We start from the raw sequence: 288358 nt of genomic DNA, 5'->3' as shown, positions 1-288358 counted from the left end.
ATCACACCATGCTTACAAGAAGTCAAAGATGTCGACCACATGGATCCTACCACTTCCACAACACCTACCTCAAATGAGTCGGACTACAAAGGTACCTATATGGGTGTTGATGATGCCATGATCCCACTAGTGGACATGATGACTTATGAGTGCATGCATGATCTTGAGGATACAATTGCTATGCCACATGCTTTGTTCATTCCCCCATGTGATGCTTTGCTTGATAACATTGTTGATCATGTGGGTATGCTTGCTTGTGACAATATGATCATGCCACGCTATGAGTGTTTCAATATAAATCCCATTGCATGCAACTTGTTGAACAATTTGTCTTTCCCATGTGATGCTTTGCTTGATAACATTGTTGACCATGTGGAATTACTTGCTTGTGACAATATGGTCATGCCATGCTATGAGAGTTTCACTTTCTCTCCTATTGCTTGCAATATGTCGAACAATTGCTCTTTACCATGTATTGCTTGCAATGAAAATGATGATGCTAATGCTTGTGTTGTGACACCCTTGATGAACATTTGCTCTTTCCATAGGGTTGTCGACAACAATGTTCACATGTTAAACATGCTTTGCCCAAAATGTTTGCACTATTCCATGTTCCTTGCATCCAAGATTGTGAATAATGGCTCTTTCTTATGCTTGGTATGCAAGAATGCTTATTTCATTGTCCATGAGATGGCCCCCATAGCCTTCTCAATTTTTGATGATCCTAAGTTACCACATGCCATGAATGCACCTTTTTGCCATATGCACCATCACCATGCTTTTCATACTATCTTGCTTGACACTAATGGTGATGTGCACAAGACATGGAACATCATGATGGATGATGTATTCATCTACCATGCACACACGCTTTTTGCTTTCTCCATTGTGTGTATAGGTACCTGAACGACAACATCCACCACCACGGAGCATGAGTTGACGACACGTGCCATCGAGAGCTACCCCACCAAGGACAACCTCCATCACCAAACCCGCGGGATTCAAACCAAAGGGTGTGTTTCCCAACACCTTCGCCATCGTGTGTTTCCGACATTTCTTGTCGAGCTTCCGGTTTGGTCCAATTCCTCGTCACCTCTTTTGCTTCTTATGCAACATATCTTGAAAGATCTTGTTGGCATAATGGTTGTTGTATGTATTGATGATATCATCATACACTACGAGAATCTCAAGGATCATATCATACATGTGAGAGACACATTATGCACCTTGTGCCACATGTCACACCAAAAGTTGCTCTCCTTTGGATTTCTCATTTCATCTTTGGCAATTGCAATGGATTCTTTGACACTTGAGGATACCCATACTCGGCTCACGCCAACCATACGTTCCCAAGCTAGAAGTCTCCATAGCTTTGCCGTTGCACATAACAATTTTGCCTCAAATTTTACCGCCGATACTTGCCTTTTGATGGTTCCATTTGTGTGGGACAAGGCTACACACAACATTTTTGACACCTTCCAAAGCAAACTTTTACTTGCACAAATTTTTGTCCTACCACATTTTGGATACATCGAAACTCTTTTGATCACCATTTTTGCAAAATGCCTCTTGGAGAAACGACTTGATGCTTCGTATTTGATTGAGAGCATAATACAAGTTAGTTCAAGATCGAACCCGGCTCTAATACCTGATGTAGCCCCGCTCACCGACGACGCTACACCAAGACCAACAAGTCCCCCAAGTGGACCGATGACACGGGCTCGAGTCAAAGCGCTACATGATAAGGTGAACTCACTCCTCACTACCCTTGATCTCGATACCCCATTGGATGGGCTGCTACCTCAGGCCGATATGCTTTGTGTTATCAGGTATGAACCTCGAGAGAAGGACAGCACAGCAGACCCGAAGATGGACAAGGAAGAAGGAGAAGAAGAGTCCCAGCTGAAGGACGCCGGCCCCGGCCTCAAGCCCCCGGCACTGCCGGCCTGCTCACCCCGGCACTACCGGCCTCCAGACCCCGGCACTGCCGTGCCCTCCAGCTGAAGACTCGACGAGAACCAAGACCGGCACTGCCGGCCTCGAACCAGCGGCATTGCCGGCCCCACCGGCACTGCCGGCCCATCCTCACCGGCACTGCCGGCCCCACCCCTGTTGACTTCATCTCAACCGTCGATTTCGTATCCATGGACCAGGATAATTTATGTAATTCTGACTTTACCCCTGTACGAATCTGGGCCTATAAATACCTCACCCCTTCCTCCAGATTAGGGTTAGAGATGAACTAAGAAGAAACTTGAGCTTTGCTCTTACCCATGTGGGAAACCCTAGATCTATGATCTTGTATCCACCCGGGCTCCTTATCGACGCGTGATGATCTCTTTGGTGACTTCTACCGTTTGTTGATCTTTTGCTTGCACTTCTACCTTTTGGTCTTTTGCTTGCACTTCTATCAACCTTCCGGTCTTTTCACCCTTCTAGATCTCGCGTGTTTCGATTTGTCGATCTCTTTGCGGGACTTCTACCGGAAGGTCTTTTCTCGCAACCTCTATCGAGTAGGTGTATCGGGCCTACGAGGAGAAACCGGTTTGTGTGCGTGTGTGAGTTGTATCCCCACGAATTCTTCCCCGTGTTCGTCGTGTTCATCGTGTTCATCCACCTCCCCCACGAAATCCACCCAAATCCGTGAAGATCAGGCACATCCCCGGGCTTAGCCCTCATCAATACCTTTCCCATGCTTTGCATTGAACATACCGAACAATTTCTCTTTCTTATGGTTCTTTGGCAAGCATGATGATGTGATTCTTACCGTTGGTGTTGCCTCAAACAAGTTGACCAATTCCTATTTCATTTGGTTGGTTGGCACACACGGTTGTGTAAATGTTGTTTTGATGAACGTTTTGGACGATATGTTGTGTGGTGCACCTAATAGGAGGACCAATTTCTCTTTCCAATGGTTTGTGTGCACACACGTTGATGACATTTTGGACACTCTTTCGTATGTGTTTTTGCCAAATTCTCCACTTGTTGCTTCAAGGATGTTGAACAATTTCTCTTTCCGATGCCTTGAGAGCAACAATGAAAACGACTTTCTACATGAGATGAACACCACGGTTGTCTCACAATTGGGAGTTTTTGTGTTTCCACATTTGGAAGATGTTCATATGGAGTTATTACACATTGACCTTGCACATGCATTATTCTTGATAAATTTGTGTTGTGCTAACGGTGTTGTGAACATGAAAGGACATGTCATCGATGATGTGCTCCAATATCACACACAAACATATTTTGCTTGGTCTTTGTTGTGTGAAGGTTCAAGTGACTTGTGGATGAGCGTCAACGAACGGGTTCAACCCCACACTTCGACTACACAAGATCTCTCCATGAGAGCACACCGACATTATACTAAGGTGACCTCCTTATACTTGGGACATATTGCTAAATCCGTTGAACATTGGCTACGCTTTGAGTGTTGCTTTGCTTTTCTTGTGCTATTCATAGGGCTCTTGACAAGTGAAGGGACATTCAAGCGTTGGTGTCATCTACCTCCTTTACACATTCATGAAGAGTTATCGTCGAGGACGACTCATTTTCAAGTGGGGGGAGATGATACGGGGCGACCTTTGGTCTTCACCGCATCATGTACTTCATCGCCAAGACAGCACGCCAAGGTGACCCGAGGACGCAAGGCCGATGTCACGGAAGCATGGAAGAGAAGGAGAAAGAGGAGCTGGACGCTCCAGGCCGGAACTTCCGCCCCTGATGGCCGGAACTTCCGCCCCCAAGGACCGGAACTTCCGCCCAGATGCCGCCAAGATGCCTTCCAGCGCCCAGAGAAATGGATCAGGCCGGAACTTCCGCCCCGAGGGACCGGAACTTCCGCCCACTCGGAACTTCCGCCCAAGTTCCGAAATTACGCCGAAACGCCCCTGGATGCTGCAAGGAAATTGGCCATTTTCGGAACTTGGCCGGAACTTGACCGGAACTTCCGGCCGGACCGGAACTTCCGGCCCCGAAGACCGGAACTTCCGCCCATGACCGGAACTTCCGCCCAAGACGGCCGGAACTTCCGCCCTACCGAACTTCAAAGACAACAAAGACTTTTCAGCGTGTAACTTATCCCTTCGCCCCCACCTATAAATAGGCTAGTTGGCTCAGATCTGACATTAGACTTGATGTGAAATTAAACCTGAGCATGGCTCACCCTTGTGGGAACCCTACCTAGATCTATGATCTTGTATCCCCACCCGGGCTCCTTATCGACTCGTGAAGATCTCTTTGGTGACTTCTACCGTTTGTTTGATCTTTTGCTTGCACTTCTACCTATTTGGTCTTTTGCTTGCACTTCTATCAAACCTTCCGGTCTTTTCACCCTTCTAGATCTCCCGAGCTTCGATTTGTCGATCTCTTTGCGGGACTTCTACCGGAAGGTCTTTTCCTGCAACCTCTATCGAGTTGGTGTTTCGAGACAACGAGGGAAAACTTGAATTGTGTGCGTGTGTGTGTTGTATCCCCACGATTCCCCCACGTGTTCATCGCGTTCATCCACCTACCCCCACGTATCCCTTCAAATCCGTGAAGATCGGGCACATCCCTGGGCTTAGCCCTTATCAGGGGCGAAGGGGTAAGTTACACGCTGAAAAGTAGTGCTGTGCTGAAGTTCGCGGTGGCGGAAGTTCCGGCCGACTTGGGCGGAAGTTCCGGTCAGGAGCGGAAGTTCCGGTCCTGGAAGGCGGAAGTTCCGGCCCGGCCGGATGTTCCGGCCAAGTTCCGGTCAAGTTCCGAAATTAGCCCGTTTCCTTGCAGCAACATCTAGGGGCGTTTTGACGGACTTTCGGAACTTGGGCGGAACTTGGGCGGAAGTTCCGGGTGGGCGGAAGTTCCGGTCCCTCGGGGCGGAAGTTCCGGCTGGCTCCACTTCTCTGGGCGCTGGACGGCATCTTGGCAGCATCTGGGAGGAATCTGGCCGGAAGTTCCGGTCCTGGAGGGCGGAAGTTCCGGCCTGTGCACTGGAGCTCCATCTTCATCATTTCCAGCTCTTTCTCCATTGGCTTGGACTCCATGGCTTGTGTCTTGACCGATGTACCTGATTGAACATAGTGTATTTGCATGACGTAGCAAGCCGTCCAAGGGTGTGTCAAAGGCATAGGTAGAGAGGAGCGAATTCACCTCTTGGCGTAGCGCTTGGGCTCTAGCTCGTGTGAACAAGCCCTAAGGGCTCGGTTGTGGCCCGATCTCACGAATTGACCGAGGGAAAGGCGGGGGAGAGGAAGAACGCGAAGAACACGGCGATGAACACGATGAACACGCAAACACACACCAACCCGATACAATTCCGGTTTACTCCCGATATCCCGAACCACTATCCCGATAGAATCTCTCAAGGGAGAGACACGCGGTAGAATCCCCGAGAGGAAGATCGGTATACGATCGGTTGAATCACACGAGTGAGAGACCGGTGGTAGAATCACAAGTGTGAGAGACTAATCATATAAGGAGTGCCTTGTACAATAGATTTGATAATCTAAGGAGGGGGTTTCCCTAATCCCAAAGGGATGGTGGAGGCATGAGCCTAGGTTCTCTCTAGTTCAACTCTATCTAATGAAGGGGGAGGTGGGAGCCTATATATAGGGAGCCCATAAGGAGGGGTAGTTTAGGGAAACAAGGGGGTACATGGGCCTTGGCCCGAATTGACTTGTGGCAGGCGCATTCTCTTCTTGGCGACCTCAGACGCTCTTCTTCCTTCTTCTCTTCCATGCCTCCGTGACCTCGGCCTTGAGTGTGGTTCTTGACGTTGACGCACATGATGAAGCGAAGACCGTAGGTCGGGCTGCATCATCTCCCCCCACTTCAAAAAGAGTCGTCCTCGACGATAAGTCTTGATGAATGTGTAGAGGAGGTAGATGACACCAACGCTTGAATGTCCCTTCACTCGTCAAGAGCCCTATGAATAGCACAAGAAAAGCAAAGGAGCAATCAAAGCGTAGCCAAAGTTCATTGGATTTAGCAAGAGAGCGCAAGTAGAAGGAGGTCACCTTAGCAAGATGTCGGTGTGCTCTCATTGAGAGATCTTGTGTAGTCGAAGTGTGCGAGCGAAACCATTCATTGGAGCTCACTTGTATCATGCTCTCAAGAGCTCGTTTTGTCAACTCGTGCTCAATCGAGGTTGACATTGGAGTTTGGGTACCTACACACATGTTAGACAACAAGAACAACGTGTGTGCATGGTATATGAACACATCATTCATCATGATGGTCCATTTCTTTTGCACATCACCATTAGCGTTAAGAAATGCATCATAATAGATATGGTGAATATGCGGGGAAAACTTAGGAACATGCTCAACATGGATATATGCAAAGTCTCCAAAATTTGAGAGAGCTATGGGGGCAATCTCATTTACAAGCATATTAACACTATTGCAAGCCAAGCATTGGAAAGAGAAATTGTTCATCATTTTGGTTGCATTAATGGGAGAATATTGCAAGCAAGTAGCACAAAACATGTTCAACATTTTATCATTGTTGTTGACAAACCTAGGGAAAGAGCAATTTTTCATCAAGGTTGTCATAACACAAGCATTATCATTTTCATTGCAAGCAATACATGGGAAAGAGCAATTGTTCGACATATTGCAAGCAAAAGGAGAGAAAGTGAAACTCTCATAGCATGGCATGGTCATATTGTCACAAGCAAGTAATTCCACATGGTCAACATTGTTATCAAGCAAAGCATCACATGGGAATAAGAACGGAGCATGTGACATAGCACTTGTATCATCATCATCATGCATGCACTCACAATTCATCATGTCCACTAGTGGGATCATGGCATCATCAACACCCATATAGGTACCTTTGTAGTCCCGCTCATATGAGGTAGGTGTTGTGGAAGTGGTAGGCTCCATGTGGCCTCCATGTTCATCTTCAAGCAACAAGCATGGTGTGATATCATCATCTTCATGCACCATGTACATCTTCTCCATGATCGGCGTCTCGTCATCCATGGAACCTAATGAGACACAAGGAAACACACTAGAGGTAGAGGGTAAGATGTTAGAATTGAAAATGGCCTCACATGACCTATCAACTACCACTCTCATCTCACTTGGTGCATCACTCATGCTCTCGAAGTGGAGGCACTCATCAAGCTCACATATAGTGGAGTCACTCATCTCACATATAGTGGAGTCGCTCATCTCACATATAGTGGAGTCCCTCATCTCCATGGCAATGGCGTCGTCGATGTCCGAGCAACCTAGCAAAGAGGAAGACAACACAAGAGGAGTAGAGGTTAAGTTGTTAGAAATCCAAGTGTCCTCAGTCGACTCACGGGGTATGTCACTCTTGCTCTCAAGGTGTTTGAAGTATGCGTGGCACTCGGCTTTATCTTTGGGTGTCATATGGGCTTCTCGAGCATCTAGCTCGGCGAAGTATGCTCTCATCTCGGCTTGCTCTTGTGGGGTCATCATGTATATCTCTCACTAGGTAAGGTGTATGTGTATGTGGTGGAAGGAAACCTACACAAGTATCTCACCAATCAAGAAAGTATCGGAAAAATGGTTCAAGTCAAGAGCAAAGCCAAAATGTATCGGGGTTACTCACACACACACTCAAAGCACACGCAAAAGGCTAAGAACTCTATATGTGGTCGGTAAGGGGTGGATAGCAAACGAAAAAGATCAACGGAAAAGTCTATTGTCAAAAGTGGGTAAGATCCAAAGTCAAATGTCAAAAGTGGTGATCTATGTTAAGGAAACACGGAAACACACACAAAGGAGAACAATGGGGTTAGCACGACCAAGGAAGTGAGCTAAGTAACAAGATGGTCCTAACGAAGACTATAAGCTCGGTGTCACGCCAACACAAGAGAGACCGTAGCTTGGTTGCACAAGATAGAAGCAACAAGATTTGCACAAGGGCCACTCTTCTCTTATCTCTCTTAGTGCTCACAAGCTTTGCACTTCTCGATATCGGTCGACACACACTCTTTTCCTATTCCTTTTTCCTTTTCTCTTTTTTTCACTTTTTTTTTCTCTATGCTTAGAAGCTTTATTTTTCTCTATGTATATGTCACACTTTTCTTCTTTTGTGTATCTTTCTCACCGAGCTTGCTTCGGAGCTTTGCTCAACACAACGCACAATCACCCTCTCACGGTCGTGACACTTGTGCAATGCTTCGCAACACTCGGAAAGCTACTCTCGATAGGATAGGTACACAAAGAAAGAAACGAGGCTACAAGGGGTGAGGGGGGCAAGTTATACCTATTGACGTTAGGCGGTGTCAAGCACACGAACTTGCGATGACGAAGGGGTGTCGATCATGGTGGCGAAGTTGCGCCGGAATCCGGGGTGCCGATGCCGTTGTCGCGGTGTTGGTGTAGGCGCGGAAGCGGTTCTCACGGACCAAAGGCACTCCAAAACGGAAACCGGGAAAATTAAGTCAATGCCCGAAAATTTGGGTCAAAACGAGCGGTCAAAAGTTGGGCTCCAAAAATTTCGAAAAAGGTGTCAAAATTAGAGTCACGATATTGTGAGATGCCTGTAAAAGTTTGGAGTCAAACGGGCTCCGGAAAGTTGTCAAAATTTGGAGCAAAAAGTGGAGTCAAAATTGGACGAAAATCCGGTCAGGGGCCGGTTTGACCGGATCCTGGGCTGGACAATCCGGTTGCCGCCCGGTTGCCGCCCGGTCCGAGCTGGTTTCAACCGGGTGGCCCGGTGTGGCGCCCAGTCGGCCGGACGCGGATTGCGCTGAGGGCGGATCGATGCGCGATGGCGCGGTTGGTGCAGAGCGTGGAGGCGCGGGCGGTCCAGGGAAAGAAAAAAAACGGGCGGGCTGGCGGCGGGGCTTGGCCGGCGGCAGGGCGTGCTGGGGGCGTGGGGCCTGGGCGAGGCGCAGTGCTGCGCGTTTGTGGGGATGGTGGTCTGGGCCGCGCGCGGTTGTGCAGGCAAGCGGGCGGACGAGCTGGTCCGTCGAGCGGTGAGCGGAGCGAGGGCTGGAGGTGGCGTGGCGGTGGGCCAAGGCGAGCGGAGGTTGGCGCGAGCGGTGGTGGGCTGGTGGCCCTGTTGGGGAGCAGCGGCAGAGTGGAGCGGCCTGGGCGGCGGTGATGCAGGCGCTTGCTGCGGTGGAGTGAGCGCGCAGCCGGCGGCGCAGGGGAGCGGGAGAAGCGGCCGGGGTCAGGGTAGGTTGCGGGCCAGGAGGCGGTGGGCGGGAGCAGCTCCGGTGGGCGGCGGCCAAGGTGCGCACGGGTGTGACCAGGGGAGGAAGATGAATGTTCTTCACGGGTTGACCACGAAAATGGAACCAAAACGGCTCAAATTCGCATCAAACTTGATGAAATCGAAGGGGAAAAGATGGGGTAAACGTAGATCACCACAAATAACACCAGATCCGTGAATCAAAACCACAAAAAACTCAACAAATCCAGAGATCCAAATTCGAGCTATTTTTGGGGCAAAATTTTCGAGAATTTTTTTTGGGCGAAATAGGTGAAATTGGAAGGTCAAATTCGTGGCAACATGTGCTCTGATACCATATGAACAAGCCCTAAGGGCTCGGTTGTGGCCCGATCTCACGAATTGACCGAGGGAAAGGCGCGGGAGAGGAAGAACACGAAGAACACGGCGATGAACACGATGAACACACGCAAACACACACCAAACTGATACAATTCCGGTTTACTCCCGATAGCCCGAACCACTATCCCGATAGAATCTCTCAAGGGAGAGACACGCGGTAGAATCCCCGAGAGGAAGATCGGTATACGATCGGTTGAATCACACGAGTGAGAGACCGGTGGTAGAATCACAAGTGTGAGAGACTAATCATATAAGGAGTGCCTTGTACAATAGATTTGATAATCTAAGGAGGGGGTTTCCCTAATCCCAAAGGGATTGTGGAGGCATGAGCCTAGGTTCTCTCTAGTTCAACTCTATCTAATGAAGGGGGAGGTGGGAGCCTATATATAGGGAGCCCATAAGGAGGGGTAGTTTAGGGAAACAAGGGGGTACATGGGCCTTGGCCCGAATTGACTTGTGGCAGGCGCATTCTCTTCTTGGCGACCTCAGACGCTCTTCTTCCTTCTTCTCTTCCATGCCTCCGTGACCTCGGCCATGAGTGTGGTTCTTGACGTTGACGCACATGATGAAGCAAAGACCGTTGGTCGGGCTGCATCATCGTGTCATTGGACCAGGAGGAGGGCTTGTTGGTCTTGATGTAGTGTCGTTGGCGAGCGGGGCTACATCAAAATCAATCTTGGAGAAAATGGTGGCACCACTCAATTCATCAAGCATGTCGTCTAAACGCGGTATGGGATGGCGATAACAGACGGTAATGGCATTGATGGGGCGACAATCCATACACATCCGTTGCGTCTCATCCGGTTTAGGCACAAGAATCACGGGAACGGCACAAGGGCTAAGGCTTTCTCGAACGTACCCTTTAGTGAGGAGGTCTTGTATTTGGCGCTGAATCTCCTTTGTGTCTTTGGGGTTGGTGCGGTAGGCGGCGCGGTTTGGGAGGGGAGCGCCGGGTATGAGGTCGATGCGGTGTTCGATGCCCCGAAGCGGTGGTAGTCCATGAGGTAGCTCCTCGGGGAAGATGTCTTGGAATTCCTTCAAAAGAGACAACAAAGACGAATGAATGTTGGTTAAGTCGTTAGTCTCCGCCGAGGGGCCCTTGCAAATGAGCACGTAGTGTGGGGTGGTGGATGGGTTGTCGTGCACTTCTCTCATTTCACTCTTGGTAGCTAGGAGGACACTCTTCATCTCACTCACATATGGTTTGTGGCGCTCACTCTCTTTTTGGTGGATCACTCTCTCACCTCTCAACTCACTAGTGATAGTGGCTTCCTTAGCCCTCGCTAAAGCCTTTGCATTGTCCGCAATTACTTGGCTAGGAGTCATTGGGCGTAGGATGTAGGTCTTGTCGTTGACCTTGAAGCTATAGGCATTTGTGTAGCCATCATGGTTTGCTTTCTTGTCATATTGCCAAGGGCGACCAAGTAACATATGGCACACCGTCATGGGCACAACGTCACAATCAACGGTGTCTTCATAGGCGCCAATCTTGAAGGATATCGTGACGGTGTGTTGGATCTTCACATTTCCATTGTCACTTAGCCATTGCACATGGTAGGGATGGGGGTGTTTCCGGAGCGGAAGGTTGAGCTTGGTGCATAGTTCGGTGCTTGCAAGATTGTGGCAACTCCCTCCATCGATGATAACCTTTATTGACTTGCCATTGATTCCGGCTCTTGTTTGGAAGATATTGCACCTTTGGTCTTCATTGGGAAGTGTATGGGTTGTCAACACTTTGGTCACCACAAGAGAAGGGCTTGCATCATGCACACATAGGACTTGCTCTTGGTCTTCCAAGTCATCATCTTCATGAGAGGTTGCGGCTTGTACAAAGGCTTCATATTCACCTTCACTCAAGTACTCCACATATCCATCATGTCGAGTGATCATAACTCTTGTGTTCTTGCATTCAAAGGATTTATGTCCTTGAGCACCACACTTGAAGCAAGTGATGTTACTAGATCCGGTGGAAGCTTTGGAGGACATGGTTGATTGCTCCGGCTTGAAGCTTGTTGTCTTGATGGCACTTCTTGCTTGCTTTGGAGGATCCTTGGAGGCAAGTGCACTTGTGTTCTTGATGCTTGAGGAGGCGTTCATTGCATTTCTTGCGGCGAAGAAGGTCTTTGTCTTTGCACTTGCTAAGTCTTCTCGCACTTGGCGCTCGGCCCTTGTTGCTTGGTGGAGTAACTCAACCATGTTTTTGTAAGGCAAGAATTCCACTATCCTCTTGACGGGAATGTTCAAGCCATTCAAGAATCTTGCCATAGTTTGCTCTTCTCGCTCATCCACATTTGCACTCATCATGGTCATGTGCATCTCCTTGTAATATTCCTCAACGGACTTGTAGCTTTGCTTGAGTTGAGTGAGCTTGTTGAAAAGGTCACGCTTGTGGTGAGTTGGTACAAAGCGGGTGTGCATGACTTCTTGCATCTCTTCCCATGTGTCAATGGGTGCTAGGTCTTCCTTCTCACGCTTCTTGTTTACCTCTTCCCACCAAACATTTGCATATCCTTCAAACTCAAGTGATGCCATGGCAACTTTCTTTGCTTCGGAGAAGTTGTGGATGCAGAATATCTTGTCAACCTTGAGGACCCAAGACAAGTATGCGTCGGGATCTTCCTCTCCTTGGAACTTGGGCATGGTGAATTTGAGCTTCCCAAAGATTTCTTCCTCATTGCTGATAAGGCTAAGCCTGGGGATGTGCCCGATCTTCACGGATTTGGGTGGATTTCGTGGGGGAGGTGGATGAACACGACGAACACGGGGAAGAACTCGTGGGGATACAACTCACACACACACACAAACCGGTTCTTTCTCGTAGGCCCGATACACCTACTCGATGGAGGTTGCGAGAAAAGACCTTCCGGTAGAAGTCCCGCAAAGAGATCGACAAATCGAAGATCCTATGAATCTAGAAGGGTGAAAAGACCAAACTCAATAGAAGTGCAAGCAAAAGACCAAATAGGTAGAAGTGCAAGCAAAAGACTAAGATTGGTAGAAGTCACCAAAGAGATACAATAGGATTCGATAAGGAGCCCGGGTGGATACAAGATCATAGATCTAGGGTTTCCCTCATGGGTAGGAGCAAAGCTCAAGTTTCTTCTTAGTTCATCTCTAACCCTAATCTGGAGGAAGGGGTGAGGTATTTATAGACCTAGATTCGTACAGGGATAAAGTCGGAATTACATAAATTATCCTGGTCCATGGATGCGAAATCGACGGTTGAGATGAAGTCAACAGGGGTAGGGCCGGCAGTGCCGGTGAGGAAGGGCCGGCAGTGCCGGTGGGGCCGGTAGTGCCGCTGGGTCCAGGCCGGCAGTGCCGCTGGTTGCGTCTTCAGCTGGAAGGGCCGGCAGTGCCGGTGTCTGGAGGCCGGCAGTGCCGGGGTGAGCAGGCCGGCAGTGCCGGGGTCTTGAGGCCGGCAGTGCCGGGGTGAGCAGGGGCGTCCTTCAGCTGGGACCCTTCTTCTACTTCTTCCTTGTCCATCTTCGGGTCTGCTGTGCTGTCCTTCTCTCGAGGTTCATGCCTGATAACACAAAGCATATCGGCCTGAGGTAGCAGCCCATCCAATGGGGTATCGAGATCAAGGGTAGTGAGGAGTGAGTTCACCTTATCATGTAGCGCTTTGACTCGAGCTCGTGTCATTGGACCACGAGGAGGGCTTGTCGGTCTTGAGGCGGCGGTGTCCATAGGCCACCCCGTATCATCTCCCCCCCCCCCCCTTGGGAAAGAGTCGTCCTCGACTCTATGTTCTCCTCATCTCCATGATATGGTGAAAGGTCGGACACATTGAATGTGTTGCTCACCAAGTACTTGGATGTTGGTATGTCGACGACGTAGGCGTTGTCGTTGATGCGCTTGAGGACCTTGAAGGGACCATCACCGCGGGGCTTGAGCTTGGAGTTTCTTTCTTGAGGGAAGCGGTCCTTGCGAAGGTGTATCCACACGAGGTCGCCTTCATTGAAGATCCGTGCCTTTTTCTTCAAGTTTAGTCTTGTGGCTTGACGGAGAACTTGTTGCTCGATTGTTGCCCTTGTGTCTTCATGGAGTTTCTTCATGTATTGTGCTCGCTTGTCGATGTCCATGTTCACTTGCTCATGTAGCGGTAGAGGAAGAAGGTCAATCGCCGTAGGTGGTTCGAACCCGTAGACGACCATGAAGGGGCTTCTCATTGTTGTAGAGTGCTTGGCGCGGTTGTAGGCAAACTCCGCATGTGGGATGCAATCTTCCCATGCTTTCAAATTCTTCTTGACAAGGACTCGTAGTAGTGTGGAGAGGCTTCGGTTCACCACTTCGGTTTGCCCATCGGTTTGGGGGTGCGATGATGATGAGAACAAAAGCTTGACGTTGAACTTGGCCATTAGTGTCTTCCAAAGATAACTCATGAACTTGACGTCTCGGTCGGAGACAATGCTTCTTGGTACACCGTGGAGTCTCACAATTTCCCTAAAAAACAAGGAGGCAATGTGTGAAGCATCATCCGTTCGGGAACATGGTATAAAATGAGCCATTTTTGAGAATCTATCCACTACCACAAAGATTGAATCATGACCATATTTAGTTCGAGGTAATCCTAGTACAAAGTCCATGCTTATATCGGACCAAGGAGCATAAGGAATAGGCAATGGTGTATAAAGACCACATGGATTGGAAGAGGACTTAGCTTGTAAGCATGTTGTGCACCGGCGGCAAAGGCGTTCCACGTCTCGGTACATTCTTGGCCAATAGTAGTGAGTGGATAGCATGGCATATGTCTTCTCTCGTCCAAAGTGACCCATGAGACCACCACCATGCGATTCTTGTAAGAGCAAAAGGCGAAGCGAGGACATTGGAACACAAAGTTTGTTGCCCTTAAACAAGAATCCTTGGTGCAAATAGAAATCATCGATGCCCTTTTCAATGGAACACTTTGCAAAAATTGGGCCAAAGAAGGTATCGGAGGCATAGTGTTCTTTGATTTCATCAAGACCCAACACATGGAAATCCAAACGAGTGAGTAAAAGGGTGAGCTTGCGGGAAAGTGCATCCGCCACGACATTGTCCTTGCCCTTCTTGTATTTGATTACATATGGAAAGGACTCAATGAACTCAACCCATTTTGCATGTCTTTTGTTCAAAGTGTGTTGACTTTTCAAATACTTCAAAGATTCATGGTCGGAGTGAATAATGAACTCTCTTGGCCAAAGATAGTGTTGCCAAACTTCAAGAACACGAACCAAAGCGTAAAGTTCCTTGTCATAAATAGGATAGTTGAGGCGTGCGCCGTCCAACTTCTCACTATAATATGCCACGGGTTTTCCATTTTGCATGAGGACACCACCGATTCCAAGGCCACTCACGTCACATTCTATCTCAAATGTTTTAGCAAAATCGGGAAGAACAAGTAGTGGTGCCTCGGTGAGTCTCTTTTTCAATTCATCAAAAGCTTTTTGTTGTGCGTTGCCCCAAACAAACGGAACATTCTTTTTAGTAAGCTCGTTTAAAGGGCAAGCGATGGTTCTAAAATCTTTCACAAAGCGGCGGTAAAATCCGGCGAGTCCATGGAAGCTTCGAACTTGACCAACATTTGTGGGAGTGGGCCAATTGTGGATGGCCTCAACTTTGGAAGAATCAACTTCAATCCCGTTGGCGGAAACCACAAAACCAAGAAAAACCAATTTGTTTTGAGCAAAGGTGCATTTTGGGAGGTTGGCATAGAGCTTCTCGTGGCGCAATATTCATAAGACTTCTCTCACATGTTGAACATGGTCCTCGAGATTTTTGCTATAGACGAGAATGTCATCAAAGTAAACAACCACGCTCTTGCCAATGAGTGGTCTCAAAATGTGATTCATAAGACGCATGAAAGTTGAAGGAGCATTAGAAAGACCAAATGGCATGACAAGCCATTCATATAGACCAAGCTTGGTCTTGAATGCCGTCTTCCATTCATCACCAATTGCCATGCGAATTTGGTGGTAGCCACTACGCAAATCAATCTTAGAGAAAATGGTGGCACCACTCAATTCATCAAGCATGTCGTCTAAACGCGGAATGGGATGGCGATAACGGACGGTAATGGCATTGATGGGTCGACAATCCATACACATCCGTTGCGTCTCATCCGGTTTAGGCACAAGAATCACGGGAACGGCGCAAGGCTAAGGCTTTCTCGAACGTACCCTTTGGCGAGGAGGTCTTGTATTTGGCGTTGAATCTCCTTTGTGTCTTCGGGGTTGGTGCAGTAGGCGGCTCGGTTTGGAAGGGGAGCGCCGGGTATGAGGTCGATGCGGTGCTCGATGCCCCGAAGCGGTGGTAGTCCGTGAGGTAGCTCGTCGGGGAAGACGTCTTGGAATTCCTTCAAAAGAGACAACAAAGACAAAGGAATGTTGGTTAAGTCGTTAGTCTCCGCCGAGGGGCCCTTGCAAATGAGCACGTAGTGTAGGGTGGTGGATGGGTTGTGGTGCACTTCTCTCATCTCACTCTTGGTAGCTAGGAGGACACTCTTCATCTCACTCACATATGGCTTGTGGCGCTCACTTTCTTTTTGGTGGATCACTCTCTCACCTCTCAACTCACTAGTGATGGTGGCTTCCTTAGCCCTCGCTAGAGCCTTTGCATTGTCCGCAATTACTTGGCTAGGAGTCATTGGGCGTAGGATGTAAGTCTTGTCGTGGACCTTGAAGCTATATGCATTTGTGTAGCCATCATGGTTTGCTTTCTTGTCATATTGCCAAGGGCGACCAAGTAACATGTGGCACACCGTCATAGGCACGACGTCACAATCAACGGTGTCTTCATAGGCGCCAATCTTGAAGGATATCGTGACGGTGTGTTGGATCTTCACATTTCCATTGTCACTTAGCCATTGCACATGGTAGGGATGGGGGTGTTTCCGGAGCGGGAGGTTGAGCTTGGTGCATAGTTCGGTGCTTGCAAGATTGTGGCAACTCCCTCCATCGATGATAACCTTTATTGACTTGCCATTGATTCCGGCTCTTGTTTGGAAGATATTGCACCTTTGGTCTTCATTTGGAAGTGCATGGGTTGTCAACACTTTGGTCACCACAAGAGAAGGGCTTGCATCATGCACACATAGGACTTGCTCTTGGTCTTCCAAGTCATCTTCTTCATGAGAGGTTGCGGCTTGTACCAAGGCTTCATATTCACCTTCACTCAAGTACTCCACATCTCCATCATCTCGAGTGATCATAACTCGTGTGTTCTTGCATTCAAAGGATTTATGTCCTTGAGCACCACATTTGAAGCAAGTGATGTTACTAGATCCGGTGGAAGCTTTGGAGGACATGGTTGATTGTTCCGGCTTGAAGCTTGTTGTCTTGATGGCGCTTCTTGCTTGCTTTGGAGGATCCTTGGAGGCAAGTGCACTTGTGTTCTTGATGCTTGAGGAGGCATTCATGGCATTTCTTGCGGCGAAGAAGGTCTTTGTCTTTGCACTTGCTAGGTCTTCTCGCACTTGGCGCTCGGCCCTTGTTGCTTGGTGGAGTAGCTCAACCATGTTTTTGTAAGGCAAGAATTCCACTATCCTCTTGACGGGGATGTTCAAGCCATTCAAGAATCTTGCCATAGTTTGCTCTTCTCGCTCATCCACATTTGCACTCATCATGGTCATGTGCATCTCCTTGTAATATTCCTCAACGGACTTGTAGCTTTGCTTGAGTTGAGTGAGCTTGTTGAAGAGGTCACGCTTGTGGTGAGTTGGTACAAAGCGGGTGTGCATGACTTCTTGCATCTCTTCCCATGTGTCAATGGGTGCTAGGTCTTCCTTCTCACGCTTCTTGTTGACCTCTTCCCACCAAACATTTGCATATCCTTCAAACTCAAGTGATGCCATGGCAACTTTCTTTGCTTCGGAGAAGTTGTGGATGCGGAATATCTTATCAACCTTGAGGACCCAAGACAAGTATGCGTCGGGATCTTCCTCTCCTTGGAACTTGTGCATGGTGAATTTGAGCTTCCCAAAGATTTCTTCCTCATTGCGGTCATTGCGTCGAGGAGGTGGTCTTGCTTCACCATGATCTTGACGTTGTTGAGGTTGAGGTTGTGGACCTTGAGCATCTTCATTGTTGTTTCTTTGTTGTTGAGGAGGAGGTGGTCTTCCATGACCTTCATCTTGATCATCATGGTTGTGGCGTTGATTAGGCCTCACACTTTCTTCACTTGATGCTTGGTGATGATTTGAATCTTCCTCCATCTCAACATCTCGTGCTTGATGAGGTGGTCTTCTACCATGAGGGCGATCATCATGGTGACGACGGTTGTGATCTTGACCTTGACGGCGTGGTGCCCTATCACGAGGAGGTTGATCAACATTGATGATGCGGCGGTCTTGGTTCAATTCTTGTTCGGCATTATGGTGGTGCCTTTGAGCATTGGACACTTGAGATGGGCGAGGTTGCCCTTGATGATGACGTGCCTCTTGCTCTTGGTGGAGCATTTATTGCTCACGTGCATGAAGGAGATCTTGATCATGACGAAGACGTTGTTGTTCCTCTTGGAATTGAGCATGGAGATGTTCTTGTTGAAGGCTTTCTTCTTCAAGGCGTAGACGTTCTTGGACAAGTCGAAGTCGTGCTTGCTCCGCTTCTTGAGCTTGTTGATGAAGCACTTGAGCATCCACATTATGGTGGCGTGGGTCTTGATTTGAGTCATGATGCGACGATGTAGGGGCTCGTGACCTTGAGCTATGAGAGAGTGAAGACCTTGAATGGTGTCTTCTATCTTCTTGTCGGTTGAGTGTATGGAGGATGTTGTCCAACGCCGTCTTCATTTCTCTTGTTTCTTGACCTTGCATGGCGAGTGTTGCCTTCAACTCATTGCCTTGAGTTTCAATCTTCTCATTGAGTTCTTGAACTTGATTGTTGAGGTCAATCCTTTGCACTTGAGCTCTTTCTTCATAGCGGACGGTGGTATCCTTGAGCATGGCTTCAAATTGATTGAGCTTGGCGTGGACGGCTTGAGTAGCTATCCAATGTTGGTGCCGCGTCATCGGTAGTTGGTTCCCTTCTCCACTAGACATGGTTACAACTAAAACAAGAACTATGTGGTGGGTGGTTAGGAAAGACTACCAAGAATGTCAAAACTTGCAAACCAAAATCGAAAAGGTGTATCTAGGTGAGGAACAACCGGTTACACACACAAAAACAAAACTCTATATGGTGTTAGGTATGGATGTGGAAAGCCAAATGGAAGAACCAAACGAAAAGTCTATTGTCAAAAGTGGGTAAGATCCAAAAGTCACAAGTCAAAAGTGGTGATCACAAAAGGCATACACAAGGTAGAACACACACGTGGGACAAAATGGGGTTAGCGTGACGGAAAATGAGCACGAACAAAAATTGGTCCTAACGAAGACTACTAGCTCGGTGTCACGCTAACGCAAGAGAGACCGTGGCTTGGTTGCAAAATTGAGAAGCAACAAGATTTGCGCAAGACGCCTCTCTTCTCTTTTCTCTCTTTTGCTTATAAGCTTTGGACTCTTTTGTGTATAGGTGTCACTCACACTCTTTTTCTTTTTCTTTTTCTCTTTTTTTTTGTATGCTTAGAAGCTTTCTTTTTCTCACTATCTATGTAAGTATGTCACACTTCTTTTGCCTATCTTTTCACACGAGCTTGCTTCGTAGCTTTGCTCAACACACACACACCCTCACGGTCGGGACGCTTGCGCAATGCTTCGCAACACTAGAAAGCCACTCTCGATAGGAAGGTACGCAAAGGAAGCTAGGGCTACAAGTTAGGGGGCAAGTTATACCACTTGATGATGGTGGCCGACGACCTTGAACTTGCTATGGTGGAGGTGTCAATTGAACCGCTTGGATCTTCGGGGTGCCGTCGTCGTTGTTGATGTTGCGGAAGCTTGTGGTAGCTGAAATGGCACTCAAAACCGAAGACCAAACACAAATGGGAAGTGCCAAAACGAAAACGAAGAAAGTGTCAAAAATTTCAGGGCTAGCGGCAGTGCCGGCGTTTGGGCGGCGGCAGTGCCGGCCTGACCGGCAGTGCCGGCGACTTTGGGGCGGCAGTGCCGGCCTCAGCTGCTGTTCGTCGATTTGGCGGAAAACTGACCCGAAAATCTTCGATTTTGTGGGAAAATTGGCACAAACTGGTGGGAAAAGATGGGGGAATAGTAGATCAACACCAAAGACAAGTTTCTATTGGAACAAAACCACAAATAACTCAACAAATCGAGAGATCGATCCAAGGCCAATTTGGGGCTATTTTTTGGGAAAATTTTTTGGAAATTTTTTGGGCGAAATTGGTGATGTGGGGGTCAAATCCGTGGTAACCCAAGAGCTGCTGATACCATATGATAAGGCTAAGTGATGCGGCCTAAGGCCACGTGTGTTGCCCGATCTCACGAATTGACCGAGGAAAAGGCGGGGGAGAGGAAGAACACGAAGAACACGGCGAAGAAGACGATGAACACACGCGAACGCACGCAACACAACCCGATACAATTCGGTTTACTCCCGATAGCCCGAACCACTATCCCGATAGAATCCCTCAAGGAGAGACACGAGGTAGAATCCCCGAGAGAAAGACCGATATACGATCTATGGAGTCACACGAGTGAGAGACCGCGGTAGAATCACAAGTGCGAAAGATAAATCATATAAGGAGTGCCTTGATACAACTCATAGATTTGTGTCTAAGAGAGGAGGGGGTTTCCCTAATCCCAAAGGGATGGTGGAGGCATAAGCCAAGTTCTCACTCAAGTTATGTCTTACCTAATGAAGGGGGAGGTGGGAGCCTATATATAGGGAGCCACCAAAGGAGGGGTAGTTTAGGCATACAAAGGGATAAAGGGTTCAGATTTGATGCTCTTTGTAGTGGGGCGTAAGGGCCAGCACAGGTAGGGCGATAGGGCCGGCGCAGGTAGAGCGGCAGTGCCGTCATCCTCAGGCGTAGTGGCGGTGCGGCAGTGCCGGTCTTCCTGGCGCGTCTCCTTATCCTCGACGTTCTCTTCCATGCTTCCACGACCTCGGCCTTGAGTCCTCGAGCCTCCATGGTGTCGTCCACTTCCTCCGTACTTGGCGATGTGTTCCTATCATGGTCATATGAAGGAGGATGAAGTAGCATACCATTCATGAGAGACAATTGTAGGCACGCATAAAGGAGAAGATTCACCTTTGCGTGACGTGTCGGCGTTGACGCACATGATGCGGTGGAGACCGAAGGTCGCCCCGTATCATCTCCCCCCACTTGAAAAAGAGTCGTCCTCGACGATAGCTCTTCATGAACGTGTATAGGAGGTAGATGACAACCACGCTTGAATGTCACTTCACTTGTCAAGAGCCCTATGAATAGCACAAGAAAAGCCAAGCAACACTCAAAGCATAGCCAATGTTCCACGGGTTTAGCAAAAGAGCGCAAGTAGAAGGAGGTCACCTTAGCAAGATGTCGATGTGCTCTCATGGAGAGATCTTGTGTAGTGGAAGTGTGCGGGCAAAACCACTCATTGGAGCTCACTTGTATCATGCTCTCAAGAGCTCTTTTTGTCAACTCGTGCTCAATCGAGGTTGACATTGGAGTTTGGGTACCTACACACATGTTAGACAACAAGAACAACGTGTGTGCATGGTATATGTACACATCATCCATCATGATGCGCCATTTCTTTTGCACATCACCATTAGCGGTAAGCAAGATATTATAGTACACATGGTGAATATGCGAGGAAAACTTCGGAACGTGCTCAACATGGATATATGCAAAGTCTCCAAAATTTGAGAGCGCTATGGGGGCAATCTCATTTACAAGCATATTAACACTATTGCAAGCCAAGCATTGGAAAGAGAAATTGTTCATCATTTTGGTTGCATTAATGGGAGAATATTGCAAGCATGTAGCACAAAACATGTTCAACATTTGATCATGGTTGTCAACAAACCTAGAGAAAGAGCAATTGGTCATCAAGGTTGTCACAACACAAGCATCATTATCAACATTGCAAGCAATACATGGGAAAGAGAAATTGTTCGACATATTGCAAGCAATAGGATAGAAATCGAAACACTCATAGCATGGCATGGTCAAAGTGTCACAAGCAACTACTTTCACATGATCAACAATGGTGGTATCACAAGGATCACAAGGGAAAGTGAAAGAAGCATATGACATGGCAATTATATCATCAAGATCATGCATGCACTCATCAATCTTCATGTCCACTAGTGGGATCATGGCATCATCAACACCCATATACGTACCTTTGTAGTCCCGCTCATATGAGGTAGGTGTTGTGGAAGTGGTAGGCTCGATGTGGCCTCCATGTTCATCTTCAAGCAACAAGCATGGTGTGATATTATCATCTTCATGCACCATGTACATCTTCTCCATGATCGGCGTCTCGTCATCCATGGAACCTAATGAGACACACGAGAACACACTAGAGGTAGAGGGTAAGTTGTTAGACTTCGAAATGGCCTCACATGACCTATCAACTACCACTCTCATCTCACTTGGTGTATCACTCATGTTCTCGAAGTGGAGGCACTCATCAAGCTCACATATAGTGGAGTCACTCATCTCACATATAGTGGAGTCGCTCATCTCACATATAGTGGAATCCCTCATCTCCATGGCAATGGCGTCGCCGATGTCCGAGCAACCTAGCAAAGAGGAAGACAACACAAGAGGAGTAGAGGTTAAGTTGTTAGAAATCCAAGTGTCCTCACTCAACTCATGGGGTGTGTCACTCTTGCTCTCAAGGTGTTTGAAGTATGCGTTGCACTCGGCTTTTTCTTTGGGTGTCATTTGGGCTTCTCGAGCATCTAGCTCGGCGAAGTATGCTCTCATCTCGGCTTGCTCTAGTGGGGTCATCATGTGTATATCTCACTAGGAAGGTGTATATGTATGTGGTGGAAGGAAAGCTACACAAGTATCTCACCTATCAAGAAGGTAACGGAAAATGGTTCAAGTCAAGAGCAAAGTCGAAATGTATCGGGTTACTCACACACACACACTCAAAGCACACGCAAAAGGCTAAGAACTCTATATGTGGTGGGTAAGGGGTGGATAGCAAACGAAAAAGATCAACGGAAAAGTCTATTGTCAAATGTGGGTAAGATCCAAAGTCAAATGTCAAGAGTGATGATCTATGTCAAGGAAACACGGAAACACACACAAGAAGAACAATGGGGTTAGCGCGACCAAGGAAGTGAGCTAAGTAACAAGATGGTCCTAACGAAGACTATAAGCTCGGTGTCACGCCAACACAAGAGAGACCGTAGCTTGGTTGCACAAGATAGAAGCAACAAGATTTGCACAAGGGCCACTCTTCTCTTATCTCTCTTAGTGCTCACAAGCTATGCACTTCTTTGTATCGGTGGACACACACTCTTTTTCTATTCTTTTTCTTTTTCTCTTTCTTTTTTTTACTTGATTTTTTCTCTATGCTTAGAAGCTTTATTTTTCTCTATGTATATGTCACACTTTTTCTTCTTTTGTGTATCTTTCTCACCGAGCTTGCTTCGGAGCTTTGCTCAACACAACGCACACACACCCTCTCACGGTCGTGACACTTGTGCAATGCTTCGCAACACTCGGAAAGCTACTCTCGATAGGATAGGTACACAAAGAAAGAAACGGGGCTACAAGGGGTGAGGGGGGGCAAGTTATACCTATTGACGTTAGGTGGTGTCAAGCACACGAACTTGCGATGGCGAAGTGGTGGTGACGATGGTGTCGAAGATGCGCCGGAATCCAGGGTGCCGATACCGTTGTCGCGGTGTTGATGTAGGCGCGGAAGCGGTTCTCACGGTCCAAGGGCACTCCAAAACGGAAACCGGGCAAATTAAGTCAATGCCCGAAAAGTAGGGTCAAAACGAGCGGTCAAAAGTTTGTGTCCAAAAATTGTCAAAAATTAGACGTAGACTATGTAGAGTCGTTGGAGGGTGTTGTTAAAGTTTGGAGTCAAACGGGCGCCGGAAAGTTGTCAAAATTTGGAGCAAAAAGCGGAGTCAAAACTGAATAAAACTGGTCAGAGGCCGGTTCAACCGGGTCTGGGGCCGGCTCATCCGGTTTGAACCGGATTCTGGACCGAATGCTGACCGGGTGAGCCCCTGGACTGCACCCCGGATGGCACCGGTCTGTGATCCGGTTTCAACCGGGTTGCCCGGTGTGGCGTCCGGTCGGCCGGTGGAAAATGGAGGCGAGCTAGGCGCGTGGAGCTTGGCTTGGGCGTGAAGCAGATGGAGCAGAGGCCTGGGCGCGCGGCTTGGACGTGGCCTGCTGCTGGCGGGCGGGCCGGTGGTTGGCTGCTGCGGGCGCTCGCTTGAGGCCAGCGAGCTGAGGATCGGAGGCAGGCTGCTGGCCAGCGGATGCGTGGCTCGGGAGTGAGACGTACGGACGGCGCGCGGCCTGGTGGCAGCTGGGCGCGGGTGTGCGGGCCAGGGGCGGCCGCGCGATGGATGCTACGGGAGCGAGCTTGCGCGTGGTGGTGCACTGCACGGTGCACGGAGCGAGCAGCGCTTGCTGGCGGCGTGGAGGTGGGCCAGGCGGCCTTGGCGCTGTGCGGGAGCTAGGCGCGCTTGCAGGGTGGTGCCAGGCAGTGAAGTCAACGGGCGGGTCGGGCGCGTGGAGAAGAAACTGTTCTTCTCTGTTCTTGATGAAAACAACACCAAAACTGCTCAGATTTGCACCGAATTGGATTAAATTGATGGGGAAAAGATGGGGAAGTAGTAGATCAGCACCCACAACATCAGATCTGTGAATCAAAACCACAAAAAACGCAACAAATTCGGAGATCAATTTTCGAGCTATTTTTTGGGGCAATTTTTGGGGAAAATTTTTGGACGAAATTGGAGAGATTTGAGGGTCAAATTCGTGGCAACCTTTGCTTTGGTACCATATGATGCGGCCTAAGGCCACGTGTGTTGCCCGATCTCACGAATTGACCGAGGAAAAGGCGGGGGAGAGGAAGAACACGAAGAACACGGCGAAGAAGACGATGAACACACGCGAACGCACGCAACACAACCCGATACAATTCGGTTTACTCCCGATAGCCCGAACCACTATCCCGATAGAATCCCTCAAGGAGAGACACGAGGTAGAATCCCCGAGAGAAAGACCGATATACGATCTATGGAGTCACACGAGTGAGAGACCGCGGTAGAATCACAAGTGCGAAAGATAAATCATATAAGGAGTGCCTTGATACAACTCATAGATTTGTGTCTAAGAGAGGAGGGGGTTTCCCTAATCCCAAAGGGATGGTGGAGGCATAAGCCAAGTTCTCACTCAAGTTATGTCTTACCTAATGAAGGGGGAGGTGGGAGCCTATATATAGGGAGCCACCAAAGGAGGGGTAGTTTAGGCATACAAAGGGATAAAGGGTTCAGATTTGATGCTCTTTGTAGTGGGGCGTAAGGGCCAGCACAGGTAGGGCGATAGGGCCGGCGCAGGTAGAGCGGCAGTGCCGTCATCCTCAGGCGTAGTGGCGGTGCGGCAGTGCCGGTCTTCCTGGCGCGTCTCCTTATCCTCGACGTTCTCTTCCATGCTTCCACGACCTCGGCCTTGAGTCCTCGAGCCTCCATGGTGTCGTCCACTTCCTCCGTACTTGGCGATGTGTTCCTATCATGGTCATATGAAGGAGGATGAAGTAGCATACCATTCATGAGAGACAATTGTAGGCACGCATAAAGGAGAAGATTCACCTTTGCGTGACGTGTCGGCGTTGACGCACATGATGCGGTGGAGACCGAAGGTCGCCCCGTATCACTAAGCCTGGGGATGTGCCCGATCTTCACGGATTTGGGTGGATTTCGTGGGGGAGGTGGGGATACAACTCACACACACACACAAACCGGTTCTTTCTCGTAGGCCCGATACACCTACTCGATGGAGGTTGCGAGAAAAGACCTTCCGGTAGAAGTCCCGCAAAGAGATCGACAAATCGAAGATCCTATGAATCTAGAAGGGTGAAAAGACCAAACTCAATAGAAGTGCAAGCAAAAGACCAAATAGGTAGAAGTGCAAGCAAAAGACTAAGATTGGTAGAAGTCACCAAAGAGATACAATAGGATTCGATAAGGAGCCCGGGTGGATACAAGATCATAGATCTAGGGTTTCCCTCATGGGTAGGAGCAAAGCTCAAGTTTCTTCTTAGTTCATCTCTAACCCTAATCTGGAGGAAGGGGTGAGGTATTTATAGACCCAGATTCGTACAGGGGTAAAGTCGGAATTACATAAATTATCCTGGTCCATGGATGCGAAATCGACGGTTGAGATGAAGTCAACAGGGGTAGGGCCAGCAGTGCCGGTGAGGAAGGGCCGGCAGTGCCGGTAGGGCCGGCAGTGCTGCTTGGTCCAGGCCGGCAGTGCCGCTAGTTGCGTCTTCAGCTGGAAGGGCCGGCAGTGCCGGTGTCTGGAGGCCGGCAGTGCCGGGGTGAGCAGGCCGGCAGTGCCGGGGTCTTGAGGCCGGCAGTGCCGGGGTGAGCAGGGGCGTCCTTCAGCTGGGACCCTTCTTCTACTTCTTCCTTGTCCATCTTCGGGTCTGCTGTGCTGTCCTTCTCTCGAGGTTCATGCCTGATAACACAAAGCATATCGGCCTGAGGTAGCATCCCATCCAATGGGGTATCGAGATCAAGGGTAGTGAGGAGTGAGTTCACCTTATCATGTAGCGCTTTGACTCGAGCTCGTGTCATTGGACCACGAGGAGGGCTTGTCGGTCTTGAGGCGGCGGTGTCCATAGGCCACCCCGTATCAATTGCGGTCATTGCGTCGAGGAGGTGGTCTTGCTTCACCATGATCTTGACATTGTTGAGGTTGAGGTTGTGGACCTTGAGCATCTTCATTGTTGTTTCTTTGTTGTTGAGGAGGAGGTGGTCTTCCATGACCTTCATCTTGATCATCATTGTTGTGGCGTTGATGAGGCCTCACACTTTCTTCACTTGATGCTTGGTGATGACTTGAGTCTTCATCTATCTCAACATCTCGTGCTTGATGAGGTGGTCTTCTACCATGAGGGCGATCATCATGATGTTGACGGTTGTCTTGACCTTGACGGCGTGGTGCCCTACCACGAGGAGGTTGATCAACATTGATGATGCGGCGGTCTTGGTTCACTTCTTGTTCGGCATTATGGTGGTGCCTTTGAGCATTGGCCACTTGAGATGGGCGAGGTTGCCCTTGATGATGACGTGCCTCTTGCTCTTGGCGACGACGTTCTTGCTCACGTGCATGAAGGAGATCTTGATCATGACGAAGACGGTGTTGTTCCTCTTGGAATTGAGCATGGAGAAGCTCTTGTTGAAGGCATTCTTCTTCAAGGCGTTGACGTTCTTGGACAAGTCGAAGACGTGCTTCCTCCGCTTCTTGAGCTTGTTGTTGAAGCACTTGAGCATCCACATTATGGTGGCGTGGGTCTTGATTGGAATCATGATGCGATGGTGTAGGAGCTCGTGACCTTGAGCTATGAGAGTGCGAAGACCTTGAGTGTTGGCTTCGATTGTTGGCAATGTTGGCAATAGCTTGATCAAGGCGTGCCAACCTTTCTTCTTGTCTTCTCATGCTTTCCATGTTTTGTTGACCTTGAATAGCGAGTGTGGCCGTCAACTCATGGCCTTGAGCATCAAGCTTGTCATGGAGGTCTTGCACTTGGACATTGAGGTCCCTTCTTTGTACTTGAGCTCGCTCTTCATAGCGTAAGACGGTCTCATCTATCCTTGCCGTGAGGTCATGTATGCTCTTGTTGACGGCTTGAGTAGCGATCCAATGTTGGTGCCGCGTCATGGATAGTTGGTTCCCTTCTCCACTAGACATGGTTACAAACTAAAACAAGAACTATGTTGTGGGGGTTAGGAAAACTACCAAAAGTGTCAAAACTTGCAAACAAAATTGAAAAGGTGTTTCTAGTCGAGGAACAACCGATATGTATGCACACAGACAAAACAAAACTCTATATGGTGTTAGGTATGGATGTGGAAAGCCAAATGGAAGAACCAAACGAAAAGTCTATTGTCAAAAGTGGGTAAGATCCAAAAGTCACAAGTCAAAGGCGGTGATCACAAAAGGCATGCACAAGGTGGAACACACGCGTGGGACAAAATGGGGTTAGCGCGACGGAAAAGGAGCACGAACAAAATTGGTCCTAACGAAGACTACTAGCTCGGTGTCACGCTAACGCAAGAGAGACCGTGGCTTGGTTGCAAAATTGAGAAGCAACAAGATTTGCGCAAGACGCCTCTCTTCTCTTTTCTCTCTTTTGCTTATAAGCTTTGGACTCTTTTGTGTATAGGTGTCACTCACACTCTTTTTCTTTTTCTCTTTTTCTCCCTTTTTTTGGTGTATAGGTTTTGGTCCAATAGAAACTTGTCTTTGGTGTTGATCTACAATTCCCCCACTTTCCCACCGCTCTTAGTGCCAAATTTTCCACGAATTCGAAGATTTTCGGCCCGGATTTCCGCCCAAATCGAAGAACAGCCCGCAGATCTGATTGCGACCGGAAGTTCCGCCTGGAAGGACCGGAAGTTCCGCCCGGGGACCGGAAGTTCCGCCCCTCAGGACCGGAAGTTCCGCCTGACCGAAATTTTGACAGCATTCTTCGTTTTTCGTTTTGGCACTAACCCCTTGTGTTTGGACCTCGTTGTGTGTGCCATTTCAGCTACCACTAAGCTTCCGCAACATCAACTACGACGACGGCACCCCGAGGATCCAAGCGGTTCATTTGACACCTTCCACCATAGCAAGTTCAACATCGTCGGCCACCGTCATCAAGTGGTATAACTTGCCCCCTAACTTGTAGCCTTAGCTTCCTTTGCGTACCTTTCCTATCGAGAGTGGCTTTCTAGTGTTGCGAAGCATTGCGCAAGCGTCCCGACCGTGAGGGTGTGCGTGTGTTGAGCAAAGCTACGAAGCAAGCTCGTGTGAAAAGATAGGCAAAGGAAGTGTGACATACTTACATAGATAGTGAGAAAAGAAAGCTTCTAAGCATACACAAAAAAAAGGGAGAAAAAGAGAAAAAGAAAAAGAGTGTGAGTGACACCTATACACAAAAGAGTCCAAAGCTTATAAGCAAAAGAGAGAAAAGAGAAGAGAGGCGTCTTGCGCAAATCTTGTTGCTTCTCAATTTTGCAACCAAGCCACGGTCTCTCTTGCGTTAGAGTGACACCGAGCTAGTAGTCTTCGTTAGGACCAATTTTGTTCGTGCTCATTTTTCCGTCGCGCTAACCCCATTTTGTCCCACGCGTGTGTTCCACCTTGTGTATGCCTTTTGTGATCACCGCCTTTGACTTGTGACTTTTGGATCTTACCCACTTTTGACAATAGACTTTTCGTTTGGTTCTTCCATTTGGCTTTCCACATCCATACCTAACACCATATAGAGTTTTGTTTTGTGTGTGTGCATACATATCGGTTGTTCCTCGACTTGAAACACCTTTTCGATTTTGGTTTGCAAGTTTTGACACTTTTGGTAGTCTTTCCTAACCACCCACCACATAGTTCTTGTTTTAGTTGTAACCATGTCTAGTGGAGAAGGGAATCAACTACCGATGACACGACACCAACATTGGATAGCTACTCAAGCCGTCCACGCCAAGCTCAATCAATTTGAAGCCATGCTCAAGGATACCAACATCCGCTATGAAGAAAGAGCTCAAGTGCAAAGGATTGACCTCAACAATCAAGTTCAAGAACTCAATGAGAAGATCGACACTCAAGGCAATGAGTTGAAGGCAACACTCGCCATACAAGGTCAAGAAACAAGAGAAATGAAGACGGCGTTGGACAACATCCTCCATACACTCAACCGTCAAGAAGATAGAAGACACCATTCAAGGTCTTCGCGCTCTCATAGCTCAAGGTCACGAGCTCCTACATTGTCGCATCATGATTCCAATCAAGACCCACGCCACCATAATGTGGATGCTCAAGTGCTTCAACAACAAGCTCAAGAAGCGGAGCAAGCACGACTTCGACTTGTCCAAGAACATCTACGCCTTGAAGAAGAACGCCTTCAACAAGAACATCTCCATGCTCAATTCCAAGAGGAACAACAACGTCTTCGTCATGATCAAGATCTCCTTCATGCACGTGAGCAAGAAAGGCTCCGCCAAGAGCAAGACGCACGTCATCATCAAGGGCAACCTCGCCCATCTCAAGTGGCCAATGCTCAAAGGCACCACCATAATGCCGAACAAGAAGTGAACCAAGACCGCCGCATCATCAATGTTGATCAACCTCCTCGTGATAGGGCACCACACCGTCAAGGTCAAGACAACCGTCGTCATCATGATGATCGCCCTCATGGTAGAAGACCACCTCATCAAGCACGAGATGTTGAGATGGAGGAAGACTCAAGTCATCACCAAGCATCAAGTGAAGAAAGTGTGAGGCCTCATCAACGCCAAAACAATGATGATCAAGATGAAGGTCATGGAAGACCACCTCCTCCTCAACAACAAAGAAACAACAATGAAGATGCTCAAGGTCCACAACCTCAACCTCAACAACGTCAAGATCATGGTGAAGCAAGACCACCTCCTCGACGCAATGACCGCAATGAGGAAGAAATCTTTGGGAAGCTCAAATTCACCATGGCCAAGTTCCAAGGAGAGGAAGATCCCGACGCATACTTGTCTTGGGTACTCAAGGTTGACAAGATATTCCGCATCCACAACTTCTCCGAAGCAAAGAAAGTTGCCATGGCATCACTTGAGTTTGAAGGATATGCAAATGTTTGGTGGGAAGAAGTCAACAAGAAGCGTGAGAAGGAAGACCTAGCACCCATTGACACATGGGAAGAGATGCAAGAAGTCATGCACACCCGCTTTGTACCAACTCACCACAAGCGTGACCTCTTCAACAAGCTCACTCAACTCAAGCAAAGCTACAAGTCCGTTGAGGAATATTACAAGGAGATGCACATGACCATTATGAGTGCAAATGTGGATGAGCGAGAAGAGCAAACTATGGCAAGATTCTTGAATGGCTTGAACATCCCCGTCAAGAGGATAGTGGAATTCTTGCCTTACAAAAACATGGTTGAGCTACTCCACCAAGCAACAAGGGCCGAGCGCCAAGTGCGAGAAGACCTAGCAAGTGCAAAGACAAAGACCTTCTTCGCCGCAAGAAATGCCATGAATGCCTCCTCAAGCATCAAGAACACAAGTGCACTTGCCTCCAAGGATCCTCCAAAGCAAGCAAGAAGTACCATCAAGACAACAAGCTTCAAGCCAGGACAATGAACCATGTCCTCCAAAGCTTCCACCGGATCTAGTAACATCACTTGCTTCAAGTGTGGTGCTCACGGACATAAATCCTTTGAATGCAAGAACACAAGAGTTATGATCACTCGAGATGATGGAGATGTGGAGTACTTGAGTGAAGGTGAATATGAAGCCTTGGTACAAGCCGCAACCTCTCATGAAGAAGATGACTTGGAAGACCAAGAGCAAGTCCTATGTGTGCATGATGCAAGCCCTTCTCTTGTGGTGACCAAAGTGTTGACAACCCATGCACTTCCAAATGAAGACCAAAGGTGCAATATCTTCCAAACAAGAGCCGGAATCAATGGCAAGTCAATAAAGGTTATCATCGATGGAGGGAGTTGCCACAATCTTGCAAGCACCAAACTATGCACCAAGCTCAACCTCCCGCTCCGGAAACACCCCCATCCCTACCATGTGCAATGGCTAAGCGACAATGGAAATGTGAAGATCCAACACACCGTCACGATATCCTTCAAGATTGGCGCTTATGAAGACACCATTGATTGTGACGTCGTGCCTATGACGGTGTGCCACATGTTACTTGGTCGCCCTTGGAAATATGACAAGAAAGCCAACCATGATGGCTACACAAATTCCTATAGCTTCAAGGTCCACGACAAGACCTACATCCTACGCCCAATGACTCCTAGCCAAGTAATTGCGGACAATGCAAAGGCTTTAGCGAGGGCTAAGGAAGCCACTATCACTAGTGAGTTGAGAGGTGAGAGAGTGATCCACCAAAAAGAGAGTGAGCGCCACAAACCATATGTGAGTGAGATGAAGAGTGTCCTCCTAGCTACCAAGAGTGAGATGAGAGAAGTGCACCACAACCCATCCACCACCCGACATTACGTGCTCATTTGAAAGGGCCCCTCGGCGGAGACTAACGACTTAACCAACATTCCTTCGTCTTTGTTGTCTCTTTTGAAGGAATTCCAAGACGTCTTCCCCGACGAGCTACCTCACGGACTACCACCGCTTCGGGGCATCGAGCACCGCATCGACCTCATACCCGGCGCTCCCCTTCCAAACCGAGCCGCCTACCGCACCAACCCCGAAGACACAAAGGAGATTCAACGCCAAATACAAGACCTCCTCGCCAAAGGGTACGTTCGAGAAAGCCTTAGCCCTTGCGCCGTTCCCGTGATTCTTGTGCCTAAACCGGATGAGACACAACGGATGTGTATGGATTGTCGACCCATCAATGCCATTACCGTCCGTTATCGGCATCCCATTCCGCGTTTAGACGACATGCTTGATGAATTGAGTGGTGCCACCATTTTCTCTAAGATTGATTTGCGTAGTGGCTACCACCAAATTTGCATGGCAATTGGTGATGAATGGAAGACGGCATTCAAGACCAAGCTTGGTCTATATGAATGGCTTGTCATGCCATTTGGTCTTTCTAATGCTCCTTCGACTTTCATGCGTCTTATGAATCACATTTTGAGACCACTCATTGGCAAGAGCGTGGTTGTTTACTTTGATGACATTCTCGTCTATAGCAAAAATCTCGAGGACCATGTTCACCATGTGAGAGAAGTCTTATGCATACTACGCCACAAGAAGCTCTATGCCAATCTCCCAAAATGCACCTTTGCTCAAAACAAATTGGTTTTTCTTGGTTTTGTGGTTTCCGCCAACGGGATTGAAGTTGATTCTTCCAAGGTTGAGGCCATCCACAATTGGCCCACTCCCACAAATGTTGGTCAAGTTCGAAGCTTCCATGGACTCGCCGGATTTTACCGCCGCTTTGTGAAAGATTTTAGCACCATCGCTTGCCCTTTAAATGAGCTTACTAAAAAGAATGTTCCATTTGTTTGGGGCAAAGCACAACAAAATGTTTTTGATGAATTGAAAAGGAGACTCACCGAGGCACCCCTACTTGTTCTTCCCGATTTTGCAAAAACATTTGAGATAGAATGTGATGCGAGTGGCCTTGGAATAGGCGGTGTCCTCATGCAAAATGGAAAACCCGTGGCATACTATAGCGAGAAGTTGGATGGCGCACGCCTCAACTATCCTATATATGACAAGGAACTTTATGCTTTGGTTCGTGTTCTTGAAGTTTGGCAACATTATCTTTGGCCAAAAGAGTTCATTATTCACTCCGACCATGAATCTTTGAAGTATTTGAAAAGTCAACACAATTTGAACAAAAGACATGCAAAATGGGTTGAGTTCATTGAGTCCTTTCCATACGTAATCAAATACAAGAAGGGCAAGGACAATGTCGTTGCGGATGTCCTTTCCCGCAAACTCACCCTTTTACTCACTCGTTTGGATTTCCATGTGTTGGGTCTTGATGAAATCAAAGAACAATATGCCTCCGATACCTTCTTTGGCCCAATTTTTGCAAAGTGTTCCATTGAAAAGGGCATCGATGATTTCTATTTGCACCAAGGATTCTTGTTTAAGGGCAACAAACTTTGTGTTCCAATGTCCTCGCTTCGCCTTTTGCTCTTACAAGAATCGCATGGTGGTGGTCTCATGGGTCACTTTGGACGTGACAAGACGCTCTCTATGCTCTCCACCCATTACTATTGGCCACGAATGAAGCGCGATGTGGAGCGCCTATGCAACCGTTGCACGACATGTTTACAAGCTAAGTCCACCTCCAACTCTTATGGTCTTTATACACCGTTGCCTATTCCTTATGCTCCTTGGTCCGATATAAGCATGGACTTTGTACTAGGATTACCTCGAACTAAATATGGTCATGATTCAATCTTTGTGGTAGTTGATAGATTCTCAAAAATGGCTCACTTTATACCATGTTCCCGAACGGATGATGCTTCACACATTGCCTCCTTGTTTTTTAGGGAAATTGTGAGACTCCACGGTGTACCAAGAAGCATTGTCTCCGACCGAGATGTCAAGTTCATGAGCTATCTTTGGAAGACACTAATGGCCAAGTTCAACGTCAAGCTTTTGTTCTCATCATCCTCGCACCCCCAAACCGATGGGCAAACCGAAGTGGTGAACCGAAGCCTCTCCACGCTACTACGAGTCCTTGTCAAGAAGAATTTGAAAGCATGGGAAGATTGCATCCCACATGCGGAGTTTGCCTACAACCGCGCCAAGCACTCTACAACATCGAGAAGCCCATTCATGGTCGTCTACGGGTTTGAACCACCTACGGCAATCGACCTCCTTCCTCTTCCACTACATGAGCAAGTGAACATGGACATCGACAAGCGAGCACAATACATGAAGAAACTCCATGAAGACACAAGGGCAACGATCGAGCAACAAGTTCTCCGTCAAGCCACAAGACTAAACTTGAAGAAAAAAGCACGGATCTTCAATGAAGGCGATCTAGTGTGGATACACCTTCGCAAGGACCGCTTCCCTCAAGAAAGAAACTCCAAGCTCAAGCCCCGAGGTGATGGTCCCTTCAAGGTCCTCAAGCGCATCAACGATAACGCCTACGTCATCGACATACCAACATCCAAGTACTTGGTGAGCAACACGTTCAATGTGTCCGACCTCTCACCATACCATGGAGATGAGGAGAACATCGAGTCGAGGACGACTCTTTCCCAAGGGGGGGGGGGGAGATGATGTAGCCCCACCCAAGGTCGACACTACATCAAGACCGACAAGCCCTCCTCGTGGTCCAATGACACGAGCTCGAGCCCAAGCACTACGCCAAGAGGTGAATTCGCTCCTCTCCACCTATGACTTTGACACCCCCTTGGATGGCTTGCTACTTCATGCAAATACCCTATGTTCAATCAGGTACATCGACCAAGACACAAGCCATGGAGACCAAGACGTTGGAGAGAGAGCTGGAAACGATGAAGATGGAGCTACAGCGCCCAGGCCGGAACTTCCGCCCCCCAGGACCGGAACTTCCGGCCAGATTCCCCCAAGATGCCCCCAAGATGCCCTCCAGCGCGCAGGAAAAAGCATCGGGCCGGAACTTCCGCCCCGAGGGACCGGAACTTCCGCCCAGTCGGAACTTCCTCCCAAGTTCCGCCCAAGTTCCGAAAGTACGCAAAAACAACACTGGATGTTACTGCGAGGAAATGGACGACTTTCGGAACTTGGCCGGAACTTCCGGCCGGGCCGGAACTTCCGGCCCCCAGGACCGGAACTTCCGCCCCTGAGCGGAACTTCCGCCCAAGATGACCGGAACTTCCGCCACCGCGAACTTCAGCACAGCACTACTTTTCAGCGTGTAACTTAACTCTTCGCCCCCTACCTATAAATAGCCTAGTTGGCTCAGATCTGAGATTAGACTTGATTTGAAAGAAAACCTGAGCTTAGCTCACCCTTGTGGGAACCCTACCTAGATCTATGATCTTGTATCCCCACCCGGGCTCCTTATCAACTCGTGAAGATCTCTTTGGCGACTTCTATCGTTTGTTTGATCTTTTGCTTGCACTTATACCTATTTGGTCTTTTGCTTGCACCTCTATCAAACCTTCCGGTCTTTTCGCCCTTCTAGATCTCCCGAGCTTTGACTTGTCGATCTCTTTGCGGGACTTCTACCGGAAGGTCTTTTCCTGCAATCTCTATCGAGTTGGTGTTTCGAGCCAACGAGGGAAAACTCGAATTGTGTGTGTGTGTGTGTTGTATCCCCGCGTTTCCCCCACGTGTTCATCGCGTTGATCCACCTACCCCCACGTATCCCCTCAAATCCGTGAAGATCGGGCACATCCCTGGGCTTAGCCCTTATCATAGGTAGAGAGGAGCGAATTCACCTCTTGGCGTAGTGCAGGCTGAGCATATTCTTCAGTTGTTAAATCATCCTGAAACGTAACACGTCTCGACCCAGCCGTGATTTCCCAGGGCAATACGGCTTCTTGTCCGTAGACCAGATGGTATGGTGAGGTTTTTATCGCTCCATGACATGACATGCGATAAGCCCACAAAGCTTCTGACAATACCTCGTGCCAACGTCTAGGGTGCTCGTCGATTTTCCTCTTAATCAGCTTGATAAGGCTCTTGTTGGACGCTTCAGCTTGCCCATTTGCTTGAGCATAGTATGGAGACGATCGGATCAACTTAATTCCCATGTCCTCGCAGAATTTTCTGAACTCGTGAGAAACGAAAACCGAACCTCCATCGGTCGTGATAGTCTGGGGAATCCCGAATCTATGAATGACATGTTCTTTCACGAAATTGATAACATCTTTCGATGCCACTGACTTCATAGGGACGGCCTCCACCCATTTAGTGAAATAATCTGTAATGGCTAGAACTCACACATGGCCTTTGCTCGATGGAGGATTGATTTTTCCGATCATATCCATGCCCCACCCTCGAAATGGCCAAGGCTTGATGATGGGGTTCATTGCTGATGCAGGTACCATCTGAATGCTCCCGCCATCAATAATCACCTTGCAACTTCAGCTTGATGATGGGGTTCATAATATGGATGCGGGTGCGGAAGATACTTCAACTTCAGCTTGGTACACAACTCCTTGCTTGCTAAATTGCGGCAACTCCCGCCATCAATAATCACCTTGCAAGCCTTGTCAGGACCAACTAAAGCCTTGGTTTGGAACAAATTGCAACGCTGAGTAGATACACTAGGCAATACATTAAGAGCACGTTGCGACACAACAATGGTGCGAGCATCAGAAGGATATGCATCTTCACCATCAGTGTCATAGTCATCATCGTCTGGAGCATTTGGATCAACATCATCTCCAGTCTCATACTCATTGTCCTCATTGATAATCATGACTTTGCGGTTAGGACAATCTCTCTTGAAGTGACCCTTGCCACCACATGTATGACAAACCATATCACGGTTGCGCGCAGTAGACATGCTAGAACCACTCGTACTTGCAGTAGATTCGGACTTCTTTGGGTTAGACGCATTGGAGCCCGACTTACTAGGCGGAGTAGAGTATGGTGCAGAGCGCGTTGAGGGCGCCGGCGCCGCAGGTGGGGGCGCGCGAGGCGTGAAGCGCCCAGCTCCCGTAGCACATCCCTTAACCTTTGCTTCTTCAGCCAACTGCGATTCAGCTTCTCTTGCATGATGTAACAAGTGATTCATATTGGTGTAGCTGTAATGACGAACAATGCCTTTAACATCATACTTCAATCCATTGAGAAAACGCTGCATTGTCATCTCTATAGACTCACGAACACGGCCACGCTGCATAAGCATCTCCATCTCCATGTAGTACTCATCCACAGTCTTCACACCTTGCCTCAACAGGGTCAACTTATCAAATATTGTACGCAAATAATTAGTGGGCACAAACCGAGAATTAATTGCCTCCTTCATAGCACGCCATGTGATAATAGGCAGCTCACCATCTGCTTGGCGATTACGAACAAGTGCATCCCACCAACGCAATGCATAACCAGCATATTCGGAAGAAGCAAGCTTGATCTTCCTATCTTCAGTGTAGTTTGGGTGTAAGCTCCATAACTTCTCAATCTTGAGCTCCCAAGTGAGGTATTCTTCAACGTCAGCTCCTCCTGCAAACTTGGATATGGAAAACTTGGGCTTACCCAATCCATCTTCTTCATCTTGTCCACGACCATGGCGGCCAAGTGGAGCCCAACCACGGGGACGATTAGCACGACCAGGTATTTCATCAGGGTCTTCATCTTGTTGTTGCTATTGGTTCGTAAGATTTTCAACAGCCAATTGCAAAGCTTGAAGACTGCGCTGGATATCTGTCATTTGATCAGCCATTGTAGTAACGGTCCCATTAGTAGCATCCAACGTTTGTTTGATCTCGTCGACTTGTCCCTTAAGCTCATCATCCTGAGTGCGGAATTCACGTCGCATCTCATTACGAAGAGCTTCAAACTCCCTCCATGTGATGATATCTGCGGAATTCTTGTTTTCCTGGTTAACAATCTTATTATCACTAGCAGACATGATTAGTAGGTTAGTGCACTAAATCAAAAATATATGGTGGTACTCTCACAACTCACTCAAAACTGATAAGAAAAAGGAAATCTTACCATTCCAAAGTAAATTAGTGTTGCTTACCACTTGTAGTAACAACTAGTGCACGGATGTAGCGAAGCGAATATCAAGGGTATAAGAACAATCACACGACAAAGCAGGGTATATGTGGGGCTTTAGGTAGGCTACCTATTTGCACCAATAACAAGCTCTAGCGCTGACCGTAGACAACCAAAGATACTCACACAAGGCGATAAATGTGGCAATGCAACTATATGGAGGAAAGGTTGCAATGCACTCGAGAGACGCTAGCAAAGCTCAACGGAACAGGCACAAGATTGCTCAACTACGGGTGCAGTTAAAGAAAACTTAGGCCTTCACTTGATTCTACTAGCACTTCACTTTTTTTTTTGGAATTTTCTTTTGTATCACACGCAGCTATGTAGCTCTTTTTGCTTCTTTTCAATGTTATAGATATGTTTTTTTATGACTCAACTCCTTGATAACACGGCCAACAAGATATGCAAAGCACCAAAACCCTAATGAGCAGCCTGTCGAGCGGTAAAACTAGTCTCTTCTGGGGAAGTTCCTAGTCACGTATATCGAAAGGCTGTAGTGATACGGGGCGACCTTCGGTCTTCACTGCATCATGTGCTTCATCGCCAAGACGACACGCAAAGGTGAATCTTCTCCTTTATGCGTGCCTCGAATCGCCTATTTGAGACGATATACTACATCATACTCCATCATATCTTGATGATAGGAACTCAACGACAAGTACGGAGAGAAGAGAGGATGCCATGGAGACCCGAGGACGCAAGGCCGATGTCACGGAAGCATGGAAGAGGAGGAGAAAGAGGAGCTGGACGCTCCAGGCCGGAACTTCCGCCCGACACAGCCGGAACTTCCGCCCAGACACTGTCAAGACCGGAGATGCTCGCACTGAAGAGCTGTGGCCGGAACTTCCGCCCCTGATGGCCGGAACTTCCGCCCCTGATGGCCGGAACTTCCGCCCAGGACCGGAACTTCCGCCCAGGACGGCCGGAACTTCCGCCCCATCGAACCTCAGCCAGATCTCAGCCCACTTTGGCTTGTAACTTACCCCTTCATCCCCTTACCTATAAATAGGAACCTACCCCCACCTTCATGAGGGAGAGATGATGTTTAGATGAATTGGCTTATGCCTCTATTATCCCTTTGTGGATTTGGGAAACCCCCACCTTAGATTACCCATCTATTGTACCCCTCCTTATCCGGATCTTTTTCCATTCTAGTAATTATATCAATTGAGAATCTCTTGCTTTGCAACTCTATTCTTGATTGGTCTTTTACTCTTTGGGAATTCTATTTGGATTTGTCGATCTTTTGCAAGAGATTCTACCTTTGGTCTTTCTCTTACAATTTTATCGGTTGGTGGTTCGGGCCAACGAGGATAACCGATTTGTGTTGTGTGCGTGTGTTTGTATCGTGTTCTTCGCGTTCATCCACTTCCCCGCGAATCCTCCTCCGCAATCACACTCACCCGGGTCAATTCGTGAGATCGGGCAACCCACACGGGCTCAGCCCGCATCATATGGTATCAGGGCAAAGGTTGCCACGGATTTGACCCTCCGATTCCACCAATTTCGCCCAAAAATTTCCCCAAAAAATTTTCCCCAAAAAATAGCTCGAATTTGGATCTCTGGATTTGATAAGGGCTAAGCCCAAGGATGTGCCCGATCTTCACGGATTTGAAGGGATTCGTGGGGGGAGGTGGAGGAACGCGAAGAACACGGTGGTAGGTGGGGTGGATCGGAGATACAAACGCAACGCACACACACAAACTGGTTGTTCTTCGTTGGCCCGATACACCAACCCAATAGAATTGCGAGGTAAAAGACTCACGAGGAGTAGAAGCCCTCACAAAAGATTGGCAATAGAAATCGATAGAGTTCCAAAGAGGAAAAGAGCGCAAAGATAGAATTGCAAATAGCAAAAGATCCAAACACTAGAATTCCTAGAATGGAAGAGATCGACTTCCTAGAAGAGTTGATAACTTCGTAGATGGTAGATCTAGAAGGGTTCCCACAAGGGTCATGAGCAAAGCTCGTGTTTTAATTTCACATCAAGTCTAAATCTCAGATCTGAGCCAACACGGCTATTTATAGGTGGGGGCGAAGGGATAAGTTACACATTGAAAAGTGCTGTTGTGCTGAAGTTCGATAGGGCGGAAGTTCCGGCCGTCTTGGGCGGAAGTTCCGGTCTTGGGGGCCGGAAGTTCCGGTCCGGCCGGAAGTTCCGGTCAAGTTCCGGCCTAGTTCCGAATATGGCCAATTTCCTTGCAGTAACTTCCAGGGGCGTTTTGGCGTAATTTCAGAACTTGGGCGGAACTTGGGCGGAAGTTCCGAGTAGGCGGAAGTTCCGGTCCCTCGGGGCGGAAGTTCCGGCCTGATCCATTTCTCTGGGCGCTGGAAGGCATCTTGGCGGCATCTGGGCGGAAGTTCCGGTCCTTGGGGGCGGAAGTTCCGGTCGGGCGGAAGTTCCGGCCATCAGGGGCGGAAGTTCCGGCTTGGAGCGTCCAGCTCCTATTTCTCCTTCTCTTCCATGCTTCCGTGACATCGGCCTTGCGTCCTCGGGTCTCCATGGCATCCCCTCTCCCCTCCGTACTTGTCGTCGCATTCCTATCATCAAGATATGACGGAGTATGAAGTAGTATATCGTTCCACATAGGCGATTGTAGACACGCGTAAAGGAGAAGATTCACCTTTGCGTGTCGTCTTGGCAATGAAGCATATGATGCGGTGTAGGCCGAAGGTCGGGCTGCATCATCTCCCCCCACTTGAAAAAGAGTCGTCCTCGACGATAACTCTTCATGAACGTGTATAGGAGGTAGATGACAACCACGCTTGAATGTCCCGTCACTTGTCAAGAGCCCTATCAATAGCACAAGAGAAGCAAGAGAACACTCAAAGCGTAGCCAATGTTCAACGGATTTAGCAATATGTCCCAAGTATAAGGAGGTCACCTTAGCATAATGACGGTGTGCTCTCATTGAGAGATCTTGTGTAGTAGATGTATGGGGTTGAACCCATTCGTTGACGCTCATCCACAAGTCACTTGTACCTTGACACAACAAAGACCAAGCAAAGTATGTTTGTGTGTGATATTGGAGCACATCATCGATGACATGTCCTTTCATGTTCACAACACCGTTAGCACAACACAAATTTATCAAGAATAATGCATGTGCAAGGTCAATGTGTAAGAACTCCATATGAACATCTTCGAAATGTGGAAACACAAAAACTACAAATTGTGAGACGACTAAGATGTCCATCTCATGTAAGAACTCATGTGCATTATTGCGCTCAAGGCATCGGAAAGAGAAATTGTTCAACATCCTTGAAGCAACATGATACGGTGGATCCAAGCCGATCCACCTAGATTGATGCCCGATCTTTCACAGCGAGAACCTGGGGTAGAGAATCCTCCCAACAACACGATGAACGCAGCCTGGAGAAGAGGGAACGAATCCAGCAAGTAACGGATCGATGAACGACCGCCTCAAACCAAGAGCTAGACAATCCTTGATGAACACAAGAACCTTCGCAGCGGATAATAGTATAGATAAACGGCAGCGCCGTACCCCCAGAGGGATGATACACGTGAACACACGCAATGGGGAAAACCCTAATCTTTAGGCTAAACTTGTCTATCCCTAACCCTAGCCGTGCCTCCACCTTATATGAGGGATGGAGTGGCCGGCCAGCCCCTAGTGGGCCTCTCTACCTTGGTTTGGACAGGCCCAAACCAAACTGACTCAATTTATTAAAAACCCTAATTGGCCCACATATGACCATTACATAAACTAGGATAAATGAGCTGGTGGAGTCCTGAATCTGGGATCCACATAGGCCTCCATGCCCGTATCATCTTCCCCCCCTTCAAGAAGCGTTGTCCCCAACACGTGAGGGTCTTCTGGAAAAGGTGACGTGATATGAACATGACACGTCCTCGCCGTCTTCAAGTCTTGCTTGCCTTGCACACCACATCCTCCCTCGCGGCTTGCTTGACTTGATACAGCACTTGGCGCCTCCTTTCTTCTCCATATGAGCTTCGACTTCGGCGCCAAATCCTTCTTCTTGCGAGGTTTTGATGGACCCCTGTGTCGCTGCACATGACCCTGCACAAGATGTGTAATTCCTGGGCCACATAGATGTCTCACACGTCCATCCTTGCCTCGATGCATCCGCGGTGTCGCGGAAAACTGGACTGCAGTACTCCAAACACGGTAGTACCGCTGCCCACTGTCTCCACTGACGCGCTCGCCTCCCACTCCTCCCACGCGCATCTGCGCCATATTCACTGAAACACCATCAGCGCACCCATCATCAGTCTGTGTACTGATATCAACACAAACTGGAACTGTAGCACATGCTGTCACATCTTCATCAACAATAGGATTAGCTTCATCCGGCTTGTCACCAACAAGAACTGGCTTGTCATCTACAGGCATGGCTGAAACATCACCAACATCAATGCTCGGAACATCATGCACCTCTTGTTGCACTTTAGGCTTGTGCAACTTCTCTTTACGCACCACTAACTCCACATCGGACTTGATATGATCATCACCCATAGGCTTCAAAGTCCGCTGTTTGCCACCATGCAGAAAAGAATATGTATTTGCTCGCCCAGCATGTGTCACATTGCGATCATACTGCCAAGGACGCCCAAGTAGCAATCCGCACACCTCCAATGGCAACACATCGCAATCGATCTCATCAACATAATCATCAACTGTAAATGGCACATGCACCTTGTGAGTAATCTTCAGCATACCACAGCTATTCAACCACTCAAGACGTTTAGGTTCTGGAAGACGCCATGTAGACAACCCCAATGCTGCCACCATCGCCTTGCTAATGCCATTAGTACAGCTACCACCATCAATCATCAACTTGCAAGCCTTGCCCTTGATTAAGCACTGAGTCTGAAACAAACTCCACCGCTGAACCTTGTCAACTGTCTTGCAAGCATCACCTTGTACCCTCTTGAGTTGCATATTCAGCCCGCTCAATGGTACATCCTCCTCAACAGTCACAATAGCGCTCTTGGTATCAGAGCCAGGTTTCCTCTCCTCAATAACTGTCGATACTGCAACAACCTCCTCCACGGTAGTGTTAGAGCACACCACCGGCTTACTCAAGCTCGCAAACTGAAAGTTATGACGCAGAAACTGCTTGAAATCTGCCCAACTAGACCGTAGACCAATAATACCCTGAACTATAAGAGCATTACGGTACCAACCAGCCACAACATCATCAACACGCCGGTATGCAATAGCAAACTCCGTCTGGCCACCAAAAGAACTATCAAACTCCTTGCATCTCACAAACACACCTTCAATGTGTGATTCCCAAATTTGATACTCCGTCGGTGTCGCGGAACTAAGCAACCTCCATTTGATTTTAGATGCGTCAAACTTGAGGCCGATCATCATACCGAGATAGTCATGATACACATCGTCACTTCTCTCGGTGTCACGGATCGCAGCAATAGCATCAACATGAACATCTGCAGAAGAAACCACCGGAGAAATCACAGCAGCAACAGGAGAAACCACCGGAGGAAAAACCGAAGTTGCCTGCGCCAGCTCGGCCCAGGGCCCGGTTGGACCGGCCTGTAGACCAGCCTGTCCGGTCTGTGGCCCGGTTGACCGGCCGCCAACCGGATGCATCGTACCGGAACCAAACCGGACGAAATTTTGCGAACTTCCCGGTTTGCCGCCCGGTTTACCGGATTCTACGCCGGCCTGCCCGGTCTGTGGCCCGGTTGACCGGATTTTTCCTGGTCGCGAAATTTCTGGTCGCGATTTTTCGCTATTTTGACCTCCGAAACAGCCATGGATGACCTCCAAACTGCACCAAACAATGCCAAACTTCCTCCAACCAACCTCCTTCGACCGAGAGCCAAACTTCTCCGATCTAAGAGCCAAACTTCTCCGCAGCAAACCGATCAAAGAGATCGATCAACAACACCTTGTTGGAGATATGCCCAAGAGGCAATAATAAAAGTGGTTATTATATATCTTTATGTTTATGATAAAAGTTTATATACCATGCTATAATTGTATTAACTGAAACATTGATACATGTGTGATATGTAAACAAACAAAGAGTCCCTAGTAAGCCTCTTAACTAGCTTGTTGATTAATAGATGATTAGTTTCATAATCATGAACATTGGATGTTATTAATAACAAGGTTATATCATTGTATGAATGATATAATGGACACACCCAATTAAGCGTAGCATAAGATCACGTCATTAAGTTATTTGCTATAAGCTTTCAATACATAGTTACCTAGTCCTTATGACCATGAGATCATGTAAATCACTTATACCGGAAAGGTACTTTGATTACATCAAACGCCACTGCGTAAATGGGTGGTTATAAAGGTGGGATTAAGTATCCGGAAAGTATGAGTTGAGGCATATGGATCAATAGTGGGATTTGTCCATCCCGATGACGGATAGATATACTCTGGGCCCTCTCGGTGGAATGTCGTCTAAATGTCTTGCAAGCATATGAATAAGTTCATAAGAGACCACATACCACGGTACGAGTAAAGAGTACTTGTCAAGAGACGAGGTTGAACAAGGTATAGTGTGATACCGATGATCAAACCTCGGACAAGTAAAATATCGCGTGACAAAGGGAATTGGTATCGTATGTGAATGGTTCATTCGATCACTAAAGTCATCGTTGAATATGTGGGAGCCATTATGGATCTCCAGATCCCGCTATTGGTTATTGGTCGGAGTGAGTACTCAACCATGTCCGCATAGTTCGCGAACCGTAGGGTGACACACTTAAAGTTGGATGTTGTAATGGTAGAACTTGAATATGGAATGGAGTTCGAATATTTGTTCGGAGTCCCGGATGTGATCCCGGACATCACGAGGAGTTCCGGAATGGTCCGGAGAATAAGATTCATATATAGGATGTCATTTTATGTGAATTAAAATGATGCGGAAGGTTCTATGGAAGGTTCTAGAAGGTTCTAGAAAAGTCCGGAAGAAACCACCAAGGAAGGTGGAGTCCACATGGGACTCCACCTCCATGGCCGGCCAACCCTAGTGGGGGAGGAGTCCCAAGTGGACTCCCCCTTAGGGGGCCGGCCACCCCCCCATTATGGAAGGTGGAATTCCCACCTCTAGTGGGAATCCTAACTTGGGAAGGTTTCCCACCATATGGAAGGTTTTGGGTTCGGGTCTTATTCGAAGACTTGTAGTCCAACACTTGGGGCTTCCACCTATATATAGAGGGCCAAGGGGAGGGGGCCGGCCACACCAAAAGCCTCAAGCTTGGCCGCCCCCTATAGTGGCCGGCCACCCCCTCTCCCCAAACCCTAGCGCCCCGCTCCTCCACCATATCCCGCACGCTTAGCGAAGCTCCGCCGGATTTCTCCACCGCCACCGACACCACGCCGTCGTGCTGTCGGATTCAAGAGGAGCTACTACTTCCGCTGCCCGCTGGAACGGGGAGGTGGACGTCGTCTTCATCAACAACCGAACGTGTGATCGAGTACGGAGGTGCTGCCCGTTCGTGGCGCCGGAACCGATCGTGATCAAGATCTTCTACGCGCTTTTGCAAGCGGCAAGTGAACGTCTACCGCAGCAACAAGAGCCTCCTCTTGTAGGCTTTGGAATCTCTTCAAGGGTGAGTCTCGATAATCCCCTCGTTGCTACCGTCTTCTAGATTGCATCTTGGCTTGGATTGCGTGTTCGCCGTAGGAAATTTTTTGTTTTCTATGCTACGTTATCCTACAGTGGTATCAGAGCCGTGTCTATGCATAGATGGTTGCACGAGTAGAACACAATGGTTTGTGGGCGTTGATGCTCTTGTTATCTTTAGTTGAGTACTTTGCATCTTTGTGGCATAGTGGGATGAAGCGGCTCGGGCTAACTTTACATGACCGCGTTCATGAGATTTGCTCCACGCTTGACATGCAACTTGTATTGCATAAGTGGCTTTGCGGGTGTCTGTCTCTCCTACTATAGTGAAGATTCAATTTACTCTTCTATTGACAACACTAGTATCACCGTTGTGGTTCATGTTCGTAGGTAGATTGGATCTTGCTCGAAAACCCTAAACCACGTAAAATATGCAAACCAAATTAGAGAACGTCTAACTTGTTTTTGCAGGGTTTGGTGATGTGATATGGCCATAATGTGATGATGAATATGTATGAGATGATCATTATTGTATTGGCAACCGGCAGGAGCCTTATGGTTGTCTTTAAATTTCATGTTGAGTAGTATTTCAAAGTAGTTGTAATAGTTGCTACATGGAGGACGATCATGAAGACGGCGCCATTGACCTTGGTGCTTCGCCGACGATGATGGAGATCATGCCCGTTGATGATGGAGATCATGTCCGTGCTTTGGAGATGAAGATCAAAGGCGCAAAGACAAAAGGGCCATATCATATCACATATGAACTGCATGAGATGTTAATCCTTTTATGCATCTTATTTTGCTTAGATCGCGACGGTAGCATTATAAGATGATCCCTCTCACTAAAATCTCAAGATAATAAAGTGTTCATCCTTAGTAGCACCGTTATCAAGTCTTATCGTTTCGAAGCATCTCGTGATGATCGGGTGTGATAGATTCGATAAGTACATATAACGGGTGCAAGACAGTTTTGCACATGCGGATACTAAGGTGGCCTTGACGAGCCTAGCATGTACAGACATGGTCTCGGAACACGTGATACCGAAAGGTAGAGCATGAATCATATGATTGATATGATGAACACTTTGAGTGTTCGCCATTGAAATTACATCTTGTCTCGTGATGATCGGGCATAGGTGTGATGGATTTGGTTCGTGTGATCACTAAGACAATGCGAGGGATATTGTTTTGAGTGGGAGTTCACCTAGATTTTTAATTATGTAGAATTAAAATTTGAACTCAATTTGTCATAAACTTAGTCTAAACTATTGCAAATATGTTATAGATATGACGTCCCCAATCAATTTTAACCAGTTCCTAGAGAAAGAAAAGCTTAAGAGCAACGGTAGCAACTTCACCGACTGGTTCCGTCATGTGAGGATCTTCCTCAATGGCGGAAATCTGCAATATGTGCTTGATGCACCGCTAGGTGACCCTCCCCGCAGAAATGTAAACCGATGAAGTAAAGAATGTTTACGCGACTCGGAAAACTCGGTACTCTCAAGTTCAGTGTGCCATCTTATGCAGTCTGGAATCCGATCTTCAAAAACGTTTTGAGCACCACGATCCTCATGAGTTGATGAAAGAGTTGAAGACTATTTTTGAGACTCATGCGGCCGTGGAATGCTATGAAGCATCGAAACACTTTTTCAGCTGTATGATGGAAGAAGGCAGCTCCATTAGTGAGCACATGCTCGTTATGACCGGGCATGCGAAGAAACTCAGTGACTTGGGAATAGTGATTCCTAACAGACTGGGGATTAATCGTGTCCTTCAATCACTGCCACCAAGTTACAAGAACTTTGTGATGAACTACAATATGCGGAACATGAACAAGGAGTTTCCTGAACTCTTTGGCATGCTAAAAGCTGCTGAGATTGAGATCAAGAAAGAGCACCAAGTGTTGATGGTCAACAAGACCACCAGTTTCAAGAAACAGGGCAAGTCTAAGGGAAAATTCAAGAAGGGTGGCAAGAAAGCTGCCACGCCTCCTATGAAATCTAAGAACGGCCCTAAGCCTGATGCTGAGTGCTATTACTGCAAGGAGAAGGGACACTGGAAGCGTAATTGCTCCAAGTATTTGGCAGATCTGAAGAGCGGCCTTGTCAAGAAGAAGAAAGAAGGTATATCTGATATACATGTTATAGATGTTTATCTCACTAGTTCTCGTTCTAGTACTGGTATTTGATACTGGTTCGGTTGCTCATATTTGTAACTCGAAACAGGAACTAAAGAATAAACGACAACCGCTGAAAGATGAAGTGACGATGCGCGTTGGAAACGGATCCAAGGTCAATGTGATCGCAATGGGACACTTCCTCTACATCTACCTTCGGGATTAGTTTTAAGCCTAAATAATTGTTATTATGTACCTGCGTTAAGCATGAACATTATATCTGGATCTTGTTTAATGCAAGACGGTTATTCATTCAAGTCTGAGAATAATGGTTGTTCTATTTTTATGAATAATATCTTTTATGGTCGAGCACCACAAAAGAATGGCTTATTTCTGTTAGATCTCGATAGTAGTAATACGCATATACATAACATTGATGCTAAGCGAATTAAATTGAATGATAATTCTACTTATATGTGGCACTGTCGTCTTGGTCATATTGGAGTGAAACGCATGAAGAAACTCCATACTGATGGATTACTTGAATCACTTGATTTTGAGTCACTTGATAGATGCGAAGCATGTCTGATGGGAAAAATGACTAAGACTCCATTCTCGGGTATGATGGAGCGAGCTACTGACTTATTGGAAATCATACATACAGATGTGTGTGGACCAATGAGTGTAGCATCGCGTGGTGGTTATCGTTATGTTCTAACCTTCATAGATGATTTAAGTAGATATGGGTATATCTATTTAATGAAACATAAATCCGAAACTTTCGAGAAGTTTAAGGAATTCCAAAGTGAAGTAGAAAATCAACGTAACAAGAAGATTAAATTTCTACGATCTGATCGCGGAGGTGAATATCTGAGTTATGAGTTTGGCATGCATTTAAAGAAATGCGGAATACTTTCACAATTGACACCGCCGGGAACACCACAACGAAACGGTGTGTCCGAACGTCGTAATCGAACTCTCTTAGATATGGTTCGTTCTATGATGTCTCTTACTGATTTGTCGTTATCATTTTGGAGTTATGCATTAGAGACAGCCGCATTCACTTTAAATAGAGCACCATCAAAATCCGTTGAAACGACGCCGTATGAATTATGGTTTAATAAGAAACCTAAGCTGTCGTTCCTAAAAGTTTGGGGTTGCGAAGCCTATGTAAAAAAGTTACAACCGGACAAGCTAGAACCCAAAGCGGAGAAATGCGTCTTCATAGGATACCCTAAGGAAACTATAGGGTACACTTTCTATCACAGATCCGAAGGCAAGATCTTTGTTGCTAAGAACGGAACCTTTCTTGAGAAAGAATTTCTCACTAAAGAAGTGACTAGAAGAAAAGTAGAACTCGATGAGATTGAAGAATCTCTACTCGTTGATCAGAGTAGCGCAGTACCGGAAAATGTTCCTGTACCACCTACACCGGCAACAGAGGAAGCTAATGATAATGATCATGAAACTTCAAATGAGACAGCTACTGAACCTCGCAGATCGACAAGGGATCGTGCCACTCCAGATTGGTATGATCCTTGTCTAAATGTCATGATTGTGGATAACAATGATGAAGACCATGACGTATGAAGAAGCGATGATGAGCCCAGATTCCAACAAATGGCAAGAAGCCATGAAATCCGAAATGGGATCCATGTATGATAACAAAGTATGGACTTTGGTAGACTTACCTGATAGCCGAAAGGCTGTCGAGAATAAATGGATCTTCAAGAGAAAAACAGATCATGATGGTAATATTACTGTCTATAAAGCTCGACTTGTCGCAAAGGGTTTCCGACAAATTCAAGGTGTTGACTACGATGAGACTTTCTCACCAGTAGCGAAGCTAAAATCTGTGAGGATTTTGTTAGCAATAGCTGCATTTTTCGATTATGAGATTTGGCAGATGGATGTCAAAACGGCGTTCCTTAATGGAGACATTGAGGAAGAGTTGTATATGGTACAACCCAAAGGTTTTGTCGATCCTAAAAATGCTGACAAAGTATGCAAACTTCAGCGTTCAATCTATGGACTGAAGCAAGCATCGAGAAGTTGGAACCGACGTTTTGATAAGGTGATCAAAGACTTCGGGTTTATACAAAGGTCATGGAGAGGCCTATTTACAAGAAAGTGAGTGGGAGCTCTCGTAGCATTCCTGATATTATATGTAGATGACATATTATTGATTGGGAATGATATAGAACTATTAAGCAAAGGTAAAGGGTTATTTGAATAATAGTTTTTCAATGAAAGACCTTGGTGAAGCATCATACATATTAGGCATCAAGATTTATAGAGATAGATCAAGACGTCTAATAGGGCTATCACAGAGTACATACCTGGACAAGATTCTGAAGAAGTTTAGAATGGACGAAAGTAAGAAAGGATTCTTACCTATGTTACTGTGCAAGGTCTTGAGTAAGACTCAAGGACCGGCTACGGCGAAAGAAAGAGAAAGGATGAGTCGGACCCCTATGCCTCGGCAGTAGGCTCTATCATGTATGCCATGCTATGTACAAGATCGGATATAGCACATGCTGTTAGTTTGACTAGCAGATATCAAAGTGATCCAGGAATAGAACACTGGACAGCGGTCAAGAATATCCTGAAGTACTTGAAAAGAACTAAGGATATGTTTCTTTGTTATGGAGGTGACCAAGAGCTCGTTGTAACAAGTTACACCGATGCAAGTTGGAACACTGATCCTGATGACTCTAAGTCACAGTCTGGGTACGTGTTTATATTGAATGGTGCTGCAGTAAGCTGGGCAAGCCCAAAGCAGTGCACGGTGGCGAAATCCTCAACAGAATCGGAGTACATAGCGGCTTCAGAGGCTTCATCAGAAGCGGTATGGATGAAGAGGTTCATTGTAGAGCTCGGTGTGGTTCCTAGTGCATTGGACCCACTAGTCATCTACTGTGACAACATGGGTGCCATCGCCAATGCACAAGAACCAAGGTCACACAAGAGGCTGAAGCATATCAAGCTGCGTTACCACTCGATTCGCGAGTACATCGAAGATGGAGAAGTAAAGATTTGCAAAGTACACACTGATCTGAATGTAGCAGATCCGTTGACTAAAGCTCTCCCTAGGGCAAAGCATGACCAACACCAGAATGCCATGGGTGTTAGGTACCTTACAATGTAATCTAGATTATTGACTCTAGTGCAAGTGGGAGACTGTTGGAGATATGCCCAAGAGGCAATAATAAAAGTGGTTATTATATATCTTTATGTTTATGATAAAAGTTTATATACCATGCTATAATTGTATTAACTGAAACATTGATACATGTGTGATATGTAAACAAACAAAGAGTCCCTAGTAAGCCTCTTAACTAGCTTGTTGATTAATAGATGATTAGTTTCATAATCATGAACATTGGATGTTATTAATAACAAGGTTATATCATTGTATGAATGATATAATGGACACACCCAATTAAGAGTAGCATAAGATCACGTCATTAAGTTATTTGCTATAAGCTTTCAATACATAGTTACCTAGTCCTTATGACCATGAGATCATGTAAATCACTTATACCGGAAAGGTACTTTGATTACATCAAACGCCACTGCGTAAATGGGTGGTTATAAAGGTGGGATTAAGTATCCGGAAAGTATGAGTTGAGGCATATGGATCAATAGTGGGATTTGTCCATCCCGATGACGGATAGATATACTCTGGGCCCTCTCGGTGGAATGTCGTCTAAATGTCTTGCAAGCATATGAATAAGTTCATAAGAGACCACATACCACGGTCCGAGTAAAGAGTACTTGTCAAGAGACGAGGTTGAACAAGGTATAGTGTGATACCGATGATCAAACCTCGGACAAGTAAAATATCGCGTGACAAAGGGAATTGGTATCGTATGTGAATGGTTCATTCGATCACTAAAGTCATCGTTGAATATGTGGGAGCCATTATGGATCTCCAGATCCCGCTATTGGTTATTGGTCGGAGTGAGTACTCAACCATGTCCGCATAGTTCGCGAACCGTAGGGTGACACACTTAAAGTTGGATGTTGTAATGGTAGAACTTGAATATGGAATGGAGTTCGAATATTTGTTCGGAGTCCCGGATGTGATCCCGGACATCACGAGGAGTTCCGGAATGGTCCGGAGAATAAGATTCATATATAGGATGTCATTTTATGTGAATTAAAATGATGCGGAAGGTTCTATGGAAGGTTCTAGAAGGTTCTAGAAAAGTCCGGAAGAAACCACCAAGGAAGGTGGAGTCCACATGGGACTCCACCTCCATGGCCGGCCAACCCTAGTGGGGGAGGAGTCCCAAGTGGACTCCCCCTTAGGGGGCCGGCCACCCCCCCTTATGGAAGGTGGAATTCCCACCTCTAGTGGGAATCCTAGCTTGGGAAGGTTTCCCACCATATGGAAGGTTTTGGGTTCGGGTCTTATTCGAAGACTTGTAGTCCAACACTTGGGGCTTCCACCTATATATAGAGGGCCAAGGGGAGGGGGCCGGCCACACCAAAAGCCTCAAGCTTGGCCGCCCCCTATAGTGGCCGGCCACCCCCTCTCCCCAAACCCTAGCGCCCCGCTCCTCCACCATATCCCGCACGCTTAGCGAAGCTCCGCCGGATTTCTCCACCGCCACCGACACCACGCCGTCGTGCTGTCGGATTCAAGAGGAGCTACTACTTCCGCTGCCCGCTGGAACGGGGAGGTGGACGTCGTCTTCATCAACAACCGAACGTGTGACCGAGTACGGAGGTGCTGCCCGTTCGTGGCGCCGGAACCGATCGTGATCAAGATCTTCTACGCGCTTTTGCAAGCGGCAAGTGAACGTCTACCGCAGCAACAAGAGCCTCCTCTTGTAGGCTTTGGAATCTCTTCAAGGGTGAGTCTCGATAATCCCCTCGTTGCTACCGTCTTCTAGATTGCATCTTGGCTTGGATTGCGTGTTCGCCGTAGGAAAATTTTTGTTTTCTATGCTACGTTATCCTACACACCTCGCCGTGAGCAACCCAGAAAGCTGATACCACATGATACGGTGATTTGGCCAAATCTTTCACGGTGCACCACCTTGATCCAATGGATCTGATAGAAATCTCCCAATCACGCGATGAACACGTAACCTGAAGATGGGGAACGCCAATCCTGCGAGTAACTCGACGATGAACGACGAACCTCACGCTGAATAAACACGCCAACAGCTCGACAACCCTTGACAGACTCAAGGACCTTCGAGAACACACGATCAATCTTGACAATTCAAGAACTCTCTTTTCTTTATTGATAGATAACTCGACGAACGTCCGAGACGTCGTCGCACATAATATGAACTTCTAGTTCTACATTATTCTGATTTAACTAAAAGCTGCCAAACCCTAGGCCGCACCATCTCCTTATATGAGGAAGAGGTGGCCGGCCAGCCCTATTGGGCCTAACCTAGTTCGACTCGGACAGGCCCAAGTCGAACAGACACAACTTAAAAAACCCTAATGGCCCACCACATGACCTGGCTACATTATTTTCTAATAACAATACTATGATAAATCGTTGGTACAACCTTAGACTCAATCATCATATCACAGGTTGTCCTAGTGTACCAAGCTGCATGGATGTCCTCATCATCCTCCCCCCTTCAAAATGCGTTGTCACGCGTGAGGGTCTACTGGAAAGGGTGGCGTCATATAAGAAACATCGCTGCTCTCCATCTGCAAGCCTCACCAGTCTTCCACACCTCATCCTCCCGCTCGACTAGCTTGACTTAATCATGGCACGCCCATTCAGCCTTCGGCGCACCAAACTGATTGAGACACATGTACTTCTGTGAATGTATCTAGAAGCACACTTAGCAAATCACCCAAAACAAACAAAACAAACAGGACAAATTCCTGCACGCCAAGGGTCCAAATGAGCTGAGTAAACCTGCGGATGCAATCTGAATTTTGGAAACTAACCAAGCACATCATCCAAAACAAGCGGGACAAATTCCTGCACGCCGAGGATCCAAATGACCTTGGGCCGCCACCTCTTGAGAATACCAATCCATGTCTCTCTCTCTCATCTTTTCTTACATAAATTCCAACGAACGAGCGGACTAAAAATGTAATAGTCACGTGAAAGCAATATTAGTCTGATCTGCAACTAGTCCTCCATTCTTTGCTGTACGTGCACACAAATAGTCTGCATTGAACGGAAACCAGGCTGAAAAACGTATGAGCCAAAGATTCAGTCTGCACGTACTGAAATTTACTTTGTTTTCCTTTTCTCTCTCCTTCCTTAATGCTACTCATTTTTTTCTTTCCTTTACAAAACGCATCAGCCACACCTTGCACCGTGATCAACCTGGCGCTCTGATACCACATGATACGGTGGATCCAAGCCGATCCACTTAGATTGATGCCCGATCTTTCACAGCGAGAACCTGGGGTAGAGAATCCTCCCAACAACGCGATGAACGCAGCCTGGAGAAGAGGGAACGAATCCAGCAAGCAACGGATCGATGAACGACCGCCTCAAACCAAGAGCTAGACAATCCTTGATGAATACAAGAACCTTCGCAGCGGATAATAGTATAGATAAACGGCAGCGCCGTACCCCCGGAGGGATGATACACGTGAACACACGCAATGGGGAAAACCCTAATCTTTAGTCTAAACTTGTCTATCCCTAACCCTAGCCGTGCCTCCACCTTATATGAGGGATGGAGTGGCCGGCCAGCCCCTAGTGGGCCTCTCTACCTTGGTTTGGACAGGCCCAAACCAAACTGACTCAATTTATTAAAAACCCTAATTGGCCCACATACGACCATTACATAAACTAGGATAAATGAGCTGGTGGAGTCCTGAATCTGGGCTCCACATTGGCCTCCATGCCCGTATCACAACAAGTGGAGAATTTGGCCAAAATGCATGAGGTAGAGTGTTCAAAATAGCATCAACATGTGTGCACACAAACCATTGGAAAGAGAAATTGGTCTTCATATTTGGTGCAACACAAGACATATCATCCAAAAAGGTCATCAAGAAGACATTTGTACAACCGTGTGTGCCAACCAACCAAATGAAAGAGAAATTGGTCAACTTGTTTGAGGCAACACCAACGGTAAGAATCACATCATCATGCTTGCCAAAGAACCATGAGAAAGAGAAATTGTTCGGCATGTTCAATGCAAAGCATGGGAAAGGTATTAGAGCCGGGTTCGATCTTGAACTAACTTGTATTATGCTCTCAATCAAATACGAAGCATCAAGTCGTTTCTCCAAGAGGCATTTTGCAAAAATGGTGATCAAAAGAGTTTCGATGTATCCAAAATGTGGTAGGGCAAAAATTTGTGTAAGTAAAAGTTTGCTTTGGAAGGTGTCCAAAATGGTGTGTGTAGCATTGTCCCACACAAATGGAACAATCAAAAGGCAAGTATCGGTGGCCAAATTGTTATGTGCAATGGCAAAGCTATGGAGACCTCTAGCTTGGGAAAGTATGGTTGGCGTGAGCCGATTATGGGTATCCTCAAGTGTCAAGGAATCCTGATGTGATCTGAGATCTAGGGTTTGGCCCGATCTCGCGATTTGACCCAAGATCCAAGGGGAAAAGGTGGGAGAGCGGGAGGAACACGAGGAACACGATGAACACCGGTACTCACGCACGCACACCAACCCGATACACCCGATACTTACCCTCGTGGCTCGATGGACCACGCCAATAGAATCTCCAAGGAAGAGGCACGCGGCAGAATTCCCGGAGAGAGATTGGTGAGGGAGAGAGAGTGCCTTGTACTAGAATCTCACTCAACAATTCACAAATCAACAACAAGAGTGCCTTGATTACAGAGGGATGCTTATCCAAGATGGATGCTAACCCTAGGGAGACTAAGCTCAAAGTTGGTTTAAGCTCAAAATTATGTCTAACCCATAAGGGAGGGGTCCTGGGTACTTATATAGGCATACATGGCCAGCAAGGCGAAAAGGTAAATAACTTAGGCGGGTTGGTGGGGCCTTCTCGACGAATCCGGTCTGGGGCCGGTCAGACCGGGCTGGGGACCGGGTGGCCTGGTAGTGGGACCGGTCGACCGGTCGCCAACCGGAAACTTCGCAGATTTCCGTCCGGTTGGTCTCCGGTACGAGCTTGTGGGAAATCCGGTTGGCGACCGGTTGACCGGGCCTGGGACCGGGTGGTCCGGTCTAGGATCCGGTCTGACCGGGTTCTGGACCGGCCGGCGTCTTCTCTTCCTTCGAGCGCTTCGAGTGACATCGGGTCCAGCTTCGTGCCCATCTTAAAGTCCCGTTGTTCCTCTCCTTCCCTTGGCCATGGTGCGTCCTCCCCTCCGGGTTCTTGATGCTCCTTGTACCTAATGACACAAAGCACATCGGCATGAGGTAGCATTCCATCCAAAGGCGTACCGAGATCAAGGGTGGTGAGGAGTGAGTTCACCTTATCATGTAGAGCTTTAACTCGAGCCCTTGTCATTGGTCCACTTGGGGGACTTGTTGGTCTTGGTGAGGAGGTGTCCGAAGGCCACCCCGCATCATCTCCCCCCCCCCTTGGGAGAGAGTCATCCTCGACTCTTGTTCCTCCTCATCTCCATGATAGGGTGATAGATCCGAGATGTTGAAAGTCTTGCTCACCAAGTACTTTGAGGTTGGTATGTCGATGACATAGGCGTTGTTGTTGATGCGCTTGAGGACCTTGAAAGGCCCATCTCCTCTTGGCTTGAGCTTGGAGTTGCGTTCTTGCGGGAACCTTTCTTTCCTTAGGTGGATCCAAACGAGGTCTCCTTCTTCAAACACGCGTTGTTTTTTCTTGGCGTTGAGGCGGTTAGCTTGGCGAAGTACATGCTCTTGTATGGTTGCTCTTGTCTCTTCATCTAGTTTCTTCATGGCGGTGGTGCGCTTGTCGAAGTCCATGTTCGTTCTTTCATGAAGAGGTAGTGGGAGGATGTCGAGTGCCGTTGGAGGTTCAAATCCATAGACGATCATGAAGGGACTCCGTGAAGTTGTGGAGTGCTTGGCTCGATTGTAGGCGAACTCCGCATGGGGTAGGCAATCTTCCCATGACTTCAAATTGGTCTTCACAAGTGTGCGGAGGAGTGTTGAGAGGCTTCGATTGACCACTTCGGTTTGTCCATCGGTTTGAGGGTGCGAGGACGATGAGAACAAGAGCTTCACTCCAAACTTCGCCATGAGCGACTTCCATAGGTAACTCATAAACTTGATGTCTCGATCCGACACAATGCTTGCCGGTATTCCATGTAGGCGAACCACTTCCCTGAAAAACAATGAAGCAATGTGTGAAGCATCATCGCTCTTATGACATGGTATGAAATGAGCCATTTTAGAGAACCTATCCACTACCACAAAAATCGAATCATGCCCATGTTTTGTGCGTGGTAAACCAAGTACAAAGTCCATGCTTATGTCCGACCAAGGTGCATATGGAATGGGTAAAGGCATGTAATGATGTAGCCCCGCTCACCAACGACACTACATCAAGGCCAACAAGTCCCCCAAGTGGACCATTGACAAGGGCTCGAGCTAAAGCTCTACATGACAAGGTGAACTAGCTCCTCACTACCCTCGATCTCGATACCCCATTGGATGGAATGCTACCTCATGCCGAAACACTTTGTGTTATTAGGTACGTGGAGCATCAAGACCACGGAGAGGACGATACGTCATGGTCAAGGAAAGGAGAGGAGCAGCTGATCGGGAAGATGTACATGGAGCTGGACCCGAAGTCGTCCGAAGAACGCAAGGAAGAGAAGATGAGCGGCTAGTCCAGAATCCGGTCTGACCGGCCTCCTGACCGGGCCACCCAGTCCAGAATCCGGCTGACCGGCCGCCTGACCGGGCCACCCGGTCCACAACCGGACCCCCAACCGGTGCCATCCGGACGCCATCTCGGGGCCCCAGAACCTCGCCCGGTTACTGCCTGGTCCAGGATCCGGTCACCGACCGGACTGCCCGGTCCCAGGTCCGGTCCAACCGGCCCCCTGACCGGCCTGCACGACTAAAGATGCCTTTTCGGCCCGAAACGTTTTCCTTTGTACCTTTTCGGCCCGTGTCGCCTTGTACTGCTATATAAGCACCCTGGACACCCCTTTTACCCCTTAGACTTGTTTAGAACTCAAACCTAACTTTGATCGCTTAGTCTCCCTTGGGTATCATCCCTCTGTAATCAAGGCCACCCTTGTGGATGTATGAATTTGGTAGTGAGAGATTCTAGTGTATTCACTCTCTCTCCCACTCCTTGATTCGTCCTCCCCACCGGTCTCTCCTCTCGGAATTCTACCTCGAGTCTCTTCCGGGCGGATTCTATTGGCACGGTCCATCGAGTCGTGAGGGTAAGCATCGATTGTATCGGGTTGGTGTGCGTGGATCTTCGTGTGTTCTTCGCGTTCTTCGTGTTCTTCCGCCTCTCCCCCTCTTTCCCCCTTTGATTCTTGGGTCATTCGCGAGATCGGGCCACAATCGGGGTCTTAGACCTCATCATGTAAAGACCATATGGATTGGTTGTAGACTTAGCTTGTAAGCACGTTGTGCACCGTCGGCAAAGGCGTTCCACGTCGCGGTACATTCTTGGCCAATAGTAGTGGGTTGAGAGCATGGCATATGTCTTCTCTCGTCCAAAGTGACCCATAAGACCACCTCCATGTGACTCTTGCAAAAGCAACTTACGAAGAGAAGACTCGGGAATGCAAAATCTTGTTAGCTTTAAACAAGTAGCCATCATGCAAATAGAAATCATCAAATCCTCGGTCAACGGAACACTTTGCAAAGATTGGTCCAAAGAAAGAGTCGGAAAGGTAAAGTTCTTTGATCTCCTCAAGACCCAAAATGTGAAACTCCAAGCGGGTGAGTAGAAGAGTATTCTTGCGGGAAAGGGCATCCGCAACCACATTTTCCTTGCCCTTTTTGTATTTGATTACATAAGGGAAGGACTCTATGAACTCAACCCACTTAGCATGTCTCTTGTTCAAATTGTGTTGACTTTTCAAATACTTCAAGGACTCATGATCCAAATGGATAACAAACTCTTTTGGCCAAAGGTAATGTTGCCAAACTTCAAGAACACGAACCAAAGCATAAAGCTCCTTGTCATATATAGGATAGTTGAGGCGTGCGCCGTCCAACTTCTCGCTATAGTATGCCACGGGTTTTCCATTTTGCATGAGGACACCGCCAATTCCAAGGCCACTCGCATCACATTCTATCTCAAATGTTTTAGCAAAATCGGGAAGAACAAGTAGTGGTGCCTCGGTGAGTCTCTTTTTCAATTCATCAAAAGCGTTTTGTTGTGCTTTGCCCCAAACAAACGGAACATTTTTTTAGTAAGCTCATTTAAAGGGCAAGCGATGGTGCTAAAATCTTTTACAAAGCGGCGGTAGAAACCGGCAAGGCCATGAAAACTCCGAACTTGACCAACATTTGTGGGAGTGGGCCAATTGTGGATGGCCTCAATCTTGGAAGAATCAACTTCAATCCCGTTGGCGGAAACCACAAAACCAAGAAAAACCAATTTGTTTTGAGCAAAGTTGCATTTTGGGAGGTTGGCAAAGAGCTTCTCGTGGCGCAAAATGCACAAGACTTCTCTCACATGTTGAACATGGTCCTCGAGAGTTTTGCTATAGATGATAATGTCATCAAAGTAAACAACCACGCTCTTGCCAATGAGTGGTCTCAAAATGTGATTCATAAGACGCATGAAAGTTGAAGGAGCATTTGAAAGACCAAATGGCATGACGAGCCATTCATATAGACCAAGCTTGGTCTTGAATGCCGTCTTCCATTCTTCACCAATTGCCATGCGAATTTGGTGGTAGCCACTACGCAAATCAATCTTAGAGAAAATGGTGGCACCACTCAATTCATCAAGCATGTCGTCTAAACGCGGGATGGGATGGCGATAACAGACGGTAATGGCATTGATGGGGCGACAATCCATACACATCTGTTGCGTCTCATCCGGTTTAGGCACAAGAATCACGGGAACGGCACAAGGGCTAAGGCTTTCTCGAACGTACCCTTTAGCGAGGAGGTCTTTTATTTGGCGTTGAATCTCCTTGGTGTCTTCGGGGTTGGTGCAGTATGCGGCGCGGTTTGGAAGGGGAGCGCCGGGTATGAGGTCGATGCGGTGCTCGATGCCCCGAAGCGGTGGTAGTCCATTAGGTAGCTCGTCGGGGAAGACATCTTGGAACTCTTTCAAAAGAGACAACAAAGACGAAGGAATGTTGGTTAAGTCGTTAGTCTCCGACGAGAGGCCCATGCAAATGAGCACGTAGTGTATGGTGGTGGATGGGTTGTCTTTCACTTCTCTCCACTCACTTTTTGTGGCTAAGAGGACACTCTTTCTCTCACTCATATGTGGTTGGTGGCGCTCACTCTCCTTTTGGTGGGTCGCTCCCTCTCCTCTCAACTCACTATGGTGGGTGTGGTGTTGTGCCCTCGCTAAAGCCTTCGCATTGTCGGCGATGATTTGGCTAGGAGTCATTGGGCGAAGCTCGAACTTCTTGTCCTTGACCTTGAAGGTGTATGCATTGGAATAACCATCATGTATGGCCTTCTTGTCAAATTGCCATGGGCGGCCAAGCAACATGTGACACACGGTCATGGGTACCACGTCACACTCAACGGTGTCTTCATAGGGGCCTATCTTGAAGTTGACGGTGACGGTGTGTTGTATCTTGACATTGCCCTTGTCACTCAACCATTGGACATGGTATGGATGAGGATGTTTGCGAAGTGGGAGGTTGAGCTTCTCGCATAACTCGGTGCTTGCCAAGTTGTGGCAACTCCCACCATCGATGATGACCTTGATTGACTTGCCACCAATTCCGGCTCGAGTTTGGGAGATGTTGCATCTTTGGTCTTCCATAGCTTGGGGTTGAGTGGTGAGCACTCGAGTGACCACAAGTGAAGGGCTTGGGTCGTGTGTGCATAAGAGAGGGTCTTCTCCACTTTCTTCATCGTACTCTTCCTCATTAGCAACGACGGCTTGTACTAGGGCTTCATATTCGCCCTCACTTAGCGTCTCTATGTCACCATTCTCCATAGTGATCATAACCTTGGTGTTCTTGCACTCGAAGGACTTGTGACCTTGAGTGCCACACTTGAAGCAAGTGACATTGGAGGGTCCCGTAGAGGCTTTGGAGGAGGCGGTGGATGACACCGTTTGCTTCATGCGACTTTGGATAGTAGGTTTGTTGGAAGGTGTAGAGGATGCGGTTGGCTTGACGCTTGTTGTGGGAGTTGTTGTAGCAAGTTTGGAGGCGAAGTATTGCTTGGACTTCGAGTACTTGATGTCCTCATTCACTTGACGCTCGGCCTTGGAAGCTTGGTGAACCAACTCAACCATGTTGGAGTATTGTTGGAACTCCACAATCCTCTTGATGGGGTAGTTGAGGCCATTGAAGAACCTAGCAATGGTTTGGTTCTCGGACTCTTCGATGTTTGCTCGCATCATAGTTAACTTCATTTCCTTGGAGAACTCCTCAACGGTCTTGGTGCCTTGCTTCAACTTTTGGAGCTTGTTGAAGAGATCGATCTTGTAGTGTGTAGGGACAAAGCGAGCTTGCATCTCCTCCTTCATATCTTCCCAAGTGTCAATTGGAGGTTCACTCTTTTCTTCCCTTTGAGTAACAACTTGTTCCCACCATGTGTTGGCATACTCTTCAAACTCAAGAGAGGCCATGGCTACTTTCTTGGCACCGGAGTAGTTGTGGATGCGGAAGATCTTGTCAACCTTGAGTGCCCATGAGAGGTAGGCCTCGCCATCGTCTTCACCCTTGAACTTTGGCATGTTGAACTTGAGCTTTCCATACATATTCTCTTCATCTTCCATGTTCCTTCGGCGAGGACGGAAACCTTCATCTCTTGCGGCTTGGGGTGGTAGAGGAGGTCTTCCACGACCAACCATGGCATTGGGTTGGCGGTGGAGTTGAACACTAGCTTCACTTGGCTCACGTTGATGATGTTGTTGCGGGTCTTGACGAGGTTGTTGGCGTTGTCCAATGATGGCCCTCTCATCTTGATCATGTTGTGGTTGTCCTCGGCCCCTTTGGTCATGGCGAGGATGATTCCGGAGATCACGCCTTGGTGGATCTTGGTGACCTTGGTCTTGAGCATCAACATGGGCTTGACGATGAGGTGCCGGTTCCATGTTGTGGAGGAGGTTGTCGTGGGGTTGGTCGTCATGCCCATGGTGGGCATGGCGAGGCGCTTGATGACGATCTTGGTGAAGAGCTTGTTCTTGTTGAGGATGTTCATGAGGACGAGCATGGCGATGGAACTCTCCGCGCCTTGAGTTTGAGCGAGAGTCATCTTGACGAACATGCGGGCGACGAGGTCGATGATGATCTCCATGCCTTGAGTCGGAGCTTGAGGAGGAATGGAGATCATGGGAGTAGTCACCGTGTGACGAGGTTGATGACGATGAGGAAGTAGAGCGATGGCGACGTCGATGTCCCAAGTTGTTGATGGCGCGCTCGAGGCTATCCATGCGCCGTTCCATGTTTGCATCATTGGCCGTCACTTGGTCATGCAAGTTGTCTGTAGCTTCACGAAGAAGATTCATATCTTGGTTCACTTGGCCGAAGTTGTGGGCCACTTCTTCATATTGCTCGTCGATGCGTGTCTCGAACAAGGTTAGTTGCTCCTTGAATTCTTGGCGTTGCGCCCATAGATTGTGTTGGGTAACCAACCTCTCGGTGTTGCGGAGGACTTCTCCATCCCTTGGCTCATCTCCGCTCCTATCCATGATGGAAAGACAAGAACTATGTTGTTTGTGTTAGTGGAAGGAGACTACCTCGCACTCTTACCGAGGTAAGATAGTATTGAGGCAATCAACCAAGCCAAAGGTAAGACCAAGTGTATCGGGACACACACAAAGGCACATGCAAAAGCTAGCAAATATGGTGTTAGGTGTGGATGGTGGAAAGCCAAATGATGAGATCCAAAATCGAGTATGTTGTTAAAAGTGGGTAAGGTCCAAAAATCAAGTGTCAAAGTGAAGATCACTATAAACACGGAAAAATGTGGAACTCACACACGAGATGAACGGGGTTAGTGCAACCAAGGTACGAGCGGAAAAAGGAAAAACCCCTAAGCAAGGGTGATGTAGCCCCACCCAAGGTCGACACTACATCAAGACCGACAAGCCCTCCTCGTGGTCCAATGACACGAGCTCGAGCCCAAGCACTACGCCAAGAGGTGAATTCGCTCCTCTCTACCTATGACTTTGACACCCCCTTGGTTGGCTTGCTACTTCATGCAAATACCCTATGTTCAATTAGGTACATCGACCAAGACACAAGCCATGGAGACCAAGACGTTGGAGAGAGAGCTGGAAACGATGAAGATGGAGCTACAACGCCCAGGCCGGAACTTCCGCCCCCCAGGACCGGAACTTCCGGCCAGATTCCCCCAAGAAGCCCCCAAGATGCCCAGCGCGCAGGAAAAAGCATCGGACCGGAACTTCCGCCCCGAGGGACCGGAACTTCCGCCCAGTCGGAACTTCCGCCCAAGTTCCGCCCAAGTTCCGAAATTACGCGAAAACAACACTGGATGTTACTGCAAGGAAATGGACGACTTTCGGAACTTGGCCGGAACTTGGCTGGAACTTCCGGCCGGGCCGGAACTTCCGGCCCCCAGGACCGGAACTTCCGCCCCTAACCGGAACTTCCTCCCAAGATGTCCGGAACTTCCGCCACCGCGAACTTCAGCATAGCACTACTTTTCAGCGTGTAACTTAACTCTTCGCCCCCCACCTATAAATAGCCTAGTTGGCTCATATCTGAGATTAGACTTGATTTGAAAGAAAACCTGAGCTTAGCTCACCCTTGTGGGAACCCTACCTAGATCTATGATCTTGTATCCCCACCCGGGCTCCTTATCAACTCGTGAAGATCTCTTTGGTGACTTCTACCGTTGTTTGATCTTTTGCTTGCACTTCTACCTATTTGGTCTTTTGCTTGCACTTCTATCAAACCTTCCGGTCTTTTCGCCCTTCTAGATCTCCCGAGCTTTGATTTGTCGATCTCTTTGCGGGACTTCTACCGGAAGGTCTTTTCCTGCAATCTCTATCGAGTTGGTGTTTCGAGCCAACGAGGGAAAACTTGAATTGTGTGCGTGTGTGTGTTGTATCCCCGCGTTTCCCCCACGTGTTCATCGCGTTCATCCACCTACCCCCACGAATCCCTTCAAATCCGTGAAGATCGGGCACATCCCTGGGCTTAGCCCTTATCATATGGTATCAAGAGCTCCTTGGTTGCCACGGATTTGACCCCCACACCCACCAATTCCACCAATTTCGCCCAAAAAAATTTCCAAAAAATTTTCCCAAAAAAATAGCCCCAAATTGGCCTTGGTTGGATCTCGCGATTTGTTGAGTTTTTGGTGGTTTTGGTCCAATAGAAACTTGTCTTTGGTGTTGATCTGCAATTCCCCCACCTTCCCACCGCTCTTAGTGCCAAATTTTCCACGAATTCGAAGATTTTCGGCCCGGATTTCCGCCCAAATCGAAGAACAGCCCGCAGATCTGATTGCGACCGGAAGTTCCGCCCGGAAGGACTGGAAGTTCCGCCCGGGGACCGGAAGTTCCGCCCCTCAGGACCGGAAGTTCCGCCTGGCCGAAATTTTGACAGCTTTCTTCGTTTTTCGTTTTGGCACTAACCCCTTGTGTTTAGACTTCGTTGTGTGTGCCATTTCAGCTACCACTAAGCTTCCGCAACATCAACTACGACGACGGCACCCCGAGGATCCAAGCGGTTCATTTGACACCTTCCACCATAGCAAGTTCAACATCGTCGGCCACCGTCATCAAGTGGTATAACTTGCCCCCTAACTTGTAACTTTAGCTTCCTTTGCGTACCTTTCCTATCGAGAGTGGCTTTCTAGTGTTGCGAAGCATTGCGCAAGCGTCCCGACCGTGAGGGTGTGCGTGTGTTGAGCAAAGCTATGAAGCAAGGTCGTGTGAAAAGATAGGCAAAAGAAGTGTGACATACTTACATAGATAGTGAGAAAAAGAAAGCTTCTAAGCATACAAAAAAAAGGGAGAAAAAGAAAAATAAAAAGAGTGTGAGTGACACCTATACACAAAAGAGTCCAAAGCTTATAAGCAAAAGAGAGAAAAGAGAAGAGAGGCGTCTTGCGCAAATCTTGTTGCTTCTCAATTTTGCAACCAAGCCACGGTCTCTCTTGCGTTAGAGTGACACCGAGCTAGTAGTCTTCGTTAGGACCAATTTTGTTCGTGCTCATTTTTCCGTCGCGCTAACCCCATTTTGTCCCACGCGTGTGTTCCACCTTGTGTATGCCTTTTGTGATCACCGCCTTTGACTTGTGACTTTTGGATCTTACCCACTTTTGACAATAGACTTTTCGTTTGGTTCTTCCATTTGGCTTTCCACATCCATACCTAACACCATATAGAGTTTTGTTTTGTGTGTGTGCATACATATCGGTTATTCCTCGACTTGAAACACCTTTTCGATTTTGGTTTGCAAGTTTTGATACTTTTGGTAGTTTTCCTAACCCCCACAACATAGTTCTTGTTTTAGTTTGTAACCATGTCTAGTGGAGAAGGGAACCAACTACCCATGACGAGGCATCAACATTGGATCGCTACTCAAGCCGTCAACAAGAGCATACATGACCTCACGGCAAGGATGGATGAGACCGTCTTACGCTATGAAGAGCGAGCTCAAGTACAAAGAAGGGACCTCAATGTCCAAGTGCAAGACCTCCATGACAAGCTTGATGCTCAAGGTCATGAGATGAAGACCACACTCGCTAATCAAGGTCAACAAAACATGGAAAGCATGACAAGACAAGAAGAAAGGTTGGCACGCCTTGAGCAAGCAATTTGTGGGGACCCCGGACTAGCTGTCCGAAATACCCTGTTATGTATACAGTTCACGTTCCCATGATCAGTGTGCCGTGAACACATAACCGAACTGATATCAAATTACATCATCCTTTACAAAACGAAATAAGAAAGTTACAATAAGGTCACATGACCCATCTTTACAAGATAGCCTCAAAGGGCCTAATCTAATCATCAGAGTAGCAGAATCGCTTCAAAGAACGTAGAGCCCAAGTCATACGCCTTAACCCTACAGTAACCGATCGGGAAGACGTTCCTAGCTCGCATAGACGTCGTCAACTCCTTCTTCATCTGTCGAAGTCCTCCAGGTCTGGCCAAGTAAATAGCCAGGGACAAAGCCGTGAGTACATTTGAATTGTACTCGCAAACCATCAAGAAGGTGATAACAATTCTAACTAAAGAAGACAAGAGAGGAAGAATAGTTTCTCTGGTGGATATAGCATGTGAAAGAGAATAAATTTCTCTTGTGGATATAGCATGTGAAAGAGAATAAGTTTCTCTTGTGGATATAGCATGTGAAAGAGAATAAGTTCCTCTTGTGGATATAGCATCCCACATCACAGTTGAAGGGGACACTAAGAGGGTGCTAAGACATTTCTATGACATCTCTATATCTTTGTTAAAGATGATACTTCAAAAGATACCTTATGACATCTCTATATCTTTGTTGAAGAAGATACTTCAAAAGATATCCTATGACATCTATAAATCTTTGTTGAAGAAGATACTACAAAAAATTTCCACAACATAAAACACTAGGATGGGGTAACCCAATTTATTTGTCCTTCCCGACCATCTCCATATGGTCGACACAACCTTTCCCGTACCCTTCCGGTACTTCAAAACAAGTTCTTTTCTTTCATTTGCCAAACCATTTTGTAAACCAAAACTCATCAGGCTAAGCAACAGCCATTCCAACCGTCCATGACCGCAGACGCGGCTATTCGAATAGATTTTACTCTGCAGAGTTTGCACACTTTCCCCACCTCTATCCGGATACCTATCGTGTGGGCATCATCCCCGCATAACAACATATGCCACGACGGATACCCGAACATAGCCTTTCGCCCATTCGACTTAGCAAGAGGTCCTACCCTATGGAGTATGTACCTCCCCGGCACCGTGGCAGCTCACCTCCTCTAGAGCGTGGCTCCACCGCCAAGCCAGGAGACCCATAGTGTCTTCCGGACGGGTCAGCCCCGAAGGCCTCCCGTTATACTATTGTCCCAACCATGACAACCCGGACTCGGGGGTAACCGTACCCTTGTATAGTTGTGCGGTGCCTCATGCTAAGAAGAACAAACGTCAAGCTAAGCTCCGTGCCCACGTTGGAGTAGCTGTGGTTGCGCGGGTTAATTGTCACGGGTGAATACTTAGACGCCAAAGTTTTCATAAACAAGATTCTCTTTCCAACCATCTTTGCCAAGATCCTTTTCTTTCATAAACACACACTTAGGTAAGTCCAACTCACCCAAGGTTTTCCAAAAATTCTTTTCAACAAGGTATTTTTCCAAGGGGTTCCCAACCTATGGTTTCATGTAAGAACTAAGAGACAACAGTGGCATGATGCCAACCATCATACCACTAAGGAGGTGATAAATGAGGTCTCAAGGGGATCATACATACTTAGGATAAGCATGCATAGGGACAACATAAGTAGTATGATTAAACAAGGGTCATGATGTTAATCATCATGCCACTAAGAAGATGCTAATATATGTGGTCAAGGGGGCATACATGCTTAGGGTAAGCATGCATGTTGTCAACATAAGAGGGAAAATACTTTCAGATTTGTGGTGTTAACCAACCAACACTAATAGAAGTGAGGGTGGTCAACGATATTTGACATACCTAAGGTAGGTAGGCATACTCATCTCAAAATGAGAGTACACCAAGATCATGATGTTGTTACTACTACACTCACAAGGGGTGTAGGAGTGAATCGACAAGAAGTGTCACATGCTTAAGGTAAGCATGTAACTCAACAAGGTAGGATGGCATAGCCATGATCAACAAGTATACCAACAATTACTAAGATGATCATGAAGTATGACCAAGAGAATCATCATGCTTAAGACAAAGCATGCATCGACAAGATAAAGAGACTAACACACACAAGATCAAGAGACAAGAGTAATAATAATGTGACAACAATATGAGACACGTCAATCAGAGATCAAGAGATGGCTTGCCTTGGCTTATTTGTCCCTGGACTTCTTCAACTTCATCAATATAAGAATACCAACAATATAAATAAAATCCTTGTTCGATCCACTTCTTCTTCTCCGGAATCGTTCGCATCTATCGTCGGAAAATATAAAAGGAACACAATCAATCACATTGCACCAATCATAACAAGCATGCAACATTCAACAATCAACAAGCAATAGCTAACCACCTTACTACGGGCTAACATACAAAGAACTTATAGATACTACAAAGCAACTAAAAGAGAACCCATTTTATTTACCTAGTAAAGGTATGAGAGTATCATAACTTAGCAATTGCCTCTCTCGGTATCACCATGGCACAACTAAGTATCCCCTGGTAGATAACACCATAAAGAGGACAAGTGCATTAGTTGGGCATTACAAACATTCATATTATATTTTGAAACATTTTTGGAAAATCGGGAAATCATTCTCTCTATTTTGTAAAGCTTACACAACACTACACAAGAATAGGAAGTAAATGATATGCCACACCATTTGAAGACTTAAGCCAAACAATAGAACTAAGGTTAAGTTGCAGAGGTTTTGTTTTGCAAGAATAAAACATTGGTTGACCAATTTTTAATACAAAGAGGTGGTTAGAGTTTTCAAATAAATCAAAAAGTTTTCCTTCAACAACCTATGTCACACATACACATTACTAACAGTAACAAATATGCATGAACAGAGACTAACACTATTTTTCCTAGATGGCCAGTACTAATACAAGACTAACCCAATTGGATTCACTCAAAAATATTAAACCTACAAATTTAGGAATTTGTTTGAATCTGGCTGTACAGAAAACAAGATCTGTAAGCCATAAATCGTAGAAAAATCCTAAAAATATGAGACCACTGGCATTTGAAAGATATTTAACCAGAGATGCACACACAATTGGATTTGGGTTCAAATTGTTTCTGAAACTCTCACAAATCGATTGACAAGATTACTGCATGTCTATACCATTTGCTTTACCTCTGGAGTTACAAAACAGATAAATGCTTGAAACTTGTTGGAGAAGATTAAGAAAACAATCAGTAGTCCTACAGAATTGGAATCACTCAATTAGGTTCAAAAATGGATTTTTGGGGATTTAAAAGCTAACACCCATGTCTGCAGAACACCCAGAAAAAGTTTAATTCACCACAACTCGTACATAAATCATAAAAATATGAGGTCAGTTGCATCTGAAAGGTATTGGAAAGCTGGTTCTTACCCAATTGGTTTCATTCCAAAATTCGTCCCCAAGCTCCTGATTTAATTCGACAAAGTCAGATCTGACCAGATCTTGATCTGTGAACCATTTCAGTTTCATGAGGTCAATCGAAGTGAAACCACCGCTAAAATGTAGGTATTGAAGAGGGCTTTCACACAAAGTTGAGTTTGCTCAAAAAGGTTTTGTAAAACGGAACTTATTTAACACACAGTGAATCTGCATGTTTACAGAACTTTATTTACCGTGGAAAATCTGTAACGAATTTGAGGGTGAAACCGACGCCAAGTTGTAGATCTTTTCAATACCTATCCGCGGAACTTTGAATCACTCGATTTGGCCCTGCACACGAGTTTTGGCGGATTTTACAAAATCGTACAGAATCTGAAACAGCAAGATAGCAGAAATTACTGCAGGGATTTGGACGAACTTTGCTCAACAACTTCAGATCTGAGGATAGCTCAAGCTACTCCATGCTTGGACCAACATGCACCTGCATCAAGATCCAATCTTAGCAAGGGAGGAAGAAGAAGAGGAGAGAAAACCATCTAGGATTGGGGAGAAGAAGGAGAGGGAGGCTCTCATGGTGAGGAGGAGCTTGAGGGAGGAGGGGAGCTTCATCTTGGAGCTCTTTCCATGGCCATGGCCGGCCATGAAGCCTTGGGGGAGCAATATTTCGTGGGGAGAGGTAGGAGAAAAGTGTGAGGGAGTAGAGGAAGGAGTGGGGAGTGAAAAGAAATGAGGCAAAGGAGGAGGGAGTGGCCGGCCAAGCTCTTTAAATAGAGGGAGGATGATTGGCTGCCTCCTTTTTGATTGGCCAAGGTGGGTGGCTGCCCATTTATTGATTGGGTTAGGTGGGAGGCAAAGCTTGTAGAAGAAGGAATGAAGATGAAGAAATTTCAGCTCATGCATGCCAAGAGCTTGGCATGGCCGGCTAGTTCTTGTCATTACAAGTGGACAAGCCAAGTGCATATGTCACTTTATGCAAGTCGACCAAGGTTGAGTGTTGGGATGGTTGGCTAAAAGTGGCTTGATGATGTCTTTAAAATAGGAAGAGAGATGAAAAGAAACATTGGTGCCAAGTTTGAAGAATAAAGTAATTTGATCAAATTATTAATTTGGCCAAGAGATGATGGTGGTGATGGAGGTTAAGACAATTGTAGAGCAAGACTAAGAGACATTGTGAGTGAAGTAACCATATACTCACAAGGATGAATATGGTGACATAAATTATCAATTCCTAAGGTCAATGTGATGATGGAAATGAGTAGCGGGCTGAGGGGGGCATGATGAATCATAAGTTGTTCTTCAATTAAGAGGTCAAATGGGAGTGGTTTGAAATACTCCCTGAGTCTACGGTTTAGTTGAGGGGAGTTTATTTGAAATGTATAGGACACACCTCAATTTTCTAGGGACAAATGGGAATGAACTCAAGTGGAATGGAATTTGAAAATGTTGAGAGAAAGTAGTTGGAACATAGGAGTTCAAAATGTCCTATTTACTTTCTCAAGTAAAGTAGAGTTTTTTCTCATTTGTAAAATAAACAAGTGAAAAACAAGAAATGGTATATGTACCATTAACAAGCTTTTTGTTAAAACAAAGCAAAATAGAAAGTAATGTTTTTAGAAATCAGTACTTGCTAGAAATGGTATGAAAAACAAAACCCATTACAGTTCTTTATTTTCTTTGAAGAAATATCGTGAAAAGAGTTTAATAAAACTAGAAGTAGTTTTGTGATTAAAACTAGAGAAGGAGAAACAATAGGGTTTTTGAGAAAGGAAACTTACTTAGGGAGGAGTGTTCTCAAGAGTAGATGGTGGCTACAAAATGTACCCATCATTCCCACTCTTGGTTTTATGAAGATTTAACTTGAATAAAACAAGAGGTGAAAGTGAAGGAAGTGATCTTGGGGTTAAACATTGGATAGGGTACGAGATCAAGTGATTATAAGAGTTGCAAGTGGAGGATGTGACATGTAAGACGTGGAAGTTGCAGAGGGTGTTGCACAGATGAGATCCATGCATTTAGGTCAACTAACAGTGGTGATTGTTAGATATCAACTACCAAAAATTGGAATCCTTGAAGCGTGACAAAACAGGTTGTTGACTTGGCCTCAAAATCAACCAGGATGAGTGGGTATAAGAGAAGGATGTAGCAAGGGGTAGATGATACCAAGTTTTGAATTAAGGATGATTTGAGCTAGATTATCACAAAGAGGAATATCAAGATGGTACACTCAAGTTGCCATCAGGAGAAGGGTTTGATGTAGTAAGAAGGAAAATAATTCTTCCTAAGCCACACATGTGTTTTATTTAGTGATTTGCTTGTTTAACCACTAGAGGTGTTGTTCTTAAGGGTAGCTCAAAACAAAACTCAACAAGCAAATCAAGACAATTCATCTACCAACAGATCAAGGCAATTCATCTTAATTAGTCTATAGAAAAAGTTTTTGTTCCCCCTAATTTTTGCATTATGGACAAATAAACAAGGTTGCAAAAGTTGGGGTGTTACAGCTCTTCCACCCTTAAAATAATCTCGTCCCGAGATTACTAAGCGTAGAACTAGAGGGGTTGTAAAGTTTAACTAAAGTTAGACTCCATTCTTCTGTAGATGTGCCATTGTTGAGAAGGTCGTTGCTTCATCCTCTGGGAGACATGATGGATTCCTGCCGATGGCGAGCTTCATGAAGAGGTTGACTACTCGATGCAGGTGTTAGATCTGTAGCTTCTTAATAATCCTAGCGGGGTTCATTATTCTAGGAGAGTTAGTGCACTCCATCGGTGATTTAGCAGGGTTGAAAACTTTTTGGAATTAACTTTAAATTTTAGTGGAAGACGACGAAGTCTTCCACCCTTAAAATTGTTCATAGGGGGGGTTTAAAAACTCTAAGCTTCGGTTACGGGTCTTGTCGGTGTTTTCGAAGAAGTGATCTTTCTCTCGTCTTGTGTTGAAGCATCTTCAGGGAGCGAGGTGCAGTCCACAACTTCAAGGGGAGTTAGTGCATCCCAAGTTTCCAACGGTGTTTTAGAAAGGTTTAAAATTTTAGGGTCAGCTCCAATTTTTAGTGGAAGACGAAGTCTTCCACACTTAAGATTTTTCATCGAGGGCTTCAGAAAAACTCTGAACTTCTGCCTTGTGGCTCTGTCTGGGGCTTCTGAAGAAGTCGTCGATCTTCCGTAATCAGTTGAAGGAGCTTCAGGAGCTTCTTGAGTCTTGAGGTATCTTCAGGAGCTTCACTTGATGAGGACCATATGAACCATGTGTTGTAGCTTGGCTTTGACGCTATTGTCCTCTCAGCTTGTTAGACGGTGTGTTAGAGGGTAGTTTCAAAAGGTTATACTTGAAGCTAGCGCGATTATACTCCAAGGTTAGACCAAGTTAGTATGGCTTCTCGCAGAGATGCAGTCAATCTTGAAGGTACTGGCTTCTGCTTCCTTGGCGTAGTATAGATGCTTCAGTTGATCTTGAAAGTAGTTGTCAAAGATAGGGGTCTGGGTTAGTTTTTTCCGGCGGTTGAAAACAACTGTTAACAAGGCTAACTTCTCCAAAAACTAGCAGTTAGCATTTTAACGGCGAGGTAGATGAGGGTGAAATCATCTTAGGGAGGCTTCCTAAGTTGGTTTAACACACTAAGAGGGTTTTTCACACCGAAAGACCAAGACAAACATACAACAAACAGACAAAAACACTCAAGGCAGCACACTAGGGAACTACAAGCAATCATCACACCAGACATGGTACTCTAAGTACCCAAGGGGCCTAATACGCGGGGGTAGCTCAATTAAAGCGATTGAGTTTGTCCTATCCATCCTATAGGTTTGGGGTTGGTCAGGTATGTGGACGTCTTCAGGTTGTTGACATCGTCTTCAACAAGGATTCTCGAAGCAGAGGGTGGTGATGCGGCCTGGTGTTGAGTCGTCGATGTTGAGGTAGAGGATAAAACTGTGTGGTCTTCTTGCTCAACATCCCAGGGACGTGAGGTCTTCGAAGGGGTAGCTGTTGAGGTCCTCCTGAAGTCGAGATATTCTCGTGGCTGGCCTAAAAATTACTAGTCAAGAATTGAGGACTCGATCCCTGGCGACTGCAAAAGTGCAAGTCCACGGAGGAACAAGGTCAGCTCCTTGACATACTTTGGTGACAACCAAAGACATGATCTTATTATTCTTTTATGTGCACACTAAGTCGGCCTCCAATCTTCAATAGCTGTCGTTGGAGATTCATGAGTCTTCCTGAGGGATTGATGTATCTTTGAGTTCGAGTCTTCGGTCTGAGTTGGGGACATCGCCCAATATGTAGGTTTGAAGTGGATGAGACAATAGAGTAAGAATTTTTAAACACTTCTATAAAGCGGAGAGATAAGAATTTAGAAGTTTTGAAGAAACAAGAGGAGTAGAAGCTATGCTTCCGACTAAAGAAAGAATTTGTTTGGTAAATAGTTTTGCCCAAGTACTTGTTTCCTAACTAACGTCCATGCTAACTAAGGTCTCCTACAGTCAGGATGGCTCTGATACCAGCTCTGTGGGGACCCCGGACTAGCTGTCCGAAATACCCTGTTATGTATACAGTTCACGTTCCCATGATCAGTGTGCCGTGAACACATAACCGAACTGATATCAAATTACACCATCCTTTACAAAACGAAATAAGAAAATTACAATAAGGTCACATGACCCATCTTTACAAGATAGCCTCAAAGGGCCTAATCTAATCATCAGAGTAGCAGAATCGCTTCAGCAGCGTAGAGCCCAAGTCATCTGCCTTAACCCTACAGGCAACTGACTGGGAAGACGTTCCTAGCTCGCATAGACGTCGTCAACTCCTTCTTCATCTGTCGAAGTCCTCCAGGTCTGGCCAAGTAAATAGCCAGGGACAAAGCCGTGAGTACATTTGAATTGTACTCGCAAACCATCAAGAAGGTGATAACAATTCTAACTAAAGAAGACAAGAGAGGAAGAATAGTTTCTCTGGTGGATATAGCATGTGAAAGAGAATAAATTTCTCTTGTGGATATAGCATGTGAAAGAGAATAAGTTTCTCTTGTGGATATAGCATGTGAAAGAGAATAAGTTTCTCTTGTGGATATAGCATCCCACATCACAGTTGAAGGGGACACTAAGAGGGTGCTAAGACATTTCTATGACATCTCTATATCTTTGTTAAAGATGATACTTCAAAAGATACCTTATGACATCTCTATATCTTTGTTGAAGAAGATACTTCAAAAGATATCCTATGACATCTATAAATCTTTGTTGAAGAAGATACTACAAAAAATTTCCACAACATAAAACACTAGGATGGGGTAACCCAATTTATTTTTCCTTCCCGACCATCTCCATATGGTCGACACAACCTTTCCCGTACCCTTCCGGTACTTCAAAACAAGTTCTTTTCTTTCATTTGCCAAACCATTTTGTAAACCAAAACTCATCAGGCTAAGCAACAGCCATTCCAACCGTCCATGACCGCGGACGCGGCTATTCGAATAGATTTTACTCTGCAGAGTTTGCACACTTTCCCCACCTCTATCCGGATACCTATCGTGTGGGCATCATCCCCGCATAACAACATATGCCACGACGGATACCCGAACATAGCCTTTCGCCCATTCGACTTAGCAAGAGGTCCTACCCTATGGAGTATGTACCTCCCCGGCACCGTGGCAGCTCACCTCCTCTAGAGCGTGGCTCCACCGCCAAGCCAGGAGACCCATAGTGTCTTCCGGACGGGTCAGCCCCGAAGGCCTCCCGTTATACTATTGTCCCAACCATGACAACCCGGACTCGGGGGTAACCGTACCCTTGTATAGTTGTGCGGTGCCTCATGCTAAGAAGAACAAACGTCAAGCTAAGCTCCGTGCCCACGTTGGAGTAGCTGTGGTTGCGCGGGTTAATTGTCACGGGTGAATACTTAGACGCCAAAGTTTTCATAAACAAGATTCTCTTTCCAACCATCTTTGCCAAGATCCTTTTCTTTCATAAACACACACTTAGGTAAGTCCAACTCACCCAAGGTTTTCCAAAAATTCTTTTCAACAAGGTATTTTTCCAAGGGGTTCCCAACCTATGGTTTCATGTAAGAACTAAGAGACAACAGTGGCATGATGCCAACCATCATACCACTAAGGAGGTGATAAATGAGGTGTCAAGGGGATCATACATACTTAGGATAAGCATGCATAGGGACAACATAAGTAGTATGATTAAACAAGGGTCATGATGTTAATCATCATGCCACTAAGAAGATGCTAATATATGTGGTCAAGGGGGCATACATGCTTAGGGTAAGCATGCATGTTGTCAACATAAGAGGGAAAATACTTTCAGATTTGTGGTGTTAACCAACCAACACTAATAGAAGTGAGGGTGGTCAACGATATTTGACATACCTAAGGTAGGTAGGCATACTCATCTCAAAATGAGAGTACACCAAGATCATGATGTTGTTACTACTACACTCACAAGGGGTGTAGGAGTGAATCGACAAGAAGTGTCACATGCTTAAGGTAAGCATGTAACTCAACAAGGTAGGATGGCATAGCCATGATCAACAAGTATACCAACAATTACTAAGATGATCATGAAGTATGACCAAGAGAATCATCATGCTTAAGACAAAGCATGCATCGACAAGATAAAGAGACTAACACACACAAGATCAAGAGACAAGAGTAATAATAATGTGACAACAATATGAGACACGTCAATCAGAGATCAAGAGATGACTTGCCTTGGCTTATTTGTCCCTGGACTTCTTCAACTTCATCAATATAAGAATACCAACAATATAAATAAAATCCTTGTCCGATCCACTTCTTCTTCTCCGGAATCGTTCGCATCTATCGTCGGAAAATATAAAAGGAACACAATCAATCACATTGCACCAATCATAACAAGCATGCAACATTCAACAATCAACAAGCAATAGCTAACCACCTTACTACGGGCTAACATACAAAGAACTTATAGATACTACAAAGCAACTAAAAGAGAACCCATTTTATTTACCTAGTAAAGGTATGAGAGTATCATAACTTAGCAATTGCCTCTCTCGGTATCACCATGGCACAACTAAGTATCCCCTGGTAGATAACACCATAAAGAGGACAAGTGCATTAGTTGGGCATTACAAACATTCATATTATATTTTGAAACATTTTTGGAAAATCGGGAAATCATTCTCTCTATTTTGTAAAGCTTACACAACACTACACAAGAATAGGAAGTAAATGATATGCCACACCATTTGAAGACTTAAGCCAAACAATAGAACTAAGGTTAAGTTGCAGAGGTTTTGTTTTGCAAGAATAAAACATTGGTTGACCAATTTTTAATACAAAGAGGTGGTTAGAGTTTTCAAATAAATCAAAAAGTTTTCCTTCAACAACCTATGTCACACATACACATTACTAACAGTAACAAATATGCATGAACAGAGACTAACACTATTTTTCCTAGATGGCCAGTACTAATACAAGACTAACCCAATTGGATTCACTCAAAAATATTAAACCTACAAATTTAGGAATTTGTTTGAATCTGGCTGTACAGAAAACAAGATCTGTAAGCCATAAATCGTAGAAAAATCCTAAAAATATGAGACCACTGGCATTTGAAAGATATTTAACCAGAGATGCACACACAATTGGATTTGGGTTCAAATTGTTTCTGAAACTCTCACAAATCGATTGACAAGATTACTGCATGTCTATACCATTTGCTTTACCTCTGGAGTTACAAAACAGATAAATGCTTGAAACTTGTTGGAGAAGATTAAGAAAACAATCAGTAGTCCTACAGAATTGGAATCACTCAATTAGGTTCGAAAATGGATTTTTGGGGATTTAAAAGCTAACAGCCATGTCTGCAGAACACCCAGAAAAAGTTTAATTCACCACAACTCGTACATAAATCATAAAAATATGAGGTCAGTTGCATCTGAAAGGTATTGGAAAGCTGGTTCTTACCCAATTGGTTTCATTCCAAAATTCGTCCCCAAGCTCCTGATTTAATTCGACAAAGTCAGATCTGACCAGATCTTGATCTGTGAACCATTTCAGTTTCAGGAGGTCAATCGAAGTGAAACCACCGCTAAAATGTAGGTATTGAATAGGGCTTTCACACAAAGTTGAGTTTGCTCAAAAAGGTTTTGTAAAACGGAACTTATTTAACAAACAGTGAATCTGCATGTTTACAGAACTTTATTTACCGTGGAAAATCTGTAACGAATATGAGGGTGAAACCGACGCCAAGTTGTAGATCTTTTCAATGCCTATCCGCGGAACTTTGAATCACTCGATTTGGCCCTGCACACGAGTTTTGGCGGATTTTACAAAATCGTACAGAATCTGAAACAGCAAGATAGCAGAAATTACTGCAGGGATTTGGACGAACTTTGCTCAACAACTTCAGATCTGAGGATAGCTCAAGCTACTCCATGCTTGGACCAACATGCACCTGCATCAAGATCCAATCTTAGCAAGGGAGGAAGAAGAAGAGGAGAGAAAACCATCTAAGATTGGGGAGAAGAAGGAGAGGGAGGCTCTCATGGTGAGGAGGAGCTTGAGGGAGGAGGGGAGCTTCATCTTGGAGCTCTTTCCATGGCCATGGCCGGCCATGAAGCCTTGGGGGAGCAATATTTCGTGGGGAGAGGTAGGAGAAAAGTGTGAGGGAGTGGAGGAAGGAGTGGGGAGTGAAAAGAAATGAGGCAAAGGAGGAGGGAGTGGCCGGCCAAGCTCTTTAAATAGAGGGAGGATGATTGGCTGCCTCCTTTTTGATTGGCCAAGGTGGGTGGCTGCCCATTTATTGATTGGGTTAGGTGGGAGGCAAAGCTTGTAGAAGAAGGAATGAAGATGAAGAAATTTCAGCTCATGCATGCCAAGAGCTTGGCATGGCCGGCTAGTTCTTGTCATTACAAGTGGACAAGCCAAGTGCATATGTCACTTTATGCAAGTCGACCAAGGTTGAGTGTTGGGATGGTTGGCTAAAAGTGGCTTGATGATGTCTTTAAAATAGGAAGAGAGATGAAAAGAAACATTGGTGCCAAGTTTGAAGAATAAAGTAATTTGATCAAATTATTAATTTGGCCAAGAGATGATGGTGGTGATGGAGGTTAAGACAATTGTAGAGCAAGACTAAGAGACATTGTGAGTGAAGTAACCATATACTCACAAGGATGAATATGGTGACATAAATTATCAATTCCTAAGGTCAATGTGATGATGGAAATGAGTAGAGGGGTGAGGTGGGCATGATGAATCATAAGTTGTTCTTCAATTAAGAGGTCAAATGGGAGTGGTTTGAAATACTCCCTGAGTCTACGGTTTAGTTGAGGGGAGTTTATTTGAAATGTATAGGACACACCTCAATTTTCTAGGGACAAATGGGAATGAACTCAAGTGGAATGGAATTTGAAAATGTTGAGAGAAAGTAGTTGGAACATAGGAGTTCAAAATGTCCTATTTACTTTCTCAAGTAAAGTAGAGTTTTTTCTCATTTGTAAAATAAACAAGTGAAAAACAAGAAATGGTATAGGTACCATTAACAAGCTTTTTGTTAAAACAAAGCAAAATAGAAAGTAATGTTTTTAGAAATCAGTACTTGCTAGAAATGGTATGAAAAACAAAACCCATTACAGTTCTTTATTTTCTTTGAAGAAATATCGTGAAAAGAGTTTAATAAAACTAGAAGTAGTTTTGTGATTAAAACTAGAGAAGGAGAAACAATAGGGTTTTTGAGAAAGGAAACTTACTTAGGGAGGAGTGTTCTCAAGAGTAGATGGTGGCTACAAAATGTACCCATCATTCCCACTCTTGGTTTTATGAAGATTTAACTTGAATAAAACAAGAGGTGAAAGTGAAGGAAGTGATCTTGGGGTTAAACATTGGATAGGGTACGAGATCAAGTGATTATAAGAGTTGCAAGTGGAGGATGTGACATGTAAGACGTGGAAGTTGCAGAGGGTGTTGCACAGATGAGATCCATGCATTTAGGTCAACTAACAGTGGTGATTGTTAGATATCAACTACCAAAAATTGGAATCCTTGAAGCGTGACAAAACAGGTTGTTGACTTGGCCTAAAAATCAACCAGGATGAGTGGGTATAAGAGAAGGATGTAGCAAGGGGTAGATGATACCAAGTTTTGAATTAAGGATGATTTGAGCTAGATTATCACAAAGAGGAATATCAAGATGGTACACTCAAGTTGCCATCAGGAGAAGGGTTTGATGTAGTAAGAAGGAAAATAATTCTTCCTAAGCCACACATGTGTTTTATTTAGTGATTTGCTTGTTTAACCACTAGAGGTGTTGTTCTTAAAGGTAGCTCAAAACAAAACTCAACAAGCAAATCAAGACAATTCATCTACCAACAGATCAAGGCAATTCATCTTAATTAGTCTATAGAAAAAGTTTTTGTTCCCCCTAATTTTTGCATTATGGACAAATAAACAAGGTTGCAAAAGTTGGGGTGTTACACAATTGCCAACATCGCCAACAATCGAAGCCAACACTCAAGGTCTTCGCACTCTCATAGCTCAAGGTCACGAGCTCCTACATCGTCGCATCATGATTCCAATCAAGACCCACGCCACCATAATGTGGATGCTCAAGTGCTTCAACAACAAGCTCAAGAAGCGGAGCAAGCAAGACTTCGACTTGTCCAAGAACGTCTACGCCTTGAAGAAGAACGCCTTCAACAAGAGAATCTCCATGCTCAATTCCAAGAGGAACAACAACGTCTTCGTCATGATCAAGATCTCCTTCATGCACGTGAGCAAGAACGGCGCCGCCAAGAGCAAGACACACGTCATCATCAAGGGCAACCTCGCCCATCACAAGTGGCCAATGCTCAAAGGCACCACCATAATGCCGAACAAGAAGTGAACCAAGACCGCCGCATAATCAATGTTGATCAACCTCCTCGTGATAGGGCACCACGCCGTCAAGGTGAAGACAACCGTCGTCATCATGATGATCGCCCTCATGGTAGAAGACCACCTCATCAAGCACGAGATGTTGAGATGGAGGAAGACTCAAGTCATCACCAAGCATCAAGTGAAGAAAGTGTGAGGCCTCATCAACGCCAAAACAATGATGATCAAGACGAAGGTCATGGAAGACCACCTCCTCCTCAACAACAAAGAAACAACAATGAAGATGCTCAAGGGCCACAACCTCAACCTCAACAACGTAAAGATCATGGTGAAGCAAGACCACCTCCTCGACGCAATGACCGCAATGAGGAAGAAATCTTTGGGAAGCTCAAATTCACCATGCCCAAGTTCCAAGGAGAGGAAGATCCCGACGCATACTTGTCTTGGGTCCTCAAGGTTGATAAGATATTCCGCATCCACAACTTCTCCGAAGCAAAGAAAGTTGCCATGGCATCACTTGAGTTTGAAGGATATGCAAATGTTTGGTGGGAAGAGGTAAACAAGAAGCGTGAGAAGGAAGACTTAGCACCCATTGACACATGGGAAGAGATGCAAGAAGTCATGCACACCCGCTTTGTACCAACTCACCACAAGCGTGACCTCTTCAACAAGCTCACTCAACTCAAGCAAAGCTACAAGTCCGTTGAGGAATATTACAAGGAGATGCACATGACAATGATGAGTGCAAATGTGGATGAGCGAGAAGAGCAAACTATGGCAAGATTCTTGAATGGACTAAACATCCCCGTCAAGAGGATAGTGGAATTCTTGCCTTACAAAAACATGGTTGAGCTACTCCACCAAGCAACAAGGGCCGAGCGCCAAGTGCGAGAAGACCTAGCAAGTGCAAAGACAAAGACCTTCTTCGCCGCAAGAAATGCCATGAATGCCTCCTCAAGCATCAAGAACACAAGTGCACTTGCCTCCAAGGATCCTCCAAAGCAAGCAAGAAGTGCCATCAAAACAACAAGCTTCAAGCCGGAGCAATCAACCATGTCCTCGAAAGCTTCCACCGGATCTAGTAACATCACTTGCTTCAAGTGTGGTGCTCAAGGACATAAATCCTTTGTATGCAAGAACACAAGAGTTATGATCACTCGAGATGATGGAGATGTGGAGTAATTGAGTGAAGGTGAATATGAAGCCTTGGTACAAGCCGCAACCTCTCATGAAGATGATGACTTGGAAGACCAAGAGCAAGTCCTATGTGTGCATGATGCAAGCCCTTCTATTGTGGTGACCAAAGTGTTGACAACCCATACACTTCCCAATGAAGACCAAAGGTGCAATATCTTCCAAACAAGAGCCGGAATCAATGGCAAGTCAATAAAGGTTATCATCGATGGAGGGAGTTGCCACAATCTTGCAAGCACCGAACTATGCACCAAGCTCAACCTCCCGCTCCGAAAACACCCCCATCCCTACCATGTGCAATGGCTAAGCGACAATGGAAATGTGAAGATCCAACACACCGTCACGATATCCTTCAAGATTGGCGCCTCTGAAGACACCGTTGATTGTGACGTCGTGCCTATGACGGTGTGCCACATGTTACTTGGTCGCCCTTGGCAATATGACAAGAAAGCCAACCATGATGGCTACACAAATGCCTATAGCTTCAAGGTCAACGACAAGACCTACATCCTACGCCCAATGACTCCTAGCCAAGTAATTGCGGACAATGCAAAGGCTCTAGCGAGGGCTAAGGAAGCCACCATCACTAGTGAGTTGAGAGGTGAGAGAGTGATCCACCAAAAAGAGAGTGAGCGCCACAAACCATATGTGAGTGAGATGAAGAGTGTCCTCCTAGCTACCAAGAGTGAGATGAGAGAAGTGCACCACAACCCATCCACCACCCTACACTACGTGCTCATTTGCAAGGGCCCCTCGGCGGAGACTAACGACTTAACCAACATTCCTTCGTCTTTGTTGTCTATTTTGAAGGAATTCCAAGACGTCTTCCCCGACGAGCTACCTCATGGACTACCACCGCTTCGGGGCATCGAGCACCGCATCGACCTCATACCCGGCGCCGCCCTTCCAAACCGAGCCGCCTACCGCACCAACCCCGAAGACACAAAGGAGATTCAACGCCAAATACAAGACCTCCTCGCCAAAGGGTACGTTCGCGAAAGCCTTAGCCCTTGCGCCGTTCCCGTGATTCTTGTGCCTAAACCGGATGAGACGCAACGGATGTGTATGGATTGTCGCCCCATCAATGCCATTACCGTCCGTTATCGCCATCCCATTCCGCGTTTAGACGACATGCTTGATGAATTGAGTGGTGCCACCATTTTCTCTAAGATTGATTTGCGTAGTGGCTACCACCAAATTCGCATGGCAATTGGTGATGAATGGAAGACGGCATTCAAGACCAAGCTTGGTCTATATGAATGGCTTGTCATGCCATTTGGTCTTTCTAATGCTCCTTCGACTTTCATGCGTCTTATGAATCACATTTTGAGACCACTCATTGGCAAGAGCGTGGTTGTTTACTTTGATGACATTCTCGTCTATAGCAAAAATCTCGAGGACCATGTTCACCATGTGAGAGAAGTCTTATGCATACTACGCCACGAGAAGCTCTATGCCAACCTCCCAAAATGCACCTTTGCTCAAAACAAATTGGTTTTTCTTGGTTTTGTGGTTTCCGCCAACGGGATTGAAGTTGATTCTTCCAAAGTTGAGGCCATCCACAATTGGCCCACTCCCACAAATGTTGGTCAAGTTCGGAGTTTTCATGGACTCGCCGGTTTCTACCGCCGCTTTGTGAAAGATTTTAGCACCATCGCTTGCCCTTTAAATGAGCTTACTAAAAAGAATGTTCCGTTTGTTTGGGGCAAAGCACAACAAAACGCTTTTGATGAATTGAAAAAGAGACTCACCGAGGCACCCCTACTAGTTCTTCCCGATTTCTCAAAAACATTTGAGATAGAATGTGATGCGAGTGGCCTTGGCATAGGCGGTGTCCTCATGCAAAATGGAAAACCCGTGGCATACTATAGCGAGAAGTTGGATGGCGCACGCCTCAACTATCCTATATATGACAAGGAACTTTATGCTTTGGTTCGTGTTCTTGAAGTTTGGCAACATTATCTTTGGCCAAAAGAGTTCATCGTTCACTCCGACCATGAATCTTTGAAGTATTTGAAAAGTCAACACACTTTGAACAAAAGACATGCAAAATGGGTTGAGTTCATTGAGTCCTTTCCATATGAAATCAAATACAAGAAGGGCAAGGACAATGTCGTTGCGGATGCCCTCTCCCGCAAATTCACCCTTTTACTCACTCCTTTGGATTTCCATGTGTTGGGTCTTGATGAAATCAAAGAACAATATGCCTCCGATACTTTCTTTGGCCCAATTTTTGCAAAGTGTTCCATTGAAAAGGGCATCGATGATTTCTATTTGCACCAAGGATTCTTGTTTAAGGGCAACAAACTTTGTGTCCCAATGTCCTGGCTTCGCCTTTTGCTCTTACAAGAATCGCATGGTGGTGGTCTCATGGGTCACTTTGGACGTGACAAGACGCTCTCTATGCTCTCCACCCATTACTATTGGCCACGAATGAAGCGCGATGTGGAGCGCCTATGCAACCGTTGCACGACATGTTTACAAGCTAAGTCCACCTCCAACTCTTATGGTCTTTATACACCGTTGCCTATTCCTTATGCTCCTTGGTCGGATATAAGCATGGACTTTGTACTAGGATTACCTCGAACTAAATATGGTCATGATTCAATCTTTGTGGTAGTTGATAGATTCTCAAAAATGGCTCACTTTATACCATGCTCCCGAACGGATGATGCTTCACACATTGCCTCCTTGTTTTTTAGGGAAATTATGAGACTCCACGGTGTACCAAGAAGCATTGTCTCCGACCGAGATGTCAAGTTCATGAGCTATCTTTGGAAGACACTAATGGCCAAGTTCAACGTCAAGCTTTTGTTCTCATCATCCTCGCACCCCCAAACCGATGGGCAAACCGAAGTGGTGAACCGAAGCCTCTCCACGCTACTACGAGTCCTTGTCAAGAAGAATTTGAAAGCATGGGAAGATTGCATCCCACATGCGGAGTTTGCCTACAACCGCGCCAAGCACTCTACAACATCGAGAAGCCCATTCATGGTCGTCTACGGGTTTGAACCACCTACGGCGATCGACCTCCTTCCTCTTCTGCTACATGAGCAAGTGAACATGGACATCGACAAGCGAGCACAATACATGAAGAAACTCCATGAAGACACAAGGGCAACGATCGAGCAACAAGTTCTCCGTCAAGCCACAAGAATAAACTTGAAGAAAAAAGCACGGATCTTAATGAAGGCGACCTAGTGTGGATAAACCTTCGCAAGGACCGCTTCCCTCAAGAAAGAAACTCCAAGCTCAAGCCCCGAGGTGATGGTCCCTTCAAGGTCCTCAAGCGCATCAACGACAACGCCTACGTCATCGACATACCAACATCCAAGTACTTGGTGAGCAACACGTTCAATGTGTCCGACCTCTCACCATACCATGGAGATGAGGAGAACATCGAGTCGAGGACGACTCTTTCCCAAGGGGGGGGGGAGATGATGTAGCCCCACCCAAGGTCGACACTACATCAAGACTGACAAGCCCTCCTCGTGGTCCAATGACACGAGCTCGAGCCCAAGCACTACGCCAAGAGGTGAATTCGCTCCTCTCTACCTATGACTTTGACACCCCCTTGGATGGCATGCTACTTCATGCAAATACCCTATGTTCAATCAGGTACATCGACCAAGACACAAGCCATGGAGACCAAGACGTTGGAGAGAGAGCTGGAAACGATGAAGATGGAGCTACAGCGCCCAGTCCGGAACTTCCGCCCCCCAGGACCGGAACTTCCGGCCAGATTCCCCCAAGAAGCCCCCAAGATGCCCTCCAAGCGCGGAAAAGCATCGGACCGGAACTTCCGCCCCGAGGGACCGGAACTTCCGCCCAGTCGGAACTTCCGCCCAAGTTCCGCCCAAGTTCCGAAATTACGTGAAAACAACACTGGATGTTACTGCAAGGAAATGGACGACTTTCGGAACTTGGCCGGAACTTCCGGCCGGGCCGGAACTTCCGGCCCCCAGGACCGGAACTTCCGCCCAAGATGACCGGAACTTCCGCCACCGCGAACTTCAGCATAGCACTACTTTTCAGCGTGTAACTCAACTCTTCGCCCCCCACCTATAAATAGCCTAGTTGGCTCAGATCTGAGATTGGACTTGATTTGAAAGAAAACCTGAGCTTAGCTCACCCTTGTGGGAACCCTACCTAGATCTATGATCTTGTATCCCCACCCGGGCTCCTTATCAACTCGTGAAGATCTCTTTGGCGACTTCTACCGTTGTTTGATCTTTTGCTTGCACTTCTACCTATTTGGTCTTTTGCTTGCACTTCTATCAAACCTTCCGGTCTTTTCGCCCTTCTAGATCTCCCGAGCTTTGATTTGTCGATCTCTTTGCGGGACTTCTACCGGAAGGTCTTTTCCTGCAATCTCTATCGAGTTGGTGTTTCGAGCCAACGAGGGAAAACTCGAATTGTGTGCGTGTGTGTGTTGTATCCCCGCGTTTCCCCCACGTGTTCATCGCGTTCATCCACCTACCCCCACGAATCACTTCAAATCCGTGAAGATCTGGCACATCCCTGGGCTTAGCCCATATCAAAGGGTGCTCAATGTCACACTAACGCAAGAAGAGATCGAAGCTAGGTTGCATAGAGTAGAAACACCAAGATTCGCACGAGGTCTCTCTTCTCTATCTCTCTTGCTTGCTTAAAAGCTTTTCACTCTTTTTGTATCGGTGGCACTTTGCACTTTGCTTTTCTCTTTTTTTTTTCACTCAACACTATGCTCTTACTCTTTTGCTTGCCACTCACGAGCTCCACTTATGAGCTTTACTCACACAACGCACACCCTCACGGTCGGGACCTCGTGCGATGTTTCGCAACACTCGAAAAGCTTCGCTCGTGGGATAGATCGCAAAAAGAAGAAGGCTACAAGGGAACTGCAAGTTATACCTGCGATGGTGGAGATGATGGTGGTGGTGATGGTCGGCGGTGGTGTTAGTCGATGTCGAAGACGGGAGCCCGGTCGGTGGGCCGTTCTGACCGGAGCTGGCGCCGGCTTGTCCGGTTTGGGGGTCGGTCGACCGGGCCTGGGGCCGGCTGTCCGGTTGGCGGCCAGTTGGCCGGGTTCTGCGCCGGATGGTCCGGTCTGTGGGCCGGTTGACCGGTTTCGCAATCGGGTTTCACGATTCTCTCTCTTGTTCTTCCCCAAAGCAACACCAAAAGATCAAATCGTCGGGAAACGATGGAATTGGAGGTTAAAAGTTGGGGGAATAGTAGATCAAGCACAAAGACACCAAATCCACGGATAAAAACCACTCAAAACTCAACCAAATCACAGATCGGTCTAAAGGCAATTTGGGCTATTTTTTGAAAAAATTTCTAGAAACGAAATCGGGTGGGTGGAGGGTCAAAATCGCGGTAACCAAAGGCTGCTGATACCATATGATGTGATCTGAGATCTAGGGTTTGGCCCGATCTCGCGATTTGACCCAACATCCAAGGGGAAAAGGTGGGAGAGCGGGAGGAACACGATGAACACCGGTACTCACGCACGCACACCAACCAAATACACCCGATACTTACCCTCGTGGCTCGATGGACCACGCCAATAGAATCTCTAAGGAAGAGGCACGCGGCAGAATTCCCGGAGAGAGATTGGTGTTGGAGAAAGGGGATTGGTGAGGGAGAGAGAGTGCCTTGCACTAGAATCTCACTCAACAATTCACAAATCAACAACAAGAGTGCCTTGATTACAGAGGGATGCTTATCCAAGATGGATGCTAACCCTAGGGAGACTAAGCTCAAAGTTGGTTTAAGCTCAAAATTATGTCTAACCCATAAGGGAGGGGTCCTGGGTACTTATATAGGCATACATGGCCAGCAAGGCGAAAGGGTAAATAACTTAGGCGGGTTGGTGGGGCGTTCTCGACGAATCCGGTCTGGGGCCGGTCAGACCGGGCTGGGGACCGGGTGGCCCGGTGGTGGGGCCGGTCGACCGGTCGCCAACCGGAAACTTCGCAGATTTCCGTCCGGTTGGTCTCCGGTACGAGCTTGTGGGAAATCCGGTTAGCGACCGGTTGACCGGGCCTGGGACCGGGTGGTCCGGTCTGGGATCCGGTCTGACCGGGTTCTGGACCGGCCGGCGTCTTCTCTTCCTTCGAGCGCTTCGAGTGACATCGGGTCCAGCTTCGTGCCCATCTTCAAGTCCCGTTGTTCCTCTCCTTCCCTTGGCCATGGTGCGTCCTCCCCTCCGTGGTCTTGATGCTCCTTGTACCTAATGACACAAAGCACATCGGCATGAGGTAGCATTCCATCCAAAGGCGTACCGAGATCAAGGGTGGTGAGGAGCGAGTTCACCTTATCATGTAGAGCTTTAACTCGAGCCCTTGTCATTGGTCCACTTGGGGGACTTGTTGGTCTTGGTGAGGAGGTGTCCGAAGGCCACCCCGCATCAAATCCATTGCAAATGCCAAACATGAAATGAGAAATCCAAAGGAGAGCAACTTTTGGTGTAACATGTGGCACAAGGTGCATAAGGTGTCTCTCACATGTATGACATGATCCTTGAGGTTCTCGGAGTGTATGATAATATCATCAATACATACAACAACCATTGTGCCAACAAGATCTTTCAAGATATGTTGCATAAGAAGCAAAAGAGGTGACGAGGAATTGGACCAAACCAGAAGCTCGACAAGAAATGTCGGAAACACACGATGGCGAAGGCGTTGGGAAACATACCCTTTGGTTTGAATCCCGCGGGTTTGGTGATGGAGGTTGTCCTTGGTGGGGTAGCTCTTGATGGCACGTGTCGTCAACTCATGCTCCGTGGCGGTGGATGTTGTCGTTCGGGTACCTATACACACAATGGAGAAAACAAAAAGCGTGTGTGCATGGTAGATGAATACATCATCCATCATGATGTTCCATGTCTTGTGCACATCACCATTAGTGTCAAGCAAGATAGTATGAAATGCATGGTGATGGTGCATATGGCAAGAAGGTGCATTCATGGCATGTGGTAACTTATGATCATCAAAAATTGAGAAGGCTATGGAGGCCATCTCATGGACAATGAAATAAGCATTCTTGCATACCAAGCATAAGAAAGAGCTATTATTCACAATCTTGGATGCAAGGACCATGGAATAGTGCAAACATTTTGGGCAAAGCATGTTTAACATGTTATCATTGTTGTCGACAACCCTATGGAAAGAGCAAGTGTTCATCAAGGGTGTCACAACACAAGCATTAGCATCATCATTTTCATTGCAAGCAATACATGGTAAAGAGCAATTGTTCGACATATTGCAAGCAATAGGAGAGAAAGTGAAACTCTCATAGCATGGCATGACCATATTGTCACAAGCAAGTAATTCCACATGATCAACAATGTTATCAAGCAAAGCATCACGTGGGAAAGACAAATTGTTCAACAAGTTGCATGCAATGGGATTTATATTGAAACACTCATAGCATGGCATGATCATATTGTCACAAGCAAGCATACCCACATTATCAACAATGTTATCAAGCAAAGCATCACATGGAGGAATGAACGAAGCATGTGGCATAGCAATTGTATCCTCAAGATCATGCATGCACTCATAAGTCATCATGTCCACTAGTGGGATCATGGCATCATCAATACCCATATAGGTACCTTTGTAGTCCGACTCATTTGAGGTAGGTGTTGTGGAAGTGGTAGGATCCATGTGGTCGACATCTTTGACTTCTTGTAAGCATGGTGTGATATCATCATCTTCATGCACCATGTACATCTTCTCCATGATCGGGAACTCGTCCTCCATGGAACCTAGTGCAACATAAGAAGACATAAACGAGGGAGAGGTTAATGTGTTAGCAAATGCGATATCCTCCATGGACCTACCATCTACCTCTCTCAACTCACTTTGTGTGTCACTCATGTCCTCCAAATGGAAGCACTCAAATTCACATATGGGGTGGAAGTCACTCAAATCACTATCACTCTCGCTCAAGTGGGCTAAGTGGCTCTCATGCTCACATGGGGTTGGTACCAACTCATCAATCAAGCATGTAGGAGTAGGTTCGACTTGCTTATCTCCATGCGCCTCTGTGGTTGAAGGGAACTTCCCATGCTCAACCATCTCAACTCCATGCGCCTCCTTGGTTGAAGGGATCATCCCATGCTCAACCTTCTCAACTCCATCGCCTCCCATGTTGACACCATTTGATGGCGCTATGGTGTTGTTGAGAGCTAGGCTCGAATCAACGTCACTCTTGTCGATTTCCTTGCACCATTCTTTGAACACGATTGTATCTTGAAGTGTCATGTTGGCGAATTGGGCATCCAATTGGGCGAAGTAGAGCTTGTGGGCTTGTGGTGTGTTGCACTCCCATGTCATGTGCTTGTTGGATGTGCACACATCACAATGGAGATTGGGGCATTCCCAAAGATGATTACCGTCTTGTGTGCAACGAAAGCATTGGGAGCTACGTGGTCTTGGAGGACGAACCATTGTCATGTTGGCATAAAGATGGGTAGATCGTCCTTCATCTTGAAGTGTAGACTCCACGGTCTTCATCTTGGGGCTTGAGCTTCTTGTAGGTGCCATTGTGGTGGTGGCGGTAGGAGGGGGAGGCACCATGATAGGTGGTTCCTCTTTATGTGCACTTGCCACCATCTTCCTTGTTGATGTAGCGTCTTGTCTCGCACCATTGGAGATCTTCTCATGTGTAGGCGGTCTTGGAGATGCCATTTTGGTGGTGGAGCTAGGCTTTGTGGACACCATATGTTTGGTGTTGTTGACCTTTGTAGCCTTGGCCGCTTCATGTCGAGGCTCTCGTCTTCTTGCATCATCACCATGTCTTGGGGGGTGTCGTCGAAGATCCTTGGGAGGTGTTGGTTGATGGCGAACATGATGTGACTTGTGTCGGCGATGATCATGTGGTGACGCATGTCGATGGTGGTCATGAGGTGGTGATTGTCGATGACGATCATGAGGTGACGAGTGTCGATGGCGATCCTCAACATGCCTAGATGATGGTTCATGTAGTTTGGCACTTTGCTTGTGGCGCCTTCTTGAGCTCGGAGGAGAGTGTCGATGGCGATCATGGCGGGGACGCTCTTGTTGTTCCAAAGGACGAGCTCGATGTAGATGATCATGTGCGTAAGCACTCTCATGGTGGCGCCGTCTTGAAGGTCCGCAACCGTCATAAGTAGTTCCATTGGCCAAGGTGGGGAACTTGTAGGCACCGGTCTTGTGCAAGGTGGTGTCGAAGCTCGGTTCCGCCATGGTGTCGATGTCATAGTCGAGGTAGTGCTCGGTGCGGTGCTCCATCATGTTGTCGTGGTCGTAGTAGAGGTAGTGCTCGGTGCGGTGCGCCATCATGTTGTCGTGGTCGTAGTCGAGGTAGTGCTCGGTGCGGTGCTCCATCATGGTGTCGTAGTCGTAGTCGAGGTATTGCTCCACCATGTCGTCGATGTTGTAGTCGAGCTCGGAGTGGTGGTCCACCATGTTGTCCATGCTTGGCGAGTCATGGTCGTTGTAGAGACGCTCGATGTCGGTCATGTCGCCAATGCTTGCGGAGCCATTGTCGGTGTCGAGCTCCACATGGTCCTCCATATCCGCGGTGCTTGCGGAGCTATCACCCTCATCGTACTCCATGTCGTCCTCCGTAGGTTCATCCTCACTATCCATGTTAGTCTCTATGATTGGTGTATATATGGTGGAAGGAAAACTACCAAAAGTGTCAAAACTTGCAAACCAAAATCGGAAAGCTGTTTCAAGTCGGGGGACAACCGATATGTATGCACACACACAAAACAAAAACTCTATATGGTGTTAGGTATGGATGTGGAAAGCCAAATGGAAGAACCAAACGAAGAGTCTATTGTCAAAAGTGGGTAAGATCGAAAAGTCACAAGTCAAAGGTGGTGATCACAAAAGGCATACACAAGGTGGAACACACACGTGGGACAAAATAGGGTTAGCGCGACGGGAAAATGAGCACGAACAAAATTGGTCCTAACGAAGACTACTAGCTCGGTGTCACGCTAACGCAAGAGAGACCGTGGCTTGGTTGCAAAATTGAGAAGCAACAAGATTTGCGCAGTCGTAGTCGAGGTATTGCTCCACCATGTCGTCGATGTTGTAGTCGAGCTCGGAGTGGTGGTCCACCATGTTGTCCATGCTTGGCGAGTCATGGTCGGTGTAGAGATGCTCAATGTCGGTCATGTCGCCAATGCTTGCGGAGCCATTGTCGGTGTCGAGCTCCACATGGTCCTCCATATCCGCGGTGCTTGCGGAGCTATCACCCTCATCGTACTCCATGTCGTCCTCCGTAGGTTCATCCTCACTATCCATGTTAGTCTCTATGATTGGTGTATATATGGTGGAAGGAAAACTACCAAAAGTGTCAAAACTTGCAAACCAAAATCGGAAAGGTGTTTCAAGTCGGGGGACAACCGATATGTATTCACACACACAAAACAAAAACTCTATATGGTGTTAGGTATGGATGTGGAAAGCCAAATGGAAGAACCAAACGAAGAGTCTATTGTCAAAAGTGGGTAAGATCCAAAAGTCACAAGTCAAAGGTGGTGATCACAAAAGGCATACACAAGGTGGAACACACACGTGGGACAAAATAGGGTTAGCGCGACGGGAAAATGAGCACGAACAAAATTGGTCCTAACAAAGACTACTAGCTCGGTGTCACGCTAACGCAAGAGAGACCGTGGCTTGGTTGCAAGAGCATCTCCACTCGTTTGCCCTCCCCACGCCCAACCTCCGCCCAACCTCCGAAAATCGCAGTTTCCTACGCAGTAAGAGCATCTCCACTCGTTTGCCCTCCCCACGCCAAAATCCGGGGAAATTTACGTCCGGATTGGACGTAAATTTGGCGTAGGGAGGAGTTGTTTCCCAGCCGCGTCCTCAGGCGAAAGCGACGATGTAAATTTGAAAAACTTAAACTTGACAAACTACAGCTAAAAACGGGCGATTTTAGACTAAATTTAATGATATTTACTATATAGAGGGCGAAGTTCATACATAGAGGCCGAATTCGACTATATTTCGAATTCGGCTAGGGGAATACAACTTAAATTATAAAACACGGCGTTCTACATGCCTAAATGGCGGTAGAACACCGTGTAGTCACCGCCGTCGTCGCCATCGTCGTCCGAGCCGTCGTCGAACTGCGGCGGCGCGGCCTGGCTGCTGCCCTGGCCGGCGTCTCCCCACCGAGGCGGCGATGGCTTGTACCATTCGTCGTCCGAGGCTTCAAGGTCGACGACGGGGACGACGACGCCGGATGGAGGTGTTGCAGGCCGGCGGAAGCGAGCGAAGTCGTCGGTGGCGGTTGGAGCGGCGGCGCGGGCGGCGAGCTGGTGCGCGGCGTCTAGGTCCATCAGCCGCCGCTGCTGCTCCGCCTCCTCGCGCTCCCAGTCGCGCCTCGACCACTCCAGGGCGGCGTCCTCGGGGAGGGCGTTGTCGGCGGGCACCAGGTCGTTGAGCGACCTGGCGATCGCCTCCGCAACGGCCGCTTCCTCCGCGAGCTTTGCCTCCTCCTCAGCGAGCTTGTTTGCGGCGGCGTTGGCGGCGGCAGCGACGTCCTCCTGCGCCGGCTTCCTCTTCCGCCCACGCTGCGGGGAGGAGGGCTCGCGGATGACGAGGGCGCCGCTGCGCCCTCTGGTCGGCGGTGGTGGAGACGCCGGCTCCTTCTTGACACGCGCCGGCGTCGACGGAGACGTCGCCTCCCTTTTCACCGGCGCCAAGGACGGCCTCGGCGCCGATCCGGAAGACGACGAGCTGGCAGCCATGCGCCGTGGCTGCCAGACGTTCCCCCGGCTTCGGCTCGCCGACGCCCTCGATGCAGGGGGCATCGTGAGCACCGGGAAGTTTCCGCCCTCGATGTGCTCGAGGACGTTCGCCAGCGTCCTATCCGGCGCGGTCCACCACCGTCGTCGTCCCGCGGCGTTGTTGCGCGCAGGCGGAGGCGGCGGGCCGTCGTAGGCCGCCAGCTCCCGCTCCCACCGCCGGAGGAAGTATGAGTTCCACCGCGTGTAGTTCTCGGGGTGGTGGCGCGGGTCGGCACGCTCCTCGTCCGTCATCATGAGCCGCGCCTCCTCGATGGCGGCGTCGAGGGCGTCGCCCCGAGGCGGCGGCGGGATTGGTACGCCGCCACGGCTTAGCCGCCACCCGCCGCCGGGAGGCCTCGTGTCCGGCGGGCAGGGGTACCCCGCCTGGTGGAGGAGGTGCCCCTCCCACTGGCGGAGCGACCGGCGGGGGAAGCCATTGGAGGCTGCGCCGTCGTCATCGGAGAACGTCATCTTCGTTGGAGGTGGACGGTGAGTGGAGGGAGAATGGAGGAAGAGTGGAGCAGGGGCGTCGCGGCGAGCGGAGTGGCCTTAAATAGGCGCGGCGGGCGCGGCGAGCGCCGGCGATTAATGCCGCGTGGAAGACGATGCGTGCGCAGATGACGATGCGACGGCATTAACTCGCCGCGTGGAAGCAACGCGGCCGGCGAATGCTGACCGGCGGCAGGCTTTTACAGCGTGCGGAAGATGATGCGATGAGGACGACGACCGGTGTCTCTCGCCGACAAGTTGGTGCCACCAGACGCGCGGGAAGTTTCCTCGCCGTTTCGCGCGCTTTTGTTTCGTCCGGAGTCCCCGAGAGCCCCCCGGGGGGCCGGGGATGGCGTGGGATCGCCGGATCAATTTAGGCCCAAATCCGGACGAAATCGAGGAACCGGGGGCGCGACTGGGCCGAATTTCGCCGTCCGGATGGAAAAAACGTCGTTCGGGGGCCTAGTCGGGGAGACGAGTGGAGATGCTCTAACGTTTCTACTTCGTTTCACGCAATTCCGGAACAAGACCGGAAGTAGCCCGGAAGTTCCGCCCGTGCAAATTTTCTGACCCAAATTTCAGCAACTTTTGACCCCAACTTTGACCCAACTTTTGACAATTTTCCGGAGCCCGTTTGACCTCAAATTTTGACCATAATTCCACCATCTTGACTCCAAATTTTGACAATTTTCCCGAGTCCATTTGACTCCTCTTTTTTGCCCCAAATTTTGAAAACTTTCCGGAGCCCGTTTGACTCCAAACTTTAACAACATCCTCCAACTACTCCACATAGTCCACGTCTAATTTTGGACAATTTTTGGAACCCAACTTTTGACCGCTCGTTTTGACCCAACTTTTCGGGCATTGACTTAATTTGCCCGGTTTTCGAATTGGAGTGCATTGGTTGTCTATTCCGCTTCCGCGCCTACACCAACACCGCGACGACACCTTTGGCACCCCGGATTCCGGCGCAACTTCGACACCATCATCGACACCACCTCGATCATCGCAAGTTCGTGTGCTTGACACCGCCTAACATCAATAGGTCTAACTTGTCCCACCCCTTGTAGCCCCGTTTCTTTCTTTGTGTACCTATCCCATTGAGAGTGGCTTTCCGAGTGTTGCTGATGAGGACATCCCTACCTCACTACTACCTCCGTCATTACCAATTGAAGATGAACCTGCTGTGAAGCTCAAATCCAATGAAGTTCGGATTGGACCAATTACAAGGGCTCGTGCGAAGCTACTTAAACAACAGGTGAACTTGTTTCTAAACGATACTTTGATTGATGAGAACTTGTTCCCACCAAGTGTTGGCATAATCTTCAAACTCGAGGGAGGCCATGGCTACTTTCTTGGCACCGGAGTAGTTGTGGATCCGGAAGATCTTGTCAACCTTGAGTGCCCATGAGAGGTAGGCCTCGGCATCGTCTTCACCCTTGAACTTGGGCATGTTGAACTTGAGCTTCCCATACATATTCTCTTCATCTTCCAAGTATCGGCGGCAAGGACAGATGCCTTCATCCCTTGCGGCTTGAGGTGGTAGAGGAGGTCTTCCACGGCCAACCATAGCATTGGGTTGGCGGTGGAGATGAATACTAGCTTCACTTGGCACGTTGATGATGTTGTTGCGGGTCTTGCCGAGGTTGTTGGCGTTGTCCAATGATGGCCCTCTCATCTTGATCATGTTGTGGTTGTCCTTGGCCCCTTTGGTCATGGCGAGGATGATTGCGGAGATCACGCCTTGGTGGATCTTGATGACCTTGGTCTTGAGCATCCACATGGGATTGACAATGAGGTGCCGGGTCCATGTTGTGGAGGACGTTGTCGTGGGGTTGGTCGTCATGCCCATGGTGGGCATGGCGAACCGCTTGATGACGATCTTGGTGAAGAGCTTGTTCTTGTTGAGGACGTTCATGAGGACGAGCATGGCGATGGAACTCTCCGCGCCTTGAGTTTGAGCGAGAATCTTCATGACGAGCGTGCGGTCGACGAGAGCGATGATGATCTCCATGCCTTGAGTCGGAGCTTGAGGACGAATGGTGATCATGAGAGTAGTCATCGTGTGAGGAGGTTGATGACGATGAGGAAGTAGAGCGATGTCGATGTCGGCGACCCAAGTTGGTGATGGCGCGCTCGAGGCTATCCATGCGCCTCTCCATGTTCGCATCATTGGCCGTCACTTGATGATGCAAGTTGTCCGTAGCTTCACGAAGAAGATTCATATCTTGGTTCACTTGGCCGAAGTTGTGAGCCACTTCTTCATATTGTTCGTCGATGCGAGTCTCGAACAAGGTAAGTTGCTCCTTGAACTCTTGGCGTTGCACCCATAGATTGTGTTGGGTGGCCAACCTCTCGGAGGTGCGTAGGACTTCATCTTCCTTTCCTTGGTCTCCGTGCCTATCCATGATAACAAGACAAGAACTATGTGGTGGATGTTTGTGGAAGGAGACTACCTCGCACTCTTACCGAGGTAAGATAGTATTGAGGCAATCAACCAAGCCAAAAGTAAGACCAAGTGTATCGGGTACACACACAAAGGAACACGCAAAAGCTAGCAAATATGGTGTTAGGTGTGGATGGTGGAAAGCCAAAAGACGAAATCCAAAATCGAGTATGTTGTTAAAAGTGGGTAAGGTCCAAAAATCAAGTGTCAAAGTGGCGATCACTATAAACACGGAAAAATGTGGACCTCACACACGAGATGAGCGGGATTAGTGCAACCAAGGAACGAGCGGAAAAAGGAAAAACTCCTAAAGAAGGGTGCTCAATGTCACACTAACGCAAGAAGAGGTCTGGTGAGGGCTAAGCCCAGGGATGTGCCCGATCTTCACGGATTTGAAGGGATACGTGGGGGTAGGTGGATGAACGCGATGAACACGTGGGGGAATCGTGGGGATACAACACACACACGCACACAATTCGAGTTTTCCCTCGTTGGCTCGAAACACCAACTCGATAGAGATTGCAGGAAAAGACCTTCCGGTAGAAGTCCCGCAAAGAGATCGACAAATCAAAGCTCGGGAGATCTAGAAGGGCGAAAAGACCGGAAGGTTTGATAGAAGTGCAAGCAAAAGACCAAATAGGTAGAAGTGCAAGCAAAAGATCAAACAAACGGTAGAAGTCGCCAAAGAGATCTTCACGAGTTGATAAGGAGCCCGGGTGGGGATACAAGATCATAGATCTAGGTAGGGTTCCCACAAGGGTGAGCTAAGCTCAGGTTTTCTTTCACATCAAGTCTAATCTCAGATCTGAGCCAACTAGGCTATTTATAGTAGGGGCGAAGGGGTAAGTTACACGCTGAAAAGTATTGCTGTGCTGAAGTTCGAGGTGGCGGAAGTTCTGGCCGTCTTGGGCGGAAGTTTCGGTCAGGGGCGGAAGTTCCGGTCCTGGGAGCCGGAAGTTCCGGCCCGGCCGGAAGTTTCGGCCAAGTTCCGGTCAAGTTCTGAAATTGGCCCGTTTCCTTGCAGTAACATCCAGGGGCATTTTGTCGGAAGTTCCGAGTGGGCGGAAGTTCCGGTCCCTCGGGGCGGAAGTTCCGGCTGGCTCCACTTCTCTGGGCGCTGGACGGCATCTTGGCAGCATCTGGGAGGAATCTGGCCGGAAGTTCAGGTCCTGGAGGGCGGAAGTTCCGGCCTGGGCGCTGTAGCTCCATCTTCATCATTTCCAGCTCTCTCTCCATTGTCTTGGACTCCATGGCTTGTGTCTTGACCGATGTACCTGATTGAACATAGGGTATTTGCATGAAGTAGCAAGCCATCCAAGGGGGTGTCAAAGGCATAGGTAGAGAGGAGCGAATTCACCTCTTGGCGTAGTGCTTGGGCTCTAGCTCGTGTCATTGGACCACGAGGAGGGCTTGTCGGTCTTGATGTAGTGTCGACCTTGGGTGGGGCTACATCATCTCCCCCCCCCTTGGGAAAGAGTCGTCCTCGACTCGATGTTCTCCTCATCTCCATGGTATGGTGAGAGGTCGGACACATTGAACGTGTTGCTCACCAAGTACTTGGATGTTGGTATGTCGACGACATAGGCGTTGTCGTTGATGCGCTTGAGGACCTTGAAGGGACCATCACCTCGGGGATTGAGCTTGGATGATGAGGACATCCCATCTATTGATACAACCGCTGTACCTACAGCCACACAAATACAAGGACCAATCACTCGAGCTCGTGCCAAACAACTTAACTATCAGGTACTTTCGTTTCTTGGAACTATTCCTCATATACATGAGAATATGATGCTGCCTAAATCAGATATGTTTGTTACTCTTAGGAATGATGGACCTAGCATGGATGAGGAGGACAAGCATTGGAGCATGATCACACATGGAGGAGATGGCAGCAAGCACTTGAGGATTGAAGATGACGCCACAAGTGGAGATTTCAGAACTTTGAAGCCACCAGAAGAAGAGATGAAGACATGGACGAAATATAGAGTTCTCCACTTCATAATTTCGTCCATAGCATAATATGGTGCTGCGTCACCTTTAGTTTTGGGCCAGGCCCATGTCATTTTCGCAGGAATTAAGTCAGCCACTTTTTAGAGTCCGTATTGAAGGGGGAAAGGCCTTCTAGGGTTTGGTTCGGCCACCATATGATAAGGGCTAAGCCCAGGGATGTGCCCGATCTTCACGGATTTGAAGGGATACGTGGGGGTAGGTGGATGAACGCGATGAACACGTGGGGGAATCGCGGGGATACAACACACACAAGCACACAATTCGAGTTTTCCCTCGTTGGCTCGAAACACCAACTCGATAGAGGTTGCAGGAAAAGACCTTCCGGTAGAAGTCCCGCAAAGAGATCGACAAATCGAAGCTCGGGAGATCTAGAAGGGCGAAAAGACCGGAAGGTTTGATAGAAGTGCAAGCAAAAGACCAAATAGGTAGAAGTGCAAGCAAAAGATCAAACAAACGATAGAAGTCGCCAAAGAGATCTTCACGAGTCGATAAGGAGCCCGGGTGGGGATACAAGATCATAGATCTAGGTAGGGTTCCCACAAGGGTGAGCCGTGCTCAGGTTTAATTTCACATCAAGTCTAATCTCAGATCTGAGCCAACTAGCCTATTTATAGGTGGGGGCGAAGGGATAAGTTACATGCTGAAAAGTGCTGTTGTGCTGAAGTTCGGTAGGGCGGAAGTTCCGGCCGTCTTGGGCGGAAGTTCCGGTCATGGGCGGAAGTTCCGGTCTTGATGTGGTCTAAGACCCCGATTGTGGCCCGATCTCGCGAATGACCCAAGAATCAAAGGGGGGAAGAGGGGGAGAGGCGGAAGAACACGAAGAACACGAAGAACACACGAAGATCCACGCACACCAACCCGATACAATCGATGCTTACCCTCACGGCTCGATGGACCGTGCCAATAGAATCCGCCCGGAAGAGACTCGAGGTAGAATTCCGAGAGGAGAGACCGGTGAGGAGGACGAATCAAGGAGTGGGAGAGAGAGTGGATCCACTAGAATCTCTCACTACCAAATTCATACATCCACAAGGGTGGCCTTGATTACAGAGGGATGATACCCAAGGGAGACTAAGCTCAAAGTTAGGTTTGAGTTCTAAACAAGTCTAAGGGGTAAAAGGGATGTCCAGGGTGCTTATATAGCGGTACAAGGCGACACGGGCCGAAAAGGTACAAAGGAAAACGTTTCGGGCCGAAAAGGCGTCTTTAGTCGTGCAGGCCGGTCAGGAGGCCGGTTGGACCGGACCTGGGACCGGGCAGTCCGGTCGGTGACCGGATCCTGGACCGGCCAGAATCGGCGAGGTTCTGGAGCCCCGGGATGGCGTCCGGATGGCACCGGTTGGTGGCCCGGTTGTGGACCGGGTGGCCCGGTCAGGCGGCCGGTCGACCGGATTCTGGGCCGGGTGGCCCGGTCAGGAGGCCGGTCAGACCGGATTCTGGACTGGTCGCTCATCGTCTCTTCCTTGCGTTCTTGGGGCGACTTCGGGTCCAACTCCGTGTACATCTTCTCGATCAGCTGTTCTTCTCCTTCCCTTGACCATGGCGTATCATCCTCTCCATGGTCTTGATGCTCCACGTACCTAATGACACAAAGGGTTTCGGCATGAGGTAGCATTCCATCCAATGGGGTATCTAGGTCGAGGGAAGTGAGGAGCGAGTTCACCTTGTCGTGTAGAGCTTTAACTCGAGCCCTTGTCATTGGTCCGCTTGGGGGGCTTGTTGGTCTTGGTGAGGAGGTGTCCGAAGGCCACCCCGCATCAGGTCTGGTGGGCCGGAAGTTCCGGTCAGGCCGGAAGTTCCGGCCAAGTTCCGAAAATGGCCAATTTCCTTGCAGTAACATCCAGGGGCGTTTCGGCGCAATTTCGGAACTTGGGCGGAACTTGGGCGGAAGTTCCGAGTGGGCGGAAGTTCCGGCCTGATCCATTTCTCTGGGCTGGAAGGCATCTTGGCGGCATCTGGGCGGAAGTTCCGGTCCTTGGGGGCGGAAGTTCCGGTGGGGCGGAAGTTCCGGCCATCAGGGGCGGAAGTTCCGACCTGGAGCGTCCAACTCCTCTTTCTCCTTCTCTTCCATGCTTCTGTGACATCGGCCTTGCGTCCTCGGGTCTCCATGGCATCCTCTCTTCCCTCTGTACTTGTCGTCGAGTTCCTATCATCAAGACATGATGGTGTATGAAGTAGTATATCGTCCCAAATGGGCGATTCGAGGCACGCGTAAAGGAGAAGATTCACCTTGGCGTGCCGTCTTGGCGATGAAGCACATGATGCGGTGAAGACCGAAGGTCGCCCCGTATCATCTCCCCCCACTTGAAAAAGAGTCGTCCTCGACGATAGCTCTTCACAAACTTGTATAGGAGGTAGATGACAACCACGCTTGAATGTCTTGTCACTTGTCAAGAGCCCTATCAATAGCACAAGAGAAGCAAGAGAACACTCAAAGCATAGCCAATGTTCAACGGATTTAGCAAGGGGCCTTATGTAGAAGGAGGTCACCTTATCAAAGTGTCGGTGTGCTCTCATGGAGAGATCTTGTGTAGTCGAAGTGTGGGGTTGAACCCATTCGTTGACGCTCATCCACAAGTCACTTGTACCTTCACACAACAAAGACCAAGCAAAGTATATGTGTGCGTGATAGAGGAGCATATCATCAACGACATGTCCATTCATGTTCACAACACCGTTAGCACAACACAAATATATCAAGAATAAGGCATGTGCAAGGTCAATGTGGAAGAACTCCTTATGAACATCTTCCAAATATGGAAACACAAAAACTCCCAATTGTGAGACAACCGTGGTGTCCATCTCATGTAGAAAGTCATTTTCATTGTTGCTCTCAAGGCATCAGAAAGAGAAATTGTTCAACATCCTTGTAGCAACAATTAGAGAATTTGGCAAAAACACATACGAAAGAGTGTCCAAAATGTCATCAACATGTGTGCACACAACCCATTGGAAAGAGAAATTGGTCCTCCTATTTGGTGCACCACACAACATATCTTCCAACATGTTTATCAAAACAACATTTACGCAACCGTGTGTGCCAATAAACCAAATGAAATAGGAATTGGTCAACTTGTTTGAGGCAACACCAACGGTAAGAATCACATCGTCATGCTTGCCAAAGAACCATAAGAAAGAGAAATTGTTCGGTATGTTCAATGCAAAGCATGGGAAAGGTATTCGAGCCGGGTTCGATCTTGGACTAACTTGTATTATGATCTCAATCAAATACGAAGCATCAAGTCGTTTCTCCAAGAGGCATTTTGCAAAAATGGTGATCAAAAGAGTGTCGATGTATCCAAAATGTGGTAGGACAAAAATTTGTGCAAGTAAAAGTTTGCTTTGGAAGGTGTCAAAAATGTAGTGTGTAGCCTTGTCCCACACAAATGGAACCATCAAAAGGCAAGTATCGGCGGCAAAATTTGAGGCAAAATTGTTATGTGCAATGGCAAAGCTATGGAGACTTCTAGCTTGGGAACGTATGGTTGGCGTGAGCCGAGTATGGGTATCCTCAAGTGTCAAAGAATCCATTGCAATTGCCAAAGATGAAATGAGAAATCCAAAGGAGAGCAACTTTTGGTGTGACATGTGGCACAAGGTGCATAATGTGTCTCTCACATGTATGATATGATCCTTGAGATTCTCGTAGTGTATGATGATATCATCAATACATACAACAACCATTGTGCCAACAAGATCTTGCAAGATATGTTGCATAAGAAGCAAAAGAGGTGACGAGGAAGTGGACCAAACCGGAAGCTCGACAAGAAAAAATGGAAACACACGATGGCGAAGGCGTTGGGAAACATACCCTTTGGTTTGAATCCCGCGGGTTTGGTGATGGAGTTTGTCCTTGGTGGGGTAGCACTCGATGGCACGTGTCGTCAACTCATGCTCCGTGGCGGTGGATGTTGTCGTTCGGGTACCTATACACACAATGGAGAAAACAAAAAGCGTGTGTGCATGGTAGATGAATACATCATCCATCATGATATTCCATGTCTTGTGCACATCACCATTAGTGTCAAGCAAGATAGTATGAAATGCATGGTGATGGTGCATATGGCAAGAAGGTGCATTCATGGCATGTGGTAACTTATGATTATCAAAAATTGAGAAGGCTATGGGGGCCATCTCATGGACAATGAAATAAGAATTCTTGCATACCAAGCATAAGAAAGAGTCATTATTCACAATCTTGGATGCAAGGAACATGGAATAGTGCAAACATTTTGGGCAAAGCATGTTTAACATGTTATCATTGTTGTCGACAACCCTATGGAAAGAGCAAGTGTTCATCAAGGGTGTCACAACACAAGCATTAGCATCATCATTTTCATTGCAAGCAATACATGGTAAAGAGCAATTGTTCGACATATTGCAAGCAATAGGAGAGAAAGTGAAACTCTCATAGCATGGCATGACCATATTGTCACAAGCAAGTAATTCCACATGATCAACAATGTTATCAAGCAAAGCATCACATGGGAAAGACAAATTGTTTACCAAGTTGCATGCAATGGGATTTATATTGAAACACTCATAGCATGGCATGATCATATTGTCACAAGCAAGCATACCCACATGATCAACAATGTTATCAAGCAAAGCATCACATGGAGGAATGAACGAAGCATGTGGCATAGCAATTGTATCCTCAAGATCATGCATGCACTCATAAGTCATCATGTCCACTAGTGGGATCATGGCATCATCAACACCCATATAGGTACCTTTGTAGTCCGACTCATTTGAGGTAGGTGTTGTGGAAGTGGTAGGATCCATGTGGTCGACATCTTTGACTTCTTGTAAGCATGGTGTGGTATCATCATCTTCATGCACCATGTACATCTTCTCCATGATCGGGAACTCGTCCTCCATGGAACCTATTGCAACATAAGAAGACACAAACGAAGGAGAGGTTAATGTGTTAGCAAATGCGATGTCCTCCGTGGACCTATCATCTACCTCTCGCAACTCACTTTGCGTATCACTCATGTCCTCCAAATGGAAGCACTCATACTCACATATGGGGTGGGAGTCACTCAACTCACTATCACTCTCACTCAAGTGGGCTAAGTGGCTCACATGCTCACATGGGATTAGTACCATCTCATCATTCAAGCATATAGGAGTAGGCTCGATTTTGTCATCTCCACACGCCTCCGTGGTTGAAGGGAACTTCCCATGCTCAACCATCTCAACTCCATGCGCCTCCGTGGGTGAAGGCAGAATCCCATGCTCACTATTCTCAACTCCATGCGCCTCCATAGGTGAAGGGAGAATCCCATGCTCACCATGCTCAACTCCATTCGCCTCCATTGGTGAAGGGATCATCCCATGCTCACCATTCTCAACTCCATCGCCTCCCATGTGGACACCATTTGATGGCGCTATGGTGTTGTTAAGAGCTAGGCTCGAATCAACGTCACTCTTGTCTTGGCCTTCTCGTGCTCCATCTTGAAGTGTGGGCTTCATAGTCGTAATCTTGTCCATTTCCTTGCACCATTCTTTGAACACGATGGTATCTTGAAGTGTCATGTTGGCGAATTGGGCATCCAATTGGGCGAAGTAGAGCTTGTGGGCTTTAGGTGTGTTGCACTCCCATGTCATGTGCTTGTTGGATGTGCACACATCACAATGGAGATTGGGGCATTCCCAAAGATGATGACCGTCTTGTGTTCAACGAAAGCATTGGGAGCTACGTGGTCTTGGTGGACAAATCATTGTCATGTTGGCATAAAGTTGTGTAGACCGTCCTTCATCTTGAAGTGTAGACTCCATGGTCTTCATCTTGGGGCTTGAGCTTCTTGTAAGCGCCATTGTGGTGGTGGCGGTAGGAGGTGGAAGCACCAAGATAGGTGGTTCCTCTTTATGTGCCCTTGCCACCATCTTCCTTGTTGATGTAGCGTCTTGTCTCGCACCATTGGAGATCTTCTCATGTGTAGGCGGTCTTGGAGATGCCATTTTGGTGGTGGCGCTAGGCTTTGTGGACACCATATGGTTGGTGTTGTTGTTCTTTGTAGCCTTGGCCGCTTCATGTCGAGGCTCGCGTCCTCTTGCATCATCACCATGTCTTGGGGGGTGTCGTCGAAGATCCTTGGGAGGTGTTGGTTGATGGCGAACATGAGGTGACTTGTGTTGGCGATGATCATGTGGTGACGTATGTCGATGGTGGTCATGAGGTGGTGATTGTCGACGACGATCATGAGGTGACGAGTGTCGATGACGATCCTCAACTTGCCTAGATGATGGTTCATGTAGTTTGGCACTTTGCTTGTGGCGCCTTCTTGAGCTCGGAGGAGAGTGTCGACGGCGATCATGGCGGGGACGCTCTTGTTGTTCCAAAGGACGAGCTTGATGTAGATGATCATGTGCGTAAGCACTCTCATGGTGGCGCCGTCTTGAAGGTCCGCAACCGTCATAAGTAGTTCCATTGGCCAAGATGGGTAACTTGTAGGCACCATTCTTGTGCAAGGTGGTGTCGAAGCTCGGTTCCACCATCGTGTCGATGTCATAGTTGAGGTAATGCTCGGTGCGGTGCTCCATCATGGTGTCGTAGTCGTAGTCGAGGTAGTGCTTGGTGCGGTGCTCCATCATGGTGTCGTAGTCGTAGTCGAGGTAGTGCTCCACCATGTCGTCGATGTTGTCATCGAGCTCGGAGTGGTGGTCCACCATGTTGTCCATGCTTGGCGAGTCATGGTCGGTGTAGAGATGCTCGATATCGGTCATGTCGCCAATGCTTGCGGAGCCATTGTCGGTGTCGAGCTCCACATGGTCCTACATATTCGCGGTGCCTGCGGAGCTTTCACCCTCATCGTACTCCATGTCGTCCTCCGTAGGCTTATCCTCACTATCCATGTTAGTCTCTAGGATTGGTGTATATATGGTGGAAAGAAAACTACCAAAAAGTCAAAACTTGCAAACCACAATCGAAAAGGTGTTTCAAGTCGAGGAACAACCGATATGTATGCACACACACAAAACAAAACTCTATATGGTGTTAGGTATGTATGTGGAAAGCCAAATGGAAGAACCAAACGAAAAGTCTATTGTCAAAAGTGGGTAAGATCCAAAAGTCACAAGTCAAAGGCGGTGATCACAAAAGGCATACACAAGGTGGAACACACAAGTGGGACAAAATGGGGTTAGCGTGACGGAAAATGAGCACGAACAAAAATGGTCCTAACGAAGACTACTAGCTCGGTGTCACGCTAACGCAAGAGAGACCGTGGCTTGGTTGCAAAATTGAGAAGCAACAAGATTTGCGCAAGACGCCTCTCTTCTCTTTTCTCTCTTTTGCTTAGAAGCTTTGGACTCTTTTGTGTATAGGTGTCACTCACACACTTTTTCTTTTTCTTTTTCTCTTTTTTTTGTATGCTTAGAAGCTTTCTTTTTCTCACTATGGAAGACTACTACTATCTATGTAAGTATGTCACACTTCTTTTGCATATCTTTTCACAACGAGCTTGCTTTGTAGCTTTGCTCAACAAACGCACACCCTCACGGTCGGGACGCTTGCGCAATGCTTCGCAACACTAGAAAGCCACTCTCGATAGGAAAGGTACGCAAAGGAAGCTTAGGCTACAAGTTAGGGTGCAAGTTATACCACTTGATGACGGTGGCCGACGATCTTGAACTTGCTATGGTGGAAGGTCTCAAATGAACCGCTTGGATCTTCGGGGTGCCGTCGTCGTTGTTGATGATGCGGAAGCTTTGTGGTAGCTGAAATGGCACACACAACGAAGTCCAAACACAAGGGGTTAGTGCCAAAACGAAAAACGAAGAATGCTGTCAAAATTTCGGCCAGGCGGAACTTCCGGTCCTGAGGGGCGGAACTTCCGGTCCCCGGGCGGAACTTCCGGCCGCAATCAGATCTGCGGGCTGTTCTTCGATTTGGGCGGAAATCCGGGCCGAAAATCTTCTAATTCGTGGAAAATTTGGCACTAAGAGCGGTGGGAAGGTGGGGGAATTGCAGATCAACACCAAAGACAAGTTTCTATTGGACCAAAACCACCAAAAACTCAACAAATCGCGAGATCCAACCAAGGCCAATTTGGGGCTATTTTTTGGGAAATTTTTTGGAAATTTTTTTGGGCGAAATTGGTGGAATTGGTGGGTGTGGGGGTCAAATCCGTGGCAACCAAGGAGCTCTTGATACCATATGATAAGGGCTAAGCCCAGGGATGTGCCCGATCTTCACGGATTTGAAGGGATACGTGGGGGTAGGTGGATGAACGCGATGAACACGTGGGGGAATCGCGGGGATACAACACACACAAGCACACAATTCGAGTTTTCCCTCGTTGGCTCGAAACACCAACTCGACAGAGGTTGCAGGAAAAGACCTTCCGGTAGAAGTCCCGCAAAGAGATCGACAAATCGAAGCTCGGGAGATCTAGAAGGGCGAAAAGACCGGAAGGTTTGATAGAAGTGCAAGCAAAAGACCAAATAGGTAGAAGTGCAAGCAAAAGATCAAACAAACGGTAGAAGTCGCCAAAGAGATCTTCACGAGTCGATAAGGAGCCCGGGTGGGGATACAAGATCATAGATCTAGGTAGGGTTCCCACAAGGGTGAGCCATGCTCAGGTTTAATTTCACATCAAGTCTAATCTCAGATCTGAGCCAACTAGCCTATTTATAGGTGGGGGCGAAGGGATAAGTTACACGCTGAAAAGTGCTGTTGTGCTGAAGTTCGGTAGGGCGGAAGTTCCGGCCGTCTTGGGCGGAAGTTCCGGTCATGGGCGGAAGTTCCGGTCTGCTGGGCCGGAAGTTCCGGTCAGGCCGGAAGTTCCGGCCAAGTTCCGGCCTAGTTCCGAAAATGGCCAATTTCCTTGCTGTAACATCCAGGGGCGTTTCGGCGCAATTTCGGAACATGGGCGGAAGTTCCGAGTGGGCGGAAGTTCCGGTCCCTCGGGGCGGAAGTTTCGGCCTGATCCATTTCTCTGGGCGCTGGAAGGCATCTTGGCGGCATCTGGGCGGAAGTTCCGGTCCTTGGGGGCGGAAGTTCCGGTGGGGCGGAAGTTCCTTCCACCACATACACATACACCATCCTAGTGAGATACTTGTGTAGCTTTCCTTCCACCACATACACATACACCTTCCTAGTGAGATATACATGATGACCCCACTAGAGCAAGCCGAGATGAGAGCATACTTCGCCGAGCTAGATGCTCGAGAAGCCCAAATGACACCCAAAGATAAAGCCGAGTGCAACGCATACTTCAAACACCTTGAGAGCAAGAGTGACACACCCCATGAGTTTTTTTTTTTGAGTGAGGACACTTTGATTTCTAACAACTTAACCTCTACTCCTCTTGTGTTGTCTTCCTCTTTGCTAGGTTCCTCGGACATTGACGACGCCATTGCCATGGACATGAGGGACTCCACTATATGTGAGATGAGTGACTCCACTATATGTGAGATGAGCGATTCCACTATATGTGAGCTTGATGAGTGCCTCCACTTCGAGAGCATGAGTGATGCACCAAGTGAGATGAGAGTGGTAGTTGATAGGTCATGCAAGGCCATTTTCAATTCTAACATCTTACCCTCTACCTCTAGTGTGTTTCCTTGTGTCTCATTAGGTTCCATGGATGACGAGACGCCGATCATGGCGAAGATGTACATGGTGCATGAAGATGATGATATCACACCATGCTTGTTGCTTGAAGATGAACATGGAGGCCACATCGAGCCTACCTCTTCCACAACACCTACCTCATATGAGTGGGACTACAAAGGTACGTATATGGGTGTTGATGATGCCATGCTCCCACTAGTGGACATGACTATTTGTGAGTGCTTGCATGAGTTGGATGATCCTATTGCTATGTCATATGCTTCTTTCACTTTCCCTTGTGATACTTGTGATACCACTATTGTTGATCATGTGGAATTAGTTGCTTATGATAATATGTCCATGCCATGCTATGAGAGTTTCACTTCCTCTCATATTGCTTGCAATATGTCAAACAATTGCTCTTTCCCATGTATTGCTTGCAATGAAAATGATAATGCTTGTGTTGTGACAACCTTGATGAACAATTGCTCTTTCCCTAGGTTTGTCGACAACAATGATAAAATGTTGAACATGTTTTGTGCTACATGCTTGCAATACTCTCCCATTAATGCAACCAAAATGTTGAACACTTTCTCTTTCCAATGCTTGGTTTGAAATGATGTTAATATGCTTGTGAATGAGATTGCCCCCATAGCTCTCTCACCTTTTGGAGACTTTGCATATATCCATGTTGAGCATGTTCCTAAGTTGTCCCCGCATATTCACCATGTGTACTAATATTTTGCTTACCCCTAATGGTGATGTGCAAAGGAAATGGCGCATCATGATGGATGATGTGTTCATATACCATGCACACATGGTGTTCTTGTTGTCTAACATGTGTGTAGGTACCCAAAATCCAATGTCAACCTCGATTGAGCACGAGTTGACAAAAAGATAGTTCGAATTGAAGAACCTAGCAATGGTTTGGTTCTCGGATTCTTGGATGTTTGCTCGCATCATAGTTAACTCCATTTCCTTGAAGAACTCCTCGACGGTCTTGGTGCCTTGCTTCAACTTTTGTAGCTTGTTGAAGAGATCGGTCTTGTAGTGTTGTGGTACAAAGCGAGCTTGCATCTTGATACGGGGCGACCTTCGGTCTTCACCGCATCATGTGCTTCATCGCCAAGACGACACGCTAAGGTGAATCTTCTCCTTTACGCGTGCCTCGAATCGCCTATTTGGGACGATATACTACTTCATACCCCGTCATATCTTGATGATAGGAACTCGACGACAAGTACGGGGAGAAGAGGGGATGCCATGGAGACCCGAGGACGCAAGGCCGATGTCACGGAAGCATGGAAGAGAAGGAGAAAGAAGCGCTGGACGCCCCAGGCCAGAACTTCCGCCCAACATAGCCGGAAGTTCCGCCCAGATGCTGTCAAGACTGGAGATGCTCGCACAGCAGAGCTGTGCCCGGAACTTCCGCCCCTGATGGCCGGAACTTTCGCCCAGGACCGGAACTTCCGCCCCATCGAACCTCAGCCTTTGGCTTGTAACTTACCCCTTCATCCCCTTGCCTATAAATAGACACCTACCCCCACCTTCATGAGGAAGAGATGATGTTTAGATGAATTGGCTTATGCCTCTATTATCCCTTTGTGGATTTGGGAAACCCCCACCTTAGGTTAATTCCTATTGTACCACCCGGGCTCCTTATCGAATCCTATTGTATCTCTTTGGTGACTTCTACCAATCTTAGTCTTTTGCTTGCACTTCTAACTATTTGGTCTTTTACTTGCACTTCTATTGAGTTTGGTCTTTTCACCCTTCTAGATTCATAGGATCTTCGATTTGTCGATCTTTTTGCGGGACTTCTACCGAAAGGTTTTTTCCTGCAACTTCTATCGAGTTGGTGTTTCGGGCCAACGAGGATAACCGACTGTGTTGTGTGCGTGTGTTTGTATCGAGTTCTTCGCGTTCATCCACTTCCCCGCGAATCCCCTCCGCAATCACACTCACCCGGGTCAAACCGTGAAGATTGGGCACACCCTCGGTGATAATGGCTAAGCCCAGGGATGTGCCCGATCTTCACGGATTTGAAGGGATTCGTGGGGGATGGTGGATGAACGCGATGAACACGTGGGGGAAACGCGGGGATACAACACACACACGCACACAATTCGAGTTTTCCCTCGTTGGCTCGAAACACCAACTCGATAGAGGTTGCGAGAAAAGACCTTCCGTTAGAAGTCCCGCAAAGAGATCGTCTAATCGAAGCTTGGGAGATCTAGAAGGGTGAAAAGACCGGAAGGTTTGATGGAAGTGCAAGCAAAAGACCAAATAGGTAGAAGTGCAAGCAAAAGATCAAACAAACGGTAGAAGTCACCAAAGAGATCTTCACGAGTCGATAGGAGCCCGGGTGGCGATACAAGATCATAGATCTAGGTAAGGTTCCCACAAGGGTGAGCTAAGCTCAGGTTTTCTTTCAAATCAAGTCTAATCTCAGATCTGAGCCAACTAGGCTAGTTATAGGTGGGGGCGAAGAGTTAAGTTACATGCTGAAAAGTGCTGTTGTGCTGAAGTTCGCGGTGGCGGAAGTTCCGGCCATCTTGGGCGGAAGTTCCGGTCAGGGCCGGAAGTTCCGGTCCTGGGGGGGCGGAAGTTCCGGCCAGGCCGGAAGTTCCGGCCAAGTTCCGGCCAAGTTCCGAAAGTCGTCCATTTCCTCGCAGTAACATCCAGGGGCATTTTCGTGGACTTTCGGAGCTTGGGCGGAACTTGGGCGGAAGTTCCGACCGGGCGGAAGTTCCGGTCCCTCGGGGCGGAAGTTCCGGTCCGATGCTTTTTCCTGCGCGCTGGAGGGCATCTTGGGGGCATCTTGGAGGAATCTGGCCGGAAGTTCCGGTCCTGGGGGGCGGAAGTTCCGGCCTGTGCGCTGTAGCTCCATCTTCATCGTTTCCAGCTCTCTCTCCAACGTCTTGGTCTCCATGGCTTGTGTCTTGGTCGATGTACCTGATTGAACATAGTGTATTTTCATGAAGCAGCAAGCCATCCAAGGGGGTGTCAAAGTCATAGGTAGAGAGGAGCGAATTCACCTCTTGGCGTAGTGCTTGGGCTCGAGCTCGTGTCATTGGACCACGAGGAGGGCTTGTCGGTTTTGAGGCGGCGGTGTCCATAGGCCACCCCGTATCATCTCCCCCCCCTTGGGGAAGAGTCGTCCTCGACTCTATGTTCTCCTCATCTCCATGATATGGTGAAAGGTCGGACACATTGAATGTGTTGCTCACCAAGTACTTGGATGTTGGTATGTCGACGACGTAGGCGTTGTCGTTGATGCGCTTGAGAACCTTGAAGGGACCATCACCTCGGGGCTTGAGCTTGGAGTTTCTTTCGTGAGGGAAGCGGTCCTTGCGAAGGTGTATCCACACTAGGTCGCCTTCATTGAAGATCCGTGCCTTTTTCTTCAAGTTTAGTCTTGTGGCTTGACGGAGAACTTGTTGCTCGATCGTTGCCCTTGTGTCTTCATGTAGTTTCTTCATGTATTGTGCTCGCTTGTCGATGTCCATGTTCACTTGCTCATGTAGCGGAAGAGGTAGGAGGTCAATCGCCGTAGGTGGTTCAAATCCGTAGACGACCATGAATGGGCTTCTCATTGTTGTGGAGTGCTTGGCGCGGTTGTAGGCAAACTCCGCATGTGGGATGCAATCTTCCCATGCTTTCAAATTCTTCTTGACAAGGACTCGTAGTAGTGTGGAGAGGCTTCGGTTCACCACTTCGGTTTGCCCATCGGTTTGGGGGTGCGAGGATGATGAGAACAAAAGCTTGACGTTGAACTTGGCCATTAGTGTCTTCCAAAGATAACTCATAAACTTGACATCTCGGTCGGAGACAATGCTTTTTGGTACACCGAAGCTTTGGAAGAATCAAAGTCCGGCGAGTCCATGGAAGCTTCGAACTTGACCAACATTTGTGGGAGTGGGCCAATTGTGGATGGCCTCAACTTTGGAAGAATCAACTTCTATCCCGTTGGCGGAAACCACAAAACCAAGAAAAACCAATTTGTTTTGAGCAAAGGTGCATTTTGGGAGGTTGGCATAGAGCTTCTTATGGCGCAATATGCATAAGACTTCTCTCACATGGTGAACATGGTCCTCGAGATTTTTGCTATAGACGAGAATGTCATCAAAGTAAACAACCACGCTCTTGCCAATGAGTGGTCTCAAAATGTGATTCATAAGACGCATGAAAGTCGAAGGAGCATTAGAAAGACCAAATGGCATGACAAGCCATTCATATAGACCAAGCTTGGTCTTCAATGCCGTCTTCCATTCATCACCAATTGCCATGCGAATTTGGTGGTAGCCACTACGCAAATCAATCTTAGAGAAAATGGTGGCACCACTCAATTCATCAAGCATGTCATCTAAACGCGGAATGGGATGGCGATAACGGACGGTAATGGCATTGATGGGGCGGCAATCCATACACATCCGTTGCGTCTCATCTGGTTTAGGCACAAGAATCACGGGAACGGCGCAAGGGCTAAGGCTTTCTCGAACGTACCCTTTGGCGAGGAGGTCTTGTATTTGGCGTTGAATCTCCTTTGTGTCTTCGGGGTTGGTGCGGTAGGCGGCTCGGTTTGGAAGGGGAGCGCCGGGTATGAGGTCGATGCGGTGCTCGATGCCCCGAAGCGGTGGTAGTCCATGAGGTAGCTCGTCGGGGAAGACGTCTTGGAATTCCTTCAAAAGAGACAACAAAGACGAAGGAATGTTGGTTAAGTCGTTAGTCTCCTCCGAGGGGCCCTTGCAAATGAGCACGTAGTGTAGGGTGGTGGATGGGTTGTGGTGCACTTCTCTCATCTCACTCTTGGTAGCTAGGAGGACACTCTTCATCTCACTCACATATGGTTTGTGGCGCTCACTCTCTTTTTGGTGGATCACTCTCTCACCTCTCAACTCACTAGTGATAGTGGCTTCCTTAGCCCTCGCTAAAGCCTTTGCATTGTCCGCAATTACTTGGCTAGGAGTCATTGGGCGTAGGATGTAGGTCTTGTCGTTGGCCTTGAAGCTATAGGCATTTGTGTAGCCATCATGGTTGGCTTTCTTGTCATATTGCCAAGGGCGACCAAGTAACATGTGGCACAACGTCATAGGCACGATGTCACAATCAATGGTGTCTTCATAAGCGCCAATCTTGAAGGATATCGTGACGGTGTGTTGGATCTTCACATTTCCATTGTCGCTTAGCCATTGCACATGGTAGGGATGGGGGTGTTTCCGGAGCGGAAGGTTGAGCTTGGTGCATAGTTCGGTGCTTGCAAGATTGTGGCAACTCCCTCCATCGATGATAACCTTTATTGACTTGCCATTGATTCCGGCTCTTGTTTGGAAGATATTGCACCTTTGGTCTTCATTGGGAAGTGTATGGGTTGTCAACACTTTGGTAACCACAAGAGAAGGGCTTGCATCATGCACACATAGGACTTGCTCTTGGTCTTCCAAGTCATCATCTTCATGAGAGGTTGCGGCTTGTACCAAGGCTTCATATTCACCTTCACTCAAGTACTCCACATCTCCATCATCTCGAGTGATCATAACTCTTGTGTTCTTGCATTCAAAGGATTTATGTCCTTGAGCACCACACTTGAAGCAAGTGATGTTACTAGATCCGGTGGAAGCTTTGGAGGACATGGTTGATTGCTCCGGCTTGAAGCTTGTTGTTTTGATGGCACTTCTTGCTTGCTTTGGAGGATCCTTGGAGGCAAGTGCACTTGTGTTCTTGATGCTTGAGGAGGCATTCATGGCATTTCTTGCGGCGAAGAAGGTCTTTGTCTTTGCACTTGCTAAGTCTTCTCGCACTTGGCGCTCGGCCCTTGTTGCTTGGTGGAGTAACTCAACCATGTTTTTGTAAGGCAAGAATTCCACTATCCTCTTGACGGGGATGTTTAAGCCATTCAAGAATCTTGCCATAGTTTGCTCTTCTCGCTCATCCACATTTGCACTCATCATGGTCATGTGCATCTCCTTGTAATATTCCTCAACGGACTTGTAGCTTTGCTTGAGTTGAGTGAGCTTGTTGAAGAGGTCACACTTGTGGTGAGTTGGTACAAAGCGGGTGTGCATGACTTCTTGCATCTCTTCCCATGTGTCAATGGGTGCTAAGTCTTCCTTCTCACGCTTCTTGTTTACCTCTTCCCACCAAACATTTGCATATCCTTCAAACTCAAGTGATGCCATGGCAACTTTCTTTGCTTCGGAGAAGTTGTGGATGCGAAATATCTTATCAACCTTGAGGACCCAAGACAAGTATGCGTCGGGATCTTCCTCTCCTTGGAACTTGGGCATGGTGAATTTTAGCTTCCCAAAGATTTCTTCCTCATTGCGGTCATTGCGTCTAGGAGGTGGTCTTTCTTCACCATGAGCTTGACGTTGTTGAGGTTGAGGTTGTGGACCTTGAGCATCTTCATTGTTGTTTCTTTGTTGTTGAAGAGGAGGTGGTCTTCCATGACCTTCATCTTGATCATCATTGTTGTGGCGTTGATGAGGCCTCACACTTTCTTCACTTGATGCTTGGTGATGATTTGAGTCTTCCTCCATCTCAACATCTCGGGCTTGATGAGGTGGTCTTCTACCATGAGGGCGATCATCATGATGACGACGGTTGTCTTGACCTTGACGGCGTGGTGCCCTATCACGAGGAGGTTGATCAACATTGATGATGCGACGGTCTTGGTTCACTTCTTGTTCGGCATTATGGTGGTGCCTTTGAGCATTGGCCACTTGAGATGGGCGAGGTTGCCCTTGATGATGACGTGCGTCGTGCTCTTGGCGGAGCCTTTCTTGCTCACGTGCATGAAGGAGATCTTGATCATGACGAAGACGTTGTTGTTCCTCTTGGAATTGAGCATGGAGATGTTCGTGTTGAAGGCGTTCTTCTTCAAGGCGTAGACGTTCTTGGACAAGTCGAAGTCGTGCTTGCTCCGCTTCTTGAGCTTGTTGTTGAAGCACTTGAGCATCCACATTATGGTGGCGTGGGTCTTGATTGGAATCATGATGCGACGATGTAGGAGCTCGTGACCTTGAGCTATGAGAGCGCGAAGACCTTGAATGGTGTCTTCTATCTTCTTGACGGTTGAGTGTATGGAGGATGTTGTCCAACGCCGTCTTCATTTCTCTTGTTTCTTGACCTTGTATGGCGAGTGTTGCCTTCAACTCATTGCCTTGAGTTTCAATCTTCTCATTGAGTTCTTGAACTTGATTGTTGAGGTCAATCCTTTGCACTTGAGCTCTTTCTTCATAGCGGACGTTGGTATCCTTGAGCATGGCTTCAAATTGATTGAGCTTGGCGTGGACGGCTTGAGTAGCTATCCAATGTTGGTGCCTCGTCATCGGTAGTTGGTTCCCTTCTCCACTAGACATGGTTACAACTAAAACAAGAACTATGTGGTGGGTGGTTAGGAAAGACTACCAAAAGTGTCAAAACTTGCAAACCAAAATCGAAAAGGTGTTTCAAGTCGAGGAACAACCGATATGTATGCACACACACAAAACAAAACTCTATATGGTGTTAGGTATGCATGTGGAAAGCCAAATGGAAGAACCAAACGAAAAGTCTATTGTCAAAAGTGGGTAAGATCCAAAAGTCACAAGTCAAAGGCGGTGATCACAAAAGGCATACACAAGGTGGAACACACGCGTGGGACAAAATGGGGTTAGCGCGACGGAAAAATGAGCACGAACAAAAATGGTCCTAACGAAGACTACTAGCTCGGTGTCACGCTAACGCAAGAGAGACCGTGGCTTGGTTGCAAAATTGAGAAGCAACAAGATTTGCGCAAGACGCCTCTCTTCTCTTTTCTCTCTTTTGCTTATAAGCTTTGGACTCTTTTGTGTATACGTGTCACTCACACTCTTTTTCTTTTTCTTTTTCTCTTTTTTTTTGTGTGCTTAGAAGCTTTCTTTTTCTCACTATCCATGTAAGTATGTCACACTTCTTTTGCCTATCTTTTCAAACGAGCTTGCTTCGTAGCTTTGCTCAACACACGCACACCCTCACGGTCGGGACGCTTGCGCAATGCTTCGCAACACTAGAAAGCCACTCTCGATAGGAAAGGTACGCAAAGGAAGCTAAGGCTACAAGTTAGGGGGCAAGTTATACCACTTGATGACGGTGGCCGACGATGTTGAACTTGCTATGGTGGAAGGTGTCAAATGAACCGCTTGGATCCTCGGGGGTGCCGTCATCGTAGTTGATGTTGCGGAAGCTTTGTGGTAGCTGAAATGGCACACACAACGAAGTCCAAACACAAGGGGTTAGTGCCAAAACGAAAAACGAAGAATGCTGTCAAAAATTCGGTCAGGCGGAAGTTCCGGTCCTGAGGGGCGGAACTTCCGGTCCCGGGCGGAACTTCCGGTCCTCCGGGGCGGAACTTCCGGTCGCAATCAGATCTGCGGGCTGTTCTTCGATTTGGGCGGAAATCCGGGCCGAAAATCTTCGAATTCGTGGAAAATTTGGCACTAAGAGCGGTGGGAAGGTGGGGGAATTGCAGATCAACACCAAAGGCACGTTTCTATTGGACCAAAACCACCAAAAACTCAACAAATCGCGAGATCCAACCAAGGCCAATTTGGGGCTATTTTTTGGGAAAAAAAAATTTGGAAATTTTTTTGGGCGAAATTGGTGGAATTGGTGGGTGTGGGGGTCAAATCCGTGGCAACCAAGGAGCTCTTGATACCATATGATAATGGATAAGCCCAGGGATGTGCCCGATCTTCACGGATTTGAAGGGATTCGTGGGGGATGGTGGATGAACGCGATGAACACGTGGGGGAAACGCGGGGATACAACACACACACGCACACAATTCGAGTTTTCCCTCGTTGGCTCGAAACACCAACTCGATAGAGGTTGCGAGAAAAGACCTTCCGGTAGAAGTCCCGCAAAGAGATCGACTAATCGAAGCTCGGGAGATCTAGAAGGGTGAAAAGACCGGAAGGTTTGATGGAAGTGCAAGCAAAAGACCAAATAGGTAGAAGTGCAAGCAAAAGATCAAACAAACGGTAGAAGTCACCAAAGAGATCTTCACGAGTCGATAGGAGCCCGGGTGGCGATACAAGATCATAGATCTAGGTAAGGTTCCCACAAGGGTGAGCTAAGCTCAGGTTTTCTTTCAAATCAAGTCTAATCTCAGATCTGAGCCAACTAGGCTATTTATAGGTGGGGGCGAAGAGTTAAGTTACATGCTGAAAAGTGCTGTTGTGCTGAAGTTCGCGCTGGCGGAAGTTCCGGCCATCTTGGGTGGAAGTTCCGGTCAGGGGCGGAAGTTCCGGTCCTGGGGGGCCGGAAGTTCCGGCCAGGCCGGAAGTTCCGGCCAAGTTCCGGCCAAGTTCCGAAAGTCGTCCATTTCCTCGCAGTAACATCCAGGGGCATTTTCGTGGACTTTCGGAGCTTGGGCGGAACTTGGGCGGAAGTTCCGACCGGGCGGAAGTTTCGGTCCCTCGGGGCGGAAGTTCCGGTCCGATGCTTTTTCCTGCGCGCTGGAGGGCATCTTGGGGGCATCTTGGAGGAATCTGGCCGGAAGTTCCGGTCATGGGGGGCGGAAGTTCCGGCCTGTGCGCTGTAGCTCCATCTTCATCGTTTCCAGCTCTCTCTCCAACGTCTTGGTCTCCATGGCTTGTGTCTTGGTCGATGTACCTGATTGAACATAGTGTATTTGCATGATGCAGCAAGCCATCCAAGGGGGTGTCAAAATCATAGGTAGAGAGGAGCAAATTCACCTCTTGGCGTAGTGCTTGGGCTCGAGCTCGTGTCATTGGACCACGAGGAGGGCTTGTCGGTTTTGAGGCGGCGGTGTCCATAGGCCACCCCGTATCACTCGGGCTTAGCCCGCATCATATGGTATCTGACCAAAGGTTGCCACGGATTTGACCCTCCAATTCCACCAATTTCGCCCAAAAATTTCCCCAAAAAAAATTTCCCCAAAAAATAGCTCGAATTTGGATCTCAGAATTTGTTGCGTTGTTTGTGGTTTTGGTCCACAGATCTGTTGTCTTTGGTGTTGATCTACGTTTCCCCAAATTTTCCCCGCTCGATTCCATCATTTCCCCACCAAATCCGCTGATTTTCGTCTCAGTTTCCGCCCCGTGTTCGTGTTCATCCGTTCGTCGCGTGCAGATCCAGATCTGAAAATTTCGTGTATTTCCGGAAGTACCGCTCACGTCAACCGGAACTTCCGGCCCCACCTTCTTCCTCCGCGGCGTCTTCCCCAGCCAAAATCGCCTTGGTCCACCCTGCCCCGCTCAGCACCAACCACCAGCTCGCCCCGCGCCACCAACCGCTCGCGCAGCGCTCGCCCGCAATCGCCTCCACGCGCATGCACGCTACGCCTCCGCTCAAGCCGCACGCCTGCAGCGATGCTTGGCTCTGGCCCACGGGCCTACGCTGCCGCCGCGGCCCATCTCCCGCTCCGCCCAAGGCTTCCCGCGCGCGCCAAGCTACGCCCATCCCAGCCCACGCCGCCACTCGTGCCTCCGCCTCGCTCGCCCATGTTCCGCTCGAGCCGCTCCACGCACACACGCCCCAGGCCCTGCACAGCTTCCGCTCGACCCAAGCACCAATCCGCAGCAAACCTGCAGTTCCTCGCGCGCACGCACAAGCCAGAATTCCTTGTCTCCAATCAGATCAACAAAGAAATTCCCCAACGCGCAGAATCAGCAGAAAAAAATTCCCGAGACCGGACCTTCCGTACCCGCCCAAGTTCCAAAAATAGCGATTTACGTTACAGTAACCCTTGTACATAAATTCTGTATTTTCGGAAGTTGACCGGAACTTGACCAGAAGTTCCGGCCCGACGCGCAGTTTTGACTCAAAATTCGTCCAGTTTTGACCCCTCTTTTTGCCCCAAATTTTGACAACTTTCCGGCGCCCGTTTAACTCCAAACTTTAACAACATCCTCCAACGACTCCACATAGTCTACGTCTAATTTTTGATGATTTTTGGAGCCCAACTTTTGACCGCTCGTTTTGACCCAACTTTTCGGGCATTGACTTAATTTGCTCGGTTTCCGAATTGGAGTTCATTGGTTGTCTATTTCGCTTCCGCGCCTACGCCAACACCGCGACGACACCTTTGGCACCCCCGGATTCCGGCGCAACTTCGACATCGTCATCGACACCCCTTCGATCATCGCAAGTTCGTGTGCTTGACACCGCCTAACATCAATAGGTATAACTTGCCCCACCCTTGTAGCCCCGTTTCTTTCTTTGTGTACCTATCCCATTGAGAGTGGCTTTCCGAGTGTTGCGAAGGATTGCACAAGTGTCACGACCGTGAGAGGGTGTGTGTGTGCGTTGTGTTGAGCAAAGCTCCGAAGCACGCTCGGTGAGAAAGATACACAAAAGAAGAAAAAGTGTGACATAGAGAAAAATAAAGCTTCTAAGCAAAGAAAAAAAAAGTGAAAAAAAGAGAAAAAGAAAAAGAAAAAGAAATAGAAAAGAGTGTGTGTCCACCGATACAAAGAATTGCAAAGCTTGTACGCACTAAGAGAGAAAAGAGAAGAGTGACATTTGTGCAAATCTAGTTGCTTCTCTCATATGCAACCAAGCTACGGTCTCTCTTGTGTTGGCGCGACCCCGAGCTAATAGTCTTCGTTAGGACCATCTTGTTACTTGCTCACTTCCTTGGTCGCGCTAACCCCATTGTTCTTCCTTGTGTGTGTTTCCGTGTTTCTTTGACATAGATCACCGCTTTTGACATTTGACTTTGGATCTTACCCACATTTGACAATAGACATTTTCTTTGGTTCTTTTCGTTTGCTATCCACTTCCTCACCTACCACCATATAGAGTTCTTAGCCTTTTGCGTTTGCTTTGAGTGTGTGTGTGCGTACATATCGGTTATTTTCTAACTTGAACCATTTTCTCGATTTTGGTTTGCGAGTTTTGACCTTTTTGTGATAAGGGCTAAGCCCAAGGATGTGCCCGATCTTCACGGATTTGAAGGGATTCGTGGGGGTAGGTGGATGAACGCGATGAACACGTGGGGGAATCGCGGGGATACAACACACACACACGCACACAATTCGAGTTTTCCCTCGTTGGCTCGAAACACCAACTCGATAGAGGTTGCGAGAAAAGACCTTCCGGTAGAAGTTCCGCAAAGAGATCGATAAATCGAAGCTCGGGAGATCTAGAAGGGCGAAAAGACCGGAAGGTTTGATAGAAGTGCAAGCAAAAGACCAAATAGGTAGAAGTGCAAGCAAAAGATCAAACAAACGGTAGAAGTCGCCAAAGAGATTTTCACAAGTCGATAAGGAGCCCGGGTGGGGATACAAGATCATAGATCTAGGTAGGGTTCCCACAAGGGTGAGCTAAGCTCAGGTTTTCTTTCAAATCAAGTCTAATCTCAGATCCGAGCCAACATGGCTATTTATAGGTGGGGGCGAAGGGATAAGTTACACGCTGAAAAGTGCTGTCGTGCTGAAGTTCGCGGTGGCGGAAGTTCCGGTCGTCTTGGGCGGAAGTTGTTAGAATGTGAAATGGCCTCCATAGACCTATCAACTACCTCTCTCAACTCACTTGGTGTATCACTCATGTCCTCCAAATGGAAGCACTCAAACTCACATATGGGGTGGGAGTCACTCAACTCACTATCACTCTCACTCAAGTGGGCTAAGTGGCTCTCATGCTCACATGGGATTGGTACTATATCATCATTCAAGCATATAGGAGTAGGCTTGATTATGTTATCTCCATGCGCCTCCATTGGTGAAGGGATCATTCCATGCTCACCATTATCAACTCCATTCGCCTCCTTGGTTGAAGGGATAATCCCATGCTCAACCTTCTCAACTTCATCGCCTCCTATGTTGACACCATTAGATGACGCTATGGTGTTGTTGAGAGCTAGGCTCGAATCAACGTCACTCTTGTCTTGGCCTTCTCGTGCTCCATCTTGAAGTGTGGTCTTCATAGTCGTCATCTTGTCCATTTCCTTGCACCATTCTTTGAAGACAATGGTATCTTGAAGTGTCTTGTTGGCGATTTCGGCATCCAATTGGGCGAAGTAGAGCTTGTGGGCTTGTGGTGTGTTGCATTCCCATGTCATGTGCTTGTTGGATGTGCACACATCACAATGGAGATTGGGGCATTCCCAAAGATGACTGTCTTGTTTGCAACGAAAGCATTGGGAGCTACTTGATCTTGGTGGATAACGCATTGTCATGTTGGCATAAAGATGGGTAGATCGTCCTTCGTCTTGAAGTGTAGACTCCACGGTCTTCATCTTGGGGCTTAAGCTTCTTGTAGGCGCCATTATGGTGGTGGCGGTCGGAGGGGGAAGCACCATAAGATGTGGTTCTTCTTTCTTTGCACTTGGCACCATCTTCCTTGTTGATGTAGTATCTTGTCTCGCACCATTGGAGATCTTCTCATGTGTAGGCTGATGTAGCCCCGCTCGCCAACGACACTACATCAAGGCCAACAAGTCCCCCAAGTGGACCAATGACAAGGGCTCGAGCTAAAGCGATACATGACAAGGTGAACTCGCTCCTCACTTCCCTCGACCTCGGTACCCCATTGGATAGAATGCTACCTCATGCCGAAACGCTTTGTGTTATTAGGTACGTGGAGCATCATGACCCTGGAGAGGATGATACGCCATGGTCAAGGGAAGGAGAGGAGCAGCTGGTCGAGAAGATGTACATGGAGCTGGCCCCGAAGTCGTCCGAAGAACGCAAGGAAGAAAAGATGAACGGCCAGTCCAGAATCCGGCCTGACCGGCCTCCTGACCGGGCCGCCCGGTCCACAATCCGGTCTGACCGGCCTCCTGACCGGGCCGACCGGTCCACAACCGGCCCCCCAACCGGTGCCATCCGGTCGCCATCCAGGGACCCCGGAACCTCGCCCGGTTGCCGCCCGGTCCAGGACTCGGTCTAGGACCGAACTGTCCGGTCCCAGGTCCGGTCTGACCGGCCGCCTGACCGGCCTGCTCGACTTAAGTTGCCTTTTCGGCCCGAACCGGTTTCCTTTGTACCTTTTCGGCCCGTGTCGCCTTGTACCTCTATATAAGCACCCTGGACGCCCCCTTTACTCCTTAGACATAATTTTGAGCTTAAACCAACTTTGAGCTTAGTCTCCCTAGGGTTAGCATCCATCTTGGACAAGCATCCCTTTGTAATCAAGGTGATACGGGGCGACCTTCGGTCTTCACCGCATCATGTGCTTCATCGCCAAGACGGCACGCCAAGGTGAATCTTCTCCTTTACGCGTGCCTCGAATCGCCCATTTGGGACGATATACTACTTCATACTCCGTCATGTCTTGATGATAGGAACTCGACGACAAGTACGGAGGGAAGAGAGGATGCCATGGAGGCCCGAGGACGCAAGGCCGATGTCACGGAAGCATGGAAGAGAAGGAGAAAGAGGTGCTGGACGCTCCAGGCCGGAACTTCCGCCCCTGATGGCCGGAACTTCCGCCCCACCTGAACTTCCGCCCCCAAGGACCGGAATTCCGCCCAGATGCCGCCAAGATGCCGTCCAGCGCCCAGAGAAATGGATCAGGCCGGAACTTCCGCCCCGAGTGACCGGAACTTCCGCCCACCCGGAACTTCCGCCCAAGTTCCGAAATTGCGCCAAAACGCCCCTGGATGTTACTGCAAGGAAATTGGCCATTTTCGGAACTAGACGGAACTTGGCCGGAACTTCCGGCCGGACCGGAACTTCCGGCCCCCAAGACTGGAACTTCCGCCCATGACCGGAACTTCCGCCCAAGACGGCCGGAACTTCCGCCCCACCGAACTTCAGCACAACAGCACTTTTCAGCGTGTAACTTATCCCTTCGCCCCCACCTATAAATAGCCTAGTTGGCTCAGATCTGAGATTAGACTTGATGTGAAATTAAACCTGAGCATGGCTCACCCTTGTGGGAACCCTACCTAGATCTATGATCTTGTATCCCCACCCGGGCTCCTTATCGACTCGTGAAGATCTCTTTGGTGACTTCTACCGTTTGTTTGATCTTTTGCTTGCACTTCTACCTATTTGGTCTTTTGCTTGCACTTCTATCAAACCTTCCGGTCTTTTCACCCTTCTAGATCTCCCGAGCTTCGATTTGTCGATCTCTTTGCGGGACTTCTACCGGAAGGTCGTTTCCTGCAACCTCTATCGAGTTGGTGTTTCGAGCCAACGAGGGAAAACTCGAATTGTGTGCGTGTGTGTGTTGTATCCCCACGATTCCCCCACGTGTTCATCGCGTTCATCCACCTACCCCCACGTATCCCTTCAAATCTGTGAAGATCGGGCACATCCCTGGGCTTAGCCCTTATCATATGGTATCAAGAGCTCTTTGGTTGCCACGGATTTGACCCCCACAACCCCCAATTCCACCAATTTCGCCCAAAAAAATTTCCAAAAATTTTTCCCAAAAAATAGCCCCAAATTGGCCTTGGTTGGATCTCGCGATTTGTTGAGTTTTTGGTGGTTTTGATCCAATAGAAACTTGTCTTTGGTGTTGATCTACAATTCCCCCACCTTCCCACAGCTTCTAGTGCCAAATTTTCCACGAATTCGAAGATTTTCGGCCCGGATTTCCGCCCAAATCGAAGAACAGCCCGTAGATCTGATTGCGACCGGAAGTTCCGCCCGGAAGGACTGGAAGTTCCGCCCGGGACCGGAAGTTCCGCCCCTCAGGACCGGAAGTTCCGCCTGGCCGAAATTTTCACAGCTAACTTCGTTTTTCGCATTGGTACTAACCCCTTGTGTTTGGACTTCGGTTTGTGTGCCATTTTAGCTACCACAAAGCTTCCGCAACATCAACTACGACGACGGCACCCCGAGGATCCAAGCGGTTCATTTGACACCTTCCACCATGGCAAGTTCAAGATCGTTGGCCACCATCATCAAGTGGTATAACTTTCCCCCTAACTTGTAGCCTTAGCTTCCTTTGCGTACCTTTCCTATCGAGAGTGGCTTTCTAGTGTTGCGAAGCATTGCGCAAGCGTCCCGACCGTGAGGGTGTGCGTGTGTTGAGCAAAGCTACGAAGCAAGCTCGTTGTGAAAAGATAAGCAAGCGAAGTGTGACATACTTACATAGATAGTAGTAGCCTTCCATAGTGAGAAAAAGAAAAAGAAAAAGAAAAAGAAAAAGAGTGTGAGTGACACCTATACACAAAAGAGTCCAAAGCTTCTAAGCAAAAGAGAGAAAAGAGAAGAGAGGCGTCTTGCGCAAATCTTGTTGCTTCTCAATTTTGCAACCAAGCCACGGTCTCTCTTGCGTTAGCGTGACACCGAGCTAGTAGTCTTCGTTAGGACCATTTTGTTCGTGCTCATTTTCCCGTCGCGCTAACCCCATTTTGTCCCACGTGTGTGTTCCACCTTGTGTATGCCTTTTGTGATCACCGCCTTTGACTTGTGACTTTTGGATCTTACCCACTTTTGACAATAGACTTTTCGTTTGGTTCTTCCATTTGGCTTTCCACATCCATACCTAACACCATATAGAGTTTTTGTTTTGTGTGTGTGCATACATATCGGTTGTTCCTCGACTTGAAACACTTTTTCGATTTTGGTTTGCAAGTTTTGACACTTTTGGTAGTTTTCCTTCCACCATATATACACCAATCCTAGAGACTAACATGGATAGCGAGGATGAGCCTACGGAGGACGACATGGAGTACGATGAGGGTAATAGCTCCGCAAGCACCGCGGATATGGAGGACCATGTGGAGCTCGACACCGACAATGGCTCCGCAAGCATTGGCGACATGACCGACATCGAGCATCTCTACACCGACCATGACTCGCCAAGCATGGACAACATGGTGGACCACCACTCCGAGCTCGACGAGAACATCGACGACATGGTGGAGCACTACCTCGACTACGACTACGACACCATGATGGAGCACCGCACCGAGCACTCCCTCGACTACGACTATGACACCATGATGGAGCACCGCACCGAGCACTACGTCGACTACGACTACGACACCATGATGGAGCACCGCACCGAGCACTCCCTCGACTACGACTATGACACCATGATGGAGCACCGCACCGAGCACTACGTCGACTACGACTACGACACCATGATGGAGCACCGCACCGAGCACTACCTCGACTACGACTACGACACCATGATGGAGCACCGCACCGAGCACTACCTCGACTATGACATCGACACGATGGTGGAACCGAGCTTCGACACCACCTTGCACAAGAATGGTGCCTGCAAGTTCCCCATCTTGGCCAATGGAACTACTTATGACGGTTGCGGACCTTCAAGACGGCGCCACCATGAGAGTGCTTACGCACATGATCATCTACATCGAGCTCGTCCTTTGGAACAACAAGAGCGTCCCTGCCATGATCTCCATCGACACTCTCCTCCGAGCTCAAGAAGGCGCCACAAGCGAAGTGCCAAGCTACATGAACCATCATCTAGGCATGTTGAGGATCGTCATCGACACTCGTCACCTCAAGATCGTCGTCGAACATCACCACCTCATGATCGTCATCGACACTCGTCACCTCAAGATCGTCGTCGACCATCACCACCTCATGATCTTCATCGACACTCTGTTACCCTCCAAAACCCCCCGACGGGCGTTGGTTAAGCAACACGAAGAGCCGGGAAGCTCCCAGGGCCGCTTTGTGGATCCCTGGCACCTCGCGTCGTCCCGCAAATCTTCTGGCCAAACGTCCTGGCGGTTGCTAGGGCGTGCCACCTGACCTAGACCCGATCAGGAAGGTGTTAGTGCTTCGATTGTTCCTGCATGGCAGACACGTAAACATTAAATACGAGCCCTATCGGCTCTCAGGTTTCCCTGTGGATCGGCTCAAGGAGCCGATCGCCCCATGCTTCACGTTGGATTTACAATGGCATGGGGATCCTGCTTGATCAGGACAAAGCTAAAGCGATCCACGACAGTTTAGGGTTCTCACCGCATAATCGGAACGTCCTACGTGCGATCGGGCCTAGCAGCTACGAGAGATGATGCAAACTACCCCTACGAGAGGCCTAAAAACCAACATAACGTTGATCCCCGGAACATCCCTCGCAGGGACGGTAAACAACACCTAACGCACCACCGGATCCTCCGACCCCAACATAAGGCCTAACTATGCAGATATTAAACCAATCCTTGCGTAGCAAGGAGAAACTATAACGGATCGGATCTACTAAGTAAGAACAAGCAAGATGCTGCCCTTACGTCTAGATCGACGTAAGGGCAGCTAGGTGTCTAGGGACGGCATTGCCACGCAGATATGCACGTGAAAGCACCAATGCAAGCCCCTAAACACCTAAGGATAAATAGTACTGCTCGCCATCAACAAGGCTTCAGCACGAGCAGTACAAGGATAACGAATAAACGTATACTGCCTAGATCGCTAGATGCGATCTAGGCAGCATGGTGCTTATCCGGGAGAAACCCTCGAAGAGAAGGGGTGGCGATGCGCCGTATTTTGTGTTTGTTGAACGATGATTGTCCTCCTTTTCCGATAACCCTAGGTACATATTTATAGTCCAAGGGACTTTCTAATTGAGGCGTGCACCTAACCGTGCACGGGCCAGACTCTATCTCTTTAATCTAAATACAACGCGATCTAATAATTTACAGATACACGGGCAACTTAGCCCGAACTCTCAGCGCAAGGCCGCTTCGAAGATGCTCCACGTGTGCGCCCTTCAAGCCCATCTTCACTTGCGGCCCAACTCTTGATTTGGCCAAAATCGGGTGGTAACACATGCCCCCCTGGTTTTGATAATGATAATTGCAAAACCATCTGTTTTCCTCGAAGGGTCATGTCGTGGCAGAACCGTCGCAGTTTCCTTCATGATGACGCCTTGCCTCCTCGCCTTCTCTGCACGACTTGACGGTTCTGGCACCACGTCCTCGGGAACTGCTTAGGCATTGAACCATATATTCTCCCTTTTATTCGGCCACTTCCTGTAGTTCTCTTCCTCATCCCCCTGCTCCACAGTAGCCATCGGCAAACCGAAAAACCCTCCTTAGCCCCCATGGATTCATCCTCCTCCTCCGTCTCCTCTGACCTGTCTCTCCAGTCCTCCTCTTCCAGCGAGCTTGAGCAGGAGGTCGATCTGATGGCCATCTACGAGGCCCGCGCCCCAGAGCATTGGGACGCGCGGGACTGGGATTCCTCCACCGAGTCGGAAGACGACAAACTCCTCACCGACGGAGAAGAAGATCTTCAGTTCCTCATTGACGGGGAGCTGGAGGCGACAAGTGAGGATGACCTTTTCCCCTGGGAGGGGAGCTTTTCCTCCGACGAGGAGGAAGCAGAGGAGGAAGAAGACGACGACTCCCTCGAAGGTTACCCACCAGCGAAAAGCCTCCGCATGTGGTGGGACGACGACGACAGCGATGATGAAGAAGAGGATGAAGCTCCCGCAGAGGGCTATGGGAGCAGCGACGAGGAGCCCGTCGGCAGCAGCGCCAATGGGAGCTCCGATGATGACGAGGGTAGTGACGGCCCGTAGGCTAGGATTTACCAACGTAGGCCTAGCAGTAGTAGATTGGTCAACAGACCCTTTTGTTCTCCCTTTAAACAATCGGCTCTTCCCTTGTAAGAGATCTGGTTTATCAATGAAGAATGTCTCCAATTTGATTTTACCGACTCTTTTTTATGCTAATTTAGCCGATTGTCAACTCAATCAATGTTTAATGAGCCGATCTCCACGCATCGATCCCCCATGACTCACTCTTTATCTTTTTGACATCGGAGTGATCGTGAACTTGGTCAATGCTCAATAAGTCAATGTCTGCGGGACCAGCCGATGAATCTCCAATCGGCTTCCAAAAACAGAGCATCCACGAGGCCAGTTGCCCCCCGAGCCTCAGCCGAGGTGAAAACAGTGATAAGAACCCGTAATTTAGACAAACAGTCCCGGGCTCGATCACATCTGAAAGTGACATCATACAGGGCCAGCCAGCCGATCACCTTTCTTCCATTGTTGGCCAATACTTTAGATGATCACCCATAGCTCAATGAGCAACAGGCTGTCTCGGATACCAACCCTCTCCTGGCAGCACTGCCAAACTGGCAACGAGGCAATTTTGAGCACCTGTACTAGAGTCGATGGCGGTGCATCGGCTTTGCACCATGAGACACCTCAAACAGGGTCATGACTCTTACCCACCAACCCAGCAGGCTGGTAATTTGGTTTTGGGCAGGTGTCCTCGATAGAGCTCTAGGCTTGTCGCTCAATTGACTTGTATGCGGAAACTGATATTTCTGGTGACATCAACACCATTCCTCAGACAAGTTGCGATGCAGAGCCGGCTGATTCCGAAAAAATCGGCTTCCTTTAGCAAAGGATCCTTCAGGGCAAACTGCCCTCCGAGCTGATCAGATTGGCTCATCATCTTTGGCAGGTTAATGCAGCTCCTGGTGAGGACGCTTCCTGAGGCTCTCCCCACTTTGGTCCCAACAACCTTCGATAGTAACGCCGACCAAGTCATAGCCAAACTTTAAGCAACAAATGCTACAGCCGATTGCTTCATCATCGGCTGCCCTCCTGGTGTTAGCAGAGACATGCTCCTTTGTCGGGCTCCTCTCACCCTGAACTGCATGTTTGTGCTGCTCCAGCGGTTGATCAGGGTCGTAATCCCTTAAATTTGCCCCAACCGACATCGCTACCACACGTCTGCCGCTCCTGCTAGCACTGCTGGACTTGGAGGTTTGCTAACGGAGCCACCAACAATTCTACCGAGGAGAGCCACCGGCATGTTTGCCCTTCAGTAGAGCCTCGCTACCTGATGGCTGCTCCATTAGGCTCCTGCGTGTAACGGTCGCATCCCTTAAGTCGATGGCCGTGCATTGGCTTTGAATTCCTAAGTTCTTAAGTCGATGTCTATGCATCGGCTGTGCTAAAAAATTTTGGAGTTTTTTTGCGGCCGATTTGCTTACATCTCGGCCCCCATAATTGAGCTGCTCTGCTGGATATCTGACATTCGTTCCCAGCTCCGTATCCTTGTATCTCATCCATATGTGCCCCCCGAGCCGATTTTGTCAAGTAATTGATGGCATCGGCTCTTCAAGCATCTGTTGGATCAATGCTGAACACAGACAAGGTATTTTGAGGATAATTTTGGCCGATTGCGGGAATCGGCCTCCCTTCTCGTTGCAAGGCTTTGGCGATGATTTGCAACTTCTTGGATTTCCACTGTAGCTACGTGGCATGCTGGAGATAAGATCCTTTGCTTTTCATTTTTTGAGGGCCGATCTCAGGGATCGGCCTTGCCACGTATGTCCAATGTCTTGGACTCGCTACTCCGTCCTGGCCACGGATATCATGTTTGTATCAGCCGATGGCTCTGCATCGGCATCAGCCGATGCCTGCGCATCGGCTTTCGCCTGTTTTGGGCGCCATACTTTCTTTGGCGGGCGCGCCTTTCTCTCCAACGTTTGCTGGATTTTCGCGGCCAGGTCGGGCCGTGCTCTTCTCAATGTGTACAGGTACTGTGCCTCGGCTTCTTCCAAGTTTCGCAGCCGCTGCACCCTACGCTTCTGAGAATGGCTGAGTCCATCAGGGCACCACCTTGGTCGGTGATACCTATCTTCTTCTCCATCCGACTCCTCAAAGTCTTCTTCTTGAGATGACTCAGCTCGTTTACTCTGATGTGGGAGAGGTCCTAGACGCTCGAACACTGAAACTTCGTTCGTCCTTCTCCTTTGCTGTGTGCATTCTGGGCAGTTCTCGATTGTTGGCAATCGGCTCATTCCTGAGTCCCAGCAATGTTTGAAGAAGGGACAGTTCCAGTGCCTATCCACGTTGTCTTGCTCCCTTGACCTCCCACTGGCGCGACGTTCGTACCCGTCGTTGTTGTCGCTGTTCTGACGATACCTCCTGTTCTCTGCATCAGACTGACGATATCTTTCATCGTCTTCGTCGTAGCGCCGACGTCGGTCATACTGCTGCTCATATTTGTTGAGGAGATGCACCGATAACGGGCGCTGATACCGTATGCTTCTCACCTCCTCCTCGGTTAGGTACCGTCTGTCATCATCTTGGGGCCGGTCGCATGGAACGGCCTCTTCTTTATCTTTGCCACGAGAGTGGCTGCTCTCTGCTTTGTCTTTGCCACGTGAGTGGCTACTCTCTGCCTTGTCCACGCCATGGCGGATCACAAACCCTGCCATATTGACATCGAAAGAGAATCCTGGCTCTCTTATGGAGTGGCTTAGGTCCACCATGTTGACGTCCGGAAACGGACGCATGTCTACCTTCATGGCAAACTGTCCGGAAGTTAATCGGCCTGATTCTATCGCCATCTGAATTTGTGCGCGCAATACTTTGCAGTCATTGGTGGCGTGCGTGAACGTATGATGCCATTTGCAGTATGGCCTCTTGTTCATCTCCTATGCCGTAGGGATCTTGTGGCCTTCGGGTAGCTTCAACTGTTTCTCTTTCAGCAGCAGATCGAAGATCTGTTCAGTCTTGGTCACGTCGAAGTCCAACCCTCTTGGAGGCCCTGGCGGGTTCACCCATTTGCAGGACACAGGTACTGGCGTCCGAGTCCACTCGGCTACTGCAACTTCCTGATCTTCCGCAGGATCTTCATCCTCATCAGCATTGACCAGGGTTATAGCGCGCTTGAACTTGTCCTGGTACAGTTCTGGATGGCGCTGTTCATATAAGGTCAGTCTATTGACCAGGTGCGTCAACGAGTTGTATTCAACCTGAAACGTCAGGTCCTTGAATGACGCTGCAAGGCCTGCCACAGCCAGCTCGACTGCCTCTTTCTCAGTTAGGTGAGCCGAATAGCATCGGTTCTTGACAGTTCTGAAACGTTGGATGTATTCAGAGACTGTCTCTCCTCGCTTCTGCCGAACCTGTGCTAGTTCGGCAATACCAGCTTCAGTGGCTTCTGAATGGTACTGGGTGTGGAACAGTTCCTCCAGCTGCTTCCATGATTGCATTATAATTGGCTGCAACGAGGTGTACCATCCAAAAGCTGGACCGGTGAGGGACTGCGAGAAGAACCTCACCCGTAGCTGATCCGATACTGAAACCATGCCCAACTGGGCTAGGTATCGGCTCACGTGCTCGATGGAGCTCGACCCCTCCGACCCACTGAATTTGTTGAAGTCCGGAAGCCGGTACTTAGGCGGTAGTGGGATCAGGTCGAACTCATTGGGGTACGGCTTGGAATAGCCGATTATCTTCTTCTTCGGCAAGATGCCGAACTGATCTCTCAGGACTGCGCTGATTTGATCTGCGGTGGAGGTACTGGCGGCTGAGCTTTCCTGGGCTGGTGCAGTGGTGTACATGGCTAGCCACGCTTGTTTTTCAGCTTCCGCTCCTAGACTCCCCGCCGCTGCAGTCGTTCTTCCTGCCGGAACAATTGCTCCTGCTCCGGCAATCCCTCCTGGTGGAGCCTGGATCGCTTGCGTCCAGCTGTTGCAGTCCGTCACATACGTGCACACGTATCCGTGTGGGATTTCCTTGGGCGTGTCATGGAAGAACTGATAGTCGCCCGGGTCACCCCCAACTTTGTAGACGACGTATGCCGGTGAACCTTGTTGCTGTGGAGCCGCCGTTGCGTACGGCAGAGGTGGCCTGGTGTGGAGTTGCATCTCTCCCTGGTGAGTCCCTAGAACAGGTCCTGCAGGGGAGTATCGACGCTCCATGATCTCTTGCACCACACGGAGCGCAACGCGCTCCAAAGTGTTCACCAGGCTCTCAGAGTGCCGATGCAGTGAATGGGCCACCATGTAGTTAACCTCCTGTCGCAGGGCTCTGGTACGTTCATCTGAGGGGAGAGCCAGATCTACCCCGTCGAGGACGCCTTGTGGCGTGAATCCTTTGAACCTGATACCGTGCGAACGGGTCTTCTCAAAGGAGCCGATGAGTTCGGCTTCAATGATGGCCTTCAGCTCATCGTATTTCTTCTTATGATCAGGAGGAAGGTCCTCGTACGTGATCTGTTCCTCCGCCATCTCGGATGCCGATGTTGATGTGGATGTTGACGTGGGTGTCGCAGAAGATGTCGACGTGGATGTCGACGTGGAAGTCCCACCGGGCGTGCCAGAATGTGTTACCCTCCAAAACCCCCCGACGGGCGTTGGTTAAGCAACACGAAGAGCCGGGAAGCTCCCAGGGCCGCTTAGTGGATCCCTGGCACCTCGCGTCGTCCCGCAAATCTTCTGGCCAAACGTCCTGGCGGTTGCTAGGGCGTGCCACCTGACCTAGACCCGATCACGAAGGTGTTAGTGCTTCGATTGTTCCTGCATGGCAGACACGTAAACATTAAATACGAGCCCTATCGGCTCTCAGGTTTCCCTGTGGATCGGCTCAAGGAGCCGATCGCCCCATGCTTCACGTTGGATTTACAATGGCATGGGGATCCTGCTTGATCAGGACAAAGCTAAAGCGATCCACGACAGTTTAGGGTTCTCACCGCATAATCGGAACGTCCTACGTGCGATCGGGCCTAGCAGCTACGAGAGACGATGCAAACTACCCCTATGAGAGGCCTAAAAACCAACATAACGTTGATCCCTGGAACATCCCTCGCAGGGACGGTAAACAACACCTAACGCACCACCGGATCCTCCGACCCCAACATAAGGCCTAACTATGCAGATATTAAACCAATCCTTGCGTAGCAAGGAGCAACTATAACGGATCGGATCTACTAAGTAAGAACAAGCAAGATGCTGCCCTTACGTCTAGATCGACGTAAGGGCAGCTAGGTGTCTAGGGACGGCATTGCCACGCAGATATGCACGTGAAAGCACCAATGCAAGCCCCTAAACACCTAAGGATAAATAGTACTGCTCGCCATCAACAAGGCTTCAGCACGAGCAGTACAAGGATAACGAATAAACGTATACTGCCTAGATCGCTAGATGCGATCTAGGCAGCATGGTGCTTACCTGGGAGAAACCCTCGAAGAGAAGGGGTGGCGATGCGCCGTATTTTGTGTTTGTTGAACGATGATTGTCCTCCTTTTCCGATAACCCTAGGTACATATTTATAGTCCAAGGGACTTTCTAATTGAGGCGTGCACCTAACCGTGCACGGGCCAGACTCTATCTCTTTAATCTAAATACAACGCGATCTAATAATTTACAGATACACGGGCAACTTAGCCCGAACTCTCAGCGCAAGGCCGCTTCGAAGATGCTCCACGTGTGCGCCCTTCAAGCCCATCTTCACTTGCGGCCCAACTCCTGATTTGGCCAAAATCGGGTGGTAACACACTCGTCACCTCAAGATCGTCGTCGACCATCACCACCTCATGATCGCCATCGACATGCGTCACCACATGATCATCGCCGACACAAGTCACCTCATGTTCGCCATCGACATGCGTCACCACATGATCATCGCTGACACAAGTCACCTCATGTTCGCCATCGACCAACACCTCCCAAGGATCTTCGACGACACCCCCAAGACATGGTGATGATGCAAGAAGACGAGAACCTCGACATGAAGGGGCCAAGGCTACAAAGAACAACAACACCAACTGATGTAGCCCCGCTCGCCAACGACACTACATCAAGACCAACAAGCCCTCCTCGTGGTCCAATGACACGAGCTAGAGCCCAAGCGCTACGCCAAGAGGTGAATTCGCTCCTCTCTAACTATGCCTTTGACACACCCTTGGACGGCTTGCTACTTCATGCAAATACACTATGTTCAATCAGGTACATCGGTCAAGGCACAAGCCATGGAGACCAAGCCAATGGAGGGAGAGCTGGAAATGATGAAGATGGAGCTACAGCGCCCAGGCCGGAACTTCCGCCCTCCAGGACCGGAACTGATGAGGACATCCCATCTATTGATACAACCGCTGTACCTACAGACACACAAATACAAGGACCAATCACTCGAGCTCGTGCCAAACAACTTAACTATCAGGTACTTTCGTTTCTTGGAACTATTCCTCATATACATGAGAATATGATGCTGCCTAAATCAGATATGTTTGTTACTCTTAGGAATGATGGACCTAGCATGGATGAGGAGGACAAGCATTGGAGCATGATCACACATGGAGGAGATGGCAGCAAGCACTTGAGGATTGAAGATGACGCCACAAGTGGAGATTTCAGAACTTTGAAGCCACCATAAGAAGAGATGAAGACATGCACGAAATATAGAGTTCTCCACTTCATAATTTCGTCCATAGCATAATATGGTGTTGCGTCACCTTTAGTTTTGGGCCAGGCCCATGTCATTTTCGCAGGAATTAAGTCAACCACTTTTTAGAGTCCGTATTGAAGGGGGAAAGGCCTTCTAGGGTTTGGTTCGACCACCATACGTATGGCTGGTCGAAACCCCACCTTTTCCTCCTTTAAATACCTCCATAGCCGTCACGTTTAGACTCGGATTTTGATTAGACTAAAAGTTAGCCATTGCTGCAACTCTCGTGTACTTCTTTTGAGGCCAACGCCCAGAACAAGACCGACTATTCGGAATCCCACCTTATTCAATAAAGCTTTCATCTTTCATCCGCAATATTCTGATTGCAATATTAGTTCTTACTGGTTCTCGATTTCAGGTAGGAATTAAGACCCTCGCTGGTCAGGCTGATCGTGCATCCGCAAGATCAGTAACTCCCGGAGATTGTCCTAGCGATTGCATTGGCGCACGAGCTTTGCACGTGTAGTCGGATCGTCAAGCACGAACTCCACCAACAAATCGAAGTTATCCTCGTCTCATCGAAAGATCGGCCACCTTTGCCCTATCAAGTTGTATCAGATTTCAGGTTGCTCGGTGAGATTTTACAGTTTTCGTAGTGTAGATTGCATCTGCCATCATACCTATAAACCACGAAAAAAAGCCAAAAATACTGTTAGGGTTTTTAGATCACCGTCCCATAAACCCCCTGCCACGCCTTGCATTGTCGTTTCAGTTTTGCATAATTGAATTTGTGTCTGCATCTTCGTGTCGAGTTGCTGGTCTTAGCGTCTAGTTCCTTTAGAGTTTCGAGTTCTGGTCATAGTAGTTACGTCGTCGCCGCATACTCGCATCGCTCGCAGATCATCACCACCATATACTTCCGCCGCTGCCATATACACCCACCAGATCGTTTCCGCCACAATCATATACACCTACCATATACTTCCATCACTGCCATATACACCTGTCATATATTTCCGCCATAGTCGTGTCCAGATAATCGCCGCCTTCCGTTTGTGAGTAGAAGAGCAAAAAAAAAATTGCAAAAAAAAAATTGCAAAAAAAAAAAGTCAAATCCGCATCCTAGTCGGGTTGACCACGATTTCCACTAGTCAGGACCCTTTTAGTCCGAATTAGGCTGTTTTAGACAGCAAACTTTGACCGGCCATAACTTTTGCATACGAACTCCGTTTTCGACGTTTGACCACTCAAAACGACCGGGAGAAAAAGTTCTATCCAGCCACCATTGTGCGCTTTTCCGAGCTCTCAGAATTGCCAAAAAACGTCGGGAAGGTTGAGATTTTTGACCTTTAAGTTTCCTACCCGGAAATTCCTGTGTTCTTCACTTATATCTTGCTTTTGAGCTATTCCTTTGTGCTTGTGGGAGCCAACCGCCACCATATATCACTGCATCGCTGCTCGTTGCTCGTGTGCCGCGCCGTGACCTCGTTTGTGTTCTAGGCTCGCGTCTCTAGTACAGTCTAGCCTAGGACCAGCACAGTACCGTGGTTGAGCATACTTTCAATATTGCATTGCTGTTTTGACATTTGCTGTTTGCTACCATATTAGCCTTCCTACAGCTCCACATATTGTCTCCACGTGCTTGGTGTCGACCCCAGGTAATCGCTTTGGCAATCCTTGGAGACGCTGATTCCTGCTGGTTGCCACATCGCCTTCCTACTGTTTGGTAAGAACTTGTAAGAGCTTTGTATTTTGCTTGACGGATTACGCGTGAACCACCATATTCCGTAGTTTGTAGGTGATGAGATCTGAGATCCCGGATGTGGCCCGATCTCGCGATTCAACCCAAGGATCAAGGGGAAAAGGTGGGAGGACGTGAGGAACACGAAGAACACGATGAACACGGTACTCACGCACGCACACCAACCCGATACACCCGATACTTACCCCCGTTACTCGGTAGATCACGCCAATAGAATCTCCAAGGAAGAGGCACGCGGCAGAATTCCCGGAGAGAGATTGGTGTTGGAGAGAAGGGGATTGGTAAGGGAGAGAGAGTGCCTTGCACTAGAATCTCACCTAGCAATTCACAAATCAACAACAAGGATGGCCTTGATTACAGAGGGATGATACCCAAGGGAGACTAAGCTCAAAGTTAGGTTTGAGTTCTAAACAAGTCTAATCTCAAATCTGAGCCAACTAGGCTATTTATAGTCGGGTAGGCGAATGGGTAAGTTACACGCTGAAAAATAGTGATGTGCTGAAGTTCGTGGTGGCGGAAGTTCCGGCCGACTTGGGCGGAAGTTCCGGTCAGGGGCGGAAGTTCCGGTCCTGGTAGGCGGAAGTTCCGGCCCGGCCGGAAGTTCCGGCCAAGTTCCGGTCAAGTTCCGAAATTAGCCCATTTCCTTGCAGTAACATCCAGGGGCGTTTTGACGGACTTTCGGAGCTTGGGCGGAACTTGGGCGGAAGTTCCGGGTGGGCGGAAGTTCCGGTCCCTGGGGGCGGAAGTTCCGGCTGGTTCCACTTCTCTGGGCGCTGGACGGCATCTTGGCAGCATCTGGGAGGAATCTGGTCGGAAGTTCCGGTCCTGGAGGGCGGAAGTTCCGGCCTGTGCGCTGGAGCTCCATCTTCATCATTTCCAGCTCTCTCTCCATTGGCTTGGACTCCATGGCTTGTGTCTTGACCGATGTACCTGATTGAACATAGTGTATTTGCATGAAGTAGCAAGCCATCCAAAGGGGTGTCAAAGGTAGAGGTAGAGAGGAGCGAATTCACCTTATCATGTAGGGCTTTAACTCGAGCCCTTGTCATTGGTCCACTTGGGGGACTTGTCGGTCTTGGTGAGGAGGTGTCCGAAGGCCACCCCGCATCATCTCCCCCCCCTTGGGAGAGAGTCGTCCTCGACTCTTGTTCCTCCTCATCTCCATGATAGGGTGAGAGATCCGAGATGTTGAAAGTGTTGCTCACCAAGTACTTTGATGTTGGTATGTCGATGACGTAGGCGTTGTTGTTGATGCGCTTGAGGACCTTGAAAGGTCCATCTCCTCTTGGCTTGAGCTTGGAATTGCGTTCTTGCGGGAACCTTTCTTTCCGTAGGTGGATCCAAACGAGGTCTCCTTCTTCAAACACGCGTTCCTTTTTCTTGGCGTTGAGGCGGTTAGCTTGGCGAAGTACATGATCTTGTATGGTTGCTCTTGTCTCTTCATGTAGTTTCTTCATGGCGGTGGTGCGCTCATCGAAATCCATGTTCGTCCTTTGATGAAGAGGTAGTGGGAGGATGTCGAGTGCCGTTGGAGGTTCGAATCCATAGTAGATCATGAAGGGACTCCTTGAGGTTGTGGAGTGCTTGGCTCGATTGTAGGCGAACTCCGCATGGGGTAGGCAATCTTCCATGACTTCAAATTTGTCTTCACAAGTGTGCGGAGGATTGTGGAGAGGCTTCGATTGACCACTTCGGTTTGTCCATCGGTTTGAGGGTGCGAGGACGATGAGAACAAGAGCTTCACTCCAAACTTCGCCATGAGTGACTTCCATAGGTAACTCATAAACTTGACGTCTCGATCCGACACAATGCTTGCCGGTATTCCATGTAGGCGAACCACTTCCCTGAAAAACAATGAAGCAATGTGTGAAGCATCATCGCTCTTATGACATGGTATGAAATGAGCCATTTTAGAGAACCTATCCACTACCACAAATATTGAGTCATGACCATGTTTTGTGCGTGGTAAGCCAAGTACAAAGTCCATGCTTATGTCCGACCAAGGTGCATATGGAATGGGTAAAGGCATGTAAAGACCATAAGGATTGGAAGTAAACTTAGCTTGTAAGCATGTTGTACACCGGCGGCAAAGGCGTTCCACGTCGCGGTACATTCTTGGCCAATAGTAGTGGGTTGATAGCATGGCATATGTCTTCTCTCGTCCAAAGTGACCCATGAGACCACCTCCATGTGACTCTTGCAAAAGCAACTTACGAAGAGAAGACTCGGGAATGCAAATCTTGTTAGCTTTAAACAAGTAGCCATCATGCAAATAGAAATCATCAAAACCTCGGTCAACGGAACACTTGGCAAAGATTGGTCCAAAGAAAGCATCGGAAGGGTAAAGTTCTTTGATCTCCTCAAGACCCAAAATTTTGAACTCCAAGCGGGTGAGTAGAAGAGTAATCTTGCGGGAAAGTGCATCCGCAACCACATTTTCCTTGCCCTTTTTGTATTTGATTACATAAGGGAAGGACTCTATGAACTCAACCCACTTAGCATGTCTCTTGTTCAAATTGTGTTGACTTTTCAAATACTTCAAGGACTCATGATCCGAGTGGATAACAAACTCTTTTGGCCAAAGGTAATGTTGCCAAACTTCAAGAACACGAACCAAAGCATAAAGCTCCTTGTCATATATAGGATAGTTGAGGCGTGCGCCATCCAACTTCTCGCTATAGTATGCCACGGGTTTTCCATTTTGCATGAGAACACCACCGATTCCAAGGCCACTCGCATCACATTCTATTTCAAATGTTTTGGCAAAATCGGGAAGAGCAAGTAGTGGTGCCTCGGTGAGTCTCTTTTTCAATTCATCAAAAGCTTTTTGTTGCGCTTTGCCCCAAACAAACGGAACATTCTTTTTTGTAAGCTCGTTTAAAGGGCAAGCAATGGTGCTGAAATCTTTCACAAAGCGGCGGTAAAATCCGGCAAGTCCATGGAAGCTTCGAACTTGGCCAACATTTGTGGGAGTGGGCCAATTGTGGATGGCCTCAACTTTGGAAGAATCAACTTCAATCCCGTTGGCGGAAACCACAAAACCAAGAAAAACCAATTTGTTTTGAGCGAAATGGCACTTTGGTAAGTTGGCAAAGAGCTTCTCGTGGCGCAAGATGCATAAGACTTCTCTCACATGTTGAACATGGTCCTCGAGATTTTTGCTATAGATGAGGATATCATCAAAGTAAACAACCACGCTCTTGCCAATGAGAAGACGCAAAATGTGATTCATAAGACGCATGAAAGTGGAAGGAGCATTGGAAAGACCAAATGGCATGACGAGCCATTCATAGAGACCAAGCTTGGTCTTGAATGCCGTCTTCCATTCATCACCAATTGCCATGCGAATTTGGTGGTAGCCACTACGCAAATCAATCTTAGAGAAAATGGTGGCACCACTCAATTCATCAAGCATGTCATCTAAGCGCGGAATGGGATAGCGATAACGGACGGTAATGGCATTGATAGGGCGGCAATCCATACACATCCGTTGCGTCTCATCCGGTTTAGGCACAAGAATGACGGGAACGGCACAAGGGCTAAGGCTTTCTCGGACGTACCCTTTAGCGAGGAGGTCTTGTATTTGGCGTTGGATCTCCTTGGTATCTTCGGGGTTGGTGCGGTAAGCGGCGCGGTTTGGTAGTGGAGCGCCGGGTATGAGGTCGATGCGATGCTCGATGCCCCGAAGCGGTGGTAGTCCATGAGGTAACTCGTCGGGGAAGACGTCTTGGAACTCCTTCAAAAGAGACAACAAAGACGAAGAATGTTGGTTAAGTCGTTAAGTCTCCGACGAGAGGCCCTTGCAAATGAGCACGTAGTGTATGGTGGTGGATGGGTTGTCTTTCACTTCTCTCCACTCGCTTTTGGTGGCTAGGAGGACACTCTTTCTCTCACTCATATGTTGGTGGTGGCGCTCACTCTCTTTTTGGTGGGTAGCTCCCTCTCCTCTCAACTCACTATGGTGGATGTGGTGTTGTGCCCTCGCTAAAGCCTTCGCATTGTCGGCGATGATTTGGCTAGGAGTCATTGGGCGAAGCTCGAATTTCTTGTCCTTGACCTTGAAGGTGTATGCATTGGAGAAACCATCATGTATGGCCTTCTTGTCAAATTGCCATGGGCGGCCAAGTAACATGTGGCACACGGTCATAGGCACCACGTCACACTCGACGGTGTCTTCATAGGGTCCTATCTTGAAGTTGACGGTGACGGTGTGTTGAATCTTGACATTGCCCTTGTCACTCAACCATTGGACATGGTATGGATGAGGATGTTTGCGAAGCGTAAGGTTGAGCTTCTCACATAGCTCGGTGCTTGCCAAGTTGTGGCAACTCCCACCGTCGATGATGACCTTGATTGACTTGCCACCAATGCCGGCACGCGTTTGGAAGATGTTGCATCTTTGGTCTTCCATAGCTTGGGGTTGAGTGGTGAGCACTCGAGTGACCACAAGACAAGGGCTTGGATCATGTGTGCATAAGACAGGGTCTTCTCCACTTTCTTCATCATAGTCTTCCTCATTAGCAACGGCGGCTTGCACTAGGGCTTCATATTCACCTTCACTTAGAGTCTCTATGTCACCATTCTCCATAGTGATCATGACCTTGGTGTTCTTGCACTCAAAGGATTTGTGGCCTTGGGTGCCACACTTGAAGCAAGTGACATTGGAGGGTCCCGTATAGGCCTTAGAGGAGGCGGTGGAGGATACCGTTTGCTTCATGCGACTTTGTATGGAAGGTTGCTTGGAAGGTGTAGAGGATGCGGTTGGCTTGACACTTGTTGTAGGAGTTGATGTGGCAAGCTTGGAGGCGAAGTATTGCTTGGACTTCGAGTACTTGATGTCCTCATTCACTTGACGCTCGGCCTTGGAAGCTTGGTGAACCAACTCAACCATGTTGGAGTATTGTTGGAACTCCACAATCCTCTTGATGGGGTAGTTGAGGCCATTGAAGAACCTAGCGATGGTTTGGTTCTCGGACTCTTGGATGTTTGCTCGCATCATAGTCAACTCCATCTCCTTGAAGAATTCCTCAACGGTCTTGGTGCCTTGCTTCAACTTTTGTAGCTTGTTGAAGAGATCGGTCTTGTAGTGTTTAGGGACAAAGCGAGCTTCCATCTCCTCCTTCATGTCTTCCCAAGTATCAATTGGAGGATCACCCTTTTCTTCCCTAAGAGTGACAACTTGTTCCCACCAAGTGTTGGCATAATCTTCAAACTCGAGGGAGGCCATGGCTACTTTCTTGGCACCGGAGTAGTTGTGTATGCGGAAGATCTTGTCAACCTTGAGTGCCCATGAAAGGTAGGCCTCGGCATCGTCTTCACCCTTGAACTTGGGCATGTTGAACTTGAGCTTTCCATACATATTATCTTCATCTTCCATGTTCCTTCGGCGAGGACGGATGCCTTCATCTCTTGCGACTTGAGGTGGTAGAGGAGGTCTTCCACGACCAACCATAGCATTGGGTTGGCGGTTGAGGTGAACACTAGCTTCACTTGGCTCATGTTGAGGATGTTGTTGCGGGTCTTGGCGAGGTTGTTGGCGTTGCCCAATTTGGCCCTCTCATCTTGATCATGTTGTGGTTGCCCTCGGCCCCTTTGGTCATGGCGAGGATGGTTCCGGAGGTCACGCCTTGGTGGATCTTGATGACCTTGGTCTTGAGCATCCACATGGGCTTGACGATAAGGTGTCGGGTCCATGTTGTGGAGGACGTTGTCTTGGGGTTGGTCGTCATGCCCATGGTGGGCATGGCGAGCCGCTTGATGACGATCTTGGTGAAGAGCTTGTTCTTGTTGCGGACGTTCATGAGGACGAGCATGGCGATGGAACTCTCCGCGCCTTGAGTTGGAGCGAGAATCATCATGACGAGCGTGCGGTCGACGAGAGCGATGATGATCTCCATGCCTTGAGTCGGAGCTTGATGAGGAATGGCGATCATGGGAGTAGTCACCGTATGATGAGGTTGATGACGATGAAGAAGTAGAGCGGTGGCGATGTCGACGTCCCAAGTTGGAGATGGCGCGCTCGAGGCTATCCATGCGCCTCTCCATGTTTGCATCATTGGCCGTCACTTGGCCATGCAAGTTGTCCGTAGCTTCACGAAGAAGATTCATATCTTGGTTCACTTGAGCGAAGTTGTGAGCCACCTCTTCATATTGTTCGTCGATGCGAGTCTCGAACAAGGTAAGTTGCTCCTTGAACTCTTGGCGTTGCACCCATAGATTGTGTTGGGTGGCCAACCTCTCGGTGTTGCGGAGGACTTCTCCATCCCTTGGCTCCTCTCCGTTCCTATCCATGATGGAAAGACAAGAACTATGTTGTGGATGTTAGTGGAAGGAGACTACCTCGCACTCTTACCTTGGTAAGATAGTATTGAGGCAATCAACCAAGACCAAAGTAAGACCAAGTGTATCGGGACACACACAAAGGCACACGCAAAAGCTAGCAAATATGGTGTTAGGTGTGGATGGTGGAAAGCCAAAAGACGAAATCCAAAATCGAGTATGTTGTTAAAAGTGGGTAAGATGCAAAAGTCACAAGTCAAAAGTGGTGATCACAAAAGGCATACACAATGTGGAACACACACGTGGGACAAAATGGGGTTAGCGCGACGGAAAATGAGCACGAACAAAATTGGTCCTAACGAAGACTACTAGCTCGGTGTCACGCTAACGCAAGAGAGACCGTGGCTTGGTTGCAAAAATGAGAAGCAACAAGATTTGCGCAAGACGCCTCTCTTCTCTTTTCTCTCTTTTGCTTATAAGCTTTGGACTCTTTTGTGTATAGGTGTCACTCACACTCTTTTTTCTTTTTCTTTTTCTTTTTCTTTTTCTTTTTCTCACTATCTATGTAAGTATGTCACACTTCTTTTGCCTATCTTTTCACACGAGCTTGCTTCGTAGCTTTGCTCAACACACGCACACCCTCACGGTCGGGACGCTTGCGCAATGCTTCGCAACACTAGAAAGCCACTCTCGATAGGAAAGGTACGCAAAGGAAGCTAAGGCTACAAGTTAGGTGCAAGTTATACCACGTGATGACGGTGGTCGACGAGCTTGAACTTGCTATGGTGGAGGTGTCAAATGAACCGCTTGGATCCTCGGGGTGCCGTCGTCGTAGATGATGTTGCGGAAGCTTTATGTTAGCTGAAATGGCACACACTACGAAGTCCAAACACAAGGGGTTAGTGCCAAAACGAAAAACGAAGTTAGCTGTGAAAATTTCGGCCAGGCGGAAGTTCCGGTCCTGAGGGGCGGAACTTCCGGTCCGGGGGCGGAACTTCCGGTCCTCCGGGGCGGAACTTCCGGTCGCAATCAGATCTGCGAGCTGTTCGTCGATTTGGGCGGAAATCCGGGCCGAAAATCTTCGAATTCGTGGGAAAAATTGGTACTAGAAGCTGTGGGAAGGTGGGGAATTGTAGATCAACACCCAAAACAAGTTTCTATTGGATCAAAACCACTCAAAACTCAACCAAATCACAGATCGGTCCAAAAGCAATTTGGGCTATTTTTTGGAAAATTTTCTAGAAACGAAATCGGGTGGGTGGAGGGTCAAAATTGCGGTAACCAAAGGCTGCTGATACCATATGATGAGATCTGAGATCCCGGATGTGGCCCGATCTCGCGATTCAACCCAAGGATCAAGGGGAAAAGGTGGGAGGACGTGAGGAACACGAAGAACACGATGAACACGGTACTCACGCACGCACACCAACCCGATACACCCGATACTTACCCCCGTGACTCGGTAGATCACGCCAATAGAATCTCCAAGGAAGAGGCACGCGGCAGAATTCCCGGAGAGAGATTGGTGTTGGAGAGAAGGGGATTGGTAAGGGAGAGAGAGTGCCTTGCACTAGAATCTCACCTAGCAATTCACAAATCAACGACAAGGATGGCCTTGATTACAGAGGGATGATACCCAAGGGAGACTAAGCTCAAAGTTAGGTTTGAGTTCTAAACAAGTCTAATCTCAGATCTGAGCCAACTAGGCTATTTATAGTCGGGTAGGCGAATGGGTAAGTTACACGCTGAAAAATAGTGCTGTGCTGAAGTTCGCGGTGGCGGAAGTTCCGGCCGACTTGGGCGGAAGTTCCGGTCAGGGGCGGAAGTTCCGGTCCTGGAAGGCGGAAGTTCCGGCCCGGCCGGAAGTTCCGGCCAAGTTCCGGTCAAGTTCCGAAATTAGCCCATTTCCTTGCAGTAACATCCAGGGGCGTTTTGACAGACTTTCGGAGCTTGGGCGGAACTTGGGCGGAAGTTCCGGGTGGGCGGAAGTTCCGGTCCCTGGGGGCGGAAGTTCCGGCTGGTTCCACTTCTCTGGGCGCTGGACGACATCTTGGCAGCATCTGGGAGGAATCTGGCCGGAAGTTCCGGTCCTGGAGGGCGGAAGTTCCGGCCTGTGCGCTGGAGCTCCATCTTCATCATTTCCAGCTCTCTCTCCATTGGCTTGGACTCCATGGCTTGTGTCTTGACCGATGTACCTGATTGAACATAGTGTATTTGCATGAAGTAGCAAGCCATCCAAAGGGGTGTCAAAGTTAGAGGTAGAGAGGAGCGAATTCACCTTATCATGTAGGGCTTTAACTCGAGCCCTTGTCATTGGTCCACTTGGGGGACTTGTCGGTCTTGGTGAGGAGGTGTCCGAAGGCCACCCCGCATCAGTAGGCATATACATTGTTGCTTGTTGCATACTAACCATGACAGGCACAGATTCGGCGAACGTTGACCCGGATAAGATGAATAATGCAGAGATGCATGCTCACTTCACCCATCTTTTGGGCGGGCATGCAACCGACGTGGATGGGCGCCTCGGTGATGTTGACGCCAAACTCACCGACGCGCTGGACAAGATCGATGGCCTCGAGGCAGCCTTCAACTCCAAGCTCGACGCCAAGTTCCAGGAGTTGTTGACTCGATTACCGCCGCCTCGCGCTAACGTGCAACGCCGCGCACGCCGCGTTCCTCGTGCAGACGTTCCGGTGGGTACCGCTCCTGCTGCTGCCGCCGCACCTGACGCGCCTTCTGATGAAGGATACGAGGATTATGGAGGGAACGAGGACGAGCATGTAGATGAGAACATGCTGGATGACGAGGAGGTCCAACAACCTGCACCTGGTCGTCCACGACAACTGAACCGCAACGCTCGCCCACCTCCACGGCCGGTACATGACGATGATCATGTTGCTAAACTTAAATTAAATATTCCGCCATTTGAGGGTAGTGATACGTCTCCAACGTATCGATAATTTCTTATGTTCCATGCTACTTTATTGATGATACCTACATGTTTTATGCACATTATATGTCGTATTTACGCATTTTCTGGAACTAACCTATTAACAAGATGCCGAAGAGCCAGTTGATGTTTTCTGCTGTTTTTGGTTTCAGAAATCCTAGTAAGGAAATATTCTCGGAATTGGACGAAATCACCGCCCAGGGTCCTATTTTTGCACGAAGCTTCCAGAAGACCGAAGGGGAGTCGAAGTGGGGCCACGAGGTGGCCAGATGACAGGGCGGCGCGGCCCAGGCCCTGGCCGCGCGGCCCTGCCCCCTGGGCCCCTCGTGCCGCCTCTTGACCTGCCCTTTCGCCTACTTATAGCCTCCGTCGCGAAACCCCCAGTACCGAGAGCCACGATACGGAAAACCTTCCAGAGACGTCGCCGCCGCGAATCCCATCTCGGGGGATTCAGGAGATCGCCTCCGGCACCCTGCCGGAGAGGGGATTCATCTCCCGGAGGACTCTTCATCGCCATGATCGCCTCCAGAGTGATGAGTGAGTAGTTCACCCTTGGACTATGGGTCCATAGCAGTAGCTAGATGGTCGTCTTCTCCTAATTGTGCTTCATTGTTGGATCTTGTGAGCTGCCTAACATGATCAAGATCATCTATCTGTAATACTATATGTTGTGTTTGTCGGGATCCGATGGATGTAGAATACTATGTTATGGTGATTATCAATCTATTGTTTATGTGTTGTTTATGATCTTGCATGCTCTCCGTTATTAGTAGAGGCTCTGGCCAAGTTTTTACTCTTAACTCCAAGAGGGAGTATTTATGCTCGATAGTGGGTTCATGCCTTCATTGACACAGGACGGTGAGAAAGTTCTAAGGTTGTGATGTCTTGTTGCCACTAGGGATAAAACATTGATTCTATGTCTAAGGATGTAGTTGTCGATTACATTACGCACCATACTTAATGCAATTGTCTGTTGCTTTGCAACTTAATACTGAATGGGGTTCGGATGATAACCTGAAGGTGGACTTTTTAGGCGTAGATGCAGTTGGATGGCGGTCTATGTACTTTGTCGTAATGCCCGGATTAAATCTCACTATATTTATCATATCATGTATATGCATTGTTATGCTCTTCTCTATTTGTCAATTGCCCGACTGTAATTTGTTCACCCAACATGCTTTTATCTTATGGGAGAGATACCTCTAGTGAACTGTGGATCCCGGTCCTATTCTTTACATAGCATACAATCTACTGCAATACTTGTTTTACTGTTTTCTTGCAAACAATCATCTTCCACACAATACGGTTAATCCTTTGTTACAGCAAGCCGGTGAGATTGACAACCTCACTGTTTCGTTGGGGCAAAGTACTTGGGTTGTGTTGTGCAGGTTCCACGTTGGCGCCGGAATCCCTGTTGTTGCGCCGCATCACATTTCGCCACCATCAACCTTCAACGTGCTTCTTGGCTCCTACTGGTTCGATTAAACTTTGGTTTCATACTGAGGGAAACTTGCTTCTATACGCATCATACCTTCCACTTGGGGTTCCCAACGGACATGTGCATCTACGCGTATCAAGCTAAATTTCTGGCGCCGTTGCCGGGGAGATCAAGACACGCTGCAAGGGGAGTCTCCACTTCTCAATCTCTTTACTTTGTTTTTGTCTTGCTTTATTTTATTTACTACTTTGTTTGCTGCACCTAAACAAAACACAAAAAAATTAGTTGCTAGTTTTACTTTATTTACTGTCTTGCTCTCTATATCAAAAACACACAAAAAATTAGTTACTTGTCTTTACTTTGTTTGCCTAGTTTACTTTATTGCTACTAAAATGAGTAATCCTGAAGTTGAAGTTCGTTCTTTTAAGCAACAAGGTGGAGAAAGTTTTAAAGATGCTTGGTACAGAATTTGTAATGCTCATCATAGGTGCATTAAGAAACACTCCACCACTATCCTTCTTAGGAACTTTTATGTTGGTTTATCTAGTTGGAATAGGTATGTTCTTGATGCTCTTTCGGGAGGTAATTTCCTAGGTACTCCCGCCTTAGAAGCTAGTTGCATCATTGAGAGTCTAGTTGGAATACCACCTGTTAATGAAGTTAAAATTGAAATCTCTCTTGAGGATGTTATGAAAAAATTGGAAACCATAGAGAAAAATTTTCCAAGTATTGAAACTAAATTGGAAATGTTATTGGATAAAACTGATGAACTTGATAAATCCCTAGGAGGAATTGATGAAAGAATTAGTGTCCTAGGAACTTGTGTTGTTCACGATAATCAAACCAATAGGATTGATGAACTTGAAAAAGCTATGGGAACCTTGGGTTCAACCTTTTCTTCTCTCAAGTATAATGAGAAAGCTTATGTGGGTAAAGAGCAAAAATTTATGTATGTCTCTAAAGTGCCTAAACAAAAGAATTATTATAGGCCTAAAATTGCTAAAACCCCTAGCACCACCATAGAAAATTTAGATAATGGAGCACCTAAAGTACCCTCTGCAACAAGTTGTGTTTGCATGAAAAATAATAATGTTGATGCTTCTACTCTCGATGTTACTTGATTTGCACTTTCTGCGCCTAGCTGAAAGGCGTTAAAGAAAAGCGCTTATGGGAGACAACCCATATTTTTACTACAGCACTTTTTTGTTTTGTTGAGTCTTGGAAGTTGTTTACTACTGTAGCAACCTCTCCTTATCATGTTTTTGTGCCAAGTAAAGTTTTATGTCAAAGTTGATGTTATATTTGGGATCGCTGCGCAGAAATAGCATTGCTGTCTGTCACGAATTTGGGCACAAGTCTCTGTAGAAAATTCGAAAAAATCTGCCAATTTACGAGCGTGATCCTCAGATATGTACGCAACTTTCATTAGTTTTGAGTTTTTCCATTTGAGCAAGTCTGGTGCCATTTTAAAATTCGTCTTTACGGACTGTTCTGTTTTTGACAGATTCTGCCTTTTATTTAGCATTGCCTCTTTTGCTATGTTGGATGAATTTCTTTGATCCATTAATGTCCAGTAGCTTTATGCAATGTCCAGAAGTGAAAAGAATGTTTGTGTCACCTCTGAATGTGTGAATTATTAATTGTGCACTCACCCTCTAATGAGTTTGCTTGAAGTTTGGTGTGAAGGAAGTTTTCAAGGGTCAAGAGAGGAGTATGATATACTATGATCAAGAGGAGTGAAAGCTCTAAGCTTGGGGATGCCCCCGTGGTTCATCCCTGCATATTCTAAGAAGACTCAAGCGTCTAAGCTTGGGGATGCCCAAGGCATCCCCTTCTTCATCGACAACATCATCAGGTTCCTCCCCTGAAACTATATTTTTATTCAGTCACATCTTGTGTTCTTTACTTGGAGCGTCGGTTTGTTTTTGTTTTTGTTTTTGTTTGAATGAAATGGATCCTAGCATTCACTTTGTGGGAGAGAGACACGCTCCGCTGTTGCATATGGACAAATATGTCCTTAGGCTTTACTCATAATGTTCAAGGCGAAGTTTCTTCTTCGTTAAATTGTTATATGGTTGGAATTGGAAAATGCTACATGTAGTAATTATAAAATGTCTTGGATAATGTGATACTTAGCAATTGTTGTGCTCATGTTTAAGCTCTTGCATCATATACTTTGCACCCATTAATGAAGAAATACATAGAGCTTGCTAAAATTTGGTTTGCATATTTGGTCTCTCTAAGGTCTAGATAATATCTAGTATTGAGTTTTGAACAACAAGGAAGACGGTGTAGAGTCTTATAATGTTTACAATATGTCTTTTATGTGAGTTTTGCTGCACCGGTTCATCCTTGAGTTTGCTTCAAATAACCTTGCTAGCCTAAACCTTGTATCGAGAGGGAATACTTCTCATGCATCCAAAATCCTTGAGCCAACCACTATGCCATTTGTGTCCACTATACCTACCTACTACATGGTATTTCTCCGCCATTCCAAAGTAAATTGCTTGAGTGCTACCTTTAAAATTCCATCATTCACCTTTGCAATATATAGCTCATGGGACAAAATAGCCTTAAAAACTATCGTAGTATTGAATATGTACGTATGCACTTTATCTTTTATTAAGTTGCTTGTTGTGCGATAACCATGCTTCTGGGGAACGCCATCAACTATTGTTGAATATCATGTGAGTTGCTATGCATGTCCGTCTTGTCTGAAGGATCTATCACCTTAATGATTGGAGCATGCATATTGTTAGAGAAGAACATTGGGCCGCTAACTAAAGCCATGAATCATGGTTGAAGTTTCAGTTTTGGACATATATCCTCAATCTCATATGAGAATAATAATTGTTGCTACATGCTTATGCATTTAAGAGGAGTCCATTATCTGTTGTCCATGTTGTCCCGGTATGGATGTCTAAGTTGAGAATAATTAAAAGCGAGAAATCCAAAATGCGAGCTTTCTCCTTAGACCTTTGTACAGGCGGCATGGAGGTACCCCTTTGTGACACTTGGTTGAAACATGGCATTGCAAAGATCCGGTAGTCCAAGCTAAGTAGGACAAGGTGCGGGCACTATTAGTATACTATGCATGAGGCTTGCAACTTGTAAGATATAATTTACATAACTCATATGCTTTATTACTACCGTTGACAAAATTGTTTCATGTTTTCAAAATAAAATCTCTAGCACAAATACAACAATCGATGCTTTCCTCTTTGAAGGACCATTCTTTTACTTTTATTGTTGAGTCAGTTCACCTATCTCTCTCCACCTTAAGAACCAAACACTTGTGTGAACTGTGCATTGATTCCTACATACTTGCATATTGCACTTGTTATATTACTTTATGTTGACACTATCCATGAGATATACATGTTATAAGTTGAAAGCAACCGCTGAAACTTAATCTTCCTTTGTGTTGCTTCAATACCTTTACTTTGATTTATTGCTTTATGAGTTAACTCTTATGCAAGACTTATTGATGCTTGTCTTGAAGTACTATTCATGAAAAGTCTTTGCTATATGATTCACTTGTTTACTCATGTCATTACCATTGTTTTGATCGCTGCATTCATTACATATGTTTACAAATAGTATGATCAAGATTATGATGGCATGTCACTTCAGAAATTATCTTTGTTATCGTTTTACCTGCTCGGGACGAGCAGAACTAAGCTTGGGGATGGTGATACGTCTCCAATGTATCGATAATTTCTTATGTTCCATGCTACTTTATTGATGATACCTACATGTTTTATGCACATTATATGTCGTATTTACGCATTTTCTGGAATTAACCTATTAACAAGATGCCGAAGAGCCAGTTGCTGTTTTCTGCTGTTTTTGGTTTCAGAAATCCTAGTAAGGAAATATCTCGGAATTGGACGAAATCACCGCCCAGGGTCCTATTTTTGCACGAAGCTTCCAGAAGACCGAAGGGGAGTCGAAGTGGGGCCACGAGGTGGCCAGATGACAGGGCGGCGCGGCCCAGGCCCTGGCCGCGCGGCCCTGCCCCCTGGGCCCCTCGTGCCGCCTCTTGACCTGCCCTTTCGCCTACTTATAGCCTCCGTCGCGAAACCCCCAGTACCGAGAGCCACGATACGGAAAACCTTCCAGAGACGCCGCCGCCGCGAATCCCATCTCGGGGGATTCAGGAGATCGCCTCCGGCACCCTGCCGGAGAGGGGATTCATCTCCCGGAGGACTCTTCATCGCCATGATCGCCTCCGGAGTGATGAGTGAGTAGTTCACCCCTGGACTATGGGTCCATAGCAGTAGCTAGATGGTCGTCTTCTCCTAATTGTGCTTCATTGTTGGATCTTGTGAGCTGCCTAACATGATCAAGATCATCTATCTGTAATACTATATGTTGTGTTTGTCGGGATCCGGTGGATAGAGAATACTATGTTATAGTGATTATCAATCTATTGTTTATGTGTTGTTTATGATCTTGCATGCTCTCCGTTATTAGTAGAGGCTCTGGCCAAGTTTTTACTCTTAACTCCAAGAGGGAGTATTTATGCTCGATAGTGGGTTCATGCCTTCATTGACACCTGGGACAGTGACAGAAAGTTCTAAGGTTGTGATGTGCTGTTGCCACTAGGGATAAAACATTGATTCTATGTCTAAGGATGTAGTTGTCGATTACATTACGCACCATACTTAATGCAATTGTCTGTTGCTTTGCAACTTAATACTGAATGGGGTTCGGATGATAACCTGAAGGTGGACTTTTTAGGCATAGATGCAGTTGGATGGCGGTCTATGTACTTTGTCGTAATGCCCGGATTAAATCTCACTATATTTATCATATCATGTATATGCATTGTTATGCTCTTCTCTATTTGTCAATTGCCCGACTGTAATTTGTTCACCCAACATGCTTTTATCTTATGGGAGAGATACCTCTAGTGAACTGTGGATCCCGGTCCTATTCTTTACATAGCATACAATCTACTGCAATACTTGTTTTACTGTTTTCTTGCAAACAATCATCTTCCACACAATACGGTTAATCCTTTGTTACAGCAAGCCGGTGAGATTGACAACCTCACTGTTTCGTTGGGGCAAAGTACTTGGGTTGTGTTGTGCAGGTTCCACGTTGGCGCCGGAATCCCTGTTGTTGCGCCGCATCACATTTCGCCACCATCAACCTTCAACGTGCTTCTTGTCTCCTACTGGTTCGATTAAACCTTGGTTTCATACTGAGGGAAACTTGCTTCTATACGCATCATACCTTCCACTTGGGGTTCCCAACGGACGTGTGCATCTACGCGTATCAAGTAGATATAATCCTGATGCATATCTTACATGGGAATTGGAAGTAGAGCAACGCTTTGCATGTTTACGCTATCCTGATCATTTGCGTGTTAGTGCTGCTACTTGTGAGTTCACAGATTTTGCATCTATTTGGTGGTCTGAGCATTGTAGAGTACACCATGCTAATATTCCTACTACTTGGGTTGGTTTAAAACTTGCTATGCGTACTCGTTTTGTTCCTCCACATTATCAACGTGATTTGCTAAAGAAATTGTCTCGCTTAGAACAAGGAAAAAATTCTGTAGAAGACTATTATCAAGAATTGCAAACTGGCATGATTCGCTGTGGTATTGTAGAGGATAATGAGGCTATGCTTGCACGTTTCTTTGGTGGTTTGAATAAAGAGATTCAGCATATTTTAGATTATAAGGAGTACAACACTATTACTCGCTTGTTTCATCTTGCTTGCAAAGCTGAACGTGAAGTGCAGGATCGTCAACCACCATGGAGAAAAGCTAATGTTTCTGCAGGTCGTACATCGTCATGGACTACGCGACAATCAGCGCCACAATCTCGTGGGGCTACACCAGCACCGTCTACCTCCAAGTACACCGCACCTGCATCACGAGCACCACTGGCTGCTACTTCACCACCATCTGCTGGTCCTCCTCGGAGTTCATCTTCGATGGCCTCCACGGGGAAGACGCGCGACATACAATGTCGCAAATGCTTGGATTTTGGACACATCGAGAGAGAATGCAGAACCAAGCATGTGATGTTGGTGCGTGAAGATGGCGAATATGATTCTGCAAGTGACTTTGATGAAGATACATTGGCCCTTATTGCTGCACGTGATGGTGCTAATTCTGATTCTGAGAGAGAGATGGAGGTAATGGAAGCTGACACTGCTGATCAGTACAGGAGCTTAGTTGCACAACGTGTGTTGAGCGTGCAATTGAGCAAAGCTGAGCAAGATCAACGCCACAATCTGTTCCAAACAAGAGGCGTTGTCAAAGAGCGAGCTATAAGGATCATCATTGATGGAGGGAGCTGCAATAATCTGGCTAGCGTTGACATGGTGGAGAAGCTTTCTCTTCCTACAAGACAGCGCACACATCCATATTACATTCAATGGTTTGAGAGCTCTCGGAAGCTCAAGGTAACAAGAACTACACGTGTGCATTTTACTATTGGTACATATTCTGATTTTGTGGATTGTGATGTTGTACCTATGCAAGCTTGTTCTTTGTTACTTGGTAGACCTTGCCAATTTGATAGAGAATCTGTTCATAATGGTAAAACTAATCAGTATTCTCTTATGCATGATGGAAAGAAAATTGGTCTCAAACCTATGACTCCTGAACAAATACTAAAAGATGATCTTGCTAGAGCTAGTAGAGTAAAAAACGAGGAGAAACTTAAGAGTGAGAATCAGATTGTTGCTGCAGATTCTGTGTCACATAAGACTAATACTAAATCTGATTCAAACCATGCTACTGAAATTCGTTTGAAAAATCCTTGTTTGATTGCTAGCAAATCTGATATTGCTGAACTTGATGTGAACACTACTCAATGCTATGCTATTATTTGCAAAGAAGTTTTGTTTTCATTTGAGGATATGCCTCCTTCTTTGCCACCTGCGGTTGCTAACCTTTTGCAGGAGTTCATTGATGTATTCCCACAAGATGTACCACCTGGACTACCACCTATTCGTGGGATAGAACACCAGATTGACTTGATTCCAGGTGCTTCGCTGCCCAACCGTGCGCCATACCGTACCAATCCTGGAGACCAAAGAGATTCAGCGACAAAATCAGGTTCTCCAAGATAAAGGTTACATTCGTGAGTCTCTTAGCCCATGTGCTGTTCCTATTATCTTGGTACCTAAGAAGGATGGTTCTTCACGCCTGTGTACTGATTGTAGATCTATTAATAATATTACCATTCGTTACCGTCATCCTATACCTCGTTTAGATGATATGCTTGATGAATTGAGTGGTTCTATTATGTTCTCTAAAGTTGATTTGCGTAGTGGTTACCACCAGATTCGTATGCAATTAGGAGATGAATGGAAAACGGCATTTAAAACTAAGTTCGGTTTATATGAGTGGTTAGTAATGCCTTTTGGTTTAACTAATGCACCTAGTACTTTCATGAGACTGATGAACGAAGTTTTACGTGCTTTTATTGGACGTTTTGTGGTGGTATACTTTGATGATATTCTGATTTATAGCAAATCTTTGGAGGAACATTTGGATCATTTACGTGTTGTTTTCAATGCTTTACGTGATGCACGTTTGTACGGTAATCTTGAGAAGTGCACCTTTTGCACCAATCGAGTTGCGTTTCTTGGCTATGTTGTTACTGCGCAGGGAAATGAAGTTGATCCAGCCAAGATTGAGGCAATTGAGAGTTGGCCGCAGCCAAAGACGATCACACAAGTGAGGAGTTTTCTTGGCCTCGCTGGTTTCTATAGGCGCTTTGTGAAAGATTTTGGATCCATTGCTGCGCCGCTGAATGAGCTTACAAAGAAGGATGTGCCCTTTGTGTGGGGCGATGCACAACAAGACGCCTTCATGATACTGAAAGATAAGTTAACACATGCTCCATTACTCCAACTTCCTGATTTCAATAAGACTTTTGAGCTTGAATGTGATGCTAGTGGAATTGGTTTAGGAGGTGTGTTATTAGAAGAGGGCAAACCTGTTGCATATTTTAGTGAGAAATTGAGTGGGCCTAGTCTGAACTATTCTACTTATGATAAAGAATTATATGCGCTGGTTCGGACATTACAAACTTGGCAACATTATTTATGGCCTAAAGAATTTGTTATACATTCTGATCATGAATCTTTGAAGCATATTCGTAGTCAAGCTAAGTTGAATCGCCGTCATGAAAAGTGGGTTGAGTTTATTGAGTCTTTTCCTTATGTTATCACACACAAAAAGGGTAAAGATAATGTTATTGCTAATGCTTTGTCGCGCCGTTATACTATGCTATCTCAACTTGACTTCAAGATTTTTGGATTAGAAACCATTAAGGAACAATACTTGCATGATGCTGATTTTAAAGATGTGTTGCTGAATTGTAAAGATGGTAGAACATGGAACAAATTCGTCCTCAATGATGGATTTGTGTTCCGTGCTAACAAACTATGCATCCCAGATAGTTCCGTTCGTCTTTTGTTGTTGCAGGAGGCGCATGGAGGAGGATTGATGGGTCACTTTGGTGTGAAGAAGACGGAGGATGTACTTGCTGCACACTTCTTTTGGCCACGTATGCGTCGAGATGTTGAGAGATTTGTGGCACGCTGCACTACATGTCAAAAAGCTAAGTCTCGACTTAATCCACATGGTTTATATATGCCTCTTCCTGTTCCTAGTGTACCTTGGGAGGATATTTCTATGGATTTCGTTTTGGGTTTGCCTCGTACACAGAAGGGGAGGGATAGTATCTTTGTTGTTGTGGATAGGTTTTCTAAGATGGCACACTTTATTCCATGTCACAAAACTGATGATGCTACACATGTTGCTGATTTGTTCTTTCGCGAAATTGTGCGTTTACATGGTGTGCCAAATACTATTGTTTCTGATCGTGATACTAAATTTCTTAGCCACTTTTGGAGATGTTTATGGGCTAAGTTGGGGACTAAATTGCTGTTTATTACTACATGTCATCCCCAAACTGATGGACAAACTGAAGTAGTAAATAGAACATTATCTACTATGCTGCAGGCTGTTTTGAAGAAGAACTTAAAATTGTGGGAAGAGTGTTTGCCTCATATTGAATTTGCTTACAATCGTTCGCTGCATTCTACCACTAAGATGTGCCCTTTTGAGATTGTGTATGGTTTTGTTCCACGTGCACCTATTGATTTATTGCCTTTACCATCTTCGGTGCAAAATGATTTGGATGCTACACAACGTGCTGAATTGATATTAAAATTGCATGAGACTACTAAAGACAACATAGAACGCATGAATGCTAAGTATAAAATTGCTGGGGATAGAGGAAGAAAGCATGTTGTGTTTGATGTTGGTGATCTTGTTTGGTTACATTTGCGCAAAGATCGTTTTCCTGCATTGCGCAAGTCTAAGTTAATGCCTCGTGCCGCTGGTCCTTTTAAGGTGTTAGAGAAAATAAATGATAATGCATATAAACTTGAGCTTCCTGCAGAATTGGGTCCGGTAAGTCCTACATTTAACATTGCAGATTTGAAGCCTTACTTTGGTGAAGAAGATGAGCTTGCGTCGAGGACGACTTCAATTCAAGAAGGGGGGCATGATGAGGACATCCCATCTATTGATACAACCGCTGTACCTACAGACACACAAATACAAGGACCAATCACTCGAGCTCGTGCCAAACAACTTAACTATCAGGTACTTTCGTTTCTTGGAACTATTCCTCATATACATGAGAATATGATGCTGCCTAAATCAGATATGTTTGTTACTCTTAGGAATGATGGACCTAGCATGGATGAGGAGGACAAGCATTGGAGCATGATCACGCATGGAGGAGATGGCAGCAAGCACTTGAGGATTGAAGATGACGCCACAAGTGGAGATTTCAGAACTTCAAAGCCACCATAAGAAGAGATGAAGACATGGACGAAATATAGAGCTCTCCACTTCATAATTTCGTCCATAGCATAATATGGTGTTGCGTCACCTTTAGTTTTGGGCCAGGCCCATGTCATTTTCACAGGAATTAAGTCAGCCACTTTTTAGAGTCCGTATTGAAGGGGAAAGGCCTTCTAGGGTTTGGTTCGACCACCATACGTATGGCTGGTCGAAACCCCACCTTTTCCTCCTTTAAATACCTCCATAGCCGTCACGTTTAGACTCAGATTTTGATTAGACTAAAAGTTAGCCATTGCTGCAACTCTCGTGTACTTCTTTTGAGGCCAACGCGCAGAACAAGACCGACCATTCGGAATCCCACCTTATTCAATAAAGCTTTCATATTTCATCCGCAATATTCTGATTGCAATATTAGTTCTTACTTGTTCTCGATTTCATGTAGGAATTAAGACCCTCGCTGGTCAGGCTGATCGTGCATCCGCAAGATCAGTAACTCCCGGAGATTGTCCTAGCGATTGCATTGGCGCACGAGCTTTGCACGTGTAGTCGGATCTTCAAGCACGAACTCCACCAACAAATCGAAGTTATCCTCGTCTCATCGAAAGATCGGCCACCTTTGCCCTATCAGGAACTTCCGGCCAGATGCCTCCCAGATGCTTCCAAGATGCCGTCCCGCGGCCAGAGAAGAGGATCCAGCCGGAACTTCCGCCCCAAGGGACCGGAACTTCCGCCCACTCGGAACTTCCGCCCAAGTTCCGCCCAAGTTCCGAAAGTGCGCCGAAATGCCACTGGATGATACTGCAAGGAAATGGGCCAATTTCGGAACTTGACCGGAACTTGGCCGGAACTTCCGGCCGGGCCGGAACTTCCGGCTCCCCGAACCGGAACTTCCGCCCCTGACCGGAACTTCCGCCCAAGACGGCCGGAACTTCCGCCACCGCGAACTTCAGCACAGCAGTACTTTTCAGCGTGTAACTTACCCCTTCGCCCCCTACTATAAATATCCTAGTTGGCTCAGATCTGAGATTAGACATAATTTTGAGCTTAAACCAACTTTGAGCTTAGTCTCCCTAGGGTTAGCATCCATCTTGGATAAGCATCCCTCTGTAATCAAGGCACTCTTGTTGTTGATTTGTGAATTGTTGAGTGAGATTCTAGTGCAAGGCACTCTCTCTCCCTCACCAATCCCCTTTCTCCAACACCAATCTCTCTCCGGGATTTCTGCCGCGTGCCTCTTCCTTGGAGATTATATTGGCGTGATCTACCGAGTCACGAGGGTAAGTATCGGGTGTATCGGGTTGGTGTGCGTGCGTGAGTACCGGTGTTCTTCGTGTTCCTCGTGTTCCTCGCGTTCTCCCACCTCTTCCCCTTGGATCTTGGGTCAAATCGCGAGATCGGGCCAATCCCTAGATCTCAGATCTCATCATATGGTATCAGTAGCCTTTGGTTACCGCGATTTTGACCCTCCACCCACCCGATTTCGTTTTTAGAAAATTTTCCAAAAAATAGCCCAAATTGCCTTTGGACCGATCTGTGATTTAGTTGAGTTTTGAGTGGTTTTGGTCCAATAGAAACTTGTCTTTGGTGTTGATCTGCAATTCCCCCACCTTCCCACAGCTTCTAGTGCCAAATTTTCCGCGAATTCGAAGATTTTCGGCCCGGATTTCCGCCCAAATCGAAGAACAGCCCGCAGATCTGATTGCGACCGGAAGTTCCGCCCTGCAGGACCGGAAGTTCCGCCCCGGGACCGGAAGTTCCGCCCCTCAGGACCGGAAGTTCCGCCTGGCCGAAATTTTCACAGCTAACTTCGTTTTTCGCATTGGTACTATCCCTTTTGTGTTTGGACTTCGGTTTGTGTGCCATTTCAGCTACCACAAAGCTTTCGCAACATCAACGACGACGACGGCACCCCGAGGATCCAAGCGGTTCATTTGACACCTTCCACCATAGCAAGTTCAAGATCGTCGGCCACCGTCATCAAGTGGTATAACTTGCCCCTAACTTGTAGCCTAAAATTCCTTTGCGTACCTTTCCTATCGAGAGTGGCTTTCTAGTGTTGCGAAGCATTGCGCAAGCGTCCCGACCGTGAGGGTGTGCGTGTGTTGAGCAAAGCTACGAAGCAAGCTCGTTGTGAAAAGATAAGCAAGAGAAGTGTGACATACTTACATAGATAGTAGTAGCCTTCCATAGTGAGAAAAAGAAAAAGAAAAAGAGTGTGAGTGACACCTATTCACAAAAGAGTCCAAAGCTTATAAGCAAAAGAGAGAAAAGAGAAGAGAGGCGTCTTGCGCAAATCTTGTTGCTTCTCAATTTTGCAACCAAGCCACGGTCTCTCTTGCGTTAGCGTGACACCGAGCTAGTAGTCTTCGTTAGGACCATTTTGTTCGAGCTCATTTTCCCGTCGCGCTAACCCCATTTTGTCCAACGTGTGTGTTCCACCTTGTGTATGCCTTTTGTGATCACCGCCTTTGACTTGTGACTTTTGGATCTTACCCACTTTTAACAACATACTTGATTTTGGATTTCGTCTTTTGGCTTCACACCATCCACACCTAACACCATATTTGCTAGCTTTTGCGTGTGCCTTGGCGTGTGTCCCGATACACTTGGTCTTACTTTTGGCTTGGTTGATTGCCTCAATACTATCTTACCAAGGTAAGAGTGCGAGGTAGTCTCCTTCCACTAACATCAACCACATAGTTCTTGTCTTGTTATCATGGATAGGCACGGAGACCAAGGAAAGGAAGATGAAGTCCTACGCACCTCCGAGAGGTTGGCCACCCAACACAATCTATGGGTGCAACGCCAAGAGTTCAAGGAGCAACTTACCTTGTTCGAGACTCGCATCGACGAGCAATATGAAGAAGTGGCTCACAACTTCGCTCAAGTGAACCAAGATATGAATCTTCTTCGTGAAGCTACGGACAACTTGCATGACCAAGTGACGGCCAATGATGCAAACATGGAGCGGCGCATGGATAGCCTCGAGCGCGCCATCACCAACTTGGGACGTCGACATCGCCATCGCTCTACTTCTTCATCGTCATCAACCTCGTCTCAAGGCATGGAGATCATCATCGACCTCGTTGCCCGCATGTTCGTCAAGATGACTCTCGCTCAAACTCGAGGCGCGGAGAGTTCCATCGCCATGCTCGTCCTCATGAACGTCCTCAACAAGACCAAGCTCTTCACCAAGATCGTCATCAAGCGGCTCGCCATGCCCACCATGGGCATGACGACCAACCCCACGACAACGTCCTCCACAACATGGAACCGGCACCTCATCGTCAAGCCCATGTTGATGCTCAAGACCAAGGTCATCAAGATCCACCAAGGCGTGACCTCTGAAACCATCCTCGTCATGACCAAAGGGGCCGAGGACAACCACAACATGATCAAGATGAGAGGGCCATCATTGGGCAACGCCAACAACCTCGTCAAGATCCGCAACAACATCATCAACGTGAGCCAAGCGAAGCTAGTGTTCAACTCCACCACCAACCCAATGCTATGGTTGGCTGTGGAAGACCTCCTCTACCACCCCAAGCCGCAAGAGATGAAGGTTTCCGTCCTCGCCGAAGGAACATGGAAGATGAAGAGAATATGTATGGAAAGCTCAAGTTCAACATGCCCAAGTTCAAGGGTGAAGACGATGCCGAAGCCTACCTCTCATGGGCACTCAAGGTTGACAAGATCTTCCGCATCCACAACTACTCCGGTGCCAAGAAAGTAGCCATGGCCTCCCTTGAGTTTGAATAGTATGCCAACACATGGTGGGAACAAGTTGTTACTCAAAGGGAAGAAAAGGGTGAGCCTCCAATTGACACTTGGGAAGATATGAAGGCGGAGATGCAAGCTCGCTTTGTTCCAATACACTACAAGACCGATCTCTTCAACAAGCTCCAAAAGTTGAAGCAAGGCACCAAGACCGTTGAGGAATTCTTCAAGGAGATGGAGTTAACAATGATGCGAGCAAACATCCAAGAGTCCGAGAACCAAACCATTGCTAGGTTCTTCAATGGCCTCAACTACCCCATCAAGAGGATTGTGGAGTTCCAACAATACTCCAACATGGTTGAGTTGGTTCACCAAGCTTCCAAGGCCGAGCGTCAAGTGAATGAGGACATCAAGTACTCGAAGTCCAAGCAATACTTCGCCTCCAAACTTGCTACAACAACTCCCACAACAAGCGTCAAGCCAACCGCATCCTCTACACCTTCCAAGCAACCTACTATCCAAAGTCGCATGAAGCAAACAGTATCCTCCACCGCCTCCTCTAAAGCCTCTACGGGACCCTCCAATGTCACTTGCTTCAAGTGTGGCACTCAAGGCCACAAGTCCTTCGAGTGCAAGAACACCAAGGTTATGATCACTATGGAGAATGGTGACATTGAGACGCTAAGTGAGGGCGAATATGAAGCCCTAGTACAAGCCGCCGTTGCTAATGAGGAAGAGTATAATGAAGAAAGTGGAGAAGACCCTCTCTTATGCACCCACGACCCTTCACTTGTGGTCACTCGAGTGCTCACAACTCAACCCCAAGCTATGGAAGACCAAAGATGCAACATCTTCCAAACTCGAGCCGGAATTGGTGGCAAGTCAATCAAGGTCATCATCGATGGTGGGAGTTGCCACAACTTGGCAAGAACCGAGTTATGCGAGAAGCTCAACCTCACACTTCGCAAACATCCTCATCCATACCATGTCCAATGGTTGAGTGACAAGGGCAATGTCAAGATACAACACACCGTCACCGTCAACTTCAAGATAGGCCCCTATGAAGACACCGTTGAGTGTGACGTGGTACCCATGACCGTGTGTCACATCTTGCTTGGCCGCCCATGGCAATTTGACAAGAAGGCCATACATGATGGTTACTCCAATGCATACACCTTCAAGGTCAAGGACAAGAAGTTCGAGCTTCGCCCAATGACTCCTAGCCAAATCATCGCCGACAATGCGAAGGATTTAGCGAGGGCACAACACCACACCCACCATAGTGAGTTGAGAGGAGAGGGAGCGACCCACCAAAAGGAGAGTGAGCGCCACCAACCACATATGAGTGAGAGAAAGAGTGTCCTCTTAGCCACAAAAAGCGAGTGGAGAAAAGTGAAAGACAACCCATCCACCATCATACACTACGTGCTCATTTGCAAGGGCCTCTCGTCGGAGACTAACGACTTATCCAATATTCCTTCGTCTTTGTTGTCTCTTTTGAAGGAGTTCCAAGACGTCTTCCCCGACGAACTACCTCATGGACTACCACCGCTTCGGGGCATCGAGCACCGCATCGACCTCATACCCGGCGCTCCCCTTCCAAACCGCGCCGCATACCGCACCAACCCCGAAGACACCAAGGAGATTCAACGCCAAATACAAGACCTCCTCGCTAAAGGGTACGTTCGAGAAAGCCTTAGCCCTTGTGCCGTTCCCGTGATTCTTGTGCCTAAACCAGATGAGATGCAACGGATGTGTATGGATTGTCGCCCCATCAATGCCATTACCGTCCGTTATTGCCATCCCATCCCGCGTTTAGACGACATGCTTGATGAATTGAGTGGTGCCACCATTTTCTCTAAGATTGATTTGCGTAGTGGCTACCACCAAATTCGCATGGCAATTGGTGATGAATGGAAGACGGCATTCAAGACCAAGCTTGGTCTATATGAATGGCTCGTCATGCCATTTTGTCTTTCAAATGCTCCTTCGACTTTCATGCGTCTTATGAATCACATTTTGAGACCGCTCATTGGCAAGAGCGTGGTTGTTTACTTTGATGACATTCTCATCTATAGCAAAAATCTCGAGGACCATGTTCAACATGTGAGAGAAGTCTTATGCATATTGCGCCACGAGAAGCTCTTTGCCAACCTCCCAAAATGCAACTTTGCTCAAAACAAATTGGTTTTTCTTGGTTTTGTGGTTTCCGCCAACGGGATTGAAGTTGATTCTTCCAAGATTGAGGCCATCCACAATTGGCCCACTCCCACAAATGTTGGTCAAGTTCGGAGTTTTCATGGCCTTGCCGGTTTCTACCGCCGCTTTGTAAAAGATTTTAGCACCATCGCTTGCCCTTTAAATGAGCTTACTAAAAAGAATGTTCCGTTTGTTTGGGGCAAAGCACAACAACACGCTTTTGATGAATTGAAAAAGAGACTCACCGAGGCACCACTACTTGTTCTTCCCGATTTCGCTAAAACATTTGAGATAGAATGTGATGCGAGTGACCTTGGAATTGGCGGTGTCCTCATGCAAAATGGAAAACCCGTGGCATACTATAGCGAGAAGTTGGATGGCGCACGCCTCAACTACCCTATATATGACAAGGAGCTTTATGCTTTGGTTCGTGTTCTTGAAGTTTGGCAACATTACCTTTGGCCAAAAGAGTTTGTTATCCATTCGGATCATGAGTCCATGAAGTATTTGAAAACTCAACACAATTTGAACAAGACACATGCTAAGTCGGTTGAGTTCATAGAGTCCTTCCCTTATGTAATCAAATACAAAAAGGGCAAGGAAAACGTGGTTGCGGATGCACTTTCCCGCAAGAATACTCTTCTACTCACCCGCTTGGAGTTTCACATTTTGGGTCTTGAGGAGATCAAAGAACTTTACCCGTCCGACTCCTTCTTTGGACCAATCTTTGAAAAGTGTTCCGTTGACCGAGGATTTGATGATTTTTATTTGCATGATGGCTACTTGTTTAAAGCTAACAAAGTTTGCATACCCGAGTCTTCTCTTCGTAAGTTGCTTTTGCAAGAGTCACATGGAGGTGGTCTCATGGGTCACTTTGGACGCGACAAGACTCTCTCGATGCTATCCACACACTATTATTGGCCACGCATGAAGCGAGACGTGGAGCGCCTTTGCAACCGTTGTACCACATGCTTACAAGCTAAGTCGACATCCAATCCCCATGGTCTTTACATACCTTTACCCATTCCATATGCACCTTGGTCGGATATAAGCATGGACTTTGTGTTAGGCTTACCAAGAACAAAGCATGGGCATGATTCAATCTTTGTGGTAGTGTATAGGTTCTCAAAAATGGCTCATTTCATACCATGTCATAAGAGCGATGATGCTTCACACATTGCTTCATTGTTTTTCAGGGAAGTGGTTCGCCTACACGGAATACCGGCAAACATTGTGTCGGATCGAGACGTCAAGTTTATGAGTTATCTATGGAAGTCGCTAATGGCAAAGTTTGGAGTGAAGCTCTTATTCTCATCGTCCTCGCACCCTCAAACCGATGGACAAACCGAAGTGGTCAATCGAAGCCTCTCAACACTCCTCCGCACACTCGTGAAGAAAAACTTGAAGTCATGGGAAGATTGCCTCCCCCACGCGGAGTTCGCCTACAATAGAGCCAAGCACTCCAAAACATTACGGAGTCCCTTCATGATCGTCTATGGATTCGAACCACCAACGGCACTCGACATCCTCCCACTACCTCTCCATGAAAGGACGAACATGGACTTCGACAAGCGCACCACCGCCATGAAGAAACTACATGAAGATACAAGAGCAACCATACAAGACCATGTACTTCGACAAGCTACCCGCCTCAACGCCAAGAAGAAAGAACGAGTGTTTGAAGAAGGCGACCTCGTTTGGGTTCATCTAAGGAAAGAAAGGTTCCCTCAAGAACGCAAGTCCAAGCTCAAGCCAAGAGGAGATGGGCCTTTCAAGGTACTCAAGCGCATCAACAACAACGCCTACGTCATCGACATACCAACATCCAAGTACTTGGTGAGCAACACTTTCAACATCTCGGATCTATCCCCACATCATGGAGATGAGGAGGAACAAGAGTCGAGGACGACTCTCTCCCAAGGGGGGGGGGGGAGATGATGTAGCCCCGCTCGCCAACGACACTACATCAAGACCAACAAGCCCTCCTCGTGGTCCAATGACACGAGCTAGAGCCCAAGCGCTACGCCAAGAGGTGAATTCGCTCCTCTCTACCTATGCCTTTGACACACCCTTGGACGGCTTGCTACTTCATGCAAATACACTATGTTCAATCAGGTACATCGGTCAAGGCACAAGCCATGGAGACCAAGCCAATGGAGGGAGAGCTGGAAATGATGAAGATGGAGCTACAGCGCCCAGGCAGGAACTTCCGCCCTCCAGGACCGGAACTTCCGGCCAGATGCCTCCCAGATGCTTCCAAGATGCCGTCCCGCGCCCAGAGAAGAGGAGCCAGCCGGAACTTTCGCCCCGAGGGACCGGAACTTCCGCCCACTCGGAACTTCCGCCCAAGTTCCGCCCAAGTTCCGAAAGTGCGCCGAAATGCCCCTGGATGATACTGCAAGGAAATGGGCCAATTTTGGAACTTGACCGGAATTTGGCCGGAACTTCCGGCCAGGCCGGAACTTCCGGCTCCCCGAACCGGAACTTCCGCCCCTGACCGGAACTTCCGCCCAAGACGGCCGGAACTTCCGCCACCGCGAACTTCAGCACATCAATACTTTTCAGCGTGTAACTTACCCCTTCGCCCCCTACTATAAATAGCCTAGTTGGCTCAGATGTGAGATTAGATATAATTTTGAGCTTAAACCAACTTTGAGCTTAGTCTCCCTAGGGTTAGCATCCATCTTGGATAAGCATCCCTCTGTAATCAAGGCACTCTTGTTATTGATTTGTGAATTGTTGAGTGAGATTCTAGTGCAAGGCACTCTCTCTCCCTCACCAATCCCCTTTCTCCAACACCAATCTCTCTCCAGGAATTCTGCCGCGTGCCTCTTCCTTGGAGATTCTATTGGCGTGGTCTACCGAGTCACGAGGGTAAGTATCGGGTGTATCGGGTTGGTGTGCGTGCGTGAGTACCGGTGTTCTTCGTGTTCCTCGTGTTCCTCGCGTTCTCCCACCTCTTCCCCTTGGATCTTGGGTCAAATCGCGAGATCGGGCCAATCCCTAGATCTCAGATCTCATCACCAACAATATGGTGTCCACAAAGCCTAGCGCCACCACCAAAATGGCATCTCCAAGACCGCCTACATATGAGAAGATCTCCAATGGTGCGAGACAAGATGCTACATCAACAAGGAAGATGGTGGCAAGTGCACATAAAGAGGAACCACCTATCATGGTGCTTCCACCTCCTACCGCCACCACCACAATGGCGCCTACAAGAAGCTCAAGCCCCAAGATGAAGACCATGGAGTCTACACTTCAAGATGAAGGACGGTCTACACAACTTTATGCCAACATGACAATGATTCGTCCTCCAAGACCACGTAGCTCCCAATGCTTTCATTGCACACAAGACGGTAATCATCTTTGGGAATGCCCCAATCTCCATTGTGATGTGTGCACATCCAACAAGCACATGACATGGGAGTGCAACACACCTCAAGCCCACAAGCTCTACTTCGCCCAATTGGATGCCCAATTCGCCAACACGACACTTCAAGATACCATCGTGTTCAAAGAATGGTGCAAGGAAATGGACAAGATGACGACTATGAAGCCCACACTTCAAGATGGAGCACGAGAAGGCCAAGACAAGAGTAATGTTGATTCGAGCCTAGCTCTCAACAACACCATAGCGCCATCAAATGATGTCAACATGGGAGACGATGGAGATGAGAAGGTTGAGCATGGGATTTTCCCTTCAACCAAGGAGGCGAATGGAGTTGAGAATGGTGAGCATGGGATGATCCCTTCACCAATGGAGGCAAATGGAGTTGAGAATGGTGAGCATGGGATGATCCCTTCACCAATGGAGGCGCATGGAGATGACAAAATCGAGCCTACTCATATATGCTTGAATGATGAGTTGGTACCAACCCCATGTGAGCATGAGAGCCACTTAGCCCACTTGAGCGAGAGTGATGGTGAGTTGAGTGACTTCCACCCCATATGTGAAGTTGAATGCTTCCATTGGGAGGACATGAGTGATACACAAAGTGAGTTGAGAGAGGTAGATGATAGGTCCACGGAGGACATCGCATTTGCTAACACATTAACCTCTCCCTCGTTTGTGTCTTCTTATGTTGCACTAGGGTCCACGGAGGATGAGTTCCCGATCATGGAGAAGATGTACATGGTGCATGAAGATGATGATATCACACCATGCTTACAAGAAGTCAAAGATGTCGACCACATGGATCCTACCACTTCCACAACACCTACCTCAAATGAGTCGGACTACAAAGGTACCTATATGGGTGTTGATGATGCCATGATCCCACTAGTGGACATGATGACTTATGAGTGCATGCATGATCTTGATGATACATTTGCTACATCACATGCTTCCTTCACATTCCCATGTGATTCTTTGCTTGATAACATTGTTGATCATGTGGAATTGATTGATTGTGATACCATGAACATGCCATGCTATGAGAGTTTCATATTTGCTCCGCTTGCTTGCAATGATAATGATTATGATCATGTTTGTGTTGTGACACCCTTGATGAACACTTGCTCTTTCCATAGGGTTGTCGACAACAATGATAACATGTTAAACATGCTTTGCCCAAAATGTTTGCACTATTACATGTTCCTTGCATCAAAGATTGTGAATAATGGCTCTTTCTTATGCTTGGTATGCAAGAATGCTTATTTCATTGTCCATGAGATGGCCCCATAGCCTTCTCAATTTTTGATGACCCTAAGTTACCACATGCCATGAATGCACCTTCTTGCCATATGCACCATCACCATGCATTTCATACTATCTTGCTTGACACTAATGGTGATGTGCACAAGACATGGAACATCATGATGGATGATGTATTCATCTACCATGCACACACGCTTTTTGTCATCTCCATTGTGTGTAGAGGTACCCGAACGACAACATGCACCGCCACGGAGCATGAGTTGACGACACGAGCCATCGAAAGCTACCCCACCAAGGACAACCTCCATCACCAAACCCGTGGGATTCAAACCAAAGGGTATGTTTCCCAACGCCTTCGCCATGGTGTGTTTCCAATTTTTCTTGTCGAGCTTCCGGTTTGGTTCAATTCCTCGTCACCTCTTTTGCTTCTTATGCAACATATCTTGAAAGATCTTGTTGGCACAATGGTTGTTGTATGTATTGATGATATCATCATACGCTCCGAGAACCTCAAGGATCATGTCATACATGTGAGAGACACCTTATGCACCTTGTGCCACATGTCACACCAAAAGTTGCTCTCCTTTGGATTTCTCATTTCATCTTTGGCAATTACAATGGATTCTTTGACACTTGAGGATACCCATAATAGGCTCACGCCAACCATACTTGCCCAAGCTAGAAGTCTCCATAGCTTTGCCATTGCACATAACAATTTTTCCCCAAATTTTGCCGCCGATACTTGCCTTTTGATTGTTCCATTTGTGTGGGACAATGCTATACACAACATTTTTGACACCTTCCAAAGCAAACTTTTACTTGCACAAATTTTTGTCCTACCACATTTTGGATACATCGAAACTCTTTTGATCACCATTTTTGCAAAATGCCTCTTGAAGAAACGACTTGATGCTTCGTATTTGATTGAGAGCATAATACAAGTTAGTTCAAGATCGAACCCGGCTCTAATACCTTTACCATGCTTTGCATTGAACATGCCGAACAATTTCTCTTTCTCATGGTTCTTTGGCAAGCATGATGATGTGATTCTTACCGTTGGTGTTGCCTCAAACAAGTTTACCAATTCCTATTTCATTTGGTTTGTTGGCACACACGGTTGCGTAAATGTTGTTTTGATGAACATGTTGGAAGATATGTTGTGTGGTGCACCAAATAGGAGGACCAATTTCTCTTTCCAATGGTTTGTGTGCACACATGTTGATGACATTTTGGACACTCTTTCGTATGTGTTTTTGCCAAATTCTCCACTTGTTGCCTCAAGGATGTTGAACAATTTCTCTTTCCGATGCCTTGCGAGCAACAATGAAAATGACTTTCTACATGAGATGGACACCACGGTTGTCTCACAATTGGGAGTTTTTGTGTTTCCACATTTGGAAGATGTTCATAAGGAGTTCTTCCACATTGACCTTGCACATGCCTTATTCTTGATATATTTGTGTTGTGCTAACGGTGTTGTGAACATGAATGGACATGTCGTTGATATGCTCCTCTATCACGCACACATATACTTTGCTTGGTCTTTGTTGTGTGAAGGTACAAGTGACTTGTGGATGAGCGTCAACGAATGGGTTCAACCCCACACTTCGACTACACAAGATCTCTCCATGAGAGCACACCAACACTTTGATAAGGTGACCTCCTTCTACATAAGGCCCCTTGCTAAATCCGTTGAACATTGGCTATGCTTTGAGTGTTCTCTTGCTTCTCTTGTGCTATTGATAGGGCTCTTGACAAGTGACGAGACATTCAAGCGTGGTTGTCATCTACCTCCTATACAAGTTTGTGAAGAGCTATCGTCGAGGACGACTCTTTTTCAAGTGGGGGGAGATGATACGGGGCGACCTTCGGTCTTCACCGCATCATGTGCTTCATCGCCAAGACGGCACGCCAAGGTGAATCTTCTCCTTTACGCGTGCCTCGAATCGCCCATTTGGGACGATATACTACTTCATACTCCGTCATGTCTTGATGATAGGAACTCGACGAAAAGTACGGAGGGAAGAGAGGATGCCATGGAGGCCGGAGGACGCAAGGCCGATGTCACGGAAGCATGGAAGAGAAGGAGAAAGAGGAGCTGGATGCTCCAGGCCGGAACTTCCGCCCCTGATGGCCAGAACTTCCGCCCCACCGGAACTTCCGCCCCCAAGGACCGGAACTTCCGCCCAGATGCCTTCCAGCGCCCAGAGAAATGGATCAGGCCGGAACTTCCGCCCCGAGTGACCGGAACTTCCGCCCACCCGGAACTTCCGCCCAAGTTCCGCCCAAGTTCCGAAATTGCGCCAAAACGCCCCTGGATGTTACTGCAAGGAAATTGGCCATTTTCGGAACTAGGCCGGAACTTCCGGCCGGACCGGAACTTCCGGCCCCCAAGACCGGAACTTCCGCCCATGACCGGAACTTCCGCCCAAGACGGCCGGAACTTCCGCCCCACCGAACTTCAGCACAACAACACTTTTCAGCGTGTAACTTATCCCTTCGCCCCCACCTATAAATAGCCTAGTTGGCTCAGATCTGAGATTAGACTTGATGTGAAATTAAACCTGAGCATGGCTCACCCTTGTGGGAACCCTACCTAGATCTATGATCTTGTATCCCCACCCGGGCTCCTTATCGACTCGTGAAGATCTCTTTGGTGAATTCTACCGTTTGTTTGATCTTTTGCTTGCACTTCTACCTATTTGGTCTTTTGCTTGCACTTTATCAAACCTTCCGGTCTTTTCACCCTTCTAGATCTCCCGAGCTTCGATTTGTCGATCTCTTTGCGGGACTTCTACCGGAAGGTCTTTTCCTGCAACCTCTATCGAGTTGGTGTTTCGAGCCAACGAGGGAAAACTCGAATTGTGTGCGTGTGTGTGTTTTATCCCCACGATTCCCCCACGTGTTCATCGCGTTCATCCACCTACCCCCACGTATCCCTTCAAATCCGTGAAGATCGGGCACATCCCTGGGCTTAGCCCTTATCACAAGGCACTCTTGTTGTTGATTTGTGAATTGTTGAGTGAGATTCTAGTGCAAGGCACTCTCTCTACCTCACCAATCCCCTTTCTCCAACACCAATCTCTCTCTGGGAATTCTGCCCCGTGCCTCTTCCTTGGAGATTCTATTGGCGTGGTCTACCGAGCTACGAGGGTAAGTATCGGGTGTATCGGGTTGGTGTGCGTGCGTGAGTACCGGTGTTCTTCGCGTTCCTCGTGTTCCTCGCGCTCTCCCATCACTTCCCCTTGGATCTTGGGTCAAATCGCGAGATTGGGCCAAACCCTAGATCTCGGATCTCATCATATGGTATCAGCAGCCTTTGGTTACCGCGATTTTGACCCTCCACCCACCCGATTTCGTTTCTAGAAAACTTTCCAAAAAATAGCCCCAAATTTCCTTTGGACCAATCTGTGATTTGGTTGAGTTTTGAGTGGTTTTGATCCGTGGATTTGGTGTCTTTGTGCTTGATCTACTATTCCCCCAACTTTTAGCCTCCAATTCCATCGTTTCCCGTCGATTTGATCTTTTGGTTTTGGTTTGGGGAAGAACAAGAGAGAGAATTGTGCAATCCGGTTGCGAAAGCGGTCAACCGGCCCCCAGACCGGACCGTCCGGCGCAGAACTCGGTCAACCGGCCGCCAACCGGACCAGCTGGCCCAGAGACCGGTCAACCGGCCCCCAGACCGGAGCAGCCGGCGCCAGACCCAATCCGACCGGACCACCGACCGAGCACACGTCTTCGACATCGAATAACACCACCGCCGACCACCACCACAACCACCATCTCCACCATCGCAGGTATAACTTGCAGTACCCTTGTAGCCCTCTTCTTTTTGCGATCTATCCCACGAGCGAAGCTTTTCGAGTGTTGCGAAACATCGCACGAGGTCCCGACCGTGAGGGTGTGCGTTGTGTGAGTAAAGCTCATAAGTGGAGCTCGTGAGTGGCAAGCAAAAGAGTAAGAGCATAGTGGCTAGTGAAAAAAAGAGCAAAGCAAAGTGCATAGTTCCACCGATACAAAAAGAGTGAAAAGCTTTTAAGCAAGCAAGAGAGATAGAGAAGAGAGACCTCGTGTGAATCTTGGTGTTTCTACTCTATGCAACCTAGCTTCGACCTCTTCTTGCGTTAGTGTGACATTGAGCACCCTTCTTTAGGGGTTTTTCCTTTTTCCGCTCGTTCCTTGGTTACACTAACCCCGCTCATCTCGTGTGTGAGTTCCACATTTTTCCGTGTTTATAGTGATCGCCACTTTGACACTTGATTTTTGGAACTTACCCACTTTTAACAACATACTCGATTTTGGATTTCGTCTTTTGGCTTTCCACCATCCACACCTAACACCATATTTGCTAGCTTTTGCGTGTGCCTTTGTGTGTGTACCCGATACACTTGGTCTTACTTTTGGCTTGGTTGATTGCCTCAATACTATCTTACCTCGGTAAGAGTGCGAGGTAGTCTCCTTCCACTAACATCCACCACATAGTTCTTGTCTTGTTATCATGGATAGGCACGGAGACCAAGGAAAGGAAGATGAAGTCCTATGCACCTCCGAGAGGTTGGCCACCCAACACAATCTATGGGTGCAACGCCAAGAGTTCAAGGAGCAACTTACCTTGTTCGAGACTCGCATCGACGAACAATATGAAGAAGTGATAAGGGCTAAGCCCAGGGATGATACGGGGTGGCCTATGGACACCACCGCCTCAAGACCGACAAGCCCTCCTCGCGGTCCAATGACACGAGCTAGAGCCCAAGCGCTACGCCAAGAGGTGAATTCGCTCCTCACTACCTATGCCTTTGACACCCCCTTGGATGGCTTGCTACTTCATGCAAATACACTATGTTCAATCAGGTACATCGGTCAAGACACAAGCCATGGAGTCCAAGCCAATGGAGAGAGAGCTGGAAATGATGAAGATGGAGCTACAGCGCCCAGGCCGGAACTTCCGCCCTCCAGGACCGGAACTTCCGGCCAGATACCTCCCAGATGCTTCCAAGATGCCGTCCAGCGCCCAGAGGAAAGGGTCCAGCCGGAACTTCCGCCCCGAGGGACCAGAACTTCCGCCCACTCGGAACTTCCGCCCAAGTTCCGCCCAAGTTCCGAAAGTCCGCCAAAATGCCCCTGGATGTTACTGCAAGGAAATGGGCCAATTTCGGAACTTGACCGGAACTTGGCCGGAACTTCCGGCCGGGCCGGAACTTCCGGCTCCCAGGACCGGAACTTCCGCCCCTGACCGGAACTTCCGCCCAAGATGGCCGGAACTTCCGCAACCCCGAACTTCAGCACAACAATACTTTTCAGCGTGTAACTTGCCCCTTAGCCCCCTACTATAAATAGCCTTGTTGGCTCAGAACTGAGATCAGGATTGATGTGAAACTAAAACACGATCTTTGCTCTTGACCCTTGTTGATGTAGCCCCGCCTATCGTCGACGCTACACCATGGCCAAGGAGTCCCCCAAGTGGACCAACAACACAAAACCCCTCCATATATGTCAAGGTGAACTCCTTCCTCTCTATGGTCGATCTCAACACCCATGTGAATGGTATGCTACCTCATGCCTATCATCATGATGTCTATAGGTGCCGACGTCGACAAGGGCCAGGAGAGAAGGAACCCCCATGGTGCAAGGAAGAAGGAAGAAGAAGAGGAGAAGGAAGAGGAAGAAGAAGAGGGAGGAAGAGGCCCTGCCGGCCCAAAGGCCGGTCAGACCGGGCCACTGAACCGAGCAACTGGCGCAGAGGCAGTCGACCGGGCCAAGACCGGCAGAGCGGCTGGCGCAGAGGCCGGTCAGACCGGGCCACAGACCGGACGGAGATTTTCGACATTTCCGGTTACAGCACCCGGTCAACCGGCCCCACGACCGGACCGGCCGGCCCCAGGCCCGGTCAGACCGGCCCCTTGACCGGATTTCACGGGTTTGGCCCACCAACTTGTACCTTTTCGACCCATGTTGCCTTGTATGCCTATATAAGACCCCAGCTCGCCCCCATAGCTGGTTAGACAAGATTTAGGCTTAAACATGACTTTGAGCTTTGTCTCCCTAGGGTTTCATCCCCTTTGTATCAAGGCACCCCATGTTGGATGATTAGATCTATGTGAGTGAGATTCTAGTGTAGCCCACTCTCTCTCCCTCACCGGTCTCCGTCCCCAACACCGATCTCTCACTCCGGGATTCTACCTCGAGTCTCTCCCGTGGTGATTCTATTGGCGTGGTCCATCGAGCCACGAGGGTAAGTATCGATTGTATCGGGTTGGTGTGTGTTGTGTTCTTCCGCCTCTCCCTCTCTTTCCCCCTTTGATTCTTGGGTCATTCGCGAGATCGGGCCACACACGGGGTCTTAGACCTCATCATATGGTATCAGCAGCCTTTGGTTTCCGCGAATTCGACCGCCCACCCACCCAATTTCCCCTCTAAAAAAATTTCCAAAAAATTCCCCAAAAATAGCCCTAATTGGCCTTTGGATGGATCTGCGATTTGGTTGCGTTTTGAGTGGTTTTGGTCCATGGATTTGGTGTTGAGGTGCTTGATCTACTATTTCCCCCACTTTCTAGCCCCCAATTCCATCGTTTCTTTCGATTTGGGTCGATTTGGCTTGGTTTGCCTCAAGAACAGGAGCGAGAAAGCTCCAACTCGTGAAACCCGATTTCGAACCCGGTCAACCGGGCCACAGACCGGACGAGCCAGCACAGAACCCGGTCGACCGGGCTGCAGACCGGGCAGGCCAGGCCAGAACCCGGTCAACCGGCCGCCAAACCGGGCAGGCCGGTCCAGAACCCGGTCAACCGGGCCCCAGACCGGGCGCCACCACACAGCCACCACCACCGCCGACCACCGCCACTCCTCCCCATCGCCGGCAAGCACCGCCACCCTCCATCCCACGGGTAAACAACGCCGCGGCCCCACCACCACCACCGCTTCTGCAAGAGCATCGACACCACCCACCACCGGCATACCACCGCCACCACCGCCGAGCTACTTTGACCCATCTTATCCGCTAACTTGTGTTTGCTTGTTCCGGTTTGAGTGCCTTGTTTGTGAAACTAACCCGCAGCTCCGAAGCAAGCAACGTCATCCTCGGCACCCCGGACTTGCAACCGTACTCTTGACATCACCGCCATCATCGCAAGTTGTGTGCTCATCACCGCCTAACATCTTAGGTATAACTTGCATCCCCTTGTAACCCCTTTTCTTTTGCGATCTATCCTATCGAGCATTGCTTATCTAGTGTTGCGAGACATTGCACGTGGCCCCGATTGTGAGGTGTGTGTGTAGTGTGGAGTCAAGCTTCTAAGCAAAACTCGTGTGGCAAGATAGCAAAAGCGAGCTAACACTAACATAGTGCGAGAAAAAGCCGCCAAAACACAAAAAGAGTGCAAGTGCACCATAGAGCAAAAGTGTGCGACTGCCATCATACATACAAATACACAAAAGAGTGTAAGTGCCACCAAATACAAAAAGAGGAAAAAGCTTTTAAGCAAAAGAGAGAAAAGAGAAGAGAGGCCGCGTGTGAATCTTGTTGTCTCTTCGTTTGCAACCAAAGCTTTGCCTCTCCTTGTGTTAGTGTGACACCGAGCAACCTTGCTTTCGGGCTTCATACACTTTTCCGCTCATTCCTTGGTCGCACTAACCCCGCTTATCCCGTGTGTGAGTTTCACATCTTTTCCGTGTTTATAGTGATCATCGCTTTGACATTTGAGTTTTTGGATCTTACCCACCCTTAACAACAAACTTGATTTCGGATTTCATCTTTTGGCTTTCCACCATACTCACCTAACACCATATTTGCTAGCTTTTGCGTGTGTCTTTGTGTGAGTGCCCGATACAATTGTTCTAACTCTCGTTTTGTTGGATCACCCCAATCTTGTCATACCACGGTAAGATTGCGAGGTAGTGTTCTTCCACTAACATACACCATATAGATATTGTCTTGCTAACATGTATAGCGACGAAGAAGATAAGGAGGAGTACACGGAGCACTTCGAGGAGGATACCTCTTCAAGCACCGCGGATGTGGAGGAACATGTGGAGCTCTACACCGACTATGGCTCCACAAGCATCGCCAACATGACCGACATCGAGGAGCTCTACACCGACTATGGCTCCGCGAGCATCGCCAACATGGACGACATCGACGAGCTCTACATCGACACTTGCTCAACAAGCATGGACGACATGGGGGAGCACCACCACGACGACGACATCGACCCCACCATACACACCGCCGATGCTCCCACATACCCCTACTTGGCCAATGGAGCTACATATGAAGATCGAGGACCTCCCCGATGGCACCATCATATGGATCATCAAGAGCGTCCCCAACATGTTCGGCATCGACACACTTCTCCGAGCTCCACAAGGCGCCACCATGAGAGTGCCTATGCACAAGATCATCGACATCACGGACATCATATGGAGCATCAAGAGCGCCCCCAACATGAGCCATCACCTAGGCAAGGCAAGGACCGTCATCGACTCACACCATCTCATGATCGTCGTCGACCACCACCACCTCATGGTCTACATCGACATCCTTCCACACATGATCTTCGACGACACCACTCAAGACATGGTGATGAGGCAAGAAGACGAGAGCCTCGACATGAAGACCTTCCTCATAAGGCGACTTCTACCTCTTGCGCCACCACCACAATGGCCCCTACCTCGTCATATGCCTATGGACTCCGATGCTACAAGTTCAAGCAACAAGGCCACCTTCCACGGGAATTTCCCAATCTCCTATGTGAGGTGTGCAAGGCCAAGGGTCACGTGGCATGGCAATGCACAACGCCAAGCGCCAAGAAGCTCTACTTCGACGAGCTTAATGCACAAGTCTCCAAGATGCCACCACTTGAGGACGACTTAGGAGGCGATGCAGTTGAGCATGGTGAACATGGGATTCTCCCTTCACCCACGGAGGCGCATGGAGTTGAGATGGTTGAGCATGGGATTTTCCCTTCAACCAAGGAGGCGCATGGAGATGAGCAAGTCAAACCTACTCCTACATGCTTGATTGATGAGTTGGTACCAACCCCATGTGAGCATGAGAGCCACTTAGCCCACTTGAGCGAGAGTGATAGTGAGTTGAGTGACTTCCACCCCATATGTGAGTTTGAGTGCTTCCATTTGGAGGACATGAGTGATACACAAAGTGAGTTGAGAGAGGTAGATGATAGGTCCATGGAGGACATAGCATTTGCTAACACATTAACCTCTCCCTCGTTTGTGTCTTCTTATGTTGCACTAGGTTCCACGGAGGACGAGTTCCCGCTCATGGAGAAGATGTACATGGTGCATGAAGACGATGATATCTCACCATGCTTGCTCCAAGATGGACATGTCGACCACATGGATCCTCCTACTTCCACAACACCTACTTCAAATGAGTCGGCCTACAAAGGTAACAACATAGGTGTTGATGATGCCATGATCCCACTAGTGGACATGATGACTTATGAGTGCATGCATGATCTTGATGATACATTTGCTACGTCACTTGATTCTTTCATATTCCCATGTGATGCTTTGCTTGCTAACATTGTTGATCATGTGGAGTTGATTGATTGTGATACCATGAACATGCCATACTATGAAAGTTTCATATTTGCTCCGCTTGCTTGCAATGATAATGATTATGCTCATGCTTGTGTTGTGACACCCTTGATGAACACTTGTTCTTTCCATAGGGTTGTCGACAACAATGATGACATTAGCTTTCACTTGCTTTGCCCCAAATGTTTACACCATTCCATGATCCTTGCATCCAAGATTGTGAACAATTGCTCTTTCTTATGCTTGGAATGCAAGAATGCTTATTTTATTGTTCACGAGATGGCCCCCATAGCCTTCTCAATTTTTGATGATCATGAGTTACCACATGCCATGAATGCACCTTCTTGCCATATGCACCATCGCCATGCATTTCATACTATCTTGCTTGACACTAATGGTGATGTGCACAAGACATGGAACATCATGATGGATGATGTATTCATCTACCATGCACACACGCTTTTTGTTTTCTCCATTGTGTGTATAGGTACCCGAACAACAACATCTACCGCCACGGAGCATGAGTTGACGACACGTGCCATTGAGAGCTACCCCACCACGGATGAACTCCATCACCAAACCCGCGGGATTCAAACCAAAGGGTATGTTTCCCAACGCCTTCGCCATCGTGTGTTTCCGACATTTCTTGTCGAGCTTCCGGTTTGGTCAAATTCCTCGTCACCTCTTTTGCTTCTTATGCAACATATCTTGAAACATCTTGTTGGCACAATGGTTTTTATATTTATTGATGATATCCTCATACACTCCGAGAACCTCAAGGATCATGTCATACATGTGAGAGACACCTTATGCACCTTGTGCCACATGTCACACCAAAAGTTGCTCTCCTTTGGATTTATTATTTCATCTTTGGCATTTGCAATGGATTCTTTGACACTTGAGGATACCCATAATCGGCTCACACCAACCATACTTTCCCAAGCTAGAAGTCTCCATAGATTTGCCATTGCACATAACAATTTTGCCCCAAATTTTGCCGCCGATACTTGCCTTTTGATTGTTCCATTTGTGTGGGACAATGCTACACACAACATTTTTGACACCTTCCAAAGCACACTTTTACTTGCACAAATTTTTGTCCTACCACATTTTGGATACATCGACACTCTTTTGATAACCATTTTTGCCCAATGCATTTTGGAGAAACGACTTGATGCTTCGTATTTGATTGAGAGCCTCTTGTTCGCCGGTCACCAAATGGGCATCCACAAGTTTTCCTTTTGCAAGTTGTTTTTCCCCTTGTTCTTCTTCGACCGAGACTTGGCCCCTCCACCACTACATGGGAGACCCGTTATGGACTACAACAAAGACGCCCGCACTACGACGAGCATCCCTAAGGACACAAGGGCACCTATACAAGTCCTTCCCGTCTACCTCATCGGTGAGGAGGAGCAAGAGTCGAGGACGACTCTTCCCCAAGGGGGGGAGATGATGTAGCCCCGCCTATCGTCGACGCTACACCATGGCCAAGGAGTCCCCCAAGTGGACCAACAACACAAAACCCCTCCATATATGTCAAGGTGAACTCCTTCCTCTCTATGGTCGATCTCAACACCCATGTGAATGGTATGCTACCTCATGCCTATCATCATGATGTCTATAGGTGCCGACGTCGACAAAGGCCAGGAGAGAAGGAACCCCCATGGTGCAAGGAAGAAGGAAGAAGAAGAGGAGAAGGAAGAGGAAGAAGAAGAGGGAGGAAGAGGCCCTGCCGTCCCAAAGGCAGTCGGGCCAAGACCTGAACCCGAGCAACTGGCGCAGAGGCCGGTCAGACCGGGCCACAGACCGGGCAGGCTGGCGCAGAGGCCGGTCAGACCGGGCCACAGACCGGACGGAGATTTTCGACATTTCCGGTTACAGCACCCGGTCAACCGGCCCCACGACCGGACCGGCCGGCCCCAGGCCCGGTCAGACCGGCCCCTTGACCGGATTTCACGGGTTTGGCCCACCAACTTGTACCTTTTCGACCCATGTTGCCTTGTATGCCTATATAAGACCCCAGCTCGCCCCCATAGCTGGTTAGACAAGATTTAGGCTTAAACATGACTTTGAGCTTTGTCTCCCTAGGGTTTCATCCCCTTTGTATCAAGGCACCCCATGTTGGATGATTGGATCTATGTGAGTGAGATTCTAGTGTAGCCCACTCTCTCTCCCTCACCGGTCTCCGTCCCCAACACCGATCTCTCACTCCGGGATTCTACCTCGAGTCTCTCCCGTGGTGATTCTATTGGCGTGGTCCATCGAGCCACGAGGGTAAGTATCGATTGTATCGGGTTGGGTCATTCGCGAGATCGGGCCACACACGGGGTCTTAGACCTCATCACTTGTGGGAACCCTTCTAGATCTACCATCTACGAAGTTATCAACTCTTCTAGGAAGTCGATCTCTTCCATTCTAGGAATTCTAGTGTTTGGATCTTTTGCTATTTGCAATTCTATCTTTGCGCTCTTTTCCTCTTTGGAACTCTATCGATTTCTATTGCCAATCTTTTGTGAGGGCTTCTACTCCTCGTGAGTCTTTTACCTCGCAATTCTATTGGGTTGGTGTATCGGGCCAACGAAGAACAACCGGTTTGTGTGTGTGCGTTGCGTTTGTATCTCCGATCCACCCCCACCTACCACCGTGTTCTTCGCGTTCCTCCACCTCCCCGCACGAATCCCTTCAAATCCGTGAAGATCGGGCACATCCCCAGGCTTAGCCCTCACCATATGGTATCAAGAGCTCCTTGGTTGCCACGGATTTGACCCCCACACCCACCAATTCCACCAATTTCGCCCAAAAAAAATTTCCAAATTTTTTTCCCAAAAAATAGCCTCAAATTGGCCTTGGTTGGATCTCGCGATTTGTTGAGTTTTTGGTGGTTTTGGTCCAATAGAAACTTGTCTTTGGTGTTGATCTGCAATTCCCCCACCTTCCCACAGCTTCTAGTGCCAAATTTTCCTCGAATTCGAAGGATTTCGGCCCGGATTTCCGCCCAAATTGAAGAACAGCCCGCAGATCTGATAGCGACCGGAAGTTCCGCCCGGCCGAACCAGAAGTTCCGCCCGGGACCGGAAGTTCCGCCCCTCAGGACCGGAAGTTCCGGCCAGCCAAAATTTTGACAGCTTCCTTTGTTTTTCGTTTTGGCACTAACCCCTTGTGTTTGGACTTCGTTGTGTGTGCCATTTCAACTACCACTAAGCTTCCGCAACATCAACTACGACGACGGCACCCCGAGGATCCAAGCGGTTCATTTGACACCTTCCACCATAGCAAGTTCAAGATCGTCGGCCACCGTCATCAAGTGGTATAACTTGCCCCTAACTTGATGCAGCCCGACCTTCGGTCTACACCGCATCATATACTTCATCGCCAAGAGAGGATGCCATGGAGACCCGAGGATGCAAGGCCGATTTCACGGAAGCATGGAAGAGAAGGAGAAAGAGGAGCTGGACGCTCCAGGCCGGAACTTCCGCCCCTGATGGCTGGAACTTCCGCCCCACCAGAACTTCCGCCCCCAAGGACCGGAACTTCCGCCCAGATGCCGCCAAGATGCCTTCCAGCGCCCAGAGAAATGGATCAGGCCGGAACTTCCGCCCTGAGGGACCAGAACTTCCGCCCACTCGGAACTTCCGCCCAAGTTCCGCCCAAGTTCCGAAATTACGCCGAAACGCCCCTGGATGTTACTGCAAGGAAATTGGCCATATTCGGAACTTGGCCGGAACTTGACCGGAACTTCCGGCCGGACCGGAACTTCCGGCCCCGAAGACCGGAACTTCCGCCCATGACCGGAACTTCCGCCCAAGACGGCCGGAACTTCCGCCCTACCGAACTTCAGCACAACAGCACTTTTCAGCGTGTAACTTATCCCTTCGCCCCCACCTATAAATAGGCTAGTTGGCTCAGATCTGATATTAGACTTGATTTGAAAGAAAACCTGAGCTTAGCTCACCCTTGTGGGAACCCTACCTAGATCTATGATCTTGTATCCCCACCCGGGCTCCTTATCAACTCGTGAAGATCTCTTTGGCGACTTCTACCGTTTGTTTGATCTTTTGCTTGCACTTCTACCTATTTGGTCTTTTGCTTGCACTTCTATCAAACCTTCCGGTCTTTTCGCCCTTCTAGATCTCCCGAGCTTTGATTTGTCGATCTCTTTGCGGGACTTCTACCGGAAGGTCTTTTCCTGCAACTTCTATCGAGTTGGTGTTTCGAGCCAACGAGGGAAACTCGAATTGTGTGCGTGTGTGTGTTGTATCCCCGCGTTTCCCCCACGTGTTCATCGCGTTCATCCACCATCCCCCACGAATCCCTTCAAATCCGTGAAGATCGGGCACATCCCCGGGCTTAGCCCTTATCATATGGTATCAAGAGCTCCTTGGTTGCCACGGATTTGACCCCCACACCCACCAATTCCACCAATTTCGCCCAAAAAAATTTCCAAAAAATTTTCCCAAAAAATAGCCCCAAATTGGCCTTGGTTGGATCTCGCGATTTGTTGAGTTTTTGGTGGTTTTGGTCCAATAGAAACTTGTCTTTGGTGTTGATCTACAATTCCCCCACCTTCCCACCGCTCTTAGTGCCAAATTTTCCACGAATTCGAAAATTTTCGGCCCGGATTTCCGCCCAAATCGAAGAACAGCCCGCAGATCTGATTGCGACCGGAAGTTCCGCCCAGAAGGACCGGAAGTTCCGCCCGGGGACCGGAAGTTCCGCCCCTCAGGACCGGAAGTTCCGCCTGGCCGAAATTTTGACAGCATTCTTCGTTTTTCGTTTTGGCACTAACCCCTTGTGTTTGGACTTCGTTGTGTGTGCCATTTCAGCTACCACTAAGCTTCCGCCACATCAACTACGACGACGGCACCCCGAGGATCCAAGCGGTTCATTTGACACCTTCCACCATAGCAAGTTCAACATCGTCGGCCACCGTCATCACGTGGTATAACTTGCTCCCTAACTTGTAGCCTTAGCTTCCTTTGCGTACCTTTCCTATCGAGAGTGGCTTTCTAGTGTTGCGAAGCATTGCGCAAGCGTCCCGACCGTGAGGGTGTGCGTGTGTTGAGCAAAGCTACGAAGCAAGCTCGTTGTGAAAAGATAGGCAAAAGAAGTTTGACATACTTAAATAGAAAGTTCTTCCCTAGTGAGAAAAAGAAAGCTTCTAAGCATACAAAAAAAAAGGGGAAAAGAAAAAGAAAAAAGAGTGTGAGTGACACCTATACACAAAAGAGTCCAAAGCTTATAAGCAAAAGAGAGAAAAGAGAAGAGAGGCGTCTTGCGCAAATCTTGTTGCTTCTCAATTTTGCAACCAAGCCACGGTCTCTGTTGCGTTAGCGTGACACCGAGCTAGTAGTCTTCGTTAGGACCAATTTTGTTCGTGCTCATTTTCCGTCGCGCTAACCCCATTTTGTCCCACGCGTGTGTTCCACCTTGTGTATGCCTTTTGTGATCACCGCCTTTGACTTGTGACTTTTGGATCTTACCCACTTTTGACAATAGACTCTTCGTTCGGTTCTTCCATTTGGCTTTCCACATCCATACCTAACACCATATAGAGTTTTTGTTTTGTGTGTGTGCATACATATCGGTTGTTCCTCGACTTGAAACACTTCTTCGATTTTGGTTTGCAAGTTTTGACACTTTTGGTAGTTTTCCTTCCACCATATATACACCAATCATAGAGACTAACATGGATAGTGAGGATGAACCTACGGAGGACGACATGGAGTACGATGAGGGTGATAGCTCCGCAAGCACCGCAGATATGGAGGACCATGTGGAGCTCGACACCAACAATGGCTCCGCAAGCATTGGCGATATGACCGACATCGAGCATCTCTACACCGACCATGACTCGCCAAGCATGGACAACATGGTGGACCACCACTCCGAGCTCGACTACCACATCGACGACATGGTGGAGCACTACCTCGACCACGACTACGACACCATGATGGAGCACCGCACCGAGCACTACGTCGACTACGACCACGACACCATGATGGAGCACCGCACCGAGCACTACCTCGACTACGACTACGACACCATGATGGAGCACCGCACCGAGCACTACCTCGACTATGACATCAACACGATGGTGGAACCGAGCTTCGACACCACCTTGCACAAGAATGGTGCCTAAAAGTTCCCCATCTTGGCCAATGGAACTACTTATGACGGTTGCGGACCTTCAAGACGGCGCCACCATGAGAGTGCTTACGCACATGATCATCTACATCGAGCTCGTCCTTTGGAACAACAAGAGCGTCCCCACCATGATCGCCATCGACACTCTCCTCCGAGCTCAAGAAGGCGCCACAAGCAAAGTGGCAAGCTACATGAACCATCATCTAGGCATGTTGAGGATCGTCATCGACACTCGTCACCTCAAGATCGTCGTCGACCATCACCACCTCATGATCGCCATCGACATGCGTCACCACATGATCATCGCCGACACAAGTCACCTCATATTCGCCATCGACATGCGTCACCACATGATCATCGCCGACACAAGTCACCTCATGTTCGCCATCAACCAACACCTCCCAAGGATCTTCGACGACACCCCCCAAGACATGGTGATGATGCAAGAAGACGAGAACCTCGACATGAAGCGGCCAAGGCTACAAAGAACAACAACACCAACCATATGGTGCCCACAAAGCCTAGCGCCACCACCAAAATGGCATCTCCAAGACCGCCTACACATGAGAAGATCTCCAATGGTGCGAGACAAGACGCTACATCAACAAGGAAGATGGTGGCAAGTGCAAATAAAGAGGAACCACCTATCATGGTGCTTTCCCCTCCTACGACCACCACCACAATGGCGCCTACAAGAAGCTCAAGCCCCAAGATGAAGACCATGGAGTCTACACTTCAAGATGAAGGACGATCTACCCATCTTTATGCCAACATGACAATGATTTGTCCACCAAGACCACGTAGCTCCCAATGCTTTCGTTGCACACAAGACGGTCATCATCTTTGGGAATGCCCACAAGCTCTACTTCGCCCAATTGGATGCCCAATTCGCCAACAAGACACTTCAAGATACCATCATCTTCAAAGAATGGTGCAAGGAAATGGACAAGATGACGACTATGAAGCCCACACTTCAAGATGGAGTTGACAAGGTTGAGCATGGGATGATCCCTTCAACCAAGGTGGTGAATGGAGTTGAGAATGGTGAGCATGGGATTCTCCCTTCACCCACGGAGGCGCATGGAGTTGAGATTGTTGAGCATGGGAAGTTCCCTTCAACCACGGAGGCGCATGGAGATGAGCAAGTCGAACCTACTCCTACATGCTTGATTGATGAGTTGGTACCAACCCCATGTGAGCATGAGAGCCACTTAGCCCACTTGAGCGAGAGTGATAGTGAGTTGAGTGACTTCCACCCCATATGTGAGTTTGAGTGCTTCCATTTGGAGGACATGAGTGATACACAAAGTGAGTTGAGAGAGGTAGATGATAGTTCCATGGAGGACATCGCATTTGCTAACACATTAACCTCTCCCTCGTTTGTGTCTTCTTATGTTGCAATAGGTTCCATGGAGGACGAGTTCCCGATCATGGAGAAGATGTACATGGTGCATGAAGATGATGATATCACACCATGATTACAAGAAGTCAAAGATGTCGACCACATGGATCCTACCACTTCCAAAACACCTACCTCAAATGAGTCGGACTACAAAGGTACCTATATGGGTGTTGATGATGCCATGATCCCACTAGTGGACATGATGACTTATGAGTGCATGCATGATCTTGAGGATACAATTGCTATGCCACATGCTTCGTTCATTCCTCCATGTGATGCTTTGCTTGATAACATTGTTGATCATGTGGGTATTCTTGCTTGTGACAATATGATCATGCCATGCTATGAGTGTTTCAATATAAATCCCATTGCATGCAACTTGTTGAACAATTTGTCTTTCCCATGTGATGCTTTGCTTGATAACATTGTTGATCATGTGGAATTACTTGCTTGTGACAATATGGTCATGCCATGCTATGAGAGTTTCACTTTCTCTCCTATTGCTTGCAATATGTCGAACAATTGCTCTTTACCATGTATTGCTTGCAATGAAAATGATGATGCTAATGCTTGTGTTGTGACACCCTTGATGACCACTTGCTCTTTCCATAGGGTTGTCGACAACAATGATAACATGTTAAACATGCTTTGCCCAAAATGTTTGCACTATTCCATGTTCCTTGCATCCAAGATTGTGAATAATGACTCTTTCTTATGCTTGGTATGCAAGAATGCTTATTTCATTGTCCATGAGATGGCCCCCATAGCCTTCTCAATTTTTGATGATCCTAAGTTACCACATGCCATGAATGCACCTTCTTGCCATATGCACCATCACCATGCATTTCATACTATCTTGCTTGATACTAATGGTGATGTGCACAAGACATGGAACATCATGATGGATGATGTATTCATCTACCATGCACACACACTTTTTGTTTTCTCCATTGTGTGTATAGGTACCCGAACGACAACATCCACCGCCACGGAGCATGAGTTGACGACACGTGTCATCGAGAGCTACCCCACCAAGGACAAACTCCATCACCAAACCCGCGGGATTCAAACCAAAGAGTATGTTTCCCAACGCCTTCGCCAACGTGTGTTTCCAATTTTTCTTGTCGATCTTCCGGTTTGGTCCAATTCCTCGTCACCTCTTTTGCTTCTTATGCAACATATCTTGAAAGATCTTGTTGGTACAATGGTTGTTGTATGTATTGATGATATCATCATACACTACGAGAATCTCAAGGATCATGTCATACATGTGAGAGACACATTATGCACCTTGTGCCACATGTCACACCAAAAGTTGCTCTCCTTTGGATTTCTCATTTTATCTTTGGCAATTACAATGGATTCTTTGACACTTGAGGATACCCATAATAGGCTCACGCCAACCATACTTGCCCAAGCTAGAAGTCTCCATAGCTTTGCCATTGCACATAACAATTTTCCCCCAAATTTTGCTGCCGATACTTGCCTTTTGATTGTTCCATTTGTGTGGGACAATGCTATACACAACATTTTTGACACCTTCCAAAGCAAACTTTTACTTGCACAAATTTTTGTCCTACCACATTTTGGATACATCGAAACTCTTTTGATCACCATTTTTGCAAAATGCCTCTTGAAGAAACGACTTGATGCTTCATATTTGATTGAGAGCATAATACAAGTTAGTTCAAGATCGAACCCGGCTCTAATACCTTTCCCATGCTTTGCATTGAACATACCAAACAGTTTCTCTTTCTTATGGTTCTTTTGCAAGCATGATGATGTGATTCTTACCGTTGGTGTTGCCTCAAACAAGTTGACCAATTTCTCTTTCATTTGGTTTGTTGGGACGCACGGTTGCGTAAATGTTGTTTTGATGAACATGTTGGAAGATATGTTGTGTGGTGCACCAAATAGGAGGACCAATTTCTCTTTCCAATGGTTTGTGTGCACACATGTTGATGACATTTTGGACACTCTTTCGTATGTGTTTTTGCCAAATGCTCCACTTGTTGCTTCAAGGATGTTGAACAATTTCTCTTTCTGATGCCTTGAGAGAAACAATGAAAATGACTTTCTACATGAGATGGACACCACGGTTGTCTCACAATTGGGAGTTTTTGTGTTTCCACATTTGGAAGATGTTCATAAGGAGTTTTTACACATTGACCTTGCACATGCATTATTCTTGATATATTTGTGTTGTGCTAACGGTGTTGTGAACATGAAAGGACATGTCATCGATGATGTGCTCCAATATCACACACAAACATATTTTGCTTGGTCTTTGCTGTGTGAAGGTACAAGTGACTTGTGGATGAGCGTCAACGAATGGGTTCAACCCCACACTTCGACTACACAAGATCTCTCCATGAGAGCACACCGACATTATACTAAGGTGACCTCCTTATACTTGGGACATATTGCTAAATCCGTTGAACATTGGCTACGCTTTGAGTGTTGCTGATGAGATCTGAGATCCCGGATGTGGCCCGATCTCGCGATTCGACCCAAGAACCAAGGGGGAGAGATGGGAGAGCGCGAGGAACAGGAGGAACACGAAGAACACCGGTACTCACGCACGCACACCAACCCGATACACCCGATACTTACCCCCGTGACTCGGTAGATCACGCCAATAGAATCTCCAAGGAAGAGGCACGCGGCAGAATTCCCGGAGAGAGATTGGTGTTGGAGAGAAGGGGATTGGTAAGGGAGAGAGAGTGCCTTGCACTAGAATCTCACTTAGCAATTCACAAATCAACAACAAGAGTGCCTTGATTACAGAGGGATGATACCCAAGGGAGACTAAGCTCAAAGGTAGGTTTGAGTTTTAAACAAGTCTAAGCAGTAAAGGAGGGGTTCCAGCTACTTATATAGGCACACATGGCCAGCAAGGGCGAACAGGTACGCGAATGGATAAGTTAAGGCAGTTTGGTGGGGTACTCCCGTCAGATCCGGTTTGCGTCCGGTCAGACCGGGCCTGTGACCGAGCTGTCCGGCCAGGGGTCCGGTCTGACCGGGCCTGTGACCGGGCTGTCCGGTCATGGGTCCGGTCGACCGGTCGCCAACCGGGAATCTGCGAAGAATCCGGTCCTGGGTCCGGTCATCGTCCGGTACGAGGGAGCTGGCCCGGTTTGCGCCCGGTTGACCGGGCCTGTGGCCGGGGCATCCGGTTGTGGGTCCGGTCTGACCGGGTCCTGGACCGGCCAGCGTCCGTCTCTTCCTTGGAGCTCTTCGGGCAACGTCGGCTTCGGCTTCATGATCATCTCCATGTCCAGCTGCTTCCCTCCTTCCCTTGACATTAGCTTGTCCTCCTCTCCGGGGTCTTGATGTTCCTTGTACCTAATGACACATAGCATTTCGGCATGAGGTAGCATTCCATCCAATGGGGTACCGAGGTCGAGGGTAGTGAGGAGCGAGTTCACCTTGTCATGTATCGCTTTAGCTCGAGCCCTTGTCATTGGTCCACTTGGGGGACTTGTTGGTCTTGGTGAGGAGGTGTCCGAAGGCCACCCCGCATCATCTCCCCCCCCCTTGGGAGAGAGTCGTCCTCGACTCTTGTTCCTCCTCATCTCCATGATAGGGTGAGAGATCCGAGATGTTGAAAGTGTTGCTCACCAAGTACTTTGATGTTGGTATGTCGATGACGTAGGCGTTGTTGTTGATGCGCTTGAGGACCTTGAAAGTCCCATCTCCTCTTGGCTTGAGCTTGGAGTTGCGTTCTTGCGGGAACCTATCTTTCCTTAGGTGGATCCAAACGAGGTCTCCTTCTTCAAACACGCGTTCCTTTTTCTTGGCGTTGAGGCGGTTAGCTTGGCGAAGTACATGCTCTTGTATGGTTTCTCTTGTTTCTTCATGTAGTTTCTTCATGGAGGTGGTGCGTTTGTCGAAGTCCATGTTCGTCCTTTCATGAAGAGGTAGTGGGAGGATGTCGAGTGCCGTTGGAGGTTCGAATCCATAGACGATCATGAAGGGACTCCGTGAAGTTGTGGAGTGCTTGGCTCGATTGTAGGCGAACTCCGCATGGGGTAGGCAATCTTCCCATGACTTCAAATTGGTCTTCACAAGTGTGCGGAGTAGTGTTGAGAGGCTTCGATTGACCACTTCGGTTTGTCCATCGGTTTGAGGGTGCGAGGACGATGAGAACAAGAGCTTCACTCCAAACTTCTCCATGAGCGACTTCCATAGGTAACTCATAAACTTGACGTCTCGATCCGACACAATGCTTGCCGGTATTCCATGTAGGCGAACCACTTCCCTGAAAAACAATGAAGCAATGTGTGAAGCATCATCGCTCTTATGACATGGTATGAAATGAGCCATTTTAGAGAACCTATCCACTACCACAAATATTGAGTCATGCCCATGTTTTGTGTGAGGTAAGCCAAGTACAAAGTCCATGCTTATGTCCGACCAAGGTGCATATGGAATGGGTAAAGGCATGTAAAGACCATAGGGATTGGATGCAGACTTAGCTTGTAAGCACGTTGTACACCGTCGGCAAAGGCGTTCCACGTCGCGGTACATTCTTGGCCAATAGTAGTGGGTTGAGAGCATGGCATATGTCTTCTCTCGTCCAAAGTGACCCATGAGACCACCTCCATGTGACTCTTGCAAGAGCAACTTACGAAGAGAAGACTCGGGAATGCAAATCTTGTTAGCTTTAAACAAGTAGCCATCATGCAAATAGAAATCATCAAATCCTCGGTCAACGGAACACTTTGCAAAGATTGGTCCAAAGAAAGCATCGGAAGGGTAAAGTTCTTTGATCTCCTCAAGACCCAAAATGTGAAACTCCAAGCGGGTGAGTAGAAGAGTATTCTTGCGGGAAAGTGCATCCGCAACCACATTTTCCTTGCCCTTTTTGTATTTGACAACATAAGGGAAGGACTCTATGAACTCAACCCACTTAGCATGTCTCTTGTTCAAATTGTGTTGACTTTTCAAATACTTCAAGGACTCATGATCCGAATGGATAACAAACTCTTTTAGCCAAAGGTAATGTTGCCAAACTTCAAGAACACGAACCAAAGCATAAAGCTCCTTGTCATATATAGGATAGTTGAGGCGTGTGCCATCCAACTTCTCGCTATAGTATGCCACGGGTTTTCCATTTTGCATGAGAACACCACCAATTCCAAGGCCACTTGCATCACATTCTATCTCAAATGTTTGAGCGAAATCGGGAAGAACAAGTAATGGTGCCTCGGTGAGTCTCTTTTTCAATTCATCAAAAGCGTTTTGTTGTGCTTTGCCCCAAACAAACGGAACATTCTTTTTAGTAAGCTCATTTAAAGGGCAAGCGATGGTGCTAAAATCTTTCACAAAGCGGCGGTAGAAACCGGCGAGTCCATGAAAACTCCGAACTTGACCAACATTTGTGGGAGTGGGCCAATTGTGGATGGCCTCAATCTTTGAAGAATCAAATTCAATCCCATTGGCGGAAACCACAAAACCAAGAAAAACCAATTTGTTTTGAGCGAAGTTGCATTTTGGGAGGTTGGCAAAGAGCTTCTCGTGGCGCAATATGCATAAGACTTCTCTCACATGTTGAACATGGTCCTCGAGATTTTTGATATAGATGAGAATGTCATCAAAGTAAACAACCACGCTCTTGCCAATGAGAGGTCGCAAAATGTGATTCATAATACGCATGAAAGTCGAAAGAGCATTTGAAAGACCAAATGGCATGACGAGCCATTCATATAGACCAAGCTTGGTCTTGAATGCCGTCTTCCATTCATCACCAATTGCCATGCGAATTTGGTGGTAGCCACTACGCAAATCAATCTTAGAGAAAATGGTGGCACCACTCAATTCATCAAGCATGTCGTCTAAACGCGGAATGGGATGGCGATAACGGACGGCAATGGCATTGATGGGTCGACAATCCATACACATCCGTTGCGTCTCATCCGGTTTAGGCACAAGAATGACGGGAACGGCACAAGGGCTAAGGCTTTCTCGGACGTACCCTTTAGCGAGGAGGTCTTGTATTTGGCGTTGTATCTCCTTGGTATCTTCGGGGTTTGTGCGGTATGCGGCGCGGTTTGGAAGGAGAGCGCCGGGTATGAGGTCGATGCGGTGCTCGATGCCCCGAAGCGGTGGTAGTCCATGAGGTAGCTCGTCGGGGAAGACGTCTTGGAACTCCTTCAAAAGAGACAACAAAGACGAAGGAATGTTGGATAATTCGTTAGTCTCCGACGAGAGGCCCTTGCAAATGAGCACGTAGTGTATTGTGGTGGATGGGTTGTCTTTCACTTCTCTCCACTCGCTTTTTGTGGCTAAGAGGACACTCTTTCTTTCACTCATATGTGGTTGGTGGCGCTCACTCTCCTTTTGGTGGGTCGCTCCCTCTCCTCTCAACTCACTATGGTGGGTGTGGTGTTGTGCCCTCGTTAAAGCCTTCGCATTGTCGGCGATGATTTGGCTAGGAGTCATTGGGCGAAGCTCGAACTTCTTGTCCTTGACCTTGAAGGTGTATGCATTGGAGTAACCATCATGTATGGCCTTCTTGTCAAATTGCCATGGGCGGCCAAGCAACATGTGGCACACGGTCATAGGCACCACGTCACACTCGACGGTGTCTTCATAGGGTCCTATCTTGAAGTTGACGGTGACGGTGTGTTGAATCTTGACATTGCCCTTGTCACTCAACCATTGGACATGGTATGGATGAGGATGTTTGCGAAGTGGGAGGTTGAGCTTCTCACATAACTCGGTGCTTGCCAAGTTGTGGCAACTCCCACCATCGATGATGACCTTGATTGACTTGCCACCAATTCCGGCTCGAGTTTGGAAGATGTTGCATCTTTGGTCTTCCATAGCTTGGGGTTGAGTTGTGAGCACTCGAGTGACCACAAGTGAAGGGCTTGGGTCGTGGGTGCATAAGAGAGGGTCTTCTCCACTTTCTTCATCATACTCTTCCTCATTAGCAACGGCGGCTTGGACTAGGGCTTCATATTCGCCCTCACTTAGCGTCTCTATGTCACCATTCTCCATAGTGATCATAACCTTGGTGTTCTTGCACTCGAAGGACTTGTGGCCTTGAGTTCCACACTTGAAGCAAGTGACATTGGAGGATCCCGTAGAGGCTTTGGAGGAGGCGGTGGAGGACACCGTTTGCTTCATGCGACTTTGGATAGTAGGTTGCTTGGAAGGTGTTGAGGATGCGGTTGGCTTGACGCTTGTTGTGGGAGTTGTTGTAGCAAGTTTGGAGGCGAAGTATTGCTTGGACTTCGAGTACTTGATGTCCTCATTCACTTGACGCTCGGCCTTGGAAGCTTGGTGAACCAACTCAACCATATTGGAGTATTGTTGGAACTCCACGATCCTCTTGATGGGGTAGTTGAGGCCATTGAAGAACCTAGCAATGGTTTGGTTCTCGGACTCTTGGATGTTTGCTCGCATCATAGTCAACTCCATTTCCTTGAAGAACTCCTCAACGGTCTTGGTGCCTTGCTTCAACTTTTGGAGCTTGTTGAAGAGATCGGTCTTGTAGTGTGTAGGGACAAAGCGAGCTTGCATCTCCTCCTTCATATCTTCCCAAGTATCAATTGGAGGATCACCCTTTTCTTCCCTTAGAGTGACAACTTGTTCCCACCAAGTGTTGGCATAATCTTCAAACTCGAGGGAGGCCATGGCTACTTTCTTGGCACCGGAGTAGTTGTGGATGCGGAAGATCTTGTCAACCTTGAGTGCCCATGAGAGGTAGGCCTCGGCGTCGTCTTCACCCTTGAACTTGGGCATGTTGAACTTGAGTTTCCCATACATGTTCTCTTCATCTTCCAAGTTTCGGCGGCGAGGACGGATGCCTTCATCCCTTGCGGCTTGAGGTGGTAGAGGAGGTCTTCCACGGCCAACCATAGCATTGGGTTGACGGTGGAGTTGAACACTAGCTTCACTTGGCTCATGTTGAGGATGTTGTTGCGGATCTTGACGAGGTTGTTGGCGTTGCCCAATGATGGCCCTCTCATCTTGATCATGTTGTGGTTGTCCTCGGCCCCTTTGGTCATGGCGAGGATGATTCCGGAGATCATGCCTTGGTGGATCTTGATGACCTTGGTCTTGAGCATCCACATGGGCTTGACGATGAGGTGCCGGGTCCATGTTGTGGAGGACGTTGTCTTGGGGTTGGTCGTCATGCCCATGGTGGGCATGGCGAGCCGCTTGATGACGATCTTGGTGAAGAGCTTGTTCTTGTTGCGGACGTTCATGAGGACGAGCATGGCGATGGAACTCTCCGTGCCTTGAGTTTGAGCGAGAGTCATCTTGACGAGCATGCGGGCGCCGAGGTCGATGATGATCTCCATGCCTTGAGTCGGAGCTTGAGGAGGAATGGCGATCATGGGAGTAGTCACCGTGTGACGAGGTCGATGACGATGAGGAAGTAGAGCGATGTCGATGTCGGCGTCCCAAGTTGATGATGGCGCGCTCGAGGCTATCCATGCGCCGCTCCATGTTTGCATCATTGGCCGTCACTTGGTCATGCAAGTTGTCCGTAGCTTCACGAAGAAGATTCATATCTTGGTTCACTTGGCCGAAGTTGTGAGCCACTTCTTCATATTGTTCGTCGATGTGTGTCTCAAACAAGTTGAGTTGGTCCTTGAACTCTTGGCGTTGCACCCATAGGTTGTGTTGGGTGGTCAACCTTTCGGAAGGGTGTAGGACCTCATCCTCCTTTGCTTGGTCTCCGTGCCTATCCATGTTCACAAGACAAGAACTATGTTGTGGATGTTAGTGGAAGGAGACTACCTCGCACTCTTACCTTGGTAAGATAGTATTGAGGCAATCAACCAAGACCAAAGTAAGACCAAGTGTATCGGGACACACACAAAGGCACACGCAAAAGCTAGCAAATATGGTGTTAGGTGTGGATGGTGGAAAGCCAAAAGACGAAATCCAAAATCGAGTATGTTGTTAAGAGTGGGTAAGGTCCAAAAATCAAGTGTCAAAGTGGTGATCACTATGAACACGGAAAAATGTGGAACTCACACACGAGATGAGCGGGGTTAGTGCAACCAAGGAACGAGCGGAAAAATGAAAAACCCCTAAGCAAGGGTGCTCAATGTCACACTAACGCAAGAAGAGATCGAAGCTAGGTTGCATAGAGGAGAAACACCAAGATTCGCACGAGGTCTCTCTTCTCTATCTCTCTTGCTTGCTTAAAAGCTTTTCACTCTTTTTTTTTGTATCGGTGGCACTTTGCACTTTGCTTTTTTTTTTCACTAGCACACTATGCTCTTACTCTTTTGCTCGCCACTCACGAGCTCCACTTTTGAGCTTTACTCACACAACGCACACCCTCACGGTCGGGACCTCGTGCGATGTTTCGCAACACTCGAAAAGCTTCGCTCGTGGGATAGATCGCAAAAAGAAGAGGGCTACAAGGGGTACTGCAAGTTATACCTGCGATGGTGGTGGTGGTGGTGGTGGTGGTGGAGATCGCCGTATGTCGAAGTCGAAGGAGGGTGCGAAGATGCGCCCGGTCTGGGGCCCGGTTGGACCGGATCCTGGACCGGCCTGTCCGGTTGCCGCCCGGTCGGACCGGGTTCTCTGCTGGCTCGTCCGGTCTGTGGCCCGGTTGACCGGGTTCGAAACCGGGTTTCTCGATTTGAAGCTTTCTCTCTCCTGTTCTTCCCCAAACCAAAACCAAATCGACCAAAACGAAGGGAAACGATGGAATCGGAGGCTCAAAGTTGGGGAAATAGTAGATCAAGCACAACAACACCAGATCCACGGAGCAAAACCACTCAAAACTCAACCAAATCACAGATCCGTCCAAAGGCAATTTGGGGCTATTTTTTGGAAAATTTTCTAGAAACGAAATCGGGTGGGTGGAGGGTCAAAATCGCGGTAACCAAAGGCTGCTGATACCATATGATGAGATCTGAGATCCCGGATGTGGCCCGATCTCGCGATTCGACCCAAGAACCAAGGGGGAGAGATGGGAGAGCGCGAGGAACACGAAGAACACCGGTACTCACGCACGCACACCAACCCGATACACCCGATACTTACCCCCGTGACTCGGTAGATCACGCCAATAGAATCTCCAAGGAAGAGGCACGCGGCAGAATTCCCGGAGAGAGATTGGTGTTGGAGAGAAGGGGATTGGTAAGGGAGAGAGAGTGCCTTGCACTAGAATCTCACTTAGCAATTCACAAATCAACAACAAGAGTGCCTTGATTACAGAGGGATGATACCCAAGGGAGACTAAGCTCAAAGGTAGGTTTGAGTTCTAAACAAGTCTAAGCAGTAAAGGAGGGGTTCCAGCTACTTATATAGGCGCACATGGCCAGCAAGGGCGAACAGGTACGCGAATGGATAAGTTAAGGAAGTTTGGTGGGGTACTCCCGTCAGATCCGGTTTGCGTCCGGTCAGACCGGGCCTGTGACCGGGCTGTCCGGCCAGGGGTCCGGTCTGACCGGGCCTGTGACCGGGCTGTCCGGTCGTGGGTCCGGTCGACCGGTCGCCAACCGGGAATCTGCGAAGAATCCGGTCCTGGGTCCGGTCGTCGTCCGGTACGAGGGAGCTGGCCCGGTTTGCGCCCGGTTGACCGGGCCTGTGGCCGGGGCGTCCGGTTGTGGGTCCGGTCTGACCGGGTCCTGGACCGGCCAGCGTCCGTCTCTTCCTTGGAGCTCTTCGGGCAACGTCGGCTTCGGCTTCATGATCATCTCCATGTCCAGCTGCTTCCCTCCTTCCCTTGACATTGGCTTGTCCTCCTCTCCGGGGTCTTGATGTGCCTTGTACCTAATGACACATAGCATTTCGGCATGAGGTAGCATTCCATCCAATGGGGTACCGAGGTCGAGGGTAGTGAGGAGCGAGTTCACCTTGTCATGTATCGCTTTAGCTCGAGCCCTTGTCATTGGTCCACTTGGGGGACTTGTTGGTCTTGGTGAGGAGGTGTCCGAAGGCCACCCCGCATCAGTTGCTTTGCTTTTCTTGTGCTATTCATAGGGCTCTTGACAAGTGAATGGACATTCATGAAGAGTTATCGTCGAGGACGACTCTTTTTCAAGTGGGGGGAGATGATACAGCCTGACCTTCGGTCTACACCGCATCATATACTTCATCGCCAAGAGAGGATGCCATGGAGACCCGAGGACGCAAGGCCGATGTCACGGAAGCATGGAAGAGAAGGAGAAAGAGGAGCTGGACGCTCCAGGCCGGAACTTCCGCCCCTGATGGCCGGAACTTCCGCCCCACCGGAACTTCCGCCCCCAAGGACCGGAACTTCCGCCCAGATGCCGCCAAGATGCCTTCCAGCGCCCAGAGAAATGGATCAGGCCGGAACTTCCGCCCCGAGGGACCGGAACTTCCGCCCACTCGGAACTTCCGCCCAATTTCCACCCAAGTTCCGAAATTACGCCGAAACGCCCCTGGATGTTACTGCAAGGAAATTGGCCTTATTCGGAACTTGGCCGGAACTTGACCGGAACTTCCGGCCGGACCGGAACTTCCGGCCCCGAAGACCGGAACTTCCGCCCATGACCGGAACTTCCGCCCAAGACGGCCGGAACTTCCGCCCTACCGAACTTCAGCACAACAGCACTTTTCAGCGTGTAACTTATCCCTTCGCCCTCACCTATAAATAGCCTAGTTGGCTCAGATCTGAGATTAGACTTGATTTGAAAGAAAACCTGAGCTTAGCTCACCCTTGTGGGAACCCTACCTAGATCTATGATCTTGTATCCCCACCCGGGCTCCTTATCAACTCGTGAAGATCTCCTTGGCGGCTTCTACCGTTTGTTTGATCTTTTGCTTGCACTTCTACCTATTTTGGTCTTTTGCTTGCACTTCTATCAAACCTTCCGGTCTTTTCGCCCTTCTAGATCTCCCGAGCTTTGATTTGTCGATCTCTTTGCGGGACTTCTACCGGAAGGTCTTTTCCTGCAACTTCTATCGAGTTGGTGTTTCGAGCCAACGAGGGAAAACTCGAATTGTGTGCGTGTGTGTGTTGTATCCCCGCGTTTCCCCCACGTGTTCATCGCGTTCATCCACCATCCCCCACGAATCCCTTCAAATCCGTGAAGATCGGGCACATCCCCGGGCTTAGCCCTTATCATAACTTGTATCCTTAGCTTCCTTTGCGTACCTTTCCTATCGAGAGTGGCTTTCTAGTGTTGCGAAGCATTGCGCAAGCGTCCCGACCGTGAGGGTGTGCGTGTGTTGAGCAAAGCTACGAAGCAAGCTCGTTCTGAAAAGATAGACAAAAGAAGTGTGACATACTTACATAGATAGTAGTAGTCTTGATGAGATCTGAGATCCCGGATGTGGCCCGATCTCGCGATTCAACCCAAGGATCAAGGGGAAAAAAAGGTGGGAGGACGTGAGGAACACGAAGAACACGACGAACACGGTACTCACGCACGCACACCAACCCGATACACCCGATACTTACCCCCGTGACTCGGTAGATCACGCCAATAGAATCTCCAAGGAAGAGGCACGCGGCAGAATTCCCGGAGAGAGATTGGTGTTGGAGAGAAGGGGATTGGTAAGGGAGAGAGAGTGCCTTGCACTAGAATCTCACTTAGCAATTCACAAATCAACAACAAGGATGGCCTTGATTACAGAGGGATGATACCCAAGGGAGACTAAGCTCAAAGTTAGGTTTGAGTTCTAAACAAGTCTAATCTCAGATCTGAGCCAACTAGGCTATTTATAGTCGGGTAGGCGAATGGGTAAGTTACACGCTGAAAAATAGTGTTGTGCTGAAGTTCGCGGTGGCGGAAGTTCCGGCCGACTTGGGCGGAAGTTCCGGTCAGGGGCGGAAGTTCCGGTCCTGGAAGGCGGAAGTTCCGGCCCGGCCGGAAGTTCCGGTCAAGTTCCGAAATTAGCCCATTTCCTTGCAGTAACATCCAGGGGCGTTTTGACGGACTTTCGGAGCTTGGGCGGAACTTGGGCGGAAGTTCCGGGTGGGCGGAAGTTCCGGTCCCTGGGGGCGGAAGTTCCGGCTGGTTCCACTTCTCTGGGCGCTGGACGGCATCTTGGCAGCATCTGGGAGGAATGCGGCGGAAGTTCCGGTCTGGAGGGCGGAAGTTCCGGCCTGTCTTGTTGGAGCTCCATCTTCATCATTTCCAGCTCTCTCTCCATTGGCTTGGACTCCATGGCTTGTGTCTTGACCGATGTACCTGATTGAACATAGTGTATTTGCATGAAGTAGCAAGCCATCCAAAGGGGTGTCAAAGGTAGAGGTAGAGAGGAGCGAATTCACCTTATCATGTAGAGCTTTAACTCGAGCCCTTGTCATTGGTCCACTTGGGGGACTTGTCGGTCTTGGTGAGGAGGTGTCTGAAGGCCACCCCGCATCATCTCCCCCCCCCCCCTTGGGAGAGAGTCGTCCTCGACTCTTGTTCCTCCTCATCTCCATGATAGGGTGAGAGATCCGAGATGTTGAAAGTGTTGCTCACCAAGTATTTTGATGTTGGTATGTCGATGACGTAGGCGTTGTTGTTGATGCGCTTGAGGACCTTGAAAGGTCCATCTCCTCTTGGCTTGAGCTTGGAATTGCGTTCTTGCGGGAACCTTTCTTTCCGTAGGTGGATCCAAACGAGGTCTCCTTCTTCAAACACGCGTTCCTTTTTCTTGGCGTTGAGGCGGTTAGCTTGGCGAAGTACATGCTCTTGTATGGTTGCTCTTGTCTCTTCATGTAGTTTCTTCATGGCGGTGGTGCGCTCATCGAAGTCCATGTTCGTCCTTTGATGAAGAGGTAGTGGGAGGATGTCGAGTGCCGTTGGAGGTTCGAATCCATAGACGATCATGAAGGGACTCCTTGAGGTTGTGGAGTGCTTGGCTCGATTGTAGGCGAACTCCGCATGGGGTAGGCAATCTTCCCATGACTTCAAATTTGTCTTCACAAGTGTGCGGAGGAGTGTGGAGAGGCTTCGATTGACCACTTCGGTTTGTCCATCGGTTTGAGGGTGCGAGGACGATGAGAACAAGAGCTTCACTCCAAACTTCGCCATGAGTGACTTCCATAGGTAACTCATAAACTTGACGTCTCGATCCGACATAATGCTTGCCGGTATTCCATGTAAGCGAACCACTTCCCTGAAAAACAATGAAGCAATGTGTGAAGCATCATCGCTCTTATGACATGGTATGAAATGAGCCATTTTAGAGAACCTATCCACTACCACAAATATTGAGTCATGACCATGTTTTGTGCGTGGTAAGCCAAGTACAAAGTCCATGCTTATGTCCGACCAAGGTGCATATGGAATGGGTAAAGGCATGTAAAGACCATAAGGATTGGAAGTAGACTTAGCTTGTAAGCATGTTGTACACCGTCGGCAAAGACGTTCCACGTCGCGGTACATTCTTGGCCAATAGTAGTGGGTTGAGAGCATGGCATATGTCTTCTCTCGTCCAAAGTGACCCATGAGACCACCTTCATGTGACTCTTGCAAAAGCAACTTACGAAGAGAAGACTCAGGAATGCAAATCTTGTTAGCTTTAAACAAGTAGCCGTTATGCAAATAGAAATCATCAAATCCGCGGTCAACGGAACACTTGGCAAAGATTGGACCAAAGAAATCGTCGGAAGGGTAAAGTTCTTTGATCTCCTCAAGACCCAAAATGTGAAACTCCAAGCGGGTGAGTAGAAGAGTAATCTTGCGGGAAAGTGCGTCCGCAACCACATTTTCCTTGCCCTTTTTGTATTTGATTACACTAGGAAATGTGCCCGTGCGTTGCTACGGATTTAATTTTATTGGATATTAAAACATGTAAGCCTTTGCTTCATAGACATCATACAATCACAATAACTTGCCCAATCTAAAGACTGGTTAGAAAAGAATCCTATTAGCTTCTTGTCTCTGTGGACACAACAAATATGGGTCTGAAGCCTGGGAAGTTTTATTCATGGTAGGGCTGCCTAAACCATCCAACAAATCTCGGTTCTGTAAATAATAACCTAATATGTTCACGCTATGATTTGTAGGAGGAAAGAACTCCCACTCTTAGCACCTACCACACGAGCACACGGGATCATGACTGTCTCCATGCTGTATGTGTCGGTGGGACGTCTCCGGTATGGTTTAAGGTGTTGAGCTTTGTGTCACGTTTTAAAGAAAGAAACTCAGTTTTATGCATATTATTCTCCTCACTTAAAAGTAGAGTAAAAAAGTTTCATTCAGATAACTTATTTACACCATATTTCGTTTCCTTAATTTCCAACAACAAAATCATAATTTAAGAAAGAAATATTTCTAAATTAACATTAATATTTCTTTTGCATTTTGATCTGAAATAATTTCACCATTGAGATCAAACATTACATCAGCCACGCAGGCAAAAAAAAAAGGCATTACATCAGCCAGTACGTGATGGACAATGCAATCTATTTCGCGCGATCCCTAGCAGGTAGCTAGGACCGAGTACTTTTCAGGAATCAACCACCAAATTTAAACATGCTTCTTGTAAAAGAAATCCCCAAAATGAGTGGAACGGAGTAGCTTGTGATTATCTACTTGCATCTTTGTGTTGTTCTAGTAACTTTACTGGATGAATACAGGTCGGAGGTGTTCGCGGCCACCTCGTGCGATGCACCTTGTGCGATGGATGCTGCTGATTTAGGACAGGACACATGGTCACTTGCGATCAGCGCCAGCTCTTAAAATGAATCTCAGTACACATAGTGAAGAAAACACATCAGCCTTGCATATCATGCTCGTTGATGAACGGATTACACACAAGAACCATATGGGAAAACAAATCTGAGTTTGCATCTAAAAAATGGAACGGAAACATGAAGGAGATTCAAGAAAAACTTCAGGAATATCTTCCACTCCACTGACAAAAAGGTAAGAGAAATCCCCCTGTGTTTTACTGGAGCATAAGAAATCCCCCTGTGCCAGCCGTCATCTTTTTGTCGATGGATCCAACCACCAGGGTCATGCCTCGCCTCTTACCAGCTAGCTCTGACGCTTGTGCCCTCCATGTATAGCTTGCTCCTCTCGATGACGGGGTGGGGAGGGACGTCCTGCTGCTCTCGTCGGCGTGGAGCCTGCCGGGCGGCGATGGGGAAGGGCTGGCCAAGAAGGAGGAGGGGTGCTCCGGCTCACCGGCGCTGCAGTGGCGTGGTCGTGTGGCGCGCTGGACTCGGGGGCAGCGTGGACGTGACCGGAGGGAGGTGGCGCACCATGGCCGGAGTAAACGGCAGCAGGAGCATTGGGCTCAGATCGAGAGCCTCTTTTTCTTTCACGATGTATCAGATCCAGAGCCTGACTTTGCTCGGGACGATGAGGCACGGGCCTCCTTTGGATTGGGCCGCAGATCGGGACGAAACTGTACGTAACTTGCCGGTGGCAAGACATGTAATTTACACGAAAATCAGGGGTACGAAAAAACGGACCAACAAGAAGCTCTTTTGCTTTTATTATTAGGTATAGATAAGGGAAGGACTCGATGAACTCAACCCACTTAGCATGTCTCTTGTTCAAATTGTGTTGACTTTTCAAATACTTCAAGGACTCATGATCCGAATGGATAACAAACTCTTTTGGCCAAAGGTAATGTTGCCAAACTTCAAGAACACGAACCAAAGCATAAAGCTCCTTGTCATATATAGGATAGTTGAGGCGTGCGCCGTCCAACTTCTCGCTATAGTATGCCACGGGTTTTCCATTTTGCATGAGAACACCACCGATTCCAAGGCCACTCGCGTCACATTCTATCTCAAATGTTTTAGTAAAATCGGGAAGAGCGAGTAGTGGTGCCTCGGTGAGTCTCTTTTTCAATTCATCAAAAGCTTTTTGTTGTGCTTTGCCCCAAACAAACGGAACATTCTTTTTTGTAAGCTCGTTTAAAGGGCAAGCAATGGTGCTGAAATCTTTCACAAAGCGGCGGTAAAATCCGGCAAGTCCATGGAAGCTTCGAACTTGGCCAACATTTGTGGGAGTGGGCCAATTGTGGATGGCCTCAACTTTGGAAGAATCAACTTCAATCCCGTTGGCGGAAACCACAAAACCAAGAAAAACCAATTTGTTTTGAGCGAAATGGCACTTTGGTAAGTTGGCAAAGAGCTTCTCGTGGCGCAAGATGCATAAGACTTCTCTCACATGTTGAACATGGTCCTCGAGATTTTTGCTATAGATGAGGATATCATCAAAGTAAACAACCACGCTCTTGCCAATGAGAGGTCGCAAAATGTGATTCATAAGACGCATGAAAGTGGAAGGAGCATTGGAAAGACCAAATGGCATGACGAGCCATTCATAGAGACCAAGCTTGGTCTTGAATGCCGTCTTCCATTCATCACCAATTGCCATGCGAATTTGGTGGTAGCCACTACGCAAATCAATCTTAGAGAAAATGGTGGCACCACTCAATTCATCAAGCATGTCATCTAAATGCGGAATGGGATGGCGATAACGGACGGTAATGGCATTGATAGGGCGGCAATCCATACACATCCGTTGCGTCTCATCCGGTTTAGGCACAAGAATGACGGGAACGGCACAAGGGCTAAGGCTTTCTCGGACGTACCCTTTAGCGAGGAGGTCTTGTATTTGGCGTTGGATCTCCTTGGTATCTTCGGGGTTGGTGCGGTAAGCGGCGCGGTTTGGTAGTGGAGCGCCGGGTATGAGGTCGATGCGATGCTCGATGCCCCGAAGCGGTGGTAGTCCATGAGGTAGCTCGTCGGGGAAGACGTCATGGAATTCCTTCAAAAGAGACAACCAAGACGAAGGAATGTTGGTTAAGTCGTTAGTCTCCGATGAGAGGCCCTTGCAAATGAGCACGTAGTGTATGGTGGTGGATGGGTTGTCTTTCACTTCTCTCCACTCGCTTTTGGTGGCTAGGAGGACACTCTTTCTCTCACTCATATGTGGGTGGTGGCGCTCATTCTCTTTTTGGTGGGTAGCTCCCTCTCCTCTCAACTCACTATGGTGGATGTGGTGTTGTGCCCTCGCTAAAGCCTTCGCATTGTCGGCGATGATTTGGCTAGGAGTCTTTGGGCGAAGCTCGAATTTCTTGTCCTTGACCTTGAAGGTGTATGCATTGGAGAAACCATCATGTATGGCCTTCTTGTCAAATTGCCATGGGCGGCCAAGTAACATGTGGCACACGGTCATAGGCACCACGTCACACTCGACGGTGTCTTCATAGGGTCCTATCTTGAAGTTGACGGTGACGGTGTGTTGAATCTTGACATTGCCCTTGTCACTCAACCATTGGACATGGTATGGATGAGGATGTTTGCGAAGCGTGAGGTTGAGCTTCTCACATAGCTCGGTGCTAGCCAAGTTGTGGCAACTCCCACCGTCGATGATGACCTTGATTGACTTGCCACCAATGCCGGCACGCGTTTGGAAGATGTTGCATCTTTGGTCTTCCATAGCTTGGGGTTGAGTGGTGAGCACTCGAGTGACCACAAGAGAAGGGCTTGGATCATGTGTGCATAAGAGAGGGTCTTCTCCACTTTCTTCATCATAGTCTTCCTCATTAGCAACGGTGGCTTGCACTAGGGCTTCATATTCACCTTCACTTAGAGTCTCTATGTCACCATTCTCCATAGTGATCATGACCTTGGTGTTCTTGCACTCAAAGGATTTGTGGCCTTGGGTGCCACACTTGAAGCAAGTGACATTGGAGGGTCCCGTAGAGGCCTTAGAGGAGGCGGTGGAGGACACCGTTTGCTTCATGCGACTTTGTATGGAAGGTTGCTTGGAAGGTGTAGAGGATGCGGTTGGCTTGACACTTGTTGTAGGAGTTGATGTGGCAAGCTTGGAGGCGAAGTATTGCTTGGACTTCGAGTACTTGATGTCCTCATTCACTTGACGCTCGGCCTTGGAAGCTTGGTGAACCAACTCAACCATGTTGGAGTATTGTTGGAACTCCACAATCCTCTTGATGGGGTAGTTGAGGCCATTGAAGAACCTAGCGATGGTTTGGTTCTCGGACTCTTGGATGTTTGCTCGCATCATAGTCAACTCCATCTCCTTGAAGAATTCCTCAACGGTCTTGGTGCCTTGCTTCAACTTTTGTAGCTTGTTGAAGAGATCGGTCTTGTAGTGTTTAGGGACAAAGCGAGCTTCCATCTCCTCCTTCATGTCTTCCCAAGTGTCAATTGGAGGATCACCCTTTTCTTCCCTAAGAGTGACAACTTGTTCCCACCAAGTGTTGGCATAATCTTCAAACTCGAGGGAGGCCATGGCTACTTTCTTGGCACCGGAGTAGTTGTGTATGCGGAAGATCTTGTCAACCTTGAGTGCCCATGAAAGGTAGGCCTCGGCATCGTCTTCACCCTTGAACTTGGGCATGTTGAACTTGAGCTTTCCATACATATTCCCTTCATCTTCCATGTTCCTTCGGCGAGGACGGATGCCTTCATCTCTTGCGACTTGAGGTGGTAGCGGAGGTCTTCCACGACCAACCATAGCATTGGGTTGGCGGTTGAGGTGAACACTAGCTTCACTTGGCTCATGTTGAGGATGTTGTTGCGGGTCTTGGCGAGGTTGTTGGCGTTGCCCAATTATGGCCCTCTCATCTTGATCATGTTGTGGTTGCCCTCGGCCCCTTTGGTCATGGCGAGGATGATTCCGGAGATCACGCCTTGGTGGATCTTGATGACCTTGGTCTTGAGCATCCACATGGGCTTGACGATGAGGTGCCGGGTCCATGTTGTGGAGGACGTTGTCTTGGGGTTGGTCGTCATGCCCATGGTGGGCCTGGCGAGCCGCTTGATGACGATCTTGGTGAAGAGCTTGTTCTTGTTGCGGACGTTCATGAGGACGAGCATGGCGATGGAACTCTCCGCGCCTTGAGTTGGAGCGAGAATCATCATGACGAGCGTGCGGTCGACGAGAGCGATGATGATCTCCATGCCTTGAGTCGGAGCTTGATGAGGAATGGCGATCATGGGAGTAATCACCGTGTGATGAGGTTGATGACGATGAAGAAGTAGAGCGGTGGCGATGTTGACGTCCCAAGTTGGTGATGGCGCGCTCGAGGCTATCCATGCGCCGCTCCATGTTTGCATCATTGGCCGTCACTTGGTCATGCAAGTTGTCCGTAGCTTCACGAAGAAGATTTATATCTTGGTTCACTTGGCCGAAGTTGTGAGCCACTTCTTCATATTGTTCATCGATGCGAGTCTCGAACAAGGTAAGTTGCTCCTTGAACTCTTGGCGTTGCACCCATAGGTTGTGTTGGGTGGCCAACCTCTCGGTGTTGCGGAGGACTTCTCCATCCCTTGGCTCATCTCCGTTCCTATCCATGATGGAAAGACAAGAACTATGTTGTGGATGTTAGTGGAAGGAGACTACCTCGCACTCTTACCTTGGTAAGATAGTATTGAGGCAATCAACCAAGACCAAAGTAAGACCAAGTGTATCGGGACACACACAAAGGCACACGCAAAAGCTAGCAAATATGGTGTTAGGTGTGGATGGTGGAAAGCCAAAAGACGAAATCCAAAATTGAGTATGTTGTTAAGAGTGGGTAAGATGCAAAAGTCACAAGTCAAAAGCGGTGATCACAAAAGGCATACACAATGTGGAACACACACGTGGGACAAAATGGGGTTAGCGCGACGGAAAATGAGCACGAACAAAAATGGTCCTAGCGAAGACTACTAGCTCGGTGTCACGCTAACGCAAGAGAGACCGTGGCTTGGTTGCAAAATTGAGAAGCAACAAGATTTGCGCAAGACGCCTCTCTTCTCTTTTCTCTCTTTTGCTTATAAGCTTTGGACTCTTTTGTGTATAGGTGTCACTCACACTCTTTTTTTTTTGTATGCTTAGAAGCTTTCTTTTTCTCACTATCTATGTAAGTATGTCACTCTTCTTTTGCCTATCTTTTCACACGAGCTTGCTTCGTAGCTTTGCTCAACACACGCACACCCTCACGGTCGGGACGCTTGCGCAATGCTTCGCAACACTAGAAAGCCACTCTCGATAGGAAAGGTACGCAAAGGAAGCTAGGGCTACAAGTTAGGTGCAAGTTATACCACTTGATGACGGTGGCCGACGAGCTTGAACTTGCTATGGTGGAAGGTGTCAAATGAACCGCTTGGATCCTCGGGGTGCCATCGTCGTAGTTGATGTTGCGGAAGCTTTATGGGAGCTGAAAAGGCACACACTACGAAGTCCAAACACAAGGGGTTAGTGCCAAAACGAAAAACGAAGTTAGCTGTGAAAATTTCGGCCAGGCGGAAGTTCCGGTCCTGAGGGGCGGAACTTCCGGTCCGGGGGCGGAACTTCCGGTACTCCGGGGCGGAACTTCCGGTCGCAATCAGATCTGCGGGCTGTTCTTCGATTTGGGCGGAAATCCGGGCCGGAAATCTTCGAATTCGTGGGAAAATTGGCACTAGAAGCTGTGGGAAGGTGGGGAATTGTAGATCAACACCAAAGACAAGTTTCTATTGGATCAAAACCACTCAAAACTCAACCAAATCACAGATCGGTCCAAAGGCAATTTGGGCTATTTTTTGGAAAATTTTCTAGAAACGAAATCGGGTGGGTGGAGGGTCAAAATCGCGGTAACCAAAAGGCTGCTGATACCATATGATGAGATCTGAGATCCCGGATGTGGTCCGATCTCGCGATTCAACACGATGAACACGGTACTCACGCACGCACACCAACCCGATACACCCGATACTTACCCCCGTGACTCGGTAGATCACGCCAATAGAATCTCCAAGGAAGAGGCACGCGGCAGAATTCCCGGAGAGAGATTGGTGTTGGAGAGAAGGGGATTGGTAAGGGAGAGAGAGTGCCTTGCACTAGAATCTCACTTAGCAATTCACAAATCAACAACAAGGATGGCCTTGATTACAGAGGGATGATACCCAAGGGAGACTAAGCTCAAAGTTAGGTTTGAGTTCTAAACAAGTCTAATCTCAGATCTGAGCCAACTAGGCTATTTATAGTCGGGTAGGCGAATGGATAAGTTACACGCTGAAAAATAGTGTTGTGCTGAAGTTTGCGGTGGCGGAAGTTCCGGCCGACTTGGGCGGAAGTTCCGGTCAGGGGCGGAAGTTCCGGTCCTGGAAGGCGGAAGCTCCGGCCCGGCCGGAAGTTCCGGCCAAGTTCCGGTCAAGTTCCGAAATTAGCCCATTTCCTTGCAGTAACATCCAGGGGCGTTTTGACGGACTTTCGGAGCTTGGGCAGAACTTGGGCGGAAGTTCCGGGTGGGCGGAAGTTCCGGTCCACGAGGCGGAAGTTCGGCTGGTTCCACTTCTGCAAGCGGCTGGACGGCATCTTGGCAGCATCTGGGAGGAATCTGGCCGGAAGTTCCGGTCCTGGAGCGCGGAAGTTCCGGCCTGTGCGCTGGAGCTCCATCTTCATCATTTCCAGCTCTCTCCATTGGCTTGGACTCCATGGCTTGTGTCTTGACCGATGTACCTGATTGAACATAGTGTATTTGCATGAAGTAGCAAGCCATCCAAAGGGGTGTCAAAGGTAGAGGTAGAGAGGAGCGAATTCACCTTATCATGTAGAGCTTTAACTCGAGCCCTTGTCATTGGTCCACTTGGGGGACTTGTCGGTCTTGGTGAGGAGGTGTCCGAAGGCCACCCCGCATCAAGTCTTCCATAGTGAGAAAAGAAAGCTTCTAAGCATACAAAAAAAAGAGAAAAAGAAAAAGAGTGTGAGTGACACATATACACAAAAGAGTCCGAAGCTTATAAGCAAAAGAGAGAAAAGAGAAGAGAGGCGTCTTGCGAAAATCTTGTTGCTTCTCAATTTTGCAACCAAGCCACGGTCTCTCTTGCGTTAGCGTGACACCGAGCTAGTAGTCTTCGTTACGACCAATTTTGTTCGTGCTCATTTTCCGTCGCGCTAACCCCATTTTGTCCCACGTGTGTGTTCCACCTTGTGCATGCCTTTTGTGATCACTGCCTTTGACTTGTGACTTTTGGATTTGTACCCACTTTTGACAATAGACTTTTCGTTTGGTTCTTCCATTTGGCTTTCCACACCCATACCTAACACCATATAGAGTTTTTGTTTTGCGTGTGTAACCGGTTGTTCATCACCTTGACACACCTTTCCAATTTTGTTGTGAGTCTTTGACTTACTTGTGAGTTTTCCTCTAACCCCCCACAACATAGTTCTTGTTTTAGTTTGTGACCATGTCTGGTGGAGAGGGTAACCAACTACCAATGACGCGGCACCAACATTGGATCGCTACTCAAGCCGTCAACAAGAGCATACGTGATCTCACGGCAAGGATAGATGAGACCGTCATACGCTATGAAGAACGAGCTCAAGTGCAAAGAAGGGACCTCAATGTCCAAGTACAAGACCTCCATAAAAAGCTTGATGCTCAAGCCCAGGATATGGGGGCCACACTCACTACTCAAGGTCAACAAAACATGGCGAGCATGAGAAGACAAGAAGAAAGGTTGGCACGCCTTGAGCAAGCTATTGCCACCATCGCCAACAGCCGAAGCCAACACTCAAGGTCTTCGCGCTCTCATAGTTCAAGGCATCGAACTCCGTCGCCATCTCACCATGCCTCTAATGATGACCCACACCACCATAATGTGGATGCTCAAGTACTTCAACGCCAAGCTCAAGAAATGGAGCAAGTAAGAGTTCAACTTGAACAAGAAAGGCTACAACAAGCAAATCGCGAAGCTCAATTCCAAGAGGAACAACAACGTCTTCGTCATGATCAAGATCTCCTTCATGCGCGTGAACAAGAACGTCGTCACCGTGAACAAGAGCAACATCAACACCAAGGTCAACCTCGCCCATCTCAAGTGAACCAAGAACGCCAAATTATCAATGTTGATGCTCCTCAATGTGGGGACCCCGGACTAGCTGTCCAAAATCCCTGTTATGTATACAGTTCACGATCCCATGATCAGTGCGCCGTGAACACATAACCGAACTGATATCAAATTACACCATCCATTACAAAGCGGAATAAGAAAATTACAACATGGTCACATGACCAATACTTACATAATAGCCTCGAAGGGCCTAACTAAACATCAGAGTAGCAACATCACTTCAGCAGCGCAGTACCCAAGTCATCTGCCATAACCCTACGAACGGCGGCGGGAAGACGTTCCTAGCTCGCATAGACGTCGTCAACTCCTTCTTCATCTGTCGAAGTCCTCCAGGTCTGGCCAAGTAAATAGCCAGGGACAAAGCCGTGAGTACATTTTGAATTGTACTCGCAAACCATTTAAAATGAAACATAACAAGGAAACAAGGTGCCAAGACTAAACTAGGAGGTCAAGAGGGAATATCTATTTTTAGTTAAGAAGATGACATGTAGAAGAGAAGAAGTGTTATTGGTGGAGGTAGCATCTCAACTTCCAGATTGAAGGAGACACTCAAAGATTTTCCCTAAGACATTCCTACATGATTTATTTTAAGAAGATCCTTCACTACATAAGACACTTAGGAAGGGTAGACCCACATTTTGTTTCCTTTCCGACCATCACATTATGGTTACCACCATATTTCCAGTACTCTAAGTACTTCCAGAAAACACTTTCTTTTCCTGTAAACCTTTCTTAAAACAAAACTCAACACAGCTAAGCAACGGCCATCCCAACTGTCCATGACCGCGGACGCGGCTATTCGAATAGATTTGACTCTGCAGAGTTTGCGCACTTTCCCCACAAGAACCGATAAATCCGCCGGGATCATCCCCGGATCGTCATACGAAAGTATGCGAGACTCGGATAATCGGTCATAGTCTTTCGCCTGTCTCCCTTAACATGAGCCCTTCCCTGCGGGCTTAACCCTTCTCGGCACCCCGGCAGCATACCTCCTTTTTGAGCGTATCTCCGGCGCCACGACAGAAGACCCTCAGTAATCGTCCAGCTGCAAGTTAATGCAGTGTATTGCCTCCTTCAGAGCGCAACCCGGTGTCAGAGGTCATCGTGACCCTCCTAGAGAGTGGTGAAGGTATCTCACGTTAAATTCAACAAACTACGGGACTAAGCCCGTGCCCACTTTGGATATTGTGGTTGCGCTAGAAGGTTGTTCCGGGCGAATACATAGAACCATGTGTTGTTTTTCCAAAAACCAAGTTACCGACATAGCCTTTCCACCATAACCACCAAGTTACTTCCTTTCTTAAAACTTTCATTTTGGAAATCACACATGGGCAAGACAATTTCTTCCCAAGGTTTTTCAAAAACTTTTACAACAAGGTAAAACCTTGAGGGTTTTCCCATCCTAAAGTCTTATGAGTGAACTATGACGTACAATGGCACAAAGGTTGCCATCATACCAAGAAGGGTGTCAAGACATCCATACTCACCTTGAGCATGAATGGAGATAATCAAAAATTGGAGCAATATAAATAATGTTAACCCATATTGTTACTAGAGTTGTAGGTGTCAAAAGGCGATGATTGTAATTTGCATACTTAGAGCAAGTACGCAAGGTAACAAAGAGAACATTACACACTTGGTGGCAAGTATGTAAAGAAACAAAATAACCAAACCCATAGAACACAAGAAATCAAGAGACCAAGGGATGGCAATATCTCAAGCAAGAATATAGAGAACAATGGATCAAAGTAAATGGCTTGCCTTGGCTTATTTGTCCCTGGACTTCTTCAACTTCATCAATATAAGAATCCCGTCAATATAAATAAAATCCTTGTCCGAACCACTTCTTCTTCTTCTCTGGAATTGTTCGCATCTATCGTCGGAAAATATAAAAGGAACACAATCAAACATATTGCACCAACAAAACAACAAGCAACAAGCATCAATCAAAGACTAACCACTCTTATACGGCTAACATATTAAAGACTTATAGATACTACAAAGCAACTAAAAGAGAACCCATTTTATTTACCTAGTAAAGGTATGAGAGTATCACCACTTAGCAATTGCCTCTCTCGGTTATCACCATGGTATGAACCAAACATCCCCTGGTAGATAACATCATAAAGAGGACAAGAGCATTAGTTTGACATCAAATACATTCACATTATATTTTGAAACATTTTTGGAAAAGCGGGAAATCATTCTCTCTATTTTGTAAAGCTTACACAACACTACACAAGAATAGGAAGCAAATGATATGCCCCACCATTTGAAAACTTAAGCAAAACAAAAGAGCTAATGTTAAATTGCAGAGGTTTTGTTTTGAAATCATAAAACAAAGGTTGCCCATTTCTAATAAAAAGAGTTGGTCATGGGTTCTAAATAAACCGAAAAGTTTTGCTTCAACAATGCATGTCACACATATACATTACTAACAGTAACAAATATGCATGAACAGAGACTAATACTATTTTTCCTAGATGGCCAGTACTAATACAAGACTAACCCAATTGAAATCACCCCAAAATATTAAACCTACAATTTTAGGAATTTCTTTGAATCTGACTATACAGAAAACAAGATCTGTAAGCCATGAATCGTAGAAAAATCCTAAAAATATGAGACCACCGGCATTTGAAAGATATTTAACCATAGATGCACACACAATTGGATTTGGGTTCAAAATGTTTCTAAAACTCTCTCACAAATGGATTGACAAGATTACTGCATGTCTATACCATTTGCTTTACCTCTGGAGTTACAGAACAGATAAATGTTTGAAACTTGTTTGAGAAGATTAAGAAAACAATCAGTAGTCCTACAGAATTGGAATCACTCAATTAGGTTCAAAAATGAATTTTTGGGGATTTAAAAGCTAACAGCCATGTCTGCAGAGCACTCAGAACAAGTTTAATTCACCACAAATCGTACATAAATCATAAAAATATGAGGTCAGTTGCATCTGAAAGGTATTAAAAAGCTAGTTCTTACCCCCAATTTGTTTCATTCAAAAATTCGTTCCCAAGCTCCTGGTTTAATTCGACAAAGCCAGATCTGTCCAGATCTTGATCTGTGAACCATTTCAGTTTTAGGAGGTAATTCGATGTGAAACCAACGCCAAAATGAAGGTACTGAAGAGGGCTTTCACCCACAGTTGAGTTTGCTCAAAAAGGTTTTGTAAAACGGAACAAATCTAACAAACAGTGAATCTGCATGTTCCCAGAACTTTATTTACCATGGAGAATCGGTAACGAATTTGAGGATGAGACCAACGCCAAGTTGTAGATCTTTTCGATATCTATCTGTGGAACTTTGAATCACTCGATTTGGATCTGCACACGAGATTTGGTGGATTTTACAAGTTCGTACCAGAATCTGAAACAGCAAGATTACAGAAATTACTGCAAGGATTTGGACGAACTTGGATCAAGAGCTTCAGATCTGAGGATTGCTCAACCTTCTCCATGCTTGAACCAACATGCACCTGCATCAAGATCCAACCTTAGCAATGGAGGAAGAAGAAGAGGTGATAAAACCATCTAGGGTTGGGGAGAAGAAGGAGAGGGAGGCTCTCATGGTGAGGTGAAGCTTAAGGGAGAAGGGGAGCTTCCTCTTGGTGGATTTCCATGGCCATGGCTGGTCATGGTAGCTAGAAGGAGCACCATTTTCGTGGGAGAGAGGTAGGAGAGGGATGGGAGGGAGTGGAGGAAGGAGTGGAGAGTGAAAAGTGAGAGCAAGTGAGGAGGGGGTGGGCTGCCAAGCCCCTTTATATAGAGGGAGAGGGGGTGGGCTGCCTCCTCATTGATTGGGTTGGTTGGGAGGTAGCCTCTTCATTGATTGGGGTAGTTGGGAGGCTGCCTTGTGGGGGAAGAATTTGACCCAAGCTGAAATTATTAGTGGCATGGGGAAGGGACAAAAAGTGAGAGGCTTCCCAAGGTGGAATAATTATGAGAGAGAGGGAAAAAGAGAGGCATGATGCATGTGTGCCATAGCATGGCCGGCCACATATTTTTGGCCATGCACAAGTGATCAAAAAGAGATCATTGCTACACATGCATGACACCCAAGGTTGAGTGCCTCACAAATTACTAAAATGGTGGCCTAAAAAGATATAGAATTTTAGGCATAGAGATACTAATGCACAAGGGTGCTAAAGTAGATGGTGGTGGCATTTCTGACCTGATAAAAGATGTGTCCATGAGATGATGGTGGTGATGGTGATTTAGACAATGGTAGAGCAAGGCTAGGAGAGATGGTGAGTGAAGTACCCATATACTCACAAGGATGAACATGGTGACATGAATCATCAATTCATGAGGTCAAGGTGATGATGGAAAGGAATGGAGGAGTGAGATATGTATGATGAAATATAAGTTGCTCTTCAAATAAGAGGTCAATTGGGGAGTGATTTGGGAGTATCAAATGATCATCCATGTGATCCAGAATTGAAGGATGAAGGAACATAATGGGTAGATCAGAGATGTACACAAGATGTGCAAGAGTTGTCATTTGAAATAGAACTTGTTTGAAAAGTATTTGAAACACCTCAATTGTCTAGGGGCCAATTGGTAATGAACTCAAGTGGAATGGAATTTGAAAATATTGAGAGAGAACTAGTTGGAACATAGGAGTTCAAAATGTTCTACTTACTTTCTCAAGTAAAATAGAGTTTTCTCAATCTTAAAATAAACAAGAAATGGTATAAATACCATAACAAGCCTTTTTGTAAAAAGGAAAGCAAAATAGAGAGTAATGTTTTAGAAATCAGTACTTGGTAGGAATGGGATGAAAAACAAAACTCATTTCAGTTCCTTGTTTTCCTTGAAGAAATATTTTGAAAAGATTTAATAAAACTAGAAGTAGTTTTGTGATCAAAACTTGAGAAGAAAAACAATAGGTTTTTGAGAAAGAGAACTATTTTAGGGAGGAGTGTTTCCCACTCTTGGTTTTGTGAAGATGAAGCTTGAATAAAAACAAGAGGTAAAAGAGGAAGAAGTGATCTGGTGCTGGAACATGGGATAGGATACCAGATCAAGTTGAATATATGAGTTGCAAGGATTGACTGAGACATGCAGGACATGGAGGTTGAAGAGGGTGTTGCATAGATAAGATCCATGTATGGAGGCCACCTATAACAGTTGTGGTTGTTTAGATATCAACTGCCAAAGTCGGTAATTTTTAAGTAGGCATACTCATGTTGTCATCAGGAGAAGGGTTTGATGTAGAAAGAAGGAAAACTATTCTTCCTAAGCCACACATGTGTTTTATTTGGTGAGTTGCTTGTTTAACCACTAGGGGTGTTGTTCTATGAGGTAGCTCAAGACAAAACTCAACAAGCAAATCAAGACAATACATCTACCAACAGATCAAAGCAATTCATCTTAACAGACAGATCAAGGCAATTCATCTTAATTAGTCTATAGAAAAAGTTTTTGTTCCCCCCGATTTTTGAAATAAGGACAACTAATCAAGGTTGCAAAAGTTGGGGTGTTACACTCAAGATGATGGCGCAAGAAGGAACAACAATGATAATAGAAGATACAATCCCTTCAATCATCGAGCTCGTCAACAAACTCATGCACATCAAGATGAAGCAAGGCACCACAATGAAGATGACGCACCAAGTGAAGCTAGTGTAAGGCAACACCCTCGGCTACCACTTGGAAGGAGTCCTCCTCCTCCAAACCGCCGCAATGATGATGAGGATCTTCATCAACAACCTCACAACCATAATGAGGATGACGAGGAAGAAAGACCACCTCCTCGACGCAATGACCGCAATGAGGAAGAAATCTTTGGGAAGCTCAAATTCACCATGCCTAAGTTCCAAGGAGAGGAAGATCCCGACGCATACTTGTCTTGGGTCCTCAAGGTTGACAAGATATTCCGCATCCACAACTTCTCCGAAGCAAAGAAAGTTGCCATGGCATCACTTGAGTTTGAAGGATATGCAAATGTTTGGTGGGAAGAGGTAAACAAGAAGCGTGAGAAGGAAGACTTAGCACCCATTGACACATGGGAAGAGATGCAAGAAGTCATGCACACCCACTTTGTACCAACTCACCACAAGCGTGACCTCTTCAACAAGCTCACTCAACTCAAGCAAAGCTACAAGTCCGTTGAGGAATATTACAAGGAGATGCACATGACCATGATGAGTGCAAATGTGGATGAGCGAGAAGAGCAAACTATGGCAAGATTCTTGAATGGACTAAACATCCCCGTCAAGAGGATAGTGGAATTCTTGCCTTACAAAAACATGGTTGAGTTACTCCACCAAGCAACAAGGGCCGAGCGCCAAGTGCGAGAAGACCTAGCAAGTGCAAAGACAAAGACCTTCTTCGCCGCAAGAAATGCAATGAATGCCTCCTCAAGCATCAAGAACACAAGTGCACCTACCTCCAAGGATCCTCCAAAGCAAGCAAGAAGTGCCATCAAGACAACAAGCTTCAAGCCGGAGCAATCAACCATGTCCTCCAAAGCTTCCACCGGATCTAGTAACATCACTTGCTTCAAGTCTGGTGCTCAAGGCCATAAATCCTTTGAATGCAAGAACACAAGAGTTATGATCACTCGAGATGATGGAGATGTGGAGTACTTGAGTGAAGGTGAATATGAAGCCTTGGTACAAGCCGCCACCACTCATGAAGATGATGACTTGGAAGACCAAGAGCAAGTCCTATGGGTGCATGATGCAAGCCCATCTCTTGTGGTGACCAAAGTGTTGACAACCAATGCAATTCCCAATGAAGACCAAAGGTGCAATATCTTCCAAACAAGAGCCGGAATCAATGGCAAGTCAATAAAGGTTATCATAGATGGCGGGAGTTGCCACAATCTTGCAAGCACCGAACTATGCACCAAGCTCAACCTCCCGCTCCGGAAACATCCCCACCCCTACCATGTGCAATGGCTAAGTGACAATGGAAATGTGAAGATCCAACACACCGTCACGATATCCTTCAAGATTGGCGCCTATGAAGACACCGTTGATTGTGACGTCGTGCCTATGACGGTGTGCCATATGTTACTTGGTCGCCCTTGGCAATATGACAAGAAAGCCAACCATGATGGCTACACAAATGCCTATAGCTTCAAGGTCAACGACAAGACCTACATCCTACGCCCAATGACTCCTAGCCAAGTAATTGCGGACAATGCAAAGGCTTTAGCGAGGACTAAGGAAGCCACTATCACTAGTGAGTTGAGAGGTGAGAGAGTGATCCACCAAAAAGAGAGTGAGCGCCACAAACCATATGTGAGTGAGATGAAGAGTGTCCTCCTAGCTACCAAGAGTGAGATGAGAGAAGTGCACCACAACCCATCCACCACCCTACACTACGTGCTCATTTGCAAGGGCCCCTCGGCGGAGACTAACGACTTAACCAACATTCCTTCGTCTTTGTTGTCTATTTTGAAGGAATTCCATGACGTCTTCCCCGACGAGCTACCTCATGGACTACCACCGCTTCGGGGCATCGAGCACCGCATCGACCTCATACCCGGGGCTCCCCTTCCAAACCGCGCCGCCTACCGCACCAACCCCGAAGACACAAAGGAGATTCAACGCCAAATACAAGACGTCCTCACTAAAGGGTATGTTCGAGAAAGCCTTAGCCCTTGTGCCGTTCCCGTGATTCTTGTGCCTAAACCGGATGAGACGCAACGGATGTGTATGGATTGTCGCCCCATCAATGCCATTACCGTCCGTTATCGCCATCCCATACCGCGTTTAGACGACATGCTTGATGAATTGCGTGGTGCCACCATTTTCACTAAGATTGATTTGCGTAGTGGCTACCACCAAATTCGCATGGCAATTGGTCATGAATGGAAGACGGCATTCAAGACCAAGCTTGGTCTATATGAATGGCTCGTCATGCCATTTGGTCTTTCAAATGCTCTTTCGACTTTCATGCGTCTTATGAATCACATTTTGAGACCGCTCATTGGCAAGAGCGTGGTTGTTTACTTTGATGACATTCTCGTCTATAGCAAAACTCTCGAGGACCATGTTCAACATGTGAGAGAATTCTTATGCATATTACGCCACGAGAAGCTCTATGCCAACCTCCCAAAATGCACCTTTGCTCAAAACAAATTGGTTTTTTCTTGGTTTTGTGGTTTCCGCCAACAGGATTGAAGTTGATTCCTCCAAAGTTGAGGCCATCCACAATTGGCCCAATCCCACAAATGTTGGTCAAGTTCGGAGTTTTCATGGACTCGCCGGTTTCTACCGCCGCTTTGTGAAAGATTTTAGCACCATTGCTTGCCCTTTAAATGAGTTTGCTAAAAAGAATGTTCCGTTTGTTTGGGGCAAAGCACAACAATACTCTTTTGATGAATTGAAAAAGAGACTCACCGAGGCACCACTACTTGTTCTTCCCGATTTTGCCAAAACATTTGAGATAGAATGCGATGCGAGTGGCCTTGGAATTGGTGGTGTCCTCATGCAAAATGGAAAACCCGTGGCATACTATAGCGAGAAGTTGGATGGCGCACGCCTCAACTATCCTATATATGACAAGGAACTTTATGCTTTGGTTCGTGTTCTTGAAGTTTGGCAACATTATCTTTGGCCAAAAGAGTTCATCATTCACTCTGACCATGAATCTTTGAAGTATTTGAAAAGTCAACACAATTTGAACAAAAGACATGCAAAATGGGTTGAGTTCATTGAGTCCTTTCCATATGTAATCAAATACAAGAAGGGCAAGGACAATGTCGTTGCGGATGCCCTTTCCCGCAAACTCACCCTTTTACTCACTCGTTTGGATTTCCATGTGTTGGGTCTTGATGAAATCAAAGATCAATATGCCTCCGATACCTTCTTTGGCCCAATTTTTGCAAAGTGTTCCATTGAAAAGGGCATCGATGATTTCTATTTGCACCAAGGATTCTTGTTCAAGGGCAACAAACTTTGTGTTCCAATGTCTTCGCTTCGCCTATTGCTCTTACAAGAATCGCATGGTGGTGGTCTCATGGGTCACTTTGGACGAGAGAAGACATATGCCATGCTATCCACTCACTACTATTGGCCAAGAATGTACCGAGACGTGGAACGCCTTTGCCGCCGGTGTACAACATGCTTACAAGCTAAGTCCTCTTCCAATCCATATGGTCTTTATACACCGTTGCCCATTCCTTATGCTCCTTGGTCCGATATAAGCATGGACTTTGTACTAGGATTACCTCGAACTAAATATGGTCATGATTCAATCTTTGTGGTAGTGGATAGATTCTCAAAAATGGCTCATTTTATACCATGTTCCCGAACGGATGATGCTTCAAACATTGCCTCCTTGTTTTTTAGGGAAATTGTGAGACTCCACGGTGTACCAAGAAGCATTGTCTCCGACCGAGATGTCAAGTTCATGAGTTATCTTTGGAAGACACTAATGGCCAAGTTCAACGTCAAGCTTTTTGATGAGGTCTAAGACCCCGTGTGTGGCCCGATCTCGCGAATGACCCAAGATCCAAAGGGGGAAAGAGAGGGAGATGCGGAAGAACACGAAGAACGCGAAGAACACACGAAGAACTCACGCACACCAACCCGATACAATCGATGCTTACCCTCGTGGCTCGATGGACCACGCCAATAGAATCCACCCGGAAGAGACTCGAGGTAGAATTCCGAGAGGAGAGACCGGTGGGGAGGATGAACCAAGGAGTGGGAGAGAGAGTGGGTGCACCAGAATCTCACACATCCAAATCCATACATCCACAAGGGTGGCCTTGATACAAAGGGGATGAAACCCTAGGGAGACAAAGCTCAAAGTTATGTTTATGCCTAAATCTTGTCTAAGGAGTAAAGGGGATGACCTAGGTGCTTATATAGAGGTACAAGGCGACTTGGGTCGAAAAGGTACGCGGTTGGTCGACTCGGGCCGTTTCCGGTCGAATCTGTCCCGTGAAATCCGGTCAACCGGGTTTCAACCGGGCTGTAGACCGGGCAGCCTGGTGCAGGGGGCGGTCAACCGGCCGCCAACCGGGAAGTTCGCAAAAGTTTCCCGGTTTGGCGTCGGTACGATGCCGGTTGTCGCCGGGGTGGATCCGGTCTGGGGCCCGGTCTGACCGGCCCTAGGACCGGCCTGGCCGGCCTGGGGCCCGGTTTGGCCGGCCTCTGGGCCGGCTGGGCCTCTTCCTCCCGCCTCTTCTTCCTTTTCCTTCTTCTCTTCTTTCCTTCTTCTTCCTCTCTCTTCCTTGCACCATGGGAGTTCCTTCTCTCCGGTTCCTCGATGACTCTTGTACCTAATGACATGTAACACACCGACATGAGGTAGCATTCCATCCAAGGTATTGACGAGGTCGAGTGTCGAGAGGAAGGAGTTCACCTTGACATATATGGCGGGGGTTTGTGTTGTTGGTCCACTTGGGGGACTCCTTGGCCATGGCGTAGCGTCGATGATAGTCGGGGCTTCACTTGTTGGTCTTGAGGCGTAGGTGTCCAACGGCCACCCCGCATCATCTCCCCCCCCCCTTGGGGAAGAGTCGTCCTCGACTCTTGCTCCTCCTCAACGATGGTGTAGTCCATGACGCGTGTCCCATGTTGTGGTAGAGGGACAAAGTCTCGGTCGAAGAAGAGCGTGGGGAAAAACAACTTGCGAAAGGAAAGCTTGTGGATGCCAATTGGGTGACCGGCGAACAAGAGGCTCTCAATCAAATACGAAGCATCAAGTCGTTTCTCCAAGAGGCATTTGGCAAAAATGGAAATCAAAAGAGTGTCGACGTATCCAAAATGTGGTAGGGCAAAAATTTGTGCATTTAAAAGTTTGCTTTGGAAGGTGTCAAAAATGTTGTGTGTAGCATTGTCCCACACAAATGGAACAATCAAAAGGCAAGTATCGGCGGCAAAATTTGGGGCAAAATTGTTATGTGCAATGGCAAAGCTATGGAGACCTCTAGCTTGGGAAAGTATGGTTGGCGTGAGCCGATTATGGGTTTCCTCAAGTGTCAAAGAATCCATTGCAAATGCCAAAGAGGAAATGAGAAATCCAAAGGAGTGCAATTTTTGGTGTGACATGTGGCACAAGGTGCATAAGGTGTCTCTCACATGTATGACATGATCGTTGAGGTTCTCGGAGTGTATGATGATATCATCAATACATACAACAACCATTGTGCCAACAAGATGTTTCAAGATATGTTGCATAAGAAGCAAAAGAGGTGATGAGGAATTGGACCAAACCGGAAGCTCGACAAACCAAGTCGGAAACACATGAGGGCGAAGGCTTGTGGCAACATACCCTTTGGTGTGATTCCCGCGGGTTAGGTCCTTGATGGGGTAGCTCTCAATTGCGCGTTTCGTGAGCTCATGCTTCGTAGCGGTGGAAGTAGTCATTCGGGTACCTATACACACAATAGCGAGAACAAAAGCGTGTGTGCATGGTAGATGAAAACATCATCCATCATGATGTTCCATGACTTGTGCACATCACCATTAGTGTCAAGCAAGATAGTATGGAATGCATGGCGATGGTGCAAACGGCAAGAAGGTGCATTCATGGCATGTGGTAACTCATGATCATCAAAAAGTGAGAAGGCTATGGGGGCCATCTCGTGGACAATGAAATAAGCATTCTTGCATACCAAGCATAAGAAAGAGCAATTGTTCGCAATCTTGGATGCAAGGATCATGGAAGAGTGTAAACATTTGGGACAAAGCATTTGGAAGCTAATGTCGTCCTTGTCATTATAAATGCAAGCAATAGATGGGAAAGAGCAAGTGGTCGACATGTTGCAAGCAATGGTAGAAAAATTGAAACTCTCATAGCATGGCATGTTCATGTTATCACAATCAATCAATTCCACATGTTCAACAATGTTAGCAAGCAAAGCATCACATGGGAACATGAAAGAAGCATGTGAAGTAGCAAAAGTATCATCAAGATCATGCATGCGCTCATAAGTCAAAATGTCCACTAGTGGGATCATGGCATCATCAACACCTATATTGTTACCTTTGTAGGCCGACTCATGTGAAGTAGGTGTTGTGGAAGTAGGAGGATCCATGTGGTCGACATGTCCATCTTGGAGCAAGCATGGTGAGATATCATCATCTTCATGCACCATGTACATCTTCTCCATGAGGGGAAACTCGTACTCCGTGGAACCTAGTGCAACATAAGAAGACACAAACGAGGGAGAGGTTAATGTGTTAGCAAATGCGATGTCCTCCATGGACCTATCATCTACCTCTCTCAACTCACTTTGTGTATCACTCATGTCCTCCAAATGGAAGCACACAAACTCACATATGGGTTGGAAGTCACTCAACTCACTCTCACTCTCGCTCAAGTGGGCTAAGTGGCTCTCATGCTCACATGGGGTTGGTACCAACTCATCAAACAAGCATATAGGAGTAGGCTCGACTTTCTCATCTCCATGCGCCTCCTTGGTTGAAGGGAAAATCCCATGCTCAACCATCTCAACTCCATGCGCCTCCGTGGGTGAAGGGAGAATCCCATGCTCACCATGCTCAACTCCATCGCCTCCTAAGTCGTCCTCAAGTGGTGGCATCTTGGAGACTTGTGCATTGAGCTCGTCGAAGTAGAGCTTCTTGGCGCTTGGCGTTGTGCATTTCCATGCCACGTGACCCTTGGCCTTGCACACCTCACATAGGAGATTGGGACATTCCCGTGGAAGGTGGCCTTGTTGCTTGCACTTGTAGCATCGGAGTCCATAGGCATATGACGAGGTAGGGGCCATTGTGGTGGTGGGGCAAGAGGTAGGAGTCTCCTTATGAGGAAGGTCTTCCTGTCGAGGCTCTCGTCATCTTGCCTCATCACCATGTCTTGAGTGGTGTCGTCGAAGATCATGTGTGGGCGGATGTCGATGTAGACCATGAGGTGGTGGTGGTCGACGACGATCATGAGATGGTGTGAGTTGATGACGGTCCTTGCCATGCCTAGGTGATGGCTCATGTTGGGGGCGCTCTTGATGGTCCATATGATGTCCGTGATGTCGATGATCTTGTGCATAGGCACTCTCATGATGGCGCCTTGTGGAGCTCAAAGAAGTGTGTAGATGCCGAACATGTTGGGGACGCTCTTGATGATCCACATGATGGTGCCATCGTGGAGGTCCTCTATCTTCATATGTAGCTCCATTGGCCAAGTAGGGGTATGTGGGAGCATCGGCGGTGTACATGGTGGGGTCGATGTCGTCCTCGTGATGGTGCTCCACCATGTCGTCCATGCTTGTTGAGCAAGTGTCGATGTAGAGCTCGTCGATGTCGGCCATGTTGGCGATGCTCGCGGAGCCATAGTTGGTGTAGAGCTCCTCGATGTCGGTCATGTTGGTGATGCTCGCGGAGCCATAGTCGTTGTAGAGCTCCACATGTTCCTCCACATCCGCGGTGCTTGAAGAGGCATCCTCCTCGAAGTGCTCCGTGTACTCCTCCGTATCTTCTTCGTCGCTATACATGTTAGCAAGACAATATCTATATGGTGTATGTTAGTGGAAGAACACTACCTCGCAATCTTACCGTGGTATGACAAGATTGGGGTGATCCAACAAACCGAGAGTTAGAACAATTGTATCGGGCACTCACACAAAGACACACGCAAAAGCTAGCAAATATGGTGTTAGGTAAGTATGGTGGAAAGCCAAAAGATGAAATCCGAAATCAAGTTTGTTGTTAAGGGTGGGTGAAATCCAAAAACTCAAATGTCAAAGCGATGATCACTATAAACACGGAAAAGATGTGGAACTCACACACAGGATAAGCGGGGTTAGTGCGACCAAGGAATGAGCGGAAAAGTGTATGAAGCCCGAAAGCAAGGGTGGCTCGGTGTCACACTAACACAAGGAGAGGCAAAGCTTTGGTTGCAACATGAGAGACAACAAGATTCGCACGCGGCCTCTCTTCTCTTTTCTCTCTTTTGCTTAAAAGCTTTTTCCTCTTTTTGTATTTGGTGGCACTTACACTCTTTGTGTATATGTATGTATGATGGCACTCGCACACTTTTGCTCTATGGTGCACTTGCACTCTTTTTGTGTTTTGGTGGCTTTTTCTCGCACTATGTTAGCGTTAGCTCGCTTTTGCTATCTTGCCACACGAGTTTTGCTTAGAAGCTTGACTCCACACTACACACACACCTCACAATCGGGGCCACGTGCAATGTCTCGCAACACTCGAGAAACAATGCTCGATAGGATAGATCGCAAAAGAAGAGGGGTTACAAGGGTAATGCAAGTTATACCTAAGATGTTAGGCGGTGATGAACACGCAACTTGCGATGACGGCGGTGGTGTCAAGAGTACGTTTGCAAGTCCGGGGTGCCGATGATGTCGTCGCTTGCTTCGGAGCTGCGGGTTAGTTGCACAAACAAGGCACTCAAACCGGAACAAGCAAACACAAGTTAGCGGATAAGATGGGTCAAAGTAGCTCGGCGGTGGTGGCGGTGGTATGCCGGTGGTGGGTGGTTTCGATGCTCTTGCGGATGCGGTGGTGGCGGTGGGGCCGCGGCGGTGTTTACCCGTGGGATGGAGGGTGGCGGTGCTTGCCGGCGATGGGGAGGAGTGGCGGTGGTCGGCGGTGGTGGTGGCTGTGTGGCGGCGCCCGGTCTGGGGCCCGGTTGACCGGCTCCTGGACCGGCCTGCCCGATTGGCGGCTGGTTGACCGGGTTCTGGGCCGGCCTGCCCGGTCTGCCGCCCGGTCGACCGGATTTCTCAACCGGCTTGTCGTGTTCTTGAGCCAAATCGTCCAAATCGACCCAAATCGAAGGAAAACGATGGAATTGGGGGCTAGAAAGTGGGGGAAATAGTAGATCAAACACCTCAACACCAAATCCATGGACCAAAACCACTCAAAACGCAACCAAATCGCAGATCCATCCAAAGGCAATTTAGGGCTATTTTTGGGGAATTTTTTGGAAAAAATTTAGAGACGAAATTGGGTGGGTGGGGGGGCAAATTTGCGGAAACCAAAGGCTGCTGATACCATATGATGAGGTCTAAGACCCCGTGTGTGGCCCGATCTCGCGAATGACCCAAGATCCAAAGGGGGAAAGAGAGGGAGATGCGGAAGAACACAAAGAACGCGAAGAACACACGAAGAACTCACGCACACCAACCCGATACAATCGATGCTTACCCTCGTGGCTCGATGGACCACGCCAATAGAATCCACCCGGAAGAGACTCGAGGTAGAATTCCGAGAGGAGAGACCGGTGGGGAGGATGAACCAAGGAGTGGGAGAGAGAGTGGGTGCACTAGAATCTCACACATCCAAATCCATACATCCACAAGGGTGGCCTTGATACAAAGGGGATGAAACCCTAGGGAGACAAAGCTCAAAGTTATGTTTAAGCCTAAATCTTGTCTAAGGAGTAAAGGGGATGACCTAGGTGCTTATATAGAGGTACAAGGCGACTTGGGTCGAAAAGGTACGCGGTTGGTCGACTCGGGCCGTTTCCGGTCGAATCTGTCCCGTGAAATCCGGTCAACCGGGTTTCAACCGGGCTGTAGACCGGGCAGCCTGGTGCAGGGGCCGGTCAACCGGCCGCCAACCGGGAAGTTCGCAAAAGTTTCCCGGTTTGGCGTCGGTACGATGCCGGTTGTCGCCGGGGTGGATTCGGTCTGGGGCCCGGTCTGACCGGCCCTGGGACCGGCCTGGGGCCCGGTTTGGCCGGCCTCTGGGCCGGCTAGGCCTCTTCCTCCCGCCTCTTCTTCCTTTTCCTTCTTCTCTTCTTTCCTTCTTCTTCCTCTCTCTTCCTTGCACCATGGGAGTTCCTTCTCTCTGGTTCCTCGATGACTCTTGTACCTAATGACATGTAACACACTGACATGAGGTAGCATTCCATCCAAGGTATTGACGAGGTCGAGTGTCAAGAGGAAGGAGTTCACCTTGATATATATGGCGGGGGTTTGTGTTGTTGGTCCACTTGGGGGACTCCTTGGCCATGGTGTAGCGTCGATGATAGTCGGGGCTTCACTTGTTGGTCTTGAGGCGTAGGTGTCCAACGGCCACCCCGCATCACTTTTGTTCTCATCATCCTCGCACCCCCAAACCAATGGGCAAACCGAAGTGGTGAACCTAAGCTTCTCCACGCTATTACGAGTCCTTGTCAAGAAGAATTTGAAAGCATGGGAAGATTGCATCCCACATGCGGAGTTTGCCTACAACCGCGCCAAGCACTCTACAACATTGAGAAGCCCATTCATGGTCGTCTACGGGTTTGAACCACCTACGGCGATTGACCTCCTTCCTCTTCCGCTACATGAGCAAGTGAACATGGACATCGACAAGCGAGCACAATACATGAAGCAACTCCATGAAGACACAAGGGCAACGATCGAGCAACAAGTTCTCCGTCAATCCACAAGACTAAACTTGAAGAAAAAGGCACGGATCTTCAATGAAGGCGACCTAGTGTGGATACACCTTCGCAAGGACCGCTTCCCTCAAGAAAGAAACTCCAAGCTCAAGCCCCGAGGTGATGGTCCCTTCAAGGTCCTTAAGCTCATCAACGACAACGCCTACGTCGTCGACATCCCAACGTCAAAGTACTTGGTGAGCAACACATTCAATGTGTCCGACCTTTCACCATATCATGGAGATGAGGAGAACATAGAGTTGAGGACGACTCTTTCCCAAGGGGGGGGAGATGATACGGGGTGGCCTATGGACACCACCGCCTCAAGACCGACAAGCCCTCCTCGCGGTCCAATGACACGAGCTAGAGCCCAAGCGCTACGCCAAGAGGTGAATTCGCTCCTCTCTACCTATGCCTTTGACACCCCCTTGGATGGCTTGCTACTTCATGCAAATACACTATGTTCAATCAGGTACATCGGTCAAGACACAAGCCATGGAGTCCAAGCCAATGGAGAGAGAGCTGGAAATGATGAAGATGGAGCTACAGCGCCCAGGCCGGAACTTCCGCCCTCCAGGACCGGAACTTCCGGCCAGATACCTCCCAGATGCTTCCAAGATGCCGTCCAGCGCCCAGAGGAAAGGGTCCAGCCGGAACTTCCGCCCCGAGGGACCGGAACTTCCGCCCACTCGGAACTTCCGCCCAAGTTCCGCCCAAGTTCCGAAAGTCCGCCAAAATGCCCCTGGATGTTACTGCAAGGAAATGGGCCAATTTCGGAACTTGACCGGAACTTGGCCAGAACTTCTGGCCGGGCCGGAACTTCCGGCTCCCAGGACCGGAACTTCCGCCCCTGACCGGAACTTCCGCCCAAGATGGCCGGAACTTCCGCCACCCCGAACTTCAGCACAATAATACTTTTCAGCGTGTAACTTACCCCTTCGCCCCTACTATAAATAGCCTAGTTGGCTCAGATCTGAGATCAGGATTGATGTGAAACTAAAACACGAGCTTTGCTCTTGACCCTTGTGGGAACCCTTCTAGATCTACCATCTACGAAGTTATCAACTCTTCTAGGAAGTCGATCTCTTCCATTCTAGGAATTCTAGTGTTTGGATCTTTTGCTATTTGCAATTCTATCTTTGCGCTCTTTTCCTCTTTGGAACTCTATCGATTTCTATTGCCAATCTTTTGTGAGGGCTTCTACTCCTCGTGAGTCTTTTACCTCGCAATTCTATTGGGTTGGTGTATCGGGCCAACGAAGAACAACCGGTTTGTGTGTGTGCGTTGCGTTTGTATCTCCGATCCACCCCCACCTACCACCGTGTTCTTCGCGTTCCTCCACCTCCCCCCACGAATCCCTTCAAATCCGTGAAGATCGGGCACATCCCCGGGCTTAGCCCTCACCAAGGGATGTGCCCGATCTTCACGGATTTGAAGGGATTCGTGGGGGTAGGTGGATGAACGCGATGAACACGTGGGGGAATCGCGGGGATACAACACACACACGCACACAAATCAAGTTTTCCCTCGTTGGCCTGAAACACCAACTCGATAGAGTTTGCGAGAAAAGACCTTCCGGTAGAAGTCCCGCAAAGAGATCGACAAATCGAAGCTCGGGAGATCTAGAAGGGCGAAAAGACCGGAAGGTTTGATAGAAGTGCAAGCAAAAGACCAAATAGGTAGAAGTGCAAGCAAAAGATCAAACAAACGGTAGAAGTCGCCAAAGAGATCTTCACGAGTCGATAAGGAGCCCGGGTGGGGATACAAGATCATAGATCTAGGTAGGGTTCCCACAAGGGTGAGCCATGCTCAGGTTTAATTTCACATCAAGTCTAATCTCAGATCTGAGCCAACTAGCCTATTTATAGGTGGGGGCGAAGGGATAAGTTACACGCTGAAAAGTGTTGTTGTGCTGAAGTTCGATAGGGCGGAAGTTCCGGCCGTCTTGGGCGGAAGTTCCGGTCAGGGGCGGAAGTTCCGGTCTTGGGGGCCGGAAGTTCCGGTCTGGCCGGAAGTTCCGGCCAAGTTCCGAATATGGCCAATTTCCTTGCAGTAACATCCAGGGGCGTTTTGGTGTAATTTCGAAACTTGGGCGGAACTTGGGCGGAAGTTCCGGTCCCTCGGGGCGGAAGTTCCGGTCCCTCGGGGCGGAAGTTCCGGCCTGATCCATTTCTCTGGGCGCTGGAAGGCATCTTGGCGGCATCTGGGCGGAAGTTCCGGTCCTTGGGGGCGGAAGTTCCGGTGGGGCGGAAGTTCCGGCCATCAGGGGCGGAAGTTCTGGCCTGGAGCGTCCAGCTCCTCTTCCTCCTTCTCTTCCATGCTTCCGTGACATCGGCCTTGCGTCCTCGGGTCTCCATGGCATCCTCTCTTCCCTCCTACTTGTCGTCGAGTTCCTATCATCAAGACATGACGAAGTATGAAGTAGTATATCGTCCCAAATGGGCGATACGAGGCACGCATAAAGGAGAAGATTCACCTTGGCATGCCGTCTTGGCGATGAAGCACATGATGCGGTGAAGACCGAAGGTCGCCCCGTATCATCTCCTCCCACATGAAAAAGAGTCGTCCTCGACGCTAGCTCTTCATGAATGTGTAAAGGAGGTAGATGACACCAAAGCTTGAATGTCCCTTCACTTGTCAAGAGCCCTATGAATAGCACAAGAAAAGCAAAGCAACACTCAAAGCGTAGCCAATGTTCAACGGATTTAGCAATATGTCCCAAGTATAAGGAGGTCACCTTAGCATAATGTCGGTGTGCTCTCATGGAGAGATCTTGTGTAGTCGAAGTGTGGGGTTGAACCCATTCGTTGACGCTCATCCACAAGTCGCGTGTACCTTCACACAACAAAGACCAAGCAAAATATGTTTGTGTGTGATATTGGAGCATATCATCAACGACATGTCCATTCATGTTCACAACACCGTTAGCACAACACAAATTTATGAATAGTAATGCATGTGCAAGGTCAATGTGTAAGATCTCCTTATGAACATCTACCAAATGTGGAAACGCAAAAACTCCAAATTGTGAGACGACTATGATGTCCATCTCATGTAGAAACTCATGTGCATTATTGCATTCAAGGCATCAGAAAGAGAAATTGTTCAACATCCTTGAAGCAACAAGTGGAGACTTTGGCCAAAATGCATGAGGTAGAGTGTTCAAATTAGCATCAACATGTGTGCACACAAACCATTGGAAAGAGAAATTGGTCCTCATATTTGGTGCAACACACAACATATCATCCAAAATGTTCATCAAGAAGACATTGGCCCAACCGGGTGTCCCAACAAAACAAATGAAAGAGAAATGGGTCAACTTGTTTGAGGCAACACCAACGGTAAGAATCACATCATCATGCTTGCCAAAGAACCCTAAGAAAGAGAAATTGTTCGGTATGTTCAATGCAAAGCATGGGAAAGGTATTAGAGCCGGGATTCGATCTTGAACTAACTTGTATTATGCTCTCAATCAAATACGAAGCATCAAGTCGTTTCTCCAAGAGGCATTTTGCAAAAATGGTGATCAAAAGAGTTTCGATGTATCCAAAATGTGGTAGACAAAAATTTGTGCAAGTAAAAGTTTGCTTTGGAAGGTGTCAAAAATGTTGTGTGTAGCCTTGTCCCACACAAATGGAACCATCAAAAGGCAAGTATCGGCGGCAAAATTTGAGGCAAAATTGTTATGTGCAATGGCAAAGCTATGAAGACTTCTAGCTTGGGAACGTATGGTTGGCGTGAGCCGACTGTGGGTATCCTCAAGTGTCAAAGAATCCATTGCAATTGCCAAAGATGAAATGAGAAATCCAAAGGAGAGCAACTTTTGGTGTGACATGTGGCACAAGGTGCATAATGTGTCTCTCACATGTATGATATGATCCTTGAGATTCTCGTAGTGTATGATGATATCATCAATACATACAACAACCATTGTGCCAACAAGATCTTTCAAGATATGTTGCATAAGAAGCAAAAGAGGTGACGAGGAATTGGACCAAACCGGAAGCTCGACAAGAAAATTGGAAACACACGATGGCGAAGGCGTTGGGAAACATACCCTTTGGTTTGAATCCCGCGGGTTTGGTGATGGAGTTTGTCCTTGGTGGGGTAGCTCTCGATGGCACGTGTCATCAACTCATGCTCCATGGCGGTGGATGTTGTTGTTCGGGTACCTATACACACAATGGAGAAAACAAAAAGCGTGTGTGCATGGTAGATGAATACATCATCCATCATGATGTTCCATGTCTTGTGCACATCACCATTAGTGTCAAGCAAGATAGTATGAAATGCATGGTGATGGTGCATATGGCAAGAAGGTGCATTCATGGCATGTGGTAACTTATGATCATCAAAATTTGAGAAGGCTATGGGGGCCATCTCATGGACAATGAAATAAGCGTTCTTGCATACCAAGCATAAGAAAGAGCTATTATTCACAATCTTGGATGCAAGGACCATGGAATAGTGCAAACATTTTGGGCAAAGCATGTTTAACATGTTATCATTGTTGTCGACAACCCTATGGAAAGAGCAAGTGTTCATCAACGGTGTCACAACACAAGCATTAGCATCATCATTTTCATTGCAAGTAATACATGGTAAAGAGCAATTGTTCGACATATTGCAAGCAATAGGAGAGAAAGTGAAACTCTCATAGCATGGCATGACCATATTGTCACAAGCAAGTAATTCCACATGATCAACAATGTTATCAAGCAAAGCATCACATGGGAAAGACAAATTGTTCAACAAGTTGCATGCAATGGGATTTATATTGAAACACTCATAGCATGGCATGATCATATTGTCACAAGCAAGCATACCCACATTATCAACAATGTTATCAAGCAAAACATCACATGGAGTTATGAACAAAGCATGTGGCATAGCAATTGTATCCTCAAGATCATGCATGCACTCATAAGTCATCATGTCCACTAGTGGGATCATAGCATCATCAACACCCATATAGGTACCTTTGTAGTCCGACTCATTTGAGGTAGGTGTTGTGGAAGTGGTAGGATCCATGTGGTCGACATCTTTGACTTCTTGTAAGCATGGTGTGATATCATCATCTTCATGCACCATGTACATCTTCTCCATGATCGGGAACTCGTCCTCCATGGAACCTATTGCAACATAAGAAGACACAAACGAGGGAGAGGTTAATGTGTTAGCAAATGCGATGTCCTCCGTGGACCTATCATCTACCTCTCTCGACTCACTTTGTGTATCACTCATTTCCTCCAAATGGAAGCACTCAAACTCACATATGGGGTGGAAGTCACTCAACTCACCATCACTCTCGCTCAAGTCGGCTATGTGGCTCTCATGCTCACATGGGGTTGGTACCAACTCATCATTCAAGCATATAGGAGTAGGGTCGATTTTGTCATCTCCACACGCCTCCGTGGTTGAAGGGAACTTCTCATGCTCAACCATCTCAACTCCATGCGCCTCCGTTGGTGAAGGGAGAATCCCATGCTCACCATTCTCAACTCCATGCGCCTCCATAGGTGAAGGGAGAATCCCATGCTCACCATGCTCAACTCCATTCGCCTCCTTGGTTGAAGGGAAAATCCCATGCTCAACCTTCTCAACTCCATCGCCTCCCATGTTGACACCATTTGATGGCGCTATGGTGTTGTTGAGAGCTAGGCTCGAATCAACGTCACTCTTGTCTTGGCCTTCTCGTGCTCCATCTTGAAGTGTGGGCTTCATAGTCGTCATCTTGTCTATTTCCTTGCACCATTCTTTGAACACGATGGTATCTTGAAGTGTCATGTTGGCGAATTGGGCATCCAATTGGGCGAAGTAGAGCTTGTGGGCTTGAGGTGTGTTGCACTCCCATGTCATGTGCTTGTTGGATGTGCATACATCACAATGGATATTGGGGCATTCCCAAAGATGATTACCGTCTTGTGTGCAACGAAAGCATTGGGAGCTACGTGGTCTTGGAGGACGAATCATTGTCATGTTGGCATAAAGTTGTGTAGACCGTCCTTCATCTTGAAGTGTAGACTCCATGGTCTTCATCTTGGTGGCGTTAGGAGGGGAAGGCTGATAGGGCAAAGGTGGCCGATCTTTCGATGAGACGTGGATAAATCGATTTGTTGGTGGAGTTCGTGCTTGACGATCCGACTACATGTGCAAAGCTCGTGCGCCAATGCAATCGCTAGGACAATCTCCGGGAGTTACTGATCTTGCGGATGCACGATCAGCCTGACCAGCGAGGGTCTTAATTCCTACCTGAAATCGAGAACAAGTAAGAACTAATAATGCAATCAGAATTATTGCGGATATAGATGAAAGCTTTATTGAAAAGGTGGGATTCCGAATAGTCGGTCTTGTTCTGGGCGTTGGCCTCAAAAGAAGTACACGAGAGTTGCAGCAATGGCTAACTTTTTGTCTAATCAAAATCCCAGTCTAAACGTGACGGCTATGGAGGTATTTAAAGGAGGAAAAGGTGGGGTTTCGACCAGCCATACGTATGGTGGTCGAACCAAACCCTAGAAGGCCTTTCCCCCTTCAATACGGACTGTAAAAAGTGGCTGACTTAATTCCTGCGAAAATGACATGGGCCTGGCCCAAAACTAAAGGTGACGCAGCACCATATTATGCTATGGACGAAATTATGAAGTGGAGAACTCTATATTTCGTCCATGTCTTCATCTCTTCTTATGGTGGCTTCAAAGTTCCGAAATCTCCACTTGTGGCGTCATCTTCAATCCTCAAGTGCTTGCTGCCATCTCCTCCATGCGTGATCATGCTCCAATGCTTGTCCTCCTCATCCATGCTAGGTCCATCATTCCTAAGAGTAACAAACATATCTGATTTAGGCAGCATCATATTCTCATGTATATGAGGAATAGTTCCAAGAAACGAAAGTACCCTGATAGTTAAGTTGTTTGGCACGAGCTCGAGTGATTGGTCCTTGTATTTGTGTGGCTGTAGGTACAGCGGTTGTATCAATAGATGGAATGTCCTCATCATGCCCCCCTTCTTGAATTGAAGTCGTCCTCGACGCAAGCTCATCTTCTTCACCAAAGTAAGGCTTCAAATCTGCAATGTTAAATGTAGGACTTACCGGACCCAATTCTGCAGGAAGCTCAAGTTTATATGCATTATCATTTATCTTCTCTAACACCTTAAAAGGACCAGCGGCACGAGGCATTAACTTAGACTTGCGCAATGCAGGAAAACGATCTTTGCGCAAATGTAACCAAACAAGATCACCAACATCAAACACAACATGCTTTCTTCCTCTATCCCCAGCAATTTTATACTTAGCATTCATGCGTTCTATGTTGTCTTTAGTAGTCTCATGCAATTTTAATATCAATTCAGCACGTTGTGTAGCATCCAAATCATTTTGCACCGAAGATGGTAAATGTGGGGACCCCGGACTAGCTGTCCGAAATACCCTGTTATGTATACAGTTCACGTTCCCATGATCAGTGTGCCGTGAACACATAACCGAACTGATATCAAATTACATCATCCTTTACAAAACGGAGTAAGAAAATTACAATAAGGTCACATGACCCTTCTTTACATAATAGCCTCGAAGGGCCTAATCTAATCATCAGAGTAGCGGAATCACTTCAGCAGCGTAGAGCCCAAGTCATCTGCCTTAACCCTACAGGCAACTGACTGGGAAGGCGTTCCTAGCTCGCATAGACGTCGTCAACTCCTTCTTCATCTGTCGAACTCCTTCAAGTCTGGCCAAGTAAATAGCCAGGGACAAAGCCGTGAGTACATTGGAATTGTACTCGCAAACCATCAAGAAGGTGATAACAATTCTAACTAGAGAAGACAAGAGAGGAAGAATAGTTTCTCTTGTGGATAAAGCATGTGAAAGAGAAATAGTTTCTCTTGTTGATATAGCATACCGGCATCTCAAGTGATGCGGACACTATGGTGGTCCTATGACATCTCTATATCTTTGTTAAAGAAGATACTTCAAAAGATAGACTATGACATCTCTAGATCTTTAAATAAGAGGTAGCATACCGTCATCTCAATTGATGCGGGCGCTATGGATGTCCTGTGACATCTCTATATCTTTGCTAAAGAAGAGTTCTTCTACATGAAGACACTAGGAAGGGTCACCCAATTCTTGTTTCATTTTCCTTGACCATCTACACATGGTCGGCACAACATCTTTCCCGTACCCTTCCGGTACTTCCAACACACACATTTCCTTTGGAAAATCCTTTTCAAAATCAAAACTCGACACAGCTCGGTAACGGCCATCCCAACCGTCCATGACCGCGGACGCGGCTATTCGAATAGATTTGACTCTGCAGAGTTTGCACACTTTCCCCACAACTATCCGGATACCTATCGTGTGGGCATCATCCCCGCATAACGACGTATGCCACGACGGATACCCGAACATAACCTTTCGCTTATCTCCACTGACATGAGTCCTTCCCTGCGGGCTTGCCCCTTCCCGGCACCCCGGCAGCATACCTCCTTTTGAGCGTATCTCCGGCGCCATGACAGAAGACCCTCAGTAATCGTCCGGCTATCAGTTAAGACAGTGTATTGCCTCCTCCAGAGCGCAACCCGGTGTCAGAGGTCATCGTGACCCTCCTAGAGAGTTGTGAAGGTGCCTCATGCCAGCTTCAACAAACTAGGGCTAAGCCCAGTGCCCATGTTGGGGTAGAGTGGTTGCGCGATTTAGTTGTTTCGGGCGAATACAAAGAAACGTGTGTCGTTTTTCTGAAAAACCCACTTTACACACACACATTCCTCTTTCCAACCATCTTTTCCAAGATCCTTTCCTTTCATAAACCATACACTCGGGTAAGGTCGACTCACCCAAGGTTTTCTCAAAACTTTTACAACAAGGTAAACCTTGAGGGGTTCCCAACCTATAGTTTCATGAGTTGAACTAGTATTACACTACGGTCGAGATGAGAGTCATCACGCCATAGATGAGGTATAAAGGGGTAGTGGAGTGGATCATACTTGCTTAAGGTAAGCATGTATTTATGACAACACAAGGAGGAATATACTCTCAGATTTGTGGTGCTAACTACACAACTTAGATAGTGGAGTATCACTATTCAACATATTCTCCAATAGGGTACACGGCATACTCTTCTCAAGTTGAGAATACACCAAGATCATGACATTGATACCTCTATACTACAAAAAGGGGGTGGGTGTGATGTAAGTTATTTTCTTGAGATGATGCATGCTCAAGTTGGGCATACAAGATAACCAAGGGGAATAGAACGGCCATGATGCCAGGTATCCCATAATCACAAGACAAAGGTGGAGTATCACCACTAGGGAGTACCCCACTTGGAAACACACATAGATGACATAAATAGAGAGACTAGCACACATATAATTCAAGGTGCTTTGGACATCAACAAATGACATCCAACTAGACACCAAAACAGAGATCAAAAGATGGCTTGCCTTGGCTTATTTGTCCCTGTACTTCTTCAACTCCACCAATAAGAATTCCAACAATAAAAATAATCTCCTCATCCGATTCACTTCTTCTTCTTCTCCGGAATCGTGCGTATCTATCGCCGGAAAATATAAAAGGAACACAATCAATCACATTGTATCAACAAAACAAACATGCAACAATCATAAGTTAACCAATCCAATAAGGGCCACCATACAAAGGACTTATAGATACCACAAAACAACTTTAAGAGATTTTAATTTAGAAAACTCCATTTATTTACCCAGTAGAGATATGAGTGCATCACAACTTAGCAATTGCCTCTCTCGGTTATCACCATGGTGTAAACCAAACATCCCCTGGTAGATAACATCATAAAGAGTACAAGAGCATTAGTTTGGCATCAAAAACATTCACAAAACATTTTCAAACATTTTTGGAAAAGTAGAAAACAGTTTTCCTAACTTAATTTGTTCACACAACACTACATCCAAAATAGGAAGCAAACCATATTCCACATCATTTGAAAACTTAAGAAAAACAATAGAGCTAAAGTTGAGTTGCAGAGGTTTTGTTTTTCAAGCATAAAACAAAGGTGTCCACTTCTAAGAAAAAGAGTTGGACAAGGGTTTTAAGTAAACCAAAAAGTTTTGACCCAACAACTCATATAGCACACACATGTTAATATCAGTAACCAATATGCATGAACAGAGGCTAACAGTATTTTTCCTAGATGGCCAGTACTAATACAAGACTAACCCAATTGGAATCACCCAAAAATATTAAACCTATAATTTTAGGAATTTCTTTGAATCTGACTGTACAGAAAACAAGATCTGTAAGCCATAAATCGTAGAAAAATCCTAAAAATAAGAGACCACTGGCATTTGAAAGATATTTAAACAGAGGTGCATACACAATTGGATTTGGGTTCAAATTGTTTCTGAAACTCTCACAAATGGATTAACAAGATTACTGCATGTCTTTACCATTTTCTTTACAACTGGACTTTCATAACAGATAAATGTTTGAAACTTGTTGGAGATGATTAAGAAAACATTCAGTAGTCCTACAAAAGTGGAATCACTCAATTAGGTTCAAAGATGGATTTTTGGTGATTTAAAAGCTAACAGTCATGTCTGCAGAACACACAGAACAAGTTTAATTCACCACAAATCGTACATAATTCATAAAAATATGAGGTCAGTTGCATCTGAAAGGTATTGAAAAGCTGGTTCTTACCCAATTTGTTTCATTCAAAAATTCGTTCCCAAGCTCCTGATTTAATTCGACAAACTCAGATCTGTCCAGATATTGATCTGTGAACCATTTCAGTTTCAGGAGGTCAATCGAAGTGAAACCAACGCCAAAATGAAGGTACTGAAGAGGGCTTTCACCCATAGTTGAGTTTGCTCAAAAAGGTTTTGTGAAACGGAAGATATTTAACAAACAGTGAATCTGCATGTTTCCAGAACTTTATTTACCAGGGAGAATCTGTAACGAATTTGAGGGTGAGACCAACGCCAAGTTGTAGATCTTTTCCATACCTATCTGCGGAACTTTGAATCACTCGATTTGGATCTGCACACGAGATTTGGTGGATATTACAAATTCGTACCAGAATCTGAAACAGCAAGATTACAGAAATTACTGCAAGGATTTGGACGAACTTGGATCAAGAGCTTCAGATCTGAGGATTGCTCAACCTTCTCCATGCTTGGACCAACATGCACCTGCATCAAGATCCAACCTTAGCAATGGAGGAAGAAGAAGAGGTGATAAAACCATCTAGGGTTGGGGAGAAGAAGGAGAGGGAGGCTCTCATGGTGAGGGGAAGCTTGAGGGAGGAGGGAGCTTCCTCTTGGAGTGCTTTCCATGGCCATGGCTGGTCATGGTAGCTAGAAGGAGCACCATTTTCGTGGGAGAGAGGTAGGAGAGGGATGGGAGGGAGTGGAGGAAGGAGTGGAGAGCAAGGAAAAAAATAGCGGGCTATTTAATTTAGCGGACACCTCGTCCAGAAGCTATTGAAGCTATAGCGGCGCTATAGCGGAAGCTAAACCATTTAGCGGGTTTCTCTATAAAAGCAATATATGTCATAGAAACAAAAAATTGCAGCCTACATATCATGGAAAATAATATTTTTCTTTGTCTTCATGATTATTGCATTGCTTATAATGTGCTCAGGACCTAAACTAGACATGCCAATTCTATCTACAATCCTTATTTCTAAAAAAATTACATGGGATGGAATGAAATGGAATTGAATAGGCAGGGAAGTACGTAACAGGAAGGAAAGACGTAACAGTTCTAGTGTTTGAACAGACAATCAAGCTTCTATATACAAATTATTTTAGGCGATTATAGTGTCTGACAGTGACAGCTGAAACAATTCACCGCCGAACAAAGAGTAAATGAAAAAGGTGTAGAAACAATCCAACCTGAGTTTCGGATGTGGTCGGTCGTCCCGATTCAGCCCGTGACTCCCAAGCCAAGGCGTCGTGTCCTGGCGCAGCAGCCCGACGAAAACATGTATTGGGCGTCAAATTCTAGTGGCATGGGACAATTATGTTAGCGGCGCTATAGCTCCTCTAGCGACTACACTATTTAGTAGTAATTAGCGGCGCTTTAGCGGACGTAGCGTCTATAGCGGAAGAAAAAGGCTTAGCGTCGCGGAAGGATGTCTTAGAAGCTATAGCGGTGCTATAGCGAAGCTATAGCCAGCTATTTTTTTCCTTGGTGGAGAGTGAAAAGTGAGAGCAAGTGAGGAGGGGGTGGGCTGCCAAGCCCCTTTATATAGAGGGAGAGGGGGTGGGCTGCCTCCTCATTGATTGGGTTGGTTGGGAGGTAGCCTCTTCATTGATTGGGGTAGTTGGGAGGCTGGCTTGTGGGGGAAGAATTTGACCCAAGCTGAAATTATTAGTGGCATGGGGAAGGGACAAAAAGTGAGAGGCTTCCCAAGGTGGAATAATTATGAGAGAGAGGGAAATAGAGAGGCATGATGCATGTGTGCCATAGCATGGCCGGCCACATATTTTTGGCCATGCACAAGTGATCAACAAGAGAGCATTGCTACACATGCATGACACCCAAGGTTGAGTGCCTCACAAATTACTAAAATGGTGGCCTAAAAAGATATAGAATTTTAGGCATAGAGATACTAATGCACAAGGGTGCTAAAGTAGATGGTGGTGGCATTTCTGACCTGATAAAAGATGTGTCCATGAGATGATGGTGGTGATGGTGATTTAGACAATGGTAGAGCAAGGCTAGGAGAGATGGTGAGTGAAGTACCCATATACTCACAAGGATGAATATGGTGACATGAATCATCAATTCATGAGGTCAAGGTGATGATGGAAAGGAATGGAGGAGTGAGATATGTATGATGAAATATAAGTTGCTCTTCAAATAAGAGGTCAATTGGGGAGTGATTTGGGAGTATCAAATGATCATCCATTTGATCCAGAATTGGAGGATGAAGGAACATAATGGGGTAGATCAGAGATGTACACAAGATGTGCAAGAGTTGTCATTTGAAATAGAACTTATTGGAAAAGTATTTGAAACACCTCAATTGTCTAGGGACAATTGGGAATGAACTCAAGTGGAATGAAATTTCAAAATGTTGAGAGAACTAGTTGGAACATAGGAGTTCAAAATGTTCTACTTACTTTCTCAAGTAAGATAGAGGTTTCTCAAATGTAGAATAAGTAAGAAAAACAAGAAATAATATAGATATCATAAACAAGCTTTTTGTTAAAAAGAAAGCAAAATAGAAAGTAATATATTAGAAATCAGTACTTGGTAGAAATGGGATGAAAAACCCATTTCAGTTCCTTGTTTTCCTTGAAGAAATATTTTGAAAAGATTTAATAAAACTAGAAGTAGTTTTGTGATCAAAACTTGAGAAGAAAAACAATAGGTTTTTAAGAAAGAGAACTATTTTAGGGAGGAGTGTTCTCAAGGATAGATGGTGGCTACAAAATGTATCCATCATTCCCACTCTTGGTTTTGTGAAGATTAAACTTGAATAAAAACAAGAGGTAAAATTGAAGTGTTCTAGTGTTGAATCATTGAATAGGATACGAGATCAAGTTGAATATATGAGCTGCAAGGATTGACTGAGACATGCAAGTCGTGGAGGTTGAAGAGGGTGTTGCATAGATGGGATCCATGCACTGAGATTACCAATAACAGTTGAGGGTTGCTTAGATATCAACTGCCAAAGTCTGGACATTTTAGGCCTGTTAACACAGATGGTCGACATGGCCTCAGAACCAACAAGGATGAGTGGGTACAAGAGAGGGATGTAGCTAGGGGTAGATGATCCCAAGTTTTGAATTAAGGATGATTGAGCTATCTTGTACAACAAAGAGAAAAATCAAGATGGCACACTCATGTTGTCATCAGGAGTGAGGTTTGATGTAGTAAGAAGGAAAACAATTCTTCCTAAGCCACACATGTGATTTATTTGGTGAGTTGCTTGTTTTACCACTAGAGGTGTTGTTCTTTGAGTTAGCTCAAGACAAAACTCAACAAGCAAATCAAGACGATTCATCTACCAGCAGATCAAGGCAATTCAGTATAACAAACAGATCAAGGCAATTCATCTAATTAGTTTATAGAAAAAATTTTTGTTCCCCCTAATTTTTGCATTAAGGACAAATAAACAAGGTTGCAAAAGTGGGGCGTTACAGTAAAGGCAATAAATCAATAGGTGCACGTGGAACAAAACCATACACAATCTCAAAAGGGCACATCTTAGTGGTAGAATGCAGCGAACGATTGTAAGCAAATTCAATATTAGGCAAACACTCTTCCCACAATCTTAAGTTCTTCTTCAAAACAGCCCGCAGCATAGTAGATAATGTTCGATTTACTACTTCAGTTTGGCCATCAGGTTGGGGATGACATGTAGTACTAAACAGCAATTTAGTCCCCAACTTAGCCCATAAACATCTCCAAAAGTGGCTAAGAAATTTAGTATCACGATCAGAAACAATAGTATTTGGCACACCATGTAAACGCACAATTTCGCGAAAGAACAAATCAGCAACATGTGTAGCATCATCAGTTTTGTGACATGGAATAAAGTGTGCCATCTTAGAAAATCTATCCACAACAACAAAGATACTATCCCTCCCCTTCTGTGTACGAGGCAAACCCAAAACGAAATCCATAGAAATATCCTCCCAAGGTACCCTAGGAACAGGAAGAGGCATATATAAACCATGTGGATTAAGTCGAGACTTAGCTTTTTTACATGTAGTGCAGCGTGCCACAAATCTCTCAACATCTCGATGCATACCTGGCCAAAAGAAGTGTGCAGCAAGTACATCCTCCGTCTTCTTCACACCAAAGTGACCCATCAATCCTCCTCCATGCGCCTCCTGCAACAACAAAAGACGAACGGAACTATCTGGGATGCATAGCTTGTTAGCACGGAACACAAATCCATCATTGAGGACGAATTTGTTCCATGTTCTACCATCTGTACAATTCAGCAACACATCTTTAAAATCAGCATCATGCAAGTATTGTTCCTTTATGGTTTCTAATCCAAAAATCTTGAAGTCAAGTTGAGATAGCATAGTATAACCGCGCGACAAAGCATCAGCAATAAAATTATCTTTACCCTTTTTGTGTTTGATAACATAAGGAAAAGACTCAATAAACTCAACCCACTTTGCATGGCGGCGATTCAACTTAGCTTGACTACGAATATGCTTCAAAGATTCATGATCAGAATGTATAACAAATTCTTTAGGCCATAAATAATGTTGCCAAGTTTGTAATGTCCGAACCAGCGCATATAATTCTTTATCATAAGTAGAATAATTCAGACTAGGCCCACTCAATTTCTCACTAAAATATGCAACAGGTTTGCCCTCTTGTAATAACACACCTCCTAAACCAATTCCACTAGCATCACATTCAAGCTCAAAAGTCTTATTGAAATCAGGAAGTTGGAGTAATGGAGCATGTGTTAACTTATCTTTCAGTATCATGAAGGCGTCTTATTGTGCATCGCCCCACACAAAGGGCACATCCTTCTTTGTAAGCTCATTCAGCGGCGCAGCAATGGATCCAAAATCTTTCACAAAGCGCCTATAGAAACCAGCGAGGCCAAGAAAACTCCTCACTTGTGTGACCGTCTTTGGCTGCGGCCAATTCTCAATTGCCTCAATCTTGGCTGGATCAACTTCAATTCCCTGCACAGTAACAACATAGCCAAGAAACGCAACTCGATTGGTGCAAAAGGTGCACTTCTCAAGATTACCATACAAACGTGCATCACGTAAAGCATTGAAAACAGCACGTAAATGATCCAAATGTTCCTCCAAAGATTTGCTATAAATCAGAATATCATCAAAGTATACCACCACAAAACGTCCAATAAAAGCACGTAAAACTTCGTTCATCAGTCTCATGAAGGTACTAGGTGCATTAGTTAAACCAAAAGGCATTACTAACCACTCATATAAACCGAACTTAGTTTTAAACGCTGTTTTCCATTCATCTCCTAATTGCATACGAATCTGGTGGTAACCACTACGCAAATCAACTTTAGAGAACATAATAGAACCACTCAATTCATCAAGCATATCATCTAAACGAGGTATAGGATGACGGTAACGAATGGTAATATTATTAATAGATCTACAATCAGTACACAGGCGTGAAGAACCATCCTTCTTAGGTACCAAGATAATAGGAACAGCACATGGGCTAAGAGACTCACGAATGTAACCTTTATCTTGGAGAACCTGAATTTGTCGCTGAATCTCTTTGGTCTCTTCAGGATTGGTACGATATGGCGCACGGTTGGGCAGCGAAGCACCTGGAATCAAGTCAATCTGGTGTTCTATCCCACGGATAGGTGGTAGTCCAGGTGGTACATCTTGTGGGAACACATCAATGAACTCCTGCAAAAGGTTAGCAACCGTAGGTGGCAAAGAAGGAGGCATATCCTCAAATGAAAACAGAACTTCTTTGCAAATAATAGCATAGCATTGAGTAGTGTTCACATCAAGTTTAGCAATATCAGATTTGCTAGTAAGCAAACAAGGATTTTTCAAACGAATTTTAGTACCATGGTTTGAATCAGATTTAGTATTAGTCTTATGTGGCACAAAATCTGCAACAACAATCTGATTCTCACTCTTAAGTTTCTCCTCGCTTTTTACTCTACTAGCTCTAGCAAGATCATCTTTTAGTATTTGTTCAGGAGTCATAGGTTTGAGACCAATTTTCTTTCCATCATGCATAAGAGAATACTGATTAGTTTTACCATTATGAACAGATTCTCTATCAAATTGCCAAGGTCTACCAAGTAACAAAGAACAAGCTTGCATAGGTACAACATCACAATCCACAAAATCAGAATATGTACCAATAGTAAAATGCACAGGTGTAGTTCTTGTTACCTTGAGCTTCCGAGAGCTCTCAAACCATTGAATGTAATATGGATGTGTGCGCTGTCTTGTAGGAAGAGAAAGCTTCTCCACCATGTCAACGCTAGCCAGATTATTGCAGCTCCCTCCATCAATGATGATCCTTATAGCTCGCTCTTTGACAACGCCTCTTGTTTGGAACAGATTGTGGCGTTGATCATGCTCAGCTTTGCTCAATTGCACGCTCAACACACGTTGTGCAACTAAGCTCCTGTACTGATCAGCAGTGTCAGCTTCCATTACCTCCATCTCTCTCTCAGAATCAGAATTAGCACCATCACGTGCAGCAATAAGGGCCAATGTATCTTCATCAAAGTCACTTGCAGAATCATATATATTCGCCATCTTCACGCACCAACATCACACGCTTGGTCCTGCATTCTCTCTCTATGTGTCCAAAACCCAAGCATTTGCGACATTGTATGTCGCGCGTCTTCCCCGTGGAGGCCATCGAAGATGAACTCCGAGGAGGACCAGCAGATGGTGGTGAAGTAGCAGCCGGTGGTGCTCGTGATGCAGGCGCGGTGTACTTGGAGGTAGAAGGTGCTGGTGTAGCCCCACGAGATTGTGGTGCTGGTTGTCGCGTAGTCCATGACGATGTACGGCCTGCAGAAACATTAGCTTTTCTCCATGGTGGTTGACGATCCTGCACTTCACGTTCAGCTTTGCAAGCAAGATGAAACAAGCGAGTAATAGTGTTGTACTCCTTATAATCTAAAATATGCTGAATCTCTTTATTCAAACCACCAAAGAAACGTGCAAGCATAGCCTCATTATCCTCTACAATACCACAGCGTATCATGCCAGTTTGCAATTCTTGATAATAGTCTTCTACAGAATTTTTACCTTGTTCTAAGCGAGACAATTTCTTTAGTAAATCACGTTGATAATGTGGAGGAACAAAACGAGTACGCATAGCAAGTTTTAAACCAACCCAAGTAGTAGGAATATTAGCATGGTGTACTCTACAATGCTCAGACCACCAAATAGATGCAAAATCTGTGAACTCACAAGTAGCAGCACTAACACGCAAATGATCAGGATAGCGTAAACATGCAAAGCATTGCTCTACTTCCAATTCCCATGTAAGATATGCATCAGGATTATATCTACCCTCAAATGGCGGAATATTCAATTTAAGTTTAGCAACATGATCATCGTCACGTACCGGCCGTGGAGGTGGGCGAGCGTTGCGGTTCAGTTGTCGTGGACGACCAGGTGCAGGTTGTTGGACCTCCTCTTCATCCAGCACGTTCTCATCTACTTGCTCATCCTCGTTCCCTCCATAGTCCTCGTATCCTTCATCAGAAGGCGCGTCATGTGCGGCTGCTGCAGCAGGAGCGGTACCCGCCGGAACGTCCGCACGAGGAACGCGGCGTGCGCGGCGTTGCACGTTGGCGCGAGGCGGCGGTAATCGAGTCAACAACTCCTGGAACTTGGCGTCGAGCTTGGAGTTGAAGGCTGCCTCGAGGCCATCGATCTTGTCCAGCGCGTCGGTGAGTTTGGCGTCAACATCACCGAGGCGCCCATCCACGTCGGTTGCATGCCCGCCCAAAAGGTGGAGGAAGTGAGCATGCATCTCTGCATTCGTCATCTTATCCGGGTCAACGTTTGCCGACTCTGTGCCTGTCATGGTTAGTACAGAAAAAGCACAAATGTATATGCCTACAAACTACGGAATATGGTGGTTCACGCGCAATTCGTCAAGCAAAATACAAAGCTCTTACAAGTCCTTACCAAACAGGAGGAAGGCGATGTAACAACCAGCAAGGAATCAGCGTCTCCAAGGATTGCCAAAGCGATTACCTGGGGTCGACACCAAGCACGTGGAGACAATATGTGGAGCTGTAGGAAGGCTAATATGGTAGCAAACAGCAAATGTCAAAACAGCAATGCAATATTGAAAGTATGCTCAACAACGGTACTGTGCTGGTCCTAGGCTAGACCGTACTAGAGACGCGAGCCTAGTTCACCAACGACGTCACGGCGCGGCACACAAGCAACGAGCAGCGATGAAGTGATATATGGTGGCGGTTGGCTCCAACAAGCACAAAGGAATAGCTCAGAAGCAAGATATAAGTGAAGAACACAGGAATTCCCGGATAGTAAACTTAAAGGTCAAAAATCTCAACCTTCCCAACGTTTTTTGGCAATTCTGAGAGTTCGGACAGCCCGAGAACTATGTTCTGGCTGGATAGAACTTTTTCTCCCGGTGATTTTGAGTGGTCGCACGTCGAAAACGGAGTTCGTATGCAAAAGTTATGCTCGGTCAAAGTTTGCTGTCCAAAACTGCCCAACTCGGAATTTTTTTTTTTGTGCTTTGCTTTCCTTCGCAACTCTTGATCGGCGACCGAAACTTATCTCGCGGAATTCTTTTCTTCAGCACGGATGAAATTTTCTGTCAACAATTCAGGAAAACCGTAGTCTAGACGGACTCTGTCGCGGCAGAGAAAAAACACAAATCCGTGAACCGGGGTATATGACAGATGTATATGGCGATGGCGGAAGTATATGGCAGGTGTATATGACAGGTGTATATTGCGATGGCGGAAGTATATGGAAGATGTATATCGTAGGTGATCTGCGGATGGTGCGAGCGGCGGCGATCTGGTGGATGTATATGGTGGGTGATGATCTGCGAGCGATGCGAGTATGCGGCGGCGGCGTAACTACTATGACCAGAACTCGAAACTCTAAAGGAACTAGACGCTAAGACCAGCAACTCGACACGAAGATGCAGACACAAATTCAACTATGCAAAACTGGAAAGACAATGCAAAGACGTGGCAGGGGGTTTATGGGACGATATGATCTAAACCCTAACTGTATTTTTTTGGCTTTTTCGTGGTTTATGGGTATGATGGCAGATGCAATCTACACTAGGAAAACAGTAAAATCTCACCGAGCAACCTGAAATTTGATACCACTTGATAGGGCAAAGGTGGCCGATCTTTCGATGAGACGTGGATAAATCGATTTGTTGGTGGAGTTCGTGCTTGACGATCCGACTACATGTGCAAAGCTCGTGCGCCAATGCAATCGCTAGGACAATCTCCGGGAGTTACTGATCTCGCGGATGCACGATCAGCCTGACCAGCGAGGGTCTTAATTCCTACCTGAAATCGAGAACAAGTAAGAACTAATAATGCAATCAGAATTATTGCGGATATAGATGAAAGCTTTATTGAAAAGGTGGGATTCCGAATAGTCGGTCTTGTTCTGGGCGTTGGCCTCAAAAGAAGTACACGAGAGTTGCAGCAATGGCTAACTTTTTGTCTAATCAAAATCCCAGTCTAAACGTGACGGCTATGGAGGTATTTAAAGGAGGAAAAGGTGGGGTTTCGACCAGCCATACGTATGGTGGTCGAACCAAACCCTAGAAGGCCTTTCCCCCTTCAATACGGACTGTAAAAAGTGGCTGTCTTAATTCCTGCGAAAATGACATGGGCCTGGCCCAAAACTAAAGGTGACGCAGCACCATATTATGCTATGGACGAAATTATGAAGTGGAGAACTCTATATTTCGTCCATGTCTTCATCTCTTCTTATGGTGGCTTCAAAGTTCTGAAATCTCCACTTGTGGCGTCATCTTCAATCCTCAAGTGCTTGCTATCATCTCCTCCATGCGTGATCATGCTCCAATGCTTGTCCTCCTCATCCATGCTAGGTCCATCATTCCTAAGAGTAACAAACATATCTGATTTAGGCAGCATCATATTCTCATGTATATGAGGAATAGTTCCAAGAAACGAAAGTACCTGATAGTTAAGTTGTTTGGCACGAGCTGGAGTGATTGGTCCTTGTGTTTGTGTGGCTGTAGGTACAGCGGTTGTATCAATAGATGGAATGTCCTCATCAAAGGCACCATGATAGGTGGTTCCTCTTTATGTGAACTTGCCACCATCTTCCTTGTTGATGTAGCGTCTTGTCTCGCACCATTGGAGATCGTCTCATGTGTAGGCGGTCTTGGAGATGCCATTTTGGTGGTGGCGCTAGGCTTTGTGGACACCATATGGTTGGTGTTGTTGTTCTTTGTAGCCTTGGCCGCTTCATGTCGAGGCTCTCGTCTTCTTGCATCATCACCATGTCTTGGGGGGTGTCGTCGAAGATCCTTGGGAGGTGTTGGTCGATGGCGAACATGAGGTGACTTGTGTCGGCGATGATCATGTGGTGACGCATGTCGATGGCGAACATGAGGTGACTTGTGTCGGCGATGATCATGTGGTGACGCATGTCGATGGCGATCATGAGGTGGTGATGGTCGACGAAGATCTTGAGGTGACGAGTGTCGATGACGCTCCTCAACATGCCTAGATGATGGTTCATGTAGCTTGGCACTTTGCTTGTGGCGCCTTCTTGAGCTCGGAGGAGAGTGTCGATGGCGATCATGGCAGGGACGCTCTTGTTGTTCCAAAGGATGAGCTCGATGTCGATGATCATGTGCGTAAGCACTCTCATGGTGGCGCCGTCTTGAAGGTCCGCAACCGTCATAAGTAGTTCCATTGGCCAAGATGGGGAACTTGTAGGCACCATTCTTGTGCAAGGTGGTGTTGAAGCTCGGTTCCACCATCGTGTCGATGTCATAGTCGAGGTAGTGCTCGGTGCGGTGCTCCATCATGGTGTCGTAGTCGTAGTCGAGGTAGTGCTCGGTGCGGTGCTCCATCATGGCGTCGTAGTCGTAGTTGACGTAGTGCTCGGTGCGGTGCTCCATCATGGTGTCGTAGTCGTAGTCGTAGTCGAGGTAGTGCTCCACCATGTCGTCGATGTTGTCGTAGAGGTCGGAGTGGTGGTCCACCATGTTGTCCATGCTTGGCGAGTCATGGTCGGTGTAGAGATGCTCGATGTCGGTCATGTCGCCAATGCTTGCGGAGCCATTGTCGGTGTCAAGCTCCACATGGTCCTCCATATCCGCGGTGCTTGCGGAGCTACCACCTTCATCGTACTCCATGTCGTCCTCCGTAGGTTCATCCTCACTATCCATGTTAGTCTCTATGATTGGTGTATATATATGGTGGAAAGAAAACTACCAAAAGTCTCAAAACTTGCAAACCAAAATCGAAAAAGTGTTTCAAGTCGGGGGACAACCAATATGTATGCACACACACAAAACAAAAACTCTATATGGTGTTAGGTATGGATGTGGAAAGCCAAATGGAAGAACCAAACGAGAAGTCTATTGTCAAAAGTGGGTAAGATCCAAAAGTCAAAGGCGGTGATCACAAAAGGCATACACAAGGTGGAACACACGCGTGGGACAAAATGGGGTTAGCGCGACGGAAAATGAGCACGAACAAAATTGGTCCTAACGAAGACTACTAGCTCGGTGTCACGCTAACGCAAGAGAGACTGTGGCTTGGTTGCAAAATTGAGAAGCAACAAGATTTGCGCAAGACGCCTCTCTTCTCTTTTCTCTCTTTTGCTTATAAGCTTTGGACTCTTTTGTGTATAGGTGTCACACACACTCTTTTTCTATTTTTTTGTATGCTTAGAAGCTTTCTTTTTCTCACGATGGAAGACTACTACTATCTATGTAAGTATGTCACACTTCTTTTGCCTATCTTTTCACAACGAGCTTGCTTCGTAGCTTTGCTCACCCTCACGGTCGGGACGCTTGCGCAATGCTTCGCAACACTAGAAAGCCACTCTCGATAGGAAAGGTACGCAAAGGAAGCTAGGGCTACAAGTTAGGGGGCAAGTTATACCACGTGATGACGGTGGCCGACGATCTTGAACTTGCTATGGTGGAAGGTGTCAAATGAACCGCTTGGATCCTCGGGGTGCCGTCGTCGTTGTTGATGTTGCGGAAGCTTTGTGGTAGCTGAAATGGCACACACAACGAAGTCCAAACACAAGGGGTTAGTGCCAAAACGAAAAACGAAGGATGCTGTCAAAATTTCGGCCAGGCGGAACTTCCGGTCCTGAGGGGCGGAACTTCCGGTCCCGGGTGGAACTTCCGGTCCTCAGGGGCGGAACTTTCGGTCGCAATCAGATCTGCGGGCTGTTCTTCGATTTGGGCGGAAATCCGGGCCGAAAATCTTCGAATTCGCGGAAAATTTGGCACTAGAAGCTGTGGGAAGGTGGGGGAATTGTAGATCAACACCAAAGACAAGTTTCTATTGGAGCAAAACCACCAAAAACTCAACAAATCGCGAGATCCAACCAAGGCCAATTTGAGGCTATTTTTTTTTGGGGAAATTTTTTTTGGGAATTTTTTTTGGGCGAAATTGGTGGAATTGGTGGGTATGGGGGTCAAATCCGTGGCAACCAAGGAGCTCTTGATACCATATGATAAGGGCTAAGCCCAGGAATGTGCCCGATCTTCACGGATTTGAAGGGATTCGTGGGGGTAGGTGGATGAACGCGATGAAAACGTGGGGGAATCGCGGGGATACAACACACACACGCACACAAATCAAGTTTTCCCTCGTTGGCCTGAAACACCAACTCGATAGAGTTTGCGAGAAAAGACCTGATAAGGGCTAAGCCCGGGGATGTGCCCGATCTTCACGGATTTGAAGGGATTCGTGGGGGATGGTGGATGAACGCGATGAACACGTGGGGGAAACGCGGGGATACAACACACACACGCACACAATTCGAGTTTTCCCTCGTTGGCTCGAAACACCAACTCGATAGAAGTTGCAGGAAAAGACCTTCCGGTAGAAGTCCCGCAAAGAGATCGACAAATCAAAGCTCGGGAGATCTAGAAGGGCGAAAAGACCGGAAGGTTTGATAGAAGTGCAAGCAAAAGACCAAATAAGGTAGAAGTGCAAGCAAAAGATCAAACAAACGGTAGAAGTCGCCAAAGAGATCTTCACGAGTTGATAAGGAGCCCGGGTGGGGATACAAGATCATAGATCTAGGTAGGGTTCCCACAAGGGTGAGCCATGCTCAGGTTTAATTTCACATCAAGTCTAATCTCAGATCTGAGCCAACTAGGCTATTTATAGGTGGGGGCGAAGGGTTAAGTTACATGCTGAAAAGTGATGTTGTGCTGAAGTTCGCGGTGGCGGAAGTTCCGGTCATCTTGGGCGGAAGTTCCGGTCAGGGGCCGAAGTTCCGATCCTGGGGGCCGGAAGTTCCGGCCAAGTTCCGGCCAAGTTCCGAAAGTCGTCCATTTCCTCGCAGTAACATCCAGTGTTGTTTTCGCGTAATTTCGGAACTTGGGCGGAACTTGGGCGGAAGTTCCGACTGGGCGGAAGTTCCGGTCCCTCGGGGCGGAAGTTCCGGTCCGATGCTTTTTCCTGCGCGCTGGAGGGCATCTTGGGGGCATCTTGGAGGAATCTGGCCGGAAGTTCCGGTCCTTGGGGGCGGAAGTTCCGGTGGGGCGGAAGTTCCGGCCATCAGGGGCGGAAGTTCCGGCCTGGAGCGTCCAGCTCCTCTTTCTCCTTCTCTTCCATGCTTCTGTGACATCGGCCTTGCATCCTCGGGTCTCCATGGCATCCTCTCTTGGCGATAAAGTATATGATGCGGTGTAGGCCGAAGGTCGGGCTGCATCCTCTCTTGGCGATGAAGTATATGAACACGTGGGGGAAACGCGGGGATACAACACACACACGCACACAATTCGAGATTTCCCTCGTTGGCTCGAAACACCAACTCGATGGAAGTTGCAGGAAAAGACCTTCCGGTAGAAGTCCCGCAAAGAGATCGACAAATCGAAGCTCGAGAGATCTAGAAGGGCGAAAAGACCGGAAGGTTTGATAGAAGTGCAAGCAAAAGACCAAATAGGTAGAAGTGCAAGCAAAAGATCAAACAAACTGATACGGGGTGGCCTATGGACACCGCCGCCTCAAGACCGACAAGCCCTCCTCGTGGTCCAATGACACGAGCTAGAGCCCAAGCGCTACGCCAAGAGGTGAATTCGCTCCTCTCTGCCTATGCCTTTGACACCCCCTTGGATGGCTTGCTACTTCATGCAAATACACTATGTTCAATCAGGTACATCGGTCAAGACACAAGCCATGGAGTCCAAGCCAATGGAGAGAGAGCTGGAAATGATGAAGATGGAGCTACAGCGCCCATGCCGGAACTTCCGCCCTCGAGGACCGGAACTTCCGGCCAGATTCCTCCCAGATGCTGCCAAGATGCCGTCCAGCGCCCAGAGAAGTGGAACCAGCCGGAACTTCCGCCCACTCGGAACTTCCGCCCAAGTTCCGCCCAAGTTCCGAAAGTCCGCCAAAATGCCCCTGGATGTTACTGCAAGGAAACGGGCCAATTTCGGAACTTGACGGGAACTTGGCCGGAACTTCCGGCCGGGCCGGAACTTCCGGCTCCCAGGACCGGAACTTCCGCCCCTGACCGGAACCTCCGCCCAAGATGGCCGGAACTTCCGCCACCTCGAACTTCAGCACAGCAATACTTTTCAGCATGTAACTTACCCCTTCGCCCCCTACTATAAATAGCCTAGTTGGCTCAGATCTGAGATTAGACTTGATTTGAAAGAAAACCTGAGCTTAGCTCACCCTTGTGGGAACCCTACCTAGATCTATGATCTTGTATCCCCACCCGGGCTCCTTATCAACTCGTGAAGATCTCTTTGGCGACTTCTACCGTTTGTTTGATCTTTTGCTTGCACTTCTACCTATTTGGTCTTTTGCTTGCACTTCTATCAAACCTTCCGGTCTTTTCGCCCTTCTAGATCTCCCGAGCTTTGATTTGTCGATCTCTTTGCGGGACTTCTACCGGAAGGTCTTTTCCTGCAATCTCTTTTCACTTTGGAGCGGTAAGATTTACCTTTCTTATCAGTTTTGAGTGAGTTGTGAGAGTACCACCAAAGATTTTTGTTTAGTGCACTAACCTACTAATCATGTCTTCTTCTGAGTTTGACGTGATGCAGAAAAAGGCCGACGATACACCAGTTATTTGGCGTGAATATGAAGGGCTTCGTGATCATCTACAACGTGAAATACGAGGTGCTAGTGATGTGTTGGACAAGGAAATTCAGGATGTACACTTGAAGGTCGAACAGGCTACTACAGCGGTTCATACCGTTCAAACATCTGTGACGACTCTTCAAGCATCTATACAAGCGTTGACCAATGTTGTTGCTGAGATACGTACGATGGTGCAACCACAACAACTGCCGCATGATGACGATGTCAGTGTGCAAGGTGACAATGCGGACGCCGCTGCTGCTCATGGCATGGGACGTGGTGTTGGTCGTGGTCTTCCACGTGGCGTCAATCGCTGTTTTGCCCCCGTCGGAGCCCAACGTGTTCCTCAACAACAAGACGATGGTTTGGGTAAGCCCAAGTTCTCAATTCCCAGATTTGAAGGAGGTACTGATGTTGAAGAATATCTTACATGGGAGCTGAAAATTGAGAGATTATGGCGTTTACATCCTGATTATACTGAAGATAGGAAGATCGAACTTGCTTCCTCTGAATTTGATGGCTACGCATTGCGTTGGTGGGATGCTCTTGTTCAGGATCGAGAAGAAGATGGTGAGCTGCCTATTATCACTTGGCGTACTATGAAGGCGGCAATGAGAGCTCGTTTTGTTCATACCAATTACTTGCGTTCAGTGTTTGATAAGTTGACCCAATTGAAGAAAGGTGTTCTGACAGTTGATGCTTATTATATGGAGATGGAGATGCTTATGCAGCGTGCCCGTGTCCGTGAGTCTTTGGAGATGACACTACAGCATTTTCTCAATGTACTCAGATTTACTATCAAAGGCATTGTGCGTCATCACAAATATGCTACAATGAATGAGTTGCTACATCATGCAAGAGAAGCTGAGTCACAGTTGGCTGAAGAAGCGCAACAGAAGGGTCGTGCTACAGGCGCAGGGCGCTACACGCCTAGGCCACCACTTTTCACGGCGCCATCTATGCGTCCTACGGATGTTCCTTCTTCGTCTAGCAAGCCGGTCTCCAATGTGTCTACCACAAAGAAGCCCGTCCCTGCAGCAAGTGGAACTGGTTCTAGTATGTCTACAGCGCGCAACCGTGACATGCTTTGTCATACATGTGGTGGCAAGGGTCACTTCAAGAAGGATTGTCCTAACCGCAAAGTTATGATCATTAATGAGGACAATGAATATGAAACTGGAGACGATGCTGATCCGGATGCTCCGGAAGATGATGATTATGACAGCGATAGTTTTGATGCTTATCCTTCAGAAGCTCAAACTGATGCGGGGTGGCTTTCGGACCCCTCCGCCTCAAGACCGTCAAGTGCAACCCCGCCTATCATGGACGCTACACCATGGTCAAGGAGTCCCCCAAGTGGACCAACAACACCAACCCCCGCCATATATGTCAAGGTGAACTCCTTCCTCTCGACACTCGATCTCGTCAATACCTTGGATGGAATGCTACCTCATGTCGGTGTGTTACATGTCATTAGGTACAAGGGTCATCGAGGAACCGGAGAGAAGGAACTCCCATGGTGCAAGGAAGAGAGAAGAAGAAGAATGAAGGAAGAAGAAAGGAAGAGGAAGAAGAGGCGGGAGGAGGAAGGCCGGCCGGTCACAGACCCGGTCGACCGGGCTCCTGACCGGACCGCCCGGTCACAGGCCCGGTCAACCGGGCTCCTGACCAGCCCGCCGGTTTTCGACCGGAACGACGACCGGTGCCATCCGGAAGCAGTCCCGGGGCTCCCGAAGCCCCGCCCGGTTACGTCCGGCCCAGAATCCGGTTTGGAACCGGATGGCCCGGTCCCAGACCCGGTCCAACCGGCCCTGTGACCGGATTCGTCGGGTTTGACCCACCAACTTGTACCTTTTCAACCCGTGTCGCCTTGTATGCCTATATAAGACCCCAGCTCGCCCCCATAGCTGGTTAGACAAGATTTAGGCTTAAACATGACTTTGAGCTTTGTCTCCCTAGGGTTTCATCCCCTTTGTATCAAGGCACCCCATGTTGGATGATTGGATCTATGTGAGTGAGATTCTAGTGTAGCCCACTCTCTCTCCCTCACCTACCTCTGTCCTCAACACCGATCTCTCACTCCGGGATTCTACCTCGAGTCTCTCCCGTGGTGATTCTATTGGCGTGGTCCATCGAGCCACGAGGGTAAGTATCGATTGTATCGGGTTGGTGTGCGTTGTGTTCTTCGCGTTCTTCGTGTTCTTCCGCCTCTCCCTCTCTTTCCCCCTTTGATTCTTGGGTCATTCGCGAGATCGGGCCACACACGGGGTCCTAGACCACATCATATGGTATCAGCAGCCTTTGGTTTCCGCGAATTTGACCCCCCACCCACCCAATTTCGTCTCTAAAAATTTTCCCCAAAAATCCCCAAAAAATAGCCCTAATTTGCCTTTGGATGGATCTGCGATTTGGTTGCGTTTTGAGTGGTTTTGGTCCATGGATTTGGTGTTGAGGTGCTTGATCTACTATTTCCCCCACTTTCTAGCCCCCAATTCCATCGTTTTCCTTCGATTTGGTCGATTTGGCTTGGTTTTGCTCAAGAACAGGAGAGAGAAAACGAGCTGTCCGGTTGAGCACCGGTTGACCGGGCCCCAGACCGGCCGGGCCAGCCCAGAATCCGGTCGACCGGCCGTGTGACCGGACCAGCCGGCCCCAGACCCGGCCAGACCGGCCCCCAGACCGGGCGCCACACAGCCACCACCACCGCAGACCACCGCCACTCCTCCCCATCGCCGGCATACCACCGCCACCGCCGCCAAGCTATTTTGACCCATTTCTTCCGCTAACTTGTGTTTGCTTGTTCCGGTTTGAGTGCCTTGTTTGTGCAACTAACCCGCAGCTCCGAAGCAAGCGACGACATCATCGGCACCCCGGACTTGCAAACGTACTCTTGACACCACCGCCGTCATCGCAAGTTGCGTGTTCATCACCGCCTAACATCTTAGATATAACTTGCATTACCCTTGTAACCCCTCCTCTTTTGCGATCTATCCTATCGAGCATTGCTTATCGAGTGTTGCGAGACATTGCACGTGGCCCCGATTGTGAGGTGTGTGTGTAGTGTGGAGTCAAGCTTCTAAGCAAAACTCATGTGGCAAAATAGCAAAAGCGAGCTAAAGCTAACATAGTGCGAGAAAAAGCCACCAAAACACAAAAAGAGTGCAAGTGCACCATACAGCAAAAGTGTGCGAGTGCCATCATACATACAAATACACAAAGAGTGTAAGTGCCACCAAACACAAAAGAGAAAAAGCTTTTAAGCAAACGAGAGAAAAGAGAAGAGATGCCGCGTGTAAATCTTGTTGTCTCTTCATTTGCAACCAAAGCTTTGCCTCTCCTTGTGTTAGTGTGACACCGAGCCACCCTTGCTTTCGGGCTTCATACACTTTTCCGCTCGTTCCTTGGTCGCACTAACCCGCTTATCCCGTGTGTGAGTTCCACATCTTTTACGTGTTTATAGTGATCATCGCTTTGACATTTGAGTTTTTGGATCTTACCCACCCTTAACAACAAACTTGATTTCGGATTTCATCTTTTGGTTTTCAACCATACTCACCTAACACCATATTTGCTAGCTTTTGCGTGTGTCTTTGTGTGAGTGCCCGATACAATTGTTCTAACTCTCGGTTTGTTGGATCACCCCAATCTTGTCATACCACGGTAAGATTGCGAGGTAGTGTTCTTCCACTAACATACACCATATACATATTGTCGTGCTAACATGGATAGTGAAGAAGAAGATACGGAGGAGTACACGGAGCACTTCGAGGAGGATACCTCTTCAAGCACCGCGGATGTGGAGGAACATGTGGAGCTCTACACCAACTATGGCTCCGCGAGCATCGCCAACATGACCGACATCGAGGAGCTCTACACCGACTATGGCTCCGAGAGCATCGCCAACATGGACGACATCGATGAGCTCTACATCGACACTTGCTCAACAAGCATGGACGACATGGTGGAGCACCACCACGAGGACGACATCGACCCCACCATGCATACCGCCGATGCTCCCACATATGAAGATCGAGGACCTCCACGATGGCATCATCATGTGGATCATCAAGAGCGTCCCCAACATATTCGGCATCGACACACTTCTCCGAGCTCCACAAGGCGCCATCATGAGAGTGCCTATGCACAAGATCATCGACATCACGGACATCATATGGAGCATCAAGAGCGCCCCCAACATGAGCCATCACCTAGGGAAGGCAAGGACCGTCATCGACTCACACCATCTCATGATCGTCGTCGACCACCAACACCTCATGGTCTACATCGACATCCTTCCACACATGATCTTCGACGACACCACTCAAGACATGGTGATGAGGCAAGAAGACGCGAGCCTCGACATGAAGACCTTCCTCATAAGGCGACTTCTACCTCTTGCGCCACCACCACAATGGCCCCTACCTCGTCATATCCCTATGGACTCCGATGCTACAAGTGCAAGCAACAAGGCCACCTTCCACGGGAATGTCCCAATCTCCTATGTGAGGTGTGCAAGGCCAAGGGTCACGTGGCATGGCAATGCACAACGCCAAGCGCCAAGAAGCTCTACTTCAACGAGCTCAATGCACAAGTCTCCAAGATGCCACCACTTGAGGACGACTTAGGAGGCGATGGAGTTGAGCATGGTGAGCATGGGATTCTCCCTTCACCCACGGAGGCGCATGGAGTTGAGCATGTTGAGCATGGGAAGTTCCCTTCAACCAAGGAGGCGCATGGAGATGAACAAGTCGAACCTACTCCTACATGCTTGATTGATGAGTTGGTACCAATCCCATGTGAGCATGAGAGCCAATTAGCCCACTTGAGCGAGAGTGATAGTGAGTTGAGTGACTTCCACCCCATATGTGAGTTTGAGTGCTCCATTTGGAGGACATGAGTGATACACAAAGTGAGTTGAGAGAGGTAGATGATAGGTCCATGGAGGACATCGCATTTGCTAACACATTAACCTCTCCCTCGCTTGTGTCTTCTTATGTTGCACTAGGTTCCACGGAGGACGAGTTCCCGCTCATGGAGAAGATGTACATGGTGCATGAAGACGATGATATCTCACCATGCTTGCTCCAAGATGGACATGTCGACCACATGGATCCTCCTACTTCCACAACACCTACATCACATGAGTCGGCCTTCAAAGGTAACAACATAGGTGTTAATGATGCCATGATCCCACTAGTGGACATGATGACTTATGAGTGCATGCATGACCTTGATGATATATTTGCTACGTCACATGCTACTTTCATTTTCCCATGCGATACTTTGCTTGATAACATTGTTGATCATGTGGAAGTGAATGCTTGTGATACCATGACCATGCCATGCTATGAGAGCTTCAATTTTTCTACCATTGCTTGCAACATGTCGACCACTTGCTCTTTCCCATGTAATGCTTGCAATGATAATGACAAGGATGACATTAGCTTCCAAATGCTTTGTCCCAAATGTTTACACCATTCCATGATCCTTGCATCCAAGATTGCGAACAATTGCTCTTTCTTATGCTTGGTATGCAAGAATGCTTATTTCATTGTCCATGAGATGGCCCCCATAGCCTTCTCTATTTTTGATGATCATGTGTTACCACATGCCACGAATGCACCTTCATGCCATATGCACTATCACCATACATTTCATACCATCTTGCTTGACACTAATGGTGATGTGCACAAGACATGGAACATCATGATGGATGATGTATTCATCTACCATGCACACACGCTTTTTTATCTTGTTTCTTCCATGTGTAGGTACACGGACGACCACTTCCACCGCTACGGAGCATGAGCTCACGAAACGCGCAATTGAGAGCTACCCCATCAAGGACCTAACCCACGGGACTCACACCAAAGGGTATGTTTCCCAACGCCTTCGCCATCGTGTGTTCCCGACATCTCTTGTCGAGCTTCCGGTTTGGTCCAATTCCTCGTCACCTCTTTTGCCTCTTACGCAACAAATCTTGAAACATCTTGTTGGCACAATGGTTGTTGTATGTATTGATGATATCATCATACACTCCGAGAATCTCAAGGATCATGTCATACATGTGAGAGACACATTATGCACCTTGTGCCACATGTCACACCAAAAGTTGCTCTCCTTTGGATTTCACATATCATCTTTGGCAATTGCAATGGATTCTTTGACACTTGAGGATACCCATAATCGGCTCACGCCAACCATACTTTCCCAAGCTAGAGGTCTCCATAGCTTTGCCATTGCACATAACAATTTTGCCCCAAATTTTGCCGCCAATACTTGCCTTTTGATTGTTCCATTTGTGTGGGACAATGCTACACACAACATTTTTGACACCTTCAAAAGCAAACTTTTACTTGCACAAATTTTTGTCCTACCACATTTTGGATACATCGACACTCTTTTGATCACCATTTTTGCCCAATGCCTTTTGGAGAAACGACTTGATGCTTCGTATTTGATTGAGAGCCTCTTGTTCGCCGGTCACCAAATTGGCATCCACAAGCTTTCCTTTTGCAAGTTGTTTTTCCCCTTGTTCTTCTTCGACCGAGACTTGGCCCCTCCACCACTACATGGGAGACCCATTATGGACTACAACAAAGACGCCTGCACTACGACGAGCATCCCTAAGGACACAAGGGCAACTATACAAGTCCTTCCCGTCTACCTCATCGGTGAGGAGGAGCAAGAGTCGAGGACGACTCTTCCCCAAGGGGGGGGAGATGATGCGGGGTGGCTTTCGGACCCCTCCGCCTCAAGACCGTCAAGTGCAACCCCGCCTATCGTCGATGCTACACCATGGTCAAGGAGTCCCCCAAGTGGACCAACAACACCACCCCCGCCATATATGTCAAGGTGAACTCCTTCCTCTCGACACTCGATCTCGTCAATACCTTGGATGGAATGCTACCTCATGTCGGTGTGTTACATGTCATTAGGTACAAGGGTCATCGAGGAACCGGAGAGAAGGAACTCCCATGGTGCAAGGAAGAGAGAAGAAGAAGAATGAAGGAAGAAGAAAGGAAGAGGAAGAAGAGGCGGGAGGAGGAAGGCCGGCTGATACGTCTCCAACGTATCGATAATTTCTTATGTTCCATGCTACTTTATTGATGATACCTACATGTTTTATGCACATTATATGTCATATTTATGCGTTTTCTGGAACTAACCTATTAACAAGATGACGAAGAGCCGATTCTTTGTTTTCTGCTGTTTTTGGTTTCAGAAATCCTAGTAAAGAAATATTCTCGGAATTGGACGAAACTTTCGCCCAGGGTCCTATTTTTGCACGAAGCTTCCAGAAGACCGAAGAGATAACGAAGTGGGGCCACGAGGCGGCCAGAGGGGAGGCCGGCGCGGCCCAGGCCCTGGCCGCGCCGACCTACCCCCTGGGCCCCTCGTGTGGCCCCCCGCGTTGACCCTCCGCCTACTTAAAGCCTCCGTCGCGAAACCCCCAGTACCGAGAGCCACGATACAGAAAACCTTACTGAGACGCCGCCGCCGCGAATCCCATCTCGGGGGATTCAGGAGATCGCCTCCGGCACCCTGCCGGAGAGGGGATTCATCTCCCGGAGGACTCTACACCGCCATGGTCGCCTCCGGAGTGATGAGTGAGTAGTCCACCCCTGGACCATGGGTCCATAGCAGTAGCTAGATGGTCGTCTTCTCCTTGTTGTGCTTCATTGTTGGATCTTGTGAGCTGCCTAACATGATCAAGATCATCTATCTGTAATACTATATGTTGTGTTTGTCGGGATCCGATGGATAGAGAGTACTATGATTATGGTGATTATCAATCTATTGTTTATGTGTTGTTTATGATCTTGCATGCTCTCCGTTACTAGTAGAGGCTCTGGCCAAGTTTTTACTCTTAACTCCAAGAGGGAGTATTTATGCTCGATAGTGGGTTCATGCCTCCATTGAATGCAGGACGATGTGTGAGAAAGTTCTAAGGTTGTGGAGGTGCGGTTGCCGCTAGGGATAAATCAGTGAGGCTATGTCTAGGGCTGGCGGTGTTGAGTACATTACGCTCCATTCTTAGTGCTATTGTCTGTTGCTTTGCAACTTAATCTTTGGAGGGTTCGGATGATAACCTGAAGGTGGACTTTTCAGGCATAGATGCAGTTGGATGGCGGTCTATGTACTTTGTCGTAATGCCCAATTAAATCTCACTATATTTATCATATCATGTATATGCATTGTTATGCCTTTCTCTATTTGTCAATTGCCCGACTGTAATTTGTTCACCCAACATGCTTTTATCTTATGGGAGAGACACCTCTAGTGAACTGTGGACCCCGGTCCTATTCTTTACATAGCATACAATCTACTTGTTTTACTGTTTTATTTGCAAACATCTTCCACTCGATACGCTTAATCCTGTGTTACAGCAAGCCGGTGAGATTGACAACCTCACTGTTTCGTTGGGACAAAGTACTTGGGTTGTGTTGTGCAGGTTCCGCGTTGGCGCAGGAATCCCTGGTGTTGCGCCGCATCACATTTCGCGACCATCAACCTTCAACGTGCTTCTTGGCTCCTACTGGTTCGATTAAACCTTGGTTTCTTTCTGAGGGAAAACTTGCCACTATGCGCATCATACCTTCCTCTTGGGGTTCCCAACGGACGTGTACATCTACGCGCATCAAGCACTTTTTCTGGCGCCGTTGCCGGGGAATTGAAGAAAAGTTACACCATAGATAATTGCCTCCCACGGCAACAGCACTTTTTCTGGCGCCGTTGCCGGGGAGATCAAGACACGCTGCAAGGGGAGTCTCCACTTCTCAATCTCTTTACTTTGTTTTTGTCTTGCTTTATTTTATTTACTACTTTGTTTGCTGCACCTAAACAAAACACAAAAAAATTAGTTGCTAGTTTTACTTTATTTATTGTCTTGCTCTCTATATCAAAAACACACAAAAAATTAGTTACTTGCATTTACTTTATCTAGTTTGTTTTATTTACTGTTGCTAAAATGAATACTCCTGAAAATACTAAGTTGTGTGACTTCACAAATGCAAATAATAATGATTTCCTATGCACACCTATTGCTCCACCTGCTACTACAGCAGAATTTTTTGAAATTAAACCTGCTTTACTAAATCTAGTTATGAGAGATCAATTTTCCGGTGTTAGTTCTGATGATGCTGCTGCCCATCTCAATAATTTTGTTCAACTTTGTGAAATGCAAAAGTATAAAGATGTAGATGGTGATATTATTAAATTGAAAGTGTTTCCTTTCTCATTAAGAGGAAGAGCTAAAGATTGGTTGCTATCTTTGCCTAAGAATAGTATTGATTCATGGACTAAATGCAAGGATGCTTTTATTGGTAGATATTATCCTCCCGCTAAAATTATATCTTTGAGAAGTAGCATAATGAATTTTAAGCAATTAGATACTGAACATGTTGCTCAAGCATGGGAGAGAATGAAAACTTTGGTAAAGAATTGCCCAACCCATGGACTGACTACTTGGATGATCATCCAAACCTTCTATGCAGGACTAAATTTTTCTTCGCGGAATTTATTGGATTCAGCTGCTGGAGGTACCTTTATGTCCATCACATTGGGGGCGGCTACAAAACTTCTTGATGATATGATGATAAATTACTCTGAATGGCACACGGAAAGAGCTCCACAAGGTAAGAAGGTAAATTCTGTTGAAGAAACCTCTTCCTTGAGTGATAAGATTGATGTGATTATGTCTATGCTTGTGAATGGTAGATCTAATGTTGATCCAAATAATGTTCCTTTAGCTTCATTGGTTGCTCAAGAAGAAAATGTTGATGTGAATTTCATTAAAAATAATAATTTCAACAACAATGCTTATAGGAACAACTCTGGTAATAACTATAGGCCATATCCTTCTGCTAATGGTAATGGTTATGGTAATTCTTATGGGAATTCTTACAATAATAATAGGAGTGTACCCTCTGGTCTTGAAGCCATGCTTAAAGAATTTATTAGTACGCAAACTGCTTTTAACAAATCTGTTGAGGAAAAGCTTGATAAAATCGATACTATTGCTTCTAGAGTTGATAGACTTGCCTCTGATGTTAATCTTTTAAAATTGAAAGTTATGCCTAATAATGATATTGATAATAAGATTACTACTACAGCAAATGCCATCCAAGTTAGAATTAATGAGAATATAAGATTAATGGCTGAACTGCGCGCTAGGTGGGATAGAGAAGAAAATGAAAAACTAGCTAAAGAGAATAATATAGCTAAAGTTTGGACTATTACCACCACTAGTAATGCTAATTCTTCACATGTTGCTGCACCTCCTTCTATCAATGGTAAAATAATTGGTGTTGGCAATGTTTCTACTCCTAGTGCAAAGCGAGCAAAACTGCCTGAAATTGCTAAAACTGCTGAAACTGCTTGTGATAAAACTGCTGAAATTTTTTCCAACCTTGGGAACAATGATCCCATTGCTGTAGCTCATAATGATTTAGATTTTGATGATTGCCACATCTCTGAAGTTATAAAGTTCTTACAAAAACTTGCTAAAAGTCCTAATGCTAGTGCTATAAATTTAGCCTTTACAAAACATATTACAAATGCTCTCATAAAAGCTAGAGAAGAGAAACTAAAACTTGAAACTTCTATTCCTAGAAAGTTAGAAGATGGTTGGGAGCCCATCATTAAAATGAAATTCAATGACTTTGAATGTAATGCTTTATGTGATCTTGGTGCAAGTATTTCTGTTATGCCTAAAAAGATTTATGATATGCTTGACTTGCCACCATTGAAGAATTGTTATTTGGATGTTAATCTTGCCGATAATGTTAAAAAGAAACCTTTGGGGAGGATTGATAATGTGCACATTACGGTTAACAATAACCTTGTCCCCGTTGATTTTGTTGTCTTGGATATCGAATGCAATGCATCTTGTCCAATTGTGTTGGGAAGACCTTTTCTTCGAACTGTTGGTGCTGTTATTGATATGAGGGAAGGTAATATTAAATATTAATTTCCTCTCAAGAAATGTATGGAACAATTCCCTAGAAAGAGAATGAAGTTGCCTTTTGATTCTATTATTAGAACAAGTTATGATGTTGATGCTTCTACTCTCGATGTTACTTGATTTGCACTTTCTGCGCCTAGCTGAAAGGCGTTAAAGAAAAGCGTTTATGGGAGACAACCCATGTTTTTACCTACAGCAATTTTTTGTTTTGTTGAGTCTTGGAAGTTGTTTACTACTGTAGCAACCTCTCCTTATCATGTTTTTGTGCCAAGTAAAGTTTCTATGTCAAAGTTGATGTTATATTTGGGATCGCTGCGCAGAAACAGCATTGCTGTCTGTCACGAATCTGGGCACAGTTCTCTGTAGAAAATTCGAAAAAATCTGCCAATTTACGAGCGTGATCCTCAGATATGTACGCAACTTTCATTAGTTTTGAGTTTTTCCATTTGAGCAAGTCTAGTGCCAGCTTTAAATTCGTCTTTACGGACTGTTCTGTTTTTGACAGATTCTGCCTTTTATTTCGCATTGCCTCTTTTGCTATGTTGGATTTATTTCTTTGATCCACTAATGTCCAGTAGCATTATGCAATGTCCAGAAGTGAAAATAATGATTGTGTCACCTCTGAATGAGTGAATTATTAATTGTGCACTAACCCTCTAATGAGTTTGCTTGAAGTTTGGTGTGAAGGAAGTTTTCAAGGGTCAAGAGAGGAGAATGATATACTATGATCAAGAGGAGTGAAAGCTCTAAGCTTGGGGATGCCCCCGTGGTTCACCCCTGCATATTTTAAGAAGACTCAAGCGTCTAAGCTTGGGGATGCCCAAGGCATCCCCTTCTTCATCGACAACATCATCAGGTTCCTCCCCTGAAACTATATTTTTATTCAATCACATCTTGTGTTCTTTGCTTGGAGCGTCGGTTTGTTTTTGTTTTTGTTTTTGTTTGAATAAAATGGATCCTAGCATTCACTTTGTGGGAGAGAGACACGCTCCGCTGTTGCATATGGACACATGTGTCCTTAGGCTTTACTCATAATGTTCAAGGCGAAGTTTCTTCTTCGTTAAATTGTTATATGGTTGGAATTGGAAAATGCTACATGTAGTAACTCTAAAATGTCTCGGATAATGTGATACTTGGCAATTGTTGTGCTCATGTTTAAGCTCTTGCATCATATGCTTTGCACCCATTAATGAAGAAATACATAGAGCTTGCTAAAATTTGATTTGCATATTTGGTTTCTCTAAGGTCTAGATAATATCTAGTATTGAGTTTTGAACAACAAGGAAGACGGTGTAGAGTCTTATAATGTTTACAATATGTCTTTTATGTGAGTTTTGCTGCACTTGTTCATCCTTGAGTTTGCTTCAAACAACCTTGCTAGCCTAAACCTTGTATCGAGAGGGAATACTTCTCATGCATCCAAAATCCTTGAGCCAACCACTATGCCATTTGTGTCCACCATACCTACCTACTACATGGTATTTCTCCGCAATTCCAAAGTAAATTGCTTGAGTGCTACCTTTAAAATTCCATCATTCACCTTTGCAATATATAGCTCATGGGACAAAATAGCCTTAAAAACTATCGTAGTATTGAATATGTACTTATGCACTTTATCTTTTATTAAGTTGCTTGTTGTGCGATAACCATGCTTCTGGGGAACGCCATCAACTATTGTTGAATATCATGTGAGTTGCTATGCATGTCCGTCTTGTCTGAAGGATCTATCATTTTAGTGGTTAGAGCATGCAAAATTGTTAGAGAAGAACATTGGGCCGCTAACTAAAGCCATGAACCATGGTTGAAGTTTCAGTTTTGGACATATATCCTCAATCTCATATGAGAATAATAATTGTTGCTACATGCTTATGCATTTAAGAGGAGTCCATTATCTGTTGTCCATGTTGTCCCGGTATGGATGTCTAAGTTGAGAATAATCAAAAGCGAGAAATCCAAAATGCGAGTTTTCTCCTTAGACCTTTGTACAGGCGGCATGGAGGTACCCCTTTGTGACACTTGGTTGAAACATGGCATGCGAAGATCCGGTAGTCCAAGCTAAGTAGGATGAGGTGCGGACACTATTAGTATACTATGCATGAGGCTTGCAACTTATAAGATATAATTTACATAACTCATATGCTTTATTACTACCGTTGACAAAATTGTTTCATGTTTTCAAAATAAAAGCTCTAGCACAAATACAGCAATCGATGCTTTCCTCTTTGAAGGACCATTCTTTTACTTTTATTGTTGAGTCAGTTTACCTATCTCCTTCCACCTTAAGAAGCAAACACTTGTGTGAACTGTGCATTGATTCCTACATACTTGCATATTGCACTTGTTATATTACTTTATGTTGACAATATCCATGAGATATACATGTTATAAGTTGAAAGCAACCGCTGAAACTTAATCTTCCTATGTGTTGCTTCAACACCTTTACTTTGATTTATTGCTTTATGAGTTAACTCTTATGCAAGACTTATTGATGCTTGTCTTGAAGTACTATTCATGAAAAGTTTTTGCTATATGATTCACTTGTTTACTCATGTCATTACCTTTGCTTTGATCGCTGCATTCATTACATATGTTTACAAATAGTATGATCAAGATTATGATGGCATGTCACTTCAGAAATTATCTTTGTTATCGTTTTACCTGCTCGGACGACGAGAACTAAGCAGGGATGCTGATACGTCTCCAACGTATCGATAATTTCTTATGTTCCATGCTACTTTATTGATGATACCTACATGTTTTATGCACATTATATGTCATATTTATGCGTTTTACGGAACTAACCTATTAACAAGATGCCGAAGAGCCGATTCTTTGTTTCTGCTGTTTTTGGTTTCAGAAATCCTAGTAAAGAAATATTCTCGGAATTGGACGAAACTTTCGCCCAGGGTCCTATTTTTGCACGAAGCTTCCGTAAGACCGAAGAGATAACGAAGTGGGGCCACGAGGCGGCCGGAGGAGGCCGGCGCGGCCTGTGCCCTGGCCGCGCCGACCTACCCCCTGGGCCCTCGTGTGGCCCCCCGCGTTGACCCTCCGCCTACTTAAAGCCTCCGTCGCGAAACCCCCAGTACCGAGAGCCACGATACGGAAAACCTTACCGAGACGCCGCCGCTGCGAATCCCATCTCGGGGGATTCAGGAGATCGCCTCCGGCACCCTGCCGGAGAGGGGATTCATCTCCCGGAGGACTCTACACCGCCATGGTCGCCTCCGGAGTGATGAGTGAGTAGTCCACCCCTGGACCATGGGTCCATAGCAGTAGCTAGATGGTCGTCTTCTCCTTGTTGTGCTTCATTGTTGGATCTTGTGAGCTGCCTAACATGATCAAGATCATCTATCTCGTAATACTATATGTTGTGTTTGTCGGGATCCGATGGATAGAGAGTACTATGATTATGGTGATTATCAATCTATTGTTTATGTGTTGTTTATGATCTTGCATGCTCTCCGTTACTAGTAGAGGCTCTGGCCAAGTTTTTACTCTTAACTACAAGAGGGAGTATTTATGCTCGATAGTGGGTTCATGCCTCCATTGAATGCAGGACGATGTGACGAGAAAGTTCTAAGGTTGTGGATGTGCTGTTGCCACTAGGGATAAAACATTGATTCTATGTCTAAGGATGTAGTTGTTGATTACATTACGCACCATACTTAATGCAATTGTCTGTTGCTTTGCAACTTAATACTGGAGGGGGTTCGGATGATAACCTGAAGGTGGACTTTTCAGGCATAGATGCAGTTGGATGGCGGTCTATGTACTTTGTCGTAATGCCCAATTAAATCTCACTATATTTATCATATCATGTATATGCATTGTTATGCCTTTCTCTATTTGTCAATTGCCCGACTGTAATTTGTTCACCCAACATGCTTTTATCTTATGGGAGAGACACCTCTAGTGAACTGTGGACCCCGGTCCTATTCTTTACATAGCATACAATCTACTTGTTTCTTGTTTTATTTGCAAACATCTTCCACTCGATACGCTTAATCCTGTGTTACAGCAAGCCGGTGAGATTGACAACCTCACTGTTTCGTTGGGACAAAGTACTTGGGTTGTGTTGTGCAGGTTCCGCGTTGGCGCAGGAATCCCTGGTGTTGCGCCGCATCACATTTCGCGACCATCAACCTTCAACGTGCTTCTTGGCTCCTACTGGTTCGATTAAACCTTGGTTTCTTTCTGAGGGAAAACTTGCCACTGTGCGCATCATACCTTCCTCTTGGGGTTCCCAACGGACGTGTACATCTACGCGCGTCACCGGCCGGTCACAGACCCGGTCGACCGGGCTCTTGACCGGACCACCCGGTCACAGGCCCGGTCAACCGGGCTCCTGACCAGCCCGCCGGTTTTCGACCGGAACGACGACCGGTGCCATCCGGAAGCAGTCCCGGGGCTCCCGAAGCCCCGCCCGGTTACGTCCGGCCCAGAATCCGGTTTGGAACCGGATGGCCCGGTCCCAGACCCGGTCCAACCGGCCCTGTGACCGGATTCGTCGGGTTTGACCCACCAACTTGTACCTTTTCGACCCGTGTCGCCTTGTATGCCTATATAAGACCCCAGCTCGCCCCCATAGCTGGTTAGACAAGATTTAGGCTTAAACATGACTTTGAGCTTTGTCTCCCTAGGGTTTCATCCCCTTTGTATCAAGGCACCCCATGTTGGATGATTGGATCTATGTGAGTGAGATTCTAGTGTAGCCCACTCTCTCTCCCTCACCTACCTCTGTCCTCAACACCGATCTCTCACTCCGGGATTCTACCTCGAGTCTCTCCCGTGGTGATTCTATTGGCGTGGTCCATCGAGCCACGAGGGTAAGTATCGATTGTATCGGGTTGGTGTGCGTTGTGTTCTTCGCGTTCTTCGTGTTCTTCCGCCTCTCCCTCTCTTTCCCCCTTTGATTCTTGGGTCATTCGCGAGATCGGGCCACACACGGGGTCCTAGACCACATCACAAACTATAGTTGTTTCACAGCGTGTTCTCAATGTGCAGCTTAGTGCATCTACGCAGCGCTGCAATTTGTTCCAAACAAAGGCACTTGTTGGTCCTGATAAAGCGTCTAAGGTTATTATTGATGGCGGAAGTTGTCGCAATTTAGCAAGCAAAGAATTATGTGCCAATCTGAAACTGAAGTATCTACCGCACCCGCATCCATATTATATTCAGTGGTTGAGCAATAATGGTGAGATGAAGGTGAGCCACATGGTGCGTGTTGATTTTGAGATTGAACCGTATAAGGATTCCATTGACTTTGATGTGGTTCCATGACGGTGTGCCATCTACTGTTGGGCCGGCCATGGCTCTATGACCGTTCTGTGCAACACAATGGCCGCGCCAATACATATCACTTGGAGTTCAAGGGCAAGAAAATTAATTTACAGCCTATGTCACCACAGCAGATTGTCAATGAGTCTCGTCAGAAGATTGAAGTCAATTTGGAGGATGCATCCATAGATCGGCGAGAGAATTGTAATACCGTGAGTGATATAACGAAAAGTGAGCGAGTGCATTCCTTAGTTTCATTAGCCACCAAAGAAGACGTGAGAGAATTTAGTGAGGATCCTACGGCCATGCCTCTTGTGCTTTTGTACAGGGGTACAGTTTTGATTTCTAATGACATGACCCCTCTTCCTTTTGGTGTTTCTAATGTTTTGCAGGAATTTGGCGACGTGTTTCCGGAGGAGGTACCCGCAGGACTACCACCATTGCGAGGTATTGAGCATCAAATTGACTTGATTTCCGGAGCTTCGCTGCCCAATAGGGCGCCATATCGCACTAATCCCGAAGAGACGAAGGAGATACAGAAGCAAGTACAAGCGCTACTCGACAAAGGTTATATCCGCATAAGCCTTAGTCCTTGTGCTGTTCCTGTTATTCTAGTTCGTAAGAAAGATTGTAGAGCTATAAACAACATTACTATTCGATATCGTCATCCTATTCCCCGTTTAGAGGATATGCTAGATGAATTGAGTGGTGCTGCTGTGTTCTCTAAAATTGATTTGCGTAGTGGTTATCATCAAATTAGGATGAAAGAAGGGGATGAGTGGAAAACTGCCTTTAGAACGAAATTTGGTTTATATGAGTGGTTAGTAATGCCTTTTGGGTTAACTAATGCACCTAGTACTTTCATGAGACTGATGAACCATGTTTTGCGTGATTTTATTGGCAAATTTGTGGTTGTGTATTTTGATGACATATTAATCTACAGCCGCAATGAATCTGATCATACTATACATATTCGACATGTTTTGCAAGTGTTGTGTGATAATAAACTCTATGGTAATCTTGAGAAGTGCACATTTTGCAAAGATAAGGTCATATTTCTGGGTTATGTTGTCTCTAAGCATGGAGTAGAAGTAGATGAGTCTAAAATTGAAGCTATTCAAAATTGGCCTACTCCCATTAATGTGAGTCAAGTTAGAAGTTTTCATGGTCTAGCTGGGTTTTATAGAAGATTTGTGCCCAACTTTAGTACTATTGCTGCACCTTTGAATGATTTGACTAAAAAGGGTGTTGTCTTTGAGTGGGGCGCAGCCCAAGATCATGCATTTGATGAACTCAAACGATTGTTAACTTCTGCACCGTTGCTTGCACTTCCTGATTTCAATAAGCAATTTGAGATTGAATGTGATGCTAGTGGTATTGGAATTGGTGGTGTGTTGATGCAAGAGGGTCGCCCAATTGCATATTTTTCTGAGAAACTTTCTGGTGCTAAGTTGAACTATCCTATCTATGATAAAGAATTGTATGCTTTAATTAGAGTTCTTGAGGTTTGGCAACATTATTTGTGGCCAAAAGAATTTATCATACATTCTGATCATGAAGCTTTGAAATACCTGAAAGCCCAATCTACTTTGCATAAGCGTCTAGCTAAGTGGGTTGAGTTTATTGAGTCTTTTCCGTACATTATTAAGCATAAGAAGGGAAAAGATAATATTGTTGCTGATGCTCTATCTATGAAGAATATGTGATGAGGTCTAAGACCCCGTGTGTGGCCCGATCTCGCGAATGACCCAAGAATCAAGGGGGAAAGAGAGGGAGAGGCGGAAGAACACGAAGAACGCGAAGAACACAACGCACACCAACCCGATACAATCGATACTTACCCTCGTGGCTCGATGGACCACGCCAATAGAATCACCACGGGAGAGACTCGAGGTAGAATCCCGGAGTGAGAGATCGGTGTTGGGGACGGAGACCGGTGAGGGAGAGAGAGTGGGCTACACTAGAATCTCACTCACATAGATCCAATCATCCAACATGGGGTTCCTTGATACAAAGGGGATGAAACCCTAGGGAGACAAAGCTCAAAGTCATGTTTAAGCCTAAATCTTGTCTAACCAGCTATGGGGGCGAGCTGGGGTCTTATATAGGCATACAAGGCGACATGGGTCGAAAAGGTACAAGTTGGTGGGTCAAACCCGACGAATCCGGTCACAGGGCCGGTTGGACCGGTGCAGGACCGGGCCATCCGGTTCCAAACCGGATCCAGGCCGGACGTAACCGGGCGGGGCTTCGGGAGCCCCGGGATTGCTTCCGGATGGCACCGGTCGACGTTCGGTCGAAAACCGGCCGGCTGGTCGGGAGCCCGGTTGACGGGCCTGTGACCGGCGGTCGGTCGAAACCCCGATCGACCGGGCCTGTGACCGGCCGGCCTTCCTCCTCCCGCCTCTTCTTCCTCTTCCTTTCTTCTTCCTTCATTCTTCTTCTTCTCTCTTCCTTGCACCATGGGAGTTCCTTCTCTCCGGTTCCTCGATGACTCTTGTACCTAATGACATGTAACACACCGACATGAGGTAGCATTCCATCCAAGGTATTGACGAGGTCGAGTGTCGAGAGGAAGGAGTTCACCTTGACATATATGGCGGGGGTTGGTGTTGTTGGTCCACTTGGGGGACTCCTTGACCATGGTGTAGCGTCGACGATAGGCGGGGTTGCACTTGACGGTCTTGAGGCGGAGGGGTCCGAAAGCCACCCCGCATCATCTCCCCCCCCTTGGGGAAGAGTCGTCCTCGACTCTTGCTCCTCCTCACCGATGAGGTAGACGGGAAGGACTTGTATAGGTGCCCTTGTGTCCTTAGGGATGCTCGTCGTAGTGCAGGCGTCTTTGTTGGAGTCCATAACGGGTCTCCTATGTAGTGGTGGAGGGGCCAAGTCTCGGTCGAAGAAGAACAAGGGGAAAAACAACTTGCAAAAGGAAAGCTTGTGGATGCCAATTTGGTGACCGGCGAACAAGAGGCTCTCAATCAAATACGAAGCATCCAGTCGTTTCTCCAAAAGGCATTGGGCAAAAATGGTGATCAAAAGAGTGTCGATGTATCCAAAATGTGGTAGGACAAAAATTTGTGCAAGTAAAAGTTTGCTTTGGAAGGTGTCAAAAATGTTGTGTGTAGCATTGTCCCACACAAATGGAACAATCAAAAGGCAAGTATCGGCGGCAAAATTTGGGGCAAAATTGTTATGTGCAATGGCAAAGCTATGGAGACTTCTAGCTTGGGAAAGTACGGTTGGCGTGAGCCGAGTATGGGTATCCTCAAGTGTCAAAGAATCCATTGCAATTGCCAAAGATGAAATGAGAAATCCAAAGGAGAGCAACTTTTGGTGTGACATGTGGCACAAGGTGCATAATGTGTCTCTCACATGTATGACATGATCCTTGAGATTCTCGGAGTGTATGATGATATCATCAATACATACAACAACCATTGTGCCAACAAGATGTTTCAAGATATGTTGCATAAGAAGCAAAAGAGGTGACGAGGAATTGGACCAAGTCGGAAGCTCGACAAGAAATGTCGGAAACACACGATGGCGAAGGCGTTGGGAAACATATACTTTGCTTTGAATCCCGCGGGTTAGGTCCTTGATGGGGTAGCTCTCAATTGCGCGTTTCGTGAGCTCATGCTCCGTAGCGGTGGAAGTGGTCGTCCGTGTACCTACACATGGAAGAAACAAGACAAAAAGCGTGTGTGCATGGTAGATGAATACATCATCCATCATGATGTTCCATGTCTTGTGCACATCACCATTAGTGTCAAGCAAGATAGTATGAAATGCATGGCGATGGTGCATATGGCAAGAAGGTGCATTCATGGCATGTGGTAACTCATGATCATCAAAAATTGAGAAGGCTATGGGGGCCTTCTCATGAACAATAAAATAAGCATTCTTGCATTCCAAGCATAAGAAAGAGCAATTGTTCACAATCTTGGATGCAAGGATCATGGAATGGTGTAAACATTTGGGGCAAAGCATGTGAAAGCTAATGTCATCATTGTTGTCGACAACCCTATGGAAAGAGCAAGTGTTCATCAAGGGTGTCACAACACAAGCATGATCATAAGCATTATCATTGCAAGCAAGTGGAGCAAATATGAAACTCTCATAGCATGGCATGTTCATGTTATCACAATCAATCAATTCCACATGGTCAACCATGTTAGCAAGCAAAGCATCACATGGGAACATGAAAGAAGCATGTGACGTAGAAAATGTATCATCAAGATCATGCATGCGCTCATAAGTCATCATGTCCACTAGTGGGATCATGGCATCATCAACACCTATGTTGTTACCTTTGTAGGCCGACTCATTTGAAGTAGGTGTTGTGGAAGTAGGAGGATCCATGTGGTCGACATGTCCATCTTGGAGCAAGCATGGTGAGATATCATCATCTTCATGCACCATGTACATCGTCTCCATGAGCGGGAACTCGTCCTCAGTTGAACTTAGTGCAACATAAGAAGACACAAACGAGGGAGAGGTTAATGTGTTAGCAAATGTGATGTCCTCCATGGACCTATCATCTACCTCTCTCAACTCACTTTGTGTATCACTCATGTCCTCCAAATGGAAGCACTCAAACTCACATATGGGGTGGAAGTCACTCAACTCACTATCACTCTCGCTCAAGTGGGTTAAGTGGCTCTCATGCTCACATGGGGTTGGTACCAACTCATCAATCAGCATATAGGAGTAGGTTCGACTTTCTCATCTCCATGTGCCTCCTTGGTTGAAGGGAACTTCCCATGCTCAACCATCTCAACTCCATGCGCCTCCGTGGGTGAAGGGAGAATCCCATGCTCACCATGCTCAACTCCATCGCCTCCTAAGTCGTCCTCAAGTGGTGGCATCTTGGAGACTTGTGCATTGAGCTCGTCGAAGTAGAGCTTCTTGGCGCTTGGCGTTGTGCATTGCCATGCCACGTGACCCTTGGCCTTGCACACCTCACATAGGAGATTGGGACATTCCCGTGGAAGGTGGCCTTGTTGCTTGCACTTGTAGCATCGGAGTCCATAGGCATATGACGAGGTAGGGGCCATTGTGGTGGTGGCGCAAGAGGTAGAAGTCGCCTTATGAGGAAGGTCTTCATGTCGAGGCTCTCGTCTTCTTGCCTCATCACCATGTCTTGAGTGGTGTCGTCGAAGATCATGTGTGGAAGGATGTCGATGTAGACCATGAGGTGGTGGTGGTCGACGACGATCATGAGATGGTGTGAGTCGATGACGGTCCTTGCCGTGCCTAGGTGATGGCTCATGTTGGGGGCGCTCTTGATGCTCCATATGATGTCCGTGATGTCGATGATCTTGTGCATAGGCACTCTCATGATGGCGCCTTGTGGAGCTCGGAGAAGTGTGTCGATGCCGAATATGTTGGGGACGCTCTTGATGATCCACATGTTGATGCCATCGTGGAGGTCCTCGATCTTCATATGTAGCTCCATTGGCCAAGTAGGGGTATGTGGGAGCATCGGCGGTATGCATGGTGGGGTCGATGTCGTCCTCGTGGTGGTGCTCCACCATGTCGTCCATGCTTGTTGAGCAAGTGTCGATGTAGAGCTCGTCGATGTCGTCCATGTTGGTGATGCTCTCGGAGCCATAGTCGGTGTAGAGCTCCTCGAGGTCGGTCATGTTGGCGATGCTCGCGGAGCCATAGTCGGTGTAGAGCTCCACATGTTCCTCCACATCCGCGGTGCTTGAAGAGGTATCCTCCTCGAAGTGCTCCGTGTACTCCTCCGTATCTTCTTCGTCGCTATACATGTTAGCAAGACGGTATCTATATGGTGTATGTTAGTGGAAGAACACTACCTCGCAATCTTACCGTGGTATGACAAGATTGGGGTGATCCAACAAACCGAGAGTTAGAACAATTGTATCGGGCACTCACACAAAGACACACGCAAAAGCTAGCAAATATGGTGTTAGGTAAGTATGGTGGAAAGCCAAAAGATGAAATCCGAAATCAAGTTTGTTGTTAAGGGTGGGTGAAATCCAAAAACTCAAATGTCAAAGCGATGATCACTATAAACACGGAAAAGGTATGGAACTCACACACGGGATAAGCGGGGTTAGTGCGACCAAGGAATGAGCGGAAAAGTGTATGAAGCCCGAAAGCAAGGTTGCTCGGTGTCACACTAACACAAGGAGAGGCAAAGCTTAGGTTGCAACATGAGAGACAACAAGATTCACACGTGGCCTCTCTTCTCTTTTCTCTCTTTTTCTTAAAAGCTTTTTCCTCTTTTTGTATTTGGTGGCACTTACACTATTTTGTGTATTTGTATGTATGATGGCACTCGCACACTTTTGCTCTATGGTGCACTTGCACTCTTTTTGTGTTTTGGCGGCTTTTTCTCGCACTATGTTAGCGTTAGCTCGCTTTTGCTATCTTGCCACACGAGTTTTGCTTAGAAGCTTGACTCCACACTACACACACACCTCACAATCGGGGCCACGTGCAATGTCTCGCAACACTCGATAAGCAATGCTCGATAGGATAGATCGCAAAAGAAGAGGGGTTACAAGGTAATGCAAGTGATACCTAAGATGTTAGGCGGTGATGAACACACAACTTGCGATGATGGCGGTGGTGTCAAGAGTACGTTTGCAAGTCCGGGGTGCCGAGGATATCGTCGCTTGCTTCGGAGCTGCGGGTTAGTTTCACAAACAAGGCACTCAAACCGGAACAAGCAAACACAAGTTAGCAGAAGAAATGGGTCAAAATAGCTTGGCGGCGGTGGCGGTGGTATGCCGGTGGTGGGTGGTGTCGATGCTCTTGCGGATGCGGTGGTGGTGGTGGGGCCGCGGCGGTGTTTACCCGTGGGATGGAGGGTGGCGGTGCTTGCCGGCGATGGGGAGGAGTGGCGGTGGTCGGCAGTGGTGGTGGCTGTGTGGCGCCCGGTCTGGGGGCCGGTCTGGCCGGGTCTGGGGCCGGCTGGGCCGGTCACACGGCCGGTCGACCGGATTCTGGGCAGGCCCGACCGGTCTGGGGCCCGGTCAACCGGTGCTCAACCGGACAACTTGTTTTCTCTCTCCTGTTCTTGAGCAAAACCAAGCCAAATCGACCAAATCGAAGGAAAACGATGGAATTGGGGGCTAGAAAGTGGGGGAAATAGTAGATCAAGCACCTCAACACCAAATCCATGGACCAAAACCACTCAAAACGCAACCAAATCGCAGATCCATCCAAAGGCAAATTAGGGCTATTTTTTGGGGATTTTTGGGGAAAATTTTTAGAGACGAAATTGGATGGGTGGGGGGTCAAATTCGCGGAAACCAAAGGCTGCTGATACCATATGATGAGGTCTAAGACCCCGTGTGTGGCCCGATCTCGCGAATGACCCAAGAATCAAGGGGGAAAGAGAGGGAGAGGCGGAAGAACACGAAGAACGCGAAGAACACAACGCACACCAACCCGATACAATCGATACTTACCCTCGTGGCTCGATGGACCACGCCAATAGAATCACCACGGGAGAGACTCGAGGTAGAATCCCGGAGTGAGAGATCGGTGTTGGGGACGGAGACCGGTGAGGGAGAGAGAGTGGGCTACACTAGAATCTCACTCACATAGATCCAATCATCCAACATGGGGTTCCTTGATACAAAGGGGATGAAACCCTAGGGAGACAAAGCTCAAAGTCATGTTTAAGCCTAAATCTTGTCTAACCAGCTATGGGGGCGAGCTGGGGTCTTATATAGGCATACAAGGCGACATGGGTCGAAAAGGTACAAGTTGGTGGGTCAAACCCGACGAATCCGGTCACAGGGCCGGTTGGACCGGGTCTGGGACCGGGCCATCCGGTTCCAAACCGGATTCTGGGCCGGACGTAACCGGGCGGGGCTTCGGGAGCCCCGGGATTTCTTCCGGATGGCACCGGTCGACGTTCCGGTCGAAAACCGGTCGGCTGGTCAGGAGCCCGGTTGACCGGGCCTGTGACCGGGCGGTCCGGTCAGGAGCCCGGTCGACCGGGCCTGTGACCGGCCGGCCTTCCTCCTCCCGCCTCTTCTTCCTCTTCCTTTCTTCTTCCTTCATTCTTCTTCTTCTCTCTTCCTTGCACCATGGGAGTTCCTTCTCTCCGGTTCCTCGATGACTCTTGTACCTAATGACATGTAACACACCGACATGAGGTAGCATTCCATCCAAGGTATTGACGAGGTCGAGTGTCGAGAGGAAGGAGTTCACCTTGACATATATGGCGGGGGTTGGTGTTGTTGGTCCACTTGGGGGACTCCTTGACCATGGTGTAGCGTCGACGATAGGCGGGGTTGCACTTGACGGTCTTGAGGCGGAGGGGTCCGAAAGCCACCCCGCATCAATATGCTATTAACTCAACTTGATGTTAAAATTCCTGGTTTAGAGATACTATGTGATTTGTATGCCAGTGATCATGATTTTGCTGAACCATATCGCTTATGTGCTCTTGGTAAAGCATGGGAAAAATATCACATACATGATGGGTTCTTGTTTCGAGCTAACAAACTATGTGTTCCAGAATCATCTGTGCGTTTGCTCTTATTGCAGGAATCACATGCTGGAGGTTTGATGGGTCACTTTGGGCGTGAGAAGACGCTACTCATGCTAGCTGACCACTTTTATTGGCCAAAGATGAGGCGGGACGTGGATAGATATGTGAAGAGATGCATTACTTGCAACAAGTCTAAGTCCAAGCTGAAGCCTCACGGTTTGTATACTCCTTTACCGGCACCTACTACACCATGGGAGGATATTAGTATGAATTTTGTGTTGGGTTTGCCGCGTACTAAAAGAGGCCATGATTCTATATTTGTGGTAGTGGATAGATTCTCTAAGATGTCACATTTTATTGCCTGCCACAAGAGCGACGGTGCGTCGCATATTGCTAACCTGTTTTTCAGGGAGATTGTACGTCTACATGGAGTCCCAAAGACTATTGTTTCTGATCGTGACGTGAAGTTTATGAGCTACTTCTGGAAGACGCTTTGGAGAAAGCTGGGGACGAAGCTGCTGTTCAGCACTACTTGTCATCCCCAAACTGGTGGGCAAACTGAAGTGGTGAATAGAACATTGTCACAATTGTTGAGATCCATGATCAAGAAGAACCTGAAGGAGTGGGAAGAGTGTTTGCCGCATGTGGAGTTTTCTTACAACATGGCGGTACACTCTACCACGGAGCTGTGTCCTTTTGAGGTGGTGTATGGTTTCAAACCCATTACTCCACTTGACTTGTTGCCTTTGCCCATACATGAGAGAGTCAATATGGAGGCATCCAAGAGGGCCGATTTTGTGAAGAAAATTCATGTGAAGACTAAAGAGTTGATCAAGCAGAAAGGCAAGAGCAATGCTGCAAGGAAGAACGAGAAGAGCAAAGAGATGTTGTTCAAGCCTGGTGATATTGTCTGGGTACATTTTCGCAAGGATAGGTTCCCGAAGCTGAGGAAGTCTAAGTTGAAGCCTCGTGGTGCTGGTCCTTACAAAGTGCTTGCCAAGATCAATGATAATGCATACTCGATAGATCTTCCGGAGGATGAATTTGGTGTCAGTAATTCTTTCAATGTTGCTGATTTGACACCATATGACGGAGAAGACCTTGGAGCGTCGAGGTCGACGCCTTTTGAAGGGGGGGGGGAGATGATGAGGACATCCCTACCTCACTACTACCTCCGTCATTGCAAGATGAAGACGATGTTGCTGCGAAGCTCAAGTCCGATGAAGTTAGGATTGGACCCATTACAAGGCCTTGTGCGAAGCTACTTAAGCAACAGGTGAATTCGCTCCTAAACGATACTTTGATTGATGAGAACTTTATACTACCTAAGTCATTTCAGTTATGTATGATCAGGTATGAGGAGGGAGCAAGCGTCGCACGAGGAGGAGAGGAGCAGCTGGACATGGCGTTGAACGTGAAGACATTCCACGAATGCGCGAGGGAGGAGAGGGAGGCATGCGCAAGACAAGAGGAAGTCAAAGACAGTGCTGAGACAGACCGAAGTGCTGATTTTGAAACGGACGTCATTTCTTCATACGAACTCGGAATCAAGCAAATGAGCACTTGTTGGAAAGATAATTTCAAGACCTTTCCAATGAATGTACCACCGGCACTGCCGGCCAAGGAGGGGCGGCACTGCCGGCCATACGGCACTGCCGGCCATGCAGGGGCAGCACTGCCGGCCTGTGCACCCCGGCACTGCCGGCCGTGACACCCCGGCACTGCCGGCCTTGCCCGAATTTGACCCAGTTTTGGCCGAACCTGTTTTAGGTCGGTTTGTATCGAACTATTTCGACCCCTGGTCGTCCTGGACGCCTATATAAGCCCCAGGGACGCCCCCAAATTAGGTTTAGACCACGTTTAAGATAAACCCTAGTTCTTAGTTGTTTGCTATGCAAAACTATTGAATCCCAACTCTCCAATTCGTTGCGATCTGGAGTTTTATTGCTACTGAAAGTTTGTGTGATCCGCTGTTCCACTGGGGATTAGAAGATGGCAATCTACCGCTTCGTGGTCGGCGGCTACGTGCGCAAGTGTGTGGAGTTGCGAATATTTTGCAGGGTTGAGATCTGTTGCATTGGCTACAGGAATCAATCGAGAGACTTCGTCGGCGTCATACAAGTTATCTACACCATATCATCGATTCCCTCCGCTGCATTCATCCATTGTGTTCATCACCACCGTCGCTTACTGAGAAGATCGGGCAACCCCTTATCATCTTGGTATCAGAGCGCTAGGTTGATCACGGTGCGGTTTGTTTGTTGTTCGCCATTGTTTTTCTCGATTTGGAGTGAATACCATTGGGTACGTCGCCGCCATACTGTTGGTGAAGATCGAGGAAGCCTTCGTTCATGCGGAGGAGGAGGCGGAGGCAAGGGAGAGGAAGGAGAAGCGCTACCGAAGTTCTGCCAAGACACGAGTTTGCAGGAATTCTCTGCCACGACAGGAAAAATCGCGAGGAAGAAGGTCAGATCCGTCAGGAGACCGGCACTGTCGGCCTTGAAACACCGGCACTGCCGGCCCCACCGGCACTTCCGGCCTAAACACCCCGGCACTGCCGGCCTTCCCAAATTTTTGACAGTTTTCTCTGCCGCGGCAGGATTTCTGCCTGTTTCTCTGCCGCGACAGGAATTTTCTGCCGTGAGTCTGTTTTTGGCTGTTTCCTGCTGCTGCTGTTGCTTGTTCATCGTGGAGTGTATGAAAAATTTTCTTCAAAGGAGGAAGACATTGGTGATCCAAGAGAGTGCGTACTCGGGTGTGTTCAGCTTATTTGGATCCATGGCGGACAGTTGTTTGTTCTGTTTGTTTTGGGTGATATGTATGGTGCACTTCAGTTGCATTTGGGAGGATGCTTGTGTCTTCAATCAGGTTGATGGCGTCGAAGACCAAAGGGGCGCCAAGTTCAAGACAAGCTAGTCGAGAGGGAGGATGTGGTGTGGAAGATTGGCGAGGCTTGAGGATGAAGACCAGCGATGTTACTTATCTGACGTCATCCTTTTTCTAGCAGACCCACACGCGTTGGGGACAACGCTTCTTGAAGAAGGGGAGGATGATGAGGATATCCAGGCCTGGTACACTAGGACAGCCATTGATATGATGATTAAGTCTAAGGTTGTACCAGTATTTTATCATAGTTTTGTTATTAGGAAATAATAATGTAGCCAGGTCATGTGGTGGGCCAAATTAGGGTTTTAGTAGTGTCGACTTGACTTGGGCCTGTCCAAGTCAAATTAGGGTTAGGCCCATAAGTGGGCGTCCCAACCCAATAGGGGTTGGCCGGCCACCTTTCCCCCTCATATAAGGAGGTGGGGCGGCTAGGGTTTAGGGAGATTAGATTGAATCCAGAATATGTAGAACCTTGAGTTCCAGTTATCACCGTTCCTATGGGATCGGCGTGTGTGACGGCATCTCGGACGTTCGTCCAGTTATCTATCAATAAAGGTGTGAGAGTTCTTGAGTATGTCAAGGGTGATCATGCGTGCGAGAAGGTCCTCGAACTGTCAAGGGTTATCGAGCTTGGCGTGTCTATTCTGCAAGAGGTTCGGCGTTCTTCGTCGAGTTGCTCGCCGGATTGGCGTTCCCCATCTTCAGGCTGCGTGTATTGCACACGTGGTTGGGAGACTTATCGGATCCTATGGATCAAGGAGATGCACCGTGAAAGATCGGGCCAATAATCCGTAAGCCATCCACAATCCACCCCATAGTTGAGTTGTGAGTGTTTTCCTATACAGAAAAAGCCAAAAATATTAGGGTTAGGGTTTGTGTGGTGACCCAGCGTACCACTACATGGTGTAGTACACAAGTCGTTGACATAACACAAGTGAAACACCGTTCCACTCATATTACATCCCTCAGAGTGGTACAACAGAAACATATGCGAGTCCAAGGTATGTCTATAGAAGGATACACAAGCTATTTACAGAAGATCAACACAGCCTCCTACTTTACAGTGAGGTAAAACTTCAAATAAAGTTCCAGAAGAACGACTCGTAATCTAACTTATTGCTATCACTATCTCCAGAGATACTAGGCTTGCTATAGAATTCTAGCTACTTAGGTGCTAAGATTAGGGAAAGGCTCCCTTCTATTACTAGTCTAAGTTTCCACTTAAGTTGCTGCAGCAGTTGACTTCATTGACTTCTTTGCTTGGATTCTCCATCTTGTTGCAGTTGACTCCTTTGTCTTCGAGTTCCACGGTAGTTCATCCTCCGGTGCCTCCATAGCTAAGCAGGGGATTTAAGAGTGGGATGAGTACGAGCGTACTCAGCAAGTTCATATTAGGAAATAGGTGTATCATGCACTAGCTACAGCCACAGACCAGAAAGTCATAGGCAATGCAAGTTTTCGTAAACATTTCTTCAAAAGGTATATTTTATTCTGAAAACTATGCCCGTCAGTCTTCACAGGTTGACTAGAACTTCATGGAGTTCCTTTCCTGCCGCGTTCGCAGTTCCCTTCCCGGAACAGGGGTAGCGATCCTAAATCAGTATCCTCTGCAGAGGTGCGTTACTTTTCCCATAAGAGAACTTAACCTTGTTGCCAACCAAGTCGCGAGCCTTGTCCACACTTCCTTGGTATGGGGCCAGGTATAAGAACCAAGCCAATCACTGCCTTCTCCGCGACCCTGCAAACCCACCCTTTTGTCCATCCGTACACCCCCGGTAGACATCTCCCGATCATACGGCTTTACCCCCGGTGTACTATGGACAATCCCTCATAGACGGTAGAGCCTCTCATCCAAACGTCCGGATGGGGATTTTAAAGGCCATCCCAACCTACGGCAGTGCCTCCAGCACCCCGGCAGGCTCTATCAAGTCCGTTGGCGTGCAGGAGGGAAAAGATACAGCTGACTTCCCCAGAGCCATTATAGATCTTATGGTCAACGCGATATGTACGGCGCTAGAATCACTGGACGGCATTGGTACTTAGTCCTAGATGAGTAGTACCCGTGCAATGGAACCTCCACCAATGAACACATACCATGGTTCCATTGCCCACCACATAGTCATATTCATAATTGTAAAATAATATTTGCTTTTCAATGCAAGAGTGATAAGTATAGTACTTTGCATATAATTTGATAAACATAATCAAATGACACGAGCAAGCGATGAACTTGCCTTTCTTGACTGCAAGATTATGCAGGCAAAAGTTTCGATACGTGAGAACTCCAAATTCTGAAATACCATCATTGTCCGGTAAGGACAATGTTTAAAGAACTGGCAAAGATGCTATAATGCATAATATGAGATGCAATCGTCCCGAGCGTAACCTAACCTCGATGATTTAGGATGGATGAGTTGTAAAGATTTCTTTAGGGTGTGTTGCACCTTTAGGATGATTCTCAAACAAGGTTCTTATTAGAGTTGGTGATATGAATAGCATAAGCAAGTAATATGATGCAACATTACAAGCATATATTCAAAGGATAGTAGTGGAATAGTATGTAAAGAACAATTGTCAATTTTATGTTCTATTGGACATGGTTGATGATTATTTATACTATATTTCAAAAGAATAACTTTTGAAGAACATGTTAATTAAGAAGTAATAAGTATTTCAACTAAGACTAGGACTTCTAGGGTTTGATTGACCTTTGTTCTTCAAAAGGATAACTTTTGAAGAACAGGTTAATAAGAATGAGAACTACTATAAATAGAAGCTATGGCTTCTAGGGTTTACTATTGGATTCATTTAGTTCTCTAATAGAGACTAGTTGGTTTCTTAAGTTGGATTAGTTCTATATACAACAAGTATTGGCAGGTTTATTACTATGGTTGATTATGGTATCATATCAAAGGATGATGGTCAAGGTGGTGCTATGAGTTAGGGTTTACTATTGCTTCCTATTTGCTTCACTAAGTAATCACTAATGGTTTCTAAGCTAAGTGGTGTATTACTCTCTAAGTAGGGTTTAGTGGGATAGGAGCATGTGATGTGCATTACTTCACAAAATTGGTGTTAGGGTTCATCACTAGGATTCTACTAGGGTTTGATGGTTGAGGTTGGTCCTGATGGTATGGTATACAGAAGTGGTGATCAATGGTACTAATCCAATTAACAAGTTAGGGTTTATACCTGGGTGGTACTAATTGGATCATATAGATGTTAAGCAAAAATAAAGACATGAGATGATGGTCTCAGGTGAATTGATTTTATTTTAGTGGATCAAGGGTATGCACTCATTGGTTGTTTATTAAGCTTCTACACCTAAAGGTGAAGTGGATATAATAATATGAGCTAAACCCCTAGGGTTTTAAGGTTGCACTAATTTAGGATGATCACATGAAATAATGGGATCAAGGTCTTCTCAAATTGAAACTAGGGTTTCTAAATTAAGATACAATTCTTAAAATAGTAGTTGGTACTAGAATTAATGTGATCAAGTACTTTGCACAAAATTAATAATAGCCTTATCACTTAATTATTTTAAAAGGTTTAAGAATTAAGACAAATTTTAGTTAGGGTTTAATTTCCAGAACTAGGGTTTTATAATTATGATTAGGTTTTAAAATAATAACTTGTTAATTAAAGAATGTTTAAATTACAAATTTTGAGATATTAAAATATTATTAGTTGTTGGTATTTTCTTGCTTTATTATTATTTAAAGAAATAGTAAATGGTAATATGCAAACTAGGGTTTATGAATTACCACTAATTATTTTAATTGATATGATCAAGAAAATTAATCTTAACATTTTATCTACTTACTGAATAGATAATATTTACTTTTGAAACTTTACTAATTATTGAATTTAAATTGGATTTAAAACAAATGAAAAGACATAATTAATAAAATTAAAAATAAGTGAATTTTTATTTTGACACACATTTTTATTTTATATTTTATTTGAATAGAGTTTATTTTTGTGAGCATTTTGATATATTATTTATATTTTTCTGAGTTGAAATGAATTTTATATGATTTTACAAAGTTTAAGTGATTTCCTGGAATTTATAAATAAATGAAAACACTAAACGTACCGGCCTGGATCTAACCCTAGTGACCGACAGGTGGGTCCATTGACCAGGTCAAATGCCACGAGGGCGAAGACCAGTCAACTATGTCCTGAGGCCCCACCTGCCACGTCAACCTCGCCGGCGACGCTCCGGTGAGCGACGGCGACGGCGTTCTGGCCGTCCCGCGAGTACGCGAAGAAGTCCAGACGAATCGCCTTGCCACACTGAGCATGCTAGTGGTGACGCCGCTACGAAAAGGTCACCGGAGTGGCGACGGCGAGCATGTGCTGCGGCGGCACAACTCCGGCGAATTCGGCAACGAAGCTACGGTGGATCCTAAGATGCAATACATAGTTATAACGACGCGCATTCTCACCGTGAGACTGATGGTGTGGTCGTCGACGACGATTGAGGTCGGAGTCGGCCGGGAATTCGCCGATACCGGCGAGGTGCTGCAGAAGGGGATCGTCGAATTCGCGTGTCTGCGGCCTCCCCTTCTCGATTCCTTTCAGCTGGATGATCCCCGTGTTCTAGCGCAGCTCCTCGACTCCTTATTGAGCTCCTGGGTGGTCCTAATCGGCGGCTAGCCGGAGAACTGACCGGCCATGGTGGGGGTTCCAGTGAGATATAGAGAGGGCTAGAGGGGGAATGAAGTGGCGGAGGTGAAAAAGAGAAGCACGGCGGTTCTTTAGCTTCTATTTATAGCCTTGGGCGAGGTCCGTATCGGCATTTCACTGGCGGCAATGGCCGGGATGCCTCGCCGACAATGAAGGTCTCTGGGGCGTGAATCTTGGCGCTAATGGATAGGACGGACGCGAGAAGAGTTGGGCGTAGCTCTGGGTGTCTCTGCGGCGTCCAGCTTCATCCCTATCGCCAATGGTGAGGTGGCCGGGGTTCCCCTGTGCGCTGTCGTCGTTGAGGAAGACGACGATGCTTCTTTTCTTCCTCGACGTATCGGTAAGGTGGGTTGGGTCGTTTTCTTTAGTGGGCTGGGCTGGTGCTGGGCTTGGTCGACGTGGTGGTGATGGGCTGCACGGCTAGGTAAGCCAGATGAGCTTTCCCTCTCTTTTCTCTTTTAAATTTCTGTTTTGTTTTCTATTTTTCTTGTTTGAATTCAAATTTGAATTCTGTTTTATTGTACAAGTTCTAATATATTAGAATATCAATATAAATTGATAACCATGCTCACTGTATAATCTTTTTATTAAACAAATATTTAGTTTAGGATTTAATTAATATTTTGTGAGGTTTGAGTAAAATAGAAATGTTTTGTTATTCATTTTAATTCCCTTTTTAATTTAGAAACCAGATCTGTTTAAGTGGTTTGAGAATTTATAACCTGTGCATAATGAACACATGATTAGGTTGAGCTAGTACTTAACAATATGGATTGTTCACATATAATTTTCATTATGGCAAGAGTTTAAATTAAATGGTGTTGAGAATAAGATGAATCATGATTTTATGTGGAGAATTACTTCTAAGGGTTTAAGAAGATGGTTTGATAAACTCTATCTTTAATAATCTTGCTTATCAATTCTGGCTTGGCTTACTTGAAATAGATCCTAAGCTCATAATGGTTAATTCACTTGCTAAGGTGATGGTCCAACTATAATACATTTTTCCTATTGGTCAACTTAATCAACTATTTAGAACATCCAGTAGGATTGGATATTGGTTTCATTCTACCCACCAAGTGGCATTTAGTCCTTAGGTGATGAGGCCTCAGGCCACGTGTGTTGCCCGATCTCACGAATTGACCGAGGGAAAGGCGGGGGAGAGGAAGAACACGAAGAACACGACGAAGAACACGATGAACACACGCGAACGCACGCAACACAACCCGATACAATTCGGTTTACTCCCGATAGCCCGAACCACTATCCCGATAGAATCCCTCAAGGAGAGACATGAGGTAGAATTCCCGAGAGAAAGATCGATATACGATCTATGGAGTCACACGAGTGAGAGACCGCGGTAGAATCACAAGTGCGAAAGATAAATCATATAAAGAGTGCCTTGATACAACTCATAGATTTGTGTCTAAGAGAGGAGGGGGTTTCCCTAATCCCAAAGGGATGGTGGAGGCATAAGCCAAGTTCTCACTCAAGTTATGTCTTACCTAATGAAGGGGGAGGTGGGAGCCTATATATAGGGAACCACTAAAGGAGGGGTAGTTTAGGCATACAAAGGGATAAAGGGTTCAGATTTGATGCTCTTTGCAGTGGGGCGTCAGGGCCAGCACAGGTAGGGCGATAGGGCCGGCGCAGGTAGGGCGGCAGTGCCGTCGTCCTCAGGCATAGTGGCGGTGCGGCAGTGCCGGTCTTCCTGGCGCGTCTCCTTATCCTCGACGTTCTCTTCCATGCTTCCGCGACCTCGGCCTTGAGTCCTCGAGCCTCCATGGTGTCGTCCACTTCCTCCGTACTTGTCGATATGTTCCTATCATGGTCATATGAAGAAGGATGAAGTAGCATACCATTCATGAGAGACAATTGTAGGCACGCATAAAGGAGAAGATTCACCTTTGCGTGACGTGTCGGCGTTGACGCACATGATGCGGTGGAGACCGAAGGTCGCCCCGTATCATCTCCCCCCACTTGAAAAAGAGTCGTCCTCGACGATGCGTCTTCGTGAACGTGTAGAGGAGGTAGATGACACCAACGCTTGAATGCCTCTTCACTTGTCAAGAGCCCTATCAATAGCACAAGAAAAGCAAAGGAGCAATCAAAGCGTAGCCAAAGTTCAATGTATTTAGGAAGAGGGCGCAAGTAGAAGGAGGTCACCTTATCAAAGTGTCGGTGTGCTCTCATTGAGAGATCTTGTGTAGTGGAAGTGTGCGGGCAAAACCACTCATTGGAGCTCACTTGTATCATGCTCTCAAGAGCTCTTTTTGTCAACTCGTGCTCAATCGAGGTTGACATTGGAATTTGGGTACCTACACACATGTTAGACAACAAGAACAACGTGTGTGCATGGTATATGAATACATCATCCATCATGATGCACCATTTCTTTTGCACATCACCATTAGCGGGAAGCAAGATATTATAGTAAACATGGTGAATATGCGGGGAAAACTTAGGAACATGCTCAACATGGATATATGCAAAGTATCCAAAAGGTGAGAGAGCTATGGGGGCAATCTCATTCACAAGCATATTAACATCATTGCAAACCAAGCATTGGAAAGAGCAATTATTCAACATTTTGGTTGCACTAATGGGAGAATATTGCAAGCATGTAGCACAAAACATGTTCAAAATTTCATCATTGTTGTCGACAAACCTAGGGAAAGAGCAATTGTTCGGCAAGGTTGTCACAACACAAGCATCATTATCAACATTGGAAGCAATACATGGGAAAGAGAAATTGTTCGACATATTGCAAGCAATAGGATACAAATCGAAACACTCATAGCATGGCATGGTCAATGTGTCACAAGCAACTACTTCCACATGATCAAGAATGGTGGCATCACAAGTATCACAAGGGAAAGTGAAAGAAGCATATGACATAGCAATAGGATCATCCAACTCATGCAAGCACTCACAAATCATCATGTCCACTAGTGGGATCATGGCATCATCAACACCCATATACATACCTTTGTAGTCCCGCTCATATGAGGTAGGTGTTGTGGAAGTGGTAGGCTCCATGTGGCCTTCATGTTCATCTTCAAGCAACAAGCATGGTGTGATATTATCATCTTCATGCACCATGTACATCTTCTCCATGATCGGCGTCTCGTCATCCATGGAACCTAATGAGACACAAGGAAACACACTAGAGGTAGAGGGTAAGATGTTAGAATTGAAAATGGCCTCACATGACCTATCAACTACCACTCTCATCTCACTTGGTGTATCACTCATGCTCTCGAAGTGGATGCACTCAAGCTCACATAGAGTGGAATCGCTCATCTCACATATAGTGGAGTCGCTCATCTCACATATAGTGGAGTTCCTCATCTCCATGGCAATGGCGTCGTCGATGTCCGAGCAACCTAGCAAAGAGGAAGACAACACAAGAGGAGTAGAGGTTAAGTTGTTAGAAATCAAAGTGTCCTCACTCAACTCATGGGGTGTGTCACTCTTGCTCTCAAGGTGTTTGAAGTATGCGTTGCACTCGGCTTTATCTTTGGGTGTCATTTGGGCTTCTCGAGCATCTAGCTCGGCGAAGTATGCTCTCATCTCGGCTTGCTCTAGTGGGGTCATCATGTGTATCTCTCACTAGGATAGGTGTATATGTATGGTGGAAGGAAAACTACACAAGTATCTCACCTATCAAGAAAGTATCAGAAAAGTGGTTCAAGTCAAGAGCAAAGCCAAAATGTATCGGGGTTACTCACACACACACTCAAAGCACACGCAAAAGGCTAAGAACTCTATATGTGGTGGGTAAGGGGTGGATAGCAAACGAAAAAGATCAACGAAAAAGTCTATTGTCAAATGTGGGTAAGATCCAAAGTCAAATGTCAAGAGTGGTGATCTATGTCAAGGAAACACGGAAACACACACAAGGAAGAACAATGGGGTTAGCGCGACCAAGGAAGTGAGCAAGCGGTAAAGATGGTCCTAACGAAGACTATATGCTCGGTGTCACGCCAACACAAGAGAGACCGTAGCTTGGTTGCACAAGATAGAAGCAACAAGATTTGCACAAGGGCCACTCTTCTCTTATCTCTCTTAGTGCTCACAAACTTTGCACTTCTCGATATCGGTGGACACACACTCTTTTCTATTTCTTTTTCTTTTATCCTTTTTTCACTTTTTTTTCTATGCTTAGAAGCTTTATTTTTCTCTATGTCACACTTTTCTTCTTTTGTGTATCTTTCTCACCGAGCGTGCTTCGGAGCTTTGCTCAACACAACGCACACACACCCTCTCACAGTCGTGACACTTGTGCAATGCTTCGCAACACTCGGAAAGCCACTCTCAATGGGATAGGTACACAAAGAAAGAGACGGGGCTACAAGGGGTGAGGGGTGCAAGTTATACCTATTGACGTTAGGCGGTGTCAAGCACACGAACTTGCGATGGCGAAGTGGTGGTGACGATGGTGTCGAAGATGCGCCGGAATCCGGGGTGCCGATACCGTTGTCGCGGTGTTGATGTAGGCGCGGAAGCGGTTCTCACGGTCCAAGGGCACTCCAAAACGGAAACCGGGCAAATTAAGTCAATGCCCGAAAAGTAGGGTCAAAACGAGCGGTCAAAAGTTGGTGTCCAAAAATCGTCAAAAATTAGAGGTGGTCTATATAGAATATTTGGAGGATGTAGTTAAAATTTGGAGTCAAACGGGCGCCGGAAAGTTGTCAAAATTTGGGGCAAAAAAATGAGTTAGAATTGGCCAAAACTGGATCAAACCGGTCCAGAACCCGGTCAAACCGGATCTGGGACTGGCACGCCCGGTTCCAGGCCGGGCCCCGGGCCGGACGAAACCCCTGTATCGCGCCGGATGGCACCGGTCTGGGCTCCGTTTTTCAACCGGGTGACCCGGTCACACGTCCGGTTGGACCGAGTCCTGGGCCGGCGCGCGATGCTGAGCGGGAGCTGGGTGAGGCGAGTGCGGGGCGCGGCCGTGGGGCGGCCTGGGCGTGGAAGGTTGCTGCGGCTGTAGCGTGTAGGGCGCGGGCGTGCTGTAGAGCAGGTGGTGGCCGGCCGGCAGTGTGGCCTGGGCGTGCGGGAGCGGCCAAGGCGAGGCTGGCGGCACAGCAGCTTGCGCGCACGACTGCTGGTGGCGGACGAGGGCCGGGCGGAGTGACCTGGGGTGAGCGGGAGCAGCTGTTGGAGATATGCCCAAGAGGCAATAATAAAATGGTTATTATAATATATCTTTGTGTTTATGATAATGTTTACATACCATGCTATAACTGTATTAACCGGAACATTGATACATGTGTGTTATGTAAACAACAAGGAGTCCCTAGTAAGCCTCTTGTATAACTAGCTTGTTGATTAATAGATGATCAGGGTTTCATGATCATGAACATTGGATGTTATTAATAACAAGGTTATGTCATTGATGAATGATGTAATGGACACACCCAATTAAGCGTAGCATAAGATCACGTCATTAAGTTCATTTGCTATAAGCTTTCGATATATAATTACCAAGTCCTTTCGACCATGAGATCATGTAAATCACTTATGCCGGAAGGGTACCTTGATTACATCAAACGCCACTGCGTAAATGGGTGGTTATAAAGGTGGGATTAGGTATCTGGAAAGTATGAGCTTGAGGCATATGGATCAACAGTGGGATTTGTCCATCCCGATGACGGATAGATATACTCTGGGCCCTCTCGGTGGAATGTCGTCTAAATGACTTGCAAGCATATGAATGGTTCATAAGAGACCACATACCACGGTACGAGTAAAGAGTACTTGTCAGGAGACGAGGTTGAACAAGGTATCGAGATACCGATGATCAAACCTCGGACAAGTAATATATCGCGAGACAAAGGGAATCGGTATCGTATGTAAATGGTTCAATCGATCACTAAAGTCATCGTTGAATATGTGGGAGGCATTATGGATCTCCAGGTCCCGCTATTGGTTATTGGTCGGAGAGAAGTCTCAACCATGTCTGCATAGTTCACGAACCGTAGGGTGACACACTTAAGGTTTGATGTCGTTTTAAGTAGATATGGAATATGGAATGGAGCTCGAATGTTGTTCGGAGTCTCGGATGGGATCCAAGACATCACGAGGAGGTTCGGAATGGTCCGGAGAATAAGATTCATATATGGGAAGTCATTTTCCGGGGTTCGGAAAAAGTCCGGTGTTTTGATCGGAGCTTCTAGAAGGTTCTAGAAGGACCGGAATAGTCCGGAATATTATGGAAGGTTCCGGAAGTGTCCGGGACGACCCGGGATGTCTAAGGAAGTCCGGAGGGTTCCATAATAGGTGCAACCACGTTGCCTTAAGGGAAAATGAGTCTTTCCTTAATGCAATTTCGGAATTGGCAAAAGAGTCCGAGTAGGACTAGGTTTTCGGAACCGGAAACCTATCGGAACTCAGTCAAACTTGGGGGCAGGTTTTTGGACCACCCAAGGGGCTTGGCCACCTATTTAAAGAGGCCAAGGGGCACCCCAAGGGCACCACAAGTCGCAGCCCTAGCTCCCCAAGTCGCAGCACCACCCTGCGCCCAAACCCTAGCTACTCCCTCCTCTAACTTCTTCTCCCGCAGCGCTTGCGGCGAAGCCCTGCCGGAGATCTCCACCACCACCGTCACCACGCCGTCGTGATGGCGGGATTCCGAGGAGGATCTACTACATCCGCTGCCCGCTGGAACGGGGAGGAGGACGTCGTCTTCATCAACACCGTACGTGTGACCGAGTACGTTGGTGCTGCCCGATTGTGGCACCGTCAAGTTCTTCTACGCGCTTTTGCAAGCGGTCAAGATCTTCTACGCGCTTTTGCAAGCGGCAAGTGATCGACTACATCCACCACGAGATCTAATCTCGTTAGGCTTTGGAAATCTTCGAGGGTTAGTCTCATGATCTTCTCGTTGCTACCATCTACTAGATTAGATCTTGGCTTGTGTTTTCGTTCTTGCGGTAGGACATTTTTTGTTTTCTATGCTACGAATCCCTTCAGTGGTATCAGAGCCGTGTCTATGCATAGATTGGTTGCACGAGTAGAACACAATGGTTTTGTGGGCGTTGATGCTTTTGTTGTCTTTAGTTCGTGTACTTTGCATCTT

The 288358-nt window shown here is 47.3% G+C and overlaps 1 protein-coding gene and 3 long non-coding RNA genes across 4 annotated transcripts; 1 reads left to right on the top strand and 3 right to left on the bottom strand.

The window, feature by feature from the left end:
- Positions 1-67518: 67518 nt before the first annotated feature.
- LOC127319576 (uncharacterized) lies at positions 67519-68831 on the bottom strand. Its single transcript, XR_007862573.2, has 3 exons — positions 68750-68831; positions 67791-67864; positions 67519-67621 (listed from the first exon to the last, which is right to left on the bottom strand). It is a non-coding gene; the product is annotated as an uncharacterized lncRNA (long non-coding RNA).
- A 4361-nt stretch (positions 68832-73192) lies between these two features.
- LOC127319575 (uncharacterized) lies at positions 73193-76809 on the bottom strand. The gene is made up of 4 exons (XR_007862572.2): positions 76713-76809; positions 75754-75827; positions 75476-75584; positions 73193-73593 (listed from the first exon to the last, which is right to left on the bottom strand). It is a non-coding gene; the product is annotated as an uncharacterized lncRNA (long non-coding RNA).
- Positions 76810-86629: 9820 nt separating this feature from the next.
- Positions 86630-198757, top strand: LOC139831546 (uncharacterized). Its single transcript, XM_071820841.1, has 4 exons — positions 86630-86649; positions 150893-152634; positions 160781-160924; positions 198633-198757. Exons 1-4 carry the CDS (start codon positions 86630-86632, stop codon positions 198755-198757), a joined length of 2031 nt encoding a protein of 676 aa, XP_071676942.1.
- An 11119-nt stretch (positions 198758-209876) lies between these two features.
- On the bottom strand, positions 209877-210606 carry LOC127319559 (uncharacterized). Its single transcript, XR_007862559.2, has 3 exons — positions 210308-210606; positions 210122-210218; positions 209877-209956 (listed from the first exon to the last, which is right to left on the bottom strand). It is a non-coding gene; the product is annotated as an uncharacterized lncRNA (long non-coding RNA).
- Between the last annotated feature and the right edge of the window lie 77752 nt (positions 210607-288358).

This window comes from Lolium perenne, chromosome 5 (assembly GCF_019359855.2).
Source record: "Lolium perenne isolate Kyuss_39 chromosome 5, Kyuss_2.0, whole genome shotgun sequence".
NCBI lineage: Eukaryota > Viridiplantae > Streptophyta > Magnoliopsida > Poales > Poaceae > Lolium > Lolium perenne.
This window is presented reverse-complemented; position numbering and strand designations above follow the sequence as displayed.

What these genes read in the sequence shown, in the direction of transcription:
- LOC139831546 (XM_071820841.1), top strand. Translation starts at nt 86,630, where the DNA reads ATGGCCAGCAAGGCGAAAGG. An exon ending in ATGGCCAGCAAGGCGAAAGG is followed by an intron (nt 86,650 to 150,892) that starts GTAAATAACTTA and finishes CGTATCAAGTAG; the next exon opens with ATATAATCCTGATGCATATC. An exon ending in TTCGCTGCCCAACCGTGCGC is followed by an intron (nt 152,635 to 160,780) that starts CATACCGTACCA and finishes CAAACCGCGCCG; the next exon opens with CATACCGCACCAACCCCGAA.